This window comes from Triturus cristatus, chromosome 9 (genome assembly GCF_964204655.1).
Source record: "Triturus cristatus chromosome 9, aTriCri1.1, whole genome shotgun sequence".
Taxonomy (NCBI): domain Eukaryota; kingdom Metazoa; phylum Chordata; class Amphibia; order Caudata; family Salamandridae; genus Triturus; species Triturus cristatus.
The window spans coordinates 633,388,394-633,676,751 of NC_140592.1; positions in this window are offsets into that span (position 1 = coordinate 633,388,394).

Consider the following 288,358-nt stretch of genomic DNA (forward strand, 5'->3'; position numbering starts at 1 on the left):
AGTGTGTGATAGTGTCATGCATGTGTCAGTGCATATATATTTGATGATGCACTGGGTGCTAAAGATCCCCCTTGTAAGAAATGTTGGCACTGTCCTAATAAAATTGGATTAGCCATGCTTCTTTGTCTATAAAAAGTATACACAGCCTCATCAGAACTGCTGGTCCTAACATGGTTGTTCTAGGTTTCTAAACTTTATTTTAACTAGACAGCTGCCATATATCATAAACCTGAATCGCTCCCTGCTCCTGGCTACCTCTGTTCTATTCTGAGAAAGAAAGAAAGAAAGAAAGAAAGAAAGAAAGAAAGAAAGAAAGAAAGAAAGAAAGAAAGAAAGAAAGAAAGAAAAAAAAAGAAAGAAAGAAAAAAAGGAAGAAAGAAAGAAAGAAAGAAAGAAAGAAAGAAAGAAAGAAAGAAAGAAAGAAAGAAAGAAAAAGAAAGAAAGAAAGAACCCAAGAGAGAGAGAGAGAAATGTATTTCTCTGTGTCCGACCAAGGCCTTCTAAATGGGCAGAAGAGATGAGGGTTGGTTTTCACCAGATGGTTGGACCATCTTCACCCTTTCAGTTGCTATGCACTGTGCATGTTCAACCAAACGGAATGATATGCACTGTGCAGAAAGAATGAGAGAAAACAGCAGGAAGCAGGAATCCAGACCCATCCTGTGTCACTAACACTTCCAGGAATTGGGCAGGACTGCCGCTTGGCTAACTTCTGTTCGCGTGAATAACGATGAAGCCAGTGCTCCAAGTCTGCCCACAGCTATCACCTGCCGATTGTTCTCACCCCAATGGTCCTGCCCAAGACTTGACTGCTTCTCATGCTGCTGGCAGTATGGTCTAGTCCTCATCGTAAACATCCCTTATGCTTTGACTGCTGACAGGATGAGGCAGTCATGCCTGTGTCTGTGCACCCCTGGATGCAATAACGTGTGTTCAGAGCAGCCTTCAAAACCTATTTAGGTGGACTTCAAAATCTATTATTTGGCGGTTTCCCCAGAATTCCCAAAGGGGGATAATATAAGTCCCCTGTTCAGATCAATTTAAATTCTTACTCTTCCGAATGTACGTTTCTGGATAAATAAGCTACTCTTTTTATTTTAAAAAACACATAAGTCAGTGCTCAAGCCCCACAGTAAAACTGTATGTATATTAGTTTCAATGTTTCCCCTCATGGGCTACAAAATGTGCCACTCACCAGTCTTTCCAAATACTCCTTGAAGCAGAGGATACTAATCATAACAAAGCTGCACCAAAACAATGATGTACATGCTGAACATCTCACCATATTGTGCCAAATGATATCCCATTTTCATGGGCAACTTGATACCTGGCCCTTTTGTTATAATCTCTGGGGGCCAGTCCCCTCAAAACATACAATACTGGTTACAAGTGTGATTCCACACCCAGCAGAGAAAAGTGCACTCACAAACATTCTGTTTCCACTCAAAAAGGGCACATTTTAGAGGGAACATTGATTCCATCATACTTCCTCAGAGAATCTATAAGGGAATAGTTTGTGGCATATTCCTTTAATAATATTCCATCGCTCAGGAAATAAGTCCATTCTCTTATATCTGCAGCAAAATGTCAGTTAATTTTTACTTCGACAAACATTGTGTCCAAATATTTTCTTTTATTCCCATCACACTTTTAACGGATTGAAAAATCCATCACTGAGACCAGATGTTTGCAACTTTCTGAAGATCCCATCCCTCTTCCCTTAGCCAAATTACCCAGATATTCTCTGGCCCCATTGTGACTAAAGTGCATCACAATATCATCTCAAAATGGTACTGTGCCAGCCCTCCCAACAATTCCCCATGTAGTGTTCCTTTTTAGGAAACCTGATCCTAATGAAATAGAAGGCTTTCGGCTTATCGCTGGTCTGCCATACCTGTTAAATCTACTCAATCAATCAATCAATCAATCAATCAATCAATCAATCAATCAATCAAGTATGTTTATAGGTTCATGAATGATCTTGGACACCCATATTTTTATTCAAACACCAGCACTATGGCCCGAATCTCGAGAAAAACCCTGACGATAAAGGGCCTTGAAATGTTGGGTTCTCTGAGAATAACAGATGAAGCCTCCAAACCCACAGTTATTCAACATCAATTAAGGCTTACTTCTCTGAGTATGGAACCTTATTTATATTTTGCCCCAAGCAGCTATGACAGAATGCTTTTGATAAGATTAAGACTGGGCACGGTAAATAGATTAGTGACTACTCCTAAAATGAATGACTGGTCAAGATTGTTACCTCCATGTCTGTGTGATTCCCACTCAGAGCAGTCCACTATCCACATAGTTCTCTTTTGCAAGTTGTTCTCAGAACTAAGGAAAATGTGGCTATTACCTCTTTTAAGACAGCAGGGCCTTAGGCAATGCCGACCAGCGCTTGTGCGCTTACAATTCCTAGAGAATGAGCACGTGGCCTGGAGGGTATCCAAATTCTTGAAAAAGGTCCTGTGGCAGAGGAAAAACGTGTCATTTGAGCCGTTGGAGGCTTCTTCCTAGGTGGTGCAGTGGGATTTGAAATGTTTTTGGATCTCAAATGATGTCAATTTTTTACTTCTATGTTTGTTTGGTATTTCACCTTTTTAACCTATACATTGTTATAACTAACTTTTTAGTCTAATATTTAATAATTGTGATATGTGTATTTATGACTGTAATTATCATGGTCGAATAAAGCTAAATTGATTGATTGAAAAATAAATAAATAAATAAATCAACTCAAGAAGTATGTGGCCAACTAACTAACTGAACACATCAAAACATGCCAGCTTCTATATCCTTTTCAGTCTGGCTTTAGATCAATGCATAGTACAGAATATAGCCTCCTCCAGGTAGTCAATAACTTCCTTCACCTTTGTGATAATAGAAACGCATGGTTTCTAGTGCTATTTGTCTTATCCTTGGGTTTTGGCACACTAGATCATGAGTGACATCCACATCACTCTTCTGTGTCAGTATTTGGATTACAATGACACGGTGCTAAACTAATTGATATACCATCTGAGAAACACTTTGAACAAGTGTAGATTGGCAACTTAACTTCTAAAATCACACCTGATCTTTCCAGGACAGTACCTCAAAAATTGTGAATTATTTAGTTCTGAAGTTATTCTTTGGAAAGTTCTACTTCTCAAATACAGTTGAATTATATTTTAAAACATTGGCACAAATAACATTTGAAAACAATAAAATTAAATTTATTGAGGATAGGAACAACAGAAAATATCAGGGAAAAATAAGAAGGCAAGGAACAGGAAAGGGGGCATGTGGGAATCCATCCCAAATGAAAAGCAAAAAGGCACAAAAGAAAAAAAACTCACAAATCTCTCAAAAGTAATAGGGATGAAAAGATGATAAAAGAATAAAACATGAAAAGGGTGGCAAAGTGGAAAAAGTTGGTTTTGAAATACCACTAAAAGAGAAGCAAAAATGAAAAGGAATACAATAAAACAGCTGTTGAAGAAAGGGGGCTACAGGGGAAAGCCTCAAAAGTATACAAAAATGACTAAAAGAAGTAAAAAAATGTCAGTAAAAAGTCACCATAATGCAGTTGAGAAGTAACGTTTTTGACAAGCAAGGTATAACTAAACCTGTTTAGTGAGCCACAAGGCTCAATCCTTGCCCCCATAATATTCTACACCGACCCATTGTGAACCAAAGAAATACAGCATCTCTTTAAATTAGTATGCTGAGGACACCTAGCTATACCTGAGAAAAAACTGACTGTAAGACATATTTTTAATGCTTACCGCTTGCATATCTGAAGTACATATCTAGATGAAACTCAAGATAAACTCCCAAACAGCAATTGTCTTTTTCTTTTTTTTTTTCAGTTTAAAGAGGATTTTATTGAAGAACGAAAAAGTTGCAGTACAGTAATAATATACATTTGTGGGAAAAAATTCATTGTAAAACATTTCAGAAAAATAAAAAAGAGTAGAAAGAAAAAGAGAGAGAAGAAAAGAAGGAAAGAAAAAGGGATATCATCGTAAACATATTACAACAATATAATAAATAACTGGCAGAATAAAGAAAAAATATGACTTCATAATACAGGAATTAATACTCAAAAAGAGATAGAACAAATTGGCAAACTTCATACATTAATACTATCAGAATTAATAATGATAACAAGAAGATCAAGGAGGTTTAGGTACTTCCTCCCTGCAAGGATTATGTAAGGGAAGGGGTTGGGCAGACAAATTCAGAAAGGAGGTAATGGGTAACCATAATAAGTCCCTTTTAATCGCAAGGGAAATAGGGTGGACATAAGCTCTATCTAGTCTATGGTTATAGCAAACCCCATACCACCATGCTTGATAAGAAATAAGGGAGGTATCCTTCCAAGCTTTCGTGATTTGTTGAAATGCCACAGCAAGAAGGAGATCAACAATAGAGGTATCAACATTGGAGGAGGACCATACTTGTGAAAGACTACCAAGAAAAATATGAGAAAGAGAAAAGGGGAAACTGGTGGAAAAAATGGAATTAATTTGTTGCCATACTTTGCTCCAAAAAAGGTGAACAGCAGGACAAGTAAACAACATGTGTTTAAGATCAGCCACTAAAGCCGAACAGGACCAACAGATGGACGGGATAGAGGAGTCAATGTGGTGTAGTTTGTATGGGGTGATTAGAAGTCTATTGTATATAAAAAATAGAGTTTGAGTTGTATTTGCCGCTCTAGACGATTTCCTTATTTTGATCCAAATGTTATCCCAGGTAGTAAGCGGAAAACAGTCATCTAAATCTGATTCCCAAGCACATTCCACAGCAGATTTCACTCGATGAGCAGACGAATCTCGCAATTTTTTGTAAATTTGAGAAGCAGATGGAGAGGAATGTAAAAATGGTAAGGAAATGAGAGAAGAATTATATTGAATGGAAGTACCCGTAAGAGCATCAAAAGTAGCTTGAGCCGCCGTTCTTAATAGAATATATTTGGGATAAGAAGAGAGGGGAAGAGAGAAACGATCTTGAAGAACAGAAAAGGGGATAAAAGAACCATCATGAAGGAGTTGATGAGTCCATTTAAGACCTAGAGATAACCAGTCATTCCAAAAAATAGATCTATTTTTAATTTTGATAAAAGAGTTATACCAAATAGGAGACTGTAAAAAACGAGCACGGTCATCCAGGTTGTGCAAAATAATAGGTTGAAAGGACTTGCGAACATGTTGAAGAATGGGAAGAGAAAATTTCTTTGGAGCTTGCGACAATGAAACAAACTCTTCAAACGCAAAGGGATGAAAAAAGGAAGTTTCAACCTCTACCCACAAAGGACAAGAAGAGGGGTCAGGAGTATGATCAGAAAGGAAAGAGGCAGAATGAGTGAGAAAAAAGGAAGTATGATATGAGGAAAAGTCCGGAAAATTAACACCACCTAAATGTTTAGGAGATTTAAGTCTAGAAAAAGACATTCTGGCAGTTTTGATTTGCCATAAAAATTTAGATAATACGGAATACATATTCTTGTAATAAAATTTAGGAATGTGAACTGGAAGATTCGACAAGAGAAATAAGACCAACGGTACCAACATCATCTTGATAGAATCTAATCTACCCCACCAAGATAAGAATAAGGGGTGCCATTGCTTCGTAGAAGTAGTAAGAGCTAATAGTAAATTTTTAAGGTTCAAGGCCACAGTATCCTTAATAGAAGGTGTAAACCAAAGACCAAGATATTTGATTTTGTTTGGGCTCCAGTTGAAGGAAGAAGTTACGAAATCGGCATGAAAACAGAATTTATTGAGAGGAAGGATTTCACACTTGTCTACATTAAGCTTATAGCCAGACACTGATGCATAGTTCGAAACCTCTAACAAAAATGCTGGGAGAGACGTATGAGGGTTCGAGAGAAATAACAAAATATCATCTGCGTATGCAGAGATCTTTAACTGTGTAGAACCATAAGGGAAACCAGAAATATCAGCGTTCATACGAATCTTAGTTAGGAAGGGTTCTAATGCTAATATAAATAGGAGCGGAGAAAGCGGACAACCCTGCCGAACACCACGAAGAAGAGGAAAGGAGGAAGAGACAAGGCCATTGGCCAAAATAAAGGACCTAGGAGAAGAATAGAGCATTGAGACATATGAAAGAAACTTAGGGCCAAAACCAAACCAAGAAAGGGAAGAAAAAATAAATTGCCAGTTGACTCTATCAAAAGCTTTCTCAGCGTCCAGTGCAATAGCTGCCAATGATGTCTTATGAGAATGAGATTTACTTAAGACATTAAAGAAAAGACGGGTATTGTCAGATAGGTGACGTCCTTTGATAAAACCACATTGTTCTTTGGCGATTAATTGTGGAAGAATTTTTTCTAAACGAAGTGCAAGGATCTTAGTAAAAATTTTGTAATCTAAATTAATTAAAGAAATGGGCCTATAGTTCTTACAGAAGGTGTGATCTTTACCATCCTTGGGGAGAAGACAAATAAGGGCCTCCTGAAAGGTACCTTCAGATTTTTGCGATGTTATAAAGGATGAGAATAATTGATGAATTCTGGGAAGAAGTAATGAGGAGAAATGGGAATAAAATTCTATAGTAAACCCATCGGGGCCAGGGGCCTTACCCCTCTTTAGAACTTGGATAGCCTCCAGAATATCTTTATGCGTGATATCATCCTCTAAAGGGGAGAAATCAACTTCTGAAGAGGAAGGTGGAGCAATGGAGGATAAATATCGAGTAATTTCAGACAAGACAGGAGAGGATTCAGGAGTATATAAACGTTGATAAAAATCTGTAAATTCAGCTAAAATATCCTCGTCTTTATGAACCACAACATTAGAGGAGGTAACAATGGATTCAATTTTAGTACGCTCCTTCTTAACTTTGAGGTATCTAGCTAAAAGATTACCGGCTTTATTTTGTGCGGTGTAATATTTAGCACTAGACTTAAGTAAAAATAAATTGGCAGAGTCAGTAGAAATTTTATTAAAGGAAAGCTTAGCCTTAATAAGATCATCTAGGTCAGATTGTTTCTTAGAGAGGTAAAAGGAGTGTTCTAATTGTTTAATTTGTGCGTTAAGCAAATTAATAGATTGAGAGGCTTTACGACGCTTACGGGCAACAAATGTAATAATGAAATCTCTAGAAGCGGCTTTAAATGTATCCCAAATAAGGGAAGGGGTTAGCTGGGGCGAGTCATTGTCTTCAAAAAATGAAGAGGCAAAATCTATAAAAGCTGGTGTAAACTGTGGGTCCAATAAAAGAGAGTTATTAAACCTCCATCTCCTAGTGCCTTTCACGGGTGGGAGTAAATCCAGACTTAAAGAGACTGGAGCGTGATCAGAAATTAAGATAGAACCTATGTCTGAGTGAGTAATAAGTTGAGTGAGGGCTTTGGAAATGAAAATATAATCTAATCGGGACTGGGAAGTGTGAGGAGGTGAGTAAAAAGTGTATTCTCTAAGGGTAGGGTGGCAAAGCCTCCAAGAATCAACAAGGGCTCTTTGGGAAATAGTGGAGGTAAATAAAGAATGCATGTGAGAGGGGGAGAACCTAGAATCAGATCTTCTGTCCAAAAAGGGGTCTATAACCATATTACAGTCACCACCCAAAATCAGATAATCATCAGTGACTTGCATGAGCAGGGAAAGAATATGGGGCCAAAAGACTTTATCCGGAACAGTAGGAGCATAAATATTAATAATAGTCAGAGGAATTTTATTAATCAACAGAGAAACTGCTACCCACCTACCATCTGCATCATTATCTTGATTAACAAGATGAACATCTAACCTCTTATGGCATAAAATGGCGACACCATTGCGCTTCCCAGACCCAGGAGAGGCAAAAACATGACCAACCCAATTACGACGTAACTTAGGAATTTCAGTATCTTTAACATGAATTTCTTGTAATAAAACAATATCCCCTTTTAAATTTGCTACATGAGACAAAACTCTTTGGAGTTTAATAGGTGAACCAAAACCTTTCACATTCCAAGATAAAATATTCAAAGACATTTACAGATAAGGAAGAAAATGCAAATAAAAGGAAAACAGAAAAGCATAAGTAGATAAAAACTGGGTAGTAATCATTACATTAGTAAAAGAAGGAAAAACAGAACATTGCAGGGAGAAGAAATAATACCAAGTACAAGAGAGAAAAGAAGATACATAATTTAGTAAATACAACCGAAGAACCGCCATAAACATATTGCATTGAAAAGGCAAGAAAATCAAAGAATACAAAGAGAAAACGAGATTGAAACACGGGAAGAAAATAGAAATAAACAGGTGAAAAAGAGAGGTAAAAAATAGATTGAAGTAAATGATTAAAAAGAAAGAGATAAAGAAAAGGAAAAGAACAGGAAGTAAGAGTAAAAAGAAAAAGAGTGGAACAACGGTAGCAAAAGAAGATATGAGAAGCAAAAGAAGAAAATAGAATAAAGAGAAGAGAACAACAAAGCAAAATCAACCAATTCCATAAACATAAGAACACAATGACAAAAGACATACCACAAGAAAACAAGAAAGGATGAGGGTGTTGGAACCACATCAGGGAAATGGAACGCCGAACGGGAAACTGCAGGGGAACAACGACAGGGAGGACGTCATCCAGGAAAACTGAAGAGGATAACATACAGGGGCCCAAATATCCAAAACTAAATGGAGAAAGACAAAATACATATGTTAACAATGTAGAACATTAGAACCAAATACAGTAAGACAGCAAATATTCTACATGAGGAAAACAAAACAGTTACAATCTGGAAACATCCATAGAATCATGACGACAAGTATTCAAACATTGTTGGAGAACAGCCGGGTCTTCATAAGATATAGTCTTGTTGTTATATGTCACTTTAAAAAGGCATGGATGAAAAAGGCCATATCTAGCATTAAGACTTCGAAGAGCAGGTCTCATTTCCAGGAACCTTTTCCGACGATCTGCCGTCACTTTGGCATAGTCCTGAGTAAAAAATAGGTTGGAGCCATGCCAAGAAATCTTTCCTTTTTGTTTGGCAGCTTGGAGTACCTTGAGCAGGTCAGTATATTCCAGAAAATATAAGATAGTACCTCTAGGTCTCGTTGAGGAGGAGGAAGAAGCAGACACCCGGCCCAAACGGTGAGCGCGTTGAATGTTCAAAGGAGGGGATTCAGGAAGACCAAGAAGAGAAGGTAAGAATGACTGGAAAAATGAGATTGGATTAGAACCTTCAAGACCTTCAACCAAACAATAGATACGCAGGTTATTGCGCCTGTTGCGGTTTTCCAATTGTTCGACTTGTTGCTTAAGATGATCAATTTCTGTATGTAAAATGGGAACTTGATGTATGGTCTCCTCAGACGCGTCAACTCTTTGTTCAAGGGCCACAACTCTCTGGATGGTGTGAGACCAGTTGTCTTCAAGGCTTTGTAAGCGCAAATTAGTTTCCTCCATATAAGGCTTCAGAGCACGAATTTCATCAAGGAGAAGCTCCATAGAGACTGAAGAGGGTGGATTAGTAGGAGAAGGAGGATTAATTTTTACCCGTTTGCCAGAAGGCGAAGCCGCTGGTAGTTTGGAGAGTTGTTTGGGACGAGTATCCGCCGAGGAGGAGGCCTTAGGGTCAGAGGATTCCGGGGGAGCTTCATCCATAGTATCTCGTAGGACATTAAAAGGGTTGTTATCAGCCAGTGATGGGGAGATAACTTGGTGCGCCCCACTACGAGCACCACTACGAGCACCACGCGGCATTGCCATGAAGAGAAAGAAGACAAAGTCCCTTTTGGTGATGGTAGAGAAGGTCACAAGGAAAGACGGTACGGAAAGAAATACTTGTCAAAGTTAGAGGAATTCCGCAAAAAAGCGTTGATGAAAAGAAAAAATAAAACTGAAGAAAAAAAGAGTCTGCAGGAGGTACTCCAATAACTGTCACAAAAAAAAGACCAGGAAATTATAACGCAAATGAGGAAAAACCTTTGTTCATATGTTATAGTAGAAATCCTGTAGCGAATGGCACTGATAAAAAGGCAACAAATGCATCAGGAAAATATCGTCACAGAAAACAAAATGGCGGCCGCTGTTCTGACTGACCGCATTTTTCGATATAAAATCACCTTAACGGCATGGAAACTCTCCGCTAATCCTCACAGCGATAGCTGAGGTACTCCGACGAAAGAAATGCCGGTTTCCACGGTCCAATACAGAGGAAAAGAAGCCTGGAGACTCCCCGCTGCCTACGTTGCCGCGGAGCTCCCGAAAGCAACGGCCATCACCAACGGCTCTGAAGCCACGCCCCCGTCTTTTTCTTTTTTAAAAGACCAAACTGAGAGCTACAATCACACTTGACCTGACATCCTAACAAAATTGAAATGAGAGAGGTTCTGGAACAACCAGTTCCTACGTGAATCACAGCTGGGACCGCAAGGTCTTTTCAAGTTTAAACACAAAGTGCAGCATATATCAAAACGCTGTGTGAGAAAGAATTCTTTACAATAAAGTTCATTGTGAAAATTGAAAAAAAGATACAGAGGTAAATTGCTGTTTGCTTGAATATATTGAAATACTCGAATATCGATGTACTGTTAATGTCACAGTTCATCTAATGTATTACATACATTACAGTAGCCTTAAATCAAATACAATGTTACATAACAAGTCCCAATGCATTTCGGGTTAAACCCTTCGTCAGGGGATTAGTGAAATCGTAATGTGAACACATTGCCTAAAATTACATTACTGCATTGTCCACAATTGTGACATTTTTTTATACCCGCATATTTCAATGTGGTGGGTTTAGAGAAGGTCCCTCAGATTCTTAGATCTGGTATGAGCAAAAAGAGGAGAATCCCTAAACAAATCATGAAAATCAGACTCTTGTTCGATGATGTCCCATCATTTTCTGATAATAGATTTGATCTGTGCGGATTGAGCTGAGTATTTTAGTACAAAAACTTCGCGTTTAGAACGGTTCTTATAAGTGGTATGGAGTAAGTCTTCTCGTTTTTTGCGCCCAACTTGATTTTCCGCCTCAGTGAGGATATGTTCTGGATAGCCTCGCACTCTGTATCTGTCCAGTTGTTTTTTCATATCGATGTCACATTGGTGGTGCTCTGAAGTTATTCTCTTAATCCTAGTAAGTTGAGAAACAGGTAAATGTTTCTTTAGAGAATATGGATGAGCGCTTGAGTAATGCAATGCGTTGTTGACATCAGTAGGTTTCCTGTACATCATGGTGGTCAATCCATGAGAGGATTTGTGAATCTCTAGATCTAGAAAATGAATCTTTTCAGATTGGATGTCGTAAGTGAACTGTATTCTTGGATTACACTGATTTAATTCTGCTATGCTGTGTTCTAGCAGAGTTTTGGACCCCTTCCATATAATTAGAATGTCATCTATGTAGCGTAAAAAAAGGGTCAAGTTGGATTGCCATACTGGATTATTGTACAAGAAAAACAGGAGCAAGCCCGTTAGCCCAGCTGAGACCGGGTAAATGTAGTAACAAAAAACAATGTCTCAACAGGGGAAATAAATGAGAGGACCAATCAATATACAATTCAATCAAAAACAAGGAGGGACAAGAGAGACCAAGGGGTAGAAAAAGAAACAGATTTTATAATTAGATACACAATTGGTATGTACAATTCAAAATAACCATAACAAACATATGTGCACTGACAGTGAAGTGAAAAAGTGAACGGCGCAGTGACATAAGTGTGAAAATGACAACAAGGTACGGCAAAATAATTCAACTAAATTCAAGGTCGAGGAGAAATATATACAATGAATAATTTACACATAATCTTAAAGGTCTCACAGGACCCTGTAATTAGCCGCAAATAATGCTGTCCGGTCGACGACGTTTCAACCTCCTTGCGTTGAGGTCATCATCAGGACTATGGTTATTGAAATATTTTAAAATACCTATGTGTAAAAGAAGAAAAAAGGAGGAGGATAATAAATAGAGAAGCCCAGGGAAGCCAATAACATACAACACAGAGAGTGAAAGCATAATGAATGAATCAAGAGCAAAAAAATATGGAGAAAGAAGAACAAGCAGGGGGATAATCGTACCTGTGTACGTGGTTAATTAAATCACCACCTCATTGCTAATTGCAGGACAATGTAGAACAAATAAATCAAGTCCGTCACATTTAGAAGGGTATCTTCAGGTGTCTGAAATGATAATAAAAGGAGACTATAGGGGTGACCCACTATTTCAATGCATGTAACTAAATCAAGCACGGCGGAGGGCGCTTACCTATAAAGGACACAGGAACTAAGGAGGCCCACAGGAATACCTTAAGGCATGCGAGTTGCGCTTTTGAAATCGGCAATCTATCGTGAAAAAGGAATACGGAAATGACAAAAACCGTGCTTGAATACATGACGGCAATGTATAGTGGTGAAAAGGGGCAGAGACGCTTACCGGGATTCTAATGGTGAATCAATTAATCAAGTGTGGGAAAAAGGCACAAGACATCCAACGGTGAACAATCCGCAGCGTTTGAATGAATCAACACTCTGAGGAAAAAACAAAGAACGGGCTGTATGAAAGGCGTGTAATGACTCCGCCGAACATAACGAGAGCAGAATAACCTGGCCAGTAGAAGGAAAAAATAATAAATGACTTACTGAGATGGGCTTGTCAAATCGCCGAATAGCGGGATCAGTCCAAGCAGGGCCAAACAGTCTAAACGAGTGAGACGTCTAGCGTGTATGAGACGCGGACCCCGGAAATAGACTATCCGGGTCATGTGACCGCATCAATGACAGAAGGGAAGGACTACAAGGGTCCGGACATGGAGAGGGAGAAAGGAAAAGAGGACAGAACGGGTAAAGGTGAAGAGGGACACCCGATCAGTGTGATAACCAGCAAAGTTAATTGAATTTCTAAAGGAGCATCTTAAATAATTACAAATATTACCAACAACAATTCGTAAGTTCGGTATGGACCTATGGTTGAAGACAAAATACTTTACAGGACTGCAACAATAGTGATAAGAAAAAATTGGGCCGAAATGATGATTAATTGGAAAGCATGAAACATCACAGTACCAATGACAAATTATGATAAACTCAAATAAACAGAGAGATCGTTACAAAGTCACTAAATAAACATTATCTATTAAGATTATTACATTTACCCGGTCTCAGCTGGGCTAACGGGCTTGCTCCTGTTTTTCTTGTATAATGATTGAGCAATCGCTGGATTGCGAGAGTATTTTGTTTAAATACTTTACACTTTAATTGTGGTACATAATGAGTGATTAGTTTACTTATTATGTCTTCTAGAGAGACCCCCGCCTACTCTGATGACTACATCAAAAATATTCTTTCTGGCCCATCTCTTTTAGCCTTCGCTTCTACCCCTCTCTCTACTGCCCCCAATAACTCCAAGATTCTGTTAGAAAAATTAGAAAATCTCAAAAAGAAACAAATCCGCACTGACCTACATGCTCGCATGTTAACAGAGTACTTAAAGTCTGATACCATACCTTTAGGACTACAAATTCGCAACACTCCTGCTATTTTTACTCAGGATCCAAAATTTCGTACCGGCTTTAGCCACCTGGCCACCACTTGCTCAAGGCACTGGATGGTCCTCGGTATCGAAACAGCTATAGAACATAGCAAGAAAGAATTGGAAGAGATAGCAGAACTTGAGAAACTTATTCTGGCAGATACTACCATTTCAGATGCAAAGGGGCTCCTTGAGAGAATAAACAGTACTATTGCTACTTTCCATACCTTCGAACAGAATAAAAAAATCAATAAAATCCAAAGAGACATCAAGAACTACAACAAGAGTTATACCTATCCTTATCTACTTGATTCCTTTTATAACTCTACTTACCAGCCTCCCAAGACTAAGAACTGGGGTCGTTTTCGGAATAATCGGCCCATTACATTCTCTGACTCATCTAACACCTCCGTCGAAGATACCGACAGTGGTGAAGGTAGTAGCACCGGCCCTCAGAGACATCCTCTCCCTCCACCACTTCTACCTGCTGGTTTTTTAGGACAGGTCCGCGGCCGCGGACGCGGCCGCAGGCGTCAAGGCTACCAATATCAATACGCGGGCGAGAGACAGACCCGACAAAAGTTCTATCAATGGGGGCCTCCACAATAACACGACTACCATATGATACTCAACAAAGGCCTTCCAATGTTGTTTCCATCGATCCTTTAGAAATTACCATTGGTGGTTCTTGTCTCACTTCTTTGATATCTAGAAGTGGAGATAAACCCTCTGTAGAGGTCTCTATTTCATCTCCACAATTGCCTTTAGGTAATATTGAGATTACATCTAATACCGATGCACAGACTGCCCTAACTGCCGTCCTTGAAATCAGTCCACTTGATCGTACTTTACATCATCAGGATCAATCTATCCTTGACAGGACTATTCCTATTTTCAATCTTTCTCAACATGCCCTGTCGTCGGATGAGATTTCCTTATTAAGTAAGGGCTTGTCATTTGTCCCTACGGCACGTAGTGACTTTTTTAAGTTACAGGAAGATCTACGCTTGTTTTTCAGACGGATTCGTCTGAAGCAGTTTTTCTCTGACAAACCTGAGACTAATTTACCATATGAGGCCCATTTTAGACCAATATCTACTTTTTTACCACCTACCTCTATGATGCCACCTGAAATTTTGACCTTCGAAAAAATTGTGTTGTTGGAGGTAAATGAGTTACAACGACTCAAGGAATTTGTTCCTTACAATTTGCCGCTCACAGAAAAACTGGCCATTGACAGTCTCAGCAGTAATCAAAATTTAATAATAAAACCAGCTGACAAGGGGGGCGGGATTGTCGTGATGGATCGTGAGGATTATGATTCAGAAATCCTCCGCCAACTTGACAACCCCTTGCATTATTGCAAATTGACTTCAGATCCTTTGCGTTCCATCCAAGCTAAGATCGCCTCTGCTACATCCCAGGCACTTTCGAGTGGCATTATTAACAAAAAAGAACACGATTTTTTGAATAGCCCATTCCCTAGAACACCGGTAATTTACACCTTACCGAAAGTCCATAAGAATTCATCGACCCCTCCGGGGCGCCCGATAGTATCTGGGTGCGGATCTGTGTTGGAACCCCTGGGAAAATATATTGACTCTATCCTTAAGGTTTTTGTCCCCTTGACTGACACCTTTGTCAAGGACAGCACACATCTAATCAACATCATAGATGACCTTCCTTTCAACCCTGAATCTGATTTTATGGTCGGTTTAGACATTGAGTCTTTATATACTAATATTCCCCAGGCTGACGGACTTATGGTCATGGAGGTCATATTGAATACTCGCCCTCGTCCTACACGCATCCCTACAGATTTTGTAGTTCAATTGTTGCACATAGCCTTGACCAACAACTATTTTCTGTATAAAGATACATATTACCTTCAGGTTAAAGGCGTATCGATGGGTGCTTGTTTTGCACCGAATTTTGCAGTACTCTATGTTCACCATTTAGAGTCCACCATTTTTCTGAATAGCAGTAATCCTTTTCTGACCAATATTACCCTATGGCGCAGGTACATAGACGACATTCTGTTGCTGTGGCATGGCACACATGAGAATCTTCTGTCGTTTATTACTTGGTTGAATTCCATCCAAAACCATTTAAAATTTACTTCGGATGTGCGTAACAATGACCTCCCCTTTTTGGATCTCACATTACATGCAGAGGATGGTCTAATTGGGACATCCCTATATCGAAAACCTACAGAGCGTAATACTCTTTTGGCCTATTCTAGTTACCATCCTCGAGGGCTTAGAGACGGCTTGCCTTACGGACAGTTCCTCCGGATACGGCGGAATTGTAAGTGGAGAAAAGACTATTTTCGAGAGGCAGCTATCCTCTCGGTAAAACTGATCGACAGGGGCTACCCCAAACATTTGGTTAGAAGATCTCTAAAAAGAGCTTGGTATAACCATAGGGAAATTATTTTGGCACCTTCCACCAAACGTGTCAATACACGTATCCCTTTTGTCTCTACTTTTAGCCCCAGTAGCAACAAGGTCTCTAAGATAATTAAGAACAATTGGAAATTGCTACGCTCTTTTCCACACTTCACGGAGCCTCCCCTTTTATCATATAAGAGGGGCAATAATTTGAATGACAAACTTGTCCATGCCATTACCTGGCCTGTCAAAGAAAAATCTGTAAATACTACTTTATGGAATTTACCACCTGTAATAGGCCACTTCAAGTGCCAAAATTGTAATGTGTGCGATTTGACTATCAATACCAAAGTCTTTGTTACTCCTTCACACACCTATCAATTGAAACATTTTTCCAATTGTCGTACTACCAACGTTATTTATGTGATACGCTGTCCGTGTAATTTATTTTACATTGGACAGACTACACAGATGGTTAAACAACGCATCTCCCAACACAAAATTCGCATTAGATGTAACGTCGTTACTGCTCCACTTGTGATGCACTATAAGGAGCATAACCACTCCGAAACTGATATGACTTGGCAAGTCATAGACTGTCCACAATTGTCGATCCGTGGTGGCAATTTACAGACCTTACTAAATAAATGCGAATGTCGTTGGATTACACGCTGTAACTCTGTATCACATGGATTGAATTCCTTAGACGAATGGAACACGGTCATCACGAGTGGCTAGTATTCTGTTTTCCCATGCTGTTGTTCATTTTTACCAGAGATGCCCTATTGATGTGCAGACTGTAGTATTAATTGGCAGTGAGCGTAAATTTCTAACAGCTTGGGTCTTTTCATGGCTTTTTACTGTATTGTGTTGTACTTTGCTAAATTTGTTGTGCTATTCCCCTACCCTCCGCCCCCCCCTGGTGTCTTCCACCACCCCCCCTCCTCTCCCCCCCCCCGTCCCCCCCCCCTTCTCCGTACCCTCCCTTTGTTGCCCTTCACTTCCCCCCCTCCCCCCTCCCCGGTTTTTTTCCCCCTGTCTTCCCTGCCCTTTAACTGTATCTTAATAGATAATGTTTATTTAGTGACTTTGTAACGATCTCTCTGTTTATTTGAGTTTATCATAATTTGTCATTGGTACTGTGATGTTTCATGCTTTCCAATTAATCATCATTTCGGCCCAATTTTTTCTTATCACTATTGTTGCAGTCCTGTAAAGTATTTTGCCTTCAACCATAGGTCCATACCGAACTTACGAATTGTTGTTGGTAATATTTGTAATTATTTAAGATGCTCCTTTAGAAATTCAATTAACTTTGCTGGTTATCACACTGATCGGGTGTCCCTCTTCACCTTTACCCGTTCTGTCCTCTTTTCCTTTCTCCCTCTCCATATCCGGACCCTTGTAGTCCTTCCCTTCTGTCATTGATGCGGTCACATGACCCGGATAGTCTATTTCCGGGGTCCGCGTCTCATACACGCTAGACGTCTCACTCGTTTAGACTGTTTGGCCCTGCTTGGACTGATCCCGCTATTCGGCGATTTGACAAGCCCATCTCAGTAAGTCATTTATTATTTTTTCCTTCTACTGGCCAGGTTATTCTGCTCTCGTTATGTTCGGCGGAGTCATTACACGCCTTTCATACAGCCCGTTCTTTGTTTTTTCCTCAGAGTGTTGATTCCTTCAAACGCTGCGGATTGTTCACCGCTGGATGTCTTGTGCCTTTTTCCCACACTTGATTAATTGATTCACCATTAGAATCCCGGTAAGCGTCTCTGCCCCTTTTCACCACTATACATTGCCGTCATGTATTCAAGCACGGTTTTTGTCATTTCCGTATTCCTTTTTCACGATAGATTGCCGATTTCAAAAGCGCAACTCGCATGCCTTAAGGTATTCCTGTGGGCCTCCTTAGTTCCTGTGTCCTTTATAGGTAAGCGCCCTCCGCCGTGCTTGATTTAGTTACATGCATTGAAATAGTGGGTCACCCCTATAGTCTCCTTTTATTATCATTTCAGACACCTGAAGATACCCTTCTAAATGTGACGGACTTGATTTATTTGTTCTACATTGTCCTGCAATTAGCTATGAGGTGGTGATTTAATTAACCACGTACACAGGTACGATTATCCCCCTGCTTGTTCTTCTTTCTCCATATTTTTTTGCTCTTGATTCATTCATTATGCTTTCACTCTCTGTGTTGTATGTTATTGGCTTCCCTGGGCTTCTCTATTTATTATCCTCCTTCTTTTTTCTTCTTTTACACATAGGTATTTTAAAATATTTCAATAACCATAGTCCTGATGATGACCTCAACGCAAGGAGGTTGAAACGTCGTCGACCGGACAGCATTATTTGCGGCTAATTACAGGGTCCTGTGAGACCTTTAAGATTATGTGTAAATTATTCATTGTATATATTTCTCCTCGACCTTGAATTTAGTTGAATTATTTTGCCGTACCTTGTTGTCATTTTCACACTTATGTCACTGCGCCGTTCACTTTTTCACTTCACTGTCAGTGCACATATGTTTGTTATGGTTATTTTGAATTGTACATACCAATTGTGTATCTAATTATAAAATCTGTTTCTTTTTCTACCCCTTGGTCTCTCTTGTCCCTCCTTGTTTTTGATTGAATTGTATATTGATTGGTCCTCTCATTTATTTCCCCTGTTGAGACATTGTTTTTTGTTAATACTGGATTATTGAGCACATGTTGATGTTCAAAATACGCCATGAAGGTGTTTGCATAGGCTGGGGCTCCCGGAAAGCCCATTGATGTGCCGGTGATCTGTTGGTAATGAGTGTTCTTCCATGAGAAGTAGCTGTGATACAAAGAAAAGTGTATCAGTTCAAGCAAAAAGATGCTTTTGTCTTTAGTCAGTGTTGAGTTCAGCAGTCTCCACTCTACTGCTTCGAGTCCCTCATTGTGAGCAATAGATGTATAAAGTGCCACTACATCAATGGTACATAGAAAATAGTCATCAGTAAGCTGGGGTGTAATCGCTTCCAATTTCAGTAAGCAATCCGTAGTGTCCTTAACGTATGTTTGCCAGGATTGAACCAAAGGTTGCAAATGGTAATCTAAGTATCTTCCTATTGGCTCATGCATCGATCCACAGCCTGCTACTATGGGTCTAAAAGGTGGGTTTTGTCTGTTCTTGTGGATCTTCGGAAGCATATAAATATGCGGAACCTTAGGTGTAGAGTGAAGTAAGAATTTTTTGGTGTTGGCGTCAATGTTGCCATCATCTTCACCTTTCTGTAGAATAGAGTTAAGAATTTTTAGAAATTCCTTTGTTGGATCTTGATCCAATGAGATGTACGTGTACCCATCCTTCAGATGTTCATTAACGTTGTCTGTGTAGAAAGTGGTATCTAGGACAACCAAGGCTCCTCCTTTGTCAGCAGGTTGAAATGTAATCGAGGTATCTTGGCGTAAAGCATTCAAAATGCGAGATTCTTTGATAGAAAGGTTATTGTGCTGAGATCTTTTGTATGTGATGGATTCCAGATCCTTTTTAACCAAAATTTCAAAGGTGTCCAAGGTTTTATGTGACAAGGGAGCCATAAACTTACTCTTGGGTCTGAATTGTTCTGCGATTGGAGATTCCTCACCTGTTCTAGGATTTATTGAAAAAAACCATTTTAATCTCAACTTACGCATGAACTTGAAGAGTGAAATCTCAGTTTCCAAACCATGTGATGTGTAAGTCGGCACAAACGATATTCCTTTGTTCAAAACTTTAAGTTGTTCTGTGTTGAGTTGTTTGTGAGATATATTCACTACTAAGTTGTTTTCTTCACTGTCCTCTGTGGTCTTCCTGTTTCGGTGCTTGTTTTTTTGGGTTTTTCCCCTGCGGGTGTGTCGTCGCCTGGTGTATTGATTTTGTCTGGAGGGGATTTTGAGGAATGGCCCTCGGCTAAAAAAGAAGAAGAGGATTTGCTAGTGGATGCAGTGGCCATTTCTTCTGTTTGTTCCTGCGGTTGATATCTTGAACCAACCGTTGGTCTGTGCAGAAGTAGATCTTGTTCATTAGCTACGCTTTCTTCAGATGAAGGAAAGGGCGTTTTTGAGCGTAAACCTCGGCCCATGAGTATACCTCGTCGAGTTTGTAGTCGATTGTGTCCCTTTTAAATTTCCGGATTTTTCGCTCATGGACTTCTTTGGCATGTGCATCCAGTCTTTTGTTGATGTCTTCAAGTACTTTATTCCAATCCTCCTGTTCCATTTTATTTGATACTTCATCCTTAAGTTTATTGATGTCTTGATCTAATTCTTGAAGTATAGATGAAATCTCTTCAACTATAAGTAGTATCAGATCCAGAGAGCATTTATTCAAAATTGCATACCACCGAGACATGAATGCCTTATTATACTTGAAGAGCATAGGTCTTAAAGCTATTCGTAGGCCTCTAGGGATTCGTTTCACTTTATGGTACTCAATAAGTGTAGTAGCGTGGAGACGTTGGTTGATTTCTTTCCTCATGATATATTCCAATTGACGTAGCTGTTGTATTGTGGTTCCAGAGGGGGAACTGAAGGTCCGTGTGTCTTTAACAAGAGCATAAATAGATGTGGCTTCATCTTGTGAATAGGCTTTGGTTTCCGCTTGATTAGAAGTTAAATCTGCTATGTCTTTCCAAGACATGTTTATAAAAGGGTGCTGGACCACAGGGGACTCAAAAATGGAACAATATCTTCTGTGGTTGGGTGGGCCTGCACACCTAAACTTATTTCAAAATGTAAAAACCTGAATGTGTCAGCGCAATGGATTCTGTAGTTAGCGTGCTTTCACGTGTGGGGGATGTGAGTCTACACCCCTATTTGTGACATGAAATGAGAGAGGTTCTGGAACAACCAGTTCCTACGTGAATCACAGCTGGGACCGCAAGGTCTCTTCAAGTTTAAACACAAAGTGCAGCATATATCAAAACGCTGTGTGAGAAAGAATTCTTTACAATAAAGTTCATTGTGAAAATTGAAAAAAAGATACAGAGGTAAATTGCTGTTTGCTTGAATATATTGAAATACTCGAATATCGATGTACTGTTAATGTCACAGTTCATCTAATGTATTACATACATTACAGTAGCCTTAAATCAAATACAATGTTACATAACACCTGGTTTTACACCGAGTACTGCCAGACACATAGTCCTATTTCCACTCGTTCCATTCCATCGCTAGTCCTCTGTCTTTGCCGATTGTTTTAGAACGTATAGGCTCTCCTCATATACCTCCCTTCACATGGCCAACGCACACGCTCTCCTGAGCCTGCTAATGCCGGAAAGCACCTTTGAAGAAACACAGACCTTTTTCGAAGGTGAGACGCAGTAATGAATTCTAGTCATGCAGCCTTAGGCAGCGTATTTTAATTAACCTCGCAGTGTACGAGTCACTTCTGGTGCTTGTGTTACAGGCACGGTTCGCGTAAATCACGGTGGAGTTGTGTTACGGTTTATGACACCTAACAACGGCGACGGGTGAGTTTTCACAACATTATGCAGTTCTCTAGGATGTTAGATAACACGGGCATGCTGTACTTGGCGGCAATAGATTACAGTTTATATTTTGTCTACAGATGGTTTCTTAACCAACCTTTTGAGCACTTCGTATTTTACAAGGCTCGTCTCCATTATGGTAAGCGGACAACCATCCACTAGGACGTTTGCATAGCCACCTTATTTTTACTGATCTTTACCTCTCGCACACCTGTATGTTTTTCGTACACCTTTCGGTGATTCTTAACAGTATTAATACTGTTTATCTTCTACAATTACCGGCATCCAGGGTTACAAACTTTCTCTTTTCTCGAGTGCAAATTCTATTTATCCAAATATGTACTCCGATCTTAGCTAACTGCACAATATGTGCTTTTTGTTGTAGTTCCCGCAGGAGGTCAACTAGACGAAACAAAAAGAACAGTGTACACCACTTACAGCGATTTCACTAATCCCCTGACGAAGGGTTTAACCCGAAATGCATTGGGACTTGTTATGTAACATTGTATTTGATTTAAGGCTACTGTAATGTATGTAATACATTAGATGAACTGTGACATTAACAGTACATCGATATTCGAGTATTTCAATATATTCAAGCAAACAGCAATTTACCTCTGTATCTTTTTTTCAATTTTCACAATGAACTTTATTGTAAAGAATTCTTTCTCACACAGCGTTTTGATATATGCTGCACTTTGTGTTTAAACTTGAAGAGACCTTGCGGTCCCAGCTGTGATTCACGTAGGAACTGGTTGTTCCAGAACCTCTCTCATTTCATGTCACAAATAGGGGTGTAGACTCACATCCCCCACACGTGAAAGCACGCTAACTACAGAATCCATTGCGCTGACACATTCAGGTTTTTACATTTTGAAATAAGTTTAGGTGTGCAGGCCCACCCAACCACAGAAGATATTATCCTAACAAAATTGGCATCAGATCCTTCATCCTAAACTCCAAAGTCGAAATGAATAAACAAGCTGAGGTGTATATGAATTGTGCCATCTTCCATCTATGACTCATAGAGAAAATCAAATCAAGAATTGAATAAGGCAATGCTCAATGCACTGGTCTTCCTTAGACCTAACTTGCACCATGAAAGGTGGTCCTCGATTCTGCAACCTCATCGCTGGAACTACAAAATTTGACTACATCAGTCCAGTCTTGGTATCCCTAAAATCGCTACCGTTTGAGGAACGAAGCACATTCTAGACTGCCCATATCAAGTACAAGGCTTAAAATACAGGTGAATGACCCTACCATTTATAGTGGAAGCAGAACTCAAAGAGGGAGGACATCTTTATATTTTGACAGTCATCAGTACTGGAAGTCATCCACAATGAAGTGCATCTTGTCAAGTAATGGTCCAAAATCTTGAACACCCTTCCAAACAAGAATCTGCACAGAACCTCTTTACAATATTTAAGACTACTCTAGAAAATCATCTATTAGCCATAAGCAACTAAATGATGTTCCTAACCTATCAGCCATAAGTGACCCTAACATATTCTCAGAAGAATTTGCTATAGGAAGCCTCTTTACCTGTTTGTAATAATTGCTTAATGCTCATTTCGTTAGGTGGACTGGCACCAGAGTATCATTCTTAAAAATAGTATACCTTAAATATTGTCTACAATATTTTTATAAATGATATTTAGAGCATTATATCTACATAGATGATATTTATGCACAGGATATTTTGAAACACAACCCTGTATGACAGCATCCTTTTCTCTAACTTGTAAAGTGCTTTGTTACCACTGTAAAGGGTCTTGACAGTAGTATACAAACACTGCATAGATAAATATGGATGCGGAGAAAGAAAATGCAGAGTATCATGCCCAGGAACCTAAATGGCCGATAAATCTCTGAAGCATCTCTATTCCAAGGCAGTAACTAAGGACCGGAGATATATATTTATGAAAAACAATGACCCAGCCAATGAGAAAGGAAGAAAATGTCCATAATGAGATTCTTCAAGAGGGTCTGAGTTAATATTAACCACCTGCAGTTGTGATAAGAGAGCCGAGAAACGCCCATTAAAATACTTGTTTGAGTAATCAAGAGACAATATGTCAAACGTTAGAGGTATCCATGATGCATTAATCAAGTACGGATTCATTTAGAAAATAAAGCAACAATATCATACCAACTGCCTCCTTTTTGCGGCCTGGCAGATACCTCCTCATCTTGTGGGCCTGCTCTGGTGACATAGTCTGGCCGACTTACCATTGATACCTGCACCTGCACCACCATCTCCATCAAAACTGGAACAGAAAAACATGAATCGGCTATGACAACTGGGAAATGATATATGCACTTTGGGACATGGGGACACATACATTGTGACATCACCTACACCCCACAGTTCTGGAAAAAAACAATTGTTATCATTGAAACTAGAATAGAAAACATGCTAAAAAGAATGACCCACAGCCTTTGACAAAAGTTGACCTATAGAATTGCCTGTCGTAGATGCAACTTAATTCAATCTTCCCCAACAATTGCAATCTGTTAAAGAGAAATGATGATGTCATTGAAAAGGACATACAGTCGATTGTCGATTGAGTTGACAGTAATATGGAAAACATATCCTTGTGGTCTATACTTGAGGATACTCACACATCAGTCACAAAGCAGGAAGAGACAAGTAAGGAATTAAGTTGTAAATATGATATCTTGGAAGATCACTAAAGGAGAGACAATATTAGGATAAGGAATGTGACGGAATCAGTTCAAAATTGGGAGGTAAAGAAATACTGTGAAGATCTGTTTTAATATGTTCTACATTTGGACAACAACTGGGCAATTGTCAAAGTGGTAGGCCATAGAATGGGTGATCTTTAGGAATAGAGGGGCATATTATCAAGGACGGTGCTAAAATTATGGCCGGTTTAGCGGCAGAAAACTGCCGCTAAAGCGGCGATAATGGGCTTGATAATATGCCCTTGAGAATTCCAATAGAAGACCATGTTCTGGTGTGAACATGGGCTTCAATTGGAATTCTCCAGGGCATATTATCAAACCCATTATCGCCGCTTTAGCTGCAGTTTTCTACCGCTAAACCGGCGATAATTTTAACGCCGTCCTTGATAATATGCCCCCAAGTTGGGGGCATATTAACAATGCAGCGATAAAAAATTATCGCCGCTTTTGCGGCCGTTTTAGCCCAAAAAGCGGCAATAATTTTATCGCCTTATCGCGTGTTTTGCTCCCGTTTCCAGCACGCCTCACTTCGCATCGCTAATGAGATGCAAAGTAGGTGTGTCTGTGGAAACAACATGGGTAAATATCACAAAGGCAGCTTCGCGATATTTACAATGCGGGGAAGCGATTATTTTAATCGCGCTAAGTATGCCTTAACGCAGGAATTTAACGTCTGTTAAATTCCTGACTAAGGCATACCTAACATGGGAGATGGATTCATGTGATACGACCACTGGGTCGTATCATCAAGCATATCGCTGTTTTACATGGAACATCGCTGGAAAACCAGTGATGTTCCATGGAGAAGGGTGCTATCGCTGGAATATACATCGCCATGGCGCTCAGCGTTGTTAATACAGCGCTAGCCTGGCGAAATTCTCCAGCGATAGAAAAAAATGCGGTATACAAGGTCAGCGATAATTATCACTGCCTGTTGCAATATGCTCCTTGGTTCGTCCCGGAGACAGAATAGCAAAACTCTCATCCTTTCCTGTAAAATGCAAAATACTAAGAGCAGCTAGAAAGTTTGATTCTATCCTTTTCAATGGTTATAACTGTCAGTTATTCCAAGATCTTTCACAAAGTACTCTGAGCTTAAATCCCAATCACAAAATAACTTAGAAAAATTGGTCCTATCCTTTCGCTCTGTGGTTCTAGTTGGACTCAAAATCACAAGTAACTGGTCTTCCTGTGGAGCGCTTATAGCTTTTGGGCCTGATGGAGAAACCAACCACAATGCAGCAGGCTTTGATAAAGCTGGTGAACCTCCTAAACAAGGGGCAGAAGGAGATCCCTCTAGGAGAGGAAAAAGAAAGGCTGCCAAGGCTCTGCATGCAATCCCTCACATGCTTCTATTCAGGGTTTATCAGGGAACGTCACAAAACAGGACATGCACCCAGCTTGTCATTCCTTCATAAGGGGGGGGTGCAGAAAACCTAGGACTTCCAGCAGATTCATGCAGGTGGACAGGGCTATTGAGAGCCTGGTACTGCCGAACATTGTAAACCTCTAACTTGCAGCTCAACTGAGAGTGGCCTTTGAAAACACCAGTTACACATGAAAAGATCACTACAGCATTTTTTGTGGATACCACAACATCTGGCCTGCAGTATTTTAAGTGTCTGATGTGGTTAGGCCATTTATGGAAGCCTGGGACTGCTTATCACAGAATCCTAAGATTGCCACATTTCCGACCCTCTTTATGCCATTTTTCAGAATTCCAACTGATGTTAATGGGCGTCACTGGGGGATATGTAACTGCATCTCTCAATGGGCGCTCTATCGGGTACAGCGTAGTAAGGTCCTGATGTCTGCTCTGTTCTCTTCTTATAAAAAGAAAACTAATCAAATATATATGACTAAAAAGTGAGGGAGTGATTATGTGAACACACATTACTCCGCACAGTGATTTTGAGGATATTACAAGTTTCTTCTGAGTCTGTGATCTTATCAGTGAATTTGATCTATAAAACCATTCCTCTTTGTGATCACAGAACAAGGGTCAGCACTTCGATAAGGTAAAACAAGGTATCACCTTAGAGCACCCCCTAGCGGTAGAGACTAAACGTTACAAGGAAGGTTGCAAATAACATGTTTTCAATCTGATGGGAGCACTCCTACAGTCAAAGTTCTACAGCATTCCTATACGGAACTCTTCCCTAACTTTCAGTAGCACTATAATGCTCATATAACATATGGTGGACCCCTGGGAGATTTATGATTTAAAAATGGAATGCAGCCTTTGACCTAATTTCTCGGCATGGCGGTCGAAAATACTCGGGAGCATGTGATGTTATAACTTATTTTCGGGGTACTTTATCCCTCTTATCATACTGCAATTACTTCGAATATCCGGAAAAGCTGTTTCAATTTTACTAATTGATTGGGCGACGAATCTCGCCCTTGATTATACCTTGCTTCTGGATTGGCCCCCTTTGATAAAGTCCTTCATGTGATAGGGGTCACATAATCTGCGAATATGATTATAAAGAATACATTTTTCTATCCTGAAAAATATAAAACTATATTCCACGAAAGCGAGAGAGGGAGAATGCATCGTTCCTGCCATATACATCATGGTTCCTTAGACAAAAATAATACAATTCTAAATGATATCCCTTGTGGGAGCTCTAAATTATACCAAGTCTATTTAAAATTAGTCTAATTTAATGTGGGTGCATTTAGTTGTGGGAAAATACCAACGGAAACCATTTGTCCACGTTTAATGTGATCAAAGTTCAACTTTAAAGTGTTTTTGCGTTTCTGTTACCAGAGGATATGTATTATTTGGGGTTGAAGTTAACACTTAGCTGGCCTGAGATTAAGGACATACAAAAAGTATTTGCGTGTACTGACAATTACACTCTGAACATATTTCCTTTGGATTCACTATCCGAGAAGCTTATTATTATATTTATAATATATCATCTATTTTTCTCCACTCCCAATCTAACAGAAGGAAATGTATTCATTTAAGATAACCTTTATAGGTTTTATTTATGTATTTGTAGTTTTATATAGTGCAAACTACGGCCATGGAACTCGAAGCAGGTTTCCATTTATAGTAAACAATAATTTACTTTAGAGAATAACGATTCCAGTGTGAGATTTACTTAGTAGTAGGAAAAGCTGACTAAACACATAATGTACACACATACATCATTAATTTCAGATTGTCTATTCACAACTTTCTGTTACTTGTTTTCATTTTACACAATAATAGAAAGATATTGAAAACATAAAATAAGCTTTAGAGACATGCAAGGGAGATAAAGGAGTTTGAATACGAGTAAGTGCAGTATCACCGAGCCCAAGATCCGTGAGCGGCCCACTAACTCCTAACAATTTCTGTATTTTACTACCTAACATTCAGTAAGTAGACAATTTTCTGTGTTTGCACTAGGGCTGATATCCCACTTGCTACACTACTGAGTGTGACTTAGGGCCTTACTATGAATATGGCTGTCCACCGGACTGCCGTACTCATGGTGATGGTCCGACCAGGACTGCGGGTCCACCTTCAGTAATCAGAGTCTGTCAGGCTGACCACCACAGGACCGCCAGAGGACTGCCTCATCACCGTGGATCCAGGATCCCACGGCGGCCTCGCAGCGGAAGGGGCCAGCAATATGCAATTATACAAGTTGCCTGCCCACCGCCCCTTTCATGGCGGAGAGTCATGTTGTGCCCCCCTGGAATTGCACCCTAGTTCCTGTATTGATTTGATTTGATTTGATTTGTGAATTTATAAAGCGCACAAATGCCCATGGGTGTCTTGGCGCTGCATGGTGTGGCATGCAAGCCACACCATGCAGGAACGTGATGCAGGTGCTGTCATGGCAGCGTTTGCAGTTAAGGCTCACCTATGAGCCTTAAACAGCCGCTGCCGTAAGACTGCCACAGCACCATCTGCTTGCCATGGATTACAGTTGTAATCTGGCAGGTAGGTGCTCAACAGGCTTGGTGGTCCAACTTTCAGGGCGACGCTGGGGGGGCGATGAGAGGACAGCCAAGCTCGTAATAAGGCCCTCGGTCTAATAGTTCTCCTGGATTACTCTTGAATTCCAAGAGTAAAACAGGAATAATACTGGTTTACTCCTTAAATCAGGAGAATGCCACAGTAAAATCTTTGGACCCAACATGTTTTCCACTGTCTTTGCAAGCAGCAAAGAACAGGGTTAACCTGAAGCCTGTTCCAAAACGTAGGACCAATAAAAGAGAATGAACAGATGGAAAGGATGTATGACGTTACAACGCATGCTTTTACACCGCATGCCGTTACAACGCATTTTTTACACCGCAAGATCTGTTACAACGCAAGCCTTTACAGCGCATGCTTTTACAACGACGTACACTAGATGGAGTGCTGACATTAGAAATGTATAATTTACTATTCTAACTCCAGTCCACGTTGCAGTAGGGAAGGTGTTTGGATAGTAAAACTACACTATTTCTAATGTTAGCACGCCATCTAGTGCATTTCGTTGTAATGGCATGCGTTGTAATGGCATGCGTTGTAACAGATTTCGCGTTGTTACAGTTTCGTTGTAATGGTAGTGCGGTGTAAAAGTTGCGTTGTAAACGTTGTATACCGATGGAAAGCACTGTGTTTCAAATTGACATTCTTTGCAAATCTGCAATTGTTCAGAGGTTAGATTTGCTGTTGAGGCAGAGAGGACCAGATTCACAAAGGTTTAGCATTGGGTTAGCATTACTTTTTTAATGTTAACCCACACCTAAACCTTTTTGGAGATTAACAAACCAAAGGCTAACTGGTATTAGCGTTGGTATGTATGGGAAAGTAATGCAAAGCAGTGCAAAATGCTGCTTTGCATTATTTTGCATTAAGGGGGTGTCACATTGGTGGTACATGGGCGTTCCCATGCAACTGATCATGCTTTTTTATTCTAAACCCTATCTACTAATATGAGTAAACTTGGTTTAGTGGTAAAAAATGACGCCACTGTAAAGCAGGAGTTAAAAATACAAATGTTTTCATTTCTCCTTTTCTTCCAACTGCATGCGTCTTGCACTGTGCAGCACACATACAAAGTAGAAAAAAGTCTTGAAGTGTGTCTAGGCATAGTATTTTGTACAGGATGGGTACCCTTCCTGTACAAACCCTATGCTAGACTCAGGCATGCACCCAAGCACTATGGCAATATCGTGTATGCCTGGCGCATGGCAGCTGAAACCAACACCGGCCCAAGGGGGAGGAGAGTGCCAAATGTCCATGAATTTAGCACTCTCCTGCTCTCTCCCTGTCACACAACGCAGCGTTAGCCTCTTTGTGGGCTGTGCTGCATTGCGTGACTGCTTTCAGAATCTGGGCCAGAGTGTGTTCAACAATAATTAGAAAGGGGTGATGCAAAAATGACAACACTTTTAGGGCCATATATATCATTGCACTGGTCACAAAACCAGTGAGTTTTGTGAACAGACCAATGTGCTAATAGATCGAGTTGCAAAGTTCTTAATTGAGATAGAATCACAGTCCGACCTAGCTGATGAATATTCATTAGAGGGGTTGAAAATTGCAAATCAGTCCAATTGGCCAGAATCACAAGCATGGTGGCCTGCAGGGGTCAGCATGCCATCAAATTTGAGATTGTTTTTTAATTGAATAATTTTTAATCACCCTGCTTTCCGGAAGGTAAAAAGGATGCTTTAAAAAATACTCTTTTGATTGTCAAAAAATGTCTCTCACAACTGGCAGTTGTGCCCTGGACAGCTGCCCACTCCCCAGAATTTTTTTTCACAATTTCCAAATTGGAAGGGGACCCGTGCCTCTGGTATGCGCCCCTCCGCGACCAGCGCCAGAACCCCTGGATCACCTACCACCCACCACTATGACACAGACGCCCTCCTCGCACTTAACCTCGGAAGAAACAACAACTGCCAGCAGTCCACTCCTAAAACAACCCATGGCCTATTCTCCTGCCGCCACTGCCGCTGAACTTTCATTACCCTCCGCACCACCACGGCTGCTGCCCCCAAGTCGGACGCCATCCCCACCAAAGCCCTGAAGTGTATCTTACTCAACGTGCTCTCCCTGCACAGACATGCCCTCGAGATCTGGAACCTCCTGGACACCCTCTCATGGGACGTCGCCTTCTTTACAGAAACCTGGACCAACACCTCCACCGCCCCGGACATCGCCATCACCATCCCAGATAGATACAAGATCCAGAGGAAGGACCACCCCAACCACCTGGGAGGAGGACTTGCCATCGTGCACAGAAACTACCTCCGCCTCTCCACCTCGAGGGACGCTTTCTCCGCCGCCAAACACCTGTACTTCCAAGTCCAGGCCAGCCCCAACACCACACACCACGGCACCCTTGTCTACAGACCGCCCGGCCCCCATACCCCTTTTGCCTCCACCGTCAGCGACCTCATCGCGCCACATGCCATTGCCTCCATGGACTACATCTCATCGGAGACCTGAACTTCCACCTCTCCTGGACAACCTCGCCAACATCGGGCTGAAACAACTCATCTCCACACCCATCCACAAGGCAGGACACACCCTTCACAGGAGGAAACAGAACCCAGTTCAGCCACACCCTGCAACCCCATGGACTGATCACCACTGCATACACTTCTTCGTCAACAAACCTAAGCCGCCCAAACCAGCTCCACACCCACCGTGAAGAAGCTGGAGCATAGTCACCGAGGAACAGCTCAACTTCACCCTCAACCACGACACCCCCACTGCCACAAACAATGCCAACCTCGCAGCCAGTGGACTTCACACTTGGATCTCCAGCTGCGCAGACAAGCTCATCCCGCTATGCCACAGGAAAGCCACCTGGTTCACCACCAACCTCCAAGAAGCCAGACGCATCTGCAGACGCCTCAAGAAAAACGGGCGAAACAACAAGATGCCTAAAAACCACACCACCTACAAAAAGGACATGACGGAATACCACCAACACATCAGAACCACCAGAAGAACCTTCATCCAAAACAAAATCCTCGCCAACACCAGCAACTCCAAGGAGCTCTTCAGCATCATCCAGGAGTTCACCAAACCCACTAGTGAAACCACAGACATCACCCCCTCTCAGGACCTCTGCAACAAACTCAGAACGTACTTCCACCTGAAAATCAGGAACATTACGACAACTTCAATGACCAAACACCTGACCCCGCAACCACCGAACCCTCCAACAACACCAGTTAGCCTACCATTGCCTCCTGGACACCGATCACGACCAAAGAGACCTCCTCGACCATGAAAAGTATCTAATTGGGGGCCCCCATGGACCCCTTCCCGCCCCACATCTACCACAAAGCCGCCACCACCATCGCACCTGAATTACGACACACCATCAACACCACCTTCATGACTGGCTCCTTCCCCGACAACTGGAAACGCGCTGAAGTCAGACCCCTGCTTTAGAAGGTCCCACGGACCTCAAGAACTACTGGCCCATCTCTCTCCTCTCATTCCTCTCATTCACGTCAAAAGTAGCTGAGAAGACCGTCATTGCAGAGCTAACGAAGTTCATTGAAGACATCTCCATCCTCAACCCCTCCCAATCCCGATTCCTCAGCAACCACAGCACGGAGACAGCCCTACTCGCCGCCACAGATGACTTTGCACCCTCCTCGACCAAGGCCACACCGTGGCCCTGATACTACTCGACCTTTCAGCAGCTTTCGATACCATCTCCCACCGCACACTCACCGCCAGACTATGCAGTGCCGGCATACAAGGAACCGTCCTCGACTTGAGCCGCTCGTTCCCCATCGGTAGAAGCCAAAGAATCAGACTGCCACCCTTCCTCTCCGAACCCACAGAAACAACTGTGGAGTACCCTAGGGGTCATCCCTCTCCAATATTTACATGCCCCTCTCGCCGCCATCGTCAGACAGCATGGCTTCAACATAGTATCCTACGCCGACGAAACCCAGCTCATCCTCTCCCTCACCAAGGACCCCATCACCACTAGACTCAACTTCCAGGAAGGAAGGCAGGCCATCGTAACCTGGATGAGCAACAGCTGCCTGAGGCTCAACTCGGAGAAGACAGAAGTCCTGGTACTCGGAACCACCCCCTCAGCATGGAACAACACCTTGTGACCCACCGCACTCTGCAGCCCTCGAACCAGGCCAGAACCTTGGCATTATAATCGACTCCTCCCTCTCCATGAACAAGCAGGTTAACGCTGTCGCATCCAGCTGCTTCAACACCCTCCACATCCTCCAAAAGACCTTCAAATGGATCCCCCCCCCCGAATTAAGGAAGACAGCCACCTATGCACTCATAACCAGCAGACTGGACTATGGAAACGCCCTCTACACCGGCATCAACAAGTCTCTACTCAGCAAGCTCCAGACGATACAGAACACCGAAGCCAGGCTCGTTCTCGGCATTCCCAGACACAAGCACATCAGTGAACACCTATGGAACCTCCACTGGCTCCCCGTCAAGAAGAGAGTCACTTTCAAGATACTAACCCATGCCTACAAATGCATCCACAACCCAGGACCCCAAAACCTCAACGCGAGAATCTCCATCCATGCACCCAAAAGAAACCTCCAATCCACCGATCTCACCCTTCCCGATACACCGCGCATCCGCAGAGCCAGAACAGGAGGAAGAGCCATCTTCTACATCGCGGCAAAGACCTGGAAGAAGCTCCCTGTCAACATCAGACACCTCACCCTCCTCTTACACCTTCAGGAATGCTCTCAAGACCTAGCTCTTTGACTGAACAGAGCTTCTGTCCCCCCCAGCGCCTTGAGACCCTCACGGGTGAGTAGTGCGCTTAAAGCCCCCTGATTGATTGATTGATTGCTGGTTGCAACGATTGAGGTGTTGGTCATTGCAGAGGGGAGAAGCTGGTGTGCCTTGGACTCCTCTGCATCTACGAAGTGCTCTAGTTAAGGCAACCTTTGGGAAGATAACAACAGGATTTGACAGGTTAGAGGGGCACTCTGCCTCTCAGGGAGGTCGCTTGTGATAGTAACAAATATGTAGTTGCCTATGTTGACAACAACAGTAGCAACACTGGGCCATGTGTGAGTCGGGGACTATTGAACATGGTCCACCACCCTGGCAACAGTGGATGTGTATAAATTGTCACCTATGCCTCCGCTTTGCCATTTACCCTTTTTAGGTGAAAATGCTGCTGTGATCAGTCTGTCTTTCATCTTGGTTGTCATCCTGAGTAGAGGTGGGCGTAATTTGCGAAAGTGACTTTCGCAAATTATCGCGAAAATGTTCAAAATCTCCGCAAACACGCGGAAATATCGCGAAGATGCGGAAGTGTTTTTCCCGCCCGTTCGCGGTATTTTCTGCGTGGTCGCGGCTCGCCAACTTACCCATGCGGTTGCTCGCGGGCGCGGCCATCTTGTTTTCACTCTTCTCGCGGTGCATGATCGCGAGAAGAAAGACGTGATCGCGCGACCAATGACATTACTGCGGGCGCGAACTGTCGCGAGACAGCGCAAATGGCTACCAACAATCCAACATCTCGTGGAGAACGCGACCGGATCGGGAAAACTTGTCGGCGAATGCGGGGATTCAGGTAAGGCGATCGCACGTGTGCGAGAATGTATTATTTTACAGCGCGAGCAAGAAACAAATTATCGCTAAGCTGCGGAATGCGGAAATTTTGACATTTTCGCGCTCTCCGCGGAACGCAAAAATGTCAAATTAAAGCAATTCCCGCGAGCGGAACGGAAATTTAGCCCAGGCCTAATCCTGAGCAGGTCCTTGTGCTTTGTCCTCAATATCAACCTCCAGTTCAGATAAGGACTGCCATGTGTCAGTGATTGTGGCGGAGATGGATGTTGGGGATGTTTATGCTACTGCACAGTGCAAATGAGGACTGTCTACTACCACCATTTCCTTTCAAGCTTTGAACTCCTCTCTTATCCACCCCATTGCAGATCAATCTTTAACTACATATGGTTCATCTGCCTCTGCAGCTCAGCCACTGCTGCTAAATCCCACTTCACCCCCAAACCACTGCACTCCCACTGTTGTCAGTGGATATTCATAAACATGAATCAAAGCTAAGAGATGAAGACGGTAGTGAAGCCAAACTACTACAAATAATGTAACTTGTGGCAACAAATTTCATGGGGAGTACCGACATTTTGTGTTACTCTTTTGAAAGTGAAATTACCAAAAATTACATGATTAAGCTTGTTTGTGCAATTCTGACTAATTTGTCACAAAAACTCTCCTGCAGGAGCACAGGAACAGAAAACTGAGCCAGCGTGAGTAGCTGCTGATGTTCATGATCTGTTGCATTTAGTGCTATTTTCTTAATTCAAAATGCATTCTCTGGTCCATTTGGACACGACAATGCATTTTGCACTAGGAAAATAGTGCTAAATGCTGCGTTATGCTCCTTGCATAATTCTGAATTGAAATAGTGTTTTTAAAAATAATAAAACAATATAGTTTATATTAAATATGCAGAATTCATGAGTAGGATTTGACGAAAATAATGTGTTTAAAATGTATAAAATGCAGTAAGCAATCATATTTACTGATACTCGGCTTCAAATAGCTGAATCAGCGCTGCTTGAAAAGCTGACTGGAATATAAATGTCTGCGCTTGGTAGGTTTCCCTAAATGCCACCGAGCCCAGGACCAAAAACACAGGTGCCCCCCTCTATAACAATACAACCTGTTTTTGCAAGAGAGGCACCTGCTTTTTTAGTTCAGGGCTCAGCGACTATCTAGGGAAACCTACCAATCCCAGACATTTCTGAAGAGTAAACATCCGGGGAAGTCCAAAGAGGTGTGGCTTGCATGAATCCCCCAATGTTTTTTTACCCAGAATCCACTGCAAACCTCAATGTCAGCTAAAAAAACATCACGGTTTCCTCACAGTTCTGTGCGGGAAAGTTGTGTAAGCACTGGACACGCACAAATTTCCTAAGACCTAGCATTCCCACAGGACTCCTGTAAAAAATGCTACCTCACTCGTGTGGGTGGGCCTTGAAGGATCTTCACAAGTGACCCCTTGCTGAATACAGAATTATTGGTTTCACATCCATTTTTACCACTAACTGGAAGGAGGTTGAAAGCACAATAAATAGCAAAAATAGGCTATGGCCTAGTAAAAAGCCAAAACTGTGTAGAAAAAGTTGTTTTTCCGAGAAAAAAAACCTCTACCTGTTCCTGAAAGTTAGGAAGATGGGGATTTTAGCACCATAACCTCTTTGTTGAGACCATTTGCAGGGAAAATATTGAGATAAGTGTAGAATACACTTTATATGGTTCTCTTGTCTGCTAGAGATTTGTGGCGTAGATTGTGAGATACTTTCGACTATACAATTGCGATAGGGATTATAACAAACTGTTATGAATGTACTCATTTTGATTGATGGCGCCAGAAACTATTTGCGCAAATGGTGAAGCTAGATTTATTAGGGTGATTTCCTACTGTGAAAAGTCAGAAGGTGTTAAAACCTTAATGTTCCAATTGTTGAATTACTTTTTGCTTTCTTTAGTGCAGCAGACAAAGATTGTTCATGAATGCTTGCTTAGAAGTTGTAGAATTATGTGTACAAGAGAAAATGTAAAGGAGGGTGAGACGCTGCAAGGAGTGAGCTCATACGTCATAGTGTGCAGCACTGAAAATGGTTGGTTGGGGATCTATCCCGCTTTCCATTGGTTGATGACAACACAGAGTGCCACGCTGTTATAGGTCAATTGTTGTGTAAGTCCCGCAATGAGATTGGTTAACGAGTCTCCAAGTATTAAAGCTTTAACACAATTGGAGAAAAGACGTCTGGCGTTTACATAATAGAATCAAAGCATTTGAGAATTTGCATTAGATTGTTTTGCTAATTGTTGAATAATCCGAAATCATGAAATGGTTTAAAGGATGTAAGAGTCTTGTGAGAGGTAATGTGACAATTCCAGTAGGGGAAGGTGAAGAGACACCTTCAGAGGGTACACCACCACATTATATGACAACAAATATGGGGTTGCACACTGTCGTGATCACTCCAGGCTGGTTGAGATGTTTTAGGAGTATTTATTGTAGATCAATAGTTCAGAAGTAATACAAGAGTAATTCAGCCCCACCAGGAGCAGCCAGTAAGGCGCTCAGCCCTTCTCCAACTGTGGATTTCATAGATCAAGATTCCATATTACATCATCTCCACAGTGTTCCACTGGTGGAGCAGTGAATGACAGGAACAGAACCATAACCAAGATACTACATATCCTCCTTTCTTCCAGAAGGAAAACAGAAAAGAGAAATAAAGAATAAGATGTAGAAACTAGAAGAACAAAATAGAGAGGAGAGTACTGGGGAGAAACAGAGCAGAGGTAGAAAGAAAGAAAACAACCAAAAGTCTTAAAGAAACAGATACATATAACCTGTTTCCCATCCTCCTTTCTATACATGGGAAAAAAAGAGAAACAAAAGAAAGAGAAACCATCAATGAGTACTCTCTGTACACCAACTGGCCAGGTAAGTATGCGAGAGAGCAATCCACATCAGGAGAAATAGAAGATGACAGTGAAGAAGAGAAATACATTATATAACTCATACTTCTCCATAATATGATAAACATTTGAGGTGAAACAAAATAGAAAAGCACTGGGCTACAGTGTTGAGAAATGAAAAGGAAAACAGAGTAGAGAGAAAAACGCCCAGTCGAATGTGAACCAATGCACTATAGTTAATGGACAAGAACCAAACTAAACACCCATGGGGGTAAAATATGAACGTGCAGAGGCAACCACAAGAGAGGTCTACACATAGCACTAAGTAGTGAGGGTGCAAGACCGTGAAATATACCTCAACTGGAGGTCTATTGATATGCACAAAAAAAGGGAAAAACCCAAAAACACACCTCACGGAGAGGTCAAGAAATATGCATGTATGTGCGGGACAACAGTCCGCGCAACGCGTGAAAGTGTGCACTGAAATAAAAGAGACATACCTCGTATCAGAGGTCAATGTTGTGCACAAGAGTAGTGGGAATACAACCCACGTGAAACACCCCGTGAAGAGGTAAAAACAATGTGCACTGTAATAAAAGACACATACCTCGAGGAGAGGTCAATGTTGTGCACTAGAGTAGCGGGAATACAACCCACGTGAAACACCTCATGAAGAGGTAAAAACAATGTGCACTGTAATAAAAGACACAAACCTTGTGGAGAGGTCAATGTTGTGCACTAGAGTAGCGGGAATACAATCCACATGAAACACCTCGTGAAGAGGTAAAAACATTGTGCACTGTAACAAATGGGCAAAACCCATAAATAAAACCTTAGACACTCTATGTGGAGTAAAAATGTAAATGTAACCCAGGGCTGAAACCTAGACATTGTTCACTGTGTGAAGGTAAAATATAATGTGCACCCTACAACACTAAAATTATTGTGCACTGTTAACTGAGTGATTAGAGTAAAGACTCAGGTAGAGGGAAAAATGTTAAATACCCGGCCCTAACGTAAGGAAATCAGGTCAATAACATGTGTAACTGTAAAGACACAATTTGAGGATAACATCCACCACATGAGCATGCATAAATAACGTACATTAAAGGTCCAAGCAAAATACTATTATTGCCTTGTAGAAACATGTTGTGGAAAATTTGAAACGTGAAAAATTATCCCTCAAAATAAATCTGTGATCTCTGTGAATGTTCCAGTGGCTTCATCCCGAAAACTGCGGACTTAAAAACAGTACCTTAGAATGTAAGTCATTCCTTACGAAGATGGTCCATGTAGTAGACTCGGAAAAGGTTTCGTTGAAAGAAACACAACGCTGCAACAAAGAGCAGATTTGGCCACAGAAATACGGTGTAGTAACTGGACTCCATCAGGATATTAATGCATGGTTGGAGAAGTAGAACGTGAGATCTACAGCATGAATAACTTTATTATTTATAAATCCAATGATTTACAGCCTCTGCTCAATGACGCTGGCGAAGCTTCGCAAGAAGTGAATGACTTTAAGCGTAGGAGACACCGTGGTTGGCAAAGCATGTCCACAGGAAGCCAGAAAAGAAGAGAAATGCCAAACCAAAGATGGCGCCACGTTTTGACGTTTGAAACGTACCCCGGGTGGCTCACGGCAGGTCTGTTGATCCAGCCTATGAAGCGAGCAGAACAATGGAGGAACGTCACAAAGATCCATCCAGACATAAAGTGCAGGTAAGGAAGCACGCGCCATGTAGAGCTCGTGCCACAGCCTTTTGAAAATCGGAGTGGCGGTTGAAACGGCACTGAACAGAAATTGGCTCAAAAGGGCATCAACAATCAAAGACGCGAAGAACAACACCTCATATGTACCACACAAGATGCACTCCATGACGTAGAAAGGCAGAGTAGGCACACAGAAACACTATTCCCATGCGCTCGTAAAGTACCACAAGTGTGAGTGTGCTTGTCCCAGTCGGGTGTTCAAGTTGAAACTAGCTGTACAAGTCGGTGCGAGAACAATTTGTGTGGACAAATCTTGAGGTTGTTAAACTAGAGGCAGGTGATTCTCACTGTGCATAGCACCTACTCAAACCTATAAGGATTGAGTGCAGGAAAATCCTTTCCAAAACACAAATGTCCATGAAATGGAAATGAAGAGGGTTGAATATTATGAATGGGCAGGTACTGTAGATTAGAGCCAGTAGCCTCACCAGGTTTGCTGAAAGCAGAAACACCGCACTCCGCGCAGGGAACACAAACTAAGGCAGTCAATAATTACCTTGCTTGTTGAAGCACTGTAGACAAAAACGTAGGCAAGGAAACTTGATCTTGTGAGGCACATGCAGGAATAGGATTGTGCAGATACAGATGTATGACACAGAAGATACAAGCACAGGCAGCAGTTGATTGCCTTGCTTGTAGAGGTGCTGCATGCGTAGCAATGACAGACCTTTTGAGATGCTATAGGAACAGCAGGCAGAGACTTGAGCTGCGTAGAGACTTGTGCTGGCACTTTTGCGTTGAGGGCGACCGGTGGGAGGTCACTGGTGGGACTGAAATGTGCCAGTAGTAGAATAGATGCAGCTGTAGTTTCAGAAGTTGCTTGAAGTTGAGAGTAGGTACTTCAGACTTGAAGTTGAAGGCCTCAGAGGTAGCATACGCAGGTTCTTTGGTTCAACCCATCGCCATAAATTTGTAGTGATCACTCCAGGCTGGTTGAGATGTTTTAGGAGTATTTATTGTAGATCAATAGTACAGAAGTAATACAGGAGTAATTCAGCCCCACCAGGAGCAGCCAGCAAGGCGCTCAGCCCTTCTCCAACTGTGGATTTCATAGATCAACATTCCATATTACATCATTGTCAAAGGTACAAAATCACAAAAAATTAAAGTCCATTGAGTTTTCCAAAATATGGTACATTTGAATCAAAGGCAATTAAGTTATTGAGAGAAAAGCTATATGAGATGGCGCTATCACCTAGACCCACTCAATACAAAGCATTAAACATTTGGGAGAAAAAAGCACATTTAAGTAGAAAGAGAAGTATCAGAATAAATTAAGAGAGCAGTGCGTAATTATGCAGATGTTCAATGGGATGAGAAACAACAGAGATAGAGGAAAGCTACAGTCAAGGGACCTAGACTGCATCCAGCTATTATTACTGAAAAACTAGAGAAGCTGAAAAAGAAGAGACACAGGAAAAAGATAATAATTGTGCTGAAAAGAAATCTGATTCTGAAAGTGATTCAGGAGATTAATTTTGAATGCATTATTAGCTGCACATCCACCAACTTATGTGGCCCCTGCAACAAATGCTGAGTGTTCTACGACATCTAATGTAATAATGGCTACAGCCCAGTTGACTCAAATATGGTTTATATTGAAAGGCCTGTACATATTAAACAGCCTGCTATACAACCTGTTAGGTCCTATGTTGTGCCTGGACGAATTGAAAATGTTCCTACATTGATGCCTTAGGGTAATACTCCTTTTATTGTAACTATTCCAGACCTGGAGCTAGGGTTATAACTGCACAGCCATTAGTAATTTGCACAATGACTGCTCCGAATAATATTGTTTCAAATACTATAGTTCAAGGAGCCGTTGAAGGGCACCTGTGACTGGATTTATCTGGACATACCAGAATTCACAGATTCTCATCTGGACCCCACCGCAAACAGTTAAATCATTTAGAGAAGGGAGAACAATTGTCTTTATGACACCAACTTCACAGTGTGAGACTTAAATAGTTGAGGGTGGAATTTTTCCCCTATGGTTTGCCCCAGTGCTGGTAAATCATGACTTTGAGTCCCTCCAATTTTGCGCTACATCAAGATAATATTTAAACTTGTTGCTGCAGTTTCATGTAATTACGCTATAGCAAAATACGTGAGTTACGTCCACCCCTATCTTTATCTAGAGTCCATTGAAACCTTGTATGACCTGCCTCCATCCTTGAAATCTACAGACAATGCTAAAGACAAAATTCCTGATTGGATCCAAAATGTTCATCATGATCCAAAACTGCTTATGTAAACTCCATTTTGATTAATAAATATTTAGTTGGGTTTCAAAACATCAAGCCTGTCTAGTCTTGATTCTACCTCATATATCTTGGCCAGTCCGACCCTGCCCACCACCCTTCAATTCCTGTCTCTTTATCTCACTCATGCAGGTTCTTCTTCCTCTTTGCATTCGCCCTCTTTGTAATGTCTTTCACTTCCCCCTCCACTCTCTTTTCTGCCATTTTCTCTCTTGCTCTCGATCAAAGTATCTGATAAATTAAAAAAGAGGGTCTCAAACTTCAAAAATCAGTGTTGGTGCCCCCCTTCAACAACAAACTCAATCAATATGGTACAATAATATAGTGGTGAACTATTGTTCGACTTAAATACTGTAGATTATATTTAGACCAAGGTAGTTCTGTTGCGCGACAACTCTACGTAGAATATTCTGTCAAACAACCATTGATTTAAGGTAGACAGCCGTGCTCCTGTAGTAGCGTTAAAGTGCTCAATATAACTATTTTAGAGGGTCAAATCTAGACAGAAACGTGTCGCTGTCTCGGTGGCGAAGTGCCCTGGTAATGCTTTAACTATAAATGCACAAACTTTGGTAAAATGCATAATATTCACATGTGCTGCAACAACTAGAAGCCCGTACAGAAAATAAGAATGTAGAAACGAAATATTTAATGTGTGAGATATTCACAAATAGATTTTGAAAGCCTGGAAATGCTTTCGTGCATCTAAAAGAGGAAGTAAATAAGGCTGTAAATAAGGAAACGATTCAGGGTCAATTGGTTGAAATGCTTTGACACACAAGGACCCTGGATGTATAGAAATGGAAAATTGCTATGAACTGAACTAGGAAGATGTAGACAATGTTTAATAACAAATGACTGTGTTGGCTGTGGAAGGGAACGCAAAGAGTGTATATGAGTGTTTTTATGTTACTGGACAAACAATAGTCAAAAATGTTTAAAATATTCTCACAGAATTTATGGGATTGTGCAGCCGCAGAGGTTTCCTCACCATTATGAATTTACCTAATTTGCCGCATAATTCACCAACAGCATGATTTGGTGAGTTCAACCATAAAAAATTTGCTACTAGTTGAAGCTCAAAAAACCAAGAGGGAGTATCCCCAGGACACAACATCCTAGTGTGCTGTAGAAGTGGAGAGAGACAAGGTAAAGAAAGGATTCTTTCTTTATTTAAGAAACCCCTCACTCACCAACCTAGTTGGTGACATGCTTCATCATCGGGGTCCACCCAAGTGACCGAGTGCCACTTAGGTGTGCTTCGACGCCTGTAACTACAGCGAAGCTGGGCTTTTTGGGAAGTGAAAAGGTGTTGTAAGTGAGTGAGTTAAACATGTCATTGCAGTACTCCCTAAAACTTTTATTTGGAGTCACAAGACACAGTTAAAACCTAGTGAGATACTTATACTGTCTAAATTGACCAGGAAGTATCAGTGATTTATTGAAGATATGGTCAACATGTTTCAACCTTAGCCCCTTCGCTGCCAGGCCTTTTCCCCCTCCTGTGCCAAGCCTTTTTTTTGGCTATTTGGGGTAGTGCGCGCTTAGGCCCCTGTAACGTTTTGACCACATTAGGTATCCACGCCAAATTTGCGTCCTTTTCTTCCAACATCATGGGGATTCTAAAGGTACTCAGGGTTTGTGGATTCGCCTGGAGGGGTCACAGAAATGAGCCAAAATACAGGAACATTTTGTTTTTTTTCGGAAAAATTGGAAAAATGGGCTGCAAATTAAAGCATCTGGGTTTTTCCCTGCAAATGTTATCAAAAAAGAGTTTATGGGGTTGAAATCACCATTTTCCCAGCTTTTCGGGGATACCAGACTTTTGTCAGAAACCCGACTTTTTTTACACAGTTTTGGCATTTTTCAGGGACAATGCCTATTTTTGCTATTTTTTGTGCTTTTGACCTCCTTCCAGTTAATGGCAGAAATGGGTACAAAAGCAATAATGGATCCTGGAAAGCTATACATTTTCGAGAAGAAGACACAATTCTGAATTCAGCAAGGGGTCATTTGTGTAGATCCATTAAGGTTTTTTTATTGAAACAAACAGTTAAATATAGGATAAATTGAAAATTAGTTGAAAAAATCTGCCTTTTGTGTCAACGTTTTCACCTGTAACCTCTTCTAATTATGACAGCTTTTTGAAAGCAATATACCGTTGCATCCGCTGGACATTACTGGTTGTGAAGATATATAGGACTTGTAGGTTCACCAAGAACCCGACGATCCCAGAGCCAAAAACTGAGCAGCAACTTGCAATGGTTTTTTATTATGTACCGGGTATATAGTAATTATTCTGTAAAAATGTGTACATGGAAAAATCGGTATGAAAGACACCTATGCATTTCTGAAATGGGAACAAAATATAGAGTTTAGAAACAGTAGATATTTGCACATTTCTGAAATTGGGAATACTCATACTAGCATGAGAACTATCAGTCATTTTTTAGAATGACTTATTTTTTACACAATGTCTTTCATTTGGAAGGCAGAAATGCATCGAAAGTCAATAGATAATAACAGTTCCTTTACAAATCTGAATTACCCTAAGTCTCCCAATAAAAATGGTACCTCACTTGTGTGGGTAGGCATAGTGCCCGTGACAGGAAACGGCGCAAAACGCAACATGGTCACAACTCAATATCGCAGTGAAAATTTACCCTTTTTTGGCAAAGTGCCTAGCTCTAGTTTTTTAACCCTAGCTCTGAGGGCACCTTGGGAAACCTAGCAAACCTATACATTTTTGAAAACTAGACACCCAGGGGAATCCAGGATGGGGTGACTTGACTGCCTCCCACCAGGGTCTGTTACCCAGAATCCCTTGCAAACCTAAAAAATTGTTTAAAAAAACACATTTTCCCCACATTTCTGTCGTGGAAAGTTCCGGAATCTGCGGGGATCCACAAATTTCCACCCACCCCGCGTTCCCGAAAGTCTTTCGAGAAAAACGGTACCTCACTTGTGTGGGTCGGCCTAGTGCCCGCGACAGGAAATGGCGCAAAACGCAACGTGGTCACACCTCAGTTTCGCAGTGAAAAATGACCCTTTTTTGGCAAAATGTCTAGCTGTAGTTTTTGAACCCTAGCTCTGCGGGCACCTTGGGAAACCTAGCAAACCTATACATGTTTGAAAACTAGACACCCAGGGGAATCCAGGATGGGGTGACTTGACTGCCTCCCACCAGGGTCTGTTACCCAGAATCCCTTGCAAACCTAAAAAATTGTCAAAAAAACACATTTTCCCCACATTTCTGTCATGGAAAGTTCCGAAATCTGTGTGGATCCACAAATTTCCACCCACCCCGCGTTCCCCAAAGTCTTACGAGAAAAACGGTAACTCACTTGTGTGGGTCGGCCTAGTGCCCGTGACAGGAAATGGCGCAAAACGCAACGTGGTCACACCTCAATTTCGCAGTGAAAAATTACCCTTTTTTGGCAAAATGACTAGCTGTAGTTTTTGAACCCTAGCTCTGCGGGCACCTTTGGAAACATAGCAAACCTATACATTTTTAAAAACTAGACACCCAGGGAAATCCAGGATGGGGTGACTTGACTGCCTCCCACCAGGGTCTGTTACCCAGAATCCCTTGCAAACCTAAAAAATTGTCCAAAAAAACACATTTTCCCCACATTTCTGTAGTGGAAAGTTCCGGAATCTGCGTGGATCCACAAATTTCCACCCACCCCGCGTTCCCCAAAGTCTTACGAGAAAAACGGTACTTCACTTGTGTGGGTCGGCCTAGTGCCCGCGACAGGAAATGGCGCAAAACGCAATGTGGTCACACCTCAATTTCGCAGTGAAAAATGACCCTTTTTTGGCAAAATGACTAGCTGTAGTTTTTGAACCCTAGCTCTGCGGGCACCTTGGGAAACCTAGCAAACCTATACATTTTTGAAAACTAGACACCCAGGGGAATCCAGGATGGGGTGACTTGACTGCCTCCCACCAGGGTCTGTTACCCAGAATCCCTTGCAAACCTAAAAAATTGTCACAAAAAACACATTTTCCCCATATTTCTGTGGTGGAAAGTTCCGGAATCTGCATGGATCCACAAATTTCCACCCACCCCGCGTTCCCCAAAGTCTTATGAGAAAAACGGTACCTCACTTGTGTGGTTCGGCCTAGGGCCCGCGACAGGAAACGTCGCAAAACGCATCGTTGTCACACCTCAATTTCGCAGTGAAAAATGACCCTTTTTTGGCAAAATGACTAGCTGTAGTTTTTGAACCCTAGCTCTGCGGGCACCTCGGGAAACCTAGCAAACCTATACATTTTTGAAAACTAGACACCCAGGGGAATCCAGGATGGGGTGACTTGACTGCCTCCCACTAGCGTCTGTTACCCAGAATCCCTTGCAAACCTAAAAAATTGTCAAAACAAACACATTTTCCCCACATTTCTGTAGTGGAAAGTTCCGGAATCTGCGTGGATCCACAAATTTCCACCCACCCCGCGTTCCCCAAAGTCTTACGAGAAAAACAGTACCTCACTTGTGTGGTTCGGCCTAGTGCCCGCGACAGGAAACGGCGCAAAACGTAGTGAGGTAACATCAAAATTGCCTATCTCAAAACCACCTGGTTTTGCAAGGGGAGTCAATTGGGTTTTTGGCCCGGTGCTCGGCGGCCATCTATGGAAACCTATCAAACCCATTCATTTCTGAAAACTAGACACCCGGGGACTTCCAGGGAGGTATGGCTTGCGTGGATCCCCCAACGTTTCCTTACCCAGAATCGCCTGCAAACCTCAATTTTAGCTGAAAAAATCACTTTTTTCACACATTTTTGTGTGGGAAAGTTGTGGCATCACCGGGCTCACTCGAATTTCCCACCATCCAGCGTTCCCCTGGGTCTCCCGGTAAAAATGGGGCCTCACTTGTGTGGGAGGCCCAAGTACCCGCGAAAGGCAAGGGCCCAAAACGTAGTGAGGTGACATCAAAATTGCCTATCTCAAAACCACCTGGTTTTGCAAGGGGGGTCACCTGGGTTTTTGGCCCGGTGCTCGGCCGCCATCTAGGGGAACCTACCAAACCCATACATTTCTGAAAACTAGACACCGGGGGCTTTCAGGGAGGTATGGCTTGCGTGGATCCCCCAACGTTTCCTTACCCAGAATCGCCTGCAAACCTCAATTTTAGCTGAATAAATCACTTTTTTCACACATTTTTGTGTGGGAAAGTTGTGGCATCACCGGGCTCACTCAAATTTCCCACCACCCAGCGTTCCCCTGGGTCTCCCGGTAAAAATGGTGCCTCACTTGTGTGGGAGGCCCAAGTACCCGCGACAGGCAAGGGCCGAAAACGTAGTGAGGTGACATCAAAATTGCCTATCTCAAAACCACCTGGTTTTGCAAGGGGGGTCACCTGGGATTTTGGCCCGGTGCTCGGCGGCCATCTAGGGAAACCTACCAAACTCATATATTTCTGAAAACTAGACACCCGGGGGCTGCCATGGAGGTATGGCTTGCATGGATCCCCCAACGTTTCCTTACCCAGAATCCCCTGCAAATCTCAATTTCAGCTGAAAAATCACTTTTTTCACACATTTTTGTGTGGGAAAGTTGTGGCATCACCGTGCTCACTCAAATTTCCCACCTCCCAGTGTTCCCCTGGGTCTCCCGGTAAAAATGGTGCCTCACTTGTGTGGGAGGCCCAAGTACCCGCGACAGGCAAGGGCCCAAAACGTAGTGAGGTGACATAAAAATTGCCGATCTCAAACCACCTGGTTTTGCAAGGGGGGTCACCTGGGTTTTTTGCCCGGTGCTCGGCGGCCATCTAGGGAAACCTACAAAACCCATACATTTCTGAAAACTAGACACCCGGGGGCTTCCAGGGAGGTGTGGCTTGCATGGATCGCCCAACGTTTCCTTACCCAGAATTCCCTGCAAACCTCAATTTTAGCTGAAAAAATTACTTTTTTCACACATTTTTGTGTGGGAAAGTTGTGGCATCACTGGGCTCACTCAAATTTCCCACCACCCAGCGTTCCCCTGGGTCTCCTGGTAGAAATGGTGCCTCACTTGTGTGGGAGGCCCAAGTTCCCGCGACAGGCAAGGGCCCAAAACGTAGTGAGGTGACATCAAAATTGCCTATCTCAAAACCACCTGGTTTTGCAGGGGGGGTCACCTGGGTTTTTGGCCCGGTGCTCGGCGGCCATCTAGGGAAACCTACCAAACCCATACATTTCTGAAAACTAGACACCGGGGGACTTCCAGGGAGGTATGGCTTCCGTGGATCCCCCAACGCTTCCTTACCCAGAATTCCCTGCAAACCTCAATTTTAGCTGAAAAAATCACTTTTTTCACACATTTTTGTGTGGGAAAGTTGTGGCATCACCGGGCTCACTCAAATTTCCCACCTCCCAGCGTTCCGCTGGGTCTCCCGGTAAAAATGGTGCCTCACTGGTGTGGGAGGCCCAAGTTCCCGCGACAGGCAAGGGCCCAAAACTTAGTGAGGTGACATCAAAATTGCCTATCTCAAAACCACCTGGTTTTGCAAGGGGGGTCACCTGGGTTTTTGGCCCGGTGCTCGGCGGCCATCTAGGGAAACCTACCAAACCCATACATTTCTGAAAACTAGACACCGGGGGACTTCCAGGGAGGTATGGCTTGCGTGGATCCCCCAATGTTTCCTTACCCAGAATGCCCTGCAAACCTCAATTTTAGCTGAAAAAAATCACTTTTTTCACACATTTTTGTGTGGAAAAGTTGTGGCATCACCGGGCTCACTCACATTTCCCACCACCCAGCGTTCCCTTGGGTCTCCCGGTAAAAATGGGGCCTCACTTGTGTGGACGGCCCAAGTACCCGCGACAGGCAAGGGCCCAAAACGTAGTGAGGTGACATCAAAATTGCCTATCTCAAAACCACCTGGTTTTGCAAGGGGGGTCACCTGGGTTTTTGGCCCGGTGCTCGGCGGCCATCTAGGGAAACCTACCAAACCCATACATTTCTGAAAACTAGACACCGGGGGACTTCCAGGGAGGTATGGCTTGCGTGGATCCCCCAACGTTTCCTTACCCAGAATTCCCTGCAAACCTCAATTTTAGCTGCAAAAATCACTTTTTTCACACATTTTTGTGTGGGAAAGTTGTGGCATCATTGGGCTCACTAAAATTTCCCACCTCCCAGCGTTCCTCGGGTCTCCCGGTAAAAATTGTGCCTCACTGGTGTGGGAGGCCCAAGTACCCGCGACAGGCAAGGGCCCAAAACGTAGTGAGGTGACATCAAAATTGCCTATCTCAAAACCACCTGTTTTTGCAAGGGGGGTCACCTGGGTTTTTGGCCCGGTGCTCGGCGGCCATCTAGGGAAACCTACCAAACCCATACATTTCTGAAAACTAGACACCGGGGGCTTTCAGGGAGGTATGGCTTGCGTGGATCCCCCAACGTTTCCTTACCCAGAATCGCCTGCAAACCTCAATTTTAGCTGAAAAAATCACTTTTTTCACACAATGTTTGTGTGGGAAAGTTGTGGCATCACCGGGCTCACTCAAATTTCCCACCTCCCAGCGTTCCCCTGGGTCTCCCGGTAAAAATGGTGCCTCACTGGTGTGGGAGGCCCAAGTACCCGCGACAGGCAAGGGCCCAAAACGTAGTGAGGTGACATCAAAATTGCCTATCTCAAAACCACCTGGTTTTGCAAGGAAGGTCACCTGGGTTTTTGGCCCGGTGCTCGGCGGCCATCTAGGGAAACCTACCAAACCCATACATTTCTGAAAACTAGACACCGGGGGGCTTCCAGGGAGGTATGGCTTGCGTGGATCCCCCAATGTTTCCTTACCCAGAATGCCCTGCAAACCTCAATTTTAGCTGAAAAAATCACTTTTTTCACACATTTTTGTGTGGGAAAGTTGTGGCATCACCGGGCTCACTCGAATTTCCCACCATCCAGCGTTCCCCTGGGTCTCCCGGTAAAAATGGGGCCTCACTTGTGTGGGAGGCCCAAGTACCCGCGACAGGCAAGGGCCCAAAACGTAGTGAGGTGACATCAAAATTGCCTATCTCAAAACCACCTGGTTTTGCAAGGGGGGTCACCTGGGTTTTTGGCCCGGTGCTCGGCGGCCATCTAGGGGAACCTACCAAACCCATACATTTCTGAAAACTAGACACCGGGGGCTTTCAGGGAGGTATGGCTTGCGTGGATCCCCCAACGTTTCCTTACCCAGAATCGCCTGCAAACCTCAATTTTAGCTGAATAAATCACTTTTTTCACACATTTTTGTGTGGGAAAGTTGTGGCATCACCGGGCTCACTCAAATTTCCCACCACCCAGCGTTCCCCTGGGTCTCCCGGTAAAAATGGTGCCTCACTTGTGTGGGAGGCCCAAGTACCCGCGACAGGCAAGGGCCGAAAACGTAGTGAGGTGACATCAAAATTGCCTATCTCAAAACCACCTGGTTTTGCAAGGGGGGTCACCTGGGATTTTGGCCCGGTGCTCGGCGGCCATCTAGGGAAACCTACCAAACCCATATATTTCTGAAAACTAGACACCCGGGGGCTGCCATGGAGGTATGGCTTGCATGGATCCCCCAACGTTTCCTTACCCAGAATCCCCTGCAAATCTCAATTTCAGCTGAAAAATCACTTTTTTCACACATTTTTGTGTGGGAAAGTTGTGGCATCACCGGGCTCACTCAAATTTCCCACCACCCAGCGTTCCCCTGGGTCTCCCGGTAAAAATGGTGCCTCACTTGTGTGGGAGGCCCAAGTACCCGAGACAGGCAAGGGCCCAAAACGTAGTGAGGTGACTTCAAATTTGCCTATCTCAAAACCACCTGGTTTTGCAAGGGGGGTCACCTGGGTTTTTGGCCCGGTGCTCTGCGGCCATCTAGGGAAACCTACCAATCCTATACATTTCTGAAAACTAGACACCCGGGGGCTTCCAGGGAGGTACGGCTTGCGTGGATCCCCTAACGTTTCCTTACCCAGAATCCCCTGCAAACCTAAATTTTAGCTGAAAAAATCACTTTTTTCACACATTTTTGTGTGGGAAAGTTGTGGCATCACCGGGCTCACTCAAATTTCCCACCTCCCAGCTTTCCCCTGGGTCTCCCGGTAAAAATGGTGCCTCACTTGTGTGGGAGGCCCAAGTACCCGCGACAGGCAAGGGCTCAAACATTTTTTTGGATAGGCAATGTTGATGTCGCATCACTACGTTTTGGGCCCTTGCCTGTCGCGGGTACTTGGGCCTCCCACACAAGTGAGGCCCCATTTTTACCGGGAGACCCAGGGGAACGCTGGGAGGGGGAAATTTGAGTGAGCCTGGTGATGCCACAACTTTCCCACACAAAAATGTGTGAAAAAAGTGATTTTTTCAGGTAAAATTGAGGTTTGCAGGGGATTCTGGGTAAGGAAACGTTGAGGGATCCACGCAAGCCATATCTCCCTGGAAGCCCCCGGGTGTCTAGTTTTCAGAAATGTATGGGTTTGGTAGGTTTCCCTAGATGGCCGCAGAGCACCGGGCCAAAAACCCAGGTGACCCCCTTGCAAAACCAGGTGGTTTTGAGATAGGCAAATTTGAAGTCACCTCACTACGTTTTGGGCCCTTGCCTGTCGCGGGAACTTGGGCCTCCCACACAAGTGAGGCACCATTTTTACCAGGAGACCCAGGGGAACGCTGGGAGGTGGGAAATTTGAGTGAGCCCAGTGATGCCACAACTTTCCTACACAAAAATGAGTGAAAAAAGTGATTTTCTCAGCTAAAATTGAGGTTTGCAGGGGATTCTGGGTAAGGAAACGTTGGGGGATCCACGCAAGCCATACCTCCCTGGAAGTCCCCGGGTGTCTAGTTTTCAGAAATATATGGGTTTGGTAGGTTTCCCTAGATGGCCACAGAGCACCGGGCCAAAAACCCAGGTGACCCCCCTTGCAAAACCAGGTGGTTTTGAGATTGTTTGTTTCTACAGCGTGAGAATTTCGGCACAATATTGCAAGGAAAATGTGACAGACATTTTGAGGTTTGCAGGACATTGTGGATAAAATAACTTTTTGGAATTCACAAGAGAGACATCACCATGAACTCCCGTGGGTTTACGACAATATCTACAGTTGGTGAGATATTCTTACATGGAACATACACTTTGGCAGAGAAACTAAAAAGACAAAGATTCCTGCACAGCCATCTATTCCTCAAACGCACACACATACTGGTTGGATTTGGCACGAGGGCGAGTGATGGTTCAGTATATTAAATTTTATTAACAAGAGATTTCACAAAAATGAAATGCACTGTCAATAATTAAATGGAGAAAAAACTGAACCAATGACTCGCAGCTCGTGAGCTGTAAAGCCACGGCAAGGCACCAACCGATTTACAGGCCATTCACACACCTTTCATACGTGATACACACAAGACCATTCGCACCACCAGGCACAAAAACAACACATTACAAAATTCACAAAAGGGACAAGGTACACCCTGCTTCAGAAAGGCAAATATTACTGCACAGCCATCTATTCCTCAAACGCACACACATACTGGTTGGATTTGGCACGAGGGTGAGTGATGGTTCAGTATATACAATTGTATTAGCAAGTGATTTCACAAAAATGAAATGCACTGTAAATAATTGAAAGGGCGAGAAACTGAACCATTGACTCACAGCTCGTGAGCTGTAAAGCCACGACAAGGCACCAACCTCTTTACAGGCCATTCATACACCTTTCATACGTTTGAGACATACAAAACCATTCACACCGCCAGCCGCGGGCCGATCACATAACAAAACTCACACCAGCACACAGCGTTATTCAAGGGCCCATCACTTTCACACGCCCACATTCCTGACACAGCAACTACACAAGCTGATGGATTGCATGGAGTGGCACTCAGCTAGCAGTGTGTGTAGTGACCAGCAGCAAGTCACTACTCACACACCGCCAGCTAAGCACCATTCCACGCACACCGCCAACCAAGTGCCAGTCCACACACACCGCCAACACATTTAGGATTTTTTTTAGACAAAAATAAAAACACAAACAAATCGCAAATCGATACAAATCTACAAACACAAAATCAGAAACTAAAATAAGTAATAAACAAAAAGCACCTTAATCAAAAACTCATATATACTCCAAAACAATACCACTCATTTGCCAGAGGCAGCTAAACTACTCACCACCACCTACTCTGTACAGACACAGTATGGATCAACAATATCCCACTAAAAAAGAAAGAGAAAAGCAATTACACATAAGACTATGCAGAACACATTGCAAAGAATTTCATGCTCAAACCACTAACTAAATATGCCGCCGTTATGACATCACTTACAAAAAAATTCATTCAGACATTTCAATGTTACTCATTTGGAGTAAATACAACAAAAAATAATTCTTACCAAAACAATGCAACTACACAAAACTGCAGAACAACCACTGTCGAAACTGGAATCAGGAATCAAAAGCTTTAGACTAGACTAAAAAGGAGAAAAAATCTTTATTGTCACATATGCATTTAATGCTCTAGACCATCACGTACTGCGCAGAATTTATTACTTGAACCTCCTACTTTCAAGAAGGAAAGATCGATGGCCCAATCCTTTACAAGCAACGCGGCGAGAATCTGGAACTCAGCCTCAGCTCCGGACCACCCCCTCCCTCTTCCCAGTCCTTCAAAACTGACCTCAAAGTTCTCCTCCTGCAAAGACACTTCCAAACTTAATTCACACTCTCTCTATTGTCTGAAGGAAGTCTTTACATTATAGGAAATTCTGTTCTCCATGCCCGTAGAAGTGCCTTCTCAGTGTGTTCCTGTGTTTTGAGTGTCTGCCATTTATTGCACTTTTATACCTCTACTTGTACTTTGTACGCTTTTGTAACTTGCACACATGTCACTTTTCCTCTTGTAACGTATTGTTTGCTACCTCTTGTATTTTGTTTGCTTTTGATACATGCACAATTACCACCATTGCCTCATGTAACATAACGTTTGCTCTTGTTTTCAGAGTGTCTGCCATTTATTGCAGTATTTTACCTCATGTGACATCCATCAGAGAGCTGCGTGAATAATTACCTGGTAATCCCCTCAGCACAATGCAAACACCCACCCGAAATAGGTACCCAGTGAGGTCACACCGTTCGCATCGCCCTAACCTGCTCAAGGTTCATGTGACCTCAGTGACAGAGTCACAGTGACTGGATCACTGTTGCTCTAGGGTGTGCTGCTTCGTAGGCCTGCCCGCAAGACTGGAAATGAACTTCAGTATGGATTGTGGTGGACAGGCCTTCAAGGTTAACCCACAATTGACACCACTAGGGTACACCTGCTTGTGCTAAGACATCAAGCCTTCTAAGGTCTAGTGGGGCCTTCTACGGTCTAGCATGGGAATGTGCTCCCTCAGTACAGTGGTGTGGTGGACTGGTCATGAATGCGGAACCCGGTTCCCCAGTTCCAAATTCCACAGCTCTGGCCATAGTGCCACATCCCCACTGAACAACATACTTGCCCACTGAGAGAAACTCGCACTGCCTTCAGCTATAACCTAATTGTGCCCGCTATAAACAATTGGATTTGGCTCAATTCAAATTATGCACTTGATAAGAGTAATATGCTGCCTAAAAATGTTTTTTTAAATAGCAACCACTCATAGGGAATGCAAAGCATGTGAAATGTAAGCAGAAACAACATGGTTACCTAAACGATCTCTCACTGACTATTCAGAAATCAGCGAGTGGTTTCACCTGAAAAGTTATGGACATGACTAGAGGGCCCTGAAGGGAACCGTTTCACTGTCCGTTGCTTACATCCTTACAAAACGTAAGCAGTATGGTATAAAAAGACCACATCCATAAACACCAAGCCATGGTACACATTGTGTTTTCCAATCCACCCATCAACCAGGTATTGCAGTACCTCCAGGAATGGTACACTCTCCCAACCTGGAAACAACAATGCTCTTCAAAGAAAGACGAGAAAATGAAAGCAGCACTTCACTGGCAAACTCTGTAAAGTGATGCTGGTGTATTTGGATGTAAAAAAAAAGCAATCTGGCCACTTTGCAACCCCTCTGTCTTGCTATTAGTTAAGTATTTAATTCTCATATAAGAAATTCTATTTCTCTACATGCTGCTGCACTTTGGATTTGAAAAATTAAAAAGAAGGGCATTTCTTGGCATTTTTGGATCCATTTCACAGGGAAGCAACTAGAAAGACGAGCGTTTTTCAAATTTGGATCCATTTCACAGGGAAACAACAACAGGCACACACGAACGAAGCCGAGCCTCGTGGCATGCCTGGGCATACCAAAGTGCCCCCACCCTAACCCAAACTCACCGATGCAAAAATCATGCTGCTGCACTTTGGATTTGAACAATTAAAAAGAAGGGCATTTCTCGGCATTTTTGGATCCATTTCACAGGGAAACAACTAGAAAGACGAGCGTTTTTCAAATTTGGATCCATTTCACAGGGAAGCAACAACAGGCACACACGAACGAAGCCGAGCCTCGTGGCATGCCTGGGCATACCAAAGTGCCCCCACCCTAACCCAAACCCACCGATGCAAAAAAAAAACCTCCCCAGCCCCAAAACTCACCTTTACTCTCCGGCGTGCAGGAAGCAAATGGCTTCCTGCGCCTCGGAGAGCAAAGGGGAAACCTCCAATGACGTCAGCGCGGCTCGCGCGCTGACGTCATTGATGACGCGGGGGGAGGCAGGGGAAGGTCTTCCCCTGCCATCACAGTAAAAAAAAAAAAATCGACCACTCACGGGGGGAGCGCCAGCGCTTCCCCCGTGGGTGGGTTCAATGAAGAGCTGGACTCGTCATGGTCACAGCGCGACTGTGGGCACAGAAGGGGTTAAAGTTGACAGTGCAAGGTTTACGTCAGGACCAAGTGTGTGAACTTGGTCCTGACGAAAACCTGGCACTGTCAATTTTTAAGGTTGAAACATTTTGACCATATCTTCACGAAATCACTGATACTTCCTGGTCAACTTAGCCAATATAAGTATCTCACTAGGTTTTAACTGTGTCTTGTGACTCCAAATAAAAGTTTTAGGGAGTACAACCAAGACATGTTTAACTCACTAACAACACCTTTTCACTTCCCAAAAAACCCAGCTCCGCTGTAGTTACAGGCGTCGAAGCACTCCTAAGTGGCACTCGGTCACTTGGGTGGACCCCGATGATGAAGCATGTTTCCAACTAGGTTCGTGAGTGAGGTGTTTCTTAAATAAAGAAAGAATCCTTTCTTTACCATATCTCTCTCCACTTCTACAGTACACTAGGATGTTGTGTCCTGGGGATACTCCCTCTTTGTTTTTTGATATATGACCCTAGGGGACTGGGAGGTTTGTCCCGTTTAATAACCCTTACTCTCTCAGTGTTTAAACGTTACTAGTTAAAGCATCACAAGCGATGCTAAAGGGCTAAACCATTTGCAAAGGTTAATTGTCATCTTTAAGCTACTGATCGTAGTTTTTAAGGTTGAAATTACTACTCCTGAAGTGAATCGGTTGCCCAAATAGCATTAATTAATGCTAAAATGCAAAGTTGCAAAACAATGCTGCCATAGAATGTGCCACACTATGCCACATAATGTGTATCTTCTTGCTGCATTATTTAGTCATCCCTTCTGCATAATTGGCTCTTCCATTGCTGCATAATTCAAGTGGCCTGAACTGTTGCTATCAATGGCTTATACACGGTCAACCAGGGACGGCATATTTTAACCTTGATCCTGACCTACGTCTAGATCTAAAGGGATATGGTTATTCCAACAGGCAATAAACATACCTCCTTCTGTCTTAGCACATATTATCCAAGGGTTGTCATGTATATAATATAATATGATATGATATGATATGATATATGATATGATATGATATATGATATGATATGATATGATGTGATATAATATAATATAATATAATTCTGCATCACACATAGAAAAAGTAAAACGCCTCTAAGGATTGTTTTTGTGTAGGGAAGGGACCATTCCTGCACAAAAACAATTCTGCCCTTAATTCAGGCAACCTTGCACAACGGTTCAAGGATGCTTGCATTGGTTTAAAGAGGGAGCAGAAATTCTCCATACCTTTGTAAATAGGAAGCAGTATGCTCTGGCCCGTAAAACCCAATTTAGGAACTTTGCCTGCTGCCCTGCATTGCAGGAAAGATGCCCATTTATGTTTTACTATTTCATTTAATAGATGTGCCAACATAGACCTCCGTGGTTTCAGAAGATTATGTTTATATTTGCATGCCTGTGGGTACGATAAAAGACATCTTCATCTGTAGGGTCTAAAATCAAATACTTGACTAACAATTATTCATTTGTTTGGGCGACGAAAAACAGGAGCATTTTCATAATCTGCCCCTGTCTTTCACTGATAGAAGTATACCTTTGAATTTGCTTCATCTGACACGTAGTTGGAGTTTAGTAATTATTCCTATGGATTAGGAATTTTGCCTTCATTAGGCAATAGTAGAGGAATGCAGAATGGAGAAATAGTTTAGGTAAAGATAGTAGAAATGATCACCAGTACATAGATCTCAAATTGCTACTTATCAAGTGTCAGAAGTTCATTAATATCTACATTTTTGCTTTATTATACATTTTTCGCAAGAGGAAAGCATCGATACAGGTAGCAGAATGCAAACATGAAATCTAATTTACACAAACTACTTTCACTTGACAAATGCAGTGTTAGACCACTAGGCTGGGAGAGGTTAACGAGGATCTATTATATGTAAGGATATTTCGTTTTTTAATATTAATAACTGTTAATAGATATATGCAACATTGATAAGATTCACCCCTCGCTTATACTAATCCACTTCGGGTAGACCAAATGTGCATTGCAGTACTGTGCTAGATGTTTTTGTTGTCGCTGTATTGGACATAAAGTCAGCTAAATGTGTGTATAGTTCTAGAAGAAATTACCAGTGCCATTGGAACTATATGTTTTTCATTTCACACTAAGATTTAGGCTGCTGAAAACAACTGAAATCTCTATGTGATCTTCAGGATCCAAACGATAACTGGTCAGATGTCCCCAATCTCAGACTTTCAGTACCCCTGAATCGATATCTTTAGGGGTAGAGTAAACCCCGACCATTTCCTGGGCCAAATGTTTAATGAATTGTTCATCTGCAAAATTTGCATCTAACTTTTGTTGATATAAATAAAAGAGGAATCATTTACCCGGACAGCAGAGCAGCCAGGGTGATTTATAAACGTTCTTCTTGAACGAGAAAGAATGGAGGAAGGGTCTCAAAGAGACCTCATTGGTGAACCAAACTGCATATAAACCGCTTAAGAATACTCTGAGAATTCAAAACTTAACATGGTGTGCCTGTGATATCCAGAAATCATTCTTATTTTTTGATAGGTATAGGTCCGATCAGGAAAGTTAATTCTGTTATTGTCCAAAGGAGAAGAGCAATCAGTGTTCAGAAAAGGGGGTCAGTAGACCAAAACAAATGCATACAGTGCTCTCAGGTCAACGCAACCTCTAATAGACTTGGATGGGTTAGAGGCGACAAATAGTGGACCAACCCACTCACTCCTGCCTTCTCAAGACATCTATGAGGCACAACTTATTAAACAATTTCTTTATGTACAAACAAAATGCCTTCCTTTTCTATCCTACTTTTGACGTAGAGACCAACTGAGGCAACATTGCCCTATCTTAAATGTATGCAGAAAACCATTCGTGAAGTCCAGCAGCATTCCAGTGAGCATCCTTGCTTTGTGCATATTATTGGAATCTTATTTTATTGCTAATTCCATTTGTAGGGGTCAGACAAAACTCATCACCCTCCCCAGGGACGTGTACTAGACTCCTTGTTCTTCTCTCCTTCACTATCAGCTTCACTTTGAAGAATCTTGTCATTCGAATTGGGTAAACTCCATATCTGCACCACCTGATGGTCCCAATTCCATAACATACCAAAAAACTCCCTCATGTTGAGTTTAAATCCATCATCACATAGACTGTCATTTTTCCATTTCTACCATGTCACACTGAATTCTAATTGAATTGCACATAGGTCCAAATCCTCACTTTGATCCTCGAAGTCAATCATCCAATGTGTATCAATCTTACAGTACTTATTACCAGCTGCCCTCTCATACTGCAGGGTAGGGCCATCCTTTAGGTTGTTGCAATCCCGGCTGCTAGCACACATATATTTCAACGTCTGCCCCCCCCCCCCCTCCATTTAATATCCTATTCTCTTTTGTATTCTTAGAACATCCCCCAAATTTTACTTGCATGCAAATGCTTGTCTATTGTCATAATCTAAACACTACTCCCTGGGCTATGGTAATGTATTGGTTCTACTTGTACATTATTCATTTTGCTTATTTGTTTTTGAGGTTGCTATTTGTGTATTATACCATTTGTTTCTTTTATTTGAATTAAAACTCGGTAGAAGTGGTCGAGTGACAAATGCAATGCTCCTTTTTTGTTCCAAATATTTTATTGTTTTTCTAATAGAACAGTCAAGCAAGTACTGAGGTGCCAATGCGGAACATATAAAGGTTGTGCGAACAGACCGAGAATACAAAGCATATGATGTGAAAATTACTTCATAAGATGGTTGTTGTACATTGAACACCCATACACTTATCCTCTGCAACAGGGATCACGAGTATTACAGATGAGTTTTGCTAAAAAGTCAGAGGTACAGTATATGTTCAGTAGCTCTAGCAAATAATACAGGGCCAGATGTATGAAACCATTTTGAGTTCGCAAACGGTGCGAATCGCAAAATTCAGACGCTTGGGAACGCAAAATGGCCTTTCCCTATGTATGAAAGGCTTTGGCATTCGCAGTTTAGGTAATTTCAATTTTTAGTGATTACCTCAATTGCGAATGCAAATAGGGAATCGCAATTTGCGAATCCCTATTGCACATGTAAGAAGCCTTTCCTAAATGCGAACTGTGTATTAGGAAGCACTAATGACCATCAACTTCAAGTTTATGGTAACCATGTGCAAATGTTGGAAAATGCAAAAAAATGCCTTTTTCAAAGTGCCATGTTACGCACACATGCCCGTAGTTCAGGTGTGCGCTTTACATGTGCAATATTTACATTTTGGGGGTGCTTCAGGGGGGCCTTGGGCCCCCGGGCACCCTTGGCTTTTCATTCCCTAATTTGCGATTACCAGTTTAGTAATTGCAAATTAGCAAATGCAATACCTTTCTATTCTATGGGCCTGTAGGCCCATTGGAATGAATGGGGTCATATTACATAATAGCAATTCGCTATTTACCGAATCGCAATAAGGTAATATTAAGGAATTTCAAGTGGATGAGTGCAGCTGTTCATTGAGCATGGACACCCACAACCATCAGGGACGCCATCAAATCACTAAAGAACAAGGTGTTTCGAGGTCCATCAATGTGTCTCAAAGCTAGAGTTTATTGAACATCCAATCAGACTTTTGATGTTTTTTATTGCTTAGTTTATTTTATACTTTGGTCTTTTAAAACACAAATAGCAAACATGTGTTTTGCAACCTTATACAATCATGTAAATCACTTTTTTCAGGCCAAATGACTAACAATAATTAGCAAGCCAGAATGTCACAACAGTAACTGTTCAAAATGGGAGAAACACAAACATATAAAATGCCAGAACTAAATGACAGATATATCAAATATGAATCAACATACATCTTTTTATGCAGCTCAAAATACTTTCATTGATTAAGAAATAAGAGATACCAAAATATGTGTGGATCAACATAACAGACAAATCGAGTTGAAATTAAAAGGGAAATACATGTGGAAAAATTAATAGAAAGAAGTTTATCCAAACAGAACCAGAAGAACCAAACCTTGAGTCGACAATCCTAGGTTTTTGTACAGAATAGAGACAAAGGCAAAGACCTAACCCAATCACCTGGTGGTAAACTGAAGAACAATACCCAATATCACTAGATAGAAAGAGACAATTACTAAAATGTAGAGCAGCATGATGCTGAGGACTGATTTTCTAAGTCATTCATAACAACATATCCTTAATTTCCCCAAAACTAGTTAACTACTTCCTTAAAAACATTTTTTATATAACATAGGACCTCGCATCCCAGTCTGCAGACCTGCAGAACCGCTACTCCGCGATGCATCCGCGACGCATGACTTCACTTCACAAGCCTCCGTCAACTGCATCCTCGATGATGATGCAGGACCTTCCACCGCAAGCCTCAACGGCTCCCTCTCAACCACCAATGCCACCAATGGTGTAAATTGGGATACTGCTCCCTCAACCAGTAGTCCAATCTCCTACATTCTCCATCTACTTTATAATTTGTGCACACTTATTTACAAAGCGTACTTTGCTGAGTGTTTATTTGTTGCACATTAACCTTAAACAGCATTTACTACCACTTCGGCCTAGATTTACTAAGGGATGCACGGGTGCTCGTGGGATCTTGCACGGTATTGTGCTGCATCTGGAGGGCTTTTTAATGTATCTCCTGTGTCTATCCCCTTCTGTGGTGTTACATAGACACCAGCCACAGCAATGAATCCTGGGAGCAAGACAAGCCTTCTCTATCTAGTATCCTCTCTTAGGAGGGAAAGCCTGTCGTAAAATGACTGGCTGGATTTTTAAATTGCAAAATTGCTTCTGAAGTGATTGGCTATTCAATGAACTCTAGCTTTGAAAATCATTGTTAGACCTCGAAACAAATAGTCATTTAGTGATTTGATGAAGATAACGCTAGGGGAGTTAAGCGCTAAATTAGTTTCTAGAGGTCAGATAGTCTTCTGAAATAGAGCTCCCATCTCCCCTGCTTCATGGATGCCAAGTCACAATAATCTCATTGTTTGGGCATGCTGAAGCTTTTTGTTTTACCATGCAACATGATAACAGAGGTCAAGTTGCCCCTGTTCTTTGCGGAAAGTTTAACAGCTCATTAAAATGTTAGATTTCAAAATCACAGAGCTCTGCCAATCCTCCTCGGGCCCACTAGAGATGCCTATTAGGTATCTGTTCTAAACTACCTAGGCTGTGCCCTAAACAATCATTAAGGGTGACCAAAATTCCCTACTTCTGTCCCACCTGACTTTAAATAATAGAAATATCATACTACCAGGACATGATCTGGCCACTGGTAATGGTCACAATTCCAACTTACTGAGCAGGTTGTTAAGATTTGGAGATCATTTACTCACACTTTTTGCAGGCAACTCTGTTGCACAAAGAAAACTAAAACATTACATTAATTTACATTAATTAAAAAGCACTCCATATGCAGCACAATATTGTGTAAGACCCCACAAGCAATTAGCGCAACTCTTAGTAAATCTAGATCATTATTACATAAGGTGATCCTAAATTACGGTTAGGGTTAATGTGCAACAAATGTCCAGTCCACAAATTTACTTTGGTAAATAAGTTTGCACTAAATTATAACATAGATAGAAAATGTATGAAATTGGATTACTGGTTGAGGGAGGTGACACCTTATCCAAGCAGTAACCCAATTTCCTTTCTTGATGGCAGAGGTGGTTTCAGGGAGCATTCAACAAGGCTCGGGATGCGAGGTCCTGCGTTGTCATTGAGGATGGCACATACGGTGGCTTGTGATGCAAAGTACTGCGTCTGGGATCTGGGATCTGTGGGCTTTGATGCAAGTTCCTGTGTCAAGGATGCGTTGTGCTGCACGGTTCTGATATGGAGCTCCGAGGAGATGCATTGTGCTGTGTCATTTCTGCCCAAGAGACCATAGCTAGGCTGACAGAGCACCTTCAGGCCCACTTTCAAGCGTCCAGGACTGGGGTGGCACCACTTGGTGGGAGGGGAGACTCACAGCAGACAGAATTCAGGTACTGGGTTCAAAATGGTTGGAGTTTTTTCAGTCCTTGAGGCTCTGATCAGGAGGAAGGTCAACTAGCCCTATTGTTTCACTGTGGTGGTCCTGTGTTTGAGACTCCAGTAATTATCACTCACTCAGGCAGCAGGGCAGCAGAGTAGCAGTTCTACTTGCAGCAGATCAGCACATCAGTTATTCTGAGTCTTCCACAGGGCCAGAGGTGTACGGCAGAGGTGGGTCTGAAGGTCCAATATTTATAATTGGTGCCAGCTTTGAAGTAGCAGAAGGTTCTGCAGGTCTCCATCCTCAGAGGTGTTTGGAATTTCCTGCCCCCCCCCCCGCCCTTACCCCAGCTTGTCTGGGGACACAAAAGACTAGTGTCAAACCATTTGTTAGTGTGCTGTGGCGGAGGCTTTCTGATGTGCAAGTGTGGCAGGTGACAGCTCCTCCGCCTCATCACATCAGAAATGGACCATCCTGCCAACACCTAGTCCCCCTTTGTCTCACTGTCTGGAAGTAATACTGTTAGAAATATGAGTCTCGAGTTGGCAGAGGTAGGTACCTTTGTCCAAATAGGGACCCTTGCTTCTAGTCAGGGCAAGGGGGATACACACCTTAGATAACCCCTGCTCACCCGCTGGGTAGCTTGGCACGAGCATACAGACTTATCCCAACGCCAATGTGCAAAATATTTGTACTCAAAACAAACAGTAATACAGTGATAACACCACTAATGGACACCACACCGGTTTACAAAAATAACGTATCTTTATCTAAACTCAATAAGACCAAAACGACAAAAATCCAACATACGTATAATAGGAATGTTATTTTACAAAGGTTTCAAACAACTTGGTCCATAGAAAACTATGTATGAGTGATTTCTCTCAAAGTACCTGTAGTTGTGACAAAAATCCCAAGGCCTATTTGTTGCATGATGGAAAGCTTCGAGAACACAAAGAAATGCTTCAGCGCCTGAGACCATGGGGAGGCGATGCGACAGTTCAGCTGCACGAAGGTGAAGCGATGAGTCGTGTCCGGTCTGTAGGGGGAAGTGATGCATTGATTCCAAGATGATTCTGATCCGTGGGCGATGCGGTAGAACTTGCCGCACAGGTACAATGAGTGGAAATCCATGATGCGGAGGCGATCGATGCGGTGGCATCGAGCGGCGCTGCATCTGTTGCTTCAGCCGCTATACCTTGATGCGTTGGTTCTTGCAGTGGCAACAGGCGATGCGTCGGTTGTGGCAGCGGCGATGCATGGCAATTCTTCTCGTACCGCGGTGCTGCGCTGGGAACAACTGTTGCAAGAAGATCAATGCGTCGATTTTCTTATAGTTGCGTTGCTTTTCCACTCCCAACAGCAGGAACAAGCTCCAGAGGCCCAACACAGTCACAGGCACCTCTTGGCTGGTCAGAACTCCCAGCAAGGAAGTTCAGGGGAGCTGGGGTTGAAGTCTTTGTGTTCCTGAGACTTCAGAACAGGAGGCATACTCTACTCAAGCCCTTGGAGATCTTCCTCAAGCAGGGGGGCACAGCACACAGCAAAGTCTCTGTCCTTTCCTTGGCAGAAACAGCTACTGTAGGCCAATCCCAGACAGCACACATCAAAGGGGTAGTACTCCTCTTCCAGTTTCTCCAGCTCTTCTCCTTGGCAAAGGTGCCTCTTGATTCCAGAAGTAGTCTTTGAAGTCTTTTCTATCCTCGAGACTTCCAACAGGAGGCATGCTCCACTTCAAGCCCTTGGAGAAAATTCTAACAGCAGGATGCTGAAAGCACAGTCCAGTCCTTTCTCTGCCCAAGACAGAAGCAACAACTGCAGGCAAACCCCAACAGCACACAGCACAGGGGCAGTACTCCTGCTCCAGCTTTCCCGGTTCTTCTTCCTTGCAGGTTCTTTAGTTCAGTAGTAATCTAAAGTTCAGGGGCTGGGCCCCACTTTTTATAGCTTCAATTCCTTTGTTCTCTGGTGGCAGAGAAGCTCTTTGCCTAGCCAAAACCAGTTTTGTTCTCTCTGGTGCAGCTACCTAGCAGGAGGTGGAGACAGCATTGTCCAAGGCAGACCAGGCACAATCAGGTGTGAAAGAAATCTCCCCCCTACTCGAAATGCAGCCCAGGTCTATTAAGCCCAGCCCTGACTCATCCAGGAAAGGCAGCACACACTTCAAACCCCTCCCCCTGGTGGCCGTCTGAGAGAACGCACATCCCCAGTCCCTGTCATTCAAAAGCCAGACAGTCAATCCACAAACCAGCAGAGGCACTAAGGATGGCTAAGCAAGAAAATATCCACTTTCTAAAAGTGTTATTTTCAAACACACAATATAAAAATCATCTTTACTAAAATATGCATCTTTATATTCTGAGTTCAGGCTTACTAAACTTTATCTTCCTATCTTGTCCCAAAGGGGAGTTATATTTATAAGATGTTACAAATTGACTCCCATGTTATCTTATGGGGCAAGATAGCCTTTAAGTGGTGAAAAAAATAAATTGACAGTATTTCACTATCAGGACATGTCAGACACACCAGTACATGTCCTACCTTTCACATACACTGCATCCTTCCCGGGGGGTACCTTGGGCCTACCATAGGGGTGCCTTACATGTAAGAAAAGGTAAGGTCAGAGTCTGGCAAGTGGGTGCACTTGCAAGGTCGACATGGTAGTTAACAAACTGTGCACAGACACTGCAGTGGCAGGTCTGAGATACCTTTTCAGGGCTACTCATGTGGGTGGCACAATCAGTGCTGCAGGCCCACCGGTAGCATTTGATTTACAGGCCCTGGCACACTGAGTACACTTTACTAGGGGCTTATCAGTAAATCAAATATGCCAATCATGGATAACCAATCATGTTTACAATTTACACAGAGTGCATATGCACTTTAGCACTGATTAGCAGTGGTAAAGTGTCCAGAGTCCTATAGCCAACAACAACAGGTCAGTAAAAAATAGGTGGAAGAAGCTAAAAGTTTGGGGATAACCCTGCAAAAAGGGCCAAGTCCAACACATACACAAAGACCAACAGCCGGCTACACCTAGTCAAGTGACCCAGGATATTGTCTGCAGGCACCAAATGGTTAGGACAACAATTGTAACTTAAAATCCAAATTTACCTTTAAAGAGGTTTATAAATTACAATTCTTTAGATCAAATTCAACATTCCTACTTACTCCCAATTGAAAGTTATCTCTTACTAAATGCAATTAGGTAACCCAATGTTATCCTATGATAGAGGTAGGCCTTGCAGTCGTGAAAAATTAACTTAAGAGTTGTTCACTAGCAGGATATGTAAAACGTAAAAGTTCATGTATAGCTCACACTGCACTCCTTACCCCCTACACTCCAACCCGCCACCTCATGTCTGAGGGGAGGGGATTGGTACGCGTCCCGGCTGTGAAGAGAGCTAGGATGGGTGGTCGCTCCTTCCGTTTTCTGGCGGCCCAACTATGGAACAAACTTCCCGAGAGCCTTCGGCTGGAACCCTTTGAGGGCATGTTTAGGAAGAAACTGAAAACCCACCTGTTCCCGCCTGGATAGGTCTCCGTGATCATCAGTGCGACGTGCACCGCAGCGCGGGGACACACTGTTCAGTGTAACCAGGCGCTTTATAAACCCGATTAACATAACAATAACAAAAGTTCATGTATAGCTCACACTGCACTCCGCCATGTGGGATTAGGGGTTGCAAGCACTATATAAATGCAAACCTTTTTTCCCTCTTCTATTCCTCTGCCATCCTTCTCAATCCAAATAACTGACTAATATCCACCACTCAAATTACTTTCATATTTCACTATACTAATTCACCACTAATCCTTTATGGGTTCCGGAGTAGCGTGCTACTCGCCGAAAAAGCGCTTCAACACCCCATCAGGGGTAAAAAGCGCTATATAAATGCAAACCTTTTTCCCTCTTCTATCCCTCCGCTATCCTTCTGAATCCAAATAACTGACTAACTTATCAACTACTCAAATGACTTTCATGTTTCACTATACTAATTCAACGCTAATCCTTTATGGGTTTCGGAGTAGCGTGCTACCCACCGAAAAAGCATTTTGACGCCTTGTCAGGGGTAGTAAGCGCTGTATAAATGCAATTACAATACAATACAATGTGTGCTGTTTAGGGCATACCTGAGGGTGACTTGTATATATTTTTTTAAAATTAGGTTTCGATCTCGCAAAAGTTTTTTATTTTGCCTGGATGAAATGACTGTTTGAAACTGCACACACAGGCTTCAATCGCAGGCCTTTGACCTGTTTAAGAGGCTACTTAAGTAGGTGGTACAAAAAGTGCTGCAGGCCAAATAGTAGCTTTTAATATACATGTAGTACCTTTTTATTAACGAGTTAAAAATAAATTAAAAGTGCCAATCGGTTGTAAGACACCAATTCCACAATGTGTAAAGGAGCAAGCACAAGCACCAGTGCACTGGTTAGCAGTGTTAAAATATGCAGAGTCCTAAACGCCCCCCCCCAAAAAAAAAGTTCAGAAAACAGAAGGATGAAGTCAAAATCTTTGGGGATTACCCTCCAGAAAGGGCTAAGTCCAACAGAAAGGGTTTGTTTAGGTAGCAGCTTCACGTACTGTCAAAGTTTGCCAGTTTAGCAAAACGTTTAATGAAACTACTCACAAAAGATTTTCGCAAGACGATTCTCCCAGTAAAAGTGGGATTTTTCCAGTCTAGTTTCTTGAAAAATCTTTTTTTGTGCAATTATTTTTGCCTGCTATTTAAAAAAGTAATCTTTTGTGAATTTTCATGAAGTTAGCTGATGTTTGGAAAAACTTCACGAAGTTATGTGAGAAAGTGTTTGCCTTTCCACATGCTCATAACAACCTGCACTTAAAGGGAGATGACAGTATCCCCAACGTGCTTAAAAAATATGCTTTTATGTTTGCTATATTAAGACAAATGTGATTAGACTAAGGATCTTGTTCCAAAACGGACAAACATTGCACAACCTACTCTGTGCTTATTGCTCACCAGGGAAATGGTGATTGTGCAGCGTTCTATATTTACTGGTTGCTCAATTTGCCCAACATTGTGAATTAGGCCCAATGGATTGGAGGATAAAGTGCTAATAGCACACATACTGTGAAAGCTTGCTATTGGCCCATACTTACACCATTTTATCTGGCAAACATCATACATACAAATACCTCTGTTGTGCACAATTGTCACCCAGGTTGCCATCTAACTGCTCAAACTGCAGTTTCAGTTTTTCACCCAAAACAGAAGTTGTAGTTCTCTTGCAATGAGAGTGATTGAATTCATCACAAGAGCTAGAGCCTGCAGAGTTCAATCTGTTGTAATATTAAATTAGAAAGATTAATGAGCAACACATTGCTGTGATGACAAGGGCAGGTGAGCAGCCTGAAGTAGGGAGCCTGCCTATCCATCATGCTCACCCTGCACAAGCTATTGTCCTCTCACCCATATACTGCAGCATATTTCTCCACCGGCCCTGGACCCTGATTAAAGGCTGGAGGTCCTTCTGATCCGTGTGCAGCCTTGGGCTTCTACAGAAATCTGAGAATTCTAAGACCCGCGACTCCCATTCTTTTTACATGACAGATTTCAGAACTTCAAAACTTTCCATCAGGGAAACTGATGGGAAATGTGGGTGCTTTCTCTACCAAATTCATATACTGTGCCTCATTTCCAAGTAAAAACTCAAAATAGGAGGTTTTTACCACAATCAATAAATGTCTTACCTTAAGCTTTGGTATTTATTGGGTTGCAGCAAATACCTCACCCCCAACCGCTCACTTGCAGTCCGGGCCATGGTATCCCACCGGCCATCCTTTGCTGCAAGAGAGTCAAAAGAGGTAACAAGGAACATTGCTGCAACCCTGATGAAAGAGGACCTCGGACAGTACTACAGTAAGTGCACTGGGGGCGCAACGGGCATTTGCGTCCGCTTTCCGCACCCCCGGGGCACTTTGGTATTACAGAAGAGCCCCCAGACGCTTGTGCGGCCCCTTCTGTAATAGTGATAGTGCTGTTGCACATAAAGCACCAGCGTTATCTTCAGAGGGCGTGCCCCATGTGAACGAGGGAATATCTTTGCTTCTGCACATGTGCCGTATTATAGACGTGGGTGCAGATGCAAAGAAGCGCTCAGGAGATGCACTGACAGTGCACCATCTAAAAGGTGGTGCACTGTCAGTGCGACCCCGTGAGAGCAGCCCTCTGGAGGGGGGAAAGGGGGTCCCATGGACGCCCGCAGACATCCCCTTGCAGGCGGGTGCAGTCACTGATTGCACCCGCCTGCAATGGGATCTCTAATCCTCTTTAAAAGTCGTTCTGGTTCCGGTTTTCACATGAATGCACTTTCCCAGGGCAGCGCTAGGTCGTAGCTGTCCTGGGGGCAGCGCATTTATGGTAATACGGTGCATTTCCCTTCATTGCGTCAGGCACACCTTTTAAAACGTGTGCTCAGCGCAATGAAGGGAAATGCGCTGCATCTGTAATGCAGCCCCTGGGTTCCTGGACATGGCTCTTCATAACAGTACAGGCCCAAATGGCTGTCAACATAAAAAGATGACATTTGCTTTGTTGACCCTTTGCTGCAGCAGTCCTTGATGGACTTCGCGACGGCATTAGCTAGGACAGGAAGGAAATCATGGGATTTTCACTCAGATAACCATAAATCAGCAATGCACTTCTGAAAGAAGTGCTTTTTGGATAATCACATTATTTTTGCAGACCGTTTTTTAATGAAGCTAGCTAAAAAGCCAGGCTTTCTTCACCCCTTCCCTGCGGGGGTAATTCCCCCACAGTGCGGGGGGTGGTCGCGGTGCCTCTGTGCTCGTGACGAGCTCAGCTCGTCATGACTCACAGTGGAGCTGTGCTCATGATGAGCTGAGCTCGTCATGACCCCGCCCACTGATTAATTCTCCCGCACAGGCGGGGAATTTATCACAGGTGGGCGGCCCGTGGTCGTTATGATGAGCTCAGCTCGTCATGAGCACAGCTCCACTGTGACTCATGACGAGCTGAGGTCGTCATGAACATGGAAGGGGTTAAGGTGTCACTCATGGAATGACTCCACGAAGTGCAAGTATTTTCAGAACCAACGAAGAACTATATTTTGCTGTTTGGGCACTTCACAAAGGCCATTTGTTGTGATCAGGTGCTGTCACCGGTAATTCTTGATGGCACAATAGACAGACTACTGCAGTGGTCTTGTAGGACTGACCCTATAAAGTTTATATACGCCTTACCCATCTGTACCTGCACTTAATCTCTCCCTGCTGTTGATTGTATTGTAGGATAATTGCATTTATATAGTATTTACTACCCCTGACGAGGCATTGAAAAGCTGTATGGTGGGTGGCTCTCTACTCCTTAACCCAACGTTGGTGTTTAATCCAGTAGTTCTTAGTCACTGTTGGTACTGGGATTAGTCTTCTACTCCAAGTAACCATTCCATGCATTTACTCCCTTTTCTTTGCCGTGGACTAAATTCACAGCTGTTAAGTGTGATCATTAGGTTGAGTTCATGCAAATGGTGGGTGGGTTAAATAGACAGGCTGGAGGAGAATAGTTATGGTTAGGTTGCAGATATATAGCTTCAAAAAAGGAGAGGCTGTGATCTATGAGGTGAGGTTTGAGCAATATGTAGAAATATAATAATAGAGAATAAGGCAAACAGGCATGAGACTTGACTTAAGGTAGACTACATTCAGAGAGAGTAAGGCGTGCAGAGAGAGCCATGCGAAATTAAATTTCGTAAGCAACTAAAAACCTGGCTATTTTTACATCCTCTTCAAGGATAATCCTCAACGGGCCCTACACTACAGTCATATGTACAGACAGCTAGAACTCTCTCGAAGCGCGGGGACACACCGGTGGTGTAACCAGGCGCTCTATAAATGAATAAATAAATAAATAAATATATGGTGTGAGATGGGTAACATGATGCCAAATGGGCAAGCATGGGAATAAGTGACATGAGCAGTAGCCATGCACCTTTTGTTTGGCAAAGTGGCGTAGCTAGGCCGTATGCCGTCCATGGCAGCCCCTGTGTTTGCCTCCCGCGGTGGGCGAATGGAAGAGCTGGGGTGTGGGCGATAACTGCAGGCAAGAGCGGGGGTGAAGGGGAGGCTGCCACCCCCAAAACTCGTGCTCCCCCTTGCTAAGCCACTGGAATGGCAAGGACACTGGCTACTGTCAAGCAAATACTCTTCATGAACAAGAACAGAAGTGGAAGAGCCGGGAAGGCTAGCAACCTGAGCAGGAGCTTCACAACCACCTACTCTTGCTAGGCTGAAGGAAGCTAAGATTTTGTGCAGGGGTTCATGCCCCAAACTCCTCTCATGCTCCCGGAGGCTCCCAAAGGCAGACAGGCCCTCTTCGGGTCATGGTTCAGACTGGCACCCTGCACAGCCAATGGTGAGCGAAGCAACACTTGGAAAGTTGCTGCCGTGACAGCACAAGAACAAATCAGCCTGCCTCTTATTACCCTGCTGTCCTCACCCCTACATGAGAGCCCAGTACTTTTCATGGATCACAGAGACTCTTGTTCTTTCTAGTTTACACAAAGGGCATCATCTTCAGGTTTTAGAATTTGCCACCAGAACGCCTCCCAGTTTCATTATAAGTAGTGAATGACATTTCAGGGTAACAAAGAGATCATATGGCTAAAGGAGGCTAACCCCGCTTCCATTGTTTCAGCTAAGACAGCAGCATTGCACAGTTCTGCTACTTCTCTTTCTTTTATATGTCTCTACAAGCTAGCTTTCCTTCCGTTGCCTCTTTCATGTACATCTCCTCAATATCCCCTCCCCCACATCCCCACTATTATTTCTTTTGTACTCAATATCTCTCCATTCTTTCTATTTTCCAGTAGCTATCCCCTTTGTGTTGCTGGGTCATCCCTCACCAAGTCAATGAAGCTGTTTGGTGTTCCCTAAAGTTGGTAGGAGCGCCTCTGTGGTACGCAACTAGGGTTGCCACCTTCCCCAGAGAAAAATACTGGCCATCAGGGCATATTTTAAGGCCGCACTCATTTTAACATACCTTTCCTATCTGTGCCTACTTTTTTTTATCAGTCAGGGTTATGAGGGCAGCTGTAGAACACATTTTAAAGTGTCTTCTTACATTTACTGTTTGGGGAATAAATACCGGCTTTTAGATGATTTTTCAAATTTTTGTACCGGCTGGGACATTAACATACTGGTCAGACCGGTATAAGAGCGACCAGGTGGCAACCCTATAAACACCCTATAAACACAGCCCTTCAGTCTCAGGAAGCTTAATGTTACTTTCCCGCTCACGAGCGCAACTGCGTAACCTCGCCTGAGTGAAATAAATACACGTCAGCTGCCGTACGTGTTGTAATGTCTTCTTTCCAAACACGTTGAGTTCTTAACAGATCCCTAATGCGATGCACCGCTAGACTCAACAACTCCCTAGGAATAGACGTCAAATCGCACTACTCACCTCTGGCGACCTGTTTACAATAGAGTCCGTAATTGCTCACAGATCCCGCTGCAGTTCATATGCGGTACGAGGACGGCCTCTCCGCGGGACGTGGACATGTTATGGTTGTACTACTACAAGGACATAGGGCGTGCCAAACTTTAAAAAAACAATACTGTGTGTAATTCCAACCCCCATAAAAACAGAAACCTTTCAAAGTCAGCATCTGGGCAGTGTCAGGCACAGCTTGCCCCTTCTCTATGCCCAAACACAGAATGATTATGTTAGAGATTATCAAGGAGTAAGAAGCTAAAAGTTTCCCTGGAAGAACATACGTAATGTGTTTAGCACTCACCTCCCCCCAGCAAATCATATCCCATCAAGCCATAATATCACCCCTGCACCCAGATTCGGCTAGATAAATGCACGTAACGCATGCATCATATCTCAGTGGCCTAAGAAATTCACTGCAGGAATCTATCTGCGTTTGGCCTCATGATCAAAGTCTAATCCCAGAGGGGCAATACACATGTATTAATGCAGAAACCCTCCTAAAAAGCAATGGATACTCTACAATTACACTTGTTATGATATGTTAACTCACACAGTCGCACGGTGTGTCACACTGCAGCGGCACACCCCATAAGGACACTTGCTAAAGACACATTATTACATGACGAACACTAAGGGGTATATTCACAAGAACGTGTGATAACTACCGCAAGAGTAGCGTAACGCAACTTTCAATATCGCAGCCCATTGCGGGAAAATAACCCCGTGCCAACGTGGAATTCACAACAAGGCGGGACCATGCGATAGCAATCAGATAACGCAGACAATATCAGCGTTAAAATCAACCGCACTCCGCAAAAATGCGAAACGCGAATGATCATGCGGTGAGGCCAATCCCGGTACAGAAATCAGCAAAGACCAGCCACAGGCCTGCAAATCCCACACGTCTGGTGGAACAATGCACTATAAAAGCAAGAAAAAAAAGCCAAAAAACAATTCAAACTACGTAGCAACATGGATGCACCCGGACTGAGTGCAGAGGACAAGCTGAACACCACAAGCCCCACGGAGGACCAGCCAGGAACCCCTCGTTCGGGGAAGGGCAAGGACAAGAGGAAGAGGAAGACGGGGTTCAGTCCGCAGGAAGACTGGATCATCGTCACGGAGGTGACCGAACACCATCAACAACTGTTCGGCACCTCCACTGCGGCACTGGCAACCCAAACCAAAATATGGCAGGCCATCCTAACCAACGTCAATGTAGTCGGAGTGTCGAGGAGGCCAATGGATGACGCCAAGAGGCACTGGATGATCTGAAAAGACAGACCAAACATAAGCTCGACGCCAATAGGGAGGCAGCAACGGCGACTGGAGGTGGGCCTCCTGGGACACAGTAGGAGCTGGATGAGCTGGAGCAAATGGTGGCCACAGTCAGCAGTGAGGAGACGGTGGCAGGATTGGGAGGCCTGGACACAGCACAATATGACCTGACACAACAGCAACAGGGTGAGTAATGACCAGCGACGGGGGACGGGGGAGATGGGCACAATGGCACACATGTGCAATCAAGTGTAGCACACTGCACACCCACAATGACCGTGGAACATGTCCCTGATTGGCTTGTCACACTGCAGTACACATAGAAATTCCAAGTAGGCCCCCACCCCCTATGTGCACAGAGGGCCCCCCCCTATCACCAACATCACAACCGACCCATGCACATATGCTGAATCCAGCAAAGCAGCGGCTCTGTGACCCACACTGACTATGCAAGTAACACTGCATGTCCGATAGCATGGCAGCAGCCCAAAAAAATGACATGGCCCACGAATCCACATGCAGGTAGCCCAGTGTGGATCATATCCGTAAAGGAGCAGGTCACACTCTGACATGTCCACGTGCACCCACAACCCATGCCCTACAAAACACGCAGCAGACGAACAATGCACCAGGCCACAAAATCTGTCCGAGTGCACAAATGGCCCAAGTCAAAAGCAAATCAGGACCTGATAAGCACACAATTCTAAGGCACTCCACCTCAAAGGGAGAAGGACACACGAAATCAGAGCTGCAGGGGCAATTCCCCCACAATGCAGCACACACACATAGCAATCACAGGACATCAACAACAACGGCAATGTGGTACAATGTGCAACACCTGCACCACAGGACAGAGCTCACAACAGGTTCCGCTCGTCCGTAGTAACTGTCCACTCACATCTGGCATTGTCTGACACAGTGTGATGATAATGAATGGGTACTACCACACATCCGTCATGTATGCGGAAAACACACTGACTGCCATCAAATAGCCAGCTCCTCCCAAACAGTCACAATGTACATTGGCATGCAGTCTGAATGTAAACATCTGCAAATCAACAACATACATGTGAAACTCTGTTAACCTGCATCTCCCCTTAACATTTCAGAGGGACAATCAACACCTACTGCACAGCAGAACACAAACCCTATCATTGATAATGTAGAGGACAACCTGCACATATGTCAAGATACTCTCCAACGGATACTGGACAGCCTCTGCACCCCACCCCAAGGAGCAGGGCAGGCCAGCTGCCTCGAGTTGACCTCACCACCTGCACGGACCACACAACAGGAAACACACACCACCACGGCTGTCTCCCAGGACCCCCACGAACAATACATTGAGCACATACAACATGTGTGGTCTTCCCAGGTGGAGTTGGCTAAACAGCTGCGGGTGGGGTTCGAGCTCATGGCAGCCAAACTCGATTCCATACGTGGGTGTCTGAGTCCCATCAGGGACCACGTACAGTCCCTATCGGACACCCCCTGTCCGCACCATGCTCAGCCACAGATGACTGCAGCGAGAACATCGACACACACAGCTCTGACCCCGGATGTGTCTGTGGCACACAGTGATGCAGCCCCATCACCTTCGCAGTCTGATGTGTCAGTGGAACACAGTGATGCAGCCATCACCCCGCCACACACACCGGACACAGAACCCGTGTCAGGGGAGTAAGAAGGGGATGTGAACTACTGTGTGAGGAAGGAGGCAGTAGCAGCCATCACCGCCATATGGCCTGTCCCTGCCTGGCTATGACCTATGCATCATGGCCTGGGTAACCTCTCCTAGTGACCCACGGAACACTCTGCGGCTTTCACCCGGACCCCGACACGGACTGCCATTTCGTCACTGCAGGCCAATTACACAGCTATCCTGCGGTGGACTGCACTCTCCCTCTTCCCAATCACTGTGCAATCCCCAAAGGACTCTGGTTGGCCCACCACTGGGCTTCCATGTGATGTGGGCTTGGATGGCCATGTACAGCCCCAGCTCCGACAACCACCTGAATGTGAATAAAACATTCTAAATCACACAGATGTGTCATCACTTTGTTCACTCATGTATGGAGTTGTGGCTGGATGTAGGAGCAATGTTTGCAGATGAAGGTACACCCTGGTAACTGACTTCTATGTGCATGTGTATCCCTGAGACACATGGCCAATTGGCTGACTGTGAAGGTGAGTGCTAGCTGTGTCCCCATTGCACATCAATAACAATCTCACAATCCCCAAAACAGGCACACGTCCATGTACTGAATAGGGCTGTGTGCAGGACTGAACGAAACGAAAGCAGGCCAGGAGTGGTGTCCTACATGACATGTGACACCAGAAGTTCACGTCGCATACCTACTCACCCACAGCTATGTGGACACATTCTGTCGGGATATATGACATAACATAACACATAACATAACACGTGTATTTGTAAAGCGCACGTTCACCACTACGGGTATCTTGGCGCTGAATAACAGATGTTTATTGTTACCCAACTCAATGGTACTCATTTTATCGACCTCAGATGGATGAAAGGCTGAGTGGACCCGCCGGGATTTGAACCTGTGACCATGAGGTCGAACACAGGCCCCTGCAGCAGACGCATTAGTCCACTGAGCCACCAGACCCACATTGCTCCACATGGTCAGAGGTTGGACACCATCCTCACATTGCTGTAGTCACGTAAGTGCACATGACGTCCAGCACCAATCCAAATACACTGTCTGGCTCACAGAGGTGGAGCTTGCCAAAGGGACACCCCCCAATGGCACAAGCGTCAGTCAGTTCCTCCTTGTGTAGGGACAATGCTCATTGTGGCACACAAGTGGACAATCCAAACAACACACCTCAGAGTTAGACACCAGTGGAGTTGCATTGACTGTATTGACATGTGCGTGTCAGTACGGACGAGGCAGCGGCCACAACAGGCAGGGACATGCTTGAGACACTTACACGCAGCATGGGTTCATGTCGTGGTTCAGGAAATGTTGGGGCTAAAATGGGCAACATTCATCACGGATGGCAAGGCTCTCAGTCCACCTTGCCTTGCTGGATGAGTCATGTTTTGTTTGGTGTCTGCCCATTGCCATGTGTGAGGGGGCACGACTCACTGCCCATGGAATCTGCATGGTGCTCTGCCTCCGGAGTGCGCCGATTGTCTGCTCTGCTGATGGTGATCAGGTGTGAGGGTCCGACAGGTTCACATGTCATGCTACATTTCCATGTGTGTGTGTTCTCCCCCAGCAGTGTGTCCGAATTGGCAACTTTGCCAAACGACGCTGTGTTGCACCGAGCATGGACCTGCATCACCTTGCACAGGTGTGTGTACACAGGCGTTGTACCACACACATGCATCCAGAGCCCGGACGAAGGCAGACGTTTTCCATGTTGTGGTGGGATATGTGAGCAATCCCCATGATGCACCAAGTTGTTGGGACATGTGCTGTGGGTGCCAATCGGATGTGGCTGCAGAAACGTAGTTACTCGTCCATGAATTCCTATGCAGCTTCATGTGCAATGTGTTCCAATAGTACGACATTGTGTTCAAAGAACACCAGGGTGAGCGGAATCTGAGCCGGTAACTGATCCGCAGCAAGCCCAGTAAATGCAGCATATGTGCACGGTACTGTTCCACGTGACGGGGGTTGTGCATGCGCCCGGTGTTGCCTGCATTGTGTCGGTGCGTCTCGTGGAACCGGCCCTCTTCTGAACTGCGGCAGTTGTGTGGAGGGTATGCCACAGCTCTGAGCAATGATTCGAATGTGTGTGCAACGTTGGGGAGAGTGGCTTACTGATTCCGTGTGTGTCAAGGGTATCCCATGCGTGGGTACCACAGGCAGGGGCTTCTGTATGTGGGGTGTGGATGAGTCGGATAGATCATTTTCAGAATGCATGGTGTGGGAGTCGTGGCCGTCTTCCATGGCATCTCTCTCGGGGTGTTCTAGGCGCGTTCTGGACCAAGGTCAGAGGTGCAGGTGTCCTCCCGCCTTCTGCATTGGAACAATGGAGCTTTCATCCCTGCTGTTTGTCTGACTACTACTTGCCTTTTAGGGATGTGATGTGGCTTTGGCGCTGAGATTGGAACCCGGCCTTGGGCTCATGGTGTACGGATGGCGATCAACACACATATGTTGGCATGTGGAGCCAGTTGGCCGAGAGGCCTTGTGCTGCTTGTGCAATCTCACTCCATCTCTCTCCCTCGCTCTCTCCCTCTCATTCCTTTGGTGGGCGCATGGCACACCTTCTTCTCTTGGATTTGGTCTTCCAGGCTGTGTGCTACGGATTGTCCAGTGAGGAGCCGCTAGGACTCTTCCTAAGGGTTGTCTCGGCTTTTTTTTGTATGGTGTTTTGTGTTGGTGATTGCACTGCTGTTTGACTGAGTCTCCCTTTTCTGGCCATGCAGGTCTGTTGAATTTCCTGCTTGTGCGACATCAGGCAAAAAGTTTGTATTGGGATTCATGGTGTTGGTGTGCAGTTTCTTTGTCCAGGTTGGGGATGGTCCGGGGGGGGGGGTGTTGCCGGCTTGGATGTGGTGTTGGTGGGTGTTGTGTGACCCTCTTGGGTGTCCGGGCCGCATGATGTGTGGCTCCATGGCATCTGTTGCCCTTCCGATGTGGCCCTGGGCTGGTCTCCCTTTTGTGGTGCTGGCTGCCATCCCACTTAAACCAGGTCAGAGGAGGTGTATATTTCCTGGTGCTAATGCGCCTTATCGCTGGTTTTGTGTTCTTATCGCCGATCTGTCTGCTCGTTGAGAATGTTGAGGATCGGTGTTGTCGCGGCTTTTGGCACGGTAACACCTGCTCTGCATCTCATTAGCGATAGTTGGTTGCGGGGATCCATTGTGGTGATGTTTTTTTGTGGCTGCTATTACGGGTAAACTGGTGCTGTGGGCTGTTAGCACCAGTTTGTGAATGAGGAGGTAAATTTATCACGACTTTGGTTGCGATAAAGTGCCGTTAATTCGGCGATAGCTCCTTGTGAATATGGCCCTAAGGTGAGTAGAAACCCTAACTCAGAGTGGATTTTCAGATCAAGAATGAATCTCCACATTCTCAGAATCCATCCCTGGTTTTCAGTCTTCCCATGACATAAGCGCAGTCACCAACACCTTTGTTTGTGGTGCTGTCAAGGGTGGTGGTACAGTTAAGCTGCATGACGAGCGAGCCGTCTTTTGAGACAGACCTGAAATTTCATGGAACATCTGCCAACCTTGAAAAACAATATTACTGTGAGAGAGAGGTGGGGCCTGGAGTGTGGGCAGTGCTTTCATCCATAATTGTTTGAACAGCAATGGCTGTCCAATGGAACGAATGGGAATATGGAAGAAGGGCGCAACTTCGAATCAGTCATGGCCTGAGCAGGCGCTTTTAAACATAAATACCAATATAAAATTGCTTGGACTGCCCTGAAAACAGAATACCTGAAGCACTGTTGTTAGCCAAGACTCCCTTCATTTTCTTGACTAGCCAGTTGTAGCTGTGGTCTGGCTGTTAAGGCTTACACAGGGGCACTGTGAAAATTCTTTACTAAACACATCATAATAAATGTTATAAGAATTGAGAACTGTGAATGTCCAGCCAGAGATATGACTTCTTGTTGGATCTGGCACTTTTTGCAGGGTTAACCCAAACTTTTTGCCTTCTTTCTCCTATTTTTTCTGACCTGTTTTTGTTGTCTTTGGGACTCTGGGCACGTTACTGCTGATAACCAGTGCTAAAGTGCATATACTCTGTGTTCAAATTGTATTGGTGATTGGTTTATCTATGATTGGCATATTTGAGTTACTAATACGTTCCTACTAAAGTGTGTCAAGTGTGCCCAGGGCCTGTAAATCAAATGTTTCTAGTGGGACTGTAGCACGGATTGTGCCACCCACAGGAGTAGCCCTGCAAACCTGTCTCAGTCCTGCCACTGCAGTGTCTGTGAGTGCAGTTTTAAACTCCCATTTCAACATGGCAAGTGCACCCACTTGACAGATCCGAACCGTCCCTTTTATTACACGTAAAGCACTCCTAAGGTAAACACAAGGTAGCCTCACGGGCAGGGTTTATTGTATTTAAAAGGTAGGACATGTGCTGGTGTGTTTTACGTGTCATTATAGTGAAACACTGCTAATTCTGTTTTTTTCAATATTCCTAGGGCTATCTCTCCCATAGGGGTAACATGGGGAGTGCCTTAAAATATCTTTTAGGTGCAATTTCCCATTAGGAGCAGATAGAGATTTGAAGTTTGGGGTCTCTGAGCTCACAATTTAAAAAAATATCTTTGGCGAAGTTGGTTTTTAAATTGTGTGTTTGAAAATACCACTTTTGGAAAGTTTGCATTTTCTTGCTTAACCATTCTGTGCCTCTGCCTGGCTGTAGAAACCATGTCTGAGTTGGCTGACAGTTGGACTCTTGTGTATTTACTCTATACAGTCACACAAAGGGAGCTGAGGTGTGCCTTGCATATCCTGATGGGACATCATCAGTTTAATAGGCGTTCCTGAGCTAGAGTGGAAGGAGGAGTTGTCACTGCGCCTGAATAGGGCTGTACCTGGCCTCGCACAAAACTGAAGCCACTACCCTGTAGTGTGTCTGGAAGAAGGTCATGGAAACGCAGAGTCTTGTGCAGTACAAAGCCTTGCCTTTGAAGTTTGCCTACTTCAAAGGCAGAAAGGGGAATAAGTATTGGACCAATGGCACTCCAAAATTTGAACACTTCTGGACTGAGGGGATTCTGCAAGGAAAAACAGCTGGAAGCTGTAGGAGTGGCTGCCACTCTGCCTGTTGCTTTGCTGTGCTGGCTGTTGCTTCATTCCTAGGAGTGGAAGAACTGGGCTTTGCTTTCTACATCCTGCTTCTAAGGTTCTCCAAGGGCTTGTGTGTGCTTGCCTCGTGTTAAGAAGGCTCAGGGTCATCAAAGATTTCATCTACCAGTGCCTGGGCTCTTCTGCTGATAGTCCTGACTTGCCAAGTGGGGCTAAATCCTGTTCCTGTGCGCTTGGAAGCAGAATCTGGTGATCTGAAGGAGAAAATCCATGCATGAACTTCCAGCGCCTGTTTTCTCACACATCGCTGCAGAAGATCGACGCATCACTGCTGCCTGCCCCGAAGCGTGGGTCCCGGCCTGTGTATCGACCACAACTTTTACTGTAGGTCTCAGCTCGCTGTCGCAGCACGTCAGAAAAATTGCTGCAGCGTGAGTCCCAAGCACCATGTTACCGATGTCTGTAGCACCTGCTCCGAATCCGATGCAGCACCTGCTTGCGGCTGTGAAATCGATACAGCACCTGCATCGCTGCTGTTGCATCAACTCAGTGTGTCTGGGCATTCGACGCATCGTCCATGGGCACTGATTCTTAGTCGACACTGCACCTCATTAAGGAACCATGGCCGTGTGTCCAGAAACCACTGCTTCACCTCCCCTTCCAGTGAGGAACCAACGCATCACCTCCCCTTCCAGTGAGGAACCAATGCATCTCCTCCCTTTCCAGTGAGGAAACGACACATCACCTCCCCTGTCAGTAAGACATCGACAGATAACCTCCCTTGTGTAGTAAGGAACCAACAAATCGCTTTGCTTTTCAAGCCCTATTTCTAACACTTCTAAAAAGACCATGTTTTCAGATACTCAAAAGGCTAATCACAGCATTCTGGGTCCACTAATGTTTCGTTGTGCAAGCGATAGTGCACATCAAATCGTACCCCAACCACCTATATATTATAAATGCAGCAGACACTGCCTATGTGCTCCCGTGCACACATTAGCAATTCCAGAATTGAGGACTGCATGAGACAGCAGATCTCCGTCACAGGATTCAGATTCGTAATATACAAGCTATGCTGACAAGGAGCAGCGCTACAGAAAGAGCCACAATGTAAAGGAGCCATCTAGAAGCTCAATCAGTAGCTATGGAGCCATTGTTGTCTCATCTCACCATGATTAGAACCCGTCGGGTAAAAAGTTACCCCAACAGGCATGTTATGCCTGTCTACGGTATGCCTGTTGAGGTAACTTTTTACCCGAGGGGTTCTAATCTATTTTATTTGGGCAATATCCCTGCTCTAGCTTTTTGATTTAGTAACCCCAGATTAAATTTTACTTATCTTGCACGCACTTTGTTTCACCCTCTTTTAGGGACCCGCACCCCACACACCCACATACACCACTTGGCATTCCCCCAAAAAAGATCTCCTCTAAAGTGACCCTTCGGGGGACCCGTAGGGCATTGCAGTGCCGGGCCCTCCGAGGAGCAAATGCCCGCTGATGAAGCATGACACCTTTTGGGGTGAGTGAGGGCAACAGGGGACAAGACTTGTTCTTTCTCCTTTGTGTGGGGTCCCTTCTCATACCTAGGTCCTTTTTCCTTCTTGCTTTCTGGCAGGGGCTATTTAGCACCCTTCCTTTGGAACAGTGTCCTTCGTTGATTTAAGTATCATGTTGGAGGAGCACAGACACTGGACCATAATCTGCTTCTCTGTCCCCCCTTCTTTTGTTGATTTACTCTGAGTGCCTTCTAAATTCAGACGAGACTGGTAATAGCAGTTACAAGTCCCATAGGAACACATAGATTCAAAACATTTAACTCGAAGACTCCATCTGCTAAATGACTCAAGGTAAGGTTGCCCTAACAGAAGGGAAAAGTGGACCAGGATCTCATCAATGAGTCAATAAAAAGTCCATTATCTTGGGAATCCCGTGGTCCCGGTTGTGAATTTCTTTCATGGGTCTGAATGACCTGAGTTCATTTCTGGAAAGTGTTAAATGTCTACTGAGGCAAGTTGTTCTTCAAGGTCCAGTTAATTTCCTAACAATTTGAGCTGGAAACTGACACACAATGTAGAATTGGGATTTACTTTCCAGTACAATACTTTTTTTGAGCTGGAAAGTAGCCCTAAAGTAAAACAAAGTAGTGCTATGCGCTGCTTTGCATTACTTTGCGTCATTGAGGTGCACCATGAATAGTGGTGTATATGCATTCCCACATACTCACCCATGGTTTTGATACAAAACCCTACCTATTTGTAGACAGGACTTTGGGTCCCAAAATAATGCTACTTTTGAGACTGGTTTTAACTCTGAGAAATGTTTTTATTTCTCCAAACTGTCCAACTTTTTATGTGTGCTGCACAGCATAGATGAGTGTGTTATCGTAGTGCACTCTTTACTTCCAAACTTTTCTTTACATTTTTTCTATAATTTGTTGGTGTGCTACTCCATCGAAGGCGCTGGGTCTGTCAGCGCTTCAAAACTTACAGTATCCAAAGTGCCAGGTTGTGAAAACAATCCCTAAAATTTGGAAGCACTTAGCATTGAAACATGATTGTTTCTCTTCAAGTTACGTTGAGGTATCTTCAATTTAACAAAATACTTGAATCTTGTTGCATGCGTTTTAAATCTCAATTTTAATGCATCTTTTTATGTTGCATCCTTGCATTGTTCAGCATATGTGATTTCATGAAATCTTTCACCATACCCACTGCATTTTGGGTCTATAAAGACCCTTCATCAGGGGTCTCTGCGTTCTACGAAGCGAAATCTGATTTTGCTTCGTAGAACGCGGAGCGCTGTTGTTTCAATGCTAAGTGCTTCCATCTGCTAGGGATTGGTTTCTCAAACCTGGCACTTTGAATACTGCTGCACAGCATAGCACACTACACATTTTTTAAATATGCCTTAGCTTGGTATTTTGTATTGGAAGGGTACCCTGGTGCAAAGGTGTGTGTGGCCTAGACAGCATGTTTGTGTGCCAGCAATGGAGCTGACAGCAGCACCACCAGATCTTAGTAGATATGGCGCTGCCCTTCTCTCTCCTTCCAATACAACAAAGTGCAGCAACTTTAGTTGTATAAAAACTTAGCAACTCTGCCCCCAAGTGTTTCATGCTGGTACATGTGATGCGGTCACTTCCCCGGATATTCTGCAGCATGGGGGTAGGACTCGCAGTGGGGGAATCAGGCATTTGAAGGTGAATGATGAGTATGTTTACTATGCAGAGACACTATTCCAGGCCACTCATCCACACTTGTCATCATCTTTTCGGTGTCTATGTTTCCAGTGTGGCACAATTGGCCCTGGACTCTGGCTGATTATTTATTCAGTCTGGTGCACTGCCAGTCAGCAACTGGGTAATTCAGGTCAGATACCAGATAGAATGTCTTGCAGTTTTTTCCAGATAAGGGGACTAGGCACTATTCGACCCCTCAATTTGGTATTCTTTGCTTACCACCATAGAGTACTCGCTGCAGGCACTGTACTTACAGGGTCCATTCCTAACCAGAACAATCATTTATATACAATTGTAGAAGGCCAGTCACCCAGGAAAAGAGGTATTTGTGAGAGCCTTTAAGCAGATTGGGCTATGTTGACATGCCAAAAGAAATGTGTATTCCAGTTCCAAGTCAGACATTTCACGTTCAGCTTATTTGGTCATAGTATTCCCAGCAGTGTTCAGGGGCAAAGGGTCACCTAGACAGGCTACCCAATGAGTGGGAAACCAACACATGACCTCAGGTATCCCTCAAGCACTGATGTCATCTTTTGTTTATTGCATTCTTTCCACATAATCAGAGGTAAGAGAAATGGTCCTGTTATAAGACTTTATGGATTTTTGCAAAACACCCCTACGGTAAGGTACAAACGCCTTATGCATAACCATAAAAGGCTTCCACCAACAATACAGTTGTGCCTTAGACATGTACATGAAACTGGCATTTTGGCGGGCTTTGGAATCATAGAAACAAATGCCTAGTGATCTAGACTCAGACAAAGTGCAGATGTCTGAAAACAAACCTGGTCCATTTCAGAGCCCAGTCTGGCACTTCTGCCCTATTGACTGCTGTGGTAATGTAAGATTATAGTAACATTTAGGGTTCTTAAAGACTGTAGAGGACACCCAGACCCTTCCTTATAGAGTAACATTGGCCGAAGGGCTCTATGTAATTGGGTTGAAGTGCCTTTCACATAAGTGCTAACATTGTTTGGAGTCATATCTCAGCCCCAACGGGTACTGGCACTTTGTGGATTTTTGTGTTAGTCTTAATCTGAACTATTCCATTTCCTACTTGTAAATAAAATATCTAAGAGTTTTCAGAGATTTACTGGGTTTTCAATGTTTTGAGCACTACAACTTGCCTCATATGGTACTGGGTTTGATACATTCTAAACCCTCCAGCATTGAACCCTCGCTGTCCACCCTCATTTCTTTGTTGAGTCGTGTATAAAGGGCGTAACTTGGTTATCTAATTGCAGTGCAATAAGACCTGGGGCACTGGGTTGCCAGTGGTAAGTAGCAGTACCACCCGCTATGCCCAGTTAGCTATGACCACCCCAGAACCCATAGTATAGGCCTCTGTCAAATCCAACAAAGCACATTGTCGGTCACCATTAAAACCTTGTCAATCGCAAAACTCACAGATTAAAAAAATTGGATTAAGAATCCTTTTCCATATCTAAGGCCTGAACTGGTAGCCATATTTGGGTGTGCACTCCCGTTTGCATGCAAAACTGGATTGCAAGTTGCCAAATGGATCTGTTTGCCTCCGGATTCACAGCAGATCAAGGTTTCTGCAAACCATGGAAAGTAAATAGCACAAAATGTGCCCTGCACACTAGTCAGGCAGATAGGATTGGAAGAGGAACACATACAGAAGGGCGGCTAGAAATTAACATGTTGTGGGACGTGGGAGCCTGTTTCATTTATAATCCCCTTATTATCACCTGTGAGTCTAAGCTCCATAGATGGAGCACTCTTTCACTTGCAACAGTGTTTCTTGTGTGCACCCAATAGGGTCCAGCCTTCATTATGCAGGTGCCAACTTCACACCCACTAATTACCTTAGGGAGATATAAATGGTGGTGTGAGCAATTTGCACTCAATTTTAAATTTAACACATTGCAATGGGAAATTAAGAACAAAACATATAGAAATTCATCTGTTATTTGGGGTGCAAACTGACATTTCTCACAGTAAAGCCCTGGGAAAAAATTGTGCATCAACACGGGAGATGTTTTCTTTCCTGACTGGGTGTAAATGGCCATGCTACATTGTTAGCCTAATTTCCAGTTGAGTAGTGTTTACTTGAAGAGTTAAAGGTGACAAATGGGGTTGCTGAGACACTTCACTGGATGATGCGATTTTCCCACAGAACTTATCATGCATGTTTGCTAATTGGGAGAGAGGGAAAATCCTGTGGTTGGAGGAAAATAATGCAAGAACTTGGGAAGATGAAGGAAGTGCTGAACGAGGAAGAAAATGGAAGGTAATTACGGGGGTATTTGGGAATACAACAAGCACTGGCAAAGCAAATAGATCAGGCCCTGGCAGGCACGTGCCATGGGTATTTTTTTTTTATTGCATGGATATGCAAAAAAAAAAACACAAAAAAGTTGGCACTTAAAAATTGCCACTGTAATTTTACAATAAAAAAAATGTACTTAAAAAACATTCATAGATACAACTGTTTTACTAGTGATGTTTTCAAACAGCAAGCCTTTCACTTGCACCAAGCGTTTTAATATTATTTTAAATGAGACATGAATAAATCAACATTTATCCAAACCCTCAATTTGCAAGCAGCTACAATTTTAGCATGTCATTGAAACACGTTATACCATTAATTTTAAAAAGAGGTGCAGACAAATTACAGTTGTCAGTATTGAATTTAATAAAAATGCTCGCTTTGAACCAGCTTTGTCAGTATAAACAAAGGAGCTACTTTAAAGCGAATGTGGGCAATGTGCAAAGGTACTTTGTGCAATCCTTGGAAATGAAAGGAGCCAATGAGTAAAGTGGGCTGACCCACTGTCCCATGCTGTGGTTGGTGGAAGCAAATTGTGAATGACAATTTAACTGCCCACTGATGCCCACTGACCCATGACCACTCTCTGAATGTATATTATGTATGATTTCTTTTAGAAAAACAATAGTCCAGCAAGAGCGCTAAAGGTGTCTCAACACCAGACCTAAAAAATGTGTGTGGGGGAGGGTGGGGGAGCATTAAGACAAATGGAGGGGGAAAGAGGTAAGTTTATTGGGATGGGAAAGAGACAAATAGAAAGTGTGAAACACATGAAGTAATAAAACATGCAGATAGAAAGAAGGGGAAGAAACATAGTGTAAGGAAACAGCACTTGGGAAGATACAGGAGAGAAAGAGAATCAAACAAGTAGAAATTACAAATAGAATGTGACAAAATGGCATAAAATGATAATTTATTGCCAAAAGGCAAAAGGGGGAAACAGACAAAAGGAAGAGAGGGCGTGTAAATTTTGTCGAAGGAATTCTAAAGACCTGTCTGACTTTTCAGCGTCGTCGAGTCTTAGAAGCTTCACTTCCAGGGCTGCCGTACACCCCTCTCAGGTATGGAGGCATGCAAATCCTTACCATCTAGGATCCTGCATCACTGCACATGTGTAACTGCATATCCAGAGTCATGATCTTAGCATTGTACTACCAGTCTCAGCAGAGAGGCCAAGATTCCTATTGCGTAGAATTTGGACCCCACTCCCTCCGTTTCCCTGTGAGCATTTTGCATGTGCACCAGTAACCAGCATGAGAATCTTTCCTTGTTACTGAGTTTAAAAGGACGTCAAATGTGACCTTATCTTGACCTTAGTCTGGCGGCAGGGACTCGGTCTGCAGTTCGTGCCCTACAAACACAACCCCAGAATGATTTTATGTATTTATATCTTATATGACGCAGTCTTCACCAACCCAGCTAGAGAGGGCTGCACAGATAGCATTGAAAAACAAGAATACAGTAGGTCTGAACAGCCAGCAAAGTATAGGTTACAAAGCACGTATGTGACAATAATATGAAAGGATCTAATTATAAGGAGGCATATAATATATAGCCTAACAATAGTACACTTGACGGGGAAGCGGGTGATATGAGGGAACTTTGCAGTGGCGTAACATAAAACTATACCCCCCCCCCCCCCCTAAGCAGACACCCTGAGTCGCCCACATCTCACAGCTATTCATTGGTCTTCGAATGAAAGTGCCCCTACCTGAGGGTCGGGGGGACCCTGAAGGGTTGGGCCCCCCCTGCACCGCAGTTGCTGCAGGGGGCTTGCGGTTATGTCCCTGGTAGGTGGTGAGATTAATAGGTAGATGCTGGTTGAAGAAACAGAAAGAAAAGTCGCGTTTGGTGGCATGTGGATGGGAACAGGAAAGAATACAGATGTATTCCACAGTGAAGGAAAAAAGCGTCAAGTGGGCCATGCAGGTGCTCGACATCAGAAATAAGGACATTTTATGAAAATTCAGTAATTAATGCTAAATTGTCAATAACATTAGCAATACATATTGTCAACATGAGTACAAGTGGCAAGAGCCTCCCATTGCTCAAAGTCAGGCAGGCAACTAGAGCCAAATTTCGGGGGGGGGGGGCTGAAAAAATTTCGGGGGGGGGGGGGGGGGGGCTAAGTCTTCCAGCCATAGGCAGAGCGGCTGTAAAAAGGGGTGAAAATACCACTAAAGCCTCATTAACGAGTAAATGGTCTTTTAAAGACCTGTGAAGTACTCGGGTGAGGCTGCAATTAGACGGATGCCTGCCCGCGAGGCTGTCTCAGCCCGGCTGACACACATGACGGGGGGGGGGGGGGGGGGAGGGGGGCTGAAGCCCGGTGAGCCCAATAGGTGTTGCGCGCCTGCTCAAAGTAAAGTAGATATAGGAAGGAATCCTAACTCAATGAGATAGATAATAACCTATTTAATGAACATTTTTTAATATGGTAAGAACTTTGCAGTACACTGGCGTAGTTATTGTAATTTCGTGTTACTCTTGTTATACAAGATTCCAAAGAGTTTTGACATATGCAATTACACCGCCTTCCGTAATTTTGCACAATTTGTGGTGAAAGTTTATCGCAAATGCGCAGTTCGGGGTAAAAATGTAACACAAATGCACAGGAACAACATGCGCGAGCCGTTGTTGTTCAAGCTGTTTTTGTTTGTTTGCACTTTTTTAACACGAAATGCATCTGGATGCAAGGATGAATTTTACGCCAAAATATACAGTGCCAAAATGTCAGTTTTGCATTTTGCTTGTAGACACATAATTTTGTCAAAAATTTGCATTATTACACAAATGTTACACACTCGTAGTGACAAGATAGACTTCATCAAAATCTTTATTCGCTTTTTGCATTAAACCATAAAAGTACAGATAAAAATGTTTTCACACAGAAAAGACCTTCGTATCAAATTAATAGCAGACATAAAATATTTGTGGATAAAAATAGAGAGACTTTACCGGAATTCATGCAGAAAATTATGAGCTTCTTATAAATATTACACGAAACAAAACTCCTTGCCCGTCATCTCCCGGAGGAGACTGGGCTGGGCCACCACTCGTTCGTCTTGGTTATCTTTGAGTCTACCAATCAGGTGAGCGAAAGCTATTGATTCCAATTCACAATATTTGTGCAGTGTTCTATATGACCAACAGATTAACAATGGGGAGGCGCAGTATACCACCAGCTACTAAATCAGCTACTACGAGTATTGAGAATATGCTAGAAAGAGCTGTTAGTATCGTGAGCAATGAGATCGAGCTCACTGAGAGGCGCTTATCCCTCGGTTTAGGGCAATCCGCGCTATCCTCAGGATTCATTGCGGACACTACTGACTTAATTACAAGCATTCCCAACGCTCCTGTTTTAGCATGCGAAGAGGTTTGTGATACAATCACACCAATCTCACCAGATTCAAATTTTGTTACACCTAATGTCCTGCCCCCGGGGGCTAAACGTAAGAGGAAACCAGGAAAGTCAACTTGTGCGAAAAGAAAACAACCAACTCGCCCATGTTCCACCCGCACAACCCTAAACTCATGGATTTGCTCATCCACTAACCAAATATCTGTGGAGGCTTTAGTGCATGCCCCATCGACCGCGCATGCCCAACAGACTCAACCATGTTCTTATTCAATTGGAACTCAGACTGAGACTGATTTTCTGCTTCGTATTATTATGGATAATGATAATCACACTAGGGCTATTGATATTAATAATTTGATCAGTTTGATTACTGACTGTGTTAAACCCTTATTTAATAATTTTCTCTCCACAGTGAAAGACTGTATTTCTGACGCCCAGTTTGTTCAAAATACACAGTCTGTACTTCAGACAACGGATATTATTCCTCGAGCTGTCCCTAAGTCACCTGTTTTTACAAATGTTAGACAGCCGGCACAAAATGCTTCTATTATTAATATCTCTACCGATCATCATAATACTCTTGTCCCTTCTACTTTATACCCGAGTATTACTGATTGCATGACATGTAACAAAATCCGCTCATGTGTAGCTAAGAAGGGCACCATGGGGGCAAAAAGTCCATTGGAACACATCACTAGGTTTAATAATGTTAACTCAATAAATAACACGACAATCCCCCCTAATGCTCCTAGTCCTTTATACCGTGGCGATGGTATAGTCAATACACAACAAGATGGCGACACTGATTCAATTTCTAAGATTCCTACCGTGGGGAATAATGTGGTGTTAAACCTACCCCCGGAGGCCTGCCCATATGTCGTGGTTTTAGCTGGCGTCCATCCTTTAGGGAAAGATCAGAAAGAATCTTGGGAGCAATTACGCTGTAAATGCGTTGATTGGCTTTCCAAGCATAAGCGCTTTAGGCCATCCTTAATTGAAAACATCATTATGGTACGGCGTGTGGGCTGGCTTGGAACATCTCCCAAAACTATTAAAGGGGATTGTATAATTATCAATTCTCGCAGGCAATCAGTGGCGAAAGCTATTCTATCGCCGCAGGTGGAGGAGATTAATCACAGCACCGGTATATGGGCATTACCCTTAGGCTATTTCTATAAACCTATATTCGAAGCATCCTTTCCCAACCCGCAAAATTCCATTCAATCGCTAACAGATTCACACCATTATCAGGTTTGGACAGTCAGGATTGACTGCCAACTCTGTTAACGAGTGAAATATTGAGTGATGCATCAGTTTTGACATCGACTGATAAATGTATTCAGGCCAGCAAACAGGATTTACCGTTTACAAGGGAAGATGACTCGACACTCAAAATTCTGAGTTGGAATGTTGCCGGTTTGGCATCTAAGTTAAATTCACCAGACTGGAAGGAGCTAATAAGTAGTCAGGATATCGTAATGCTCCAAGAGACCTGGGCAACCCAGGAATTGTCTATGGAGGGTTTCGAATGCTTCAATATTCTGTCCCCCATTCCAGTATCAGGAAGGCCTGTTGGCGGACTTTCCACTTGGATAAACATCAAGGCTGGTGGTCGCACTAGAATTTTACATACAAACAGCAATATTTTTCAAGCATCCCTTTATACACGGGGGGCTTCTTTGTATTTGATAAATTTTTATAACAATGATTTTAAAAATGTTCCAAATATGAACTTTTCTAAGTTGATTGATTTTATCTTAAAATTAGAAAAAGATTATGGTGCCCTAAACAAAGGTATATGTCTAGGTGGTGATTTTAATGTTAAACTCCCTAGAGATATCAACTCAGTTATCAGGCCTAATACTATCGGCCCGTTAAGCAAGAGAGGAGAGCAGCTAGTGAATCTCCTAAGTTCGCATAATTTTACAGACATTATGGAGATTGCTGCTACTGATGGTTGTATAGTACCAACTTACAGAAGTCGGGGTTCAACCTCCACTATTGATTATATTTTTGTAACCGCTTCTCTTGTAAATCATGTGCTAAAGGCAGAGGTAATCTCAACAACACAAGGTGACCACAACCCTATTAGCACTATCTTAAGTTTCACACACCGCCCAACGTACGAACGTACGTATGGGGCCAGTGATTTAATGACATCAACTGACAATCTCCGACTTGTGTGGCGTGGTATCGACAATAATGCATTGTTTCAAACAATGATTAAACTTTATCAGAACTTGGTCAATACCTGCCTGACATACACAGAATGTAATACAGAGGTAGTCTATGCCTTCTCAGAACTTTGCTCTGGCATTAAAAACATATTGTCTAAGCCAATTAAGAACATTAATCTGGATTTAGGGTGGTTTGACGGAGATTGTTCTGCGGCTAACAGAGCTTTAAGAAAGGCACTTGTAAGTAAACCTAGAGATTGTTCTCTTGTGTCTACACTGAGAAGTAATTATAAGAAGGCTATTGCACGCAGGAAGGAGGAGATTACTAATGATCACTGGACTAAACTTGTGCGTACAAATGAATTAAAAAATTGTAAGAATTTTTGGAAAGCAGTTAAAGACATGAAATTTGTGGGAAATACATCCACACCAATTAGCTGTAATATCTCTAGTGAGTATTGGGAGGCTCATTTTATTAAAATCTTAGCTGCCCCTATCACTTGTGAATCTCAGGAGACTGCATACACTGCTAATTTTCAGTTTGAATTATCTGAAGTTGTAGAAGCTATTACTCAAAGTCTGGGAGGTAAAGCCCCCGGCCCAGACGGTCTTCCGATCGATTTCATCAAGAGTCATCCTGAGTTTTGGGCACCACTACTCACAAATGTTTTTAATAATTTGACAAACTCATCTATCCCTGAAACTTGGTCTTGTAGCACTATAGTTCCAATTTTTAAGAAGGGTGATCGATCAAACCCGAGTTGCTACAGGCCAATATCACTGATTGATAACACCCTAAAAATTTTGGGAAGGGTGCTGTTCAATAAGATTAAGTCATGGGCTGAGGAATATAAGGTTTTACATCCATGTCAGCTGGGTTTCAGGGGTAAGGTTGGCACTGTGGAACAGTGCCTTAACCTTAATCTGATTATCGGCAAATATAATATACCCAAGAAAGCTCCTTTGTACCTGGCATTCATGGATCTTACATCGGCGTTTGACTTTGTAAATAGATCACGATTGTGGCTAATCTTGTTGAATCTTGGGCTAGATGATTCGTTAGTTTCTTTTTTGGCATACTTACACAGAGACCTAAAAGCTAGGGTGCGCATTAGCATGAATGGTGAGATCTCCAAAGCCATTGAAGTAGGTAGAGGGGTCAGACAAGGTTGTGTACTGGCCCCCCTCCTATTCATTTTATACATCAATGACTTAACCAAATCTTTGTTGATCTCTACTAAAGACGTCCCAATGGTTGGTGGAAATAAAATTCCTGCATTGTTATATGCTGACGATGCAGTTTTAATGGGGCGTACTCCTAAAGCTCTACGCGCCCTGGTTCAGGACTTTGTTATGTTTATGGCATCTCTGGATTTATGTACCAATTTTAAAAAATCATTCTTAATGTCATGCGTGTCCAAGAAATATTTTAATCCCACAATTGTCATAGACTCTAATCAATTATCAAGCACTTGCACTTTCCTGTACCTTGGTCTGACATTTGCATCAAATGGATTATGGAATGACCATATAGCCCACTGTAAACTGAAGTTTATTAACTCTATTAACACTTTACTTAGGTTACCCAAGCCAAGGAATATAGAGGTAGTGTCATCCATTATTAAAATGTATAGATTGCAATGCACACCGACTGTAACATATGGGGCGGAGGTGTGGGGGAACACAGCTAGCATGCCTATCCAGCGTGAAGAGAACTGATTCTGTCGTAAGATCTTGGGCGCACCTTTCTTTTGCTCAACGTTTGCTGCACATAGAGAACTCCATCTACCCTACGTGGAGGATTTTATTAAGGCTCCCCCAATCGTGTTTTGGTGAAGAATCTGGAAGAATCCGGCTGCCCACCTCACAAGGGAGATAATCCTAGATTGCTTAAAATGTGATAAAGGGATGGATATACCGTGGCTGGCAGGGGTTCGTAAAAGTCTAATTAGCCTGAATATGGAACATCTTTTTCTAAATCCCTTGCAACACAGTTCTATTAGTATTAAAACACTGGAAAAAAGTCTATATGCCACATATAAAGAAGCAGGAGTCTTAATCGAGTGTAATAAAACCTCAGTCGCTCGATATATGTAGATAGAAATGTCCCCTGCTATACCAAGATACCTTTCTAAACCAATTAGCTGTTGGGAAAGGGGTTGATTTTTCAGGCTAAGGACTGACACTATGAAATATCTGTTGTCATTCCCCATTGGGTTTATACCCAATTTTGATTCATTTTTGTGTCCCTGTAATAACACTCAAAAGCAATCAATGCTACACTTTTTATTTTTTTGTAGTTATTATTCAGCCCCCACTAAAAAATTCCTGATCCCATATTTTAAAAATCGACATGTCACAGATTATAAGGTGGCTTATGAGATGGTGCTAGCTATAATTGACGATGAGCTATGTTTGCGAGTTGGATCGTTCTTAAAAATGGTGGTGCGTTTACGTAACTCTATGCACACAGATTATCCGATCTTTTTTAATGTATAATATTTCTGTATTTTTTATTAACTAATTTTTGAATGTTTATTTTGTACTGTACTTTTATGGATATGTTGTTTTTATCCGAATAAAGTTCATATTGATTGATTGAATACTCTTTTACAACAATATATAAGAACAAAGAATAATTACTTTTTAAGAATCATTAAGGTGCTTAAAATATCATTTAAAGCAGCAAATATGATTTCTGGGATGCCCATTCAAAAAGGTAGCCAAGGTCCTGTTCATGAGAACTTTTACTCAATGTTAAAAACAGAGGGCAAAGGAACTGTCTTCTCTGTGCTGTGTAAAGAGAATAAAATAGAATAAAATGTTTGGTGCATTGTTGTGCAAATCCCTCACAGGGGCATGGAGGAAGAGAAGAAAACCAAGTGCCCTGTTCTGGGAAAAGCTACCAAGAAATGTAAAGTTTGAAGGCGAAGCCTTGTCAGCAAGTTTCATTCAGAATTATCTGTAGGTAAGGTGACGGCCGAAGAAAAAGAGGTCGGTGGGGTTCTCTGACTGTGGTACTTCTATTCCATTCCCTGGACACATGCACATAGTTATACAAAAATCCTTTAATTCTCCAAGATGAAAAGCCTTCAAGGCATTCTAGACTAGAAAAATATTCTGGGACTCCCATCTTAGTAAAGCTAAGATTTATATACTTTTAGCCATGTGATTTCTAAAGAATTTTCCAGGGCCAGTCACTCAGAATTTGCATACAGAAACGGGCTTGAGGATTTTTCCAGATTTTAAACCAAAGTAACAACGGCTGCAGTTAGTTTTAAGTAATCTTCCAATTTAGTTAAGTCCAATTATTTGTGCCAAAATAAGGCAGGAGTCAATTGTGGAACAGCCAGAAGCCTTCTTAAAAATGTGTTCTCAATTATTTGGAAGGGTTTACTACTGGAATGATCCCAAACTGGAATGGCATGGTAAGCAAAACAAACGATGGATTTAAGCCCAGATCTCTGTACTGGGGTGAATGTATGGCATTGTTCTGCATTCTGTCCATCAATTGTTCTTTTTGCATTTGTGACCCCAAACACCAGCACCAAACAAAACAAGAGAGAGACATTTACGTTTGAACAGACACAACAGTTCTTCTATTTGCTTACTCCCTATTCTTTTACAAAATCCAAACACAGCAGCAAGTGACCTTTGAAATTGAAGAGCTCTGATATTCAACAGAAATTTCCAATTAAAATCAACATTCACGAGACTTCTAAACATGAAAAATGTGGAGTTTCTAAAATTTCATTACCCACTAAAAAATGTCCTTATTTTGTCTAACTTTGGTCCACATTTCATTATAAATGATTTGGTTCGATTTGTCTTAAGTTCCAAATTTCCCATAAAACTATTAAAAGCATCAAGTAAAGTTTGGAGTCCATTAGCAGTTCTGGCTATGAGTACCACATCATCTGCGTAGAGTAAGAGAGGCAAACTTCAACAAGTCTCTCCCCACACAAATGAGCCTCCAGACCATTTATGTAAATTAAAAAAAGAAAGTGGGCCAAGATGCAACCTTGTCTTAACACTGCTAAAGAGGCAAATTCATCTGTAAGCTGCCTATCCGTACTAAATCATACCTCACCTGTGGTGTACACATGGACCCTACAGCGCAAGTTGATGATACCACTTTCAATCCCTATATCAGTCATAATGGCCTACCATTTAGCTCAATCTACTGTGTTGGAAGCAAATGTTAGGTCCATAAAAGCAAGATGGACACAAACTTTTTCTTGGTATATTTTTGTAGGATCAGGGACAGATTCAGGGATTGTTCAAGAGTTCCTAAGCCAGGTCGAAAGCCAAATTGGACATCTGAGAGTGCTCGAGATTACAATGTCCAGTCCTCCAGTTTAGCTAAAATCACCCTGCCCAAGATTTTTACAACGTTGTCCAGCAGGGAGATTGGGTGATAGCAGTGAGGTTGGTTCTTGTCCCCTTTTTAGGTCGAGCCTAGTGCAGTGCGCTTCTCTAGGAGAAGGCCTCTTGGAATCACTTCAGACTTTCTGCAAACTTGTTTGTGTGGTGTTCGATTTTCCACACATGCTATTGGCCTTTGCGTGTGGCTTTCAAAAATGAAAACACGCAATTGGCCAAATGCGGGTGCATGTCTCACCTTTTCTGAAAATGTTTACTCCCACAGCGTTTAGCTGTCGCGAGCGAGCTGTGCACGCAGCGTGCCATCTGTTGTGGATCATATTTCATTTCAAGACCTTGCAGCTTTCCTTACAAGGCAAGTCCCCTCCTCTCCGGCCAAGGGACAGACCCCACCGCCACAAGAGTGCGCGCTTCTTTTCCAGCACTCGCATTCATGACAATAAGATACTAACAAGGCGCGTCCCCTCCACACCGGCCAAAGGACAGACCCCACCGCCACAAGAGTGCGTGCTTCTTTTTCCAGCACTCGCATTTCATCTATGTCAGTACTCTCTTCCTGCACCATTATCTTTGTATTAGTATGTAAGACATTTGCTGTACTCTGTAGTTGGCCTCTATAGTCGCCTCTATTTCGGTACCATCTTAAAAATTGACTGCACGTTTTAACATTAGCCTTTTTTTCATCACCGTGGTGGGTGCTTCCTTTTACACCTCTGCGCAGCTGTGGTGCATGCTACCTTTAACATCTCTGCATAGTGCAAAGCTGTGGTGCGTGTTTCCTTGCCTCAATTGCTTTTGGTGCTCGCTTGATCCAGGGGCGTAACGCAGGCCGTTGCTGGGGGCTTAATTTGCGCCGGTGTCTGCCGATGTGCACATGGGCACTTAATAATTAGCACTGGCTTTTTGTGCATGCTTGCTGGCACAGGCTGCTAAATAATGCCTTTGCGCAGCTGAGGTGCGTGCTACCTTTCACATCTCTGCACACTGCACAGCTGTGGTGCGTGCTTCCTTTCCACCTATTGCACAGTACACAGCTTAAAAATAGACTGCACCTTTTAACATTCGTGTTTTTTCAGCGCCGTGGTGCGTGCTTCCTTTCACACCTCTGCGCGCCTGTGGTGCGTGCTACCTTTGACATCTCTGCACAGTACACAGCTGTGGTGCGTGCATCATTTCCTCCCATTGCACAGTACACAGCTTCAAAATGGACCGCACCTTTTAACATTCACGTTTTTTGATCACCGTGGTGCGTGCTTCCTTTCCCCCCATTCCAGAGTACACAGCTGTGGCAAATGCTTCCTTTCACCCCACTTCACAGTAGCGGCGTGTGCTTCCTTTCACAACACTGCACAGTGCAGATATGTGGTGAGTCCCTCCTTTTACCTCAGTGCACAGCGGTGGTGCCTGCTTCTTTTCACCTTATTGCACATTGCACAGCTGTGGTGCGTGCTTCCTTTCACCCCACTGCACAGTGCACAGCTGTGGTGCGTGTTTCCTTCACCCCACTGCATATGCCCCCTCCATCACACCCACGTGGTTCTCTCGTTTTCTGTTTAATAAACAAATTTCACACACAGATGCCCAGGTTTCTGATGCTAGCATTTGTGAACTCTCTGGACCTCGTGTCTTTTCTTACAAGGCGCGTCCTCTCCACCCCGGACGAGGGACATATCCCACCGCCATAAGCTGGATTATGAAGCGTCCTGACAGAAGCACCAAGGGGCTGGACCTTGCAGCTTACCTTACAAGGTGCGTCCTCTCCACCCCGGCCGAGGGACAAACTCCTCCGCCACAAGCTGCTGTGATAGTATGATAATATTATTCATTTTTATTATTCCTTGCAACTTTGACATTGACATTATTGCCCTTTCTTCCACTATTTGTTAGTTTTTAAATCATCAGCAGCAACATTTGTGCCCCTGTGATGCCCAGACAGGAAGCACACCAGTACGGCCACTGTAACAGGAGGCAGACCCACCACCCCCCCCCCACACACTTCCAACAGACGGCTCCACAGTAAACAGTTTGTGTATTGTTTCTTTTTTTGATAAGCAATTTTTTTTTGATTTACAGAAGGAATTCACCAGCCTTTCAGCACCCACCCATGAAAAACCAGGATTACATATAAGAATCTGCGCAACCCATTTGACAGACACCATTGAAAACGCAATTACTGAAAATTGGACAGTCACCTCTATGACCACACCACCTCCCTCAACCATTTCCCCCAAATTCTACGATACTTCTTGAGACACCCACGAGCTTCATACATGACTTTCTCCTGTGTGACACACCAGTCCACCCCAGTCCGCCATCGCCCAACTCTCGGGGGTTCCGGGCATTTCCATGAGGCAGCGATGTCTCTCTTGACGACCACCATAGCTGTAGTTAAAAATACCTTCTCGTTCCGAGACCCATCCAACCCATCAGTGATACCCAGGATCGTGTGCTTTGGGTCATGGAGGACCTCCCACCCCAAGATTTCAGGAAGCTCTTCTTCAATTTCCCTCCAGAATCGCACCAGGCGGGGACAGGCCCGCACCATATGATGGAAGTCGGCCGGATCGTGACCACACCTAGTACAGGCTGGGGTCGGACTAAACCCTGCCCGATGGAGGCGATCCGGCGTGAGATATGCGGCATGCAAATAATAGAGCTGGACCAGGCACAGCCTAGTGGATGCAGTGACTGTTCTAGGAGCCATAATGGCATTACGCCAGTCCTCCTCCTCCAAGGGGCCAACCCAGTCCTCCCACTGAGCCCGCAGTCGGTCCTAGGAAGTAGGGGTATTGTTAATCAGTGTACGATAGATACGGGAGATGCCACCCTTCCCCAGGTCCCCAAACATTATCTGAGCCTCGGGTGGGCTGTGGTCAGGAAGCCGTGTACCTGTTTTAAGGTGAGTATGTAGGGCGTGTCGCAGTTACAGATACCTATAGAATTGTGATTGGTGCAGCGAGAATCTGCTCTGGAGGTCTCCGAAGGAACGCATGTGGTCCCCAACCCATACGTCGCCCAATTGTGAAATACCTATAAGGTCCCATGCCCTGAAGCCTTGCAGCTCATTAACTTCGTTGAGCCAGGTCCCATGTCACAGTGGTGTACACTGAGTCAGTGTGTGTGTCCATTTAGTGTGCCGCAGTCCAGCCCGCCAGGCCAGGAACACCGAGCGCGTCACCTCAGGCAGGCAAGAGGGAATAGGGGCCCCATACAACATGGATTGAATCCTGGCGAGGCCCAACTCTCCCAGTTCGAGTCTGTAAGCCTGATCTGACCAACCCCGTTGAACCAATTTGTAACATAACAAGGGTACCCCTAATCTAGTTTCCTATCTTAGGGTTTTAAAGTAAATACTACTGAAAGAATATATATAGGAAACAATTATTAAAATGAATGTGGCGATATACCAATAGACCAAAATCCAGAGTCAAGTATAACTATCACACTTGAAAGTTCAATTGTCAATTCATTCTTTAATATTTTTGTGAAGTTATATACTTTTTTTTGGTTTTTCTTTTTCCTTATTTATCCAACACAATATTCATGTACATAACATTATGGCTTCCTAACACAATGTAACAGAATTATATAGGATTAATTCATAATTTACAATTTGTCAGACATTCATGTTTTCTATTTTCAATCGTATTGCAAAATATCATACAAAATTAATAAACATGGCTATTTTCATCAATTCCAGTCTACGCGCGTTTCGGCGATCAGCCTTCCTCAGGCAGCCATGATATTCAAGAATTCCTAAAGCATAATAAAGAAAAAGAATAATCTATGACCAATTGTACATTTACCACATATTCAAGTGCATTTTATATTAAAAATGGCCCTATGTCGACCCTATACATATATACATTTATACATTTATATACATTTCGATTTCATCTCCCTATTTACAAATTGATATTTTAGATAATAGTCATCTCAGATCAAAAAAACCTAGTGTGTCTCAATCAAACATTGCTACAATTTAAATCCATTCTCATTGCTTATGCTAACGACAGAAGTATTACACCCATAGCAACTAGTGACCCAGTAGACCTGATGTGTCTCAATCAAACATTGCTACAGTTTTAATCCATTTTCATGGCTTATGCTAACATCAGAAGTATTGCGCCAATAGCAACTAGTGACCCAGTATAGATGATGAATGATCTCATATCAGTCGCTTCATATGCTTAAAAACAACTAGAGACTTCAACATAACCATTAAACCAAACTAACTGTTAGCTTCGTAATAAGCTATCAGTGTTACCTGATTGGTACTGAATGTATCTGCTATCAAGGTTCCCTCTACGCAACAGATGTTCGCTATATTGTGGTGGCGTTTTGAATGACCGCGTACTATATATCCATACGTTGTTGTAGAGGTTGTTATACTGAACAATGACCGATAAAACAGATTCGTATAATATTTAACACCGGAATGAAACCTAAGGTTACCTATCCGGATAACTGAAAAACACTTTCTTAGGGCAACAAAGTTGTTTTACGCGTCTTATCGTGTTGTTCTAAGTTCAGCTGAGAGGTACAATTAGAATGACTCCCTTGAGAACCTGCAGCGTGTTTACACGGGTGCTAATGAGGAAAATATAAAAAGCGGTATGTTTTAGTGCATTGTCGTCTAACCTCATTTATATAGTTTAAACCTGTGCACACGCGTTAGTATCGTCTTACCCGGTCTAGTCGGTTGTTTTTGTTTCATGCCGCTTGTGTCGTCTTAGTATTTCAGTCTTTCAGCGACGTATTTGAAGGTTAATGATCGGACTCAGCCAGACCTGGGAACATATAATTGATGTAAATCAATATGCTTCACTTCTGAGAGTTTTAGTTTGTTGCGCTACGCTCAAAAAACGCACAGCTAATTCGCCGTAGTAGTCGCGTTGCACTCACCTCGTCTTCAGAGTCCTTTCTCCCCGTTGCCAGCCAATCATTAAGGTAGAAAGGGGACTGGGGATTGTAACGCTGCATATATACTCAGACATGCTCAACCATTGGTCAGTTCACTGTGACATTGACCATCTGGTAGGTTGGCAATCAAACCTCCGTTTAACCAACTATAGGGCTTAGGAATGGTATATACAGGTGACAACGGATTTTTAATGTGTTCATAGCGTTATTGTAGTTCATAAAACGCTCAAATTAAAGTCTCCAGTGATATGAGTAAATAAACCCATCGTTCGCAGCTATTTATTTAGACCATGATGAACATCAGAGTTTACAAGATGTTCACTTGCAAAAATGACACTAGTTATTATATCGTATGGCTTGACTCCATGGTATCTCACTGTTCAATCCTCTCTTATAGGCGTCCAGTGAGAATATCCAAAACACTTCTCTCCTTTTTCGGATCTCAGTGCCTTGTGTTCCACTCATGTTGATTTTTTCGAGAATCAGCCATCGTATATCTTTAGAAGTGTGTCTGTGCTCGATAAAGTGTTGGACCAATGGCACTTGTACCTTCTTGTTTTTAATCGCTGACCTGTGTTCCGTCAAGCGAGTTGCCATTGACCTTGATGTCTCCCCTACAGCGCAACAAACAGCGCAACAAACTAAAACTCTCAGAAGTGGAGCATATTGATTTACATCAATTATATGTTCCCAGGTCTGGCTGAGTCCGATCATTAACCTTCAAATACGTCGCTGAAAGACTGAAATACTAAGACGACACAAGCGGCATGAAACAAAAACAACCGACTAGACCGGGTAAGACGATACTAACGCGTGTGCACAGGTTTAAACTATATAAATGAGGTTAGACGACAATGCACTAAAACATACCGCTTTTTATATTTTCCTCATTAGCACCCGTGTAAACACGCTGCAGGTTCTCAAGGGAGTCATTCTAATTGTACCTCTCAGCTGAACTTAGAACAACACGATAAGACGCGTAAAACAACTTTGTTGCCCTAAGTAAGTGTTTTTCAGTTATCCGGATAGGTAACCTTAGGTTTCATTCCGGTGTTAAATATTATACGAATCTGTTTTATCGGTCATTGTTCAGTATAACAACCTCTACAACAACGTATGGATATATAGTACGCGGTCATTCAAAACGCCACCACAATATAGCGAACATCTGTTGCGTAGAGGGAACCTTGATAGCAGATACATTCAGTACCAATCAGGTAACACTGATAGCTTATTACGAAGCTAACAGTTAGTTTGGTTTAATGGTTATGTTGAAGTCTCTAGTTGTTTTTAAGCATATGAAGCGACTGATATGAGATCATTCATCATCTATACTGGGTCACTAGTTGCTATTGGCGCAATACTTCTGATGTTAGCATAAGCCATGAAAATGGATTAAAACTGTAGCAATGTTTGATTGAGACACATCAGGTCTACTGGGTCACTAGTTGCTATGGGTGTAATACTTCTGTCGTTAGCATAAGCAATGAGAATGGATTTAAATTGTAGCAATGTTTGATTGAGACACACTAGGTTTTTTTGATCTGAGATGACTATTATCTAAAATATCAATTTGTAAATAGGGAGATGAAATCGAAATGTATATAAATGTATAAATGTATATATGTATAGGGTCGACATAGGGCCATTTTTAATATAAAATGCACTTGAATATGTGGTAAATGTACAATTGGTCATAGATTATTCTTTTTCTTTATTATGCTTTAGGAATTCTTGAATATCATGGCTGCCTGAGGAAGGCTGATCGCCGAAACGCGCGTAGACTGGAATTGATGAAAATAGCCATGTTTATTAATTTTGTATGATATTTTGCAATACGATTGAAAATAGAAAACATGAATGTCTGACAAATTGTAAATTATGAATTAATCCTATATAATTCTGTTACATTGTGTTAGGAAGCCATAATGTTATGTACATGAATATTGTGTTGGATAAATAAGGAAAAAGAAAAACCAAAAAAAAGTATATAACTTCACAAAAATATTAAAGAATGAATTGACAATTGAACTTTCAAGTGTGATAGTTATACTTGACTCTGGATTTTGGTCTATTGGTATATCGCCACATTCATTTTAATAATTGTTTCCTATATATATTCTTTCAGTAGTATTTACTTTACAACCCCGTTGAACCAGTCATGTATGGAGAGAAGTCACATGGCGAGATAATATAAGTAGAGATGAGTCATTCCTAGACCCCCATCGAACGAAGGGATCCTGCAGGTATTTAGCGCCAGTCAGGTCCTACCTTTCCCCCCCAGGAACTTATTGGCTATACAATCCAGTTCGCGGAGGCAAGTCGTAGGACAACACATGTGGGTGTTCTGAAGAACGTAAAGGAAGTGGGGAAGCACCATCATTTTAAAAAGAGCCACCCTCCCCTTCGGATTCAGGGGCAGCGACTGCCACTTCTGGAGATCCGCTTTGGCACGTTTCCCCAGAGGAGTAACATTGAGGGCCCAGCTCAGCTCAGGGCGTAGGGTCATCCAGATCCCTATATATTTAAAGGATTGACGACTAAGAGGTACGTCGGATTGCCAATCGAACCATTCCCGGGATAAGTGGAGGGGAACCAGAACCGATTTGTCAGGGTTCAACCAGAGGCCAGAGGCCCGTTTGAAGGAATGCAAAATGCGAATACAATGTGAACCCGACCGAGCGGGGTCTGCTAAATAAATTAGGATGTCGTCCGCATAGAGGGCAATTTTGTCTGGCTCGGTATTGGGCCATTCCCATCCCCACATGTGCTCACACGACCGCATCAGGGACGCCAAGGGCTCCACCACCAAAGCGAAGAGCAGAGGGGAAAGTGGACAACCCTGCCTCTTCCCCAGCGAATCGAGAAGGGCTCCGATAGGACCCCGTTTACTAAGACACAAGCTCACGGGAGGGCGTATAGAACCTTGACCATGGCCCGGAACCGGGGACCGAGTCCCATCCTCTCCAAAACATCTCCGAGAAACCCCCAATCCACAGAGTCAAAGGCCTTCTCAAAGTCTACAAGGAGAATCGCCAGATACAGAGTGAGGAGATAACGGTGAGCCAGGGTAGATCGCAGTCTACAAAGACAATGCCGGGTGAACCCGCATTGGTCGGAATGAACCAGCGTGGATAAGTGGGGCTTAAGCTGCTGAGCGAGGTTTGTGGGAAACAGTTTGTCCTCTGTGTTATTGAGTGTGATAGGGCAGTAGTCGGCACAACGTGACGAGGGCGGCTGGAATTTAGGCAGAACCACAATGGCGGCCATATTCGTCTCGTGAGGGAAAGAGGTTTTTTCCACCGCTTCCAGATACAGTCCTGCCAGGTGGGGTACAAGAGTGTCCTGATAATGTACATAGTATTCTTTGGGGAGACCATCCGGACCTGGTGTCCCCGATCTCCTCACGGGTGATGGGGCGATCTAGGTCGGCTTGAGTAACAGGGTCTATACATGGAAGGCCGCCACCTCTGACCACCAGCAGGTCTGAGAAAGGGTGGGAGGTCTGGCCTCATAGAGTTGACGATAGTAGGTGGCAAAGGCACGGGCCATGGAGCGGCACATCGAACCATCTTGCGCAACGATTTCGGGAATTATGTGGTTCGCCCTAGGGTATGTGGCAAGGCGGTGAAGGAGTGATCCATTCTTGTCGCCCCAACCATACACCCTGGCCACGGATGATCGCCAAAGGAGTTTGCTGCATCCAACAACAACTGCTTGATCTCCGAGCGAAGCCGAGTAAGGAGTTTCGCATCAGAAGCATTGGGGGATCGGGGAGAGGCACATTCCAGTCGCAGAGCCTGCACCTCCCATGTAGTAATTTGCTCCAATTGGGCCTGATGTTGGATCTTGGGCTGGCCCTTGGCAACCCCTCTAATCGTGGCATTGCCCACCTCCCATAGGGTACCCAGGGAGGAAACAGACCCTTCATTAGAAAGAAAGTCATGTTTAAGTTCCTGCCCCACCACCTTCCGAAACTCCTTATCCTGAAGGAACCAGACGTTTAGCCTCACTGTTTGCCGGGCAAAGGCGGGGTGGGGACCCGTACGGAGCATCACCGGGGAATGGTCTGAGATGCCTTTAGGGAGAAGTGAGACATCCTGAATCAGTAGGCAGTCCGTCTATGGAACGAAGATGGCGTCAATGCGTGCTTGTGTGTCATGAGCCGCCGAGGTGTGTGTAAATTGTTTAGAGTGTGGGTGCCATACACGCCAAGCATTACATAAACCCAAGGATTCAGCCCAAACCATCAGCTGTTTCACCTGTGCAATCCTACTGGGGGAAGGGGGGCCGGTCGTATCAAGATCCGGTGAAGAAACCGCACTGAAATCGCCCCCAAGGAAAGAGGGACCCAGGGGCAGGGATGTCAAGAGGTCGGCAGACTTGGTTAGGGGAGCCATCAGCATTGAAGGAGGAGAATAAAGTGACACAAGGTTAAGGGGGTTACCATTCAGCATGCCACTAAGGGCCACAAAGGTGCCCTGGGCATCGAGGGTCTTCTGGACAGTCACAAAGGGGAAGGAGCGCTTCACCAGAATCGCCACCCCTCGGGAGCCTCTAGTGAACCCCGAATTCCAAGCCCTGTCGTATCCATATCGCGCTAAAAAGGGGCAGTGATTACCCAACAGGTGTGTTTCCTGTAACACCAAAATGTCTACCCCTAGGCACTGTGCATAGCGTAAGACAGCCATGCGCTTGAAACGATCCAAGAGGCCATTAACATTCCAGGACACGATGCACAGGGAAGTGCTTAACGGAGGTGTGTCAAGCATAATGGCGGGTGCAGTTGTATGGTAGTGAGTCCCCAAGGGGGGGTGTGGCAATAAAGGTGTACGCCGCCGGGCTTAACAAGGTGTCAGAAGTTAATTCTGCGTGTCCCACTTGGCGCAAGTTAAAGTGCTTTGTGAGTGCTGGTGTGACAAAACTAAAGAGCAGAGAAAACGAAACTAACAAACTCAGGACAACGGTCCCGCCCCCCCATCTCCCCCGCACCCCCCACCCTACACTTCAGGAACGGAAGAATCTGTTGCCCCAACAATAAACTAACGAGTGAACACCCAAACTTCAACGCTTGGAAATGGGAAACGTGGAGGACCCCTCCTCTTGTCAGGATGTGCGTATACTAACCGGGAAGGAAGAAGTGTTTTAAATTTGTGAGCGCGGTCTCCAGCTGCGGAGCCAAGCCCGGCAGGCAGAGACTAGTTCAGGCAGGGTCCTTCAGGAGCATCAGGCTACGTGAGAGGTCCGTGTCCGGGAGATCGGTCAAAGAACGCCGGGGCGAATCACCTCCCCGGTCCAGGCATCCGGATGAACCAGAGTGCCTCCCAGCTGAGAATCCATCAGAGAGCAGTATTGGCTGTCCTGGGGAGTGGCCCGGTGGGGAGTCCAACCGGGTCCGTCTCTGACCACGGCACCTGCGGGAGCAGTGGCGCTGAGGTTGGGGAACGAAAGGTGCAGACCGGACAGGCTCCCCACCCCCCCCAAAAGCGAGGGCTGGTCAGCAATGCACAAGGGGCGCTCCTCCATCACCCAAGCCCAAGCCTCTGTTGGAGTGTCAAAGAACAGGGGTCTTGTTAGCGAACACCACTCGCAGACGTGTCTGGAAAAGGAGCCTTTACTGGATGTTGAGTGCCCTCAGCTTTTGTTTAACTTTGCCAAAGGAGTGTCGCTGACCCTGGACCTCGCGGGTGTAATCCGGGAAGATCATGATTGTATGATTTTCGTAGTGGAGCCGCTGCTGTTTTCAGACAGGATGGCATCACGATCCTTGAAATTAAGGACCCGCATTATGATTGGTCGGGGGGCCGCGCCTGTTGGCGGTTTTGGTTCAAGAGACCGGTGGGCCTGCTCAATCGCTAACCATGGAGAAAGAGACCCACGATCGTAACCACTTCTCTAGAAAGTCCACCCCCGCTCCACCCCCTCCGGGAAGCCCACCCGGTGGAAATTTTTGCGCCGGGACCTGTTTTCTGCATCCTCCGCCCGGCGATGCAATTCCTGCGTGCGCGATTGGAGACTGCCCACCTGCCCCTTGAGTTGTTGGACATCATCCTCTACGGTGGAGATCCGGGTTTCAGTTTCTTTGATCCGAGCTGTGGCATTTCAGAGGTGCTGCCGGATGAGAGTCATGTCCACGCGCACCTCCGCAATCTTGCCTTCGACCGAGGTTTGTGAGGCCTGGATGGCTTGTAAGATAGTGGACAAGTCCGCGGATGGAGGGGGCTCCTGTTCTGCTGCTCCCCTGGTCGCCCCCACTTCAGAGGTTGTGAAACGATCCATTTTTGTTTGGGTGGTAGGGGTCTTTGCTGACCTATCCGTTCTGCCCATGGTGGCACCCCGAGGAGCCACAGGCGGACCCCGCAGTGGGAGACTGGCAGATCTGTTCGGGTAGGCCGAGTTTAAGCAGGGAAAGCAGCCAGCGGATGAGGCCCGGACCAATTCACCGCCGCCCGATATGTGCAGCCGAATCCGCTACTCCGGAGAAGGTGGCCCTTCAGGAGCAAGGGAAGGGGGGAAGGAAGCAGAGAGTCCAGAACCAGGGCCGCAAGTGGGAATTGTCTCAAACCCCAACTCAATGGGAGGGAAGCCGCCACACAAGAGGCACAGGACGGGGGGCCCCCGGCAAAGGACCTCAGACACAACCGGGTGCCGGTCGACGCACACGGCTGACAGCCCAGAGTGTCGGATCCCCAGTCACTGGTATGGCGATGAGGGGGATAATTAACAGGCCCGAGAGAGCCCCCCCGACCGCCCCAGCTCCAATGCATTCCACAGAGATGATAATCCGGGGCCAAAAAGCGGGTAAAGGGCTCACACAAGGACCCCCGCCGCTCGATTGATGCGGCCGAGGAACTTCTCCAGGTCACCTCAGCCCAGGGAGCGCCACGTGGCCCAGGACGTCTCCCCTGGCTATTGCTAATGTCCGGGAGGGGCTGGCTCAGGCGTCACCCAGCCCAGGGGGAACCCCAAACAAAGTACAAGGCCACACAGGGCTGGCCCTTACCTCTGTCAGCCTCCCGCATGCGCTGGGGGCCCCAAGCAAATGTCCCGGACCCCCCCTGCTGCCAGGACACACCCGCTCCACAGCTCCCTGCCCGGCGACCTCAGGATCTTCAGAGACTCCTCCAGTGCCGATGTGATTGCAGCCGCGGTATTCCACCTCCGCTGCCCGATGGAGCAGCCGACTTCGCGGTCGCGCCGTTGGGAGGATCTCGGGGGATGAGCCAAATCCAGGCTGTCCGGGTGCCACACACCAGGCCCGCCTCCGCCAGTGCCGATGGGGGGAGACCAGGAGGTGGGGCGAGGAGTCACCCGGGCCCGGCAGCCGCCCTGGCAGGATGTGTGGCTCTCACAGCGGACCAAACGCACAGGCGGGCAGGGCACCTCGGGGTGGCCAGCGCAACGTTCACCAGAAGGAAGCTGCCATTTTGTATGCGGGGCGCGATGGCCCGGCGTGCAGCAACATGATGACACGATGATGGCTCTGCACTCCCGGGGGCACAGACAGGGCTGCCGTGCCAGACACACAGCAAGTTTCAAGGCAGGATGGCTTGTTGTAGGTGAGGATTACAGGCGGATGGCGGAGGGGTCCGGGAGCACTCTCAAAGTGCGTCCACCATCTTGGCTTGGCAAGCCACGCCCCCTGTGTATTGTTTCTCATCGCTGCAATTTATCTCCCTTCACTGGCTCCTCACCCGTCCCCTTCACTCTTCCCCTCTCTCCCTACCACTGTCTCCTCCCCGAGATTGGTGCAACAGACGTAAGTGTTTAGGCACTGTTATTCTGCAGGAACGTTAATACCCTTACAGGCCCACGCTTCCACCTTTATTTTATTTTTCAGCCACACTGATTATATTGATATGCCAAAACCATCCAAACATCCAACAAGGTGCCTACTATACAAAATAAAGAACAAAGAGCATTAAAAGCTGTTTTGTTTTTGGGAATATTGTTAAATAAAGATTTTTCTGTGGGAGGCCTGCCCACGGGGACAGGCCAGAAAGCCAGCACATTTCACTCTACAGGAGTCCTACAGATCAGCTGATGCGTACCAGGCGTCCCTTGTATAACAGTTCCTTTGAGTGTGTTTGTGTGTGTCGTAGTCCAGGCTCTTGGTGCTTGCTCGATCCAGGGGTGTAACGCAGGCCCCTGCTGGGGGCTTAATTTGAGCCGGTGTTTGCCGGTGCGCACATGGGCACCTAATTATTAGCAATTGCTTTTTGTGCATGCTTGATGGCATCGGTTGCTAAATATTGCCTCTGCGCAGCTGTGGTGCGTGCTACCTGTCACATCTCTGCACAGTGCACAGCTGTGGTGCGTGCTTCCTTTCCCCTCATTGCACAGTTCACAGCTTAAAAATTGACCGCACTTTTTAACATTCGCGTTTTTTCATCACCGTGGTGCGCGCTTCCTTTCACATCTCTGCGCAGCTGTGGTGCTTGCTTCCTTTCCCCCATTGCCCAGTACACAGCTGTGGTGAGTGCTTCCTTTCGCCCCACTGCACAGTAGTGGCACATGCTTCCTTTCACAACACTGCACAGTGCACATATGTGGTGTGTGCCTCCTTACACCCCATTGCACAGCAGTGGTGCGTGCTTCCTTTCACCTTACTGCACTTTGCCCAGCTGTGGTGCATGCTTCCTTTCACCCGACTGCACAGTGCACAGCTGTGGTGCATGCTTCCTTCACTCCACTGCACGTGCCCCTTCCATCACACCCACTTGGTTCTCTCGTTTTCTGTTTAATTAACAACTTTCACACACAGATGCCCAGGTTTCCGATGTTAGCAATTGTGAACTCACTGACCTTACAGCTTTGTTTACAAGGTGCGACCACTCCACCCCAGCCGAGGGACAGACGCCACCTCCATAAGCTGGATTATAAAGCACCCTGACAGAAGCACCAAGGCTCTGGACCTCGCAGTTTTCCTTACAAGGCACGTCCTGTCCCCCACGGCCGAGAGAAAAACTCCTCCACCACAAGCTGCTGTGATAGTATAATAATATTATTAATTAATATTATTCCTACCAACTTTAACATTGACATTATTGCCCTTTATTATACTATTTGTTAGTTTTTATATCATCAGTAGCAACATTTCTGCCCCTGTGCTGCCCAGACAGGAAGCTCACCAGTACCGCCACTGCACCAGCAGATCACCAGACTTACATTACTAAGCACCGCTTAAACACAAACACAGCACCAACAAAGTATCACTCAGTGCCACCTCAACATCACTCAGCACCACCTAAGTATCATTCACTATCAACACAGCATCCCTCAGCACCACCACAGCATCACTAAGCAGCACCTCTGCATCACTCAGCACCACCTAAGTACCTTATCACCACATAACAATATTAGCATCAACACAGTAACACCTCCTCATCAGTGCACCACCACCAGTGCAGCAACAAGTCACCATCAGCACAGCACTACCTCAGATGCACTGCAGCAACACCTCATTATGAACACAGCACCATCTCAGCATTAGCATAGCACCACCTCCACATCAGTGCACCGCAACCAGTACAACACCAGCTCAGCACCTTCACAGCCCCACACCAGCAGCAATTCAGAACCAATGCAGCACCACTTCAGCATCAATACAGCAACACCTCAACACAGAACAAAAACAACATCACTTGGCACCACATAAGCACCAGTTAAGCTACACAACATAGGCATAACTTATCACCACAACATCACTGAGCACCACCTCAGCATCACTCAGTACCACCTATGTATCATTCAGTATCACATAAGTATCACCTCGGAACCAGCACACCACCACTTCAGCATCACCTCAATATCATTCCGGATCACCTGAGCACCACCTCCGCCACTACTCACAACCACCTCAGCATCACTCCACACCACTTTAGTTTGGCACTAAAATTTGACATCTATTAATTTTCCACAAATAACTCTCCACTCCCCCTATCTAATTAAAATACTATTTCACAACATCCACCCTCCCGTTGTTTATATCCCACACCTAGCAATAAAAACTATAACAAAAATTAATTACAACAAGTAAGGAAAAATGTACAGCATTGCATAAACAAATAAACTAGAACACATTTTTTGTATTAATTTTGGGTTTTAGTACATTACTTACAGTACAGTTGTATATAATGTTTTTTCGGTTAGATATAAGGTGACAGAAATAGTTATAACACTTTGTTTATTATAACTTATACATTTTCAACATGCTGCGCAACATTCACAAGGGTCGACAACACATATTAAAAACGTTAACAAAGCCAATAGGTCTGTCTAAACATTTATAACGCCCCAAAGGCGAGACCTATAGGCTATGCCAATGCTTGTTTAAAAATAGGGACAGTAATAGCCTCATGCCAGTTTTTCACTAAGATCCCACAATGACGTTGCTTATCACGTTTGCAAGTAAAGGTGCCCAAAATTCCAGTAATGATTTGTAAACATTAAGAGGAATTTCATCGGATCCTGGGGCTTTATCAAAAGAACCACATTTGATGGCGAGTAATATCCAATACTTCAATTGTTTGGCTTAAAGCAATGGCAGTATTCAGGTCACAGGGTGCCACAATATCTGCCCGAATATCAGTGGACTGGGCACCTGAGCCAAACAATTCTGAAAAGTGTGCCACCCAGTCATTAGCTGGTATCAAAAACTTCAGCCTAGGCAACTCCTCCCCCAATAAACTAGGCGAATTAACCACCTGCCAAAAAACTTGCAAATCTTTCAGCATTTTTGCTGAAAGATATTCCCAGGCCTTCCTCCTTAATTCGGCCTTCCTTGAGTTGATGGCTTTCTTATACGCTTATCTTGCCAAAGCTACACGTGCTTTATCTTGGGGGCATTTGACGAGTGCTAGCTTTAATGATCTATGGGCTTTCGAGCAGGCATTATCGAACGATCTGTGGCTGGCACTAACCTTTATTGCACGTTTAGTTAATTTGGCAGACATCTACTTATTTAGGGTGGAATGAGCTTGTATCAAATCTACAGGGTTTGTATCAGCCTGTGGGACCGTAGCAGTTTCCAACTCATTATGGGTGACAAAAAATGATCCTTTTTTATTTTATCCCATTTAATAATGACTCCCTTATTTTTACTAAATTCTAGAGTTTGTTGATAGACTTCTTCAGAGTCCTTACCTGAATTCAATTGGAGTTCCAAATTTCAGGATTATGGTCACCTATTCAACTAGGCAAAACATTACACCCAATGTGAGCCGATGCTAGTTCTTTAGAAATTAAAACATGGTCAATGATAGACTGTAGATCCCTCTCCATAAATGTCGGAATCTGCAGCGACCTAGTATAATGGTGATCATGGGCAAAAATCAACATTATTTGCAAATAAAACTCTATTCAGTGAATGCCCATATGCCATATTTCTAAAGTGTGACGGAGGATGATCTAATACACATGCGTACAAAACTTCACACTTTGGAATATTAAACTCACCCAATCAGATGGTTAATAATTTCTTATGATGGTCATTATGCACTTTATGTAACGTTTCCTCAAGCCCATCCACCATCTTTGTTACTGCTGAATCACATATGTTATGATAAAAATTAACTAGTAACATGTCATAAGATTTAGGCAAGGACACTAAAAGAACATGGACATACCACTTGTAGTAAACTTACATATGTGGATATCTCCACATAGAAAGGATAGGATAGGTGGAGGTGGAGATTTACTCTTGTAGGTTTGTGAATAGAATTATGTAGTACTCTCCTAGTACTATTGTAGTAAACAAAACTATAAAATGCAGTTTATGAATGGTCCCTGACGTGCAGATTTTTTGTAAGGGCCGCAAAATGGCTTAATTAAAATGGAAGTAGTTGCCTTGAATATGAGTTTTGTGGAAGGTTATGATAAAAGTGTTTATCATAGCATTTTCAAAGTCCACTAATATTTGGACAGGCAGATATTTATTGTTTTTTTAATGTAGTATTATGATAAATTCTTTGTAGGATGAACTTGTGTGTTAAGAAGAAGGGAATAGGCTAAGGGAATATTGTCTGTGTGTAGTGAGTATTTGACCAACGTTGGGTTATGACTTAAATGCCCCGGCTACTAGTGACATCAATGATAGAGTTAATGTTGGAATTATATTAATTATGAATTCTTCTTCACAGTCTGTTACAGCATATAGGGATAATAATTTCTTCAAAGGTTTTGGTGCTGGTGTGGCCTGTTTTTTCAACTCCTCTTTTACAGTTTATGGGTCTTGTGTTGTTTTCTTGCAGTGGCATTTGACTAGCTACTTGAGATGGCATTTAGAGTAAACAGACTTTTATTATTGTGCTTTTAGAAGCTCTACAGCTTGATGCCCCACCTGTTGGGTTATGTACTGTGCCTCTTATTTCTATTTCATTGAGGGCAGATAGTTGTGCTCTGTGGTGTTTTCTAAGGTTTGAATACTTGTAATAGCTCTTCCATAGTAAACATTGGAGTAGCATTTATTGCGCTTACAATGTGTGTGTGTGGGTTCATTGCAATATTGTCTTCACAGTGGTTTCCCTTTTTCGAGATTGGTATGTGGTTTTGATAAATAAAATACATTTATTGGTGTAGGTTTAGTCTTTAGTGAACTGTTACATAATATTTTTTGTCATACTTAGATAAACATAAAGGCCCTAATTACGATGTTGTGCAGATTTGCGTCCGGCTGACACCATTGCGGGTAAGGAATCATGACTCGGCGGTTAAGCATTCCCCATTAGGATGCGACCACACATGTTGTGGTAGCAAAGTTCAATTTCTCAGTGGGAGCTTGTGCGGCCAGCTGCAACCGCCTGCAGCACAAGCTCCCATTGAAAAATGGAAGTTTGCACACATCCCTGCACTGTGTGGCAGGCATCTCATGGTGCCTGCCACACAGTTCAGTGATGTTGAGGTGCCCCCTAATCCCAAATGCAGAGGGCCAGAGCATAAGGGGGCCCTGCTAGTGGCTCCTAAAGATACTTCCTGACAGTCTTTTCATGTCAGAAAGCCTATTATGGAAAATCAGCAGATACCAATGTAATTTACTAATCATGGACTTGAGCCTGCAGGCGATGTTGGAGGGTGGTGATGGCTCAAGTGATGTGAATGAAGAGACCTTTCCTTTCATGTAAGGGTGTTTTTGAGGGCTGGTTATAGGCCAACTGAGAGGTAAGTGGTGAATCACCAGCGATGCAGCATTGGCGGTTTATTGTCCGTCCTCTGAACCATACACAGTTTATTTTACCCAAAGCTATTATGCAGTTTTCGATTTCTATCTGTCCTGCATCAGTAGTCAGCTGTTTTCGTGTATGTGTTTGGTAGCCAAAAAGCTGATTTTATTTGCAGAGTAAATGGTGGTTTGATAAGTATGGTGGCTGTGTACTAATTGTTATGACTTCTAGGTATTATGCTGGAGCTATTGGCACTCAATGCTTATTTTTTCTTGTTATCAAAAACTTAGAGGTGATAAGTGATGACTAAATCTCTGCGACTATAAAGTCTGGGTTGTCTAACATTTTCCCTTTCTAATTACCGCAGAGTTACTGCCGTTCATGTCTTTATCTCAGTGGTATCCGGGAGCTGGTAAGTTTAGGTCAGTGGTGGAGGTAAATGAGTTTCCCACAAAGAGAAGCATACAGCAAGAGGCAGAAGAACCCACAAAGAGAAGCAAGATGCAGAAAACTCAAAATACATAGTGGACTGGTACTCGGATTGGTGTCAATTTTAGTAAATGGAGCCAAAGAGATCTGTATTGGCCATGGTGGAATGTATTTAGTGAACAAAAAAAGTTGGTTGGTTTGAAAGGCTTACTTTTGCAATTTCTTCATTGGACTTTCAATAGGACAGTAAGTATAAGGAACAGTATGTCTTTATGTGATGTAGTCTGAGTTTTGGAAGCGAAGTGTGGTATATTTATGAGTGTCGATATGACAATGCATTGGGTGGAGAAGAATGCCATTGTATTAAATAATTTCTTTATATATCTTGCATTGTGCCACTTATTATCCAATTTTAGCTATGCTGTGTTCCTGCAGGCAATGTCACATGTGACATATTGTTAATTTAAAGTCTGGTGAACCCTATCCATGCATCTGGATGTGAAGATAAGCTATGTTAGGTGATGTTTGCTTTTTGGCAGGTTGTTTTTGTTATGTTACCTTCCAATCATTTTCTTCCTAAAATGATCTTTTGGACCTGTAAGGATTGAATTGGTGAACGGTGAGAGCTACGCACATTTTTTTGGGATACTTGGCTGCGTCTGATGCATGAAATACTGTTGATTGTCATGAGTTCTCTAATTTTCGTTTTTTTATCCAAATACTTTAGGCTTGTTTACTGTCTTTCAGGTCCATAAGAAACATACACATAATGCAAGTCAGGTGTCTCATTTATGTAGAAATCCCATGTGTCTCTGCAGTTAAACCCCCTTAGATGTTAGAGTCTAGTACAGAGCAACCCCGCGAGCCACATACATTATTCTTGGTTCATACTATGAATTTTACGTCATAAAGTTGTTAGCTGTTTCTTTTCTTTTGTTTGTGCATTTAATGTGAAGGCGTTAGTGGTTTGTATAGTTCACTGCTGGATACATTTCCGTTTGAATAATGCTTTGATAAGTAGCAACCTTTATTATTGTTTATACTTTTTGGGGAAAAAAATCATATGGATATAGAACTCTGTCGGGCCGAAAAATATATTTGTATATGGGCAACAAGCCTGCAAGTTTTTATTTTCCCTTCTTTCATTAAATGTGTTTACATACACTAACATATTTAAATGCCACTGCTGTATTTGAATTTAGGGTGTATTGTGTTTTAGACATATTGCTAATAATATTCACTTGAAATTGCTTGAATAATATTTTATTTAATTGCTGGTGCTATTATAAGTGACAAAGTGTTTACTTTTTCACAGTTTATCTTTTTCAGCTCGATATCACACTCTAGAGCAGAGGTCTTCAAACTTTTTGATGCTGTGCCTGTGACCCCCCAGTCAAAATCTTTTAGGCGTAACCCCTCCTGACAAAAATGTCTAGAACTTGGTACTCCTCATTATTGACAATTATCGACAACCATAAACGCCCCCAATTCCCACAGCAAATCATTTTACAGTGGGGAGATGATATTAAACAGTGTTAAGCAAAGGGAAGGTCAGTGAGCGTGGGGGGTGTGGTCAAAGGTATGGCTAAAAACAAAGGACCGCATTTATGAGGAATTGGCGTAGGTCAGCGCCGCTGCTCTATGCCAATGTGAAAGGGTAGGAATGCACCCTATTTTTTAAACATGGTGCATTCCTGTCCTTTCCCCTGCGTTGGCGCACACATTTCTGCCTAGCGCCAACATAGGCAGGATTGTTTTTGTGCAGGAAGGGGCACCTACCTGCACAAAAAAAATCCAGAGAGGGGTTTTCCTCTTTCTATGTGTGCGGCAGAATGTAGCACACATGAAAAGTGGAAAAAAATAGGAGAAATGGAAACATTTCTCCCCGTTATGCCTGCTGTGGGAGGCGTACGGATTTGACACTTCCCCAGGTTTACATGGTTTTGTAAAACTAGGACAGCGTCAGAATCCATGGGCATTGCGTGGGAACACCCACGTCAATGCCCATGGACCGCCTGCTTGACACAGAGTAAGGCAACACAGCGACTTGCACTGCTTTGCCTTACTCCATATCTATGAGGTCATGCAAAGCCACGCAGTGACTTTGCGTCGTCTCATAGATATGATTGAGAAAAAAAAGCGATGCTCTGGCGGCGCAAGCCTTTCATAGATCAGCCCTCAAATATTTTGTTTGTTTTTTAGTTCTTTCACCATCAGGCAGCTACATATAAAATAATGGGCAGCTTAAGTGAAAAAGAAATTTAAAATAGTTGTTACTCATTGGAAAATGCACTGTAATACATTATGAACCCTCTATTAGTTAATGCACTGCAGAGGTCTGTGTGTAACCAGAGAGCCACAGAATTACATTTGGTTGGTGCAGTGGAGATTAGTGACTTGTGTATTTGTAGTGCTAAGAGGTCACAGCCTGTGACAGAAAGCACTGTAAAGGTGTAAGTTATTATTTTATACTTGCATTACACACATTATAAGATAGACTGTTACAAATGGTGCAAATAGTTTTAGGATACAATGAAACTTCCAAAATGTCGTTTTTAGTAATACCAGTACATAAGTAATGCAATTTTCTTTTTTGCATAACAGTCCCTTCAAACCCTCCTCAGGGGTACTAAGTGCTGTGTTAATACAATTACAATTAAAAGCTTGCACTTCACAGCAGTTGTTAACTTTTCTTACTACCACTAAAAAACAAACAAATCTTTGCAATCATAATGCATGGAGTGATTCCAGTAATTAAAGCCGGAACTGCTCCCAAGCACCCTTTACATTTGCAGATTAACTCAGGCAGCGCATTTACATTTCACTCAGCCAAGCAGGAACCCTGGCACGAAGGGTTGTTTTACCTGTCTGCCCGGCCTCTTTGTTTCACAGCACAGGAGACTCAATTAACTTCAGCAGCAGCATTTTTACGATTGGAATGAAGCGTCCTGGACGGTTGTCTTTTTCCAAAAGGAAGAGCACATGTTTAGGATTTAAAGGCAGAAGTGAGGCTTAGAAATGTGCAACCCACAGAGCATGCAGGGATTTGATGCCCTTTCTCATGTGGCACTAGCTGTGCATCTGAAATTGGATTCTGTTATTGACAATTGACTGGGACCACTGCTGTTGCAGGTTAGGTTTTTGACAGAAGATACTTGAAGACATGTAATTGATGCTCTAAACCAAGCCACAGTTATTAACATATCATGCTTTGCACATTTACTTGATCTGATTGTAAGCCTTCCAAAGGGTGCTGATAAATCTGAATTGTCGCTTTTATTTTGCAACATTTGAGTTTTATTTGGGTAATTTTACTGTGTGCAGTACCCTTACTACCAATCAGACAGACATGCTCTACCTGAAACTTGACATACCCACCTTGTGGAACTCCACTCTTTATATGTCACATTGTCTACTGGAGCAACAGACCACCAATGGCACCACTATGGAGCCAACTCTCAGAAATGGATCAAGTGCTACGCTATATGATAAGGATGCTGTACATCGAGACCCTATAACAAGTCAGAATAAATCAAAAAGTAGTCCAGAGCAGGCCTTCCGCTAGAGTGTACAGGGTGAAACAAAGCTGTATGCTAACCCCAATACTGTTTTCTTTCTATACAAATGACCTATACATGAACATTTTGAAGGTGACCCAGAATGAGCCTGTCATTAATAGCTTTTAGGTCCCCGACCTCCTGTATGCCAATGAGTGTATAAAGAGAGCTCTGATCCCAAAAGGTTTAAATGCACAACTGTCAGATATAAAAATATACTGTGAAGAAAATAATGTATAAATGCCTCAAAAGCAATAATATTCAGAAAAAGAAGAACTTGCTGAAAGATTAATGCTGACTGGTACTGGTATTTGGCTCGCAGAATTCCATCTGGCCAAATGCCAGGTGGCCTGCAGATTGTGGTCCCCTCCCTGTCCCGGTTAGGACAGCAAAAAATCTGGGAGCCGCTTTTGACGAGGGTCTAACCTTTGATGCTCAGGTCAGCCGTACTGTCAGCACTTGCTTCTATATCTTAAGAACACTTAGAAAGGTGCCTCCGTATATTCCGTCTGAACTGCATCGGTCCACCATCATTGCACTTGTCACCTACGGGCTGGACTACTGCAACGCTCTGTACCTCAACATCAATGCAGCATCCCTGAACAAGCTGCAGGTTGCACAGAACGCAGCGGCTAGGCTGATCCTTAACATTCTGAAGCACCAATCAGCCAGAGAGGGGATTCATTCCTTGCACTGGCTCCCCATCAGGAAGCACCTATCCTTCAAGGTCCTGAGCATGGTATATGAGGCCTTGCACAGTAAAGGCTCGCCGCATTTGAAAACAATGTTCCAATGGTACACCCCCAGGAGGACCTTGAGATCCTCCACTCAGAAAAAACTGGTATCTCCGAGATATTGCAGGGCCAGATGAGGCGGTCTCAGCTTTTTGGTAGCGGCCACCATACTCTGGAATTCCCTGGCTACCTCCATTTCCAACGTGGACTCTCTTCCGGTTTTCAGAAAATTGTTGAAAACATGCCTATTTTCATCCTAGCTGCTCTGCGTTTTTCTCTTTTCCTCAGCCTGCCCAGCGCCTCGACACCCTCGTGTATAAGTGCGCTTTACAAATATTAGCCTGTCCTATCCTATTTTCACCTTTTTGGGTGTGAGCACTGCAAGTAACCTCAAACGGAACGGCCAGATCAAACATGAAGCTGATCATGCTTAGACTTCTGATTTTATTAATGTGTGGGATGACATGCTTATAAATCTTTAAAAACGGTACACATGGGTCTCAGAAATAACAGATGGTGTTCTGAACGTAACTCACCATCAATGTTATTAATGTAGATATGAATATATTTCAGCGGTTATATGCTACTCTTTTATTAGTGAATCGCACGCTGTGGTTTTATTTCCTTCTCCACAGAACAATAGACACAGTGATGCCACTCTGGCAAAACATGTATAAATATTTTTATTCCCAAGGGCCTTTGAGAACCAAAATAAGTAAATAAACATTTCAAATATTAAAAATCTCTCAATGTTTGTCATGTTTAAGGCACCGCAGACAAGCTGTTGCAAGAAGAAAAATGTTCATGAGAGTCGGATCACAGAATGACTTAAAGTAGGTCATTTCAATTATCAATAAAATTAATGAATACACTATGCAGTGTAAATTGGATTGGTCTACCAAAATGTGCATTTTATCCAAAAGGCCTTTATTTGGGCTTCCTTATCAGTTAAGAGGCATAAGGATCTAGGGACCAGATGCACTCTGCAATTAAGCAGTCGCACACCCTGTGATTAACTACGGGTTGGATGAAGGTCTCATGCATTTTACTGGTCGCAAAGGGTCCGATTCACAGAATCAGGCTGTTTGCGACTAGTAAAATGCACTGTGAAATGAATGAATTCCAATCAGCGATTCGGTAACATGTTGCTGAATCACAATGTGGAATTGCGAATACATACCGATTCAGTATTTGGAAGGGGCATGTTTAGGGCGTCCCTTCCTAATACCGAATCGCAGCGGTATGTAAGAATGTTTTATGATCAAAATGCGGTTGCAAAACATTCACATTTTACCACCTACTGCACGTTTTCCCTTCACCCTTTGAGAATGGTAGCAAAAACGTTTTTCCGAGCAGGCAGTGGTCCCACTGCCAGTTCTTAAAAAATGAAAAGAAAACATTTCATTTTTCTTTTTTAAACGCAACCCATTTTTCTTTAAGGAAAATAGGCTGAATTAAAAAAAAAAAAAAATCTATTTATTTAAAAGCAATCATGGACATGGTGAGCCGCTGACCCCAGCAGGGCATTATCCCCGAGACTTTAGCAATTCCTAATGGGTCGCAAATTGTGACCTACCTCATTAATATTCACGAGGTAGGTCGATTTGCGACCCACTAGGAATCACTAAATGAAACTCATGGAGTTTCACGATTTAGGAATAGCGATTACCTAATTGTGATTCACAGAGAATCTCAATTAGGTAATCGCTATTTCCAATAATGATACATGTGCCCCTGAATCACTGGTTTGTCACTACTAAATAGCTTTTTATTATGTATTAAACTCATTTAGCAATTTGGTAAGTTCTTACCAAATGGAAAAATTGGTTTAAAAATGCATACTTAATTGTAATTTGGATTGGATGTGTAAACTTTAAGGCATCCGTTCCAAATTGAAATTTAGAATTCTATGTATCAATGGTGTGAGGCTGCAATTGAAAGGTTACTGACTCATCAAAGGAGGTGGTAACCCATTTGCAAACAGGAAGGGGGGTCAGTTTCTGGGGAGTGGTCATGGTCCAGGGGACCATTGGCAACTCTTAAACAAACTTTTACTGGTTTTTTTTTTAACAACTTTATTTGAGGAAAATGGGCTGCATTAAAAAAACATGTAAAACGATCATAGACTTGGTGGTCTGCTGATCCCAGCAGGCCACCATCCCTGTGACGACCTCCAATTGTAGTGAGTTGCAATTTCCGACCTACCTGACTACTAATCACCAGGTAGATCAAATTGCGACCCAATACGATTGGTCATTTTGTGAACTGACCTAATAGCATATAGGTTTGTTCGTAAAATCTAATTGGATTTGCACAAACATGGTGCACAGTTTGCACCCACGTTTTGTTAATCCAATATTAGTATGTCTGGCCATAAATGAGGAAGTTACATTTCAAAAATATTAATGGGAGTGCAGTTCTTCAGTCTGTTTTCTTCCAATAGCAACCATTAGACTGATTTGGATTAAAACAGAAGGGTACATAGTATTAATTTTAAAGTGAGTGGGCATTAATCATGGAGTCCAAAATATTGCAGGGGATGAATTTTCTTGCTAAAAAAAAAAATAGTGAACTGTAAAAATACTTATGAATACTTGACTGTTGAACTCCCTCTCAGAATCTCAAATTGCAAGCCAAATACCTGTAGAATTCTGTTCATTTGTTTAGATGCAAAACAAAACCACACTTTCAGATTGCATTCTTAGGGCCAGATGTAAGACCCACCAATTTGTGACTTGCAAATTGCGTCGCATTTGCGACTCGCAAATTGGGGTGTGGAACAGTGTCTCAGACACTGTTTGCGATTCCTAATGGGGTCGCAAATTGCATGCCTCATTAATATTAATGAGGCATGCTCAATTTGTGACCCCATTAGGAATGGCTAGCACTCACAGGGATGGTGGCCTGCTGGGGACAGCAGACCACCATGTCTGTGACTGCTTTTAAATAAAGCAGTTTTTTTAAATGCAAACCGTTTTCCTTAAAGGAAAATAGGATGCATTTAAAAAAAAAAAGAAAAATGAAACTTTTCAGTATCATTTTTTAAGGGCAGGCAGTGGTCCCTGGGACCACTGCCTGCCATTAAAAATATTTTGACCCATTCACAAAGGGGAAGGGGTCCCCTGGGGACACCCTACCATTTGCTAATGGTTTCCCACCTACTTGAAGTAGGTGGTAAATTGTGAGTATTTTGCATCCGCAATTGCAAAACATTATACATACAAATGCGAGTAGCTATTGGGAAGGGTCTCCCTTGGCACGTCCCTTCCTAATAGCGAGTGGCAAACCTCATTTTACGAATTGGTAAAATTTACTGATTCGCAAGATGAGGTTTGTACATGGCTGTGCCCTAAATTGAGAGTGCTAACTGCCTGATTGCCCATTTGCGACCACAATTTAGGGTCGTATATCTGTCCCTTAAACCCTTTCACAGAGGCAAGCGTACAGCAAGTTTTAATGCACTAGTGACACATGTAAACCAAGTTGGCACTGGCAGATAATGAGCACCAGAATCTTTAATTTTTATGTTATGTATACTTTATGTTTGAGGAAATGTACACAAACAGGGCTTCACTTTACTACTACACATAGCAGAATATAGAAAATTAATAAAACACTTGCAATGAGACAAATAAAACCAATAAAATGAGTTATTGTAAAAAAAAAAAAAAAAGTATGCTTTTTTGTGGAAATATACCTCTTCTATGCTCCTCACCAATATTCCACATTCTTGAGAGATTCCCAAACTTCAGTTTCAATGTTTCGTAGGACTTGGCCCTTTTTGCAGGGTCATCCCCATCTTTTTGCATACGGTTGCTGAGCCCGTTTCTGTTGGCATATGATTCTGTCCATATTTTCCCTACTAACCAGATTGTGCGCTCTTCCTAAAATATGGTACAATTGGTTTTTATTTGATGGGTTAATTTAATTTACACATAAGTCCCTAGTTATTGCAGTGGTAGTCGGTGACTTTCAAAAGTGGAGGGTCGTTCAGCCAGTGCCAAACCCACTGGCAGGCACTGAAATAAATCACAATGCCTTTAGCCGCACATTCCAAAGCTCTCAATCGTGGCTCGTTAAACAGCCATGACTAAGAGCTCTGGAATTAAGGCTGAAGGCAATGTGAGTTTCTCACAGTGCCTGTCAGTGTGGCAAAAAGATAAAAATAGGATGAAAAATATACTCACCCACGCTCTATGTCCTTGTATTGATTGCAGTCAACGCGACAGCACCTCATGGAGCCTCAGCCAGCTCACCTCTACAAATCCCCATGCTGCTCTCATGCTGTAGAAGAGCAGCATGAGAGCAGCGCCAGGATTGGCTGGTGTCGGCTGTCACTCCATCCGACTGTATAAGACAGCTAGGTGGCAGGGTTTACACTGTGCTTGTCAGGCTTGCTGTCGCAAGACAGCTGGACAAAGAGACATGCACAGTGTGGACTGGTCGAGTGAGCACCACTCCCCTACTGCCTGTCAGCAGCAGCCCCACCCTCAAACACTGCTCGGGCTTGGAGCAGTGAAAAATAAAATGGTAATTAATTTTATTACCATTTTGCTTTTCACTTTTGTTGACTCCTAATGCAGCTTTAACCTTTCATTTTGACCTGGCAAATTCAACACTTTGCCAGGCCTAAACTTTCCATTTTAAGACTTATAAGTCACCTTCAGCGTAAACCCTCAAGGCTCATAGGGCAGGGTGCATTATATTTAAAAAGTAGGAAATGGGTACTTAAGTTTTACATGCCCTGTCAATGAAACCTCTTCAATTAATTGTTCACTGTTGACTCCTATGTTCTCTCCTATTGACTAACACTGGGCTACCTTAATACATTTAATAAGTGATAGCTTTAGATAGGGAGCAGATAGAAGTATGCCGAATATACCCAAATGATCTCCTGTAATGGTGAAGTTGGATTTTTGGTTATAATTCTGAAAATGTCACCTTCAGAAAGTTGGCATTTTCTTTTCCAAGCCATCTGTGCCTTTTGCCACTGCCCTGGGTCACATGAATGTAAACAACTGTGTTATTGGGGTTTCTGTATTCCTTCCAGACAGTGACATGCAGGGGGCTTAGGTGTGGACAGAATGGGCCATCATGACAGGAGGACTGGGTCAGGGTTGTACCCAGCCCCATTTACACTTCAAAGGGTTTTGCCTTCAGCATCCACAAAGGAACCTGACACCAGACCGCCATACCTTTTGAAATCCCCAGACAGATTGGTGCCTTGGCAGGGGAGGGGAAATAAGTCTAAGCATGATCCAGAAAATGATATGGCTCCATGGACACCGCTTCTTGACATATATTGATGGAGTGGTATAGGCGAAAGTAGGGAGTCCGATTTCCTATATAGCTGAACTTTGGGCATGACCAAAGCAACAAGACAAATATGATGCCATGAAATAACTTTCTGGAGGACAACTTTGAGGCTCCTGCCAGGTTTTTCTACAGTTGCACTGAGGCTGATATCAGATATGCATCTATCATGAATAAGTGCCAATACCCCAACCCATGCCCTTCATCAAATACGGGCTAAAAAGTCTGAGGTTACAAGATTTAAATATGTAAACAAAGAATGTAAAGAAACTTTTGAGATAGTTTTTAAATCAGATCATGCCGTTAAATGGAAAACAGAGGCAAAACAGCTAAATATATGCCTGACTCTAAATACCTCAAACTTACAGCTGACGCCCAAAAAAGGATGGATGAAATTATAAACAAGTTGCCAACTTATAATTATTTACAATTGTCCAAAAAGAGAAAAAATCTTTAAAGTGTCTATTCCTCATATCAATCTGGCTCTTTGACATATTTTTACAGGCACAAGCATACAGCGTAAAATTGTCAAAGCACAGTGAAAACAGACTGTTTGCACTAGCCAGAAGCAGAGCTCTCATGTTAAATACCTTGCCGAATCTAGCTTGGTCTGATCAAACATATTCAAATGCATCTTGGAGGGGACCCAGAGTATCCGGAGAAAGTTGAGGAATGTATTTTTTTCTTATATGAAAAATGTTTGACACAGTCTGGAATCCCATAGAGAGAAAAGAATAACACATTGCGTGACAAGGACCTTATATAGTGCATTAGGTGTAGAGCCAAAGAGTGGGCCTACTCATCAGTGCAAAGTGAGACTTGCAACTTAAACAAACACTCAGGTGAAAAATGGTGAAAGCTAGAGATGTTATTTGTTTTTATATTTCTTGTATGTAGATGTTGATAAGCAGTATAATTTATTGTGATTCTTGTGTGAAAGTCATTATTTCACGCTAAAAGCATTAAAATCCATTTCAGTTTCAATGGTACCACATATTTACAGGTGCCTGAAGGGCAACATTTTGTCTACACCTCAATGGGAGCTTAGCCACCTGGTCTGATAGGTGATAATGATGATTTGCCTACTGGAAACATTCATTGACTCATGATTTAAAAACCATGTGTCAACTTCATTCACTTCTACTCAACCTGCATCACATATTGGGACATGTTGTAAGGACTTTCTACTTACCTATTGTAAATAAAAATGGCTGTGGACAACACGCAGCGCGCGCAATGTAATTCATTCTATTTATTTATTTAGTTACTAAACTCTGTTCGGTTGTATGCCGTAGTTTACTACCCCCCACCCTGCCCCGCTGCCCCGCAGCACTCCCTCCACGAGCCGCAACTGTTACACATAAGTCCCTAGTAAATGCAGTGACAGTCAGTGACACTCAAAAGTGGAAGATCACTTTAGCCAGTGCCAAGCCCAGTGGCAGGCTCTGTGCTAAATCGCAATGCCTTTAGGCTCACATTGCAGAACTCTCAATCGTGTCTCGTTAACAAATTTTATAATGGGACGTGACTAAGAATTCTGGAATTAAGGCTGATGGCAATGCAAGTCTCTCACAGTGCCAGTCAGTAGGTCATAAAGATAAAAATATAATGAAAAATATACTTACCCATGTTCCTCGAACTTGTCTTGATTGCAGTCAGTGCAACGGCACTTCATGGAGCCTTAGCCAGCTCCCCTCTTCAAATCCCGACACTGCTCTTATGCTGCTGCAGATGAGCAGCATGAGAGCAGCACCAGGATTGACTGGAGTGGGCTGCCTCAACACTCCAGCGGGCACAGGGGGCCTGCGCCTGCTCTCCACCCTGCAGTCTAAGACAGCTAGGTGGAGACGTTTACTCTGCGCATGTCTGGCTGGCCATCGCAAGACAGCCGGCCAAAGAGACATGTGCACTGTAAACTGGTCGAGTGAGCACCACTCTCCTGCTGCCAGTCAACACCAGCCCGTCCCTGAACACTGCTTGGGCTGGTAGCAGTGAAAAATAAAATTGTAATTCATTTTGTTACCATTTTATATTTAACTTTTTTTGCTCTGGCGGGGTGGGGGGGGGGGTGACGCTGCCCTGCCCTAATGGGTGTGGGGGCTTCCACTGAGTAAATGGTGCTACATCTAGTGGGCAACCACACTCATTCTGCCACAGACTAAAGTAGCAATGTAAAATATTTCACAGCCTTGCAACTGCAGCCTGTAATGCACCTTTAACATTTTGTTTCGACCAGTCAAAATAAACCTTTTGTTAGGCCTAACGTTCCATTTTAAGACTTATAAGTCATCCCTAAAGTATCCTTAAAGGTTCATAGGGAAGATTGCATTATATATAAAAAGTAGCAAATGGTTTCTTAAGTTTTACATGCCCTGGTAGTGAAAACTCTTAAGTTAATTTTCACTGTTGTAAGGCCTATCTCTCCTATTGACTAAGACTGGGTTACCTTAATACCTTTAATAAGTGATAACTTTAGATTGAGAGCAGAAAGAGATATGCTGATTGCACCCAAAGATCTCCTGTAATGATAAAGTTGGATTTTAAGTTACAGTTCTGAAAATACCAATTTTAGACAGTTAACACAAAGAATTGTTGTTTTTGCACTTTTAGAAAGTTGGCATTTTCTTGTCCAAGCTATCTGTGCCTTCTGCCACTGCCCTGTCGACATGAATGTAAACAACTCTGTTCAAGTAGGCAACTTACAATTATTTACAATTGTCCAAAAAGAGAAAAACTCTTGAAAATTCCTATTCCTCATATCAATCTGGCTCTTTGACATTTCCTTCCAAGCGCAAGCATGTTTTGTAAAATTGTCAAAGCACAGAGTAAACAGACTGTTTGCATTAGCCTGAATCTAGCGAAGTCCCAAAAATGCCACTGTGATTCAACTGAGGATCTTGCTCATTGTGTGATTACCTGCCAAATACACAAATGGATCTTATCAAATATATTGAAACGCATCTTGGACCAAGAGCATCCAGAGAAGATTGAGGAATGCAAGCTGTTTCTTCCATGGAAAATGTTTGACAAACTCTGGAATCTCATAGACAGAAAAGAATAAGAAACTGTGTGACAAGCACCCTATATAGAACATTAGGTGCAGAGCCAAAGCAGTGGGCCAGCTCACCAATGCAAAGTAGAAGTTCCTTTGAAACGCAAAAAAACACTCAGGTGACAGATGGTGAAAGCTTAAAATATTATTTAGTTTTATTCATTTTTCCATCTATATGTTGTTAAGCCTGATAATTTATTGTGATGCTGTGTGCGAAAGGCATTATTTCACACTTAAAGCACTTAAATATATTTCAGTTTCAATGGCCCCACATAGTTTCAGATGTCTGAAGGGCACAAACTTGTCTACACTTCAATGGGAGCTTAGCCACCAGGTCTGACAGGTGATAATGATGATTACCTACTGGAAAAATTAATTGACCCATGATTTAAAGACAATGTGTCAACTTTGTTCACCCCTACTAAATCTGCATCACATATTGGGAGATATGTGGTGGGAAGCCCTCAGCCTGGAATGACTCCTGGTGGCCCGCCGCACTGGGAACCCATCACACCCCCACGGACCATGAACGTAACCTCGGCATCATACTGAACTCCTTGCTCACAATAAACTGCCAGATCAACGCCGTATCCTTATCCTGCTTCCACACACTATGCCTGCTTCGAAAGACACTCAGATGGATCACCACAGAATCCAGAAAGACAGTCGCCCACACACTACTCACCAGCAGACTAGACTACAGCAATGCACTCTACGCCGGCATCACCCGGAAACAGCTCAGGAAAATACAGAAGGTCCAAAACGCGGCAGCCAGTCTGGTCCTCGATATCCCTCATCCCCTGTCACATCACAGAACACCTTTAACAACTCTACTGGCTCCCAGTCAACAAGAGAATCACCTTTAAGCTCCTCACACATGCCTACAAAGATCTCCATGATGTAGGACCAGCATATCTGAATCACCGCCTCTCTTTCTACGTACCAGTAAGACAACTTCGCTCTGTCCAACTTGCCATGGCCACTGTTCCTCGGATCCACAAGACCAGAACCGGAGGAAAATCCTTCTCCTAACTTGTCGCCAAGACCTGGAACACCTTGCCCCTGCCCCTCCACCTCAGCCAATCCCATCTCTAACCCAATTCAGAAAGGACCTCAAGACCTGTTCAACTGAACTTGCACGCCCAGACTAATCAACAGTTCCCCTCCCTCAGCAGCTTGAGACCCTCACAGGTGAGTAGCCACGCTATACAAACTCCTTATTGATTGATTGAGTGATTGATTGATGTTGTAAGGACTTTCTACTTGACGTATTGTAAATACAAATGGATGTGTACTACGAAATGATAGCAGAAATTTCAATACCTGTCAAGATCCTGCTAGATGTACACCCACTTCAGTCTCTATTTTAGGGTGTATCCGATGGTCACTTGTCATTTCTCTAGTGCTGAAGAGGTCGAAGTGCATTGGGCAAGATCAATAATTACATGAAGGTCAAATGCAGGATTGGTGTATTCAAAGGACAATTTTTACACTGCAAAGCCTAAAGCAAGCATTCATATATTAACACATGTATTTGTAATGATCCTGAGTTGCCCGCCAACCAATATTCAATCAGAATGTGTTTTTAGTACTTCAGGGAAAATAGTCATTGACAAAAGGACCTATTTATCAAGTATCGAATTGCGAGACTTACATTTCTAAAAATGAACCTACGTCTCTTTCCCTGTAAAATTTTTAATTTCTTCCATTCCAATAGAAGAGGAAAACACTTCACAAATGAAGTCCTATAACTCGCATGAGTGTTACTGTGTAAGACATATCTCATGTCAATGACGGTGCTAGTCATGAATGTCTTTCTTTGGTGTTGTTTTTACAAATTCACCTTAATATTTGAATTGAATAATAATTATTTTATCTGTAATTTATTTTTGCAGTGATAGACAAGAAACATTGTTCTGTTGCCTTCAAAATCCTAAGCTCCAAAAGGAATCTATGACCTTTTAAGAGAATATGAAAACTGACCTCTCTTACTCTTTCCCTACAAGTCATGCTCATGTAAGTGAGAGCATTAGGAGTCAGACGGAACCTGCCAGAGAATCTCTCATGCACAGGTAATATAGAGAACCATGTCCATATCCTGCAGTAAGTATGCACACACAGTAGTTAGTATTTTATAATGTATGGTTATTTCTTACACTCTAATCTGCTGCAAATCATGTGTACTAAAATGACTGTAAACATTATAAACAGCTCCGCCGTTACTTTATATATTAGGGCAGAGGCAAGATTAGCCCAAGTTGTATTTCATAAAACATCCCAAATCCATTAGTCTAGACTCTACCTGTTTAATAACTTGCTTCTAACAGCATAGTTATCGTTACTGTCATAATATGCCAAGTCATGTTAAGCTTTCCCACATACCTTATACATGAAGTCAGAATGTCCTATTTCAGCATCCCTCCACCAACCGGTCACTGTTTCACCAGCCCCTGCACTGGTATCTTACATTTGCTTGTTATATTGGACGCTCTATGCAACAAGGAGGGGTTTACTCATTCTAGACTCCTGTTTTATTACAAAGGATAGTGTACATGCTTCTTGTTCAAAATATAATAACACATAGAAGCGTACTGCTATGTTTCTTCGCTCACTGTACAACTCAGATATTACAAAGATATATTTCATTGAAGCTAAATTTCAACATCAAATAATTGAGATTTTCTTTCTCCCTTATGTTGATGTGTGTCATAAAAACATTGCAATCAAGCACATATTTAATTGCTGCACTATTTGGAGAAGCAAGCTGTTAGAATCTCCGGATCCCTGGTTGGCTGGGGTAGGTACCTTAGGCCAAACAGGGACTCATGAGCCCCCAACGTTAGGGAAAGACAGGTCACCTCTAGAGATAGCCCCCGCTCCACCCCTTGGTAGCTTGACACAAGCAGCCAGGCTTATCTTCAAGGCCAATGTGTAAAGTATTTGCAATTACGCTTACAGCAACCCAATGATGACGCAACAAATAGACTCCACACGAGTTTCATAGAAAAACAAGTATATGTTTATAAAAAGATATACAATGCGACCACACAATACTAAACCAACATATGCGACGGGGTAAAGCTCCCCCGGCCTATTACTATTGAGCTAAACTAAACAATCCTATGTAATCCTAATGTCGTAATATGCAGTTCGTTATGCAACAATCAGGTATTTCACAACATAAGAATAATGCACATCGTAATCCGATTATCTGGCGATTCGTACTGTTACTGTAATGCAGTGCGTAATGCAACAACGTGGTAAACTGTTATGCCCCCGTAATGCAATGCGTACGGTCCCCTTCAGATACTCCATTAGGAAAAAGCAACGCAACGAGTAATACAGTTATCAGGCAGTTCGTTATGCGAAACTAATGCAATTAGGAACACATATATCAGGTAGTTTGGTATGCAACACTAATGCAATGGGCAATACGACCAATCGACTGTTCGTTGTGCAGAAATAGGGCAACGCATCATACAATCATCAGATACTCCGTTATTCAGGACTATTGCAATACGTAATTTACTCCAGCACCATTCACGGTGCCTCCGACGGTCTCTCCGCCACTCGTGCTGGCTTGCGGTTAGTCTCCCGCCACACGGGTAAGATATAACACAGGGAATGCAGCTTCGCACTCCGGCCCCGGTGCTGCCACTCCCTTGACCCACGGGCCGCAAACCGAGCCGAAGCAGAGTCTCGTGCTGCAGGACAGAGAAAGAGGCCGGGAGCGTCTCCCTCCGAGCCTGCGCCCCGCCCCAGGAGTCAACACAAGTCACCTGGGGGGCACAAACCCACTCTCCTCTTGACTTCGGCCTCCGATGCAATCTCTCTGAATTTCCGGGCATGGGAAGATCCCAGGCTGCACACTACACCCGCACTCAGAGTCAATGAGACTCACTGGACTCCGGGTGCACGATAACCAGACATTTCCTCATGAGGGTCTCAGACTGCACACAACACATGCACGCAGTGGTAGAAAGCACACACACTCTGCGTCGCAGAGACACACTTTATCTTCTGGTGCCCCTGATCACAGGGCACACTTGCGCAGGTCTCAGGCTGTAGAAAGCACATGCACACAGCATCGCTGGAGACACGCTTGATCTTCAGATGCCCCCGATCACAGAGCACCTCTTGCGGGAAACACTTGCCCTTCTGGTGTGCACGATCACAGGCCAATCCACACGAAAGTCTCAGGCTGCACCAAGCACACGCACACTGCGTCACTGAGACTTACTTGGGGGTCTCGGTGCACACGTTCACAGGACGATCTCTTGTTTGGAACTCCACATGCCCAAGATCACAGGGCACAACTTACGAATGTCTCAGGCTAGACAGAGCACACACACACAGCGTCTCTGAGAGTCATCTCTGGAAACTTTTGTGTTCCTGTGTTTCCGAACAGGGAGCCAGTTCACCTCAGGCCCTTGGGGACAGTTACACAGCACACCGCAAAGTCCTTCAAGCAGGGGGACACAGCATACAGCAAAATCCCTTTAGCCTTTCCTTGCTTGAAACAGCAAACTGCAGGCCAGGCCCAGATCGCACAGCAAGAGCAGTCCTATCCATCAGTCTCTTCAGTTGTTTCTTCCTTGGCAAAGGTCCTCTTGACCATGAAGTAGCTCGAGTCTTGTTCACACTTGATCAAGCCATTCTCCAAAGTTCAGGGGCTTCAGCTCGCATAGTTATACCCCTCAATGGCTTTGAAGTCTTTGTGTTACAGGGCACTGACCCCTGCTCAAACCAGTTCTGGGTGCCTCCCTACCAGTGACACCTTCTTCCTTTGATTAGTGGGGGTCTGGATTCTCAATCACTCAGCAGGAGATGGGATAATTGTTTTATAGCACCAGCTCAGGCCTCTTCACCTCTAGGGGCTTCTCCTCCCTCTAAACTCCAGATGCAGGTCAGCCTGTGCTATCTCACCTCCTCCCCTGGGTCAAGACAATCCCCAGATCCTATTGCTTTCAAATCCAGCCAGTCAATCCACAACCAGGCAGAGACACACAGAAATGTTTAAAGCACAAAACCCCAGCCACTTCTGAAAGAGTGGCTTACAAACACATAATGCAAAAACCACCTTCATAAAAAGATGTGTTATTTAAGGGTGGGCGTAGTGGGCGTAGTGGGGCTACGTGAAGCAGCACGTAGTGTGCCCAAATCTACGCACACTACGCGCTTCGCGTAGCCCCACTACGTGCCACCCACCTCCCGCCCGCCCTCCTTTTAAATAATATCAGCAATGTAAAATAAATTAAAATAAAGAGACTTACCTTAAGCGCGGCGTCTCCGGGGCTCCCTCTTCTTCGTTTCTAATTTCTTCTGACAAATGCGCATGCGCGGACGCCCGCGCATGCGCATTTCTCGCAAGAAATGCGCATGCGCGGGTGTCCGCGCATGCGTATTTGCCAGAAGAAATTAGAAACGAGAAAGAGGGAGCCCCGGAGACGCCGCGCATAAGGTAAGTCGCTTTACTTTAATTTATTTTTCATTGCTGATATTATTTAAAAGGAGGGCAGGCGGGAGGTGGGTGGCGGGTGGCAGGCAGCTAAGCTTCACCCTCGGCGTGTGCGTAGCGCTGCCCTGCTTCGCCTACTTCGGAAAGTGCGAAGCAGGCAGCGCTACGTACACTACGTGGGCGAAGCGTAGTGCTACGCCCGGGGTTAGTGTTATTGCAGGGTGAGTTCAGGCATACTAAACTTCACCTCTCCATCTTAAGCCTTTGGGAAGATGGGCTGGAAAACATATTACACAGCCTTTCCATTCTATTCTAATGGGCAAGATGGCCTTTCAACAGGGAAAACGAAATGGTGATTACTTCACTGTCAGGACATGACACACATCTTAGTAGATGTTCTACCTTTCACATACACTACACCCTGTCCAGGGGGACCCTAGACCTACCATAGGGGTATCTTAGGTGCACAGAAAGGGAAGGGTAGGGTCTGGCAAGTGAGTGCACTTGACAAAACAACATGGCAGTTTCACAAACTGCTCGCAGGCCCTGCAATGGCAGACCTGAGTTCCCTTTTTAAGGCTACTTGAGTGGGTGGCACAATAAGTGATGTAGGCCCACAAGTAGCATTTGCATTACTAGCCCTGGCACACATAGGGCATTTTACAAGGGACTTCACAAGTAATACAACATACCAATTATCAACAATCAATTACCATTACACTGTACACAGAGAGCACTTGCACTTTAACACCGTTTAGCAGTGGCAAAGTGTCCAAAACATCTAAGTTGGCAACACATGTCAGAAAAAAGGTCTAGGGGAAAAGCAAAAAAGTTTAGGGAACTTTAGCCAAAAAGGGCCAAGTCCCACACAAGCTTGCTTTCTAGGCCGTGCTCTTGCACCACAATCCTCCATACCCTTATGCATAAATAGAGACAATGTTAGCATACAACCAAGCCTGTATTGTTTATAACACTAAATAGATCTAGAGAATCCTCACCACCCTTGGAAACGTGTTAGGTTTAATTGTTTCATGACAACAAACGATTGCAATTATATTATTTTCCCATTATGCAAGGAACAACAATGCCACAAACATGAAGTTTGTTTGGCAACTCTGCTTTTATAAATGTGTAGAATGTATATTTCATGATTTTGCCTAGTGATAATTAAAGTGAGCATGGCTTGAAATACTGTATCAGTTTCAATCTTGGATTAAATATTTATATAAACAATAGGCACAAGTAGGTAGCCTGGAATACTAGTAGGATTGATATTCTTTATAATTGCTGACTGTCTCCAAACCTGTGCTTTCCTATAGTTTCTTAAGAAACAGGACTATACTGAATGTTTCGAAAGCATACTAGCACTTAAATTCAAATTCGTCACTTGATTAAAATGTATGTAAACACTCAGGAGCCAAAACAAAAAGAAAGTAGTACATCTAAACTTCTAGATTTATATCTACATCCTGTGTAGATCTAGTACTTTTTGGAACTCATGAACATTCAGAGAAATCTGTGCAGAAAGCTGTGGCAGGTGCAGGATTCCTGGGAAGTCATGTCATTTCCAATTGGGATACCATTCCCTTGGGCAGAATTCCCCAGGGCAGGGAACTCAGTGCAAGGGGAGTAGGACCTCTGTGATGGAAATATTTCTCCCCATGGAGAAACCTTTTTCCTTACACCTCCTCCAAACGTGTGGATGTTTCATTCTCCTTACCACCTATGAAATGGAATTACACCAGCACTGGACTTGAGTAAAAACCGGACCCTTTCCAGACTGGAAAGGGGTATGTGAGGACTGTGTGAATGTCCCCAAAGTTGTTTGTGGGAGTTCCCAAATTGCCAAGGCATATCACACCTTGGAACACCCACATTCCCAACACCTGAGTGGGACTTACCAGTGTGGGGACTCCACATTTGTGGCAGAGATCACTGCATTCAGTACTTGTCAGGAATCCCTTTGTGAATTACTGGCATGCGTAAATAAGGAGAATATGGTCACAGACCTAAGTTTGTGAATTGGCCAAATTGACATTTATTAAAAGAAATGTAAATATACTTAAACCATAATATGTAAGCCTACAGTAAATATATTACTACTTGAATTGTACCTCTGGGTGATGCACAATGGGCTTTAAAAATGCCACGTTCATTTTAGGACTACAGGTGATATTTGGAATACATTGATTGATTAACTACAGTTTCCCTTGCTGCAAAACATTTGTTCTGTTCCTCTCTTACATGTATGTCCAAAACTGGAAATCATATCAAGATTAATAAAGATGTTCTGGCTTAGGACAGACGAATGTGAGAAGTATTATAAAGACTGGATTAACTACTTTGAGAAAAGTAATAACAAGTATATGCATTGAAACAAACATGAAAGACGTAATTTAGCAGAAAGGTTCTTTTTTTTTTTAGTTCAAAATATTTTATTGAAATTTTATAATGAACAGCAACAACATAGACATACAAAAAAAAGAGTAATAATAAACTAAAATATCTAATACAATTCGTACAAAATCATTATCAAATTCATTCCAATAGAAAAGAAAATGGTCATATTCTTATAAACTTAAAAGGAGGGGGGGAAGGGAAACATCTAATAACAAATTATTGAGTAAGCAATAAATAGAGCTACTATGACATATTAAATAGTATAAAAATCGTAAAAAGCAGTACAATACATAAACATACCCCTAAGATGCAAAATAGATATCAACAGGAATCCAAAAAGAGTGATAGGAAATAGGATTATGATTAACCCCAGACAAAGATAATTGAGCACCTCTTCTTGTAAAGATAACCCAAGACCACCAATAATGGGGGTTTAGGTTCTTTTTTATGAGGTTTTTCCACCTCTGATTGTATTAATGTGTGGGATGACATGCTTATAAATCTTTAAAAAATTTAAACATGACTCTCAGACATAACCGGCGGTGTTCTGAATGTAAATCACCATCAATGTTGTTAATGTAGATAAGAATATATTTCAGCAGTTATATGCTACTCTTTTATTAATAAATTGCAAGCTGTGTTTTTATTTCTGTCGCAACAGAACAATAGACACAGTGATGGCATTTTTGCAAAACACCTGTAAATATTTTTATTAGCAAGCACATTTGAGAACCACAATAAGTAAATAAACATTTCATATATTTAAAAAACTCTCAATGTTTGTTATGTTTAATGCACCGCAGACTAGGTATTGCCCGGGGAAAAATGTTCATGAGAGCCAGACCACAGAATGACTTCAAGTAGGTAATTTCTAATGTCAATGAAATCAATGAATACACTATGCAGTGATATTTTGATTGGTCTACCAAAATGTACATCCTTTATCGAAAAGGCCTTTATCTGGCCATCCTTATTGGTTAAGAAGCGTAAGGTTCTACGGGGCATATATACACTGCAATTTAGCAGTACCAAACCCTTTGATTCACTAACTGGCACATGCATCAACAATGCCATTTGCGATTCCTTAATAGCGAAAAATAAGGATTCGCTAATAAGGAATAGCAAAAGGCTATGCATGTAGAAATCGCTTACAAAATAGCGATTTCTAAACATTCCTTAATTGCTACTCGCAAATTGCGAGTCGCAATTAAGTAATACCTCCCCATTGATTCCTATGGGCCTAGAGGCCCATAGGAATGAATGGGAAGACTTTCTCAATTTGCTAATCTCAATTAGAGAATCGCAAATTGCTCATGCTATTTCAAGGGTGCCAGGGCGTCAAAAAGACACCCTGTTGCACCCCTGAAATCTGCATATGAATACATCTTGCACACACACATGCCCCAAGGGCATGTGTGTGTGTAAAATGGAACTTTGAAAAATGCACTTTAGTGCATTTTTCAGAGTTTTTGCAAATTACCATGAAGTTCAACTTCATGGTAATTTGCTCCCCCTATTAGCGAAATCTCTAATTTTTAAACTTTCATGCATTGCATTTAAGGAATCTCAATTTGGGATTCCTTAAATGCAATAGCAATTTAAGGAATCGCAATTTAGAGATTCCTTAAATTGCGATTTTTGCATTTGGGATGATGCATCCCAAATGCAAAAATCCCAGTCGCAAAGGGGCAGATTCTGAGAATCTGCCCGTTTGCGACTGGCTTTTGCTTTGATGCATGTGGGCCACTGATTTGCGACTGCTGATTGGGTTTTTTGCTACTTACTAAACTCATTCAGTGATCCGGTAAATCCTTACCGAATGGACAAATAGGTTTAGAAATGCATACTGATAGCAATTTGGATTGGGTGTGTTTAGGGCATCCATTCCAAATTGAAATTTGGAATTCTATGTCTCAATGGCTTGAGAATGCAATTTCGATCACACAACATTGATAAGTTACTGACTCCTCAAAGGAGGTGGTAACCCATTTGAAAAGGGGAAGGGGTCCTTTAGACCCCTTCTCCTTTGTGAATCTAAAAATCAGTTTTTTGGGAGTGGGACATGGTCCAGGAGACCATTGCCAACTCTTAAACAAACTTTTTTGCTAAACAGTTTTTTTAAACAACAGCTTCATTTTAGGAAAATGGGCTGCATTACCATTTTTTTAAGAGATCGTAGAAATGGTGGTCTGCTGATCTCAGCAGGCCATCATCCCTCATTTCCAAACTACCTCACCACTAATCATGAGGTAGTTCAGATTGTGACCCACTACAAATGGTAATTTTGTGAACTGACCTAATAGCATAGAGGTATGTTCCCAAAATCTCATTGGATTAAACAAATGTGGTGCACATTTTGCAACATCGTTTTGCAAATCCAATATTAGTTTGCCTGGCCATAGATGAGTAAGTTCAATTTAGAAAATATGACGCGGAGTACAGTTCTTCAGTCAGTCATTTACTTCCAATAGCAACCATTCAACTGATTTAGATTGAAACAGTAAGGTACATAGTACTGATTTTAAAGTAAGTGGGCATTAATCATAGAGTTGAAAATATGGCAGGGATGGCCTTTCTTGCTAAAAAAAATAAAAGTAGTGAACGGTGAATATACTCACGAATATGTCACTGTTAAACTCCTTCTCAAAGTCTTAAATTACTAACCAAATACCTGTAGAATTTTGTACATTTGTTTACATGAAAAAACGCGCTTTATGATTGCAATCATGCCCTTTCATAGTGGCAAGAATACAACACGTTTTAATGCGCCAGTGACAAGTGTAAACCAAGTTTACACTGACAGATAATGACCTCACGTATCTTCTTAATAAATGTCATGTTTACTTCATGTTTGAGGAAGTACACACAGACAGGGCTTCAGTTTACATCTACACATAGCAGAATATTAAACATTAATGAAACACTTGCAAAGTGTTCTTTAAACATTTCATTTGAGACAAATAAAACCAATAAAGTGAGTTATTGCCAAAAAAAAAGAATAACTATGCTTATTTGTAGATCCATTTCTCTTCTATGTTCCTCACCAAGATGACACATTCTTGAGAAATTTCCACACTTCAGTTTGACAGTTTGTAGGACTTGGCCCTTTTTTCAGGGTCATCCCCAGCTTTTTGCCTTCTGTTGCTGACCGAGTTTCTGTTGGCATTATGATTCTGTGCACCTTTTCCCTGCTAACTAGATTGTGATCTCTTCCTAAACCATGGTATAGTTGGCTTCTACCTGATTGGTACATTTAATGTACACATAAGTCCCCAGTAAATGCAGTGGCAGTCATCGACCCTCAAAAGTAGAGGGTCGTCAACCCAGTGCCACACCCAGTGGCAGGCACTGTGATAAATCACAGTGCCTTTAGGCTCACATTCCATGGCTCTCAATTATGTCTCGTTAAACAGATTTTTAATGGGCCATGACTGGGAGCTCTGGAATTAAGGCTGAAGGCACTGACAATGCAAGTTTCTCACAGTCCCTGTCAGTAGGCCAAAAGGATCAAAATATAATAAGAAATATACTCACCCACGCTCCTCGTCCTTGTCTTGATTGCAGTCAGCGTGATGGCACCTCCTGGAGCTTCAGCCAGCTCCCCTCTCTAAATCTGGATGCTGCTCTCATGCTGTAGATGTGCAGCATGAGAGCAGCACCAGGATTGGCTGGAGTGGGCTGCCTCGATGCTCTAGAGGGCACAGGGGGCCTGTGCCTGCTGCCCACCCGGCTGTCTAAGACAGCTAGGTGGAGAGGTGTACGCTGCGTATGTCAGGCTTGCCATCGCAAGACAACCAGCTAAAGTGACATGCACAGTGTAAACTGGTCGAGTGAGCGCCACTCCCCTGCTGCCGGTCAGCAGCAGCCCCACCCCCAAACACTGCTGGGGCTGGAAGTAGTGAAAAATAAAATGGTAATTAATTGTATTACCATTTTAGTTTTTCACTTTTGCTGCACTGGCAGCAGGGGAGGGGGGAGATCCCCTGTCCTAATGGGTGGGCTGCCGCTGAGTAAATGGTGTTACATCCTACCAGGGCCTGCACATTAAATGCTACTAGTGGGCAGCCGTACTCATTCTGCCACTGACTAAAGTAGCATTGTAAAACATGTCTCAGGCTTGCCACTGCAGCATGTAATGCAGCTTTAACCTTTCATTTCAACCTGGCAAAATAAACCTTTTGCCAGGCCTAAACTTTCCTTTATAAGACTTATAAGTCATCCCTAAATTAGGGCTAAAAGGCTCATAGGGCAGGATGCATTTTATTTAAAAAGTAGGAAATGGGCAGTTAGGTTTTATATGCCCTGGCAGTGAAAACACTTTAAATTCATTTTTCACTGTTGTAAGGCCTATCCCTCCCATTGACTAAGACTGGGTCACCTCAATACAGTTAACACGTGATAATTTTAGATTCAGAGCAGATAGAGATATGCTGATTACACCCAAATGATCTCTTGTAATGGTCTGATTTTAATTTACAATTCTGAAAATGGCCCTTTTAGAAAGTTGGCATTTTCTTGTCCATGCCCTTGGTGCCTTCTGCCACTGCCCTGGGTCACATAAATGTAAACCACTCTGTTGCTGGGGTTTCTGTATTACTTCTAGATTATGACATGAAGGGGGCTTAGGTGTGGACAGGGTTGGCCATCCTACAGGATGACTGGGGAGGGGCTGTACCCAGCCCTACTTGCACTTTAAAGGACTTTGCCTCCAGCATTCACAAATAAACCTGAAACCACACCTGTCCAGTCTTTTGTCATATCCACTATAATCAAGAAGAACCGGCTCTCACCTAGAAGCCTCTAGTTTATGTCATGGGAAACCAGTGGGTTTTTCTAGAAGACCCTCACCCAAAAGTGTCGCTCACGCTAAGGTGTGAAAGAAAAAAAGTGGAGGTGAACCAATTGCTTCCTCGTGGTAATGCAGTCAAAACTATGGCGAATTCTCCATGTGCAGCATAAATTCCGCAAGGGGGAACAACGGAATCCCGAACTGAGGCCGCAACAGGTATTATCAGAGGGCAGTGGACCTTGATGAATGTGTGACTACAGGCCCTGCCCCCTTGCGGGATTTATGCTGCACATGGCGAATTCACGATAGTTTCGACGGCATTACCAGGAGGAAACAATTGGTGCAGCGCCACTTTTTTTTTCGCACCTTAGTGCGTGCAACACTTTTTTACACTATAATTGGCCAGGAACACCCTGACCAACACACATAATTCTTTCTCAACAGGTCCTGACGAAAGCCAGCACATTTTTAGAGACTGGCTGAAACATGTAGACCTATTTCTAGGATATTAGTCATACAATAAATCTCTACACATATCCGCATCCTCTTATTTTAATCCTGCCATAAGGCCCACCATTAAATTCAATTAATCAAGGGACCCTTTAGGCTGTTTTAACATCACTTTCACCACACCCCACCATATTTTAAAAAAACGCTCCGTTGTAATCTAGGCATCATAGCACACCAGAGGTGCACTCGGCTCCTTGGGTGGGACCCAATAATGAAGCATGCCACCAACTAGGTTGGTGGGTGAGGGTCTTCTAGAAAAACCCACTGGTTTCCCATAGACAGAAACTAGAGGCTTCTAGGTGGGAGACAGTTCTTGTTGATTGTAGTTATTTTTCACATGGGGGAAATGCGACTAGCTCCCCTTTTTCATTGATCCTCTCCCATTGATCTACATTTTGTCATATCCAGACAGATTTGTACCTTGGGAGGCGAAGGGAAAGAAGTCTAATCATAATCCAGAAAATGATATGCCTCCATGGACACCACTTCTCAAAATATAGTGACTGAGTGGTGCAGGCAGATTTCCTATATAGATCAACTTTGCGGCCCGCCCAAAGCAACAAGACAAATAGGATGCCATGAAAGAACTTTCAGTGGGACAACTTTGAGGCTCCAGCCAGGTTTCCCCACACTTGCCCTGAAGCTGATATCAGATAAGCATCTATCATGAATAAGTGGCGATACTTCGACATAAAATGCAGGCACAAAGAACTGAGGTTGCAAGATTTAAATATGTAGACAAAGAATGGAAAGAACATTTTGAGATGTATTTCACATCAAATTATGCCACCAAATGGAAAATAGAGGCAAAACAGCTAAATATATGCCTGACTCCAAACAACTCAAACATATAGCTGACACCCAAAAAGGACTGAAATTATATTATGTATATGTAACGTGTTGCCAACTTAGAATTACTTACAATTGTCCAAAAAGAGAAAAACACTTGAAAGTTTATATTCATCATATCAATCTGGCTCTTTGACATTTCTTTCCAAGCACAAGCAGACTTCGTAAACTTGTCAAAGCAGAGAGAAAAAAAGACTGTTTGCACTAGCCAGAAGCAGAGCTCTCATGCTAAATACCGTGCTAAATCTAGCTAAGTCAGAAAAATGCCACTGTGGTTCAACTGAGGATCTTGCTCATTGTGTGTTTACCTGCCAAAGACACTATCAGTTCTGTTCAAATCTTTATTCGACTATCAAAAGAGATAGCCATAAAAGTGCAATCATATGGAATTTAAAAAGGCAGATACAATCATAATTGTTAAAAATCATTTCGTTTTTTATATAATATCGAAAGACCTTCTCACGTTAATGGCTTCAGAATAAACACAGCATTATTATTACGTAGAGGAAAATCAACTACAGGTTTTATATCATTTCAGTTCTATTCTACTACATTCTGATAATTTTCCTCACGTTAATTGCTTACAAAATGAACAGGGCAACACTATAACATATCAAGGGGTCACCTAATGTCAACAGGAATTTCATAGCCACTTTATGTGACCTAATATTATGGGTGACAAACAATGGTTTGAGATAAAAAAAACATCTAAAATTCTGATAAAAATTACAAAACAACATAAAGTGCAATGTGCTCTGTTTACTTTTGTTATTGCAAATCTCTTTTGATAGTCAAATAAAGATTTGAACTGAACTGAACTGACACTATCAGATCTGATCAAACATATTCAAATGCATTTTGGACCAAGAGTATCCTGAGAAGGTTGAGGAATTAATGTTTTTTCTTCTATGAAAAATGTTTGACAAAGTCTGGAATCTTATAGAGAGAAAGGAATAAGGAACTGTGTGACAAGCACCCTATATAGAACATTAGGTGCAAAGTCAAATAGTGGGCCTACTCACCAATGCAAAGTAGATCTTCCTTTGAAATGTAAACAAACACGCAGGCGGCAAATGGTGAAAGCTTAAATTATATTCATTTTTTTATCTAGATATTGTTAAGCCTTATCATTTATTGTGATTCTGTGTTTGAAAGGCATTATTTCACGCTAAAACAGTTAAATATGTTTCAGTTTCAATGGCACCACATAGTTCCAGGTGTCTGAAGGTCTCCATCTTCTCTACACATCAATGGGAGCTCAGCCACCAGGTCTGACAGGTGATAATGATGATTACCTAGTGGAAACATTCATTGACCCACGATTTAAGACCATGTGTCAATTTTATTCACTTCTTTAATCTGCATCACATATTGGGACAGGTTGTAAGGACTTTCTACTTATGTATTGTACATCAAAATGGCTGTGGACTACAAAATGACATCAAACATTCCAATACTCGATCAAATCCATGCTAGATGTACACACATTTCAGTCTCTGTTTTAGGGTGTATCCTACGGTCCCTTGTCATTTCTCTAGTGCTGCCCTTGTTTCTCAATAAGGAATTGGATTTGGCCAAACAGTTCCCTGCTGAAGAGATCAAAGTGCACTGGGCAAGATCAATAATTACATGAATGTCAAATGCAGTATTGGTGTATTCAAGGGAGTATTTTTACACTGCATAGCCAAACGCAAGCATTCCTATATTAGCACATGTATTTGTAGTGATATTGAGTTGTCTACCTGCCAATGTTCAATCAGAGTGTGTTTTTAGTGCTTCAGGGAAAATAGTATTTGAACAAAGGACCTAATTATCAAGTCTCGAATCGAGAGACCAACATTTCCAAAATTGAAGCAACATCTCATTACTGGTAACATTTAAAATGTCTTACATTCCAATAGAAGAGGAAAACACTTCACAAATGAAGTCCTATAACTGGCATGAGTTTTGCTATATAAGACATGTCTCATGTCAATGACTGTGCTAGTCATGAATGTCTTTCTTTAGTATTTCTTTGACATATTCACCTTAATATTTGAATTGAATAATAATACAGATATTTATAATTTATTGTTGCAGTGATGCACAAGACACATTGTTCGGTTGCCTCCAAATATCCTAAGCTCCAAAAGGAATCTATGACCTTTTAAGACAAAATGAAAACTGACATCTCTTACTCCTTCTCCACAAAGTCATGCTCATGTTAACGAGAGCATTAGGAGTCAGAAAAAACCTGTCGGAGAATATCTCATGCACAGATATTATACAGAGCCATGCCCAAATCCTGAAATAAGTATGCACACCCAGTAGTTAGTATTTTATAATATATGGTTGTTTAATACAATCTAATCAATAGCAAATCATGTGTATTAAAATGATTGTAAACATTATGAACAACTAGCACTATACATATTATGGCAGAGGCTCGATAAGCGCCAGTTGTATTTTATTACACATCCCTAATTCATTAGTCTAGACTCTACCTATTTAATAACTTGCTGTCTAACAGCATAGTTATATTTACTATCATAATATGCCAAGTCATGTGAAGCTTTCCCATGTACCTTATACTGCCATTAGACCTGAAGTCAAAATGTCGTATTTCAGCATCGCTCCACCAACCGGTCACTGTTTCAGCATTCCTGCACCAGTATCTTATAAATGTTTGTTATATTGGACGCTCTAGGCCGCAAGGAGCGGATTGCTCATGCGCGGCTCCAGTTTTGTACATGCTTCTTGTTCAAAATATAACAACGCACTGAAGCTTATTTCTGCTTTTCTTTGCTCGTTATACAACTCAGATATTACAAAGATGTATTTCCTTGTAGCTATATTTCAACATCAAATAATTGAAGTTTTCCTTCTCCATTCAGTTGATTTGTATCACAAAAACATTGCAATCAAGCACATATTTTAATTGCTGCACTATTTGGAAAAGTAAGCTTGCTTTCTAGGCCTTGCTCTTGCACCACAAGCTTCCATACCTTTAATGCATAAATAGTGACTATGTTAGCGTATAACCAAGCCTCTATTGTATATAACACTAAATAGACATAAAGAATCCTCTCCACCCATGGCAACGTGCTAAGTTTAAATGTTTCATGACATCAAACCATTGCAATAATATTATTTTCCCATTATGCAAGGAACAACAATGCCACAAACATGAAGTTTGTTTTGCAAATCTGCTTTTATAAATGTGTAGATTTTATATACCATGATTTTGCCTAGATATAATTGAAGTGAGCATGGCTTGAAATACTGTATCAGTTCCAATCTTGGATTAAATATTTTTAGTCAAGTCAAGTCAAAAGATACTTTATTTCGGCCTCCCAAGACCTTAAAAGCATAGATAAAATAGTTGAAAATTCAATACAATTTCTCAGTATAAATGTTTTTATATGCACATAAAAAAAATGAGAACATTAAGATGTTAAAAAAATATTAAATAGCCTGATAGGCGCTAGGTATCTCGATCATAAAGTGCAAAATCGTATGTATTAAAGAGAAAAACAGATTAGAATACAGAGTCCCAAATCATAGTAAGTGCAGAGAGTGGGCGATTTAGACTTGATCTTCCTTTAGAACTGCACGATGAGCACACCACATTGAAAACAGGTAGCGGGAGACTGAATATACAATTGGCATGCCAGTATCATATTTTAGGATCCTGTAAGCCTGTAAGCAATGGGAGGTTCCAAGGTTCCTAAAAAGCTGTCTTAACCAATGAACCCTTATTGCCTTGTAGGTGAGGCAGAAAAACAGCACATGCAAGTCAGTCTCCGTAAAGTTTTTGCAAGACGGACAATCTTTCGTAGAACTACCCCCCACTTTTAAGTAACAGTACATAAAGGGAGTACACCATACCTGAACTGCATGTAGAGTTTTTTAGCAAGGGAAGGCTGTATGTCATCAATGCTAGATTCTAGGAGGTGTTGCAGTTTTACATCTAAAAAGGCTGATGTAAGTGTGCCTGTCCTGGGGCCCCTCAGTAGTAAAAAATTGAGATGGTGGTCCTTAACATTTTTTATCAAGACTTTTCTTGGTGTTGACAAAGAGCTTTTTTTCCGCGCTATCCCATAGGTCTCCCATTCCAATGGCTAAGAAGGAATTCTTAATATAGGTGAGCCAGGATATTTTGCTTGCTCCCCTGAGGTTTACCACCTCCCTTGATTCCTCCTTATACATAGATTACTCTGGAGCGGTCCATAGGCGGCGCCAGTAAAGTAAGGGTCTAAGCGCAAACTCCAGTGCCATTGGACTGACACCCAGATCCATTCGGAGCGGAGTTAAAGGGGGTACTATTGGGAAGTCCCACCAACTGTCTAAGGAATGAGTTTTCGATCCTTACAAGTTGTTCGGGTGGCCTATGGCCCCATAATTCAGCTCCATACAGGGTAGCCCCTCTGGCTTGTGCCTTCTAAATTTCCAACACTGGCCTCAGCATCTTGTGAACACACTTCCTCTGCTGTTTTGCAAGGCACCCTGTTGTTTGCGTCAGCTTAAGACAAGCCTTCCTAATTTGATCACCCCACTCCATTTTCTCATTGAGGGATAAACCCAAATAATCACATACAGGGAATTCACCAGCTAGATGTGGATTGGGTCGTTTTGAGTGGTCTGCGTTGAACACCATATATTTTGTTTTCTGGGTGTTAATTTCCAGGCTCCTGTTCTTGCAGAATAGATGAAAAATATACAAAACCCTTTGAATACCCATTGGTGATCTTGACAGCAATAGGCACAAGTAGGTAGCCTGGAATATTAGTAGGATTGATTCCTTATAATTGCTGACTGCCTCCAAACCTGTGCTTTCCTATAGTTTCTTAAGTTGCAGGACGAGATTGAATGTTTCACAAGCATACTAGCGCTTAAATTCAACTTCTCCACTTGATTAAAATGTATGTAAACACTCAGGGCCAAAAAACTAAGAAAGTAGAAAATCTTAACTTCTAGATTTATATCAACATCCTGTGTAGATCTAATATTTTTTGGAATTCATGAAAATTCAGGGAAATCTGCACAGAAAGCTGTGCCAGGTGCAGGATTCCTGGGAAGTCTTATCATGTCCAATTGGGATCCCATTCCCTTGGGCAGAATTCTCCAGGGCAGGGAACTCAGTACAAGGGGAGTAGAACCTCTGTGATGGAAATATTTTCCTCCATGGAGAAACCTTTTTCCTTACACCCCCTCCAAACGTGCGGATGTTTCATTCTCCTTCACACCCATGAAAGGGACTTACACCTTCACCGTACTTGAGTAAAAACAGGACCCTTTCCAGCCGGGAAAGGGATATGTGAGGACTGTGTGAATGTCCACAAAGTTGTTTGTGGGAGTTCCCAAATTTCCAAGGCTAATCACACCTTGGAACACCCACATTCCCAACATTTGAGTGCGACTTACCAGTGTGGGGACTCCACATTTGTGTCAGAGATCACTGCATTCAGTACTTGCCAGGAATCCCTTTGTGAATTACTGGCACACGTAAATAAGGAAAATATGGTCACAGACCTAAGTTTGTGAATTGGCCACATTGAAATGTATTAAAAGAAATGTAAATATACTTAAACCATAATATGTAAGCCTACCGTTAGTATATTACTACTTGAATTGTACCTCTGTGTGATGCACAATGGGCTTAAAAAATGACATGCTCATTTTAGGACTACATGTGCTCTTTGGAATACATTGATTGACAGATTGACTACAGAGTCCTGGCTGCAAAATATTTGCTGTGTTCCTCTCTTACATGTATGTCCAAAACTGGAAATACAGTCAAGATCAATAAAGATGTTGTGGTTTAGGAAAGACGAATGTGAGAACTATATGATTCTCAAGTATTATAAACACTGGATGAATTACTCTGTGAAAAGTAATAACAAGTATTTGCATTGAAACAAACATAAAAGATGTAGTAATTTAGCAGAGAAGTTAATATTTATGAAGTTTTTCTACTTCTGATTGTATTAATGTGTTGGATGACGTGCTTATGAATCTAAAAATAATTTAAACATGGCTCTCAGAAATTACAGGCGGTGTTCTGAATGTAACTCACCATCAATGTTGTTAATGTAGATAAGACTATATATCAGCAGTTATATGTTACTCTTTTATTAGTAAATTGCAAGCTGTGTTTTTATTTCTGTTGCCACAGAACAATAGACACACTGATGCACTTTTGCAAAACACTTATAAATATTTTTATTCCCAAGCGCATTTGAGAACCACAATAAGTAAATAAACATTTTTCATTTTTAAAAACTCTCAATGCTTGTTATGTTTAATGCACCGCAGACTAGGTATTGCCCGGAGAAAAATGTTCATGAGAGCCAGACCACAGAATGACTTCAAGTAGGTAATTTCAAATGCCAATGAAATCAATGAATACACTATGCAGCTATATTTTGATTGGTCTACCAAAATGTACATCCTTTATCGAAAAGGCCTTTATCTGGCCATCCTTATTGGTTAAGAGGCGTAAGGTTCTAAGGGCCATATATACGCTGCAATTTAGCAGTAGCCAACCCTTTGATTCATTAAATCACGGATTTGCGACTGCTTAATGGCTTTTTTGCTACTTACTAAATACATTCTGTGACCCGGTAAGTCCTTACAGAATGAAAAAATAGGTTTAGAAAAGCCTACTGATAGCAATTTGGATTGGGTGTGTTTAGGGCATCCGTTCCAAATTGAAATTTGGAATTCTATGTCTCAATGGCTTGAGACTGCAATTTCCATCACACAACATTGATAGTTTACTGACTCCTCAAAGGAGGCGGTAACCCCTTTGCAAAGGGTAAGGGGTCCTTTTAGACCCCTTCTCCATTGTGAATGTAAAAAGCGGTGTTTGAGAGTGGGACATGGTCCAGGAGACCATTACCAACTCTTAAACACAATTTTTTCTTTAAACAGTTTTTTAAACTACAGCTTCATTTTAAGAAAATGGGCTGTAGTAAAAAAAAATGTGCAAGATCGTAGACATGGGGGCCTGCAGATCCCAGTAGGCCACCATCCCTCATTTCCAACCTACCTCACTACTGATCATGAGGTAGTTCAGATTGTGACCCACTACAAATGGTAATTTTGGGAACTGACCTAATAGCATAAAGGTATGTTCGCAAAATCTCAAACATGGTGCACAGTTTGCAACCACTTTTTGTAAGTCCAATTTTAGTATCTCCGGCCACTAATGGGGAATTTCAATTACAAAAACATGACTTGGAGTGCAGTTCTTCAGTCAGTAAGTTACTTCCAATAGCAACGATTCTACTGTTTTGGATTAAAACAGAAGGATACATAGTACTGATTTTAAATAAGTGGGCATGAATCATGGAGTCAAAAATATGGCATGGACGGCCTTTCTTGATAAAAGAAAAAGTAGTGAACAGTGCACATACTCACAAAATAAACATCACATTTTTACTATATCTCTGTTGAACTAAGTCTCAGAGTTTCAAATTACTAACCAAATACCTTTGGAATTATGTATATGTGTTTCACTCTCAAAACAAAACCACGCTTGCTGATTACAACCATATACCCTTCCCCAGTGGCATATAACAAGTTTTAATGCACCAGTGACACATGTAAACCAAATTTGCACTGACAGATAATGACCACAGGTCTTTTTGAAATAAATGTTATGTATACTTTATGATTGAGGAAATACACACAAACAGGGCTTCAGTTTACAACTACACATTGCAGAATATAGAACATTAATTAAACACTTGAAAAGCGCTCTTTAAACACTTCCTATGAGACAAATAAAACAGATAAAATTAGTTACTGCCAAAAAAAAACAGAATATGATTTTTTTATGGAACTATATCTCTTTATGCTCCTCACCAAGATTGCAAATTCTTAAGAAATGTACACAGTGTGTTGGACTTGGCCCTTTCTGCAAGGTCAACCCCAGCTTTTTGCCTTCTGTTGCTGAAGCTATCTTTGTTGGCATTAGGATTTGGGGCACCTTTTCCCTGCTAACAAGATTGTGATCTCTTCCTAAAATATGGTACAACTGACATCTACCTGATTGGTACATTTAATTTACATATAAGTCCCTATTAAATGATATTACATCTAACCAGGGCCTGTAAATAGAATACTACTAGTGGGCAGCAGCACTCATTCGGTCACACACTAAAGTAGCACTGTAAAACATGTCTCAGGCCTGCCACTGCAGTCCATAGTGCAGTTTTAAGCTTCCATTTCGACCTGGCAAACTCCTAAACCTACCATTAAAATACTTTTGTCACCCCTTAGGTAGGCCCTAAAGACTCATACAGCAGTGTGCATTGTATTTAAAAAGTTGGAAATGGGTACTTAAGTTTTACATTCACTGGCAGTGAAACACTCTTAAATTAATTTTTCACTGTTGTGAGGCCTGTCTCTCCTATTGAATAACACGGGGCAACCTTATTACATTTAATAGGTGATAACATTTGATTGGGAGATGATAGAGCTATGCTAATTACACCCAAATAATCAATCCCCTGTAATGATGAAGTTGGATTTTAAATTACAGTACTGAAAATGATACTTTTAGAAAGTTTGCATTTTATTGACCAAGCTATCTGTGCTTTCTGCTAGTGCCTTGGGTCACATGAGTTTCTGTATTTCAATCAGACAGTGATACGAACAGGACTTAGGTGTGGACATGATGGGCCATCCTGGTTTGATGACTGGGGAGGGGCTGTACCCAGCCCCACTTACACTTCAAAGGGTTTTGCCTCCAGCATTCACTAAGGAACCTAACAACAGGCCTGCCCTGCCTTTTGTCACCCTTAGACAGATTGGTGCCTTGACAGGGCAAAGGGAAGAACTTTCCAGAACTCAATGTGGTGATATTCCCCTCAAATAAATGCTGCCACCAGGAATAAACATTGGACCTCTAGAGCCACTCTTCAGAACACTCCCATACCTGTGGAAGTTATGTAAGGACTGCACTGTTGCTTGAAGGACTGCTTTGCTATCTGAGAAGGAAGATTGGACCTCTTACCTTCATTCCAGGCTAAACAGAGTGACTCAAAGCTCATTTGGTTGACCTACTGTGTGAGCTACAGCTACAGGACACAACAAGCTTCAGAGGTTTCCCTGCAACTTCCCAGATGACCTGTTGTAACTGGACCTGCCTGAGCCCTGCTGGTGTTTGTTGGAGTCTATGCCTGATCCACAAGAGGTGCCTCCCTAGGTCCTGAACCCTTAGCTGGCATCAGAGTGTGCTCCTCCAAAGAAAAAGTGAAGTTCCTGTAGCCTGGACTTCTTGTGACCATGAACTGGCCATAACTCTGCCACAGTCAATGACTGGCAATGCAGAGTATCAATGAGACCCGCTCTTCACGCCAATGACAGTCCACAACGACCACAAGGAGAGACCTGCACTTCCTGATACAGCAACAACAGCCCACAATGACCCCAAATGCAAAGCTTTATGATTATCTGCAATAATTGCCTGGGCTGATTAACCAGATATTTGCAGTACAGTAACGACCGTCCGTGAAGCCCAGCAGCTCTTGATGCTACAGTGACGACCCCACAACGCTCATCCTGCTCCTCGCAGTCTCCTCCAATGGAACCGGAACTCTTTGCGATGGACTCGGAAGGTAACTTTTCAGCTGGACTAACCTGGTCCGTCTATCTGACCTGCGCTCCATCGTGGTCGGCCTGAACTTGTGACTTTCTCTCGGTCTCACATAACCAGAGGGCAGAGAGTGGCGATTTTTGGTATTTAGGCAGTGTTTTCACTAAAATATTTAATATGGGATATCTCCAATTCTACTGACTAGGTATTTATCATTCTGGTATCATTCTATTTATTAAAATGTACTGTGTTTTCTTCTTGTGCTGTGTTTTCACTGCATTACTGTTTGTTTGCTGCATAAATACTTTACACGTAGCCTCTAAGTTATGCCTGACTGCTCTTGCGTCAAGCTACCAGAGAATTAGGGACAGGTTAATTTAGTGACTTTTGTGCTTTACCATGACAAGAATTGTGCTTGTTGTCTAAGCGGAACTTCCATCCTCCTCAACAATGTCTTGCACAGGTCTTTTTCAGCCAAATATGGCATCAAACCTACATTCTTGTTATAATATTAATAATCTTTATTCGGAAGTAATCACAACCATAAAAGATACACATAATAAAACAATAAAAACACATCATCAATACGGTTAAAGTGTATTCAAATATTGGGCAAAATCGCAAAGTCTAAGCAGCCATCAATCACATCTAGATTTTCGGGATCTGAGTGCTGCTCTTAAGAAGTTCATGACTGCAAAGCGCATGTAATCATTGGGCAAAAGCAGCAGATGCATTAAGGCAACACGGCTTGTGTAAATCTCATACCTTTTAAAAGTAGCTTAAGATACAATCTCCTGGGGTAAGTAAAATATTTACATAGGAGGACAAACTGTAGGGTATTCTGTGGAGACCGATCGTCGCAGCCACAGGGACCTCTCTCCTCTTCCTGTAATAAACTTTCTTGTTGACATTTGCCTGCATCACTCCATCCATCCTTCCTCTGTGTGAACATGCTCCATAAAAGAGGAGAGACAAGAAGTCATGTAGACTGCTCGTAATTCTGTTGCGTCTTTTCAAGAGGAGCCCCAACACCGCCCCTCACTCCACTCCATTTTTGCTGACTACCATCCTCCACCATCCTGCCAGACCACCTAAAATACAGGAAAAACAAGAACAAGAGAACAATACTCCAAAACTCCATACATTGATGAAGTACCAAATTTGTATTGTCTGAATATGATATAAATATTGCCCCCCCCAACTATTGTCTACAAAATGATCACCCACTGGAGTTAATAATAGAACAACTATATCAAATGGGAAGATATTTTGTAAACAGTATGTAGGACACTTTATGTCAGACATTGTTTCTGTATTCAATATTCTGGGATGCAAACCATAGATAAAGCATGTTCTTGTAATACTGCAAAAGAAAATTATGAATAAAAACGAGGAATTACCACAGTAGCACTACTAACTTTATCCTTATCATCAGGCTTGAGTATAGTCACCTCTTCCTATTCACATGTCAACTTCTATTTCCTGCCTGGTTGATTGGGTCCCTCTTTGTCATGCAGGGACACAGACTGTGCAGGCTGTCAATGTCTTGTGTGCTCCTTCATTGGAATCGCCAGTGTCTATTGCAGTATCTCACCTTATGCTAATATCAGCCTACACCCATGATAAGACATCACACCAAAGAGTAAGAAAGGGTTGCACGCCATAGTTACTGGTACTGAACTGCCACACCACAGAAGCACATACCACATGCATGAGCAAGACAAGCTAGTATGACTGGTATACATGCTATAACCAGCTGTGGACCAACAAACGATGCATGACAATGGTGCTGCTGTTTGTCACTCAGTGTTATATTTATGGATAGTGGGGTAAAAATTGTGGCGTACATATTACTTGTGGCCCTGGTGGTGTTTCCCACTGTACACTTGGTAGATTTGTGCTGACCTGCCCGGGTGTATACTAAGCGCTCTAGTACCATGTGTATATGCCATTTCTTAAACTGACGGTGTCAAACCATGCAGTCCACTATGGGTGAGGTCCTGAACAGCACTCTCTCTAGTACATGAAAGTACTGCCACACCCAGGACACTGATGTAATTGTAGCTCTAACTAGCTAGAGCTGACTCTGGTGCTATTGGAACCATTTCTACTGGCGTAGTCAATATTGCTGCTAAAGGAGAAGATAACATTGCTGGAGGTGCTGATGGTGCTGAAGGCATTGCTAGCCACTTCCAGTGGTGTAATGCATGTCTATTTCTCTTATGCAGTGTTGCAGCAAAAAGTGATGAGCTCAAACAACAAACTAGATTAAACAATCTCTTGTTCTGTCTACTCTTAGTGCTGGCATGTGGCCTTCTTCCAAAGGGTCAGCTGCTTCCTCTGTTAGATCCTTCCGCTACTGTGGTGGTGCTGCAATTGCCTACTCTCTCAGTAACAGCATGGGAACTTCCATGAGAAACTGTTGTTAGCTAAATTGAGGGCCGATGGGGTCAAAATCATCGCTGATGTTTGAGTCAACTGGAGTGCTGGGGGTGTCAGTGTGGTGGTCCTAATGATGGTCCTTATGATGGCAGCAGTCATGGTGGTAGTAAAAACTGCAATTTCCTCCTCTGTGCTAATCCCACTGTTTTGTACACATGGCTTGTCTCCGCGATCATATCACCTTAAATGCTGGATTGTAAGGCTGGCAGTGCGGGGCATATTCCTTAATGAGAGGTGTGCTTAGGGCGATAATGACATGCTCCCCTCTTAGGAGAGGAGTGTTTGTGTGTGACAGGATGGCCTTCTCCTTACCAGAGGTACAATTGGATGTGATTCGACTGAAGTACAAAGTGAACATTTGGAATGAAAGAAGAAGCTATTACCATATATATATAGACGAACTCTTGGACATTATTATTTTTGCGCAGGATAAAGACGTATTGTTACTTATGATTTTGGGGCTTTTAGTCCACAAAATTTATTGAAATGTGGGGTGGCCGTTTTTTCTTTATCCTTGGGAGCATCCAGAACATTTTGGGGAATGCTGATTTAACCCATGGTTTTGCGCACAATTTGACCCAGCCACACGCATCATGAAAGTACTCCTTACTAGACCCTCTATTCTCACACAGCCCTTCTCAGTGTCCTCAAGATGGCATCAACCTGGCAAGTCATTGGGAAAGGTGGGGGGCACAGGCGATTGTCATCATAGACACCAGTAGAAGTGGGAGGTGTTTGTCTGATCTCCCTGCTCGTATTAGAGGTGAGATTGGCATTCTGATCAGTCACTGCTTGAGTTTCCATTAAACCGGAGAAAATGCTGCACTGGAGTTGTTTTTAATGCACTATCCCGAAATTGAAGAAAGTGGAGCGCATTATGTTTTCCAAGTTCTTGATGAATTACAACCTGCTTACCCAGTTCAGTGAGGAAGTCACCTCAGTTGTCAAGTGTATTTCTCAGTGATGGGTCTCTACTCATAGGAGACAATAATTTCTAAGAATAACTCCCCAGTGAAATGTTTGGACTTAAAAGTGGGTATTTCAATCAAGAGATTCTACTTGGCCTCCAATTTTGCTGTTCATGCCAATATGTATGCAACATATTCTGTGCAGCCTCACCTGAAGCACTTCCAGGCATTGGTGAAAGATATGCATCAGGGAGTGATTGTACAACAAGTCTGTTTTTAGTCACATATTCCATTTAGTTGCCTTTGTGCACCAGCTGCAGCTTCTGGTTGTGTCCTAGGAGTGTTCTGGATGTGTTCCTGGAAGGGACTCAATTCTCAGAATTTGCTATGGTTTCATCTCCCCATCACTGGATCAAGCTCTTTGTAACTCCCCAGCACTTTGGTTGAAAACCCTCATGAAGACGTTGGCTGAGAGTCACAATCATCAGTTTGTCCTAATAACAGGATGTGGAGCTTTGGTTCCTGCAGGTTCTTTGGGACCTCTTTAATGCCTAGTTGATCTCAGTGGAAATTCTGAGGCACAGGAAATGGCCTGGGGCTCCCTGTGAAACAGGTCCAGCCTCCTATTTTGCACCTTTCTCTGCCCAAAACATGGCCGCTGAGCTTCAGATTTATCCATGGGCAGTGAGGCATTCACTGCTGGCATCGCTGACTGCTTGAAATCTCCTGTTTGGATGCTTAGGTGCTTGAGGTTCTGTAGTCAGATTACTTAATCCAGTTGCAAGACATTATGCAAGAGTTTCCTCCGATGCTTCAGCTCACAGGTGTTCTGGCATTGGTAGGCTGTCCTGCAAAGCACACAGGGCCTTTTAGACAAGGGTGCTACTGTACCAGCTTCTGCAGTAGAATAAGGTCAGGGATTTAGCACCATTCTGTGTGTGATGCAGAAACCACTGGGATACTGCTGTCCCATGCTAGACTGGAAAAATGTTAACGTCTTCCTGATTCACCTGTCATTCTAAATGAGATTTCAGTCCATCCTGCTATTGGTGACCCTATGTGATTTCCTTGCCTCCTTTGATCTTGGGGATGCCTACTGAGAAAGTAGATTTACTTATATCCGTGCCTTAACACCATTACATGTATTTCTATAATGCTAATGCTCATATATGCCTTAGCATGGACTGTTACATTTTATTTTTGAATTGCTATGTACCAGCCTGCAGACCACTAAAGTCCTATTATGCCACAAGCCATTTTATTTGGTGTAGAATTGCACATTCACTGCATTGTGTACCAAACGAAGCATCATTCTAAGGACTGACACCATGAAATGAGAATTTTAGAAAATAGTGGAGTCAGGTTATGTGTGTGCCTTCAGTATCAGTTTGTCAAGTTCGTCTCACATTTTCTCATGAGAAGATCCTGGCTCCTGCTCATTAAACAGTATAAGTTAGTTGAGTCTCAATCATGTTCTCTTGTTTCCATTAGCTACTATCAGGAAAAAACGGCATAAAAATGTTTATTGAATGTTTAGATTTTAGCATCATGTGCTTCAAATGATTAAGGATGGAAGCTGTGGTCCATTGGAACTGCAATTGCAACTTATTATGTTGCTGGCTTATTAGCTATTTTGCTGTAAATGCATGTTAGACTTTGTAGACTGTCCAAAGTGTTGTGTCTTTTCCTTGCATACCACCTTCATGTTTCTGTTAACCCAATGCCCAGTGATTCCTGCAGTTTTGCATCATGGTCTAGCACCACCAGTTTGTGGTTCTTCCATTTTGTCTGAACTACTCTCCAAAGACCTTCACAAATACTCTGACTCCTGTTGTGGCTATGCTCCATTCCCTGGAAATAAGATCTTTGCATATCTGGATGATGGGCTTATCTATGCCTTTATGTATTGAAAGGGGGTCAAGAATTGTGATCAGGTTTGTGTATTGTTTCTGTGATATGTTATTCTAATCCATGTTGAGAAGTCCCGCCTGGTACCTTCTCAATACCTTCATTTCACTGGAATATTTTTGAGAACAGACTTCACCCCTCCAAAAACAGTGAAGTTTATTTATTTATTTAATATTCATTTGTAGAGCGCATGGTTACACCACCGGTGTGTCCCCGGGCTGAGAGAGGACTCTGAGAGATGCGGTTTCTAAATGCAAGACCGGCCGCTTCGTATGGCCGTTAACCGATTCTTATCCTTGTTTCGGTTGCACAAACAGCCAGGTCTTTAGCTGCCTACGAAATCTACTTTCGCATGGCTCTATTCTTAGATCCATCGGTGAGCTGTTCCATATTTTTGCTGCACAGTACCTGAATGAGCAATCCCCCATTCTTGCTCTGAATATTCTTGGTACAGTCACCAGAGCCTTTTCCACCGATCTTAAGCTACGCCCTGGTATGTATTTGGTAATTAGAGGTTGCAGATATCTTGGGCCTTTCTTTAGTAGGATGCGGTGGCAGTGGCACATTGCCTTAAACACAACTCTCTTTTCCACTGGCAGCCAATGGAGAGCTGTCAAGGCTTTCTTCGTGTTAGATCTTCTTGGAAGGCCGAGTACCAGACGAGCCGCCGCATTCTGTACCCTCTGCAATTTGGACAGACCCTTTTTTGTAGCTCCAAGATATAGTACATTCCCATAGTCCAATTGGGAGGTTCTTACTGAATGTACAATGGTTTTCCTGGCATTAGAATGTAAGAGATCCCGGACTTTCCGCAGAATTTTCATGGCCCCATAGCATTTTCCCGCTACCTTCCGGATTTGGCACTCAAATGTCAACTCTGAGTCAAACCAAACTCCGAGGTTTTTCACTTCTGCTTTTGGGGTGGGTAGTTGGCTTAGTAAATCAGGCCACCACGCGGTTGACCATATGGTGTCTCAACTGTAAACCCTCCTTCAACAGCTTGCACATCTGCTCAGGATTAATTTAGAATCCACGGTGAGATGGTATCCTGCATCAAAAGTGGTGAACTAGCACACCTCCAGCCTCTGATCCATTATGTCCTGTTTCACTGCAGACTGCAGCCCCTATTCAGTGACAGTGCAGAAGTATACTTTACTGTAATTTATGAGTTTTGAGGCAATGACTGTGTTGAGAACTGGTTTACTGTAATGCCAGGAGCAGTTAAACAGAGCTAGCTGCTTTGATGCCCTTAAAAATGGTAGAGTTATTTGGTTAGATCACAGAGCTGAGGAAAACCGGGAGAAATTAAAACAGACTCACGGAGGCAATTGTGATGCAGAAAAGAAAAGAAAGTAGTGTGAAGAAAGATATATTTAAAATATATTTAAAAGATTAAGACGTGCATTCTTCGCTAATTAGTGCAGTGCGTCATGTGATCACTAAGTGAGATGCGAGTGCCGTACCAAAATTGTCTAGGGCAAATACGGTCGCCAGTGGGTAGTTCTAGTTAGAACCTAGTTTCCATAGGAAAAGCGTTTTTTGATTTGCCAATAACTTTGGCGCCGTTTGACGAATCTTTACAAACTTTTCAAAGCTAATTGTTCACTCAGGTCAGCTCCCGTCTTGAAAGTTTCGGGGTGATTCATCAAGGGAGAGGCCAAGAAAAAAGGAGGGTCCCAAAACGTGTTTTCTCCATGTTAATTTCCATGGGAAACTTTAGACATGGCTACAGCCATATAAATGTATTTTACCTACTGGTGGTCACCAGTAGGTAGTTATAGTTTTGACTAAAGTTTCCATAGGAAAAGCGTTTTTGTTTCGCTAATAACTTTGGCCCGGCTTGACAAATCTCTAAGAACTTTTCACAAAACTTCCTCTTTTTGGTTCAGCTGCTGTGTTGAAAGTTTTGTGGTGATCCATCAAGCGGGGGCGAGAAAAAGGGGAGGGGGTGACCAAATACATTTTCCCCATGTTAAGTTTCTGGGGATTTTTCCTTTTTTAAACGCGACTATGGCCCAATCTGCTGAACGGAATTACACCAAATTTGGCAGAAAGCTATATGTTGGTCCAGAAAGCGTGCTTTTTCTGATTTGGTGTAAATCCATTCAGTAGTTTTTTAGATATCTAAGTCAAAAAAATATAGATATCTGGAGACATGAGTGCTTGCCGTGGACTTGCAAATCCTACTGAAATTTGATTGGCTGCCAACACTTCAACCAGGAAGTGTTGGCAGCCATCTTGAGACTTGGCTAGAAGCTGAGTCCTAGAAAAAAAGGAAAACAAAAAGGAAAAGGGGGCAGGGTAGGAATCCCCTTACCCGCATTGGGACCCTGCAAGGCCTAAAAAAGCATTTAATTTATTTTGCTGCAGATCCGCAAAATCACAACAAAATTAAAAAAAGGAAACAGGGGCTCTCGTGCATGCTTCAACATAACCCCCGGGTGGGCCTAGTCCTGGGTCCACACAGGGCCTCCCTCCTAGGGTTTATCAAAGCCCCAGGGCCCGCCACCTCCATGGGGCTATTTTAATTATTAATGCAGGCAGGCCCATGAAAGTCACCCCCGAAAGGCTGATTCCATCTATGTTGGGGGACCGCGTGGACCCCCCTGCCCTAGGGACCGCCACCTCCCCAGGGCTAATTTCAGCAGTATGGGGGGCCTTGCAGGCCCTCCCTGCCCCAGAGACTGCCACCTCACCAAGGCACATCTATTAAATACTTTTTAACAAAACAATGCAGGAAGGCCCTATTGCCTTCCATTCTCCCAGGGCTCAAATAAATAAGATTCGACTTAGTTCCATTGACTGCCACCTCCCAAGGGCACACATACAACAATTAAGGAGGTCCATTGCATACCCCGGCCGCAGTGACCACCACCTCCCCGGAGCTTACTTCACAAAGGAGGGGAGCTGCATGGCCCCTCTCCAGGGGTCCTACATGTCCCTGGGGACTGCCATCCCCCAGTGCTGGCTTCAGCAATGTCCCAGGCTGCCCACCTGGGGACATTGCAGTTTGCTATGGCATAGCGGTAGCACCGCTCCCACCATGCCATAGCAAACAGTGTGCTCCAATTTGAGCAACTTGTTTGCTCAAAGCGGAGCACTCTTCGCTTTTACACACAGGGAGCCACATTTTAGCAGTTCCCACTGTGTAAAAGCAAAGCCAGCTCATACAGGAGGCTGGGGTCAGCAGGGACCTCGAGGGCCATCAGGCTACCCCCATGGTCCCCAACGGACAGGGCTGTCTCCGGGGGATGGGGTCGCTGGGGCCGAAAATGGCTTGGACACCCTCCCTTGAAAGAAAATATATTTAAAAAAAATAGAAAATGGCTGGCCTAGGGGGATGGGATCCCGCACCTGAAATCGGCCTGGGGATGGGGGCTGTGTGGCCTCCCTCCCCTTTTGATAATATATGTTAAAAGTCCTGGCTCGGGGTCCCCGGGGTTGAAATCGGCCTCGGAAGGGGGGGGTCGCGCGGCCTCCAACCCTTGTATGATAAAGGTAAAAAAAACATTTAAAAGGGCAAGCCCTGGAGCGATGGACATGTTAGTCTGTTATTTGGATTGGAGGGATAGAAGAGGGAAGGGTTTGCATTTATATAGTGCTTGCTACCCCTGATGAGGTGCTGAAGTACTTTTTGGCGGGTAGCATGCTACTCTGGAACCCAAACAGGATTAGTGAGGAATTAGTATAGGGAAATATGAAATTAATTTGAGCGGTGGACATTTTCGTCTTTTATTTGGATTGAAAAGGAATACTGGAGGGATACAAGAGGGAAGGTTCTAGAATGTTTTTGGGAGAGTTAATAGCAGTAGTAGGAGGTGGGGCATGAGTAAAGGGGAGGTAGAGGGTGACGAGTCAGAGTGAAGGGTTTTGTTTGGGAGATCTGAATAGTAAAAGAAGTATGAGATGATGCAAGGAGAGGTAGTGGAAGGAAGAGTTTAGAAAGAGTTATTTTGGAGATGTATGGGGTTTGAGATGAGCAAGAGAGTGAGAGAGTGGAGGTAGAGGATTTGTTGAGAGTGTTATATGGTGAGAAATAGGGTAGTGCATTGAAAGTGTAGCAGAATGAGGTTTGAGATGAGTCAGAGAGTTGAGGTAGAGGATATATTACAAGAGATATAGGGTGAGATATAGGGTAGTGCTTTGGATATGCTGAATTAGAAGCAATGTAATAAATAGAAAGATACATAATACATGGAAGGTATATAAGTAGAGTTCCTTGATCATCTGAGCTGGGCGACACAGATCTCTCTTCCTAGCTAAGCTGGCTCGCTATAGATTTCAATCACAGATGAATTCGGAGTCAACAAATTGCTCTCATCACCTGAATTCTGTATCAATGTCCATTCCTGCTAAGATGGGACACTATGAATCATCTATACCATAAGAATTGCATACAAGATTTTTCCCCAGCCTTGTCTGGTTGGCGGATCTCCCTCCTACCATCTGAGCTTGTTCTCCATTACTTACCATGGGAGTCAATAACCTGAGACACTGGACTAGACATTAGCACCATTGTCTGAGTCCCTGAGTTGGGTGTCCACAGTTTCTTTTATAGGCCGATGAAGATGGGGTTCTACTCACTCTCCAAGCACCCTCTGATAGGTGTCCCAACCATTTCTGCTCTCAGGCCTGGATTGTCTGAGACACTCGAGTTAGGTTTCATTGGATCCCTCACACTACCTAAAATGTGTCAATAGATTCATTTGTCCTTGTCATCTGCTTGTCTGATCTGGGTGTTAAAATCTTCTTTTGTGCCCGTATGCAAAGGGTCCCAGCAGTTTCCTGGTGGAGTTAGCCACACTTAGACAGTACCACAAGATTTCCCAGTCATCTGAGTTAGGTCTCAATAAATTTCCCATCAACTGAGTTAAGTCTCAATTGATTTCCTATGCCACCCCTGTGCCAACAGAGTCACTCCCACCAGCCAAGATGAATGTGAGATTGCTCCCTCTTTCTGAGTTGGGTGTTATAGATCTCTCAAGCAACACAAGCTGTGTGTCGAACCAGGTCTCTTACCGCCCAACTGGTCTCTAAGTACTGAATGTCACTCTCACCAACTGAGCTAGGTGCCAATAGGACAAGTTAATTACCTTCGGTAACGCCTTATCTGGTTTACACATGATCTAGCCGCAGATTCTCCACCACCAAAACCTACAGGCGTCAGGCCGGATCCGGAAGACAACCGACAGCAGCACCCCTGCACGCATACAGGCAGTACCGGCTGACCCTGCGAAACGCCACAGGCACAGGCAACAGCTGCGCCATCCACACAGGCTATCCGAAAGTGTATCAAGATTTGTCACTGATGCCGGTGGAAGGGCTAAAGCGATGGTTCACGGGAATTGAGATAGAATGGAAGAAGTTATTTGTTGACAGTGTTTGGATACTTTCGCAATCTTTATTTACAAAGTTACGGTTTCCTCAGTTAAAGGTGCAATATACTTGTTAAATACAGCTGTGAGACTTTCATTTAAAGAGGCCCAAGTTAAGTCATTATAGATGCTTAAGGTTTTCGGATACATGTCGCACAAAGACCCTGGGTAGTGTTTTGAACAGCATTATGGTACGGAAGAAGCAGAGTCCCCTTTCTTTTACGTTTTAATGCTGGGCTACTATTGTGCAGCCTCACCTGAGAGATGGTTCCTGTTCAAGGGACGGGCTGCAAGTTGTTGTATCAGCGTTAACCCCCTGCTGCTCAGCTGGATGGATATCAGCAGAGGTAAATGTATGTGGAAGGCAAATTGGCAATAACTAAAGAAAGATACCTTTTTGCCAGGTCGATTTCCTTACTGATGATACCAACAGCCCTCGGAAAAACGTGTTTAAAGTTGAACTTTGAGTCTCTGCTGCAGATTTAGTGTGAGTGCTTTCCTCTTTCCCATGTCTATAATCAAGGCACCAAACAGATCTAAGGAAAGACATCAAAGGAAGAAACAGATATATCCTTAAGAAAGGGGCACAGCAAGCAGCTCCAGGTAGTTAGGGACGCCTGGTAAAGCAGATTACCAGATAGACAATTTACCATGCTAGAGCTACACAGAAACAATGAACATAATCAGTTAAAGTAGAGATGCAATGGCTTAAGTATCTTAAGGTTCAAGTAGGAGCTTTGAGATCTTCTTGATGGACTTGTCGCAGAGGAGCCAAGAGGATGGCCCAGCCCAGCCTCTGCCAGCCACTGATGTATGCAAATGGACCTGTTCTTGGTGCGGTCTTCACTCGGGTACACGCCCGGCCGCGTCCGGTGCAGTGAATTGGAATTGGAATTGGAATTGGAAGTGCATTTGTAGAGCGCGAATTGCTGCCCGGAGGCGTCCAAGCTCTAAGAATACCCGTATCCGACCAGTAGGCCCAAGAGTGGGGAGAGAGGCGCTCCTTCACTTGAGAGAGTCCCGCTGCACTCCAGGCTGTGGGGTCCTTCAAGCCCAGCTCCACCCACAAACTTCAAAAAAGTGTTACAAAATCAATTGTCATTCTCGCTTTAATAGCTCGATATAAAAATCCTGCAACAAAAAACATGAGCTGATCCGATATCAGCTTTAAATAGAGCAATGCATGCAAAGCCTGGGAAAAATGCTTCTTTTTCACCAAAGGAATTGAAAACTGCTTACATAAGTGCTTATAAAAATCACAAAACAGAATCTCATCCACAAGGGGGTAACGTAGAGGCATGGCATCAGCGTTTAGGTACAGCAAGAAGACAGGTATTTAAATGTATTCTAAATAGTGTTAACAGAAAACAAGAGTATGTCTTGTGACAAACAATAAATATAGTTGGATAAAAGGTGCAGCTTTAAGCAGGATAAAAGATCTAACAGTAAATTTAATTCTTCTGGCTCTCTATTGGTCTGTCTCTGAAAAAACACAAAAAAGGCACTTTTTGTCCAGGTCAGAAAAGCTTTTACAATTGCTTTTGATTTGGTAAATAATTAATGACGCCCCAAATCTTTCGAAGTAGACTCAATATATTTCAAATAAGGGATGGGATTTTCCTAACTGAATCCACCCTCAAACAATCTCTGATGATATCTCAATACAGAGTAGTCTCTTGTTTTATCCAGACTGCAAGCCAGAGTAAAATTGATATATATGTGTTATGCATGACCTCCAGAGACGTATTATCACTCAGTCTGGAAACAATATCAAAGACCGCAGAAATTGATCAAGAAAACAGACGTTTTTTGCTTGGCAAAAGAGCAGACCAAGTATTTCCAGAATCAAATGTAACACCAATATAACAACAAAAAGGTTTGACAATGCTTATAATACAGCCCTTAACTGCAAAAAGGCACAATTCCATTGATCCTAGGCTCACAACCATCACATGTGACTGTCCAAAGTTGGTACTAAGAGCCAAAGAATCCATAAAAGACACAAAAAGCATCTCATGCATTGCAGACCATTAACCATTTTAGCGAGAAAAAACGGATCATCGACAAAGAGTAGTGCCGAAATAGGACGCCCACCCACCAATGGAACTCATTTAGAAGGAAGTTTTCTAAATGGTTTATGTACAGCATAAATAACAAGCATTTGCAATGCAACGGTCTCGCCTTTGGGACCTTATATGTATTTAGCTATGCAGCACATTAGCCTGGGTGCAGAAACATCTACTATTCTTTAACATGGAGGGAAAGTAAGCACCAAACTGCGTGACACGCCAGGTATGTGAACAAATGGAGAGAAATATTGCCTTTCAGCAGGAAATGGTATAGTCCAAGCTCTGTTTTTAAAATAAAATCAGGGCCTTCTGTGGTTACATCACTGAAAATACAAGATTTGAAAAAATATTATTGTCTACAGGTGCTCTTGGAAGACAATTTCTCTGGACTTGAATCTAGAGAATGCTAAAGTGATTCTGGTATTATACTGACCTCTGCCTGGAGTTTTCTATCAAGAAAGTTAAATAGAGGCAGTAGCCAGAAAAAAAAAGTCCCTCAGCAGAAAGCGATTCTGGTATTTTACTGACCTCTGCTGGTCGATTTCTATAAAGACAGTTTAATATAGGCAGTTGAACAGAAAAAAAAGTCCCTAAGCGGAGGAAGACAAGTCCTAGGGCTGATTACCAGAGCCCACAAAGTACATATACATATAAGTATTCACTGAAAAAACCATGGGTTTCACACACGTTATAGTTAGGAATTAGCATTTAAAAAACCTTAGAAATTCCATGAAAAAACCAAAGGTTTCACACATGTTATAGTTAGCTGGACATTTCACTCGTAAAAAACCAATGAAATTCCCCCGTTATAGTTAGTTCAGCTAACTATAACTCGCGCGCCCGCAATGCACTACTGATGACGTCACATATTACATCACTCATGACATGGTCACTGACATCACTCATGACATCACTGATGACATCTCAAATGACATCACTGATGACAGCACTGATGACATCATCCAGTGAATGTGTGTTTTTCTGAAAATTAAATATGTTTTATATATGTATATCTCAAGGTCAATGGAAGAATAAATGGGTATATAAGTGTCTAAATGGATGCTTTGTTTTTGAAAAATGTATTGTGTAACTGACTGATTAAGTGTATCATAGTGAATACATGGCTTACTGAGTAATGTTTAAATATGAAAATATCTGTATCAGTCTCTCACTTTGTGTATAAGTGGCTGCATGGGTTGGTGATTAGCTTCATGGGTGTCTATATAGGTTATTAGTTGTTTTTTTGAGTATCAGTCTGAGTGTCTGTATGGTTCGGTGGGGGGTATTATGTAGTGCATAGGTGCATGAATGAGTGATTCACTCTTTGTATGTGTTGAAGACAGCATGTGTGCAGGACTGTATGGGTGGATGAGTGTGTGTATGGGTGTGTTAGTGAGTGAATGACTGTCTCAATAGTGTCTTTATGAGTAACTACATATCTATTAAACTAGTATATGTGACTATTGGTGTATATAAGTGAGTATATGTGAGAGTGAGAGATTGAAAGAGTTCCTGTATGAATAAGTATGTGTTTCTATAAATGACTGTTTATAAGACTAAGTATGTGTAAGTTTCCGTAGAAGTAAGTGTGGTGGTGTGTGTATAACTGTATAAGCTAATAAATGTATGTTTGTTTCTTTATTAGCATGAGTGAGTATGTGTGAGTAACTCTATGGATGAGTGGCATTGTGTAACAGGATGTATAGGTGTATGAGTACATATGATGAGTGAGTGCATGTATGAGTAACTGTATAGGACTGTTGGTGAATGAGTGGATGTGTATGTGGTTCTTAGAATTACTTAAGAGTTTGTTGTAACTGGTATTGGTATGTCCATTGTTTTTAAAATTGTAGTCTCTATTTTTGAATGTGTGTACCAAAGGTTATATTAGGGGAAGAGGAGGTCTGCCACTCTATCACAAGGATGATGTCATCAGTGATGTCATTTGAGATGTCATCAGTGATGTCATGAGTGATGTCAGTGACGATGTCATGAGTGATATAATATGTGACGTCATCAGTAGTGCATTGCGGGCGCGCGAGTTATAGTTAGCTGAACTAACTATAACGGGGGAATTTCATTGGTTTTTTACGAGTGAAATGTCCAGCTAACTATAACATGTGTGAAACCTTAGGTTTTTTCATTGAATTTCTAAGGTTTTTTAAATGCTAATTCCTAACTATAACGTGTGTGAAACCCATGGTTTTTTCAGTGAATTTGCAAGGTTTTTTAAATGCTAATTCTTATTTTTTTTTTTTTTCAATTTTTTTAACATATTTTTATTTTAATTTTCTATCCTTTTTTAAAGACTATGGTTAAATTTTAAAAATTCTACAATATATTTTTTATTTTTACCATTTTTTAAACTAAACAGGTAAGATTTATTAGTATAACATAGTGGGGTTTTTTTCCCCTTTTTTTTTTATTATTTTTTTAACGTGCGCGTACGGTAAGCGCACGTCTTGCTTTTATAACGTTAGATTTCTACGCTGTTTGCGTTCATTTATGCAATTTGCGTAGACGTACGTCACGCGCGCGCAGCGCGTAACGCGTACGCTGCACGCGCATGTTACGCGGAAGTGAAGGGGCGTGCCTGTTTTGCGCATGCGCGCGTGCGCGTGTCTTTTTTACGCGCATGCGTACTTTTGGCGTAAGCGCATCGTAAGTGCACCGTAAGCGTAACGTACGCGCACGGTGGGTCATGTGATCAAGAAACACAACTTTTGATTGGTTGAAACTACTTTCAGTTCTAGAACTCTCCTACACCACACCCATTCCCCTCATTTCTGCTTGTGATCCCTTAGGAGAAGGAGCTGAGTTGTCTTTGTGATACAATGGCAGAACAGCAGAACTCTTCTGAGAGTGAGGCTAGCAGCACTACCTTGAGGCAGAGAAGGAGGAAACAAAAGAGCTCTTTCATATGGGAGTATTTTTCTTTTCCAGAGTGACTTGTAAGCTTTGTGGCCGTGTACTTTCAAGAGGGAATCCCAACAAGAAGTATTCCTTCGGGAATCACACCATGTTGAGACACCTTCAAGATGTACACGGTAGGACATATGCTCGACATACTGAAGGTAACCCTTCAGTAAGTCAACCAAGCACATCCACAGCAGCTCAGCCTGGTCCATCATCTGCAGGGCCGAGTCCATCTTCGGCAGGTCAGCTGAGCCCTTCATCTGTGGGGGGAGCATCTCCTTTTTCTCGTCCTCTGGAAACCAACCATCGGTTTGCGAGGGTTTTAATTCGGTGCGCCACTTGTCATGATTTAATTTGTCATAGGGAGACCAGTGTTGCCCTAGTGAACAATTTAATAGATCAGCACATTTGTCGTACCGACTAATATTCCCATTCTTTCTTTCCTCTGTCCCTGCATGAACACAACGGCTCTTTTAAGAGCCAACCTTACCTTTCAACTTTTTTTTATATATTTTTTTAACTTTTTTTTATTTATTTTTTACTGTGGAGAAGTGGCTGTATGCTAAGAGTCTGCTTCTGCATAAAAAAATAGCTCCCCCTTTCCTACTAATGCAACTGTAAAATTACCAGAGCATAACGCAATAAATCTCTGCCTGTAATTCCTCTTTGCACACAGAGTCATGTTTTCATATTAGTCTGAAAACGTAATTTCTTTGCCAATTTGAAACCACACTTACTACTCTTTTTTTTGGCAAGTGATAAGTACTTTTACAGTCTGACACATTTCTAATCCACTTTTCAGATTCTTAAAAAAGCACATGTCCAAACTGCTTTTTCAGACCAGCAACATGTGTAACCTGGGTGACTGACTACTCTCCAGCAAGGGCAACCAGCCTTAGTGATGCTGAATGTATTTGCATTACTGACTGAAACCTCAAACCCCACTCGGTTGTGAATACTATGCATGATTCCACAGGATATGCAGCTGGCTGTGTGCTAAGAGTCTGCTTCTGCAGAAAAAAATAGCTCCCCCTTTCCATCTAATGCAAATGTAAAATCACCAGAGCAATACCAAACAGCTTTCTGAGACCAGCAACATGTGTAACCTGGGTGACTGACTACACTCCAGCAAGGGCAACCAGCCTTAGTGATGTTGAATGTATTTGCATTACTGACTTGAACCTCAAACCCTAAAAGTATTCCTTATTTATACCAGTACACCTTAATTTATTGTGAAAACATAGTCCATATTATTTTACATGTTCCTCACATTTAAATTTCTCCCAAAACAGAAAATGATAAACACAACTTCAACAAAAGGAATTCCAATTCTATTATTAATTTCTTAATTTACCATATACATCCCCTCTCAAACTCTAAACTCACCTTTAAAATTAGTTAGTTGTGAAAGAAATGTGGCACTCAAACAGCAGATTATCAGAGCCAGGATCTCTGTTCTGTACACCCCTCTCCTCTCAGCAGAACCAGATAATGGCAAACTTTCCCTCTCTTTTTCCACACATATACATGTAAGTTTCAAATCTCAGTGCTTCCCCCTTTTTTTCAAATGTAATCACACATTTCTATTGGTTGAAAACCAACCCTTTTCCAAAAGTACCCTTCCCCCAACTTGACTTCTGCCTAGTACCCTTCCCCCAACTTGACTTCTGCCTGCTACCATAGCAACAGCTCTTGAAACACTGCTGTGCAGAGTTAGGTCAGAAGTTCACCAAACAATGTTTCATTTCCAAAGAGCAGGAGTGCTTGACTTTTCAAACCTAACAGCAAATCCATAGTACTGTTCTTTGGTAACACATTTTTCTGTACCAATACAAAACATGCTTCTATAAATTTACACATACAGCCTAGTTTTTATTCTAGAATGGTATGAAACAGCCAATCAGTTTAAAAAAAAAAATATATGTGTATGCCTCCATTTCCAAACTGTCTTTCATTTCTTTTTACCATTCTACTGAATTACACCTCCTGAGTGCATCCAGTTCTCCTTTGAAGATGTTCACAGTGTGGATTGTAGGGCACAGCTATGTCTTCTGGAGTGAAAAGTATGCAGAGAAAACAGGTATGGTGAGAGACCTTGCTTTGCCAAATGTAGACATTAAAAGGATTGGTCAGAGAGGGTTAAAGTGGCACCAATTGATGCCATTGGTGAAATCCTTCATGCAAATCCAACACCCTGACCTCATAATAGTGCACTGTGGTGGCAATGACCTAGGCACTTTGACTGGGGTAGGTCTGGAAATGCTTATGAAGGAGACCTTTGCACAACTGTTTTCACTTTTCCCTAAAACTGCCTTTGTGTTTTCTAACATATGCCAAAGGCAAAAATGGAACTGGTCCAATCATTTCTTTCCACAGATTGACAAAGCAAGAAAGCACGTCAACAAATCTGTTTCTGCTTTCCGCCGAGACTATGGTATGGGTTCCATTTACCACAACAACTTGCGTTACGACATGCAAGACATTTATAGAGGAGATGGTGTGCACTTCAATGATGAAGGGAACAGAGTCTTCCTCTTGAACCTTAGACTCTGCATCGGTACTTACTTGTAGGTACCAATAAAAAATCACTTCATAAACACAACGGCTCTTTTTAGAGCCCCCTAATATCTAAACACTTAAATCTGCATTTCATTTCTTTTTTTATTTTTTTTTTACTGTACGCGTACGGTGAGCTTACCGTACGCGTACCCCGCGATTTTTTTAAAAATTAATAAATGTTTTTTTTGTACTTTTCTGTCCTTCTTTGACCCCCTTTTAAATGTTATGGGGTCTGTAACTCTATTCCTTGCCCCCTTTTCAAGTTATCACCCTTTTTTTCCTGAGTGAAACACACAAAATGGCAGCCGCCGCTTCCTGGTTTCGACCGATTCGAATGTTTACTAAGATCTAAGAGCCAATCAGAATCGCGCTCGCGCACGTCACCGTACTCGTACGGTAAGCGCACCGTAAGCGCACCGTAAGCTGGCTCAGATATATATATTGATTTAAAGGCTATTTTCTCAGAATCTACTGAACAGATTTACACCAAACCTACAAAAGGCACTTCCTTGACCTGAGGACTACCTCTCTGCCAAATTTCATTAAATTCTGTTCAGCCGTTCGGGCTGTAGCTCTGTCTAAAGGTCCTATGGAAAAATGCATGGGAAAAACGCGTTTTGGGACCCCCCTTTTATCTCAGCCCCCGCTTGACGAATCCCCCCGAGACTTTCAGGGTAGGAGCAGAGCTCAACGCCCCACCTATTTTGCAAATTTCGCGAGGATTCGTCGACCGGCGCCAAAGTTATTCAAAATAGAATGTTGCGGATTTCCTATGGTAAGAGGGTCCTAACTATAACTACCTACTGGCGACCGCCAGTAGGTAATATGCCAAGGTATATAAGTATATACTAAAGTATATACAAGAGGTCTCGAATGCGCGACCTAAAAATTGAGCCATACTGAATCCTCGCCTAACACCTCGCTTTAATTTAAAGGTGGACTACAATTATGTGTAAATATTTGCACCCAGTATTAAGTGCAGCAATGACTTAAGGTTGCAACATTTTTACTTGCCAATTTGCAACATCAAATTTGGTAGCTGAAGGCTGGCTGTTTCAGGTTAGAATTCCCAAAACATTCAGATTCGGCATAAAATGTTTTTTTTACCTGCCGAAGTGTTGCTCTTTTACACAAAAAACACATACAGTTCCGCTGTCATATTTTATATAGACTCTCATTTTGGTATGAAAAAAAGGAAATTATATGCATAAGTGTGACAGGTTTACAAAGTACAAAAGAAAATAGGAATTGGAATGGGTAAGTGAGACTTATTTTACAATCTACAGTCTGAAAAGCATCTAAGTTTGGCTACACAACATCATCTGAGAAATTCAGATTTTGAAGACAAAACAACCTCTCTGAAGTTTTTTTTATGTTCAAAATATTTTATTGAAATTTCTTAATTAACAATAAACATAGACATACAAAAAAAGTATTATTAAGCTATAATATCTAATACAATACGTACAACACCATATTCTCATATTCATTTCAATAGATAATAAAATAGTCATATTCCTATAAAACTAAAAGGAGGGGGGGGAGGGTAACATCCAATAACAAACTGTTGTTTGAGTTATAAATAGAGCTACTATGACATATCAATTAATATAAAAACTGCAAAAAGGGGAACAAGCAATAAATATACCATTAAGATGAAAAATAAATATCAACAGGAATCCAGAAAGAGTGATAGGATATAGAATTATGATTAACCCCAGACAAAGATAACTGGGCACCTCTTCTTGTAAAAATAACCCATGACCACTAAGCATGAACTGATAACTTTGAAACATCTTTCCAACAGAATGTAATGGATTTTAACGCAGCAGAAATTAAAACATTAAAAAGTTTACATTCAAGATTATTTAGATTCTGCGATAAAGGAACGGATTTGCATATTAACAATTTATATGATATGTCTTCATGTATATTTAACATCTTCTTAATAATGTCCCAAATCTCTGTCCAAAATTTTGAAATTAAAGGACAATCATAAAGCATATGTCGTAATGAGCCAGGATGTAATTTACAATGCCAACATGTGTCGGATTGAAGAAGTTTAGCTTGGAATAGACGTAATGGAGTCCATAAACAATTAAATAAAAATATAGGAATTGGTTTGATAAAGACAGGTAACCATCCAGATATATTACTAAGCCATATAGTTTCCCATGTATTAATAGACAATGAAAGTGAAAGTTCATTATTCCAGAACGTTGCAATCATATTTATGTTACTTCCTAGAGTGTTAGATAATTTTTTATATAAAATAGGAACACCATGAGCTGTCATTGATATAGTTTGGATATAAACGGATAAGTCAGCTGTAACATTAGATGGAATAGCTTGCGGAAAGGAATCTAAAATTGAATTAGTTAAATATTCGTATTTGATAAGTTCAGATTGAGATAAACCAAACCTTGTTTGTAGATTCTCAAACGGTATAAAAGTATTGTTGGAATAAACGTCTTTAAGATAAAAAATACCAGCCTTAATCCATGAAAACCAAAAACTAAAATTTCTATTCAATTTAATAACATTGCTATACCATAATGATAATTCATCAGTATTATACATGGGATATAGAAAAATTGAATCTAGATCGTTAAAAATCATTTTAGTGGATTGGAGAATGACAGGTTTATGAAAAAATGATGATTTGTTAGACATAGTTAACAGAGTGGGTAATGGAAACGGCTTCACAATAGATTTTTCAATTTGGAGCCAAGAAGGTGGATTATGTAAAAAAGAATGATTAAACCATATGGCACTTTGTTTTAAAATAAAAGCTTTATGATAAAGAAAAAAATCTGGGATACCAAATCCAACATTACATTTAGACATTTTTAATTTTTTATAACTAATACGAGGTGATTTGTTATTCCAAAGAAATTTGGAGAGAAGTTTATCAACATCTTTATAAAATTTTAATGAAAATTGAGTAGGAATCATGGCAAGGGTGTAAAACATTTTAGGAGCAATATTCCTTTTAACAGATTCCATTATACCCCACCATGAAAGATTATTATTATTATTATTATTCGGAGTTTTGTATAGCGCCTGGTTACCAATAGGCATCCCAGCGCTTGCCGGCACATACCGCTACTGCAAGGATGAGGGGATTACACAGCGAACAAAAAAGTTTTTAGGAGTTTACGAAACCGAAGGAGACTGACTTCCGAGCGCAGCTGTAGGGGCAATGAGTTCCACAGAGAGGCCACATTTATTGAAAATCTTCTGCCCCCGGTTCTTGCCTTCTTCACCCTGCCAACCTGAAGGAGATGTTGATGATCAGAGCGGAGAGAACGAGAGGCCTTATAGGGCTGGACCAATTCCTCCAGAATAGGTGGACCTACCCCATGCAAAACTTTATGGGCGATACAGAGTGACTTAAATTTCACCCTGTCCCTCACCGGGAGCCAGTGCAATGCCCTCAGCGCCGGGCGAGCAGATTGACATCTAGGGAGACCCGTCAGGAGCCTGGCAGCCGCGTTCTGCACTTGCTGAAGTTTGTTCAAAGTAGCCTCGGGAGCGCCCAAAAAGAGCGCATTACTGAAATCCAGTCGCGAGATGATAAGTCCCTGGATGAGAAGCCTACGAGTGGCTACTGGGAGCAAAGGCAGAATCTTCTGGGCTGAGCGGAGCAGGCCGAAGCATACGCCAGCAGTTTTTTTGGCATGGATTTTAAACGATAGGTCCTGCTCCAGCCATACCCCCAGGCTCTTGATCTCCTGCTTGGGGGGGGGGGTACCGGTCCAAGACAGTCAGGCCAGCTGCTGGGGGACAAAGATGGAGAAGAGTTCCCCAGCAGCATCAATTCCGTCTTGGAACCATTTAACTTTAGGGCTGAGCTGCACATCCACGTGTAGATCTTACCAAGGCACGTGTGCAGCCGGTCGGGATGGTGCGCCGATTGGGAAAGGCCAACCACCAGCTGAGTATCATCAGCGTAGCTGATGATTTTAATACCCAGCGGCAGTACCACACTCTCCAGGGGGGCCATGTAAACGTTAAATAAGGTAGGGCTCAATGAAGAGCCCTGTGGCACACCACACTGGAGAGGAGATGCAGCGGATTTTTCCTGGCCTTCCCAGACCTCAAATGAGCGACCTTCCAAAAAGGAGGCGAACCACTTGAGGGCCAGACCCGTAATCCCCACCCCCGAGAGCCGTTGGAGAAGCACCTGATGGTCCACGGTGTCAAAAGCAGCGCTAAGATCCAGGAGGATCACTGCCACTGAGCCTCCCGAATCCAGCATGCTCCTCGCATTCTCCACAACGGCCAGCAGGGCGGTGTCAGTCCCCTGACCGGGGCGGAAACCCGTTTGGGAGTCGCCCAGAAGGGAGTTGGTTTCCAAGAAGTCCGAAAGGTGGCTGTTCACCAGCTTCTCAGCCAACTTACTGATACCTGGCAACAAGGAGATAGGCCGAAAGTTGGCGAGGTCGGCGGGATCAAGGTTAGGTTTTTTCAAAAGGGCCTTAACCACAGCCCCTTTCCAACTAGGGGGAACTACCCCCTGGGCGAGAGACAGGTTTATCAGGTCCGTCACAGGGCCACCAATTACAGATGACACCAGTTTAAGATATTTAATAGGTACTGGATCTTTCGGGGAGCCGCTCTTCATGGACCCCAAAGCCATCAAGACTTCCTCCTTAGTGACCGGACCCAGGGAGGCCAGCTCCACCGATTGCAACCTAAGATGGGAGGTAGAATTATCCCCCGAGGACGTGACCTCATCTAGCCGAGGAAGGGAGGCCAGTATACTGTCAATTTTGCTTTTGAAAAACGAGGCCAGTTCTGTACATTTTTTACGAGGGTCCTCGTGGATAACCTGAGGATCGGGGGCATTCAGTAGCTCCTTAATAACCCTGAATGACTCTGCAGTGATGACCATTTAGACGTTTTGTCCTTAATGTAATCTAAGACAAAATTACAGTTTAAAGTCATTGTAGATTTTATGGATGAAGAGAATAAAATACCAAGATATTTTAATGTATTCTTTTGCCAAATAATTTCATTCATGGAAATCATATCAGGAGTACAATAAATGTTTAAAGGAAACAATTCTGTTTTGTTAGTGTTTAATTTGTAACCAAACACCATAGAATACTTTGTAATAATCTCTAATAAAGAAGGAAATGAGGATAAGGCATCACTGATAAATAAAAGTACATCGTCAGCATATGCTAAGGTTTTAATAATAACCTCCTTAATATTAATTCCTTTAATATTATCACATTTTCTTATAGAGGCAAGAAAAGGTTCAATACCAATTAAAAATAATAGCGGGGAAAGGGGACACCCTTGTCTAGTACCTCTAAAAAAGGAGAATTGATTTGAAACTTGGCCATTAATAAATAAACGAGCAGTAGGAGCAAAATATAGAGCTGAAATTATGCGGATAAAATTGTCACCAAAATTAAATAACGATAAAGCATGAAACAAAAATTGCGATTTCTTAAATGATATGTACCACGCACCAAAGCATTGCGAATTATCCTTAAGAAATCACAAATTACCACCAACTTCTAGTTGGTGGTAATTTGCGATTTCTGTTAAAAATGCACTTTTTGTAATTTTACAAAGTGCCACGTGGCGCACATATATGCCCTTAGGGCATGTATGTGCGCCATATGCACACACATGCTCATTTCAGGGGTGCATCATGGTGTCATCATGACACCCTTGCACCTTTGAAATTATTCTCAAATTGCGATTAGCAAATTGCGAATAGCAATTTGAGAATTACTTCCCATTCTTTCCTATGGGTCTCCTGGCCCATAGAAATGAATGGGAAGGTATTCCTTAATTGCGATTTTGCAATTTGCTAATCGCAATTAAGGAATTTTAAGAAATCCCTAAAGTTTTGCGATTTTTTAAATACATCCCGTTTTGCAATTCTCAAATAGCGATTCTTTAAAAATCGCTATTTGAGAATCGCAAATGGAGATGTTGATACATATGCCCCTAAGGGCGATAATTAGAGACTAGAGTGGGGTCCTTATCTGGTTTGGGAAGAACGATAATTAAAGCCTCAGTAAAAGAACCTGAAGTAATTCCTGAAGAGCCCACGTTATAAAAAGTTGAAATAATAAAGGTAAAAGATGGGACTGAAACTCTTTATAAAACTCCGCCGGGATACCATCAGGACCCGGAGATTTATTTTTTTTAAGAGATTTTATAGCGGATAAAATTTCATCCTTAGTAATTGGAGAATCAAGCCCAATTTTATCTGATTGAGAAATCTTAGGTAGAACACATGAGGATAAAAAAGAATCAACTAAAGAATCATTATAAAAATCAGGTTTATCATATAACTTAGAGTAAAAATCTAAAAATTCATTAACAATATCTTTATGAGATAAATCAATTTTACCATTGGAGCCATGAATAGAGATGATTTGAGTGTTGTCTTTTTTGATACGTAGGTAATTCGCTAAAAGTCTTCCAGATCTATTTGCATTAAAACTAAATTTAGCTTTGGCTTTAGAAATCTGAATGCCAGCTCTTTTTATAAGAATTGTATTAAATTCATAGCGAAGCTTCTGCAGCTTAACTCTATATTGAGGATCATTAGACGTAATAAAAAGTCATTCATATATCGCTATTTGTTTTTCTAACTTTTTAATCTAGGCATTAAAAGTCTTATTTTCCTGTGCCATAATAGAAATAGTAACCCCTCTAATATAAGCTTTAAAAGCATCCCATCTATTAACCATTGAAGTAGAACCTTCAGGATTAAACTGAAAAAAATTATGAATGGCGGAGAGGAGTTGGTTTATTATGTTCATTAAGAGCTATACCAGAATTCATTCTCAAGCTAGATTGTTTAGTAAAGGTTGAATTTAAATTTAGAATACAAGAAATCATAGCATGCTCAGAGACATCAATGTTACCAATCTTAGGAGTAGTGACAGAGCTGATCAGCTGTCTTGTAACTAATATATAATCGATCCTAGAATGAGAATTCTGTGGTTTTGAAAAAAATGTAAAGTTTTTTTCTGCAGGGAAATGTAGACGCCATATATCAACTAACTTAGTGGTTTGAGGAAATGATTTAAAAGCAAAATAAACCTTAGAAGGATGGAATTTAGTACGAGATAATCTATCTAATAAAGGATCAGATATGACATTAAAATCACCTGCAACAATTAAAGGCACATTACCAATTTTTAAAACCTCAGTTGAAAGATTAGTCCAAAAAACAGAATCATCTGCAGTAGGACCATAAACATTTAATAGAAATATGATAGAATCATGAATTTTAACTTTAACAATTAAATATCTCCCATCCGTATCTCTAATTTTGCTCAAAATTTGGCAATGCGATTTTTTTGCAAATAGTATAGCTACACCATTTTTCTTGCCATTAGCAGGAGAGAAACAATATTGTCAACCGATTTTTTCTTCATATAATCTAAGATTTTATCATCTATATGAGTTTGCAACTACCTAAATAATCTAAAGTTTTTGTACGCTTCACTGGATCGCATAAACCTTTAACATTTAATGACACTACTTTAATATTAGCCATAACAGAAGAAAAAGGAGAGAAGGGTTAGGAAGAGGAAAGTAAGAAAAAGGCACAAACGTTAAGAAGAAAGTAGCTCCAGAACACGGAAAAGAGAAAGGAGAAAATAAAACATAGAAAAAAAGACAAACAAAATACATAAATATGAACAGTGAAACGCACACACGCTTTACAAGCATGGCCGGAACCGTTGGAGCCCAAAATACTAAGAATTATTTATAAATCTGTCAGAGACGATCATACTGGAAAAAAGTCAAGTAGTAGGGCCATAGGTGTCCATTGACTGCTGTAATTGTTGATCTAGAAAATGTCGCAGTTCTTCAGGACGCTGAAAGGATTTTGACAAATTTTCTTTCCAAATGCGCATTGTTGAAGGATCAAAAAGGCCATATTGGTAACCAAGGCTTCTTAATTGAGGGCGAAGATCAGTAAATCCCTTACGTATTGCATCAGTTTCCTTAGCAATATCTTGATGAATAAAGATTTTATGAACATTGACCATCAATGAGGGAATTTCTCTGGCTGCTTTTCTGATCAGAACCAAATGATGATGACAAAGAACTTTAAATATCATTTGTCTAGGCTTGGTATGTTGAGGGTTGCGACGTGAAGGAATTCTATGAGCCTTATCAATTTCAAATTTTTCTGGAAATTTGATATTTAAAAGACCAGGAATTAAGTTCTCCAAGTATAGACAACAGTTAGTTCCCTCAACCTCTTCTGGTAAATTAAATATGCGAAGGTTGTATTGTCTATTGCGATTTTCCATGTCCAAAAGATGTGAGCACATAGGCGACATTTTCGCCACAAGTGGGGTAAAAGCGTCGACTTTGACTTTATTATCCTGTATTTTAATTGAGTTATCTGATATTTTCATTGACATACTCGCCATTTCTTTTCGCACATTTTTAATTTCAGTCGCAATAGTATCTGTTTAACACAAAGTGCCTGAATTTCCTCTAGAATTAAAGATAGTGAAGGTTCAGATGACTCCACTACTTTTGATTTTATTGAAGGAGGTGAAACCTGCTGTCTCCTTTTTATTGTTGAGAGGATTTTTATTATCCATTTTTGAGAAAAAATAATGAAATTTGAAGAAAAAAGAACAGTTTTATGATTAAATATAGCAGTAAACGCAAAGCAAGACAGACCCTCAACAAATAAACACCGAATAACCACAGGTTGGAAACCACAACTGAACAACACAAATAAACCCACAGCCTTAGAAAAAGAGGGAATCTGCCAACATGTGACCTGCGAGTACTGACTGACTTTCAATGGCATTGACTCTCTTACATCCTTGAATTCTTTAAGGGAGTGCAAATCTTAACTAGAAATCCGAAGGAAAAAAATGTGTCTCATTCAATGACATCTTCCAGAAACAGCGCCAAAAACAACAATATATGCAGATGTATGACATAAAAAGCTCTTTAAAAAATTGCATTTACCTGGAAGTCGCCTGGCAACAGAAGTGACAATTAATTGTTAAACTACTGGATTGACTGTATTATTGTTGGCATTCCGTGTATTTGCTTTGGCATATTAACTTGTATTGCATGGAGTATTAAATTGTGTATTGCCTATTAACTTTTATTGCATGGAGTATTAACTGGTGTATTGCCTATTGACTTGTATTGCATGGAGTATTAACTTGTGTATTGCTTATTAACTTGTATTGTATTGCTTTGTTAGCTGGCCTGAGAACTGAGAAGGAGTGGAAAGCTATATACAGTCCTTAATACCACCAATCGGCTTAGAAGGCTCACAATATTCCGTCATGAGCACAAAGAGACTGACTGCACTCTGTCTGCCTCCTGTTCTCTGTGGTGCAGCAGCCCCAACAGTGGCCCTGACGGCAGCACCAACAGTGGAACCGACATAAGATCTCACAGTGTTAATGAAATGGAACGAGTAGTAATTTAATTAGAGAATTTGACACACTAAACTACATTGATTAGAAAAAAAGAATTGTTTGTGTACTGCTAGATACTGAAGGGTCTATAATACAGGCAGAATATTATCATATTTACGCTGCTTGAGTAAAAATCTGAAAAGTAAATTCACGTTGTGTGGAAAGAAAGGGAAAGGCAAAATGCAAAGCAACAGGCACATCTGACAAATCTTTCTTATGTGTCAGCATTAACCTGCAGTTTTCAACAACAAGGAAGCCGAGTCAAACTCAACATTACAAGGGTCATGGAATTGGTCCATGGCAGGGTGATACAATCAGGTTTGCCAAAACGAAGAACTAAGGGCTTCATATAGAATTTGACAGATGGGAGGCTCAATCACAAACGTGGCAGATATCCCACCTGCCTTATTACAAGAGCATTATAGCCTATGACACTTGAAATGTGACAGGCAGAAAATCCACATTCTTTTGATGGAGTATCCCATCCGCTAAACACTAAATACAGTCTTTCGTCAAAAGACTGTCTTAGACGGAAACGTTTAAGAACTTTTCATCCTTCAACCATCCAATGGCACTCAGAACTCAGCATGTGTTAAATTGAGCATGTGTTAGATAGAGCCATCCTCTCCATTTATGTTCAAATTGAGCTGGGTGTTCTTCTTGAACATAAAAAGTCCAACCCATTACTATGCAGCAGGTCTGCTAGTGACCAGAGGTAATGCATAATGAGTGGGATGACATAGGGGAACCCCTTGTGTAACATGCAAAGTGACAGACTCAGAGAAACGGCACTGTTATAAAGTGATAAGACCACTGGTGCTGGAACAATTTTCCCAGTGGGGGTGCTGCCATCAATGTTACATCACTGAAGACACAGGGATTGTGAAAAGTCCAAGCATCGCACTAAGAATAAGTATAGCAAATGATAAATGCCTATTCAGCAGGGGAGTGGTAAGGGTGTGATATGCAGCCGGTGGTGCATTTTGGACCACATTGTCACAAATATGTTACTAAAGCATGGCTTGGTAGCCCACTGTGATATACAGACGGCACCTTTTCCATTGACATGGCCCCAAAATTCACACTGACATGCAGTTTTACTGATAAAACTATATAGCACACAAGCAATAATGTGTTTCAGCAAATAATTGCACATCACCAAGTATCTCGGTTTGTTTTCATCCCATTAAAATCTTTGTTTCCAACACCTTTTCGAATTACACATTTTTTTGTTTATTTCTGCTTTTCTAACCGCTAATCTTTAAAAAAAAAAAATGTACAGTTCATTTACAGGAATTTAAATGGTGTTGTGTGTTAGAAAAACATCCTACAGTCTTTCCTTTCTCACTCCCAGTGCCCCATCAATATTGTCAGATAGTTCAATTTACAAAATTTACTAACGTTAAAAGAATAATCAGCAAATTTTCAGCTGACATAGCCTGACATGTATTGAATGTACTTTGAATGTGACAGGATAAAATAAAAGGCATCTGTACTGCTCATTAACCTTCCAACCTCCAGCATGGCTTCTTTGGGGGTGCTGCAGCACAAGTTGCGAAGCTAGACCTTTTGGCACTCTTGGTGGTCCCTGCATTTGCCGCAGGTAAGAGAGAGAGGGGGTGCTGGCGATCCTTGAGTTTACTACCCTGCGACAGCTGCAGGTAAGAAGGGAGGGGCCACCACCCCTAAAACTCATGCTGCCCCCCCTTCCTTGCTACACCAATGCATAGCACCCGGTCCAACCCTAGTTCCATCTCCTAAAGAACAGGCAGAAATTATTTGAACCAGGTGATGTCTAAATATTGTGTTCCATGCTTACCCACAGATTAGAGACCGAGGGATATACTGGCAGCATTAAAATACACAGAGAGATCTAAAAGAACAAGGGCTCAAAACCACCACCACCGACCTCCTTCTCGAGCCATTCAGTGTTAAAAGGACATCATTTTTTAAGGCTACACAAGGTCTGAAACCAGAAAAAAGGGACAGCAATGCTGCATCTCTCTCCGCAAAGTGTTACTTATGCTGAATCTTTAAATCATAATGGCTTTGGAAGTAAAGCGAAATTGGTCTAAAATAATCTGAGGGCAACTACTTTTTTTCAGCAATGTGATTACAGCTTCTGGTTTAAAACTGGAAGGCATGCATCCAAAGGCGTAGACATGGTAACTATAAGTAGAATTATATAATTCCCAATGATTTCCCTTTTAGGGCCCCGACAAGAGTCAAGTTCTGGTTGATGTATTTAAATAGTGCACATTCTGCTTTCATTAATGCATGCAGCACTAATGCTATACTATTGCCATACCCAGGAGTCTCCTAGAAGTGAAAAGAAGTTCTTCCTTGAAAGAAGGTAAAACTGAACAAGCAAAGGCCAAGACATGGGACTCACCAGATCTTACAGAGGATGAGAGGTGGACTGAAAATGTTCACTTCAATATCAACTCTACATTTACTGACCTTTGGAAAGTAAAACCAATCTACGAACTCGCATAAGTTCTGGGAGGGAACTTTCTAAACTTCTGACATTTGAGAAATGATAACAAAAAAATCCTTGAAAATATCAGGAGAAGGGAAAATACTTACACGTTATATATTCTAGTTGGTCCTAAATGATTATAAGTGATTATAAAATGCAAATTTCCTCTGATGTATAGTATCATTGCATATATGGGGGTGCCCTATTTTCTCTAATGTACACAATCCATAATTCACTTGTGTACCATTCATGTGCAGCTGGTGAGGAGAGGATTGTGACATGTAACCATCTTCCCTAGCAAAAAATATCCTCTCCCTCATACAGACTTACTCCACCATCCTCTAACTAAACATAAATTGTGTGACTTGCACCTACGTCTTCTCAGTAAAACCTCTGTGCTGGAGCTACTTCTTCCAGCAAATCACACTTCACCTCCCCACATAAAAAATATCTAGTGTGACATAATTCCACCTGACCCACCAAAACATATCCCATCAATGCCAGCATTAAATGCTTTGTGTGAGCCGTCCGCCACACCTGCTTTTAAAACAAACACATCTTACCACTTCACAACATAAATAGCAAATCTGGCAAACATATACAAATCCTCTGCACACGTTCAAAAATAAATACATAAAGTTACATAAAATATCACAATGATGCTTGTCTTTATATTTTCAGATGTCTTCAATTCAAGATCTTTAAGCCTTCTTAGCCAACACGTGTTTCATAGCTGTTACAGGGGATTACCCCACGACTTCTTCAGGGCTAAGGGAATTTATAAACAGGTGCTTGTTTGTGTATGCAATGGTAGTAGTGACACTTAACTGTTCAAATTATTGACAAAAAGACTTTGCTGACTTGTGTGAATTTCAAAATAGTGAATAGAACTGTGTGGAAATCCCCCAGTCGTTTATGTTATTGCTATAAAACATACAGGTGGATTTGGTGTTTGAGACTCCCTTATAGGAGTAATACTGTGGTTGGCAAGGTGCGGGCATGCAATCAACCTATTTAGTTTTATAATCTATTTTGTTATATTCAATGGCAAAGTAGTGCTCCCTCATGCTGTCACTAAATAGGAAATACATGCTGGCTATATTGTGTAATCAAATATGTATAAAAGAACGTATTTCGTTATAATATGATACCTGTGGTCAGTTTCAAGTAGTCTCTAAGTAACAGAAAAGGGCACATCAGCTAAAATGTGGCAGTCGGTACATTCTAATAAGGTGTACTAGGTACCAAGAAGGATCCCCCTACCTTAGTTCCAGTGATAATTCTAAAATGGAAGGGGTTCCTATAAATTCTGCTCCTGGAGAGGTAGACTAAGTAGTCGTGTGTCTGGAAGGCTAAATATCCTCCCAAATGTAAGAGAGTTTCTTTTACAAGAGCTGCCCCATCCTAAGGTAAAATTAACATTGTATTAACATTTTTATCTCTTACTCCTCTGTCCCGCATTATGACTCTAGTAAGTCTGTTTTATCATTCCTTACCGGCAGTATTAGGTAGAACCCTTCAACTCTCCAGGCCGTGGTGTGTTCACCATGCAAATCATCAGTGTGCAGCTGGCCACCCCGACGTTGTCTTAAATAATGAAGCATGAGGGCGGACTAAACCGGTATTGGACTCATTTTGGGCACCATCTTGGAGTGGTGTATCTGGACCCTCGGGGCACTGGAATCAATATTATTGTGAACTAGCATAATGTCGGTGGCATCGGGCTGGATGAAAAGGCATGAGATTAAACACTATCTGCTGGTAATCTGTATTTGCAGGGGCACATGACAGCATTGCAGTGCACTACCATACAAGTGTGACATTTGTGGCAACGTGCATGCGGTGTTTATACATAAGTACATCCTTGTAAGAAATTTCTCTTGATATCCAAGAGCTTTGTCGTTCTGACCCGAACTAATCAACATGATAGTGTGTTTTGTGACATGTGACGTGTGACAATGTGATAGTGAATTTCATGACAACTGGGTGAACCTCCTATTTAACTATAAATTCTTAGACTTATTACGGATAGTGGCGGTCGGTCTCAATTCTCGCTAGGATCTGAGCCAAAGCATTTTAGGAAGCGTAATGCAATGTGAAAGTGAATTCTGTGACATAGCTAGGTGGGGACAGTGGCATTTAGTCTCAGTTCCTTATTGTACATAGTCTACAACATGTTAAGTCTTGAGGTCTCAATTCCTCACTGTACATAGTCTACAACATGTTAAGTATCGAGTACGAGTAAATCCCTTCAATAATACGGAAACAGTCATATATTCCAGCAGTATGTAGTCTACCAAAATAAGTAGGGATGATGGGAGTACTCTATAAACTGTGATGGTGTACAAAGTCTACAACATGTGAAGTCTCGAGGTATCAATTCCTTACAGTATATAGTCTATAGCAAGTTAAGTATCCAGTGTGAGTAAATCAATTAATTAATACAGAAACAGTCATGTATAGCAACAGAACGTAGTCTACCAAGAAAAGTAGGGATGATAATGGGAGTACTCTATAAACTGTGATGATGACATGGCGTGAGCCAGCCAGTGTTTCAGTTCATTTGGACGTAGGTACGGGCTAATCCCCAAGGAAGTATTGAATCTCATGGTCTGTGTTCAAGCTCTGTTCGACACTTTTAAGTCTCATAATCCATAGCGCCTCTTTCCTCCTGAGTGTTAATTCCCTATTACCTCCCCTTGGGTCTTTGGGTGTGACATCAAAACCATAAAAGGAGAACGTTCTATGTGTGCTCTGAGAGTTACATTCAACTATGTGTGTGGCTATCGGATGTCTGCTGTCTTCTTGCTTTACAGTCTGAATCAAGTTCTTTACCCAACTCTCTGCAAAAACCCTTGTTCTATAGTCAACAAAGTCTGAAACTTAATGTATCCCCACTAAAAACCTGTCAAATCTGTATTTATCACCTCACTAAAAATACCTAGCGTGGCAAACAATCTCCTCTCCGCCAACAAAAAAGCAGATGTCTAAAACTACCCTTTCCTGAAATAAAATTGGTGGTCTCTCCTGAACCCACCCCTTCTATCTATGGGTTAGCCATCACAGAGCACAGCGCAGAGCACTTTAAACACCTGAACTGTCTCACTTGGCTGAACATGATTTACGATTTGCACGTCCTCTCCTTACCAATCATGTTACTTGTGGGGACCAGACCAGAAAGACACAGATATACGTATAGGTACCAGATCTCTAGTTTCTGGAGATTATGGTATAGTATCAAGTATCTTCTCTTGTAATCAAGGAGGTAGATTTTGAGTTCTTAATGTAGGATATTATCTATTATTATTATTATTTTTATTATTACTATTATTAATATTAATATTATCATTCTTGTAGGGTTTTACATTACCTTTCTGTATGGTAAAAGCAACCTTTTAGCATGGACATTCCATCATGGTGGGAGGTCAACTGCCCACCCGTAACCTCCAGCTTTACGTGCCCACATTAAATGGTGCCAGTGTAAAGCTTTGTGTTGGCATAGGATAATATTCAGGCAAACCTTTAGTGCCAATTAGCGGCTATCATGCAGAGCAGCTACAATATTTGACTGACTCTTTTATACCCCTGCCTTTGTTATCCCTGGTCTCAGCAGTCATGAAGACAATATCAGGAGCTCAGAAGAAAAAAGGCTTACAGAGCCCTGAGGGCTGTCAGTAGTTTCCATATAAAAGGATGATAAGGGACTATGGGTGTAGTGGTGCATCAACCTTGTGATGTCACTGTAGCCAAATGGTATGTGATGTTAATTCTGCTACCCCAGGCAATCTGGCAAACCGTTGTCTGTGATTCAAATACTCAGTAAGCTACCGATGGGTGTGAACTGTGCACAGCAGCAAAGAGGAAGAGGCATATCATATGTTGGCTAGATTGGTGGTGTGGGAAACTGACATTTCGCAACAACCGGTTTAATGTCCCTAAAAAGACTGAATGACAAGTGCAGAAGGATTAGTGGGGTACAGAGTCAGAGGTATACTTTTGAGATGCAAAAGTGTCTGAAACGGGTCCAAAATGATGGTACTTTGAGAAGTAAATTTGTTCTTTAAGATCCTCTAAACATAATAAGCTTTGAGGCATCTGTATGCTGTTAAAAGACAATCTTGATAAAAGTAGCTAATAGATCAGTGAGGTGATCATACAGTATGACCTTCATTTTTTGCATTTAAGGAAATGCACTTCCGAACGCGCAGCGGACGCGCGCATCGGGCGCACCAAAGGCAAGCCCGTCTGCGCCCGTCCGCGCCTGTGCCGCGACCAGCACCGGGAGGAATACCGGTGGCCCCCCTTCTAGGCGTATTTGCTTGTCTAGCTCGCAATTGTCTGCATTGAGACCACCGCCCTGTCATGCCAATATCAAATGCAACCCTTCACGTTTACTCTTGAGGCACTTTTCTTGCCGGAACTGCCCATTCTCGCTTGCCACTGTTTCTAACGGTTCGCGAACTCACAGCTCAGTAAATCCCCTTCCAGTCCCTCCCAGGAAATTAAAAGCCTGCCTTCTTAACTGCCGATCGCTCCCAAAACACGCTAGCGATATCTGGTTATCCCTTACTTCTCACTGCTGGGACCTGATGTTTCTAACTGAGATATGGCTCAAAGATACGTCCAATCCTGATATCACCCTAGCAACTCCTCCGGACTATCACTTTACAGGACTCAGTAGGCCAGGTACCAAAGTAGGTGGGGGGATTGCCATAATACTGCGTAAAGAGCGGAACGTCAGATCTAGGAAACTAGCTTCCTCTGGCCCTATTGAAGCTATGTATTTTAGCATTTCAGACAATACACATCTGATCCTGGCAGGTGCCTATATCTACAACCCCCCTGACACACAACCATCTCATCTCTCACAGCTTCTAGCGACCCTCACCGACCTATCCCTGAAACACCCCCACTTTACCATTCTTGGCGACTTCAACATACATGTTGACGATATATCATGCCTGAAAGCGAGATCCCTTTTAGACACTCTTAAGGGTATAAACCTAGACCAGAGAATCCATGGTCCCACGCATAAAACAGGTCACACCCTAGACCTTCTATTTACGAACCTACCGGCCCTCATAACCCTGCGGCCGCTTCCTGTGACTTGGTCAGACCACTTTCTTATTTATTTTTGTCTGTCCCCCAACTCCCAGCCGTCCAATAACAGTATAAAGGAGGCCTTGGGAAGAAAATGGTTTAAAGTCACATGTGACAAAATCAAGCCCTTACTAGACAATCAGAATTGGCGTGCCTCGGCGGATCCTAACTCCGATATTGAGGAGTTCAATAGATACCTCTCCTCAGCAGTGGACACTATCGCCCCCTTACAACCCCTCTCCTCTGCTCGATCTTCACCCTCTGCCCCTTGGTTCTCCCCAAAGCTTCGTGAGGAAAAAAGCAAATGCAAAAAGCTTGAACGCTGTTGGCGTCGAACCTATGACCCCTCTGCCAAGGTTATCTTTAGAGCGGCGGTGAAAAAATTCCACTCACTCAAAAAGTCCACTATGAAAGATTATTTTGCTGATAAAATTACTACTGCAAAAAACTCGACCAAAACATTATATCAAATTGTAAAAAGCTTTACTAAACCTTCTGCCCTGACCTACCCTACAAAACCCAGCCAAGATCTCTGCGATGGTCTCTCCGACTTTTTTCATAATAAAATCATTGATATATTCTCCGCCTTTACACCTTCGGATAGGGAAGTTGAGGGCACTTACCCTCAAGATCCTACACCTTCAAAGGCTATATTCTTCCATGCTTTCAAAGAAATCACATTTGACACTGCTTTAGAAAAAATACAACAGTGCAAGTCAGGCTCACCTCTCGACCCAGTTCCTGCGCAAGTGTTCACGACCCTTGCCCCTGCCATTGCTCAACCTCTCATCTCTATATGGAATTCCACCCTCTCCACCGGCCAATTCCCCATAACTTGGAAACAGGCCATGCTGATCCCCATTTTAAAAAAGGCAGAAGCTGATCCAGCAGTCTACTCCAACTATCGTCCGATATCCCTTCTCCCCAAACCAGCCAAAATACTAGAAAAAATCGTACAGGAGCAACTGGCCGACTATTTAGAGACCCAAAATCTCCTCCACGACTCACAATCCGGTTTCAGATCCGGCTACAGCACAGAGACTGCACTTTTGGAGGTCTCTGAAACTATTAGGGAAAGCATGGACAGAGGCGAGGTTGCCATGTTGGTACTCCTCGATCTGTCCGCAGCTTTCGACACCGTGTCTCACTCCATACTGTTAGACAGACTCTACAAAATAGGGATTCGTGACACTCCCCTGGCCTGGATCAAATCCTTTCTTACGGACAGAACGCAACAGGTGTGGTGTCACCCCTTTATGTCCAAAGACAAAAAAAGTCTCAGTTGCGGAGTCCTCAGGGATCAGCACCCAGCCCCCTCTTTTTCAACGTCTATCTGTCACCTTTGGCGAGGGTTGTGGAGGCTTCTGGTGTCAGAGTGGTCTCGTATGCTGATGACACTCAGCTTATTTTCTCCTTTAAAGACCACTCTGACAAGGGACTCTCAAAGTTTAAAACGTGCCTCTCCAACATCGTATCCTGGATGACCTCCAACACTCTGAAGCTAAACACCGACAAAACCGAGGTGTTTTTTTTTAACCAAAAAGCTCCTCTACCTCCATCATCTTGGTGGCCGTCGGAGCTTAACCCCCCCCCCGTACCGGTCAAGACGGCCCGTAATCTGGGCATTCAAATTGACAATTAACTGCTGGGTAAAGCCCAAATTCTTAAAGTCACCTCTGCCTGTTTTGGCAAACTGCGCATGATAAAAAAGATCTCCCCCTACCTGCCCACTGATTCCTTGAAAACTATTGTACACGCTCTCATCACATCCCACCTGGACTATTGTAACAGCCTCTACGTGGGAACGTCCGCATATCTCCTTCATCGACTTCAAATGGTACAAAATGCAGCGGCCAGGCTGATATGTAACATCCCCTACCGCCATTCGATCTCCCCCCATTTGAAAAACCTTCACTGGCTTCCTGTTTCTTCCCACATACAGTTTAAAGCCCTGGTCCTGACATTCAGGGCCTTGAATGGCAAGGGGCCAGGCTATCTCAGACAAAGGCTGAAGCAAGTCCATTCCTGCCGCATGCTCAGATCAAACTACCTTCGCCTTCTGCGCCCCCCCAGATACTACAGATCTAGGAAAGGTGGTAGAGCATTTGCAGTGATCACGGCTAAACTATGGAATGCTCTTGTGGTAAATATTTCATTACCGGTACTATTTTTTATGCGGTAAAGTCAAGTAAGAATAACTCAGTAAATATAAGAGGCAGAATCCGTGGTATTAGAGGTTTTAAAAGGCTTTATTCCTATACAAAGGAATACAATTCGAATTGTAGGCTTTCTATTCCATCACCACGAAAGTTCAGGAAGGAAGGGCATATATTATTGACAGATAAGCAGTTTTATAGAAAATGCATTACAGTGAAACAGATGCAAGAGGCGTAACAGCTGATAGTACAGATAAAAGGTGCATACGTAACTAACAAGGGCGTATACATGGGTGTAACTAAAATACGTCATTAAACATGATGTCACAAGTGGGTGGATCCATAAAAGAATCCTGCAATGTCAGCAGAAATATCTGGCAGAGATGCGCGCGCAGCTGCATGACGTGTGATTGACGTGCAACTAGAGGGTGAAGGGGACTTGACATTTAGCTCTACATGTGGAGACAGAAGTCTGGGGGTTATGTCAACCTAATCCCAAATCATATCTAATATCCTATGTTTAAAGAACTGTGTTATCCAAAAGGAAAGGTCTCTAGGATAGAATCTATTCTATACTGACTGTTAGTGCGTGTACAAGCGTCTAAGTGTCTACATGAGATGCGAGGGGGTAGGAATATTCCATGGTAACGAAGCTATGAATTACTTGCATGAGGACAGCGAGGCCTGGCCCCTTTGCACGGTAGCTGAAGGAATGTTTACCTAAACTGCTAGACAGGAATGCATCGGATGAGGAGCGAAGTAGATAATCTTGAAGGTGAAATACAGTTTTTGGCAGGGAACAGGCTGGATCAGGCACCGTTAGCCGCGCAGGGAGTAGGACAAAGTTCATGGATACAGATGCAGGCTCAGACTGGAGCTTTCAGAGGCAGAAGGCAGGAAAAGGCTTGATGACAGAATTCAGGGCCTACTCGCCTGAATCTGTAAAATGTGGAAAGTGAACCACATAAAGTCGGTGGCCTTTCATATTTAGGAATGGAATATCTGACCCATTCATGGCGGATCTGAAAGAGGACATGTTGACGGTGGACGCACATGTATTTGCGTCTTCAAAACTGGAACTGGAGGGAACATACATGTACTTATAGCATGCACATGGAGCCGTTGGGGTCTACGATAGGGGACATAACCGATCACAAAATTCATATTTCCTCACTCTCCCACTCAACATCCGTATGATCGACTCTGAATCTCAGTTCAGATGTAAGCTGAAGACCTGGTTATTTGCAAGCTGCTAGTCTCTCTGTCCTCTACTGTCGCAGTCCACAGCGCCGGGACACCCCCGTTGGGGGTAGCTGTGCGCTTAACAAATTTCATAATAATAATAAATAATAATATTTTTTGCAGGCTTAAGGCCCAATTAGGCTGCTCCCCAGATGGCGTATCTCTTGCAGTGATTGTGTGTGCAGCCTTTAGGTTGCTATTTTGGTATATAATATCACATATGTCGCATTTACTCTAACTTCAAGAAGCATCAGAACACTTTGCACAAAACATTGGTATGTCAGCAGGAGCTCCTCAAACTTAAGTAGAGGCACATACAACAACGTTGTGTATATGGGGTCAGGGGCAGTACTAAACAACACATTGTACAGCTAGTTTCTAACTGGCACATGCATCAACAATGCCATTTGCGATTCCTTAATAGCGAAAAATAAGGATTCGCTAATAAGGAATAGCAAAAGGCTATGCATGTCGAAATCGCTTACAAAATAGCGATTTCTAAACATTCCTTAATTGCTACTCGCAAATTGCGAGTCGCAATTAAGGAATACCTCCCCATTGATTCCTATGGGCCTAGAGGCCCATAGGAATGAATGGGAGGACTTTCTCAATTTGCTAATCTCAATTAGAGAATCGCAAATTGCTCATGCTTTTTCAAGGGTGCCAGGGCGTCAAAAAGGACACCCTGTTGCACCCCTGAAATCTGCATATGAATACATCTTGCAGAGACACATGCCCCAAGGGCATGTGTGTGTGTAAAATGGAACTTTGAAAAATGCACTTTAGTGCATTTTTCAAAGTTTTTGCAAATTACTATGAAGTTCAACTTCATGGTAATTTGCTCCCCCTATTAGCGAAATCGCTAATTTTTAAACTTCCATGCATTGCATTTAAGGAATCTCAATTTGGGATTCCTTAAATGCAATCGCAATTTAAGGAATCGCTATTTAGAGATTCTTTAAATAGCGATTTTTGCATTTGGGATGATGCATCCCAAATGCAAAAATACCGGTCGCAAAGAGGCAGATTCTGCTAATCTGACCGTTTGTGAGCAGGTTTCTCGTTGATGCATGTGGCCCTAGATGAACTATTTTTGACATTACACATATTTATAATTTAAGATGTGGGATGATACAGCGATGTGCTGCAATCACTATCCAAACTAGATAAAGGTGCCTTGCAGTCATTAACATAATTTTTTAAGATGAAAAAAAGAGTCAAGTGTACACCTTTTACATATTTCGTTCTGAAAGTCAGAACAGTCTTACTCAAGTGAGGCAAATCTGTAGATATATTTTTAGATTTCTGCAGGAAAAAGAAAGCGGTATTTGCTAAAACAATGGTGAGAAATCACATTAACATTTCTTAGATAAGTGTAAAAAAATAAAGAGAAAGTGCATCAAACTACAATCACTGTACTCCTTTTCAACATCCTGACAGCTTAGAAAATAAGCTAATTGAAATATGGATTGTATCTATCCCTTTGCGCTCATCTCTCTTCAGCTATAATTTGTGAGTCCTGATGTCAAGGTCTGTTCCTCCCTCACACCTCTCTCTCCTCCACACAAATCATTCAGTACATTTAGCTGTTTGGACCTCTAAGCTGGCTTGGATACAGTCAACCATCCACCCTGAAGGCTTTCATGTGCTTCACTAGTTTGCATCCCACCTATACAACCATCACCAGTGTGTACACATGGGCAATTCCAAGTTCTGGAAGATCCCCATTACCTGTGGAGTCCAACAAGGCTCCATGGTGTGCCTCATTATCTACAAACTCTCTATTGAGTTCCTTGGACCTTTATTCACAGACAACAGTATCAGAATTAACCACAACACTGACAGCACCTGAGAGTCTTGTCACCTCCATATGCCCCATGCCTCAATCCCTGCCTGCATCTCATCCAGAACAGCACTTATGTGAAGCTCAATCCCATTCAAAAAGATTTTCTTCCACTTAAAAAGTCTAACAAGCAACAGCTAGTCCAAATCTGGCTCAACAATATGAACCTGGATGGATTTGAAATCCAACTAACACCAAAAGTTAAATAACACAGATTTACACTGGACACAGGCCTCACACTTAAGGAAAACAACACCAGCAAAACCATGGATGTCTAACACCAGTTCTAATAAAGATAGTGAAACCATTTGCTGTCCAAACCCTCTTACCCATGTCTTTCAATGGTGGCAATGTCTGCCCCATCACCTCCCAGACTCCACACTGGCCTAGAGGACAAAATATAGACAGCAGCATGCCTTGTAAAAGGCCTCCAAAAATATGGTCACCTTACCTGCACCCTAATGGAAACCACTGGTTCCACTAGTCATCCAGCACCACTTTTAAGACTGGGTGCATCATCTCCAAAGCCATACTTCTGCCAGGCTGGTAAGCTTTCGATCTATGGTGGCTCTTGACACAACTGCTGCCAGGACACATTCAGAATGGGAACAAGAGGTGAAAAAAGAATAAAATGTGCAACAGGCCTTCTCTATCTATTCACTCAGGATCTGGAACAGCCATCTGGTATCCATTAGGAATGCCACAACCCTGCTCCAATTCAGGAAAGGTCATAAAACAGTGTTCCTCTAGGACTCATTCAGTCTATGGCATAATATATGATTCAATTGGACAGAAATATTCACCAGCATTATACCAGTGATCAATGTTCTGTATTAATAGCAGTCACAATTATACAAGCTCCAAGTGACGGTGCAGTGAAAGTGCAAATCTCTGAGCCAAACATATATTACATTGAGGATATTTACAATATATGCACATGTAGTTCCTGACCTTAGAACAAAAAGATTTTTAAGAAACCAATGATTTATACATTTGGGTTAATTTAGTCCAACACTCAATGATATCTGTGGAACCTAATAAGTTGACGTTTCAACCGCAAAAAATCATTCATGTGGGCTGTTCATCAGGACAACAATGGATAGTAGAAACCTACAAGAAATGATGTAGGAACTGTCCGGGACTACATTGCTACTCGAAATTAATATACTAAAATATTCCAAAGACTAAATCTCACCTGACCAGTGTTAATCTGGTATGTTCCTCTTAATTTTCCATGTAGCCTGTGTAGGAAGGTAGCATCTGACTACATGGTTACTCCCACTTTTTTCCTGGTGTTTTGCTGGTTTTTGACTAGTCTGACTAGGATCCTGCTAATCAGGACCCCAGTTTATCGGCTTTCTCCCTAAATTGTTATATATGTACTTTAGGTACACTCCAGATTGGATACTGGAGTACCCTTATCAGTCCCTGGTATATGGTACACCATGTACCCAGGGCATAGGTACCCCAGAGGCCTCCCAATGGCTGCAGCATGTATTTTTCCACCCCGGAGAGGCCATTCAAAATGACACAACAGGGCTGCTACTGCAGACTGTGTAAGATGGTGCTTTCACCACTTACTGAGATATAGGTTCACTATATCTATCTAAATCACTACATTTAAAAACCTATCAGTCACCCCTATGACAGGCCTTATCAATCCTGAAGGCAGGGTGCTGGGTTTTCTGTGAGAGGGTGCCCCTGCATGAGCAGAGCCCCTCTGCAGCCTTTGGAGACCATTCTCCAGGGTTGTCTGTGATGCAGACAGACATATATGTTTAGGTGCATTATAACCTCGCTGTAAATGCTAACTTTAAAACGGCTGCTTAGAAACATGTTGCGCTTGGTGTCAAACACCTTGGAATCATACCCTCCACACCAGCAATTTGAACTATATCATTGCCGCGTGGACCGCTGCTGCTGCGTGGCGCTTTTAAAAAAACTTGAACTGGGAAAGTGATTGTTGTCTTGTATTTTTAAAATATTGTAAGCTGCTCTACTCACTGCAGGCGGGTCCCTGTTACTTCGCTTAGAACCATCCCCGGCTGCAGCCAATACTGCCATGAGGTGGGTGGAGTCGGAGGCGGGGCCAGGCATAAATGCTCGCTGCAACGTGGGAGCGCAGCGGAAGCGCGCAGTGGGCACGTCAAAGGCAAGCCCATCTGCGCCCGTCAGCACCCTGACGGGCCCTGGGACTAGGCCTAATGCCCAAACGGTAAATTATTCCTCGGAGGAACTCAGATTATTGGCCCAGACAGCCTCCCCCCTTGATGCTCTTACTATTAAGCGTATTCGGGCTAATAGCATTTTCCAACTACAGAATTGCCAGGTCGTTTCCTCCTCCCCCATCCCGCACTACCCTCAAGACCTCTGCCCTAGCAAAGTAAAAAATACGGCCCTGCGTATCCTCTACCTTAACACCCGCTCCATGGTTAAACACCAGTTAGACATTTTCCTGTTGCTTATGTCAGAAAAACCTGATATCTTTTTGGTCACAGAAACTTGGCTAACCCCTGATTCCACTCCAGATATCCTTGTTGCATTACCTCAAGATTACTACATATTACATGCTAACCGGCCCCCAGGTAAATCAGGTGGTGATGTTACAGCCATCATCCATAAAAATCATAACTTCACTTCTATCACTCCTCTCCACCTCCCGGCGGTAGAGAACAGGGCTATCAAACTGGGTTCTAATTCTGGATCCCTCATCTGCATTATTATTTACAGGCCCCCACAACACATGCCTTCATTCCCTCTCTCTCTGAGCAATCAGACGGCCAATCTAGCCATAAACTACTCTAATATAATTCTTATAGGCGATCTGAATTACTGGCTCAATGATGCTCTCGGCGGGCCACATGCCGCAGAATTATCTGACCTACTCTCCAACCTTAATTTCATACAGCATATCTCCTCCCCCACCCGTATCAAAGGGCACACATTGGACCAAATTTGGTCCATGAATCTGACACTCTCTGCTCCCTCTATCTCACCTTGCATTTGGTCTGACCACCACTTAATAAAATTTACAGTAATGCTTCCCCTAAATCCAAGACTGGTACGGCTGAGGGTGGCATGATTAGAAAATGGAAGGCTCTTAACAAGCAGGAATTCATTAACACCTTAGACAATTCAGCACCCACCTCTGACCCCGATATCAACTCCATGGAAGTTAATATCTCTACTTGGTTACTTGCCGCAAGCAACAAACATGCCCCCCTCACTACATTCAAGCGGGCGTGCCAAGCCGACGCTCAGAAATGGTTCTCTGATGAATTAATGAATCTAAAACTAGCGCTCCGTCAGAAAGAGAGGAGATGGAGATTATGTTACTCCCCTGAAGGAAAAATTCAGTATCTAAAGGCTTGCAAAGAGTACAAAAACGCGATTATTGCAGCCAAGGCCGCCTACTTCTCCGCTAGAATTCTGAGCTCCCATAATAGGTCAAAGGAAATTTTTATGATTGTTAATGATCTTTGCAATGCAGAGAGAACTCTCCTAAGCAGTCTCCTACCCAAGACCTATGTAACTCCCTGAATGACTACTTTATGAATAAAATTGCCAGCAATAAAACCAGTATTTCCACTGCCAGGCAAATAATGCCTCCAGATACTCCGTGTACTAATACAAACATCTTAGATCACTTCCCCGCCATTTGTCTACAGACCTTTTCAGACTTGCTGGCCCGAGTCAAATCAGTCTCCCCTAGAGACAGTTGCCCCCCCTATATTTTAAAGGAGATCTTTTCTGCTTTACCACATACCGTGCTGCCCTTCTTAAATGAATCTCTTTCACAAGGTCGGGTCCCTAGCGCATTCAAGAATGCAATAGTGGTGCCTCTCCTAAAAAAACAAGGAGCTGATCCCCTGAATGTTTCGAACTATCGCCCTATATCCTTGCTCCCATTCCTGGCCAAAATATTGGAGGCACATGTTGCCAGGTGTCTGTCGAACTTTATCAAACACTCGGAACACCTTGACTCCCACCAAGCTGGCTTCCGACCCGCCCACTCGACTGCGTCGGTCATACTCACGGTCCTGGATGCCTTACGAGCTAAGGCTGACAAGGGAACACCTCAGGCCCTGGTGCTCCTGGATCTGTTGGCCGCATTTGACACGGTCGACCACAAGACCTTGATGGACCGTGTCAGACAGGCCGGCATACAGGGTTCAGCTTTCGATTGGATTAAATCCTTCCTTGAGGGCCGCACCCAGGCAGTGCGTCTCGCCCCTTTTACGGCTCCAAAGATCGCCACCACATGTGGAGTCCCACAAGGCTTATCGTTGTCTCCCCACCTGTTCAACCTTTACCTCCTGCCCCTGATTCACTCTCTAAGGAACAGGAAGGTTACCTTTTTTAACTATGCGGATGACCTCCAACTAGTCTTCAATATTAATAACTCCCCTGACTCAATGCAGGACTTCCAAGTCACCATGCTTCATATTCAGCGTTGGATGGATCCTAACCATCTCAAACTCAACCCGGGCAAGACCGAATTAGTCTTGGTCGGGAAGGCCCATACTTTTTGGGGCCCACACTACTGGCCAACCGAACTGGGACTTCACCCCCATCCCATCCCCCTCGGTAAAAAGTCTAGGAGTCACCGTAAACGCTGATCTCTCACTTAGAGGCCAAGTGGGAGCAGTGGTCTCCACCTGTTTCTTCCAGTTATGCAAAATCAGGAAGATCGCCCACTTGCTAACCCATGCCACCCTCATACAGGTAGTGATCGCCCTGGTGCTCTCTCATCTTGACTTCTCGAATTCAGTCTATTTAGGCCTGCCTCTGTTTCTACTTAAATGCCTCCAGCTGGTGCAAAACCAAGCTGCAAGACTTGTTCACAAACAACCTAAACGGCAATCTGCTAGACCTTTATTAATTAAACTCCACTGGCTCCCAGTCGCACAACGGGCAGCTTTCAAGACAGGGTGCCTAATCTTTAAGGCCCTCCATTGTAGGAGTCCTAAATTTATCAACTGCCTGATATCGAGGCATGTTCCATCCCGCAACTTGCGCTCAGCACACCTTCACTTACTTACCGCCCCCTTTTCAGCTTAAACGCCAGGGAGGGTGCAGGTTTTCTTATCTGGGCCCCAAACTTTGGAATTCCCTATCATTAGGGATTCGATCATGCAACAACCTCTTGGGGTTTAGAAAAATGCTCAAAACATGGTTATTTGAACAGGCCCATGTGTAATCCGCCGTTGCCTTGATACTGTCCATAGCAAAGCGCCAAGAAACCTTTTGGTGTATGTGCGCTATAGAAATTTTTATTAACATAACATAACACCAGTAACTGGTGTGGGAGGTATGATTCCACCCTTCTAGAACCACTACTGTGGGTCACCGATCTAACTGGTACCAGCTTTCTTGACCTGGGCAGCACAAAATAGATGCTGCCAGCCACAGACATGATTTTGCTCTCCTGCTGCTGAGATAAGCTCCAGCATAGGAAGGCATGACAATAGGCATCCTGTCACTGGGAGGTGTGACCACCTCCCAGACAGGTTTTAGTGTATTGGGGTTGGGTGGGTGCACTCTGAGAGTGCCAGAAAGTCTGCACTGGGGGCACATTTGGTGTCCCTGTGCCTAGTCCAACTCAAACCAGTTCTGGGAGCCATTGGCTCCTGCTCTGGCTCGAAACTGGACAAAGGACATGGGTTTAGCTACCCCTCTGTCCTGCCCCTCCCCTAGGAGGGTCCACAGATTCCGTCCAACCCCTTCCCATGGGTATAAAGTGGGTTACCTGACTACAGGACTTTAGATTTTACCTGGACAAGATTCTGCTAGGAAGAAATCAAGTACTTCAACTACCTGCACTCTTGGAGTGAAGGAGTTACTCCCCTGCGGCAGCAGGCACCTAAACGCGTCTGACCGGTTTCCTTCTCCAGAGCTCCTGCGTTCTCTGAAGATTTAAGCAACACAGGAGGTGGGTTCCCGAAGGTCCCTGAGGTAGATCTGACCTCTCAGCAATTCTAAGACCAGTATCCCTTGTAGGGGCCATTCAACCCGAGCCCCTGTGCACCACGTATATTTGCAAGTGCATATGCCTTTTGGCGATCCCTGAGCTTGTGCATTGGATTCCGTGTAGTCCTGACCCCGAGCAGTATTTGCACTGAAGATATTCGGCCTCCACTCACCGAGTGCTCTGTGGGCTGGTGCTTTGCAAACTTGCTTGAGGTCTCCTCGCGATCCCTGGTCCGTTGGCCTGTGGGTCCTATGGCGTATGGTCCTTGCTTGGTCCTGCGCATTGTGGTGGACATATGGGTACTGGGGTACCAGGCTGATTATGGCATCCAGGACAGGTGTGAGGGACTTGGATTAGGCTGGCTGTGAGACTCCCCAGACTCTGGCAGGTGTTGGTTGGAGGGTACCAGAGGCCAACAGGAGCAGCACAACCGGCAGCTTTGTGTGGGTTGGGATGTTGGTTGTCCGCTGTGTTGGTGCTGTCGGCCTGTTGAACGATGATGGTCAGGATGCGTAGGAAGGTTGTCCTTCTGAGCCTGTGGTGGGCAATGAAGTTCCCAGGTGATGGGTCTGTGAGGTTGGAGCGTTTTCAGCAGGTCGCTGTCTTTGTCTGCGCTGACTCAGTGTTGGTCAGGGCAGGGGTCGGGGGTCGGGTGGGGGTCCTGGGTGTGGTGGCGGTGGGTGTTGTTGCCCTATTGGGGCTCCGGGCTGCATGTTCAGTTGCCTGGGTGCATCTGTTGTTCTTCATGTTTGGCTCTGGCCTGTGTTCCCTTGGCTTCTGCCGGTTGTCGTCCGACTTTGCACCAGGTCAGAGCAGGTGTTAATTTCCTGCTGCTAACGCACCTTATCGCATTTTTTGTGATCTTATTGCCGATCTGGCTGGTCGTTGTGAATCTTGTGGAGTGGTGTTGTTGCGGTTTTTTGCACAGGAACGCCTACTCTGCATCTCATTAGCGATAGTTGCTGGGGTCATCTGAGACAATGTTATTTGCGGATGCTATCGCCGGAAAAGTGGTGCTATGGGCTGTTGGCACCAGCTTGTGAATGGGGAGATAAATTTATCGCAACTTTGGCTGCGCTAAAGTGCTGTTAACTCGGCGATAGCTCCTTGAGAATATGGCCCGACATCCTTTGTGGGACAGCCCACTTTTGGACCTTGGTTGTCATCGACATCTCCGGGTCCCCGTAGCTGCAGAGTCAAGCATTCCTTCTTTGCACCTGAAGCACCCGACATTGGTGGGCATTCGACTGCCGAGCCCCGGTCACTTGCTGTGACTCATACTCCGTCCCCTCTGCTTTTAGGTTCCTCTCGCCTCGAATCCAGGCTTGGATTCCACCGGACACTCTTGACCTTCCTGGCAGCAGTACTTCTTTGCAGCTCTCCATTGAAAACAACATGATTGTTATAACATTTTTTTAGTATATGGTTCGGTCTCCCCCTGGAGCCCGCTGTGTATTTTTCTACTTACGAATGTTCTATTGTTAAAGTATTGTGTGCTTTATGTTCTAATCTCGAGTAGAGATTAGTAGAGATAGTTATATAAATAAATACATATTTTTATATAACTACTGTGTGGTTCTCCTTTCATTTAGTATTTCAGGAGGTGATATTCTGGTAAAACAAGCTGCTTTACATTCCTTCAAGTTTAAGCCTGAAGGCTGCTCTCCATAGCTACCACTAGGATAACTTTCAATAAGGTTATCTTTGACCTCATACATCATAAGGGTTGTGTGGCCTGGCACAAGGTGCCCACTTTAACTAGTGGACAGCATATACCACCTTCTCACTGCCTGGACACATAAATCTAAAAAAGAATAAATTGGCAAATTAGTCCTAAAGGAAATATATTTACTCACATGAGGAAAACAATCCAGTTGTGTCTTAACAAGCATGCATCTTATAATACATAAAGTGTTGCATGGGAAAACTTTTGAGATCCCATACAGAAAAACAGAGAGAAAAAACAACCATCTGAAATGGAATGTGAGACAGAGAGCACTCATTCTGCTGCAGTCACCTATACAATATTTCTAAATAAAAGAAGCACTCAAAACTACAAATTGCCAGTAACCGCTAAGCCGCACCACAGGTGTATGGAACATGCGTTATCATCATCATAGGGACAATGATTACATGCCAACTAATAAACTGTGTACACAAGACAGAAGAAATCAAAGGCAGCAGTGAATCGTAGCAAAGGACTGTGAAGAGCGCATAACCAAGCATAGGTACTTTATCACTATCAAAGGATAAAGAATACATGAGGTGTGTACACAATGTAGGAGCAATCATGCTTTGAAAAGCACCAGTATATCATGGTGGAGAGCTTAACTAAGTGTAGATAGTTCAAAGCAAACAATCATAAAATAAACCTGCCTGTGACTAAATATGAAGCCTAACAGAATCACTGTCAATGGAAAGAGAAAGAGTGAATCATTGTCTTGCCCAATACTGTAGAACGTAGTCAAAATAACCCAGTGTCAAGCAAAAATCTATACCTGAGGACGTGACGGCTCTAGACTATAGCATATGCAGGGCCCGCAGGTGTTAGCGAAACCCCAAATAAAAAGCAGGAACAGGAAATGACATTGTCGGAGGGCCTGCATCCCACTACTTAACCACAATAGGGCCCTATTATACAATCGGAACCGGAAAGCAGAAAAAGGACAAATTATGCGGTCTGTAAACCAAATGCGTTGACAGCATTCTGTAAAACATGGCTAACTCATGAACACAGAGGGGAGGAAATGAGCAAAACACACAGAAACCAATTAACCCAGTAACTGTAAAAAGTGCAGACTTATAATCACAGAGGAGAGAAATGTGTATATTATGCAAAAACCATGCATTATGAGGTGAAAAGACTGCGCAGGTGAAAAGTGTTTGTAAGGCAGTCACATGTTTAAAATACCAAACTGACATACTAATAGGAGTGTGGAATAAACCTTTTTGTTTATACATTAGGTATGTGAAGGAGGCAGTAAATGGACCATTGTGTAAATAGTTTGAACAAGAAAATACTAAGAAAAAGAAAAGTACTTCAATTTGTACTTGGGGTACTAAACTGACTCCATTCATCATTTATGTTTAGGTAATCTCGCATAGATTGGAACTGTTCAATCCATCTGCAGCCTTCACCATCTGCCACTTGATCTTGTCCATTGTATGGCCATGTTGTTCAAAATGTTCCCCCAATTGTGCTTTAGTGGTATTACAGTTGATATGGCTCTGTTGTTTTAATATCCTTGTCTTCACCTTCTGTGTGGTCTGACGAATATAAATCTTTGGGTATGGGCACCAAATAGCATACATTAAATTATTGGAGTAACAATTGGCACATGAGTTCAGTTCATACTTGACATCTCTGTGTTCATAAAAGTTTGTTTCAAGGCAGTATCTACAAGTAAAGCAGTTTCCACAATTGAAATGCCCTTTAATAGGTTTCAGATCCCATTGAGATTGCATCATGGGTGCAGTGGAGGCTGGGAGAGCAGCCCTGACTATTTTGTCCCTAATATTGGGTCACCTTATGTTCTGTTGTCTCTTTTACAAGATGCCAATGTTTGCATACAATGTTTTTGATAGCATTGCTAATGGTCTGAAATGTGCTTACAAAAATAATGCGATCATGGAAATTGGAGCGTGTTTTAGGTATTAACAGTTGTTCTCTGTGTGTATACCATGCTCTTTCCCTTGCTTGTTTAACAAGTCTCACTAGGCACCTCCTATCAGCCAATTGGGTGAACAGTAGATCAGATTCACTAAAATAGTCTTCTTTTCGAGTACAATTCCTACGTATCCTCAGAAATTGACCATATGAAAGGTTGTCTCAAAAACCTTTCAGATGTTGGTTGGAGTAAGAAATTTCTCTCCGCAGGTTTTCTGAACAGTGTGGTATATAGTGTGCCTTCCTCTACCTTAATTGTCAAATCCAGAAATGCTATACTATTACTGCTGTGACTGACAGTGAACTGGATATCAGAGGAACAGGACTTGATCCAGTCCACACACAATTTTAATGTTGTGTCATTGCCTTCCCAGATCAAGAAGACATTGTCAATATAGTGACGCCAAAGAGAGAAGTCCAGCTTGAAGGGTTCTGATTGCTGAATAGATCTGTCTTTTCATAGTTATCCATGTAGAGAGTTGCCAGATCAGGAGCATATCACTCCCTTTCTTTGATTGTAGTATGTGTTCAGAAATTGGAAAACGTTTTTTGTCAATGCAATCTCTGTGAGTCCAACTATAAATAAGGTAGGAACCCAGTGAGGGGTTTCTCCAGGGTCTAAGATCTTAGTAATCATCTGAGTGCCTCAAATTGAGGCATATTGGTATAGAAAGCTTGTATATACAAAGTCACCAATAATTGGCTGGAACTACCAAAGAGTATGCCTTCTATCAGATGCATTAAATGCATGCTGTCTCTGACATACAACTGTGTCAACGGTAAAAAAGGTTTGAGAAAAATATCCACATATTGGCATACAGGTACAAGTTGTGAGCCACATCAGGAGACAATTTTATGACCAGGGCGGTTGGAGAGTAAGTACCCACATGGCAAGGCACTTGGACGTGGCTACTACCAACACAACACTCATGGGTAGAGACATACTAGGAGGTAGAAATACGAATGGGGAAGAACAGAGCCACCACACCATGAACAAAGATACATCAGTTTTTTATCTGTCCAAGTACATTCTGTCACCAGATGAAGTTCCTATATTGAGCAAGGGTTGGAGTTTTGTCCCCACCAACAGACTAGATCCATTTCTAGTTAAATTGGAATTGCAATTCTTTTTCACAAGATCCGATTGAGAAGTTTTTCCTGCATAATCCAAATATTGTCAGTACCAGTGGAAAAGGATTGAACCCTGCCTCCACCTTTAATCTACCTGCTAATACTATTCCACCTGAGATTACCATTTATGAGAAAGGAGTAATGAGGGGTATAAAAAAACTTCACAACACCTGGAGATACATCAGATACAACATTGCACCAAAAGAAAGAAAGGCTTTGCAGAAATTAGCGTCCAACAGGGAGATTATCATAAAACCTGCTGATAAAGGGTGAGGTATAGTCATCGTGGTTATAGGCAATTTCGAGTTTAGAGTGCTTTTTCTTTTTAGAAATATTGTATAGGTGACTGCACCAGAATGAGTGGTCTCTGGCTCACATTCTGTATCAGATGGTTGTTTTTCACAAGTTTTTCTTAATATGGGATCTCAAGAGCTTTTTCATGCAACACTTTACGTGCTCTAAGGTGCATGCTTGTTACTACACAACTAGATTATTTTTCTCACTTGAGTAAAAACAAATCCTTATAGACTAATTGGCCAATATATTCTTTCATGGATTCATGTGTCCAGGCTAAATGGAAAATTATTAGGAACATACCAGATTAACACTGGTTAAGTGATATTCAGTCTTTGCTGTAGTTAAAGTATTAAGTTATAGTAGGAATTTAGACGCTGACAGTTGCTATGTCTTTTGTTTTAGGAACATACTTTGCTGTCCTGATGAAGACCCCACATAAATGACTTTTAGGGGTTTAAACTTCAATTTATTTGGTTCCACCCATATGGTTGAGTCTTGGACTACATAAACCCAAATGTCTATATTGTTGGGTTCTTTAACATATTGTCCTAAGGGCAGGGACTACATTTGTGTATAATGTAAATATCCTTAATGTAATATGTGTTTGGCTCACAGATTTGTACTTTCACTTCGCCATCACTTGCAGCATTTATATTTTCTTGATTTTGCATGATTGTCACTGTTATTAATACAGAACATTGATCACTGGTATAATGGTGTTGAATATTTTTGGCCAACTGGATTATATATTATGCCATAGAATGAATAATTCCTAGGGGAATGCTGTTTTTATTACATTATTGCCCTTGTTCCTTGGAATACTGGAGGACAGTTTTTTTGATGAGTTATTCCAATTTAGGAAGGAGCTGATGACTCACCGCTTTAAAGAACAATTCAGCGTGACAGTAGCCATCTGCTCTTGCTGTCGAAACCCACCTACCCCTCCATTCACCCATTGATTGTATCTTGTTTTTTTAATGCTAAACCACACTCTGCTGCCTTTTGACTAGTTTCATGCTATACAATAGCACAAATATACATATACACATCTGCACCGTCCCACAACTTTTCTCACCCACTCTGGCTTCTGTACACTGAATAGAACCCACTGTCTTACTACATTTAGTTAGTTTGGAAGCTGCAGTTGGGTGTCTTTTAGTCAGACCGGGAGGCTACTCTGAAAAGACTTACAATTTAGGTGCTCACTGCTTAGCCCAGTCTGCACATCTGCTGGATTGCTATTAAAATGAATGAGCATCTCAGTCAATTTCCGCAATGTTGTGTGTTGCCATTAATTGATGAAATAGGGGCTCAGCCTCAGTGTCCTAATCAATGGTCTTTCCTTTCATTTTTTATACACGTTCTTTCTGACAGAAATCTACAAACAAATCCAACATCTGTATATAATTTAAAAACATGTTAAAAATGAGGAACATTTGTAAAAATTTCCAAAATTTGAAAGAAACTAAAAAACATGTAGAGTACAAAGAAATCTGTGTTTCCTGTAGGAAATGTTCCACCACCCTTTTTGAATGTCTCTTAACATTGGTATTTACCCTGTGCTAACCTCACTTGTAAAGGCAAAGATATTTTGACATTGTGTACATGTGATTCTCTAAAGAGAGGATACAAAAATAAACAATAAAATATTGTCTCTGAGCAGGAAACGCAAAATAAAGCATTACAATACCAAAGATCTCTAAGTAATAGCTCTTTATCAAGCCCTCAGGATCCTGTGCATGTGTATTACTCCCTTTGAGCTCCATTGCCCTTGTAGTGTATGGCAAGAGAGAAGGGGGTAAATTACATTAACACTTTAAAGTTTATTGGAACATGTCCTATATATACCTTGTATGCTGGTGATCTCAGATGAGAGCAAACACACTGCCACACATGGCTCGGCATACCCAGACCCAACTCGCAGACAAGAAGCCATATATTGGAGAGTATGACACCCCACATTCCCATAGGGAGCACTATTCTACTGCAAGCTTCATATTTATCTCATTAAGAACTCTCTTGTCTATTCACAATTATTATTTTCTGCAGCCACTATGTCCTTTTATATTTTCCTGATAATGTTACAAGTGTGATCTTTACCAAATTGCACTGTTATCACAAACGTCATGGGCGATGATGCTCACCATGTAGAGCTGATGCATTTTGATAGTGTTAACCATTTGTTTCAAATTCTTGAGAAAAGCAAAAACTGTTTAGCACTATGGAATATTCATTAGCTTTAAGCAGCTGCCAAAATTGTGTGAGTACAAAAGTCGCTAAATCGCATAGGCAACAGTAAAACCCCATAATTATTTTATTTTTCCCCTTAGAGCTCCCCAGTAGGTTTGTTTTGAAAACCGTCTGCAAGACCCTTCATCCCAAAACATTTCTAAAGCTGCAAACGTAGTGCTGATCAGGACCACCCTCAGAGTACTTTGAGATGGGGAAGCTGTACATTTGTCTCCCCACGCTGTGGTTTCGAAGGGGGGGGGGGGGCTTTCCCTCCTCTCTGCACAGGCCCTCCCTGGTGGGAGCAATCGCAGGGTTTGGGGTGCAGTAGCTTCACCAAGGTCTGAAGTGTAAAGGCCACCCCAAGTTCAGTGGCCTGTGGCAGATGGCTACCCCTTCTTGTTTATTTGTTACGTGGTGGGAGATAATAGAAACAATGATGGACTTCATTATGAGTTGATGCAGAAATTGACCCAGAGTGCTAGAATCAAGGTTATGAGTCAGTGCCTCTTCCCCAAAGTCTGGTCATTACAAGCTTTTTCCAGAAATGGGGAATAACTGCCAAGACCTAGAGTTACCATGTGTTTCATCAAGCAATTTTCCCCAGATTTCTGCAAAAATAAACAATGAGGTGTAGGTGAGGATTCCATTGTGGGATCGGGTTAGGGGGTGTGGTGCCAGAGGTGGGGGCATGTTTGTGCTTGTCAGCGGGGAGGAATGTCTGCTCCTCCCATCCTGGTGAAGGGAGTGGGCAGGGCCAGGTAATGATGTTGGCCACCGTCCCTGTCCTCAGAGGCGGCTCCTCCATTACGGCAGAGGAGCATCACCCCGCCTGCTGCGAGTGCAGCAGGCACACACATTAATAAAATGGTAATAAATACCATTTTATTAATGTGTCCCAGGCTCGTGCTGTTACAGCGCTAGGGAAGGAGGCTGGACTGATAAGGGCAATTGCACTATTAATGCAGCCCCTGCCAATGTGCATGTCTGATTGTCCGGCTATCCAGAGCCGGCAAATCTGACATGGGCCCTTCAGGGACTGCAATCCCAGGCTGAGAAACAGCCAAAGGATGGCAGCCGCAGGCCCCCAGCCTCAAAACGAGCGCGGGGTGAACCTGCTCCAACCAATCCCAGAGCTGCGGTGCAGCTTCAGGATTGGTTGGTTTCGGGTTGTACAAGGGAGGAAGTCCTACCCTCTCTGCCCGAGGCAGTGCCGAGGAGGAGAGTGCCAGGGCGGAGACCACATTCAGACCCTGCGTCCGGCATATACAGTAAGTATTTTGGGCATCTCTCCCCACTATATTGTAATGTTGCCGGCCGTCGCCGTCCTGTCCTACAGCAAATTTGGTACGCCCAATGTCTCTGGGATGGAATTTCCAGATTCAGAGCTTTTAGACCTGATTATTACAGGCCCGGACACAGTTGGAATTGTGGCTTGATCTACCTTACTTGGAATTATCACTCTGGGTCAAATGCCCCTACTCATTAGCCTGTGTGCATTGGTTTAGGAACAATGATTAGAGCATGTGTGCCCAGGAGATAATTTGCAACAACAAACAGTATGCCTTTCATTAGAGTTAGACTTCATTTATTACAAACATCCTTGATTTGGTTACAATAGTGATTACAAGATAGAGGATGGATGCTGCCAAAAGAGAGCAAGAAGAACAGCTCTGTCCCTGATTTAGTCTTCCTCTCTTTGTTTCCCACCGGAGCATACCCTTGGAGGGTGTTTGTGGGCAGGTGCATGTACACAGAGAACACCAAAGTGTAGATGGCAAGGGGTGCCCATACCAGATGTTCTTCTAAGTAGGGACAACCTGTCCTAATCTGTTTGGTTAGACTATTGAAATTCAGAAGTGGACGGGCTGGGGGGGGTGGCTTAGTGGACAGATGATGATGAGGGAAAATAAAATGTAAAAAAAGAAAACCACTTACCTTGCGCTCGCCGCATCTCCGACTCGGCGATACGGCAAGCGCAAGGTAAGTGTTTTTCTTTTTTATTTTCCATCATCGTCGTCTATCGACTCCCCCGCCACCCGCCCTTTCGCTCTTACCTGCAGGGGCTCCTTCTTTTGCAATTCAAAGATGCACTGAACTAGCTGCTACCCAACTGCCAGGACATGGAAGCGTACGCTAGGGCTAGAGTTTATTTCACACCTTCTACAAGACAGCCCTGTGTGGACCTCTTCCATGGTGCTTTCAGATCCTGATCTGAATCCTGCCTTTAGGCCCTGATGAGGTTCTGCTCATCTTCCATGCTGCTGCTACTGATCTGCATGTGTGGAAGCCACCAGCACACTCATGGACTCTATAGAGTCATATCTTGCACCTCAAAGCCTTCATCACCCTCTTTGCTAAAGACTGGAGGGTGACTGCCTGTAGAATCTACTGCTACAGATACATGTAAGCTGAGAGGTGACTCTACCCGTTGCACACACTCCCTCCCTACACCATCCTTTATAGTTTTAGTGATTTTTTTAAACTGCTTTTGTGCAGAGGTCTGGACTCTATTAGCTTGCAAGTTAGCCAGATCAAGGGAGACTGACTGATCAAATGTGTGGCTTTTGTGCCCTGTGCATGCACACATCCTGTCAGTGGGTCACACTGTGGGCTGCTCCCCACAAGTATCACCTAATAAATGCATTGATGCAAACTGTCTAAGGCCCCTGTGTCGCAAGATATCTTATTTCGATGATCCTGAAATGGAAATAAAACATATCTTTTTTTTTTTATATAGTCTTTATTCGAATTTAAAAATAATTCATACAAGACACAAACATATACAAAAACACATGATTATTACTAGGCACATTCACTATAAAATGTATAAAATCATCCATTAAATACCTAAAATTTCAGTTTAAAAAAAAGATTAAACGGTCAGCAAACTAATGAAATACTGACAGAATAAGACTACGTTTGGAATTAAAAAGAATTTTTAACCAGTGTCCCTGAAGGGTGAAGCCCTACGGGAGCACACCCGCAATTTCCCTAAGAGCCCTGCGCCTTAAGACCCATGCCCAGCCCAGATATTTAGCTAAGGCAATTGAATGGGCTGGAAAAGTGCTTGTGCTCAGGATTCTCAACGCAACAGCGGAGCTCTTTGTAGCCAGTGTTTTGCACAATGGAGACAGCCATATTCGTCTAGGATTGGCATATGTTGGACAAACAAACAGGAAATGGGCAATTGATTCCTCTTGATCACCACAAACGGGACAAGGTCCTGCACTAGCACCAAACCACCCGTTAGTTAGGGCCCTGAGTGGGAGAGAACCTACTCTAAATTGGAAGTATAGTTTCCTATCTCTGGGTTGGGTGATTAAATCCCAGTACGGTTCAAAAACTGGAGTTACCTTTGCCTCTAAAAAACGGCTAGTCATCGTGGGGGAAATGGAATCACTCCAAACCCGACGGATTACCCGCTCCCAGTAAAGCATTTTCAAAAGCCTCTTTGTGGGAAACCTGGCAGCAACTGGGTCACTCCATAGCCCCTCTAGACCCAGGTCTTTCAAAGTTTCTCAGAGGTTCCTAAGCCACCCAATCTTATGAAACGTGTCGGCCTGCATTACATCCATGAGGCCCATTGCATAAGGCCGAAGCTCCGGGGTGGTCCAGAGTCTCCTCCAATAAAGGACCGGGCGGAGTTTGGCTAAAACCTTAATGGCCTTCCTACCTAGCTTGTAACGCAGTGGTACCGTAGGCGTACTCTGCGGGAGACCAACTATGCTGCGATAGAATTTATTTTCAACGACTGTTAAAGATGACAATACGTCAAAACCCCAGAGCTCTGCTCCGTACAACACTGAGCTTAGGGCCTTTGCCTCATATACTTGGAGCACGGGTTTGACAGGCTTAGAGTAGGATTTTTTATGCTCTCTAATCAAGGTTCCTGTTATCTGCGTGAGTTTCAGTGAAGACATTTCCAAATGTCTATTCCACTTGTTATCTTGTGTCACGTGCATGCCCAGATAGACAAAATTTTTAACCTCCTCAAGTATTTGCCCATTCATTATGAGTTTTCCTGCTCTGTAGCTTGGGTGCGGGTTGAAGGCCATGAGTTTGGTCTTAGTTACATTCACTTCTAGGCCATAATTATTGCAAAAATCTTCAAAGACTGTCAGGGCCCTTTGCATGCCGCTCGGAGTTTTAGATACTATAAGAGTATCGTCAGCAAACATCAATATTGGAGTAGTCACTCCGGCCAGCTTAGGAGCGTCGGTGTTGACTCGGAGCATATAATCTACTACTCCATTGATGTACAGGAAGAAGAGCGTGGGTGCCATGGCACAGCCTTGTCTCACACCTCGCTCAACCGGAAACTCGGGGGTTATATCCCCCGGGCCTCCCCACTGAATTTTTGCAAAATTGGGCTCATGGAGTCACCTGATTAATGTCAAGAGTTCCAAGGAAAGCCCAAGCTTTTCAAGGACCCTCCAAAGTTGTTCGCGAGGAACAAGGTCAAAGGCAGCTCTTAAGTCGACAAACGCGACATAGAGACTGCCTTTGCCTAATGTGACTATCTTCCAGTGCAATTGTACAAAGCGGAAAACCTGATCCACAGTGCTGGTAAATTTACGAAAACCGGCTTGGAAACTAGAAAGTATCCTGTTGTCTTCAATCCAGGCCAAAAGCACATTCAATACCATCCTCCCTATGACCTTTTGAATTGTGTCTATTAGGCTGATGGGCCTGTAGTTTCCTGGGAGGGTTTTATCCCCCTTTTTAAAGATAGGGATTATAATAGCAACCCCCAAGATTTGGGCACTGGGGCGCCTTCGGCGACCGCGTTGGCCACTAAGGCAATATACTTGCTCCAGCAAAGTTTGTTATTAAGGAAGAGATCAGATGGGACCCCATCCATACCCGGTGCCCGCCCAGCAGCTACGCAGGCCAGGGCAGCTAGAACATCCTTGATGCTAAAAGGACCATGCAAATAAAAGACATGTGATATTGGCCCCGGACATTTGTATAGGGGATTGCATGCATATTGGGGTTTAAAATACCCTATCCACTCTTCTTGGGAAACATGATTGGATGGATTTTCAGGGGATCTGCCTCTATTCCACTTGATCACATTCCAAAACATTCTAGAGTCCCTGGCATGGCAAGCCTCCTTCAGGTCTTGCCAGTACAATTCATCCCATCTTTTTTTCGCTTGGGCAAGGCACTTCTTGTAGGAGTGTCTAGCTAATTGTATACTTATTTTACTCCCACTAGAGAGGGCTTGTGTTAAGTTACCTCTGGCTCGTCTACACTCCCCATCATACCACCTCAATCACTTAAAGAGAGGCTTGTTGCCTTTGCTTATTGGTTTAAGAAAAAAGCCACGTAGCCCCTCAAAGAAGGACTTGTGTAATCCAGTTGCTTGGTGATTACTTTCTTTTACTCCCACGACTTCCTCCAGTCTCGCGATAGTTTGGGAGAGCTCTATTTCAATGCTAGCAATGGCCGTGGCATTGGTCTTTACCTGTGTCCACTTGAGTCTCCGCATGTCGTTTGTAGGGACACAACCGGGGGTAGCCAGTTTTGGGTCCTCTCTCGCCGAGGTACTATCCCCCCACCAAGAGTGGGTGACACATATGGGGTTGTGGTCGCTCTCAATTCTTATCTCAACCACCATGTCAGTAATATGCTGCCACAGCCTCATACAGCAGAGGACATAATCTATCCTACTTGCTGAGCGGCCATTATCGAAGGTGGGGCACCCTTCTTGTCCCCTGGGGTCCTGCCATTCAGGGCCCTTAAGCCTTTCTCGTAGCAAAGTGCATTTACCTGCACCGCTACCGTAGACCACCTCTTAAAAGGAGGGAGCGGGAGGACTGCTATTCCCCACAACCGATCTTCTTCAGGGTCAAGACTCCATTCTGAATCCGGGTCTAGAAGGGGTTCAAATGTAACATTGAAGTCTCCTGCAACAATCAGATCCCTATTGCTCGAATTGGTTTCTATGAGGCTGGTCAAAATGTCCAATACCCGTGACTTCTTCCCTTTCGTCCCCCGAAGGTATAAATTGTAAATATCCAGTGTGTCCGTGTGGGCAAAGGTAAGTCTCACTAATTGAATATCTGGGGAACCCGTATCAATCATGGCAGCACTTGGGAATAGGCCCTGGCGGGCCCAGATGGTTAATCCGCCCATAGGACGACCTTTCGGACCTTGAGTCGCTGGGACATGGAAATTCAAGTATCCCAAGAGGAACTGGGCCTCACAAATCCATGTTTCCTGAAAGAGGCAGATGTCGTATTTATTGACAAAATCGACCCATTCAGGAGAATCTAGTTTGGTCTTAATACCTGCTAGGTTCCAGGACAAGAGGGTGCCTGGACTAATACCACACTGAGCATCATAATGAACAACCGTCTGGCTTAGTACAATTGCACTCGGACCCGTCCTACACTGACTCAACAATGAGACCCTGGGGGGAACGGTCACCCCAGTAGGGGCCGAAGAGGCTACATCACATGCACTAGTGAAACCGCTTTCTATTGCCCTCACATGCTTGGGAGATGTGATGCTTGTTTTGCAATGCGATTGACATATCTTCTAGGGCACGTTTCTGTTTAATTTTAGTGATTAGGTGTTAGTTCTTGAGGTTTGATCTGCTGGCAGCTGTGGGCTCCGTTGGTATTGCTCTTTAGTGAACTTGTCAGGTTTTCGACCAAGAGCTAGTGTTAGCAGTCATATCTGTCTACTGAAAGGCACTCTAGAAAAACAGCCTCACGTCACACCTGCCTCACCATTAGGTTCCCTCTGGAGACTCTGGGTTTTAATGCAAACCACTGGGGAGAGTGTCTAAATTTGACTTCCACAGCTTTTTCAAACAGCATGGCAGGATCACAGAGGACTTCTGCCTCTTTCCCGTAGATGGACTGAACGATGCATAGAACGTCAACAAAGAAGTTCACGCTCAGCAAAGACATTCATTTTTACACACAATGTGACTTATTTTCCAAAAATAATATTATAGGAAAATGTACTAAACAAAGGGAATTCACTAGGCCCAGGAGAACATTTAAACTATGCTGGCATAATTCACATAATTTCGGAAATTTTGCACTATGCTTGCTAAGCAAAAGTCACAAAATGATGCCCCGTTGCAAATTTCCTGCCATTCGTGGCAACATTGTTACTGCGAGGGCACGACTATAACCTCAATGGCCAGAAGGTGGCTGTGCCCCATGCCACTTATGTCGAATTTGCGTTAAAATATAGCTCTGAACGACAGATCTGAAGTTCACAAAATGTTGTATAATTTGCCCAAATTTCACATCATTTTCCTAAAGCAAATTGTGCAAAGTCTTCACACCTTTGGAATTCTTAAACAGAAAGAAGCACAGTCACCCCCTCAAGTTCCTATTCTGAGTCCAGGTTGCACCCCAGTGACTGCTCTTAATCTTGCTTTGCTGACCCTTTTTGCTTTCTACTGCCTACCTGCTCCTGCTGCTTTCATCAAAACACACAATGTTCTGCATTCTGTCCATCAATAGTTCTTTTTGCATTTGTCACCCCGAGTGAGACGGGTATGCTCTCACTTGAGCCCCGTGCTCTCCATGCCACTGGAATCAAGTTATCCTGGCTGAAGAGGGGTGAAACCCCAAAACATGTCCTAGGAAACTTGTTTCCAGTCCAGGGAGGACCTGGCCTGGCAGTTCGGGCTGGACTGTTCCCATTGGGCACAGGGTCAAGACTGATTTGCATATGGCTGGGTCCAAACTGGAATGGCATGGTGAGCAAAAAAACGATGGATTTAGGCCCAGATCTCTGTACTGAGGTGAATGTATGACATTGTTCTGCATTCTGTCCATCAATAGTTCTTTTTGCATTTGTCACCCCGAGTGGGACGGGTATGCTCAGACGTGAGTCCCGTGCTCTCCATGCCACTGGAGTCAAGCTATCCTGGCTGAAGAGGTGTGAAACCCCGAAACCGGTCCTAGGATGCTTGTTTCCAGTCCAGGGAAGACCTGGCCTGGCAGTTCGGGCTGGACTGTTCCCATTGGGCACAGGGTCAAGACTGATTTGCATATGCCTGGGTCCAAATTGGATCGGCGTGGTGAGCAAAAAAACTATGGATTTAGGCCCAGATCTCTGTACTGGGGTGACTGTATGACATTGTTCTGCATTCTGTCCGTCAATAGTTCTTTTTGCATTTGTCACCCCGAGTGGGACGGGTATGCTCAGACGTGAGTCCCGTGCTCTCCATGCCACTGGAATCAAGCTATCCTGGCTGAAGAGGTGTGAAACCCCGAAACCGGTCCTAGGATGCTTGTTTCCAGTCCAGGGAGTACCTGGCCTGGCAGTTCGGGCAGGACTGTTCCCATTGGGCACAGGGTCAAGACTGATTTGCATATGGCTGGGTCCAAACTGGAATGGCATGGTGAGCAAAAAAAAGATGGATTTAGGCCCAGATCTCTGTACTGGGGTGAATGTATGACATTGTTCTGCATTCTGTCCATCAATAGTTCTTTTTGCATTTGTCACCCCGAGTGGGACGGGTATGCTCAGACGTGAGTCCCGTGCTCTCCATGCCACTGGAATCAAGCTATCCTGGCTGAAGAGGGGTGAAACCCCGAAACCGGTCCTAGGATGCTTGTTTCCAGTCCAGGGAAGACCTGGCCTGGCAGTTCTGGCTGGACTGTTCCCATTGGGCACAGGGTCAAGACTGATTTGCATATGGCTGGGTCCAAACTGGAACGGCATGGTGAGCAAAAAAACTATGGATTTAGGCCCAGATCTCTGTACTGGGGTGAATGTATGACATTGGTCTGCATTCTGTCCGTCAATAGTTCTTTTTGCATTTGTCACCCCGAGTGGGCGGAAGCATCTATCAGGGGACGCATGCCGTCAGATCACATATGTGAAGCACCCACCTCCTAGAAATCCCTCCCACCGTCTCCTGGCGGAAGCATCTATCAGGGGACGCATGCTGTCAGATCATATATGTGAAGCACCCAGCTCCTAGAAATCCCTACAACCATCTCCTGGCGGAAGCATCTATCAAGGGACGCATGCTGTCAGATCATATATGTGAAGCACCCAGCTCCTAGAAATCCCTCCAACCGTCTCCTGGCGGAAGCATCTATCAGGGGACGCATGCTGTCAGATCATATATGTGAAGCACCCAGCTCCTAGAAATCCCTCCAACCGTCTCCTGGCGGAAGCATCTATCAGGGGACGCATGCTGTCAGATCATATATGTGAAGCACCCACCTCCTAGAAATCCCTGCCACCGTCTCCTGGCGGAAGCATCTATCAAGGGACGCATGCCGTCAGATCATATATGTGAAGCACCTACCTCCTAGAAATCCCTACAACCGTCTCCTGGCGGAAGCATCTATCAGGGGACGCATGCTGTCAGATCATACATGTGAAGCACCCAGCTCCTAGAAATCCCTACAACCGTCTCCTGGTGGAAGCATCTATCAGGGGACGCATGCTGTCAGATCATATATGTGAAGCACCCCCATGTACCACACACCTCCCTTCACACAGAAATGACACACTGCAGAACTTGAAACATCCTTATGCATGCTATATGGCTGTTCTTGCCTCGACCTGAATGACCTTTCAGAGACAGCAGCCCGTCAATGAAGGGTCCCAGTTGTACCTCACAGACACGTCCATCTTTGCTCGCATGAATCTAAAATTGCCTGTGAGTGTAGCAGGCCTTTCTACTTTTATCAGTTAGGAAACAAATAAACAAGGCCTTGGCCCATGTGTGCACAGGGAGCACTCTGACACGTCCACAGCCACCGATAGTACAGCTGATCACACACACATGCCTGAGAAGAGACCACATTGCTGTCGGCACAAGACACCTGCTCAATATCTTGGAAGTTCCCACCGTGTTTTTTCTCCGTCAGTCTGTTAAAATAATAAAATACCGATTTACCAATGTGTTGTTTATTACTTTCAAATGAAGCCACTGCTGAGGAGGGGGTCAACATATTTTAAAAGTACAGAAGACTGAGAAGTTGCAGCCATGATAACATTTTATAAAATATTAGTGAACGAGTGCTTCTGCATCACTGATTACCAACGTCTGGCGAGCACGGGGGAAACACGTTCTGAAGAATTAGATTCCAAAATTTTTTTTAATTAGGGATCATTAATAAAGGAGCTAAATAAAAATGCAGTGTGGAAGCTTACAGTAGAGATCTGAGCAGTTCCTGGCCGACTGCAAAACAAAATGGAAATATTGCCATGGGAGTTAAGCATCCATATCTCGCCATCGATGCCTCAAACTCTTTTTTCCCCGCCAGTGATTAATTTGTAAACGAAGAAGTGCCAGGGCCCAAAATGTTTCTCCGAAGCCCACGGCTGATGCTACAGAATGTTGGTGATGCTAAACACAAATGCTGTACAGTCTTGGTTTCAGCTTATCCATCTTTCATCCACTGCGAGACAACTCCCTGCGTCCTTTATCTCCCCTTTAGCAGGTTCTTTTTTAGGACTCGCCTGGCGTTAGCAGCGTGCATGCGCTGCCCTCGCCATGCGAGGGCTTCTTGGAATCAATACATTTCCAGAAGCTCGCTTTCTGCTCTGCCCGTGTTTTCTATTGGTGCGCGTTATTTTGCGTCACCAATTATGCAAAACTGGGTACTATGATTAACCAGGAGACTTTTTAGTACCTCCTGGTTACCACCCTGTCCACTTTTGGCCCCGCCCACCGGGATTGGATCTTTTATTTGCGGCAGGCGACTGTGAATCTTAATTAGCCGCTAAGCACTCTTTTTGGGGTATTACCGCGTTTATCAATAGCTGACGCGCGCCTTTCATTTTTTCTGGCGCAGCTTGTTTGAGCTTGCTACAAAAATTATGGGAGTTAGCAGCCCCCGGTACACCCCGCTGAACTCCATGCAAACCGTGAGCTCCGGCCGGGAGTGTGTCCTGACAGCGGAGCAGGCGCATGAGCGGACTCTCCCACTGAGGCATGGTCGGCCGCATAGGTAAGTGTGCCACAGGTGAATGTCGCTTCCTACTCAAACTCCCTAGACAGTTTCAAAATGTAAAGTGCCGACTAGCTTAATGTAGACCGTGCAGTGCTGTAGATCCAGTGCTGTAGATAGTCTATGTCTCGGTCCATGCAATGCTATAGAGAGTCTATGTCCCGGTCCGTGCAGTGCTGTAGATGGTCTATGTCCCGGTCCGTGCAGTGCTGTAGGGGTTTTGTTGACTGGACGGCCACAGGATGCCAGGCACAGCGACACTATAACACCAAGACATTATAACGTGCATAGAGTGAGTCACATGAACAGCATTCACTCCCTTTACTGCCTACACCTGTCCCAGCCTGCCTCTTCAGTCTGTTTTTCTTGAGGGGGAGCTGTTTGCCCTCGAAGTAGTTACCAGTCCACTGGGATTTGCCCAACGGCTCTGCTGGGAAACTATTCCAAGTGACTCAAATCTTCCAAAAATGAAATCTAGAAATGCCAATGAACTTAAAAAAGGACCTTCGGTGTTGTCAAAGTTTTAAAAGGTTTCAGTCAAATTAGACCCAACCTGTGAAAGTGAAATGCCTGCTTGAATTCCTAGCACCCCCCCCTTCCATCCCGATGAACATGCACTTCAACGCTAAAATAGATATACTGTTGCTCTCCCTCTGACAATCTTGACTTGTACTATGCCGAACATCCTGGACCTTTTGACAGGAGTGCCTTTTACCATGATTATAATACTTACAGGTTTGATCGTCCACTTTTAAATGAGTGTATAGGATGATATGTAGCTGCTTCTATAATACTGCTCGAAAAGTATTTGTAAGATACGTAGCGTTGAAAAGCTAGTATATAACAGATCCATTATCAAAATGGAATGTGAAGAATAACATTTATATGAGGAATAACAATTTATGGGGCATTGTGCAATATGCCTATTAGAGTCAAAGTGTCCATGTTAAAGAACAGTACACGTTTTAGCACCCAGGATAATGTGTTGCTTGGCTTAAAACTTATTAGATCCCTAAGGTGAGACCTATTGGCTATGCCAATGCTTGCGTTAATTATCACTGGTAGAGCGCGCTACGGTTTCAACAAGAGGACATTGACTTGAGCAGATCTGGTGACAAAAAAGTATCATATGAGTTTAGTGTCATTGTGTCATGAAGGAGATAGGGGCATTGCCCATACGTTAACCCTGGCATATAGGTCTGTAACTTAATGGTCTAGTTTCTAGCATGTGTGTAGCGCTTACATTTCACCAGTGTGGCATCATAGCGCTCAGACCCCCCGGAGCGATTACAAGCATGTTTGGCAGGTGACAGCGCTATATGTTGGTCTGTAATTTAGTGATATCGTTTAACTTCCACTAGTGCGTCTTCGCAGCGCTCAGACGTTCTGGAGCAATTACAAGGGGTGAAAGCGCGCGTGGCTGTGACATGCTCTATTGAACGTGAAGCCAGCTAACACTTAATGTGACTGCAGGAGACATCTGTAGCATCTGTCGAGCAGCACCACTGCGGAGCCTGGCGGAACCCTCCACCAAACTCTGCCAACCTCTTTGTAACGTGCCCTCCCTCTTGCACAGTTCTACGCGAGTGGGTTGGTTATGCAACATATACGTATGTGATTCGAATTTTAATATATTATCAAAAAGACAAAGGCGCCAAGTTCTCTAATGGAGAAGTAATTGGAATGATTACAATGCGTCATGTCAGCAGCACTGGGTCGTGCCTTCGAGACAGCTCAATCCGTCAGTCCTTTTACTGCAAGAATCTGAGTGCCACCCACAGGCAAGCAACGCCTGGAGCCCAGGCAGGACAGGCTTGGTCTCTCATCCTTTCAAGGTCGACAGAACGCATGTTGTTGAGTTGGACAATAACAACGTATTCTTGACAGCACTTTAAAATTCAAACCTTTCTAGCCTCTGTGAACCCGCCGCTCCTAACGTGGAAGTGCCTTGGTATAGTTTAGTTCAAAGACACATGCAATATAGTTAATTTATTAATTCACTGTCTCATTCAGTTTTAATTAATTCTGCTAACTGGGGTTAATGTCTGTGTAACATGCAGTTTCAATCAATGGCGCCCACAGCGAGTCATATCCAAATAGAAAATCACTCAGATCACAGGCTGATTCAAACTATGGGGTTTAGGGATGTTCACCTGGGATAGACCCAGTGCTCGATGCTGATCTTGAGGTGCTGTTTTTTAATTAGCAGCCATAGAAGGATATTATCCAACATTAAGCGCTGCATAAATACTGGGCATTCTCATTTACGTAACAGTTAACCTCTCTTCGTCATAATTGCTAGTATGACCCCCCCCCCCCCCACCCCCGTCTTGCCACGATGCATCATTATGGCGTTTCTGACCATCCACTTTTCAATCAGCTCTCTTTCCTTCTTTGTTTATTTTTGACTAACCCAGCTCGTTCTTCAGCAGTCTCCCTTAACCCATTTTTCGGCCCTTGATGCAGACATATTGATATTACGTGAACAACCCAAACAAACGCATACAGAGGGCTTTGATTCAGCCCTTTAGAGTTATTGGTTAGCTCCGGACAGCCCCCTTCTTCCAGCGCCTCGATGGAGGGCCACTCACGTTTGTTTATTCCTTATCTTCCAAGGTGATCTATTTCTGTTCCCTTGCCTCTCACATCCTTACGTGCTAGGCTACACTCTAAGCGCACTGTAGTTCAATTTGCGGTGCAGAATAGAATACTCTCTCTCACTTACACTGACTGACTGACTCTCACTCTCACAGACTGACTGACTGACTCTCTCATTCTCACTGACTGACTGACTGACTCTGACTCTCACTGTCTTTCACTGACTGAGTGACTCTCTCACTGACAGACTGACTCTCTCACTCTCCCTGACTGACTGACTCTCTCACTCTCACTGACTAACTCACTCACTCACTCTCTCTCACTGATTGACTCTCTCACTCTCACTGACTGACACTCTCACTCCCACTAACTGACTGACTCTCTCACTCTCACTGACTGACTCACTCTCTCACTCTCTCTTACTGACTGACTCTCACTCTCACTGACTGACTGACTCTCTCACTCTCACTGAATGATTGACTGACTCTCTCACTCTCTCTGACTGACTCTCACTCGCACTGACTGACTGACTCTCTCACTCCCACTAACTGACTGACTCTCTCACTGACTGACTCTCTCACTCTCACTGACTGACTCTCTCACTAACTGACTGACTCTCTCACTCTCACTCACTGACTGACTCTCACTCTCACTGACTGACTCACTCTCACTGACTGACTGACTCTCCGTGACTGACTGGCTTTCTCACTCTCACAGACTGACTCTCTCACTTTCACTGATTGACTGACTGACTCTCTCACTGACTGACTGACTCTCTCACTCTCACTAACTGTCTGACAGACCTTCACCCCCTGTTATTCATGCCCACTGATAACAAAGAAAAACCATAACAAGCAACCATTGGGACAGGCAGATACAAGTTGCCAGCATTGACTGACTGTCTCTCTCACTTTCACTAACTGACTGACTCTCACTGACTGACTAACTAACTGACTCTCTCACTCTCACTGACTGACTGACTCTCTCACTATCTCTCACTGACTGACTGTCTGACTCTCTCACTGACTGACTGTCTGACTCGCTCACTCTCCCTGACTAACTGACTCTCACTCTCCCTGACTGACTGACTCTCTCACTCTCACTGACTGACTGACTCTCTCACTCTCACTGACTGACTCACTCTCTCACTCTCTCTCTCTCACTGACTGACTCTCTCACTCTCACTGACTGACTCTCTCACTCTCACTGACTGACTGACTCTCTCACTCTCTCTCACTGACTGACTGACTCTCACTCTCACTGACTGACTCTCTCACTACCACTAACTGACTGACTCTCTCACTTTCACTGACTGACTCTCTCACTCTCACTGACTGACTCTCTCACTCTCACTGACTGACTGACTCGCTCACTTTGTCTCACTCTCTGACTGACTCTCTCTCACTGACTGACCCTCTCACTCTCACTCACCGACTAACTGACTCACTCTCACTGTACTGACTGACTCTCTCACTCTCACTGACTGACTCACTCTCACTGACTGACTGACTCTCTCACTCTCACTAACTGACTGACAGACCTTCACCCCCCTGTTATTCATGCCCACCGATAACAAAAAAAACATAACAAGTAACCATTGGGACAGGCAGATACAAGTTGCCAGCACTGAAAGGACAAAAAAAACTCAAGACATTATTTATTGTCAATACTTTTTTAATATGGTCGTTCAGTTGTACATAATGCTTTCTAGGTCATATCTAAGGTAACAAAAGTGCTTTTGACACTTCTTTATTATAACTTTTCAGCATGCTGCTGACTTCTGTCTAACCCTGGGCGGACAACTATGCTACGCTCGCGTAGTTTGCGCAGTTTGAGCTACTTTGCGCTACGCGAATTGCACGTATCACAGTGCAAAAACGCGTAGCGTAGCGTAGGTGGCATTTTTTGCTCGCTCGCGGTCCTCAACGTCAAGTTGGCGACCGCAAGCGAGCAAAATGACATCCCAGCGAGACTTTTTCCTCGTTCGCGATCCGCAACATCAAGCTGCCGATTGTGAGCGTGGAAAATAAACCTCCCGGCACGATTCTCAACGCGGGGAGGTCAGGTTTCTCATTGCGAGTGGTCACGTATGCTCGCGACCGCTCGTAATGAGAAGCTACCAGTCTGCGTTAAGAAAGCTGCCGCTCGAGTAAAAATCTACTTGAGCGGCAGAAATCGACAGCTTGCACTGTGCAAGATGCCGTTTTCAATGATTGCACAGTGCGGACAAGCATCCGGCACTGCGCAATCATCGCGAACAGCGCACTACGCAGTTCGCATAGTGCTATGTGTATCTCGCGTAGTGCGAAGTGCACTTTGCGTAGCTACGCGTAGCGCTACTACGCGAAATAAGCCCAGAGTTACTTCTGTAACAGCACAGCTTAAAGACATAGGCAAAGTCAATATCTCTCGCTAAGCACTTATAAGTTCCCAAAGGCAAGACCTATTGGCTATGCCAATGCTTGTTATTCCTGCTCCTCCCTTTGTCACTGTTTTCCAGTCCTTCTCCTTAGTTCCCCCTTTTACAGGAGTCTCCTGCACAGCACTTGAGCTGTGCTTGCTAAATCTCTTGTAATGAAAATAAAAATCTTATATGGGCTTAAGGCCCGGCAATTACTTACCTTTACTTACCACTGGTTGGCTCCCATGTCAATCCTGTTTCCTTGCTTTGTATTGATCAGCGACTCCTGCTGGCTTCCTCTTGGGCTTCAGAGTCTTTGTCCATGCTGTGGAGCATGGACTAAGTACTGCTTCCTGTGGCCAGTGTCCTTTCACTGGCCACAGGTACTCTTTTTTTCAACTTTTTGTCTGCAATCCCTCTCATTCCGCTCCCGTGGTTTCACCCAAACCCCCTCTCCCATTTGCTCTATTATTGGAGTGCTTCACATGAGCACCAGTTACATTCGTTTTTTTTTTTTTATTTCGCCACAGGGATATTACGTGATTTTCCCACGATCACAGGGTGCTGAACCAAAGCCGAGACTCAAACCTGGTTATCTAGCTCAAAAGTCAGCAGCTCTGTCTGTAACGACACATCCTCACCCCATTCATTTAATGGACTTTGGATCACATTAAAAGAATAATTTAAAGCAATAAAACATTAATCTGTCTCGTGTTTTAGCTCTCTTTCCTTTTGAAGAGTGCTGGTGCTCCTCCTCTTTTAGGGGTATTTATGTACTGCCCTTTAAGGGATGTTATGGCATTTTCGCATCCCCCTTTTCTTCTGTTTTGCGGTTTGCTTTCCATGTGTCTTTCTTGTGATTCGCCTCCCCTTTAAGAGATGCGTGTATGATGTCACTGGAAGTGTGTTATCAGACATATCTGGAGGATCACCAAGGGCCCCAGTGAACATAGAAGCTTAAATCATCCAAGATGAAGAAACCAGGCTAAAACAGACATACAGGGAAGGTTTCACACGGCAGGGGAGGAGCTGGTGTAGAGAGAGCATGGATATGACAAGTCCATGGCTTCTCATGGCTGCCCTCATGTGGTTTTGTTTTATTTCGGAAATAAAAAAAAATCATTCATATGACAACCGAGACTGACTTGAAGTTTGCATCGTATTGTTTATAAGAACATGAATTTATTGTGCAGCCCTTGCTGTGCAAGGTATACCCACACGTAGGTTTCTACAGGTAGTTTCCTATAGAAAATTTAGTCGGACCTTTTCCCAGTTAGCTGTTTTTATAGTAACCCATCTGTAAAAATCAGCAGCTTCATACTATGTGCCTCCTAATGATCCCACACGCTGCTACAATTAAGGATCTGTTTGCTGCTTTATCAATAACAGAATTTTGTAATAAATTAGGCTACACCATAGTGTTTACACCTCATTGAAATTGCATGAAGTTATTATTTAGGCCCCACCTTACTGCTTTATATTTTTAATTGAGTAGCATGATAGGCCAAGGTTTCCACGATCTTGTATTTGCATTTTTATCAATCTCTTGAGCTTCAGGCGCAATTTTAGATTTTTTTTTATAACATCCACCAATAAATGTAGTCGTTTTAATCCATTGGATACGCCACAAAAGGGGATGTCGATCTATAATAAGGGAGGACATAACCAATGTCAAAAGGTTTACATCTGGAAACCAACAGTGGGACACATAGGAGTGGCATTTAGGGATGTGGCCCTAGCAGATGGCCTAATTGCACTTGAACTGCATTTCAGACCAGATATTGATTTTCAAGTAAGCCTAAAATTAAATCCCCCATGTTACATTTTCGACATACTTGTTAAAAGGCATCAAAACCCGCTCTTATGTACAGGGCAGTTCAACTCTTCCCAGGCTCCCTAACACCTCAGCCATCGATTGGTTACTACTGATAGTCCTGAACCCTCCATTAAAACCTCAATATCTCAACATCCAGTAGTTGAAGTGATGCAGTTCCACATATCAGCTGTTACATGCTGTACTGCAAGGCATAAGGGAGCTGATATTGGAAATGATATAGGGGAACATATGACCTCACAGGAAGAATCCATTCAGCCCACCATGAGAGCCTTAGGGTTCACTGAGGGTGATTGCTTAAAATTGCTATCTTGGAATGTAGCGGGAATTAAGTCTAAACTCCCTGATCCTGGGTGGGGTTTGCTTATTGACTCTCATCAAATTATACTTCTCCAAGAAACATGGGCAATTGAACCAACATTTCACCCAGGTTTCATGGCTTTCAGCGAAAATGCAGTCCCCTTTCCGGCTGGGCGTCCATCAGGAGGCCTTTTGATATGGCTAAGACTGCACTTGTTTCCAGTGGTCAAAATGATCCCTACTAACTCTAGAGACTTACTTGCTCTGCAAATTAAAATTAAACCTCAAACAGGCCCCAGATATATAGAACTGGTAAATATATACATCAGGTCAATACCTTTAAATGCCCAATCCATCATAGTAAGCAAGCTAGATGGCCTCTTGGGACAGTCTAATCAGAAAGTCCTAAAAATTGTAGCGGGAGACATAATTACATAATTCCAGCATCCCTACATCTGCTGGATGCAGACACCCGGAATTACCCCCCCCCCCCACGAGAATATAAGAAAATAACAAAAATATCAAAAGTGGGCACCCAAATCGTTGAACTCATTACTGATCACGGCCTGATAATTGTAAATGGTAACACAAAATCTGAATTTCAGCCTTGTCCCACCTTTAAAAGAGGTCTTAGAACATCAAGAATTGACTATATACTAGTGGACAATGATTTATGGCCGACTTATATGATATGCAAGTCATCCCTAGATCGGATAGCGACCACCAGGCACTAAGTGTATCTTTTTCTTTGATCCCTTTTAGTGATGTAAAACTGGAAATGGCTACTACCACACCCTTAATTGCCCCCACACATTTTGGAGAAAATGGTAAGTGGGCAGATTGTTGATGGATGTCAATAAAATGACACTCATATACAAGCCTTTTATAGTTAAACTGTCCCAGATTGATCCAACCAATGTTCACAATATTAATTTTGTCACTGTACACTGTGAGCTCATGGAGACACTAAGGATGTGCTTCATGAGCGAACAGAGGAGAGGAGCTCTTAAAAGAAAAATGTCATCCTGGTACAATAAAGCTTGCAGACTAGGAAATACCTACCTGTTGAAAGACCACTGACTCATTGTCAGTGAAATTGCTCTCCCACCCTCGCAGCTCCACCATCAAGTGAGGCCCTCCTGAGCCCCTGCACTCTCATAGTGGTGATGTTCCAGGTCCTCCTCCACTCGCAGGCTATACCTGAGCCTCATCCCTGGTGGTCCAGTGGACCTCTCTATCCTTCTCTCGCTACCCTTATTCTGTTCGCTTTATCCTCTCCTTCCAGCTCCGTTTTTCGTTTTTCACCCTTTATTCTCTCACCCTTTTACTCTCTTTCTATCACTTTTCTTCACTTTATCACATTTCTATTCATCTTCCATTTCCTATTTTTGCTCTATTTTTCACTCCTTTTCTTGCACTTCCCGCCCGTATTTACCCATCACTGGTGGACCCTTGGCCCCTCCCCCCCAGGGTGACCAGGGCGACCAGCCCAAGCCAGTCCCCCTCCCCTCCCCGCTCCAGCCTCCCAGCTATCCAGCCCTCCACAACCCCTACTTAGTGGCTTGCGTGGCCGCGCCGCTGGCGCGCCAGAGGCACACCAGAGGCAAGCCCATTTGCACCCATCCGTGACCCGAACGCCACCAGCGCCAGGAACCCTGGACCTACGCACCACCAACGCTACAACCCAGCAGCACTCTACGCACTGAACCCAGGCCGCAACAACAACTGCAAGCTAGCATCACCAGCCGACACCCATGGACCCTTCAACTGTCACCGCTGCCGCCACACTTGCAGCACCGCCAAGACCACAGATCCAGCACAACCCGCCCGTAAGAACGTAACACCACCAAAGACCCTGCAATGTATCCTCCTCAACGTCCGATCCCTCCACAAACACGCCACCGAAATCTGGGACCTCCTTGACAGCACCACTCCGGACATTGGGTTCTTCACCAAAACCTGGACCAACACCACCTCAGGATCGGACATCGCCATCACCATTCCCCAAGGACACATGATCTCCTGGAAGGACCGCCCCACCTGCCCTGGAGGGGGGATCGCCATTGTCCACAAATCCACCCTACGGCTGAGCACACTTCCGGACAAGCCCACAGACCTGATGGAACACCTACACTTCAAGATACAGGCCAGCCCTACCACCACCCTCTGAGGAACCCTCATCTACCGACCCCCCAGACCCTGCCGATCATTCATCAACTCCATCACGGACTTCATCTCTCCGCAGGCCATCGCGTCCACCAACTACACCTTGCTGGGAGACCTCAACTTCCACCTCAACAAACAACCAGACCCCAACACCACATCCCTCCTGGTCAACCTCCACAACAGAGGACTCCGCTAGATAGTGACCGATCCCACACACTGAGCAGGACGCACCCTCGACCCCCTCTTCACAACAGGAAACTCCATCACTTTCAACCACACCACCAAACTCCAGACCATCGATGTATCCACTTCATCTTCAGAACACCCACAATCCACAGAACACAGCACCTGCTCCGATGAAGAAACTGGACCAAAATCACCGACGACCAACTCACCTCCTCACTTGGCAACTCCACCTTAACCATTGTGGAAGTCGACAACCCCAACACCGCAGCCCGAACTCTGCACAGATGGATCTCTGACAGTGCCAACACCATAGCCCCCTTCAAGAAGAACAACGCACACGCCAAGAAAGCCAGATGGTTTCCCACCAAACCTCGGGAGTCCAGACGCACATTCTGCCACCTCGAAAAAGCCTGTAGGAACTCCAAATCTACAGAAGCCCACAACAACTTCAGAGCCGCCACCAACGGCCACCACAACTCATCAGAAATACGAGAAAAACAGTGATCAAAGACCGAATCTCCACACATGCGCATAACAGCAAAGAACTCTTCAGCATCATCAAGGAGTTTGCCCAACCCATCAGCGATTCTACAGACATCCCTCCATCACAAGTCCTCTGTGACAAACTTAGCACCTTCTTCCACCACAAAATCAAGAACATTTACAACAACTTTGATGAAGACAGCCAACACACTGAACCCTCACCAACCACCCCAGACACCCTGAAGCCAACGATTGACAGCTGGACAGCCCTCACCACTGAAGACACATTGAAGACGATAAAGTCAATCCACTCCAGGGCCCCCACGGACCCCTGCCCCCACCACATCTTCAACAGAGCAGCCAACACCATCGCACCCACGCTTTGCCACACCATCAACTGCTTCCTAGTGACCGCCTCCTTCCCTGATGACTGGAAGCACGCAGAGATCAACCCCTTCTTGAAGAAACCCTCAGCAGACCCCTCAATTTCAAAAACTACAGACCCATCTCCCTGATCCTGTTCCCAGCAAAAGTCATCGAGAAAGCCATCAACAGCCAACTCGCCACCTTTGTCTAAAATCACAACATCCTCGACTCCTCCCAATCCGGCTTCAGAAAAAACCACAGCACAGAAACCACCCTCCTCGCCGCAACAGATGACGTCCACTCCCTCCTGGACAGAGGAGAGACAGTAGCCCTCATTCTCCTTGACCTCTCAGCAGCCTTCGACACAGTCTCTCACTGCACCCAAACACGCAGACTTAACAACGCAGGGATCCGGAACAAGGCCCTCGACTGGATCCACTCATTCCTCTCCTTTCCTCACGGACCCTACACCAACCACCTGCAGAGTTCCCCAGGGATCCTCGCTCAGCCCCATGCTGTTCAATGTCTACATGGCTCCGCTCGCCCCCATCGTCAGAAACCACAGACTCAACATTGTTTCATACGCAGACGACACCCAACTCATCCTATCCCTATCCAACAAACCCAATGCAGCCAAACACAACTTTCAAGAAGGCTTGGAAGCGGTCGCCAAATGGATGAGAAGCAGCTGCCTACAGCTCAACACTGACAAAACAGAAGTACTCATCATGGGCCCACACCCTAATGCCTGGAACAACACTTGGTGGCCCCCTGCCCTCGGAAGTCCAATGTCCACATCCCCGGACCACGCACGCAACCTCGGAATCATCCTGGACTCCGAACTCAAAATGGACCACCAGATCAACTCCATCGCATCCTCCTGCTTCCACATCCTCCGCCTCCTACGCAAGACCTTCAAATGGATCCCCCTCGAACGCAGAAAGACTGTCACTCACGCCCTCGTCACCAGCAGACTTGACTACAGCAACGCACTCTATGCCGGAATCAACAAAAACCTCATCCGCAAGCTACAAAACATCCAGAACACCGCCACAAGATTAGTCTTAAACCTGCCAAGATACATCTCCCAGCACCTGCGCACACTCCACTGACTCCCTATCGAGGCTAGAATCACCTTCAAGATTCTCACCCACTTACACAAAGCCCTCCTCAACACCGGACCAGCATACCTGAACAGCCAACTCGAATTCCACGCACCCCAAAAGACCCTAAGATCAGCCCAGCTCTCCCACGCCATGGTCCCCCGCACCAGGAAGTCCAGCTCAGGAGGCCGCTCCTTCTCCTTCATCGCGGCCAGATCCTGGAACTCCCTATCGCTCCACCTCAGACAGACGACATCACTCCCCATCTTCACGAGAAACCTCAAAACATGGCTCTTCAATAGACCTCCTCCTTGATAGCCTGGACCCTGCACCTCCCCTCCGCCTCAGTGCCTTGAGACCCTCACAGGTGAGTAGTCGCACTCAACAAACCAATGATTGATTTGATTGATTAAAAAGTGCTCTAGGCCGCAAATCATAAAGTGCGGTGCAATTACAAAACACTCCGATTCAAAGCTAGAAGAGGAGGGGAAAAGGACCAATGGCTATTAATCGCTGAAACTTTAGAGAAGGATGACCACAAAAGTTTTTGGAAACTAATAACCACTAACCCTTCAAACTCCAACTCCCTAAAGCCAGTGATAAAACCCGACACTTGGGTCACTCAATTTAGTGGTTTATACAACTGCACACAGTGACACAACAACCCAGAGTCCCCCTCTAGATGGGGCTAGTGGCCACCAAATATCAAACGAGAATACTGAATTTCTTCTACATGCAGCCCACTTTACTTTTACCCTATCCGAAACTTATAGAGCTATAAAACAAACGTTAAAAGGAAAGGCACCAGGAATGGATGGTATTCCGGGTGACCTCTTTCTCTCCCAACCAGACATTTGGTCCCCATACTTGAATAGTCTATCTAATAGCATTTTAAAAGTCAATCAAATCCCACCATCATGGCATGGCGCTGTCATCATACCCATCCATAAAATAGGCAAAATAACTAACTCCTCAAATTATAGACCCATAAGCTTGCTAGATAATTCGAAAAAAATCTTCTGTAGGCAGGTTCTCTACAAACTGAATGAATGGATACAACAGAACAACATCCTCGAAGCGTCACAAACATGTTTCAGAACAAAGATCAGTACACTGGACCATGTCCTCCGCTTCAAGGTGATAATCTGGAAATATGTCACCCGGGACTATTTATATGTTGCTTTTATCGACTTGAGAGCGGCATTCTACCTGGTCCCAAGAAAATCATTATGGGAAGTTTTAGATGGGTATGGCATCCCTTTAGATTTACTAAGAATATTAAAACAGCTCCATATAAATACATACGTGAAGGTGAGATGGAACACTACAGGGGACATAATGGACAGGACAGAGATCAAGCAAGGGGTTAGACAAGGAAGTGTCCTTGCCCCCACCCTTTTAAGCCTATATATTAATGGCGCAGTGAGGAAATTGAAGGAATGCAAACATGATACCCTTAAATTGGCAGGAATACCAACCCGATGTTTGTAGATGACACTCTGCTAATCTCTCGGACACCTATAGGCCTGCAATCTGAATTGATTGCTTTTGTTACCTTTTGTGGGGAAAGAGGATTGGAATTAAATCTGTCCAAATCTAAAGTCATGACGGTAAATGCCCACAAAACTGTAGAGGCAATGTGACTATTGAGGGGCTTCCTCTTGAAAAAGTCTCACACTTTGACTACCTCAGGGTGAGGTTAAGTGATACCAAAACATGGGGCCCCCAGATGGAAAAAAGCAAAACTACTCTTCACCAGAAAGCTTCTGCAATAGTGAGGAGATACACAGCTGCATCGGGGCGAGCTGTGTTCCCGGTTATTACCATATACAGAGCTGTAGCATCAGCAATATATGGAGCAGAGATTTGGGGTTACGCAACAGCAGAGATTTTAACTAAAATTTTAACTCCCCTCAAGTTCACCCATTGCGACTAGACCTAGCCCTCAACCCTATTCACTAATTGTTTTTCTAGACTTTCATTCTATTGGGTTAGATTATGGTCCACTCATGAACTGGCAATATACAGAGACTCTGTAAAAAATCTGCTACCTCTTGATAGAGACCAGAGAACTCCATGGCTGAAGAATATCAAAGGAGATGCATTAAGAGTAAAACAGTTATATTGGGAGGCAGTCCTATTGCAAAACTTGGGAATCTCACCAGACCAACAGTCTAACAGGCATATTTTTGAACCACAAGTGTGCACCAAGGTTCAAACCATACATGGACAGAATGTACCCTATTCCAGTCTAAATGTTTATATGTGCAATATAGATGAGGGCTACTCCCTTTGAGAACACACTATTCAAAATGGGCTAATGCATCCCCTCACTCCGATTCTTGCCCAAAGTGTCCCAATGTAGAGGAATCAGAGACCCACTTCATGTTTTTTTGCCCTATATATAGGAATGTGAGAAAAAATGGTTGTTAGCTGCATGTAAACTTATGAGAGTGAGGCACTACTGGGAAGCCACAAGACTCTTTAAGAGTGATACTAGAGAACTTTTAGCCTACTTTGTACAGTGCCTGGATACAAAGAAAGAAGGCCCTAGCTAATTGCGAAACATGATAGATAACATGAACATGATAGATAACTTAAAAGAGTCAGCCCTAGCAGGATACTTAGGAAATGTTTTTATATATTTTTATATGATTCTTTTTAGATTGCTATTTTCACATGTCCTCTTACATAATTATAGGAATTTTCCCCTGATGATTGTTAGTTGCACCAGGGGATATGTTCTTATCATAGAGACTGATTGGTATTGCTTGATCTAATGCCAGCAGCTATTAGTAAGCAGTTCAGGTATTAAGGGTAGCAGCTGGAACTCCATCTTAGTATCCTATAGCACTTTATAGTAATCACTAAATTGTACCTATACCGATTGTTATGCTTGGCCAAAAATGTTAAGCAGATGCTCTAATGTCTCTAGATGAATTTTTAGCATGTTTTATAGTGTGGTAACTGAACTATGATGTACTGTAAATTGCACAAACTATTAATGTATTTATGAGTGTTTCTGTTGTTTTAACATTGATGTGTTTTATGGGCTGTGCCCAAAATAAACGTGTTGGACTTGGCCCTTTTTGGCTAAAGTTCCCTAAACTTTTTGCCTTCACCCTAGACCTTTTATCTGACATGGTGTTGCCAACTTAGATGCTTTGGGCACTTTACCACTGCTGATCAGTGTCAAAGTGCAAGTGCCCCCTGTGTAAAGTGTAATGGTAATTGGTTGCCCATGATTGGTATGTTTGCCTTACTAGTAAAGTGCACTATGTGTGCCAGGGCTGGTAATGCAAATGCTACTAGTGGGCCTGCAGCACTAAATATGCCACCCACACAAGTCGCCCTAAAGAGAGAACTCAGGCATGCCACTGCAGTGCCTGCACGCAGTTTGTTAAACTGCCTTGTTGTCCTGACATGTGCACCCACTTGCCAGGCCTTACCCTTACCTTCCCCTGCACAGCAGACACCCCTATGGTTGGTCCAGGGTACCCCCCTGGGCAGGGTGCAGTGTCTGTGAAAGGTAGGACATGTACTGAGGTGTGTACCATGTCCTGACAGTGAAATACTCTCCATTTCGTTTTTCACTGTTGCAAGGCCATCTTGCCCATAGGACAGAACGGGGAAGGCTATGTAATATGTTTCCAGCCTATCTTCCCATAGGCTTAAGATGGAGGGGTGAAGTTTAGTGTGCCTGAACTCACAATTTAATAACACATCTTTTTGTGAAGGTGGTTTTTGCATTGGGTGTTTAGAAACCACACTTTTAGAAGTGGCTGGTTTCTTTGTTCTAACAATTCTGTGTGTCTCTGCCTTGTTGTGGATTGACTGTCTGGATTTGAAAGTGATAGGATCTTGGAAATGACTTGACCCAGGGGAGGAGGTGAGACAGCAACGGGCTGACCTGCATCTGGAGTGTAGGGGGAGGAGTATCCCCTGGAGGTGAAGAGGCCTGGGCTGCTGCCATAAAACAATGGCTCCATCTCCTGCTGAGTGATTGAGGATCCAGACCCCCACTATCAAAGGAAGAAGGTGTCACTGGCAGGGAGACACCCATAACTGGTTTGGACAGGAGTCACTGCCCCCCTGAACACAAAGACTTCAAAGACATTTAGGGCTATAACTATGAGAGCTGAAACCCCTGGACTTTGAACTGATCAAGACTGAAAAGGATTGAAACTACTTCGCGGTCAAGAGGAACCTCTGTCAAAGGAAGAACAGCTAAAGAGACTGAAGAGAAGGACTGAACCTTGCTGTATGTTCTGGGGCTGGCCAGCAGTTTGTTGATTTAACTAAGGAGAGGCTAAGGGACTTTGCTGTGTGCTGTGTCCTCCTGCTTGAAAGGACTTTGCTGTGTTCCGAAGTAACGTGTCTCCGAGGGCCCGAGGAGAGCTGGCACCCTGTTGTGGAAACTCAGGAACATAAAAGTTTCCAAGTGTGTCTCAGCGACGCTGTGTGCTTGTGCTTCGTGCAGCCTGACACCTTCGAAAGAACTACCCAGTGATCGTCTGCACCCGGAGTCCAAGTGAGTCTCAGCGACACTGTGTGTGTGTGCTTCGTGCAGCCTGAGACCTTCGTGAGGATTGCCCTGTGATCGTGTGCACCCGGAGTCCAAGTGAGTCTCAGAGATGCTGTGTGTGCGTGTGCTTCGTGCAGCCTGAGACCTTCGTGACGATTGCCCTGTGATCGTGTGCACCCGGAGCTCAATTGAGTCTCAGCGATGCTGTGTGCATGTGCCCTGTTGCAGCCTGAGACCTTCATGAGAAACTGCCCTGTGATCGTGTGCACCCGGAGTCCAAGTGAGTCTCAGCGATGCTGTATGCGTGTGCTTTGTGCAGCCTGAGACCTTCATTAGGATTGCCTTCTGATCGTGTGCACCCGGAGTCCAAGTGAGTCTCAGTGATGCTGTGTGTGTGCTTTGTACAGCCTGAGACCTTTGTGAGGATTGCCCTGTGATCGTTTGCACCCTGAGCTCAAGTGAGTCTCAGCGACGCTGTGTGTGTGTGCCCAGTTGCAGCCTGAGACCTTCGTGAGCAATTGACCTGTGACTGTGTGTCCCAGAGCAGTCTTGTTCTCTGCTTCGATCGACAGCGTGACCAGAAGTGCTGCGATCGTCATTGCCATCGGCCCAGACCGGCATCTCCAGAGGAGCTGTGAGAATTCACCGCCGCCGGCCCGAGCCTGCCTTTGCCAAGGAGAGACCTCGAACCATCACCGTCGGGGGTCCGAGTTCCACTGCCCAAGATCAACGAAGTCGCATCGAGGCCCAAGCCGCGAGGAGAGGAGAGTGAGATCGTACCCCCCCCCAGGTAACGCTCAGCGAGCATGCATGTGTCACCACCTGGGGTGTGGTGCGGGCTACGAGAGCAACGCTCTCGGCCTTTCCCATCTTTGCAGCGCGAGCCTCCTCTCAAGTCCGTATCGTAGCCCGTACTTACCGAGGAGTGGCAGTACGAGGGCCGGAGTGTGGAGATGCACTTTGTTTTCCATCATAACAGTGTTTGGGACATATTTTGGCAGTAGATCATCCAGAGCACAGCGATCGGTGCCAGAGTACATTATTTTTGCATTACGAACTGTCTGATTGTCGCATTACGAATTGCATTATTTTTGCATTACGAACTGCTTGATTGTTGCATTACGAATTGTATTATTTTTGCATCACGAACTGCCTGATTGTTGCATTACGATTTGCATTATTTTTGCATTGCTACCTGCCTGATTTTTGCATTTTACGAATTGCATTATTTTGGCATTACGAACTGCCTGATTGTTGCATTATGAACTGCATTATTTTTACATCACGAAGTGCCTGATTCTTGCATTACGAACTGCATAGCTTTGCATTAGGACTGCATTGGATAATCGAGAATTGCTCATTAATACTGCAAGAACCTACAAGGGCTTGCTGGCCTAATAACCGGCAAGGTGAAATATTACAAATACGCATATGTTGGATTATTATCGTGTGGTCTCATCGTATATCTTTGTTTATTAACATATAATTGTTTTTTATGAAGCTCATGTGGAGTTCATTTGTGGTGTTGTCACTGGGTCACTGAGAGCGTGGTTACAAATACTTTACACATTTGCCTTGGAGATAAGCCTGGCTGCTCGTGCCAAGCTACCGAGGGGGTGATCAGGGGCTATCTGAGAAGGTGTCCTTCCTTTCCCTGACTTAGAAGCAAGGGTCCCTATTTGGACTAAGGTACCTACCTCAGCCAACTAGATACCCCTAGTTCTAACAAAACATTATATATATATAGTTGTTTTAAGAATTTTTGCATTATACCCGTGCAGTCCCAAACATGGATTAATTTGTTGCTCCTTTTAATAACCAGTCAAACAATTTTGATTAAGAGCAAATGTAAATTAATCAGTGGCGGCTCCTCTGCCAAGGGGGAGGAGCGTTGCCCCACTGCTGGTTACAGTGAAATAAAGAGAAAATAAAATGCCAATGACTCGCGTTATTATAATGTTATTTTCTCATACTTCCGCAGCTTTGCGTGAGGGGCGGGGGCAGGGGAGGAGTGGTAGCACCCTCCTAAGTGCACAGTAACTGCTTGACCGGCCCTCTCATGCCTCCCAAAACAGTCTTCGGCACTTTGTATGTTCTCCATGCAGGCTGCATTACAGCCTGCGTGGAGAAAATACCCAGGCTCCCAGTCAGCATCTGCGCGCCATCACAACGCTGCTAAGGCAGCGTTGTGATTGGCTGACTGGGAGCCTGGGTGTGCTTTCGGTTCAGGTCAGCGAGGGAAGACTACAGGGGAGAGACGTGGTGAGGAAGCAGTGGGAAGGTAAGATTTTTATTTTATTTTGTGCTGCCCGCTTCCCCAGCGTCCTCCCTCCCCTCTCATCCCTGATTCCTCCCCCTTGGATCCGTGCCTGCCACCGCTAAAATGTTACCTTTAATCAAATATGCTTAAAATGTATATCTTGTGATACTTGTAAGAAAGTGTTCAAATACTGTAAAGGTTTTTGAAACAACCATAAACAATAAAGTACAAATACAATGATTACAAGTCGCTTCCATCTTAAGGTAACCCCACTATTCATTTAAATGCTTTGATTTTCCCCTGAATCACTGCGAGATGCTTGTGTAGGGTCGAAGTTATTTTGAAGGTGCACTACACTTTTCCTGAGCTGACAAGAAGGCTTCTGCGGAACTTGTGGCACTTACCTGACGCCCGGACGCTCTGCTGCTCATTTTGGCATCTTCCCTGGGTCAGTGACGCTGTGGTCTCCCTCGCCGCCATCTCCTTTGCTGGCCGCTGTGGGGGGGGGCTACAGCCCCCAGAGTCCTTAGCGGCACTTCCTGGTTCCGCCTTCCTGCGCTCCCGGAGGCGCTTAAAAACGAGAGACACCCTCCGCGTCGCGGGACGCGCGCGGGCGGACCCGGGCTAAGCCCGGGCAAAGGGCGGGCCCTCTGTGGCCCTCAGAGGACCGAGTGAGGCCGGGACGGGCCACGTCATTAACCGCTCAGGTATATTTACCGAGATTAGCAGGACTCGATGAGCTGTACATCCCCATGAACTGTGTTGTTATTGTGCAGGTTATAATTAATTCATTTTGGCTTTTTAGTACTCTTGTGTGTGCTGGTGATATCACAGCCTGCTATTGTTTAATTATATTTTAATGAACTCCGAGGCATCTTTGACTATGTCGAAATCCACGTTAGGAAACAAATCTACCACTGCTTCAACACTAGATAACTACTTCCACCTCGTTTACTATCTCCCCTTCATTGATTAGTACTCCAACTACATTATTCTCTCCATCCCACGGTGTGAAGAGTTGCATTGAAAACCATGATTTGGTAACCTTGGGTGATCTAATTCCTATTGAAAAAGAACTGCCTGAAGTAAATAGGGACTCCCTAAAAGATGTAAATGAGGCCCCATTAGAGGTAACCCCGGACCTGATAACACAGAGAGTTCTGAGACCCCGTAAATATATTCAATCTAAACGGGGAGGTACACGAAATACCCATAAAAAAACAAGTTCTATGTCTTTAACTGGGGACACCTCGAGGGAAGTCTCATCTAACAATCTTATAACAAAGATTGATTCTGACCAACTAGACTCTTTGGTAGGCATCCTGGAGGCCAAAATTTTAAAGATAGTTGAACCCTTAATAACCAAAATTGGTGAATTATCGGCAGAGATGGCAAGTCTACGACATCTCGTGGGCCTTCGTAGTAACTTACCCGCGAAAGTTAGTAGTGTGGTGGGGGGTTCATGCAGACCTGTTGACTCACACATGTCCGTAAAGGAAACCCCAAATCGCGTTGAACCCTCAGATGTTGTATCTATGACTAATGTGAATAGAACTACACCCTTAGATAGCTGCCCATGGAGCAAGAAGGAACCCAGGCCTACGCACACAGGAGGAGCCCAACCAGATTTACCTCCTGATTGTGCTCCCTTTGTTGTAGTGTTAACAAATGTTCCCCCCCTGAAGGATGGTGACCAGAAAAACAAATTAGAATCCCACGAATCTCTTAAAAATAAAACTGTTTCGTGGTTAAACAAACAGTGTGGATTCCCTGTGCAATTATCACATCAGAAATTAACAACCAGAAGAGTCTCATGGATAGGGCATTCTCGTAAGAACACAAATGGGGATTGCGTTATAATAAACTTTAGTAATCCTTCCTTAGTTAATAATACCCTATTAAAAGCTACCTTGCTCCCTCGTACTGATCAGGGTATTACCCTCCGACCATTGGGATACTTCTATAGGCAACAGATAAATCCACCCATTAGTGACCCTCTGAAGGGTAGAGTACCTTGTCATGGTGTCGTCACATCAAATCGTTTTCAAGCTTTGAGTAATCTAGGCTCAAATGATTGACTTCACCATGATGGGGTCCCTCCTATATCTATTAGGGAAGCTTCAACATTGATACTGGAGGAGGATCAGGGAATAAGTGGAACTCAGTTAAACACGGGGGTGGAGGGTACCACAAATGTTATGACTGTAGTGAGGAACGAAATTGATGAAAATGTGGATAGTACAGCTGATGTCCCATTACAGCCTGCAGGTACAAGAGTCCTTAGCTGGAACATAGCCGGCCTTAACAGTAAAATGCATGATCCCTTATGGAAGGACTGTTTATTAGGCTGTGAAATTATTGGGCTCCAAGAAACCTGGGACACTGAAAGTATTTTCCTGTTGGACGGGTATTCTGCTTTTTGGTCACCTGCGGTGGTCTCTTCTAGGGGGAGGGCAAAAGGTGGACTTCTCACCCTCATTTCATTGACACTTGAGGGCAATTACAGTAAAGTGGAGTCAGGCTCGCCTCACTGTCTTGCAGTGGAAATTGAAACCAACTCTAACGGGAAATGGCTTATTGTTAATTTTTATAATTCTTTTACTAAGAGTACGCCAAATGAACACTTAGTCAGTCTACATGACTTTTTGCAAATGTATAATGATAATAATAAGAATCCTTATTCGGTTATAGTGCTCGGTGATTTTAATGTACATCGTTGTCCAAGCAACTGTTTTGTATGGGACAGTTTAGGTCCGTCAAACCAAGGAAACACACATTTTGAACATACACCGCAGGGTATGTACCTAGATGAGCTCCTTGCTGGTAATGCCTTGGTTCACCCTGTTAACATTTTAAATGATTTTCCAACTTATAAAGGTAGTGGTTTGGGCTCGACCATTGATTACATTTTTGTAAGCACAACCCTAGCTGATAATGTAAGTCGGTACAAGGTCAATTGGTCTATTTATAGTGATCATAATTCTGTCCAGATAATCCTGTCTGAAGATCTAAGGAAAAGAGAATCTGACAATTCTACAGTCAGAACTCTGGACATTAGGCCAACGGACCAATCACGCCGCCTGAAATGGTGCCGAGTGGTACCAAAGGACTTTAACGAAAACTTGTTGGGAACGGTTGGGGATGAAATGTATACCTGTTTGCAAGACGGAATTTTTGGTGAAGTGGTCCTGACAGCTTATGGTAAAATCTGTTCACAGGTAAATAGTGACCTAAAAAAAGTCTGTAAGGCCAAACCCATAATCGGGGAGAAATGGTTTGACCATAGCTGTTCATTAGCCCAACGCAAGTTAATGAGAGCCTTGAAAGCTGTCCCACCTAACAAAGCAGAAATCGCTGTATATAGGAAAGCCTACAAAATGGCCCAGAACAAGCGTAAAAATGAAATTAGGGAAGAGGCATGGAATGAACTTTTATCTATTGATGTTATTAAAAATAGTGCCAAATTTTGGACCGTGGTAAACAAGCCCTTTTTTAATGATAAAAGCAATAATGAGCTTGACTGCGGTATTCAAGAAGATAAGTGGTTTAACCATTTTAAACACGTGTATGATGGAGATGGCTCTAGGGTGACGCCTACACTAAACTTGGAGAACTACACTCTGTCTTTCACAGAATTAGAGGTCACACATGCCATCTTGCAAATGACTAGTAACAAGGCACCGGGACCTGATGGAGTCCCGGCAGACCTTTTTAAATCAGATATAAAAACCTGGTCTAAAATTTTATTCAACGTCTTCGTTAATGCATGTCAACTGGGTCTGCCTCCGACCTGGGCGAAATCTGTCATCATACCCATATATAAAAAAGGCGATAGAGGTGATCCGAGCTGTTACCGTCCAATATCCCTAATAGATTCTTCAGTGAAAACACTGGGGAGGGTTGTCCTTGCCCAACTGACTGGTTGGCTAGAGGAAACAGGAACACTCTCTAAGGTCCAGTACGGATTTAGAAAAGGGATGGGTACCATAGATCAATGTTTAAACCTACAACTATTAATAGGCAAATACACGGTGGCCAAGAAGGGAATCTTATTGATAGCCTTTATGGATTTGTCATCGGCCTTTGACCGTGTAAATAGGTCAAAACTGTGGACCTTGCTCCTATCCTATGGAGTAGACAAAAACATCGTCTACTTCTTAGCTGATCTACATAGGGACTTATCGGCTACAGTACGGTATGATCAATTGGGCAATTGCACAAAAGACATCCCCATATCAAATGGAGTTCGACAGGGGTGCATTTTGGCACCACTGCTTTTTACTCTTTACATAAATGAATTAGGCTATGCCTTAATCTCCTCATGTATTGATATCCCCCGTGCAGGGAATGGCCTAATCCCTGCACTCCGATACGCCGATGATGCCGCCTTACTCGCAAGAACGGGAGTGGGCCTTCAGTTTTTGCTAGATTAATTTGCAGGTTTTATGAAGGTGTTGGATTTAACTGTCAATTTTGCAAAATCGCATGTTATGGCTATTGGCCCGAAATCGGTAAAGACTAAAACTTTTAAATGTGGGGGTCACCATTTATCAAGGGTATCTTCATTCCCTTACTTGGGCGTTCTTTTTGATGACCAAGGTTCTTGGGTAACCCAAATAACAGCAAAAAAGATTGTTTTATCTAGAGCGACTGTGGCGGTCCTGGGCTTTGCCAGAAAGCTAGGTGCCAGACCAATGAAGGCCCTTATTCAAGTCTATAGAGCCAAGTGCCTTTCTTTGGCAATGTATGGAGCCGAGGTATGTGGCATTAAAAATGTTAAAAGTATTCAGATCATTGAGGATAGGTTCCTAAAAAACCTCCTCTCAGTCCCAATCTCAACTGCTAACTATAATGTCCATCAGGAGCTTGGAATCGGTTTTGTAGAAGATAGCATTGCTCTGGCCCCATTACTGAAATGGATTAGCATTTGGCTAAACCCGGACCTACAGTTGAACCGCACAATTATGAAAGATTGTATATTGCTAGATTATGGGTTACGTATACCTTGGCTGAAGTATATTCAGAACCTGACCATAATGTTAGGTAGGCCTGAACTATATCAGTCTCCAGAAGCCCTAGTAAAAGGTGATATAAAATGGTGCAAAGAAACATTCTTGCACATATTTAACATGGATAGGGAAGGAAATGAGCTGGTAAAGGGCGCCGTTAGGGCTCACCAGCTTTGTAAAACAACATCATCCATGGAACCATATTTAGGATTTGTCACAAATGCAAATCACCGTTTCCTATTGATTAGATTCAGACTAAATCAACTACACTTTTTGTTTGGAGATAGGAAAAGTTGGAAAAGGGTTGAGGATCTTGGCCCCTGTTCTTGTGACAATTTCTCTTTACAGGATATGACACATTTTTTCTTCTTCTGTGAGCACTTTATTGACATTAGGAAACGCTTTTTACTCCCTATACTAAGAAACAAAGGCTTTGTGCAGGTGAGACCTGCTCTTCTCTACCTCCAGATGTTAAATGGTGTCTGGGAAACTTTTAACATTGCGAATTTTTTATCTGTTGTAATTCGTTCTTTGAGGAAATGAACTGTATCCTTTTTTAATGTTTTTAGATGGATCTGTAGTTCTGTTTTATTAATTCGTGTTGATGTATTTTTATTTGTAATGATTATTTAAAATGAAATCTGTATCTTTTTAGTATTTTTATTGTAGCATGCTTTTATGGTTTGCACTTAAACCGAATAAAGACTTTTGACTGACTGACTGACTGCTTCTGAGTTAAACACTTGATGCTGTTATCTGACTGACATAACGTTAGACATCATGTGATTCAGGGCAAATCACTTGATCTCCCCGTGCTTAACAAAAACAAAAAACAAAATCTGCCCATGAGTAATGTAATTTGGTGGTCATGTGAAGCGCTCTAATGTCTTTGGCCAAGTTCCCGCTGTATAAAACTTCACAAAGAAAATCAATATCATTATTGTTCAATTAACCGTTCAGATGATCCAAATACCAACATAGGACTGCTTGTTCAAAACGTCATGTCTAGGATGGGGGCCTTTTCTCAATTTGGGCCGGTCAAGTATTTTCTCTGCACTAGCTGGAATTAAGCATTGCTGGCCTGGACCACAATTGCTTTTTGTTTGGGGAGCTCACTTCACCCCAGGTTCTTTGCATCCTGCGTTAATTCCCTTAGATCAATTCTCCCCAAACTTTTTAGAACGACGAGTGCATCGAGCCTAGCCTGAGAGCCCAGAACCACAGCCATGCCATGCGATTGGTCCTTCTATCAGAGGCAAACCCTCTGTAAGAGGCCCTGGTCCTCCACACTATGGGGTATATTTACAAGAACTGCTGCACAGCTGTTTGGCAGCAGCAGTGCACAAAAACAATTACCGCAGCGGTACGACAGATTCTAGTGCCATATTAGTGTTGTATTCACAAAACAGCGCTCCATGCTAATGCTGCAAAAGTGACGCTCGGACAATTAGTGTCTAGAAAATAGACACTAGCTGCCCTAGCGTAACTCATTGCAGAGGATGAACCCTCACCTTCTGGCCAGCATGCTGTCCCGGACTTCAGCGATGATCACAACCTGCAAACCATCAACCAGGACACTCTCCAAGAACTCCTGGCCTCTATCGGCAGACCATCTCCAGACATGGTAGGAGTCTCCTCATCCCCTACCTAACAACCAACAGGCACCACCTGCCACCCCACCCAGACCCCTGGACTCCAAGTACCCACAGATTACCTTCCAACGTACTGTGGTAGGAGTCCAGTGGGAGTTGGTAGAGCAGGTGGGGGTGGGGATGGAAACCATGGAATCCACCCTAGAGGGAGTACATTGGTGCCTCTGTCCCAAAAGGGACAACACTGTTGCCATCCGAGGCACCTACTCTCTGCTCCATGGTCTACAGGGGTCCCTGGCTGACATCGCTGGTGTCATGAAGCAGATGGATGAACAAATGCCCAGCCAAGGTGGCACCAGTGAGGTGGCCAACCAGCTGGGGCAATCAGAACCATTGTGGAGTCCATGAAGCGGAAGCAGGACTCCCATGTTGCTGCTATGGCTGCCGTACAAAAGGGGGTGGTGATGGACGGAGCATCAGAACCAATCAAACACTCACACCCAGTCAACAGATCTGGGTTTGATCCATCACCGTTCTTTAGCCCACTCTGCCACCCCAGTTCAGACATGGCCATATGCAAATCAGTCTGACCCTGTGCCTCATGGGAACAGTCCAGCCCGAACTGCCAAGCCATGCCTTCCCTGGAACGGAAACAAGCTTCCTAGGACCGGTTTCTGGCATTTCAGCCGTCTTCAGCCAGGCTTGCTTGAATCCAGTGGCAAAGTGAGCAAGGGACTCACGTCTGAGCATACCCTGCCAACTTATGGCAAACAAAGCGGTACAAAAGGGGGTGGTGATGGACGGAGCATCAGAACCAATCAAACACTCACACCCAGTCAACAGATCTGGGTTTGATCCATTACCGTTCTTTAGCCCACTCTGCCACCCCAGTTCAGACATGGCCATATGCAAATCAGTCTGACCCTGTGCCTCATGGGAACAGTCCAGCCCGAACTGCCAAGCCATGCCTTCCCTGGAACGGAAACAAGCTTCCTAGGACCGGTTTCTGGCATTTCAGCCGTCTTCAGCCAGGCTTGCTTGAATCCAGTGGCAAAGTGAGCAAGGGACTCACGTCTGAGCATACCCTGCCAACTTATGGCTGCCTACCACTGCAATGTTGCTGATGTGCTACAAAACCAGCAGCTCCTCCTTGCTGCTGTGCTGCCTCATGTGTTGCCACAGATGAATACTGCTGCAGGCACGAGATCCACATTTTCCGCCCCTGATGTGTGTGTGCCTTCCTTGGCTGCCACACTTCCAACACCTCCCTATGGGAGGCACCGCACATATCAGAGGAGAAAATGAGGACGGCACCTCTTTCCTATGAAAAAGCATCCGGTAGCATTCATCTGTGCCACATACCCAGTTTCTCTTTTGACCTGTGCTTATGAACAAGCCAATGAAAATCAGCTGCCACTGTCTTCATTTTGATTTCTCCCTGTACACCTTGACCATTTGTGGACTGTCAATGTAGCCTATTCTCCCGAATGACATTGCCGTCATTCTCCAGACTGAAGCGCTCTTCTCTTCTCCATATGTCCCATGACATGTTCCCCACATGGACTCTGTCTGGACATCCACTTTCACAAAACATCTTTTGGGATTTTTGTCCAGTGAACTTTACCTGTGAGCCACTTCATCATTTGCACTTTAAATAAATGCACTTAGTACTTTCTGTGTGTTGTCTCTCTGTTGGAGTTAGGACCAAGTTGACATTGGGCATTCTGTGAGGCAATACATCAACTACCTGCTAGAGGGACATTTGTTTTTTTTTTAAATCAGGGACAATACTAGGCAGTGAGAGTGTAACATATTTGGTGAACTCCATGTGTATGTTCAGTAGCAAGTGGTAACTTAAAGTTGCAAGCATAAAGTTCAACTAGTTTCATGCAGTCAATGTTAATGGTGAATTAAGTCACCCCACAAGTGCCAGGTCTACCCATGGATACTGGCAAGCAAACAACATTGGGCTGACAAGTAAACACTACAAGTGTGAGTGGGTACGAGGCAGACATCAGTGTGTGAGTCCAAAAACCTACATTTTGGGTAAATGTTTTTACCACAACATCCCTCCAAAGCATGTCTCACAACATACCCACACAGAGATATCATATGTGAACACATGAGTTAAACTGTGTGCCATTTCGATCATGATTGCCACATGCACTGCTCAACAATGTCTGTAGATAGATAATGTAAAGCGGAGGCCATCCTGACATATCACTGTCTATAGGTAAGACACATTCTCACACATGTTGCCAAACACTGCTAGCAAAGACAAATGAATGAACATAACATTACCTGAGCACACATGCTAACTCCCACACATTAAATCATGATATAGACCTGTATGTAGCAAACAATGGCATTTAATGTCAATAGAAAACTTAAAATAAATGAAACTACCTACACTAACTAACTAATCTAACCTAACCTGCAATATCATATCCTACATACTATCTAAAACTACCTTAACTCAACCTACCTTACTCTACACATGTAGCACACCATGATAAATCATCATCCCCCCCCCCCCCTTAAGACACGTCTTCACACAAGGACAACAGAAACTACACCTAAACATCAACTAACTACACATGGAATCCTAAAAAATCATATATTTTTCTGTAATTATTAAAAAATATATATATTTTACACATATAAAATCCATCAACCTGCCACCCCAACAAAACACAAAGTACCCCTACCCACTCACATTGTAACCCACCCCTACAAAACCCCTAAAACCAATAACCATACACTATCACTACACTAGCTAACCTAAACGAAGCTATAAAGACATTATGACCAACATTAAAACTCTGTTCAGGGGGAAGGGCAGAAAGGTTCCCTGTGGCTACCGTTGCTTGGGTCTTCCCACTGCCTGCTTCAGTTCATGGAGAAGTGTCAGAGCCGGGTCCATTTTATTTTAGAGCACAGCCACCCACAGCTTTAAGTCAGAAATGTCCTTCTTTATGTCAAGCTCGTAAGAGCTAGGCCTTCCTGTGGTCTCAGGTGGGGGCCAGGTGGTAGGGATGGCCCATTGGTAGAGGTGCTGGGTACTGGTGCCTTGGAGGTACCTTGCCTGAATGTCCCTTTCTGCATGAGCTTCTCTTGTCCATTGTTGGTGGTCCTAGAGGCAAGCTTGTCCACTTTCCCAGAGCCTTCTCCTCCTCATTAAGCTTCCCCTTTGTGCCTGTGTGCCTTAGCAACTTTTCTAAGGTGGTAATAGCACTTCTTTCTGGGGTTATGCTTTCTGAGCTGCTCTGGGATCATGTTGTCTGTTTAAGCAATGAGGATAACTGTCACTCAAAGGGTGACTAGGAACTGGTACAAACATCATGAAAGAATATTATTTTCAGAACATCTAAGGTAGCAGTCCCTACATTCTAAATTCATCTTCCAGCTTAGAGTGAGCATACACATGCCTATTAATCTATCATATCAGATTTACCAAAGCCAAAATACAAAGGCAGGACAATAGTTGAAAAATGCAATTGCAACACCTTGACACATCTAGGTATGACCATGTCAGCACTTTGTATGCTTGGGAACAGTGCTGTTTGGTACCCATGGAATGGTACACATGTCATCTTTACTGAACATTAGTGTGCCTTCTGGATCCTACAATGGCCTTTATGCCATAGGCTTTTGCCACAGTAAGATGTGTAATGTCTGCAAAGTACATGTATTGTCTCACAACGTAGTGTAGCTGATATGGCAAGGATCCACATCGGGACACATTGCTAACTATACTGAACACTTGGCAGGTATTACATGTAACAACGGATGCTGGATAAGTAGCTCTTATCACACAGAAGCATATGAAACCTCTCCTATCTGGACTGTTGTAAGTGCATGGTGGACCATGCCACCACTCATTACATGCTCCCAATAACGTAGCATGTGCAATTGACATGCATTCTGAATTCTTCACAACCACAGCCATGTTCAGATGCCTATCCACTACACATATTTTCACATAGTCTGCCACTGTGATCATTGCTCCCCTGTCAAGCCTCTATAATGTGATTCTTTCCAGGTTGGCAATGTATTCTCTTTAGCAGTAGTCAGAGGCTGATAGACATGCAACATTTAACATCTACTTTTCCTAACCTATTACTCATCATAAAATGTTTATTTGTGATAGGGATGCACATTCAATCTGGCAAGTCACACAGTGTCTGACGTCACACTCAATCCTTGCACTACACAATAAGCATTGGTGAAGGCTCTTACCAGTGAAGTTTTCCACCTCACCAACTGTGTATGCTGGGGCTCCAGCTACAAGACATAACAAATAAAACACATCAGTAAACTTAGATCACATATTTGATATGTAACAGAAGTACAGTGAATATGCATAGCTGTTAGCTATGTAACCCTTCAGGTTGTAAGTAATCAAATGACACAGCTGACATGTCTGAATGATACACATTGGTAAGGCAGGCTGAAGTGTACATAGATATGATGAGCCAAAACATGGACCTGTTGGCCAAATTGCAGAACCAGTTCATTAATCTATATTTCTCTATGGTAGCTGACTTTGATGAGTCTCTGCGCCTACATAACCCACATACAATACACAGCAAGGTATTGCAATACCCAGGGCCCCTTTTGGCACCAAGAAATGAGTATGCTACGTACATCACACATCATGCGTACTTGTTCCTTAGGTTACGTGAGTTATGTACCTGTCACTGCTGCAGAGTACCAAATGTTGTTCAGACATGTTCCATGCATCTCTAAGTCTTTAATTGCAAAATTGAATAATAACATGTATGGGATATGCTGAGATGTGCTATATTCAGGCTGGCATCCCATTGGATTCAGTACCATGTAAGATTGGATACAGTACCATGTGAGTGAGCTCCGCTCTGACATCCTTTGGGCCTCTCATACAAATGTACAATGGGAAACTTATATGGAAGGACAGCTTCAGTCACTCTGGCCTCAAAAACAACTCCATGAGGCCATGCAAAAGCAGTATGCAAGATTTGCCATGCATTCAGAGGTATGTAGTCAGGCAAGCCAGTGGAAAGCACAGCATAGCCATAGTGGACATCAAGGAGCCATACCTTTTACATAGGAAGTGCTATTCAAGACCAGTGATATGTGTTTTGGCGCATTGACAGGTTAGCTAAGCAGTGCAAGCCATGGCAGGCCTTATTAATGCCTGACTACCCAGGGGAGGTATGTCAAGGCGGATCATCCGCACATCACTATGGGGCTTATTTGCAATGCCCTTTCACGGCCAGTGCATCACTTTTGATAATGTAAGAAGTGACATCCGAGTAGTGCAAGTGGCTTGAAAATAATCCCCTCTATGCGCCATATAATGGCCCATCACAACTGTACCTGACAAATGCTTACTGTGAATAAAGTACCTCTGGAGCTGATCTACACTGCCTGGTCTGCCATCATATGGGTTGTCTGGATGGGCTATAGGCATGTACATCAGCCCAATGGTTCCTTGGGACTGATTTGTATCACCTACAGGGGCACTAACTCTTGTGTGGCCCACTCAGTGTCACAAATAGCACTAGTGCACAGATCATGCCCGTGCTATTGCCACAACATTGCCCTCTTTTGCATTTGAGCCAAAAGTCATGTGAGTCATACTTAATGTTACCACAAATCATCAATGGGTACAAGACACATAGGAAAACACACAAATCATATGTACTTACCAACTGCTCCACCAACTTCGATGCCAATATAGTTTTTATTGAAATTGAAAAGAATACTGGTAACTACCCACTAATTAATTTTGAGGAGTCATTACCTATCAATCACAAAAATGTAATTATGTGAAAAACAAGGGATTTTAAATAAAAGGTAACATCCTATTCGGAAGATAAAATCTTCTCCTGTGGTATCTGAAGATATACACATAGGTATTAGTCAGGAGAACCAACACTCATTAGGAGCACAAAATTATCTAAATGCTAACCTTGAACAATCATATGAAAGATGATTGTTGTCATTAACTAGAGTCCTGAAGAAGGTGGTCTATCGATTCCCTTCCACCGAAACGCTTTGTAGACAACTACATGCTGCATAGCAATTTAAAAATGTATGTGACTTTTGTATAAAAAAATGTTTTTATTTTATTTTGCCTATTTGTACACGGTGTATAAAAAGTAATAAGTTTAAATTCAAATAAAACTTTTTTTAAAAAATTGCATTTCTCCTATGACATTGTATGAATACACTGATATGAAAGGCATATATGAGAAGATTTGTATAGCAAATATTAATAGAATTCCTTTTTATTTGTTTTAATTGTTTTAATTGCCCCGTGTATATACACTGTTTTCATATAATAAACATCTAACATTTTTGCATATATTTCGGGTTCAGTGATATGAGACTAGAGAGTGTGTAAGTTTTGAACTTGTGGTGTGAATACACAAATAAGGTTTAGTAAGTGGTGTGTGAGGGATAACCTTATTTCCACTATAGTGCACCCTGTCCCCTACATTTGTAAGGGTGTGGAAATGAGCCTTTTTAGGGGCCCACCAGTGCAGGGGTTCACCCTTATCTGCCCACGGGTCCTTAAACCAACAAAGAAGAGATTGGCACTGAAGCTGGAATTCAAAAATAACATGTTTATTCACTCATGAGTGAGACCATGTCCATACAACACCCTCAAGTGTTCCAGGAGGTAGTGACTTGAATACACAGACCATGGGCCTTATATACTGAGTTTGTTGCACAGTAAGCATGTAGACTCAAATAGAAGGTACAGTTCTTCACAGAAATAGTTATCAACAAACATGGGCAGATGGATATCACTTAGTCAGCGAAGTGGGAGGGGAAACAGAACTGCTTACATCAGTAAGACATGATGGACAGTTACATTTTCAAACAGGTGCATTCTAGCAGTTACAGGCCTTTCTGAGCTCATACTTTGCTTGAGCTTAGAATAGAAGGAGTTAACTAAAGCTGATGACTCAAGCAGAATAGAAAGGCAAGCAACAGTGAAGACAGAAGAATCACATGGCTAACAAAATGGACGCCACAACCAAGATGGCTTCAGCTCATGCGAACAGCCATTATGTTTGATTTCCACAAGGGTACCTCTCAATTTTTGTTAATAGTGATAATTTTTCACCAGTAAGGAGAGTCAATTAGCCATTGAATAGACACATTTCCCACATTCATCTATTGTGTCTGTTATTGGCCGCTATTGCCATTCCTGAACTGATACATGTCTGATTTTACAGCACATAACTGGAGCAGGTGATATGGCATACCCCAGTCACACATATTTGGCATTGAATGTTGTTCATTGTGTACTGCCATTGGAAGGATAGTGAGTGGATATCATAGAGGGACATGATAGTGTAGACAAGGCAGAGCACAGTGTCCACTATGTTGACAGTAAACAAGTGGTTTGAGATGTGTGTGAATCTTGCACTGTACAGTGCAACTGGTAGACTAACTCCACCACAATGCCACACTGCTTGTGGATAGTGTAGGCCATATTTTCTACATGATTCTGTGTCCAGGGTTTTGTGCCTGCACTTGCAGAAACTGTGCAGCATTGCTACAAGACAGACATGTTATTCCCAATAAACTATTGTTGGCTGTCATGGGAGATGTAGTTTATACTAGAGGCTGCACGTTGCTGCCCAGTCTGAAGCCTTGGAGGACTGATAGAGTGGTTTGTGCACTACAAAATCATGTGCATGTAGGGTGTGATGTGTGTATACGATGAGTGATGTAATGTAGCATGGTAGACATGATCTTGCAAGGTTAATATACCACTATTTTTCTCAGTTTCACAGGTCTGGGATACATCACATGCCTCATGATCATGGGATTTACATGTGTAAACACTGACTAGAGACAGGGAATCCCTTCTTTCTTTCAACAGGGTTTTTGGACGTAACATTTCACATGCCGTTGCATTAGTGAGGCTCTTTGACACTGTTGAATGCACACACAGGGCCTCATTTGGTGGTTGTTGCCACTGGACAGCACTAGATGTCACCTGGCTGTTCTGACATGCATCCAAAGTGAAGGGATGGAATGTGCCGTATTCCTAACATAGAGCACATCCATGGTTTGTCTGCATACATACCAAAACATGGTAGTGACTGGTGCCAACGCCCCCCTCCCTTGCACTACGGTGCACGTGTGGTCAGCGTTGTGTCCTCGAAAAACGTAATGCTTTAAGGGACACTTCCTGCACCAAAGGCAAACAATATATGCAATTTCCTCCTTCTAAGTGTCCTGTGGAATGCAGGACACATAGTAATTGTACATAACAAGGAGACATGTCAATATGTATCCTCATTTCACCTCCCCTTGGGAGGCACACTATTTTCACACAGTCCCAGGGTCCCTGAACTTTGAATGTGTGGAAATGTGTGAGCCATTAATTGGTGATGCATGGGAAAGGCCACCACAAGGCCCATGGTACACATCCTTAACACAGAGTAAATGAATGCTGCACTTTGCTGAGGTTTGCCTTACTGCATACCTATGAGGCCATGCAGTGGCATGCAGACAGACTTTGCCTTGCCTCATTGATATGAGTTGGAGAGCTGCTCCACCAGAGCAACATGACCAGTGATGCTCCATCAGCGCAGTTCACTTGTAAATGTGGCCCAAAGTGGCGTAGGCAGCCTAGACATGTTTGACTTGTAGGATTTTGCTGTGCATGTGCCATGTAGTATGGCACAAGTATGTAGGCCCACACCAACTACGTATGCACTGTCTCATTCAGCCCAAGACTAATATGTCAATGTATTCCAACATCATCAACTGCCATGTGGTCTGTCATGTCCTTGAGAAGTACTTTCCAACCAGTAGGCCATGCCCATATTTCCCACTCTGAAAGCACTCATTGGTGGTGGAATGATGTCCAATGAAGGAATCATGAGCACTGCTCGGGTGCTTTGAAGGTACATTAACGAAGAGCCCCAAATGGTCCATGATTGCCTGCATGTTCATCTAATAGGTGTGCTTCCTATTGTGGTACAGGTGTGATGTCGTTGCTGGAGCACAAGTTGCACATGTGTGCAGTCGATTGCCCCAACACATGTTAAAATCCTTCAATGGCATAAAAGTCTTGCTTGTTTTTCTGCTGTTGCTGCGTTTTGTTGTGGGAGAGGAGGTACTGGGGTGTGAGCCTTATAATGGCATCCCGAACAGAGAGGAGGAATTTAGAGAAGGATGACTGGGATACTCCTGCCACCCTTGCTGTGGTGGTTTAGAAAGTTCCAGACACCAGCATGTGTGAGACAGCCAGTAGCTTGACATGCAGAGGGATGTTGGTGCAGCACTGCGATGTTGTCTGCAGCCTTGGTACAATCTGGTGCAGGAGGCGGACAATGGACTCCCTCCTGAGCCTGTAATAGGCAATGACCTCCTTCTCCCAGGGGTCAATGAGGGTAATCCTCTGGAAGTATGTAAGTATGTCCTCTCTCTCTTCCTGCGCTGCCTCTGTGGTGATAGTGGTGATGGTGGAGGTGGTGGCGTTATTGATGGTGGTGGTGATGGTCTTTTTGGTGCACCGAGCTGCAGTAGGAGTAGGTATATGATGCAGTAGAGCTTCCCAAAGTGATTTGGGTATGTTTTGCTTGTATACCAGTGGCTCTGCGTCATCTTAATGCCTGCTTTTCCGTAGTGGTAAAACTCTGCTGCTATGGGGACTCTCCGTCTGTTTTTCCGAACTAGCACCATTTCCCAAAATTGTTGTAAATTCGGCTGCGTCAGTTTTGCAAGGCATTTTCATGGGGAATGCCTACCTTGCATATCATTAGCAATAACTGCCACTACTGGATCTGGCGCTAAAAAAACATAGGTGCTTGAGGTGAAAAAGTGATGCTAAAGGCCTCCAGCGTCACTTTGTAAATATGGCATAAAAAATGAAAGCTGCCACAGCGTCCAAAAATTTACACTGTGGCAGCAACAGCTCCTAGTAAATATGCCACTATGTCAGCACCTTGCAACCCTCCTACCCATAACCAAATGCATACTGCACTATCCGCATAACCACTTACGTTTACTCCACAGTGTGGCACCCAATATTTAACTTCACAAATTTATGTGACTTTTCTGTTCTGTCAGAACAATCTCCCCATGGCGAAGGCATCCTTGCACCATGGAGCAAGGCTGCCTGAGCCGGCGCACGGTTGCAATTTGTGCGCCAGCGCAGGGGAGAGCACAGGAATGCGACATATTATTGTATATATGTCGCATTCCTGTGCTCTGAAAATGCCGCAGTGTGGCGCAGCCAAAGGGCTTGCGTTGCCACGTTCACACAGTGCCTTAAATGGGCTGGTACGGTCCGGTACTAAGTACCGGCACGTTTTTATTTTGAGAGGGGGGTACTTGCACTTCTAAAGAGTGAAGTAGTACTTTTCATTGGCGAGTGCCAGCACTTCTCAGAAACAAGCAGGTACTCTGGTACAGAGTACTTGCACTTCGATTTTTCCATTTAAAGCACTGGTTTCACCCACACTTTATCCTACTTCCACTGTGTAGCCTGTGTCTACCAACCCCTCGGGGTCCCTCACCCAATGTTGTGTCTATCAACAAGCCCTCTCACATACCCAATTTGTCCATTGCTCTGCTCTGGTTTCGCCTGCACAGGGCTGCCTTGCAACATCTCTAAAAAGCATTGTAAAAGCCAATAGATGTCGCATAGGCGAAACCTAATGGCTTTGCCAATGATTATTCTTCTCTCTCTTTGATCTGCGTCAAATTGAGGAAACTAAGCGGCGGTGGGCCCTACCTGAAACCACCGGCCCAGACTCAGGATGGGGAAAATAGATAACGCCGCCGAACAATCCACTGGGTGGGCCTGAACTGCAAATGGGAACAGTTCATGTTTCTATAAACAGTCTGCACAAACGTGGTGTAATCCTTGCCATATGGGCACAGTCATAAGACATGTGACTGTGTACAGAGCAGGCTCTAGAGCTGGCTTTGAAGCTATCAGTGACAGTCGTCTGAAGAGGCCAGACAGGTCCGTCCTCCCTGGCCCTCGCGGTGGGTAGTATGTGGCATTTACGGGATGAAATACAGGTTTTACATCCTTAAATGGGCACTGCATTCTCTCGTTTGTGTACGTAAGAATCCACATAAAACCCATTCAAGGGTCATAAATTGACCTTTAGCCCACGTTTTTCTTTGAAATGGCAACTAAAGTCTCTATGGCCCAAAACATCCCATAAGATCGAACTGATATCGAAAAACAGAAAAGTTTTACGAGGTGCATAAAATTGTAAACGAAGAGGAAGGCCTGCATGAAGTGAAGTCACGTGACTTCATGTAATTGCAGGGAAAGCTGTCTTTTCGAAGAGCCTATGGAGTGTTTTCTGAAATCCAGTGTGGAACGCAAAAAGATTGAGCCCCGTGCCGAATGTGATGAGGGGCCCTTGGGCCTCGCACATCTCACAGATATTCATTTGATTTGGGCTGGAAGGGGGCCCCCTAAACAGGTTGGGGCCACCCTGCCCAACAGGGGCTGCAGGGGCCTGCCTTACGCCCAGGGCCGGACTAGGAACCCAAAGCAGCCCTGGCAAATTTTGTCAAACCAGCCCCCGTATCATGCATAGTGAGTGCTGCAAAGGGGGTTTGGGGTTACTCCCCCCAGGAAAATTTGACCAAAATGGCGCATTCTATAACACATTTTTCATTACATATTCAATTGTATTAGCTTTTAACCCCTTCGACGCGCATGACGGAACGGTTCCGTCATGCACGTCGGTTGCGCTGTGCGCATGACGGAACCGTTCCGTCATGGCCCCGCCCGCGCACGGAACCTTCAGCGTGGCGCGGAAATCCGCGCCGCGCTGAATGGGCTAAAGCAGTAAATGATGACCTTAGAGTGCACCTTGATGCACAATCACTGTTGGAGCTATCAATAATTCCTTCACTATCACCCTCCAACAGTGCCCCTCACCTCTCCATAGCAGCTCTCTCACATGTATTTCATTTATTTTATAGCGCCTTTCTAGCGCCTTTCATACCAGTGTAGGGTGTCTGAGCACTTTACATCACACACAAATACAGAGACAAGGAATCCTGCGTGTGTAAATCAGTGTACAGAAAATGTTACATAAGACAAAGGGGACTACAAGTTGTATGATTTATGTCATCCATACTGATAGGCATTTTTTAAGAGCGCTTGGTCTGGAGAAGCACAAACCCAGGACTCAGAATGTAACACAGTGGTTAGGGTTGGTTTTACTAATATGAATGTATTTCTATCCAAGCAAACCCTATTTAGCAACGTTAGGATAATGAAAAACTCGGGGAGAAAACACAACTTTCTAACCTGTACCACTTAGTTTGTATGCAGCTCTTTGATATACACTCGTAGCTCAATGTGAGATCATGATTATAACTTACCAACTGCACAGTAACAAAAGGGTGCCAGTGAAAAAAAGCAGTAACCCACTAAGCTGTGCACATGGGGTGCCAGTGAAAAAAGCAGTAACCCACTAAGCTATGCACATGGGATGTCAGCTTTGCCACATGACTAAAACCCCTATCAGACTCAGAGCCACAGAACCTCTCTCATATCCTCCTCTCACCTCTTTCTTTTTTGTTTCTCTCTCTCTATCAACCTTTGCCTAATTTCCCGGCAAGTCAATGTAAGAGGGGTTTAGCTAAAACAGATATCTTACCGTAAAGTACATGTAACCATTGTATATGGACTATTTTTGGCTAACCCCGTGACAGAATGCTATTGTATTTGTTTGTATAAAAAAACTAATAAAATACTTTGAAATAAAAAATAAAAAAATACTGTTCTGTGATCTGCATGTAACACGTCCTTTGCAGCAGGCAAATTAGCCCGCTGCACTACATTAGATAAGTCAAAACTGCCACTAGACAAAACTCCAGCAAGTACATTAATCACCAGAGTTATCTTGACTCTTTAAATGTTGCCTTAAAACTACTTGATGTACATAGAACTTTGCAGTGGGTGCTTTCAAAACTGCTGCCCTGCTCCAAAATGGCCCCCAGTAACAAAACCAGCCTCCCACCCTTCCAGCCTTCCGGGTAAAAGCCCGATGCCCGGTGTAGGAGAGTAGGGTCTGCTTTCTATGTTCACCCCCACTTTTTGCTTTTGCTTTACTGGTTTTCGACTTAGATGTGGCTGTGGGCCTGCTAATCAGACCCACAGCCCTGCTGTTCTCTCTCTAAATTAATACTATGTACTTTAGGTGCATAACCCATTTGGATAGTATCACCTTATTGGCCCCTGTACAGTGTACCCTAGGTACCCAGGGCATAGGTGTACCCTAGGCCTACCAGGGGCTGCAGCATGTATTATGCCACCCCTGGCCTGGCCTTCCATTCTGACACAACTGGCTGATCACTCAGCTGGGGCAAGGTCGTGTAATCACCCCTTGCTTAGGTGTAGTATTCCTATACCTAACTTACATATAGACACATGTGTACCTATCAGTCACTCCTATGGCAGGCCTTAACAATCCTGGAGGCAGAGTGCTTGGTAACATGTGAGATGGTGCCCTAGCATGAGCTGAGCCTGTCTGCAGCTTTCAGAACTAAGTCCTTATAGCTGTTCTATGATATAGCCTACCATATACTCTTAAAGTGCCTTATAATCTTAGACGGTTATGGTAACTATGGTTTGGCTTTATCGAAACATGTCGTGTAAGGTGTCTAACACTGTGGAATAATACCCCCATGCCATTTCTGGACATGAGAATATTATTCCCCCCTTCTAGAGGGAAAGACATGTTAAAATCATACTTCAACTGTTAGCCTCTGACCAAAGCCTCAGCATCACAAAATGGATGCTGCTGCCACGACACAAGTCTGACCTCCTGCAGCTGGGAGTGATCCCAGCCAGGGAGGCCTGGACAATAGGTTTCCTGCTTGGGGAGGTGCTAGCACCTCCCCAGACAGCCTTTAGTGTATTGGGGCAGGGTGGGCTGAAAGGAATGAGACATGCCTGGGGCACACAAGGTGTTCCTTGCATAGTCCAGTTCAAACCGGCGCTGGGGCACTCCAGCCCCAGCTCTGGCGTGAAACTGGACAAAGGGAAGTGGGTGTAACCACCCCCTCCCAGGTCCCACCCATAAGGCGTGACCTAGCAGGTATCCCAGCCCCCCAGATTAGTATAAGAGTGGGAGTTGGGCCTCAAGACTTTAGATTATCCTGAACCTGCAAACTTGAACAGAAACTCTGGACCTTCGACATTCGACGAAAGAAGAAGACTGAAGAATCTCCCTTGTAGCCAAGGAGTGGCTACCCTGTGCAAACAGGCACCATCAAGAGACTACCCTTTGCTTTGCCCACGTTCTACGAGGAACCGACTGCAGAGCCCGACCAGAGCCTTGACTTCCAGACTTCTCCGACCCTGATCCACATCGACAGCAAAGCTGAGATCTGTGGAGGCGACGAGCGACGTGGGACCGGCTACCTGGAAAAAGTGGCTAGTAACTTAAAGCGCAGCTTCTGAGGTATCCTCGAAGTTGTGCACCGGGGATTGAGAAGCCCCAACCCCAAGCACCATCTGCACCGAAGATCAGCCCCCCACACTCCACGAGTCCTGCGTGGGGCCCTTCTGCATGTTTCCTGCTTGCCGCGTCTGTCCGGTTGCTTGCCCGCTGGCTAGTGGCCTTTGTGACGACGCACCCTGAAATCTTCTGCGCTGGTTTGGCTCCTCCAGACTGGCTCCCGCTTCTCTGCAAAGAAGAAGCACCCCAGACCTTCCTGGTCTGCACCAGAAGCAAGTCCTCCGTTCTTCGTGGGTTCCGCTTGCCAAGGCTTGGTGAGTCCTAGTCCAACTTCGACGCCGCCGACAGCAAGAGCCTTCGTGGGACAGCTCGCCTCCTGGTCCTGGTCGTCCTCGACGCTTCCTGGTCCTCCTGGCTGCAGCGACAAGCTTCACCTTCACCTGCAATCTTCACGACATCACCTGGTTCCTTCCTGGTTCCACGTGGTCACTGGCTAGTGACCTTGACTCTGTCCCTTCTGCTTGCAGGTTTCCTCTCTTCTTGATCCCAGCCTTGGGATCCACCGGACACTCTTCACTGACTGCCTGTCAGCATCTTTCTTCAGGCATCCATAGGAGTCGACGACGAAAACGACGCATCTTCACCCCTATGCACCCGCAGCCTGTGGGCTAGGTAACTTGGGTACTCCGGTGCTCATCAGGATAGTGACTATCCTAGTGTCTAGTTTTCAAGTCTCAACTTCCTAGCTACTCCGGAAGTGTCCTAAATCTACCGTTTTCTAAACTGTACTATTGCTATTGACTTTTACGCATTACGCGTGAGTGTTTCCACTCTGCACACGAATCCTGTGGGCCTCCCACTTCCTAACTAACGCTAGTGTAGTGTAGCCCCAGCGATTCCCTAGGCCTAGGCCACTCTATTTCCGTGACAGTGGTTCTTATACCACTTACTTAGTATATGGTTTGCGTGGCCCCTAGGGCCTAACTGTATTACTTACCTGTGTGACTTAATGTATGCTTAAATAAGACTGTGTTGTACTTACCTCTAATCTCATAAAGAGTGCTGAGGGTTTGACTAGAATAAATACACTTTATTTTATATATATATCTGTTGTGGTGTCCTTTCATTTGGTATTCAAGGGATTATATATGGTATCACAGCTGGCTTCACATGCCATTCAGAGTTTAGCCTAAGACTGCTCTTGTTCATGCTACCACTAGGATAGCTGGTCTATAAGGTTGACTTTACAACCAATCACCATAAGGGGATTTGGACTGATACAAGGTGTACACTAGAACTAGTGACATCATACATCAGGCCAACTTCTCACATTGGTGAGCAGCGGTTGGGATCTGAGCTTGCTGTTGTAATACCATTGTAATCTTGAGATACTAAATTGAAAGATCACACAGATATTGTCTAGGTACATATAACATAGATTATAATACTTAAGTCCTACTGGACTTTGTAGTTGTAGGTTGAAGGGAGTAACACACCCTGACTACAACTACTAGAGAGGTTTAGTAGATACAACTAGTGTAGGTAGGTGCACACACCACACCCTCACTAGATCATGTCTCTGAGAGGAGATCAAGTAGATGCTCTCTCAGGAGGATCAGGTCTTCAAAAGACCCCCTCTAGATATGATACCTTAACATTCCAGGAGATGAGACACTTGTGTACCTCCAGAGGAATAAAACAGGGTGCAAGCCCTACCCTTCTTCAGTTAAGACAACTCCTAGAGGAGTATGACATTCTTAGGGCATCTCAGGCAGGTACCCTAGGTACAGAGGAGGGTCTACCCACCACAGAGGAGTCAGAGGGGACTTCAGATGAAGAGGTAGACAGCCAGGGCCAAGTAGGAAGACTTAGCCAGGCTAACCTAAGCTTACATGGGAGTTTGCAGGGGGTCCCCCCATACAGACCCCCAAGTAGGCTTACACAGAGAAGCAGGAGGGACAGATCCCCTTCAAGGGAATCCATCCACTCCCATGTCTCTAACATCTCTAATGCTTCCTCTCACAGGGGAATGACTTCCCCTGAGAGAAAGGAGCATGAAGCCAGAATGAGGGAAGCTAATCTGAGGATTCAGAGGGAAGAACTTGCCCTTGCCAAGGAGAAGCTTGCTCTGGCTAGAGAACAAAAGTTAAGTGGGTCAGAACCCACTGGTGGCAGCAATATCCCTAAGGATAGAGACAGGCACTATGACAATAGAAACCTGAGCAAGATTGTCCCTCCCTACAAGTGTGGGGATGACATCCACAAATGGATAACTGCTTTGGAGAGAGCTTGCAAAGTACAGCAGGTACCCCAAAGTCAGTGGGCAGCTATCTTGTGGCTCTCCTTCTCTGAGAAAGGTAGAGACAAGCTCCTCACAGTTAGTGATGAGGATGCAGATAATTACACTGTCCTGAAGAGTGCTCTGATTGATGGGTTTGGCCTAACCACTGAACAATACAGGTTGTTGTTCAGGGATACCCAAAAGACACAGACTCAGGACTGGACTGACTTTGTAGATTGTGCCACTAAGGCTCTGGAAGGCTGGCTAATGGGAAGTAAGGTTAAGGACTATACAGGATTGTATAATTTGATCATGAGAGAGCAAATACTTAACAACTGTCAAAACCAGCTATTGCATCAACACCTGATTGATTCTGATCTGACTTCTCCCCAAGAATTGGGAAAGAAGGCAGATAGATGGGTCAGGACTAGAGTTAAGCAGACAAACCAGAACCAGGCCGGTGATCAGAAAAAGGCAGACCAGAAGGGTAATGATCAGAAACAAAAAGACCAGAAGTCTTCACCAGGCCCCCAAAAGGCTCAGGGGGAGGGTGGTCCCAAAAAGGATAAAAAGAAAGATGGCCAAAAGAAACCATGGTGCAACTATTGTAAGTCCAACTCACATTGGTTTAGTGAGTGCACCAAAAAGGATAAGCCCCCAGCCACCATTGCCCCTAAGGCAACTGTACCCCCTAGTTCAGCTGTAAGTGGTGGTTCCCAGCAAAAGGGTGTAGTAGGGTTAACCCTGGGAACTGAGGAGGATTCTGGCCTAGTCAGAGTACCTACTCAGGCTGTTCTGATCTGTGATGGGGACTTAGCTTTGTCCTCTACTGTAGGCCCCAGTAACCTGGGCAAGTACAGACAGACTCCTTTTATCAACCAAAGAATGGCTCAGGCCTACAGGGACACTGGAGCTAGTGTCACAATGGTGACACCTGCTTTTGTGGACCCTGGACAGATCATACTAGGTGAGAATTACCTAGTGACCAACGCTAGCAATGCCACTACCTCCCATAGTGTGGCTATTGTTAACTTCTCCTGGGGAGGGGTAACTGGCCTCAAGAAAGTTGTTGTTAGTTCAGACCTTCCTGTAGAGTGTTTACTGGGCAATGATCTTGAAACTTCAGTTTGGTCTGAAGTGGAGTATAGGACCCATGCAGAAATGCTGGGGATAGATGCACATGTCCTTGCTGTGACCAGGTCACAGGCCAAAAAGTGCACCACTGAACAAGTGCTGGATCCTGAAACTATGGACCAGTCACAACCCAAGAGAAAGAGCAGTAGGGTTAAGGCTGTGCCTTCCCCCCTGCCTCAGGTGGTGGATCAGCCCTCCCAGGAGGATGATTCTGAGAGCCCTGAAGGAACTGTCCTAGAAGAACTTGAACCTGATCAGGTTGAGTTTCTTGGGACAGGGGGACCTTCCAGGGCAGATCTGAGGCAGGCTCAATTAGACTGCCCCTCTCTTGAACCCCTCAGACAGCTGGCTGCTGCTGAGGCTGCAGGGAATGCTCAAGGTACCCATAGAGTGTATTGGGATGAAGGGCTACTGTATTCAGAGGCTAGAGACCCCAAGCCTGGTGCATCCAGGAGGTTGGTCATACCACTGAAGTTCAGAGGCTTCCTTCTTACCTTGGCCCATGATATTCCCCTTGCAGGACATCTAGGCCAGAACAAGACTTGGGACAGGCTTGTCCCTCACTTTCACTGGCCCCATATGTCAGAAGATACTAAGGAGTTTTGTCGCTCCTGTGTCACCTGCCAAGCCAGTGGCAAATCAGGTGGCACCACAAAGGCCCCCCTCATACCACTACCTGTGGTGGGGGTCCCCTTTGAAAGAGTGGGCATAGATATTGTAGGACCAATGGACCCACAAACAGCATCTGGGCACAGATTCATACTGGTGATAGTGGACCATGCCACCAGGTACCCAGAAGCAATTCCCCTGAGGACCACAACAGCTCCTGTTGTGGCAAGGGCCCTGCTTGGAGTATTCTCCAGAGTGGGCTTTCCAAAGGAGGTCATTTCTGACAGAGGTACCAACTTCATGTCAGGATACTTGACTGCAATGTGGAAGGAGTGTGGTGTTAACTACAAGTTCACCACACCCTATCACCCACAGTGCAATGGGCTTGTTGAGAGATTCAACAAGACCCTAAAGGGAATGATAAAAGGATTACCAGACAAGCTTAGGCGAAGATGGGACATCCTTTTACCCTGCCTTCTGTTTGCTTACAGAGAGGTCCCACAAAAGGGGGTTGGCTACAGCCCTTTTGAGCTTTTGTTTGGGCATCCTGTAAGAGGACCCCTGTGTTTGGTGAAGGAAGGATGGGAGAGACCTCTCAGACAACCCAAACTAGACATAGTGGATTATGTACTTGGTCTCCGCTCCAGGATGGCAGAGTATATGAAGAAGGCTTCTAAAAACCTTGAGGCAAGCCAAGAACTCCAAAAAGCTTGGCATGACCAAAAGGCTGTACTGACTGTTTACCAGTCAGGACAGAAAGTGTGGGTGTTGGAGCCAGTGGCCCCAGCAGCACTCCAAGACAAATGGTCTGGACCCCACACTATTGTTGAGAAAAAGGGAGAAGTCACCTACTTGGTGGACCTTGGGACTCCCAGAAGCCCCCACAGGGTGCTTCATGTCAACAGATTGAAGGCATATGTTGACAGGGCAGACATGGGGCTACTCATGGCTACAGATGAGGGGCAGGAGGAAGAGAGTGACCCTCTCCCAGACCTGTTGACTCAGAACCCTGATGATGGCTCAGTTGATGGTGTGGTCTTTTCTGACAGCCTCACTGTCCATCAGCAACAGGACTGCAGACAAGTTCTGCAATCCTACAGACATATGTTCTCTCTGACCCCAAGTCAGACAAACTGGTGCACCCATGAGGTGGACACTGGTGACAGTCTGCCTGTGAAGAGTAAAATCTACAGGCAACCTGACCATGTCAGGGACTGCATAAAAGTTGAGGTACAAAAGATGTTGGAGCTGGGAGTCATTGAACCTTCAGAGAGCCCTTGGGCTAGTCCTGTAGTTCTTGTGCCAAAACCTCACACCCAAGATGGTAAGAGAGAGATGAGGTTTTGCGTGGACTACAGAGGTCTCAATGCTGTCACTAGGACAGATGCCCACCCAATACCTAGGGCAGATGAGCTCATTGACAGACTGGCAGCTGCTAAGTTTTTGAGCACATTTGACCTGACAGCAGGCTACTGGCAAATCAGACTAGCTGAGAGTGCAAAGGCCAAAACTGCTTTCTCGACCCCAGGAGGACATTATCAATTTGTGGTAATGCCCTTTGGTTTGAAGAATGCACCTGCCACTTTCCAAAGGTTGGTGAATCAAGTCCTTACTGGGTTGGATGATTATTGTGCAGCTTATCTTGATGATATTGCTGTCTTTAGCTCCACCTGGGAGGATCACCTGGTCCACCTGAGGAATGTTTTAGAGGCCCTGCAAAAGGCAGGCCTCACTATCAAGGCCACTAAGTGCCAGATAGGGCAGAGCAAGGTTGTATACCTGGGCCACCTAGTTGGTGGGGGTCAGGTTCAACCACTGGAGAGCAAGATCCAGACCATAAAGGACTGGGCTCCTCCAACTACCCAGACTCAGGTCAGAGCTTTCTTGGGCCTGACTGGGTACTACAGAAAGTTTGTTAAGAACTATGGGTCCATAGTGACACCACTTAATGACTTGACCTCCAAGAAGATGCCAAAGAAAGTTCAGTGGACAGTAAGCTGTCAAAAAGCATTTGATGACCTGAAGCAGGCCATGTGCAGTGCACCTATTCTGAAAAGTCCAGACTACTCCAAAGAGTTCATTGTCCAGAACAGATGCTTCTGAGTTAGGTGTGGGAGCTGTTCTTTCACAACTGAATGTAGATGGTCAAGACCAGCCCATTGCTTTTATAAGTAGAAGGCTGACCCCTAGAGAGAAACGTTGGTCAGCTATTGAGAGGGAGGCCTTTGCTGTGGTTTGGGCCCTGAAGAAGCTGAGGCCATACTTGTTTGGCACTCACTTCAAGATTCAGACAGACCATAAGCCCCTCTTGTGGCTAAATCAGATGAAGGGTGAAAATCCCAAACTTCTTAGGTGGTCCATTTCCCTACAGGGGATGGACTTCACAGTGGAACATAGACCTGGGACTGACCATGCCAATGCAGATGGACTCTCCAGATATTTCCACTTAGAACATGAAGACTCAACTGGTCAAGGTTAGTTTAATGTCCCTAAGTTTGGGGGGGGGGTTGTGTAGGAGAGTAGGGTCTGCTTTCTATGTTCACCCCCACTTTTTGCTTTTGCTTTACTGGTTTTCGACTTAGATGTGGCTGTGGGCCTGCTAATCAGACCCACAGCCCTGCTGTTCTCTCTCTAAATTAATACTATGTACTTTAGGTGCATAACCCATTTGGATAGGATCACCTTATTGGCCCCTGTACAGTGTACCCTAGGTACCCAGGGCATAGGTGTACCCTAGGCCTACCAGGGGCTGCAGCATGTATTATGCCACCCCTGGCCTGGCCTTCCATTCTGACACAACTGGCTGATCACTCAGCTGGGGCAAGGTCGTGTAATCACCCCTTGCTTAGGTGTAGTATTCCTATACCTAACTTACATATAGACACATGTGTACCTATCAGTCACTCCTATGGCAGGCCTTAACAATCCTGGAGGCAGAGTGCTTGGTAACATGTGAGATGGTGCCCTAGCATGAGCTGAGCCTGTCTGCAGCTTTCGGAACTAAGTCCTTATAGCTGTTCTATGATATAGCCTACCATATACTCTTAAAGTGCCTTATAATCTTAGACGGTTATGGTAACTATGGTTTGGCTTTATCGAAACATGTCGTGTAAGGTGTCTAACACTGTGGAATAATACCCCCATGCCATTTCTGGACATGAGAATATTATTCCCCCCTTCTAGAGGGAAAGACATGTTAAAATCATACTTCAACTGTTAGCCTCTGACCAAAGCCTCAGCATCACAAAATGGATGCTGCTGCCACGACACAAGTCTGACCTCCTGCAGCTGGGAGTGATCCCAGCCAGGGAGGCCTGGACAATAGGTTTCCTGCTTGGGGAGGTGCTAGCACCTCCCCAGACAGCCTTTAGTGTATTGGGGCAGGGTGGGCTGAAAGGAATGAGACATGCCTGGGGCACACAAGGTGTTCCTTGCATAGTCCAGTTCAAACCGGCGCTGGGGCACTCCAGCCCCAGCTCTGGCGCGAAACTGGACAAAGGGAAATGGGTGTAACCACCCCCTCCCAGGTCCCACCCATAAGGCGTGACCTAGCAGGTATCCCAGCCCCCCAGATTAGTATAAGAGTGGGAGTTGGGTCTCAAGACTTTAGATTATCCTGAACCTGCAAACTTGAACAGAAACTCTGGACCTTCGACATTCGACGAAAGAAGAAGACTGAAGAATCTCCCTTGTAGCCAAGGAGTGGCTACCCTGTGCAAACAGGCACCATCAAGAGACTACCCTTTGCTTTGCCCACGTTCTACGAGGAACCGACTGCAGAGCCCGACCAGAGCCTTGACTTCCAGACTTCTCCGACCCTGATCCACATCGACAGCAAAGCTGAGATCCGTGGAGGCGACGAGCGACGTGGGACCGGCTACCTGGAAAAAGTGGCTAGTAACTTAAAGCGCAGCTTCTGAGGTATCCTCGAAGTTGTGCACCAGGGATTGAGAAGCCCCAACCCCAAGCACCATCTGCACCGAAGATCAGCCCCCCACACTCCACGAGTCCTGCGTGGGGCCCTTCTGCATTTTTCCTGCTTGCCGCGTCTGTCCGGTTGCTTGCCCGCTGGCTAGTGGCCTTTGTGACGACGCACCCTGAAATCTTCTGCACTGGTTTGGCTCCTCCAGACTGGCTCCCGCTTCTCTGCAAAGAAGAAGCACCCCAGACCTTCCTGGTCTGCACCAGAAGCAAGTCCTCCGTTCTTCGTGGGTTCCGCTTGCCAAGGCTTGGTGAGTCCTAGTCCAACTTCGACGCCGCCGACAGCAAGAGCCTTCGTGGGACAGCTCGCCTCCTGGTCCTGGTCATCCTCGACGCTTCCTGGTCCTCCTGGCTGCAGCGACAAGCTTCACCTTCACCTGCAATCTTCACGACATCGCCTGGTTCCTTCCTGGTTCCACGTGGTCACTGGCTAGTGACCTTGACTCTGTCCCTTCTGCTTGCAGGTTTCCTCTCTTCTTGATCCCAGCCTTGGGATCCACTGGACACTCTTCACTGACTGCCTGTCAGCATCTTTCTTCAGGCATCCATAGGAGTCGACGACGAAAACGACGCATCTTCACCCCTATACACCCGCAGCCTGTGGGCTAGGTAACTTGGGTACTCCGGTGCTCATCAGGATAGTGACTATCCTAGTGTCTAGTTTTCAAGTCTCAACTTCCTAGCTACTCCGGAAGTGTCCTAAATCTACCGTTTTCTAAACTGTACTATTGCTATTGACTTTTACGCATTACGCGTGAGTGTTTCCACTCTGCACACGAATCCCGTGGGCCTCCCACTTCCTAACTAACGCTAGTGTAGTGTAGCCCCAGCGATTCCCTAGGCCTAGGCCTACTCTATTTCCGTGACAGTGGTTCTTATACCACTTACTTAGTATATGGTTTGCGTGGCCCCTAGGGCCTAACTGTATTACTTACCTGTGTGACTTAATGTATGCTTAAATAAGACTGTGTTGTACTTACCTCTAATCTCATAAAGAGTGCTGAGGGTTTGACTAGAATAAATACACTTTATTTTATATATATATCTGTTGTGGTGTCCTTTCATTTGGTATTCAAGGGATTATATATGGTATCACAGCTGGCTTCACATGCCATTCAGAGTTTAGCCTAAGACTGCTCTTGTCCATGCTACCACTAGGATAGCTGGTCTATAAGATTGACTTTACAACCAATCACCATAAGGGTATTTGGACTGATATAAGGTGTACACTAGAACTAGTGACATCATACATCAGGCCAACTTCTCACACCCGGTACGGCAAGTCCGGTCTTGGTTACGTCCCTGCTGAAATCGCAAAGAATTGCCCAAGCAAGAAAAAAACAGCTTTTAGCAAAAGTGCTATTTACTTTTACAAATGTTCATCTTTACTATCTGTTATTGACCGACGACTATGGAGAAACGTAGTGGATATGACCATAGTTCCATCTACAGAAAGTGATCATAATCCTCTGTGCCTAATTATGAAGAGCCCATGGTCTCTTGATCCATCAGGTTCTGGTGCCGGCCCTACCATGCTCTCTAAGGAAGTAGTTCCATCAAACTGTCGGAGATATCTTAAATGGCCCCAAATCACCTGTAATGAGCAAAAATTGATTGCCATAAAGGAGGTTTTGCTAGCCAATATCATGGAACTACAAAAAGCATGCAGTGACCCAGACGGGTGTACATGGGTTGGGAGCATCCATATAGATACAGTTACGAGGATAGGCTCATTCTTTTTGACACTCTTCCCTTCGAGAATTTCTAATAAGCCTCATAAAGCACCTGGCTCATGGTATAGTTCGGAGTGTAGACAGAAAAAGAGCACACTAATAACCGCCGTTAAAACTTCTGACTCTTACCAAGTGCAAAGTGCTAGAAAAGAGTATAGAAAGGCTGTGACGCAAGCAAAGCGTGCTTGGGAAGAACCCCACTGGTTGGAACTAAAAGCCGCCAGTTTGGCAAAGGACGGTAAAGCCTTTTGGAACCTGTGTAGAAAGTTCACAGGTTCGGATTCTGATACGATCCCAAATCACATTACAAATCAAGAGTGGTTTGCTCATTTAAAAATACTCTATTCTGGGGAGGATGTACAAAGTTTACAACCTTTATATTGCCCAATAGTAACTACCTCTATTTCAGAGGTATGCGATCCCTTTGTGGAATCTGAGGTTCTGATCGCCATTAACAAAAAAGTCCCAGCTAAGGCTCCAGGCCCAGATGGTCTCCCCGGCGATTTGTTTCGAGCGGATTCCCAAAACTGGGCAAAGTATTTTACCATGTTGCTCAACGCTCTCATTAATGGATCCCCTGTTCCCGAATCGTGGAAAGGAGCCGAGGTGGTCCCAATATTCAAAAAAGGCTCCAGGGAGGACCCTGCTAACTACCGACCGATTAGCCTCATTGATGCCGGTCAGAAGGTGGTTGGCAGGGTCTTGTTGGAGAGAATCCTGTTGTGGGCTAACAAGAACAATATTCTGTCTCATTATCAGGCAGGTTTTAGATCAAATACAGGTACAATCGATCAGGTCTTCAGACTCCTCCTCCTACGTTGGAAGGTGGTCTTGATCAGCAAGGGCAGTCTTCATTTGGCGTTCATAGATCTGAAGACTGCCTTTGACCTGGTCCCTCGAGATCGCTTATGGTTAGTTATGAGGGAAATGGGTGTGCCCTCGCCAATCCTTGACCTTCTGATCTGCCTGCATGAGGGCAATTATGCTCAGGTTAGATGGGGAACCCAGAATCAAAAAAACTGCAAAAATCCCTGTTAATAGGGGAGTTCGCCAGGGCTGTATTTTGGCACCCACCCTTTTCTCTTTATTTGTGAATGTGGTGGTAACATTTTTACAAGATATTCCAGCAGATGCCCCGGCTCTGGCGGGTGACAGGGTCCCCGCCCACCTCTTTGCAGACGACACCCTGCTAATTTCCAAGACCCCGGCAGGGTTACAGAAGCTCTTGGACAGATTCTATTTGTTTTGTAATCTAAGAGGCTTGTCTATAAATACCGCAAAGACTAAACTTCTCTTGTTCACATCACGTAGACCATCTAAAATCACCCTTATGCTAGATGGAACTCCTCTCGAGCTTGTAAAAACTTTCGATTATCTTGGCATCAGAATTTCCGATAATGTTGGTTGGAGACCCCATCTGGATAAGATGCTTCTTAATCACAAGCGGGTTGCGGGGGCTATTATCAAAGAACATCGCTCCTCGCAGAGCAGGCCCATTGCACCCGCTCTAGTGATTTACCAAGCAAAAGCTGTTAGCTCCGCTCTGTATGGTGCCGAGCTATGGGGTTTCGACAACATTGAAGAAATCTCTAGGTCAGAAAATAAATTCTTGTGGGAATTGGTCTCAGTCCCAAGGGGTACTCCTCTTAAACCCTTATTTAGCGATTTGGGTAGGCGAACAATTAAGGATCTGGCAAGATTGCGCCCCTTGCTATTTTGGGCCCGCTTATGGCACACCCCTGAGCTATCAAAGTACGCAGAGGGCCTTAGAGAAGTGATAAATACCCTGGGTTCACATAGGGTTGGTTGGCTGCGCAATATCAAGAAGTTTTTTCTCCTGTTGGGATTTGGAGAAGCCTGGGAGTTCGGTAAACCAATAAATAAGACTGACCTCAAAAGAGCTTATTGGGCATGGATCGATACACAAGAGACCAGCAATCCCAACCAAGGCAGACTAACAGAAGATTTCTATTCACATAAACAAGTTGTCAGCCTTGAGTCCTACCTTGATTTTGTTCAGAAACCAAGAGATAGAACACTATATACAATTCAGATTGGGCACACTACCAACTCGAGAGTACACCAACAAATGGAAGCCTCCCCACCAAACCTCGGCATTTTGCCCAAGCTGCAGTGGGAAGGTCGAAAGCACGGCACACCTTATGTTTGAGTGCCCAGCTTACAAAAACCCAAGAGGCAGGTGGTTAAGTCCGGTCTGCAGACAGCTGGGCACGTTGAACTACCGTGTAGCCCTCAGAATCTTACAATCAGATACTAGCGCTGTGCTGGTGTGTGGTGTGGCCAAATTTCTTGGGTGCTCTTGGATAATTAGGTTCAAGTCTCTTCATTCTGACACGATTTTTTAGCCTTCTTACATTTTATTTCTTTTAGATTGTCTTTTATCAACTAAAAGCAATGGGACTAATATTGAAATTTAATTCTTTGTATCTGATTGTAAATATCACATCATATGTCAAATGTATTTATTCAATTTTTAGTATTCTTTCCCACACGATAAATTGTATATTTTATGTATGTATGTTGTTGCTTTTATGATACAAAATTTTATCCAAATAAAGCTTTGATTGATTGATTGATTATCTGTCATAAGCATGAACATGGGGGGGCCATAGTAAATTATTTTTCTCTCACAACTGAAAAAGGTCATTTGTTTCTTCCCTTTCATGAACTCACAACAAATGTAATTGCCACATTTAAACAACAAAACAGCTAGAGTAGCAATAGACTCCCAGATGTTGATAGGGATGCTGTTCCAAATCCTGGGAGCAAGAACAGAGAAACCTTGCTTCTGTTTTTTTTCCTACCTGTGTGTTTGGCACAGTGTGCTAAAAGCACTTACCAGGCACACCCTATCTCCCTTTGCAGCTACACCTTACTCTGAAAGGGACTACTTGCTCGTCTGGACTCACCTGTGCAATTTGAGTTCTCTAAATTTACCATGAACGTTTAGTGATTGGTCAGGTGTGCTGGTGGCTTCTAGGTGGCTGGTCACCCCAGGAAGGAGTTTCAACCTGCTTACTCATATGAACTATACAGCCTTTCATGCTTTTTCGCGGTGCAACACAACAGCATCCTATAATATCGTTAGCTCTAGGAATCTGTTCGACATGTTCTTAGCAGTCACTTCAGAGCAATGTGATCAATACACCCACATCTCTGGATATCCCCCTGCAAGCCCTTCCTGCACTATACTAAATCATAAAGTCTGGCGAAGCTGTCACGAGGCGCATAGCTCATTGTGCTCTCTCATCTAGAGCGAAGGAGAAATGTGCCCTGATATCTAATCTTAAATGCAATCCAAAAACAAGTGAGGTATCCGAAGGAAGGGAAGAGCCTCCCATCCTGCTCACAACTTTTCTTGTTCAGGATCCTGCCTCGAAGGTTACATGAATATCAACCATGGCATTACACATCAGGATTGAGTATGGTTCCAACAAAGAACATACTGCCCGGTTCTACTTTTTCCACCGATGGACAGGTTTCAAGGGGACTTGGAATCAGGGATCACATCTCCTACCCTGGACCTGCAATGGGCATGCCATACTAGAGGCAGCTTTGCCCTCTTTTGTTCAGGATTTTGAGAAATACCATCAAACGGGAGGCATATGAAGTGCTAATTTACAGGTGGCGCCTCTAGGAAATCAAGTGTTAAGACGTGCCATCAATGAATAACGTAGATTTGATTGACTCTGTGAGGACATTGATGCAGTGTTACATAGGGAACCCATGGAGTTCCTGTTACAAAGTTCTACATATGTCCACGGAGGAATCTAGCACAAAGTTACATATGTATTTGTTGAGGGATCTTGTTCAAATATGTTTAGACAACCATTGAGGAATCTTGCCCAAAGTTACATATGTTGCTATGCACAACCTGGAATAAAGCTACAAAAACCATGAAGGAATATGGTGAAAGATTCCTATGTTACCAATGAAGAATGGGGCACAATGTTTCCTATGAGACTATTTCAAAGTCTGGTAAAAAGTAACCTATACAATCATTGAGAAAGTTGCCACACGATTATGTGTGCAATCTTGCACAACACTACCAATGCAACTCTTGAGAAATCCAGGGTAGACTTTCCAATGCAACTATGGAGAAGTCTTATTCTGGTACATGTACGATGCAACGTATGTGCATCGTGTTGCGTCAGACTACATTTGAACTGCTTGAGGAATTTGTTGCTAGATTACACATTGAGGATCTGATGCTCAGTTACATGTGTCTTTGACAAGGAATCCAGTGCCAAGTACCAATGACCTCCTCAGCAACACACATTGCATACTGAAAACCTGAATAGTGAACTGTTGGAATAGGCACTTTCTGATTGGCTGCAGCAACCCCACAGCCAGGCAGAACACAACTACCATCAGGGGTGGGTAATTACACACACTGTATAACCTGCGCTCACACTTGGGTGGCTTGGCACTGAGCAGTCAGGCTAACTGCGTAGGCAATGCGTACAGCATTGGCACAGCACTCACTCACGATAAGTACTTGAAGCAAGATGTAGGTAAATAACGTTTATATTCAAAACAACAACAACATAACATGAACATAATGTACTTCTGGGCATAAATCACATTGGGCCTTATTTCTAGCAGTACCAGGACCAGCCGTGTTAAAATGACTTCAGCAAAATGCATGAGTGGAAAATAATTGATCCTACAACCCCTGCACCCTTATGCAGTGCAACACATTCTCAACCCCAGGCCCACCCCAACAGGTATTATAAATCAGCACCACGCAGTTAGACAATGCACCCCGGTCAAAACGATATCAAATTTATGTACATATACAAATGATACCACTTTTTTGCAATACCATGGGCCGAGGCCGCTCAGGTATATTATTATTATTATTCCTAAATTTGTAAGGTGCACAGCTATACCAAGGGGTTTCCCGGGGCTTTATAAACCAATGTCAAAACGTAATACTTTCCAAACAAGAAATCAACATACTTGGCAGACCGTCGACCAATGTCATGAATCAAAGGTGGTTTGTGAACTGTCGCTCACACACACACACACTCACTCTACATCCCTACTCGGTGCAACAGATATTGGGCAGGTCCGTACAGAACACGCTTACACATGTATGCACCTAGCACCCTAATGCAGTGTCATTGATACCCAGCAGGTCACATGGTATCACTCTGCAGAACCCGTGGTCCCAAGCATCCCTCCACCTTTCAACTCACCCCGACTGACCAACACCCGGTGATTGGAGACACCCCATCCTCCCCCCCAGGCACTAAGCCGTACGTGGCGAAAGTCACTCTTAGGGCCAAAGGGAAGCAGGTGGGGGTAGGTAGCAAGGTCAATTAGGAGGCAGTTGGCAAAGGGGGTTGGCAGCCACTCAAGAAGTTCGCCCACAGGATGTGTTGCAGGAACGGGCTAAGGGGTCCACAAGGGCCTTCTGGCACCAGCCCAGTTCTGCAAAGCACAGGGGGGTCACACAATATCTTGACCCGCACCAGATCATTCTTGGAAGTGTTCCTCCAGCCCAGGCAATCACTCTCACCACTCAGGTGATACTACCTGGCACCACGATATAGCCGGAGAAGGCCATGTCATGAGACGGCAATTGGTCTGCAGGGATGCGGGCCGGAGGGGAACAAGCGAGGAATGAAAAGTGAAGCAGGATAGGGGGGGGCTTCTCAGAAGAAAAAGGCTCCCCATCAGGCACACATTGATGGGATTTGCACCCAGGTAATCCAGGCACAATGTCTTGTGCACAATGATATGAGTCGCACTGGACCATCTTGAAGAGCTGCAATATCAGCACCTCCCTCCAAAGGAGGCCCCTCATCCAGTACACGGTGATATTGGTCACACTAGACAATCCGGGCACAACGTCTGGTGCGCAATGATACGAATTGCACCAGCTCATTCCAATCACACGCAACAAGAGTTACAATTCTGTTCCTCCCTGAAAATGAGGCACAACATCCGGTGCATGTTGATATTTGTCACACCAGACAATCTGGTACACACACATAGGCGCAAGTTCAGCAATGTCTCAAGAGGTAGAGTGAGGCACTACTACAGTTACGCCACCTCCTCCGAGGGCCACAACCTGTGAATCAGACACCGCATGCAATGAGCATGTAATCAGTGTGTTGTACGAGAGAGATGCAGCACGATCAACGAAGTGGGTCAATTTGGATCCTGCAACCGGTGAATTCGCTCACCAACAACAAGACGCTTATGCGTGCCAAGATACCCATGATAAGGGTGCCACATGCCTTCGATGCGGGCAAGACTTCTGAGCTCCGCACGAGGCAACCCAGTCTGCAGGCAAATTTCTGAGTCTTTACACCCATGCTGTGCTATGAGGTGGAATACAGCCAGCGATGTGGGCCCTTGCGAGGGCACCACTCTCCAGGTATCACAGGCAAACAATGCGAGTCCCTCGTAGGGGATCTTTGATGTTCCTGAGGCCTCAAAGAACAGGAGGCAAGCTTGACAAGTCCTTGGAGAGTGACACTTCAGGGTGCCACACAGCAGCAGGTAGTTGGCCCAGGCCAGCCACTATTCAGACAGGGCACACGGTCCCCCTCAATGGCACTAATTCTCCTTGTGCGTAACAGAGTTCCTCTGACAGTGTGAACCATGCAATTCCAGGTTCTCTGGTCCCATCTCCCCACAAGCGTATCTCACCATTTGCTGAAGTGTGGCACCAGTAGTAATACTGCAGTGTGTCTTTGAAGTTGGGGGTGATTCAAAGGGTCTCCCTTTGAACCGCAGATGTCTACCCTAAATCTCAGTCCTCTCTGCCATGAAGCCGTGGAATGTAAATCCTAATCTTTAGTGGGGCCACGATCTGAACCCAGAGACCTAGTGTCAAAACCTCTCCCTTTAATCTCTGCATCTAGGCCCGCAAATGGCAGAGGTCTGTCAGTACAGTTGCATGCCCAGTGTTTTATAGCTGTTGTTGGGGAATGCCCAGATGTGCTTCCCCAACCTCCAGTGGGGACTGGAGCCAAGTACAAAGGCTTACAAGAGAATCTTAGAGTATAGAAATGATCACGTTCTAATAGTGGCATTTCTATGCAGGTCAGGACAAAGCCACCTTTAACACTAGAAAGGGGTTGTCACTGCAAAACCAATTAAATCAAACTTGATGAGGCTGCACCACTGTAATCCAGGGTCGCAGTCCATGGTACCAGTTTACAATGGCAGACTGGATGAATACTCAGCAGCACCATCTGTGCCAGTGCACCACCAGTCCGCAATGGCAAGCTAGACACAGGGTTAGGTGCACAATTAGAGCAACGCTCACACAAGAATGCACTAGCAGGCTGGTCAGTTATTGGGAAATACCAACTGTGCACCATGCACTCCAGTCAGCAAAGGCAGGCTGGTCTATATTTGGGAAGCATTATTGGGGGCAACGCACATTTTCGATAAGCACCGCTTCCCAGTCTCCAGTGGCAGGATGGTCAGATATTTGGGAATACCCGTGCTGTACCACGCACCCCAGTCTGAAAAGGAAGGCTGGTCACATAGTTGGAAATACCAGCGATGATCCACTCACCCCAGTCTGTAATGGCAGGCTGGTCCGTATTTGGGAAGCATTATTGGGGGCAACGCACATTTTAGATAAGCACCGCTCCCCAGTCTCCATTGGCTGGATGGTCACGTATCTGGTAAATACCAGCGGTACACCATGCACCCCAGTCTGCAGTGGCAGGCTGATCAGATATTTGGGAATACCCGTGGTGCACCACGCAACCCCAGTATGAAAAGGAAGGCTGGTCACGTAGTTGGAAATGCCAGCAGTGATCCACACACCCCAGTCTGTAATGGCAGGCTGGTGGTGTATTTGGGAAGCATTAGTGGGGGCAACGCGCATTCAAGATAAGCACCTCTCTGTAACGTGAGTAAGAAGGATGCGCACACTTTCCCAGTGCATCTACAGTGGAGAAGTACCCCAATCCCTATGACCACTATAAGAGAATCAGCAAAACTCAGGAGGAAAAAGCAAAGAGGCCAGGGAAACACTTCCTAACAGGATCAGGTCCAACATGAACTGTGTACCTTTTGTGATCACCATTGTCAAATGTATTATTTTCTGTGTACAGTGTCTTACTTAGTCCTTTACAAATACTCTAAATAAAATGAAAAAAACCTGAAACTAACAGGAACTCTAGTTGCAAGTCAGTCTCATGTTAGTATGGATTTACATTATAGTACAGTTGGGTTAATGAGCAAAGCACTACCAACTCATGCATGTCTTTAGTGAGGAAAGTAGAACAAGGAGACACCCAGTTTTTACGTTGAGCCTACAGGGCTTGCGCTGTAGGATGATCTGTTGTATGTACTTTATGGAGTTTGACTCCTCCCATCGTTTGGGTTTGTCCAGTCATTTGTCATGTAAAAATGTTTGCTTGCTATTGGTTAATTTGGCTTCCTGGTCCTTCCTTTTTTCCCAAGTTGTTCACTTCTTAGTATTACCACAGGACTTGTCAGCTGCCACTTTTTCCATATTATTCCATATTACTGTCTGTTCTGAAACTTTTTTTTACTTCCGATGAGTGTTTCCTGCTCAGCATGGTGATCTGGTGCCTGCGAGGTCCTATTACATACCGATTTGAAGGCGGCTTTTTTTTATCAGCACCGCGCCCGCTTCATGGACACCGCTCTTTATGTGTGTTTTATATTTGCTGTTGAATGATTAAGCAAAAATTAAATTTTTGCATCAGTCGCAGGCTCTAGATGTATTTGGCTCAGTCTACTGTGCACAGATATTTTAGTTATGTTTCATGCATCGGCACGAAGTGGAAATTTCACTAGCACAAAGGGCTCATTTTGTTTATCCCATATCCACACTCTTCTGAAATGCTCATGCATGCGTCCATTCGGAAATGAAACATGCATACTCTGGCTCTGCTCGTGTTCACTGGAGCGGTGCCAAAGACCACCCATATGTGCTGCTGGACCTGCCAGAATTGGCCTCAGAGACACCTGATCCAGGCCCTTTAAGAGACCCAGGGTGACGCAAAGGTCATGCGTCCAAGGTACTTAACAGTGCAAGTATCTTATAAAATACCCCTATCTTTGTTGCAAGCTCTCCCGTTTGGGATTGTATAAGTGCTGGCATGTGTGTTCATACCCGAAGAAACCGGTGTCCACTGCTCCCTGGTTCCGGGACTGTCCCTCCACATCAGTGAGGGGAATGTGAGCCCCACAGGGGAGCACTGTGCCCAAAGAATCTACTACCAAGCTCCTGGGACAGAGAGCTAGCTCCCTACCCCACCACAAACTGGATTTGTACAGGCCAGTTGTCCCTTTTAGACTCAGGTTCCCTGGCAGACAGTGGGGCTGCACAATATCATCTGGGACCAAGAGAACAGGGGCAGGACCCAAGGATGGCTGCCAACCAGTACAGAATTTCCTGCCATTTAAGCAGATCGCCAGCAGGTCTGCGAAAACCCATAACACACGGAACCAGTAACATTCCGTCTTTACCATATAGATACATCTCCCTGTCCAAATGAACCCATGCCGGAAGGGCAGATCGCATGCTTCAAGCAGTGCGGACCAAATTGGCTTGTAAAGTTCAGAGAAGGTTTCTTCCCCCTTCTCTAAAAGGCTCCACCCTCTCTCCCCAGACTCCACATCAGGTTCAGGACAGACTTGATGTCTCATTGGGATTTCCCAGATACACTCCTGTAACTTCATGTAGAATAAAAGCGTATTAGTGGTATTACCCAAAACACTCACATGATAGAACAAAATGCAGACAAACACATTCTGGATGAGTTAGAGATGTGCCATTCCATCCTGACTGTGAAAAAGGTCTGCTCATGGGGAGCACAGGCGTGGATTGAAGCAGACAGATCAATTTAGTAGATTCCAAGTCACTGCTTTTCACCTTTGTAACAATGATGGTGTGCAGGCACAAGGAACAGTGCTCAATGTGCCACTGCATTCAAGTTAGCATGGCTGATGAGGGGTGATGTCCTAAAACCGGCCCCAGGATGCTTGTTTCCGGTCCAGGGAGGACCTGGCTTGGCAGCTCAGGCTGGACTGTTCCCATGAGGCACAGGGTCAAGACTGATTTGCATATGGCCAGGTCTAAACTGGGGTGGCATGGAGTGCAAAAAATTAACCCAGATCTTTTGACTGGGGGTGAATGTTTGATATGCTCTGCATTCTGTCCATCATCTGTGTGTCCTTTGCTTTCTCAGCACAAGGAAAAGCAGATACTTTCAAACCACAAGATTTAGTGGTAAAACCACAACAGGAAACAGAAGTTCTAACACAGAAACACTACCTTAAGCTATCGTTATAGTAGTTGCTTTAATCAATGTGTTCTAGGGAACGCAGTCAGCACAATACATTTACAAACTTGTCAAAAGTATCATGGAACTGGTTTTCAGAGCTTTGCTGCTGTTGATGTGCTTCAGAATAATTATACGAGCCCTTTGCATTTACCTGTAGCCCGGGAATTAGTGTAGGCAAAGGCCTTGCATAGAAATACTTCAGTGCTCTTCTTGGCTCTAGATCTCCTGAAGTGCTCCAATAATGAGGACGCATCTTTCTAGAGAGCATGACTGTCAATCACAGCTCATTCCAGCTGTTGTGGTTCCTTTTGGCAGAATGTGCCCTCTTTCTGAACCTATAAAATTGCCAGCAGAGGAATTTTTGGAGGTAAACCATCTAAATAACTTTAGTTTGGTAATGTAATTGTAATTATATAGCGCTTACTACCCCTGACGAGGCGTTTATGCATTTTATAGTGAGTGGCACACTACACTGGACTAATGTAAATGTATTATTTTTAGGTCAAGCCAAGTTTTGCTTTGCTAAAAACATCTTAGGGACATTCGGAAGGCTTTCCTGGGAATGCATTCCACCCATTGGTTACCATTGGCTTTTTGGTTCATAACTCAAATTGGTTGCTTTTTATTTGGTCGCCTTTTTTGTGTAACGTTGTCCAGCTGGAGTTTAACGTGGTGTCAAGGGGAAGGCGATGCAACGGAGCATACTCTGATATAACATTCTCGGTGCTTCCACCCAACAGCTGGATCCTGAAAAGAAGGACATTGCTGGGAAATGTCAGGGCGAGGGTTTGAGACACTGTAAGCAGACGGGATTTCAGAGAAGAAATGTCATAGATTATAAAATACAGTCTGGTAAATCACATGAGAGCCATGCATTATAGCTGAGTGCACGTGTGGTTCTGTGCACTTGCGTTGGTTGGTGCTTTTTGAAGATTGATGGGCAAAAGAAGAAAATCCAAGCCAACCAGTCTGTAGCTCATTACCTTCACATTTGTAGCTCCTAGACTCACTACCACCTGAGCACAAGCACAGCACCGCACCACCACCTGAACAGCACTCAGCACCACCACAGCATCTCTAAGTACCACCCCAGTATCACTCAGCTTTACCTCTGCAACAGCACACCATCACCTCAGCGCCACCTCAGTATGACTCAGCATTACCTGAGCATCATCCCCGCACTAGCACACAACCACCTTAGCACCACCTCAGCACCACCACAGTCTGTCCTTGGAATCGGTCATCTTTTGATTCTCCCCTAGTGTCTCTCCTGTGCTCAAGTTGTAATTCATGTACTATTTCCCAACCTCTACTCTCCTGTTGTTCGTGTCCACCCCCCCCCCCCCCCCCCCCATAAACCTATAACAAACAAGCATTAGAACAGGCAGGAAGAAGTTGCCAGCATTGCACAGACAAAAAAACGGATTTTTTTTTTTTACATTAATTCTTTTATAATACAGTCATTCAGTTGTACATAATGTCTTCTTGGTTTTATATGAGATAACAAAAATACAACACTTTTTCATTATAAATTTTCACCATGCTGCACAGCAGCCAGGCTGCACTACAACATAGCTTAAAGACATTTGCAAAGCCAATAGCTCTGGCTAAACACTTATAAGGTCCCAAAGGCGAGATCTATTGGCATTGTCAATGTTTGTTATTATTTCCTTTCCCCAGTATTATACATTTGCTCCTCTCAGTCCTTCCTGTTCCTTGTCGCATGGATGCATATTGACTAAGCTTTCCTTGTTTCCGCCTGCTCACTGAGTGACTGCGCAGTCACACAGAAAGGTTGGCCATGTATAAAACCAGCATTTAATGTGTGCTGGTGGTGGGGACAGTACAGAGAACTAAAGAGAGAGGAAGTGTGGGCTGTGAGGAGATGAAATGAAAACTAGACAGCTTTGATTTTCGGTACTCCCAGAATTCAGGAGTGCCAGTGTCACGCATGATGGGACAGGGCTTAGGGCAGGGCGCACGTGTGATCTGAAATCGGTGCTGTGCATGGACAGGCCCTTGTCTGCAATGATCAGAGTCACTGACAAAGCATCTGCGCGTGACGGGTTCCTCTACCTCTCACCGAAACAGCTTTAGTCAGGCATAAAGAATATCAGACTCTTGTCTGAGCCGGGACAAAGGAGTCCTTGGCATCGGTATCCATCCTGCTCCACCTTCATGCAGCCCGATGGTCCAGTGGGGTCTCCGCATGCCCGAGTACCCTGCTGCTCTCAAGCAGTGGGATGAGGGGCCTGCCTGGTGGTGCCTGGGGGCGATGCGGGGGCGGGGCGGCTGCTCTGCTCCCACAAAGAAAGATGAATCACAGTAAAAAGCAAAACAAATAATACATTTTGATTGTGGTCGTGTGAGTGCCTGTGCATGTGAGAGTGCATGAGTGAGGGCTTGCACATCAGAGTGTGTTTGAGCATGAGAGTCTTTGTGCATGTGCACATGATCCTGTGTATGCACGTGAGTGTGCATATCTCGAGTGTGCACATATGAAATTGTATGTGTGCGCAATGCACAAGTGAGTGTGCACTTGAGTGAGTGTGGGTGCATGTGAGTGTGCACATGTATGTATGTGTGTGTGTGTGTGTGTGTGTGTGTGTGTGTGTGTGTACATGAATGAATGTGTGCAGAAATCTGTGCTTGAATCTCAACAGCGCCACTGAGCCTTTCATCCTTCTGAGCTCGATAAAATGAGTACCATTGAGTTTGGTAAAAATTAAACATCTGTTATTCAATGCCAAAGTACCCACAGTGAATAATGTGTGCTTGTGCAAATACAAATCATGTGTCTGCAAAACACTTACTCTCTGCTCCCCGCCTTTCTGCTTATAATATATATACAGCCTCACACTGCTTCATATCCCTTCTGCTCAGACATGAGTTTTGGTGCACATGAGTGTCTGAGCATGTGTGTGCATGAGTGTGCATGTGCACACAAGTGTGCCAGTGATTGTGCATGTGCACAGGATCCTTTGTATCCACATGAGCGTGTATGTGCATATTTGAGTATGCACACATGAAACTCTTTGTGTGCATATTAATGTGCACATAAGTGTGTGTCTGTGTATATGATTGTATGTGTGTACATTGTAAATTGTAAATTGATACTTGTATAGCGCACTACTCACCCGCAAGGGTCTCAAGGCGCTTGTACGAATACCGCTGGGGAACCCATCCTGGCTTTCCCTGTGAGGTGTCCACTCCTGGGCACCCCCAAGGTGGAGGCCAGGCATCCTTAGCGTTGTGGGGGCCGTTGTGGAGATTAAGCAAGCTATTGCCCAGAGTTGCAGAGTGGGACTCCATGATTGGAATGGCACCGAGGCGAGAATTATCAGGTCCGTGGAATTTTTTGAGCCCAAGACCCGCCGAGGCAGGGAATTGAAGCCTGGTCCCGGGCTAGACCTCTGCATCAGGGTCTGCCGCTCTAATCATTGAGCCACACTTCTGTATATGTGTGTTAATGTTTGTGTGTGCACAGAGATGTGGGTATGCAGAAATCTGCATTTGAATCTCAGCAGCGCCACTCAGCCTTTCATCCTTCTGAGTTCGATAAACTATGCACCATTGAGTTTGATAACAATGCATATCTGTTATTCAGTGTGAAGATACCCCAAAGGGTGAAGGTGCACTTTTTCAAATACATGTTGCGTGCGTGTGTGAAAAGAGTGCAGGAGTGTTGGTGCACATGAGTGCGTGCGAGCACACGTGTGACTGCCTCTTATACAATGGCTGGGGCAGCACCCACCATCTCAGAAGTCAGTGAATTAACAAAACTGTTACTTTGCAAGACCTGAAGGCTATGTGAATGGTTTCTCCAAGTAGGGAGCTAGGTGCATTGGCACACGTGTGCCTGTATATATATTAATAAAGACTTCAAGACTTGAAGAGTATGGGTGGCTACATATCAAAAGGCTTTTGGCAAATCTCCCTGGGAGTCATTGACACATGGAATGCAGTCTTTCCCAAGAGGACTGCTCTTCTGACTGCTGTGACAGAAGCAGCCACATGAGTCACAAAGTGATGATTCCAGGGGTGCCTGCTCACTGCAGCTTGCATCATGCATACAGCATATGTTGCCTGTGTTAAGTACAGTGATCAATCAATAAGGGGGATTATGCGTGCACTAATCAGCCCGGCAGGGTCTCAAGGCGCTGGACCTGATGATGATGGGGAGAGGATGTGGTCCGTCGGCTAGACTGCCTTTGGTGCTGGAAACCAGGGTTCGAGCCTCGGGGTCGCGTCCACATCCTGTGATTCTGGGCAAATCACGTGCCTGAATGTGTAATGTAAATACGGTGCTCATGTAAAGCGCTCCAATACCTTCGGGTCGAGTTGGCACTATATAAAAGATGCAAAAAAAAGAAAATGATGATGATAAGGCTGATCCTGGGCCCAGGTGATCAGTAGAAGACTCTTCTGACCTGCTTGCTGTCTTGCATCAGCAAAAGAATCCTTGAGCATTTTCTAGCAGTAAGAAAATGCAAGACCTTTGCCACAAAGTGGCAGATGACCCCCACCCTATTAACGAGTATAGAAATGTATATTTATATTATTTACACATTTATGTACCATACATAGGGTGTATGGGACATCTGCCTTATTCTGGTGCAAGTCCTTTATCTCCTAACCTGTAAATATGTTCTTCCACCCCAGATAAATTCCTATACTGAGCAACAGGCTTTTACCTGCCTCCAGCATGCTGGACATCATGCCTGGGTATTAAAATCTTACCCGGGGTGGGCTTTGAGGGTTTACAAAGGCACATCAGATCTTGTAATGACTTAAAAAGTGTAGAAAGTAAAACAATAGTAACCCTATGTAAGTCAGTATGAAGAGATATTATGATTCCTTTTGTGAGTCCAATTGTCCTGCTTTGGAAGCCACTGAACCAATCAAGAAAGGTGCCATAAACCCCTAAAGACCCACAGACAAAGTAATTGTTTGGCCATTACCATGAGCTCCCAAAGTCTCAGACTCTGAATTTCCACCCACAGGCCCATCAGTAGCAACTGGTCAACTGGCACTGGTAGAGTCCAAGGGCACTAAAATATTTTGACCCAAACCAGAAACTTTCCAAATATGAATAGCTGAACATCCCAGTAACCAAGGGGCACATTAAAAAATCAACTGCTACCGGCCACTATCAAGCTACTGGCCTTGACTTCCAACTGGTGTGAAATGCAGAATGAAATTCAATGTTCTATCTACCTTACACACCACCTTCCAATGGAAGAGGCCAGGTTACCTGCAAAGGTCACCTCCCTTTTATGTAAACAACCAAGAACCTCAGATTATATGACAAACTAACAATCTGAGAACCAATTTCAAAAAAGCATGGTCTATATTGGTCAAGAATAGAAGGTTCAAGGCTTTGAGATGCTCTTGAATAACATAACATAACTTAACATAGCTTAACATAACATGTGTATTTGTAAAGCGCGCATTCTCCGCAAAGGGTATCTTGGCGCAGGAAAACAGATGTTTATTGTTACCCAACTCAATGGTACTGATCCCTGAAAGGACATCCAAGCTTCCTTGGTCTTCAAAACACTCTAGACCGACAGTTGAAACAAACCTTTTGTTCTTAACCAAAGCACAGAGACTACAGTAAAGGGTGCCCCCTCACTGTGGTCGGGTGGCACCCCTAGTACAAGAAAATGTTAACATTTGACCATCAAACTTGTATTTACAAATGATGAAAATCTGGTATTTAAGGACAATAGCTGTGTTTATTTCATGAAAATATTAAGCTATTGTTTAGGGGAATTAAGTTCATTTTGCCCAAACACAAAGATTGTAATTGATAACAAAATATATGATTTTTCAGTCTAAGGCCGCACTACGGAATAGGAGTAAAGATTTTCAAAAGTAATCCTGGCGGAAGTTGGCCAGGGTATGTAGGCTGAAGGACACTAGAGCCTTTTGGTTGGAAGCTAACAAAACTAAATCTGTGAGTGTTATGTCCAACACTGTCATTACCACCATCAGCCCGGAAGTATGGATAGAGCATTTCAAAGGAGTCCATGGGCTTTGTGCTTCCTAAAGCTATGATGAGGAGGTGGTGGCCTTTCAACTAACCCTGGAATTCACCCTTGACGAAATTATGGATGAAACCAATGAAAGCTCCTCTAAAGAGGCCTCAGGTCTGGACGGTGTCCCTATGGATCTGTATAAAGTGACACCGAACTGTGGGCCCCTCTCTTATGTAACTGCTTTAATGCCATTTGTAAGGTGGGACTCCCACAGTCATGGCATACGGCTGTAATTGTGCTGATTTTTAAGAAGGGAAACCCCCCTGTCCCCAGGATGCTATCGGCTAATATCCCTGCTGGGTTCAGCTGTGAAGCTGGTGGGAAGATCTGTTCTAGAGCGTCTCCAAACTTGGGTTGATGAGACGGACATGCTGTCGGGCGTGCAGTATGGGTTCTGAGAGGGGCTTGGCAGAATGGAGCAATGCTTAAATTTACACCTGAAGGTCAGTAAGTACAGCCAGGCAGGCGTCACTGTCACCAGGCAGGTCACCGTCTACCTGGCCTTCATGGATCTTCGACAGTGTTGATGAATCAAAACTATGGGAGATCCTATCTGGCCTAGGAGTGGAGGGCGACTTGGTACATTTCTTGAGAGCATTACATTATGATCAGCCAGCATCAGTGAGGTTTGGCCCATCAGGTGAATGGACGGACAACTTTAAGTTGGGGAGAGGGGTGTGACAGGGCTGCGTCTTGGCTTCTTTATTGTTTCTTCTGTATATTATGGCTGGAGCAGCCCTTTCCAGTATAGTGTTGGATGCCCGTTGATGCAGAGAAAAGCTCAGAGTCTCACCCCTCACTGCAGCCTTGAAAGTGTCCCAGACTATCAGCTCCGAGGCAGACCCCCTGTTCCACTCAAAAAATTCGACGAGCCATTTTGATATATATGGACAGTATTCTACGTCAAGTAATAACTTTCTATCAAAAGTCCACGTTGTCGTTGCTTGTACAGAGTTTTCAATCGGGAGTTGGATCACTAAAGGATTGTGATCAGAGATCAATCTAGGGAAAAGCTCACATGTGATCCTTCCTGCTATTGTATTAGTAACAAAAAAGTAGTCTAAACATACAAATTTCTTATGGGGAGCCGAGAAGAACATATATCCAAATTCCATTTGGCGCTGACTATTCCAAATATCAATTAATCCATGCTCCTGACATAACCCTTGTAAAGCCTTGAAAATGTTAACCTTCCGTCCAAAATAAGGGTCATTGCTTTGAAAATTAAAGCAGGCATTCAAATGAATATTGAAATCACCACCAAACACTATCAACGGAGACCATAAAGCTAACTCGGTGTTTAGATAGTCAAGGCTTGTGGGGTCATTCAAGTTGGAGCCATAAAAGGAGCATATAGTGTACAATGTCCCCCTAATGCCTGCCTCAATAATTACCCACCTCCCTAAATTGTCTTCCTTAACTCGATTACAAGTTAAGAGCCCATGCCTTGCAATTATAGCTGTTCCACGAGTGTTAGTGGCTTGCCTAATGCATGCTAGAAGATCGAGTCCCATATTCTTTCACCACATTCTATTGTTCGAACAAATGTGGGTCTCCATTAGACATACTACATCCAGCCTCGTGTACCTGATAAGTTTCGCCAATATCCCTCTCTTTTTCCTTTCATTGAGGCCACAGCAGTTTAAAGAGCCAATTCTGATATTTCTATTACTTCCTGCCATACCAAGGGGTTGCTTCTAGCAGCCAAAATAACACAGAGACTTTGCCACAATCTTTCTCATAAAGACAAAAGAACTTAATAGTAAGAGATTTAATCTTGTCACGATTACCGTATTTGTCATAAGTATACAATTGAACACATACTTGTGTGCCGCCCCCCTTAACCTCCGCTACCCCCCTCCATCCCCCCTGAAGCCCTCCCCAGTTACCAACCCTCCCCCCACTCACTCCCCATCATACGAGGCATGGGGACCTACTGTCCCTGGTGATGCTGAGCTATCCCAACTCATCCCTCTCAGTAGTGAGACCGTGTCCTAATCTGTATACCTTAATTATTAGAATTACATGAACGGTTTGAACACCCAAAAGCGAAGAAATAAGATCATGTATAAGGGAGAAGGAAAGCAAAAGAAAAAAAATGAAGAAGACACAAAGGGAAAAGTCCAAGAGGAGGAAAATAGAGGGAAAATAAGGATCCACTTAAGGTCCTAAGGATTAAACTCCCACTATATTTCTGCGACTGAACTCTCATTCAACCGTCTTCTGGCAAAAGTCAGGACGGACAAAAAAATCACAACCCTTCCCGGTTCTTTTGCGATCAGGTCTAGCAAGGTCATATAAAGATTCCCTAGCTAAGAAGTTATTTAAAGAGATCATAATAGTGCGTGGGCGGTTATCAGATTTTCCTGTTGATCTCCGTTGATTAAAAGGGAAGCGATGTGCCCTTTGAATTTGCATCTTCCAGTCCCATTGCGGTAAGTCTGAAAAGGCCTCTTCAAATATGTCTATAACAAATTGACGAACGTCGGACCCTTCTTTCCCCTCGGGGATGCCCAGTATTCGCAAGTTATTCCGTCTTGCGCAATTTTCTAAATCCATCAACTTCATTAAGCTATCATCCCTTAGCATTTGCATTGACTCAGTCTTCTTTTTCTGCGTGTCTAATTCATCCTCCAATTGGTATATCCTGATTTCTGCCTCCCCAATTCTGACAGCAGAATCCGCGCAGGTCTTAGCGATTCTTCTGATTGAGTTTTGCAGCTTTCTGCAGGCCTTGCGTCCGAGCGCTCTCCGCCCTGGTCTCCTCACGATGGGCCATAATTACTCGATAAATCATAGCCAATGTTATTTCTTCTGTGCATTGCATTGTGCTGCCAGTCTCTACCGAAGTCTCTCCCTTTCTCTCAATGTCTTGATTTACTCCTAAATTTGGTGAGAAGGAGTAGTCCCATAACATGCTTCCGGTGGCCCCATCAACCCTACTAACAGTCGAGGGGAAGGTAAGAGCTTTTTTGATCATACCAGGATTAGACAAGGAATTATCTGCCCCTTCTTCCCAATGCAAACTACTCGTATCACTTTCTTCACCCGCCCAATCCTTACCCTGACTTTCGTCTTCTGAGGAATTAGTATGATCGGAAAGTGAAGAAAACGTATCAATGACATCCTCCTCTCGACAATTAGTATCATTGGCAACGTTCTGAATAGCAAGGACTTTCTGCAAATCCAAATCCGAGTCATCAATATCCCCTCCCATGTCATTAATTCTTTGGACTTCCTCTCCCAAAATGCACTGGGATTGCAATGATACTGATAGGTTTGGCTCATCATTAGGATCATCCATTTTTGCCATTGATGCTGTTTGGGCAGGATCAGTCATAGATTTCAAAGCTTCAATGCTGAGGACCCCTGCAGCCTGATCTCCTACCCCAGGGGGTATGATCACCCTTGCTACTCCCCCTTCATTAGTGCTGTTAAACTGGTTCCGGGGTCCTTTCGGAGCCTTCTATCCTTGTAGCTCAGAGCCCACAGCCCTGGGATTCCCTGAGGATGATCTTCCAACATTTCCTGCCACAAGATTAGCAGAGTTTGCGGTGTTGCCTGTAATTTTACTTTTAACCATCTGAGCCTTAAACAGTGCCAGTACTGTTTGCTTACCGTGAGTTATGGCTCCGTTCTTGAAAGTTTTCTGCTGCTTGCCTGTATTAATCCTCTCTGCTCCAGGGCAGTGGCTCGTAAGCCCGGGGTCACCTCCAACTGAGTTGCTCGTGGTGACTGATTTTGCGTTGTCTTCTGTGCCCAATGCCACTCCGCATCCTCTCACCCCCTTGCTGCCTGTCTTCGGCAGCATCCTTACACCCCCCTCATTCCAGCTGGGAGACACGAACCAGGCACCCGCGGAACAGCTGAGAGCTCGAGACACCAGCAAGCAGGGAAGCGGAGTCCTCCGTACCGCGTTCCGCGTTCCCCAGAGTCTCCACAGCATCCAGACTGGCCGGCTGAACACCGAAGCCTCCAAACAGTTTAGTGAATAGCGCAAATTGCTTTCCCCATTAAGGTCAGTGCGGTGCTCAAATCGCCATCGGAATAGGTCTCCACTGGAGGGATTAGCCGGTCAGCTCACTCAGCCATCCTGCCCGCAATATGCTTATGAACATAATTCCAAGTGGATTGAAGAATAAGGCTTATTTTTTTTTCCTCTCTCTTCCTTATCTTCTAAATGCTTGTATGTTGACTCTATTTTCCAAGGGCATATGTGTTGGTTTTTCTTTTTCTTTTACTGTACCAGAGGCGTTGGTTAAGTTAATACACACTGTTAGCTGTATAATGTGGCATAACTATCGTCATCATGTATGAAAAAACGTAATAAAAAAATAAAAAAAGATTGGTAACTCGATCTACCTACGCATCACACTGTTTTTACTTTTCCATACCACCATTCCATTAAAGAATAGTCCAACATGGCGAAGTAGAAATTTTTAAATCACTTCACTTGAGCACCACATTCAGTTCTCTGGACACTACTGTAATACCAGTGGTCTTCCTCCAGGTGGAGGTCAGCATACCGACAATAAAACCGATGATGATGCTGTTATGCTACACATAGGCGGAGAATCAAGATATACCGCCCACCACCTGTGTACGCTAATGAGTTTTCTTTTAGCAAGGTTCAAACCGAATTACCCTGGTTACACAGGTACAAGCGGTCCATTCTCCCCCCTGATTTTTTGCATTAAGACAAGGAAGCTGAATGGACCTAAGCTTCTTCGTCCCTCCTCCTTGATCCGAGTATTTCAGCAATAGCCAATAGCCCCCTCTCCCATTTAGAAATAGAGACAGTTTTCTGCTGAGGTCTTTTAGCGCCGGGACACTCTTCTGAGTAGCTGTGCACTCTATAAGTACCAATTTAACATAACATAACAAAAGGTTTTTAATTCCTATTATAGGGGAGCGGGGAATCAGATCCTCTCAATTAGCTTTGGTTTATCTGTAACAACCTGCTTCCCCATCTAACTGTGTCAATATCTGTCCATTTATAAAATGCGTAACCAGCAGAATGCAATCATTGCTGTTTTAACAGGATGGTGTTTATCCGGGTGGATTGCAATATTTACTTTACTGAGCTCATAAGCTGTATTCGGACTCAAAACTGGAATGAAGTAACAAGATGTAACTAGGGAGGCACTTTTACTGATTAGGACTCAATATTAACACAGATTGAGAGCAGTAAATATTTTTACCACAGAGGCACTTTAAAGAACATCCATCTAATCACTCAACCACAGTTCTAATAGTTTTATCTGGCTCATGAAATGTGAATTTAATGATGTGTATACGTGGTACAAATGCCCCAATAAAGTATGTCAATATGCAGAACTCAGAATTAAAATTTAAAATCAAAAGAAATGTAAGCATGGAGACCCTTTTTAAATCATCCACCTGTTCATTGAATTCATAAGTGAATACAGTCTTTATGATGTGTATACGCTGTTTGAATCTCCCACTACGGTATGTTACCCCCAAAGCATCATAATATTTGCAGCACTGTTGCTTTGACCTCTGTGGAACTTTTAATGGTTTTATCCAATTAACATTCTCTTTTGTAAGTCATTTTATGAATTAATGTGCATATTGTTTTATACTTCTAACTCCCAGCCATAATAATTAAAATTCAAGTAGATTGGTGGGCAGGATTCCTATCCCATTGGTTTATGGCCATTTTAGATTCAGGTTGTATTCCAAAAACTTGGAGAGGGTCAATAATTAGACCACTACACAAAAAGGGCGATAGGAAGGACCCAATGAACTATAGGTTAATTAACTTATTGGACATTGGAGATAAGGTATTTTCAAAAATAATCCTTGGCAGATTAAAGGAATGGGTAGAGCGGCGGTCGATAGTCCCAATAGAACAGGGAGGTTTTAAGGAAGGACATTCGACTGTTGACCACTGCTTTGCCTTGTGGGCTGTGGCGCGGAAGTCCATGGAGCAGCAGGGCAAGCTGTATTGCTGTTTAGTGGACTTTCGCACAGCATTTGATTTGGTGGATAGGGAGTGCTTGTGGAAGACCATGAATAATTATGGGGTTCCACCGGATCTCTTGATGGTGATTCAGGAGCTACACAGCCATAATTGGGCACAAGTAATTAAAGATACATCTGGCGGCCTAACACCAGAAATAGCAATAAATAATGGACTTAGGCAAGGTTGTGTTTTGGCCCCGCTTCTGTTTGCCATATTCCTTGCAGATCTGCCCGCTATTCTGGGTTCTGCTAGAGGTGCAAGTCCGAAAGTAAACGGAAGGCACCTGTCCTGTTTACTGTATGCCGACGATCTAGTAATATTGGACCAAACTGAGGTGGGTCTACAAAGAAAGCTGAATAATTTCAGCGCATATTGTTCGGCAAAACAACTAACAGTAAACATGGACAAAACAAAGATTCTGTGCTTCGGGAAGAGGAATACGAGGTGTAATTGGTATCTGGGTCAAACCAAACTAGATATTGTAAATGAAAATAAATATCTCGGAATATGGTTTACAAATTTTATGAAGTGGGGTATGCACCTTGAGGCACAGAAAGTAAAAGCACAGCTGGCGGTATGTGGGTTGAAAAGATTCAATCAAAATTATGGTGATAGGTCCCATAAACCTTTATTGACGACCTATAAAGCAATGATTCCCCCACAATTCCAATATGGTTCGGAAATCTTTTGTATTGATGGTAAAAGCTCCTGGGACAAAGAGGAAGGGAAATGCCTAAAATCTTTATTGTCCCTGCCAAGTGCAGCAATGATTCAAGCTATTAGACTGGAAGCAGGGCTGATAGCATGGAATATTCAGGTGCAACAAGGTTTACTCAGATTTTGGAATCGTTTGGGTCATGAGGAGGTCACAAAGGTATCTCAATGGTGTTTGAAAGAGATCCAAGTTAGTGAGTTAAAATGGGCTAAATCCACTAGAAGCAAACTTCAAACTATCTGTGACCACCTGAAGGTGAAAATAGATCCGAAGACATTACAAATTAATGTAACAAAGAGTGTACTTAAATTGCAGGGAAAAAACTGTCAAGAGAAATAGCCCGGGAGTATTTGAGTAAGAAAGATTCTGTAAAATGTATGAGCAAAAGTTGGGAGAAAGATATAAGCTATCCCTATTTAGATATATTACCAAATCAATGGTCAAGAAGGGAAGTCTTAAAGATAAGAATTGGAATAAATCCGGCAGTTACAAATAGTGCAATAAAATCAGGCCTAATGCAACCTGATGGTAAATGTATTGTGTAAGATGGGGATGAAATGTAACATTTTACACATTTTATTGGATTGTCAAAAATTTTTACATTTACGTAGATTATTTCTTCACCCGCTCTTTTTAAAGTATAATGTGAAGGTCCGCTTGCAAGCATGGGAGCTTCTTGCGGCTATGGAAAATTTAGATACTGCGATAGCCATTGGGAAATATATGCAGGGTGTATATAAGTTTCCTAATTCATCAGAGGCTTAAGCACAGAAAAGCGTATCGCTATATAAAATTAAATATTACTGTTTTTTAAAATTTTTATGTATGAAGTTTTAAGGTTTATATGATGTTTTTACTGTGGGAATAATAATTTTTAATGTGTACTTTTTAAATACTATTGCATGATCTGTAGTTTAAAGACTTAATGGTCTAAATAAACTTTATATTTGACCTTGACCTATACTTCTTTCCAATTGTAATGATTTTCATTAAGCAGACAATAAAGATATTGTTATTGTTACTTCACTGAGCGTCCTATTGTGATTGATGATTAAAAAGTAAATTTTATTTTTTGGTATTTTACCTTGGACTGCATGTGATTTTATGTCATTGGATATTTGTATTTTCTTTGTATTTTTTTTTATAAATGCAAGAAGTAAAGAAACGTGCGCTTTATTGAAATAGCCTTTTAAGCTATGACCATGGCACTGATTTTTGCATTTAATTTGCACTCAACCTCAGTTAAAATAGAAATAATCATTCACTTTATTGAATTAGCATTGCAGCATTTTAGTATGGTGTTTTGTGGGGCTGTATGCTGCCACCACTTTGAATAGGAATGTGTATTAATCCTCCTTTTTTAATAAATGTTAAAGTGATGGAATATCTTTGTGTGCTTTTATGGCTACATTTGTAACCGAAATAAAGTGAATCTTGAAATGACCTTTCATAAACTGAATAACTGTTGTTTAAGGACAATAATTGTGCTAATGCTAGTGAAACCCTCATCTATAAGATTTGTTTAACCCATCTGCTAATGAAAACTGTAAATTCTCCTTCACCTGAGTGACAGCACTGCTGAACCTACAAGTTCTCTTTAGGCCTCGTGTACTGCTGGAGATTGCAATATTTGTGTATGTTCTAATTTTTTCAAACCCAGCCCTTCCAAAAACATTCTCTGCCACAAAATATGATTAAGAATCTACTTGGAAGGGTAGTCAGGGAATTGAATGGTAGATATGTAGCTAGATGCTAAAGTTAGTTTTAAAAAAATGAAATTGTGCTGAACGATGCAGCATTTTAACACCGTTTCCCCCAAATTCTCTTAGGACGAGTGAATCCTCAATACTTGTGGGGAGCATCAGGCATAGTTGAAGATTCACAAATGCCCTTTAAGAGCTTATCAGTACAAAAGGGGACTGTTCCCATGAGGCACAGGGTCAGACTGATTTGCATATGGCCATGTCTGAACTGGGGTGGCAGAGTGGGCTAAAGAACGGTGATGGATCAAACCCGGATCTGTTGACTGGGTGTGAGTGTTTGATTTGTTCTGATGCTCCGTCCATCACCACCCCCTTTTGTACCGCTTTGTTCGCCTTAAGTTGGCAGGGTATGCTCAGACGTGAGTCCCTTGCTCACTTTGCCACTGGATTCAAGCAAGCCTGGCTGAAGACGGCTGAAATGCCAGAAACCGGTCCTAGGAAGCTTGTTTCCGGTCCAGGGAAGACATGGCTTGGCAATTCGGGCTGGACTGTTCCCATGAGGCACAGGGTCAGACTGATTTGCATATGGCCATGTCTGAACTGGGGTGGCAGAGTGGGCTAAAGAACGGTGATGGATCAAACCCAGATCTGTTGACTGGGTGTGAGTGTTTGATTGGTTCTGATGCTCCGTCCATCACCACCCCCTTTTGTACCGCTTTAAGAGCTTATGGCTTTTTAGAAAATTGCCCTGGTGTTAAACGTTTCTACATTTTTCAGGAGTTATAGGTACCCTAACATGTTTCATGATGTGAGGTATTTGGCAAACAGAATTTGTAACTTGCTGCTCT